Raw genomic sequence first — 249863 nt, 5'->3', positions numbered from 1 at the left:
TGGATACCCAAAGGTTTCCATTAGTAAAAAGAGAAGAAAAAAGGATACAACAGAAACAAAGGAAAGAAAATAGATTACAACAGAAACAAAGGAAAGAAAATAGATTACAACAGAAACAAAGGAAATAAAATAGAATACAGCACAAACAAAGAAAAAAATCAAAATAAATCTTACCTTAATAAATCCTCAAAGCAGCAAAGTTAAGCTTAGAACGCTTTTAAAAAAGCGTAAGCCCTACGCAGCCTTGAAGCAAAACTAATTAAGAGTTTGGAGAAAAGTAGGCCTAACAAAAAAGCCTGAATTCGTCAAATAAATTCAAAAATGAGCCAAACACAAGCACGAGTCAACGTGCACTGCACTGTTAGTCTGTTCACTTCACTGTTGTTAGATTTCCAGCTAGTATTGATTCAGTTCAGTTTAGTTTGAAATGCTATCGAAGAAATTTGTAAACCTACGGAAAACGCAAAATATTGTAAGACCAACCTCTTCATTCATGCTAAGACCAGGGAGGTAAGACCTACAAACAACGCCCCACTCAGAGATGCGGAGAATAACCCTCAATTGTTGTTTACTTCCTCGATTTTAGCCCAGCCTTGGTTGATCTTTCTTGTTTCTAATTTCAAGGCTGAATTTTAAATTAAAGTGTATATTGTAAGAGCTTTTTTATTATAATTATGATTTAGTTTTCGAATCCCGCGAACGTAAGTTATGCAAGATTAATGTTGCCGTTTCGCAATAGATAACTTTGGTAACATCCTTGATCGTTAATTGTAGTGTAAACTTCAACATCGACAACGAAATGCACTGATTTAAAATTAGGTAACTTATGCGAAAAGCTCAGAAGAGCTTCATATCATTAATTTGGGCTTGCAGTAATAATAAAGGCCAATTTAATGTAACTGTTGCTTTGATTGTAAAGGGGCGCACATTAAATCCATCAAACGACTTGCACATAGCTACCCATACCAACGATCCATGTTTGTCCAAAGGCGTGGATTACAGTAAAAAGTGGTTAGCAAAAATGCCAATACACCATTGGATTTGGGTAGAAAGATGGAGTTTGAAGGTATTGTTAAAATGGTTAAGACCCAAATTGACTAGGATAGAAATTTGAGTTTGATTGAAACAATAAACGTACGTTTAAATAGTTTGGAAGAAAACACGCGTGGAATGTGCAATCTGAAGAAGTTGGAAAATTGTAAGTGGAATTGAGCTTTACATTTAGTGACATATTTCTCGTTTCAATACTTCCTTCGTTGCAGAGAGGCATGACTGTATGCAAAAGGGAGTTTAGTGAAGAAAATACTCAAACCAACAAACCCTTATATTATATATACGTAGCAAATGTAATTCAAACTATATTAAATCAAAGAGGGTAATAAGAACAGGAGTTGAACAAGCAGCTTTGGCAAAACATTTTAGGAGCACACAGGAAGTTCAGAGGGAATATTTCAAAGCCAGAACACTTCAGTCAAGCCTTCTACTCCTCCTTTTTTAGCTTCTTTGATTAAGTCAGAAAGTGAAAATTACTGTCACTTGAAACAGCACGAACTCGCTATATCCTGCAACTTTTAAAATTTTTGTGGTTGTGATTATTTTATGTAATCAGGTTGTTATTTGAGAAAAAAATATTTGTTCTTTTATTTTTCCGTTAAAAGCACGGAAGTCTATTAATGAAGAAATAATGAGTAGCTGACATCTTGATTTTGGTTCAACATTATCAGTGTAGAATCTACTTTGTGAATGCTAGGCGCTGAATTAAACAAGTTGTTTGACGTTTGTTTGTAATCAATGATCTCGGAATTTTTACGTTTATAGCAGCAATACCCCAAAACTGTCTTTCGATTGAAAAAAAAAACATTTTTTAAGTTTAGTGTCTGGGTACCTTTTATAGCCATTGTAATAGCAGTTTGCGTAGCTTTACATTTAGCGCCAAATTTTCTTGTTGCAGAACTGTACCTACAAGCGCAGCGTTACCTCCAGTTGGTTTTGATTGGATTGCCGTTTCATTATCATCAAAAGCTTGAACATGTACTAAATTTATATCTTCATGTACTGTTAGTAAAAGTTTAGAATTTGAGCTTTCTAGAAGGTCTTTATCTTAACTTGTTCCATGAATTGGTATTGAATGTGGTTTCAGTAACATCCTTTTTTCCCTTTAGTAACGATAACATCATCTTGACTTAAATGTTTTGAACAAATAACGTACACTTTGTTCGGTCTCCACTCTTTACCACGATTTGTAGCCAAAATCCACATTTTAATTAGATCATCATTACTTTTACATTGGAAAAAAACTTAGCCAAATACCCCAGTCGCCCACAAGGGCACTTTTTGTTAAGGTTTACAGTACCTTTCGGGAATAAATGTAAACTGTAGGAACCGTCTTGGGCTAGATTGTCACTACAACTTGAACATCCAAGAACCACGCATCGTTTATTATATGGCATTGTGAATAGATTCTGAAGAGATGCTTATTACTCGCTAGTCGCAACAGGTAGTTTAGTTTTGATAACACTCAAACCAACTAAACTTTAAATTAAGCTCAAGATTAACGTTACAATTAGAGTTTTAGAAATCATTTTTAAAATAACAATCATGCCGAAATTATACTCTTTATTCCTTCTAAGAGATCAGATAAACATATTTTTTAACACCTTTTCCTCGAGATGTCGCTTTATACAGAACAAACTTCCTATACCGCCACTTTTAAAATTATGTAGTTGTGATTGTTTCCTGCCATATCAGAAGTAAATGAACCGAAGTTACCGGAGTCCTATTGTTTATTCATTAAGCACAAGTTCCTTACAAACCCCCATATTTCAACCCCGACGATAGTCTCGCTCCTCTACTCTTTCGAGTCGCATCAATTTTGAAAACGCCACCAAGCGGCCAATGTTCGAATAACCAGATTTTCCGGGAATTAGTTAGAGTTTTTAAAAATGGCGACTTCTTCGGAAGAGGATATATTTCCCTCGGAGAGATTCTTTTGGGGAGAATTGGTTGTTTGAGTCGAAAGATGTTAGCACTCAGTGTAATTTTTATTTATCAGAGAAGCCACATGTTAAACATAAAGCAGTAACTTGTAATCTAATAAAATGTGTAGGAGAAGGTCGCGAAAAAAGTAAAGTACACGCTAAGCCTTTGAAAACGGTAAATGCAGTAACTCAATGTTTCTTGGAGCCATATAAAGCCAGCTCTGAAAACAGTGCCGAAAAGTCGTTAGGAAAAAACATTCATACCCAAACCTCAGCCCAAACTTTGACGAAATATACACCCCCAACTTTAAGTCTGTTCGATGAAATCACCCAAATCCTGGAGAAGTTCGATGAACTTGTGTACGAGGTTGGTCTACATTTATTTATTTATTTAGTTAACAACAGTTTTGTAGTTTAACAGTCCGATTATTAATTTATTGTAAACATTGTTTAGGTTTTAGAAGATTATAGTGGGGCACCAGTGATGAGGATTTCACGAAGGAAGACAAGCGGATGTTTGAGTGAACACCGTGGATTTTGTGAAGTGCCAGTTACATTTTTTGTTCAAGTGAATGGGAACTGTAACTTAAGCATACTGTTCAAATCACCAAAAACAATTTCCATCTTAAAAGAGAACGGTGATTTGGATGTAAATTCATTGACAACAACGTTAAATGTCATATCTTGTCGAATGGGTCACATTTTCTGCCCAGGCATCAATCCTGCTTCAGTTGCTGATGACAGTTTCACGAAACCGAAACATCTGAAATACATTGAATTTCCTTTTCCACGGTACCAGTCAGCCGATTGTCTAGTATTTTACCAACAATTACCGCAAGAAGTAACAGAAATTTCAAGGGTTAGGAAAAGGCAGTGTCCATCTTGCGTTAACATAGCCCAAGGCATTGCCAAAGCTAAAAAACGTAAGTCATTGGAGTCGCCCGATAGAAAGTTCAAAAGACAACGAGTTTCAAGCAACTTTCCAATCAAAAATCTGACACCTAAAAGTAAGAAGATTCGGATTTCCAGAATACAACAAGCAAGATCAGTTTTAACCCAGAAAGTTGTGAAACTAGAGAAACAGTTAAAATTGAGAGAAATAAGCCTGAATGAAAATCAGTCAGAAGAACTGTCGAATATTGTTCAAATTATTAGCAGTAATTATAGCTCGGAGCTAGAGACGTCTATTAATACAACGTCTGGTAACACAAGAGAAATGTTGAAAATGGCGTGGGACAGAGACTCTAAACAGAAGCATTTATCTGACCAAAAAGATTTCTTTAGTGAACAAGAACAATTGACAAGAAACTCCCGCGTGAGGAAATGGAACGCCACAACGTTACGGATGTGTTTAGCTGTTTGCTCGAGAAGCAAAGCGGCTTACGAGGCTTTGAGAGGCTTTAAACTTTTGAATCTGCCTAGTGTTTAAACACTTAGGGAAAAAACCAGGAAACTAAACCATTCACCCGGAATTAACGAAGAATATTTATACGAACAGCAGTGCAAATACAAGAAATTTCAGGCTGAAAAAGAAAGAAAAGGAGATTTGATTCCAATGGGGATAGGCGTTACAATATTCGATGAGGTAAAGGTTATAGATAAAGTCATCTGGAATAGTAAAAGCCACGAGTTTATGGGATTGGCGATGAGTGAGGACGACTATCCAGAGTTGACAGACATTTACAAAGACAAAACCGTTAAAGCTCCAGCACCAACGCAATATGTGCTGCAATACATTTGGAGAGATCTAACATCTGGGTTTGATTTGATTGGTCCCCATTTTACTTCACCGTATCCATTCCAACAGAAGTCTCTGGTAACCACACTTTATCAAACACTGGAAGCTCTGGAGATGTTCAACTTCAAATCTTTGGGTCTCGTCTGTGATGGAACAAGTGAAAATCTGTCTTTAATTAAGCTTACGATGGGTGAAACTGGGGCCTTAGGGTTCAAGATTAAAGATGGAATTTACGACTTCTCTGTCCAACCACGTTTTGAAAACCCATTTTCTGAAACACCCAAGTTTTTGCACTGGATCATTTGCCCATCTCATGAAATGAAGAACATGGTTGGTCAACTCCATGCCTCTAGGGAAGATGGACCTAAAGCATTTCAACGGAAAGGGGTACCATTTGGCTGGAAAGAAGTGGTGGACGTCTACGCAAGAGACGAAGAAAGAGTCAAGAATAACCAACTAAGAGTTGCACGCTTTTTAATAGAAAGTTATATAATCAGAGATTCTTGGACCCGACTTAACGTTGCACCTTCCAAAGTTCTGCAACAGGAAGACGTTCTTAGTGAACTTTTTGGATTTGCTCACGGTGAAGAAGGTACCGCTGAACAACGCGAAAGTGCGTTGGAGGCTTACAGATATTTACGAGCCTGCAATAAAATATTTGAAAACGGTTTTCTACGAGCCAAGGCTGTGAAGGATATCTCTTCTGATGTTCTTCAGTCTGTCCAAGAAGGTTACCTATTCTTTGAAGACTGGCTGAGAGAACTTTTAGAAGCAAATCCTGATATAAACATTAACAGTCCACGCCAAAAACATATCTTGTCGTGGCAAACCTGGGACTTACTGAGAGTAATGGTTTTTGGAATAAAAGGATTGGCTGAAGATTTCTTTAAATATTTCCCAGGCTATTTCTTATCCTTAATTAGGATAAATGGGAGTGCCGTGGAAAGCTTTTTCGCACAAATAAAGTATGCTACCGGGAGCAAACTATCTGGCACAAACTTTGTTAGCGCGAAGAAAGCAATAATGATACGAGCCAACGTCCATGGTAATCATCGAGGGAACAAGGACTATCGCGACCAAATGCTTTGTTTCCGCGAATCTGACCTTTAAAACTTAACCTTGATTTAAGCACTTAAGTCAATAAATTTCAAGTTTAAACAAAAGTTTAATTTTAACTTTGTTATCACAGCTGTCATTATTTTTTAACAATATTATCACAAGCAAGGTTTTGATTTTGGTTTACAACACATTGGGGATTTTATCATTTCAATTAATTATTCTAGGAACTATTTTAGGATTGTTACAAGTATTTGCTTTGGAAATTCACAAGAACGATAGTAACTTCATCGTTTGGTTAAAAACTTAAAAACAATAGAGAACAAAGTTAACAAACTAATTAATCATAACAAAAATTTGGGTCGAGGTTTTTCTTTTTGTTTCTGCGTGGGAGAGATCGTACTTTGCTATCACAGTTGTCATTCTCATTAAATAACTTTCGTTTTTTAACAATATTATTATCACAAATTTTTGATTTAGTTTTACTGCACTTTGGAGATTCTAGGTAATTGTGGTTCTAGGAACTATATCCAACATTTCATCAGTTTTAGAAAATCTAGGTATGTCAATTGGTTTTCTAGGGGCCAATATCTTCCTTGATTTAGGTTTAGAGACCAATATTAGTGGTGAAATATCATTTTGAGAAATAGGCAGATTGACGTCGGTCTTCTTCAGTAAACCTTTAGATACTGTTACCTTTTCCTTTTTCGCGCTTTTACGTTTGTTGCTTTTTTCAGATTTTTCTTTGAATCCATAGAGTTTATCTCTAAGGGTTTGACCTCCTTTCCCCTTCTTGCTCGTACTTGAAAGAAATTCTTGTATTCTACCATGGATCATCTTCCGGGTCCATTCCTTGTAAAAGTTGTCAATATCAAGCTCATTCCAATCAAAACCTTCTCGTAAAGCTGCGCGAAACATCAGTTTCTGCTCTTCACATTCCATGAAACCGAAACATTCTTCCGCGCATTTCTAGGATTGAGAGAAAGTTTGTTAGAAAACACGTATATCATACGCCTATATATGAGTTGACTTACTTTAATTTTTTGTGTACCATGTTTGGCTAACGAAGCCTTGTTGGCATGATCCGTAACCTTTTGATTTAATGTGCGAATGAATTTGAGGAAGCTAGTTTTAGGAAATGTTAGTTTCCCATTATCTCTGACCTTCAAATCTAATGGCAAATGTTCTTTTTCTAAGTCATTCATACGAATAATTAGTCCAACTCTTTTCAGATTGTTATCTGCCACTCTCTTTTTTAAAGAATGCTTTAAATTAACACTTGATGCTGTCGTTCTCTTAATAATTTCTTGAATACACCCACCACCCAGTTTATAAAGCGCGGAGTCGGTTTCTTCCTTACAAAGACATTCAACTGAAGCTATTTCTTCACCATGACTATCTTCACTTTTACGTTCCTCTTGGAGTTTTTCAGGATATTTGTTGTGTAACTTAAAAAACGTCAAAGTTGAAGAGGCGATCACATTTAGAAGCATCAATTCTTCGTGGCTTTCATTACCTGTTGTAAAGGTTGAGCGTATTTTTTTTGCCTCCGCAAAGTATCCCACAGTAAGTTGAGCCATTGCTTTGTTTGTGCGGGCTTTAAGACCCGTTTTTGGCTTAATAGGTTTGTCTTGACTAAGACTTTCCTCATTCTCCAACCACCCTTCATCTTCATCTAATTCATCAATTAATTGTTTAGGTTTATGAACGAAAACCAGAGGTTTCTTTTGACTAGGTCTACCCCGACTTTTAGGGATTTGAGGTTTACACTCTTTGAACAACTTTTCGAGTAAGATCAGAAGACTTTTAACATACTTTTGTCCAATGTCTGACTTTATAATTTCAATAAATCTTTCCTGTCTTGAAGTCACAAATGGTCGATTAATATTTGAAAGGTATTTCAAAAGATCATCCCTAATGTTTTCATCCATTATCGAACGTAAGCCTAGGGCCTAGGCTCCTAAGATAGAAGCAGACGCCTATTTCTGAAACAACGACTATTTATTCATACTAACGATATTGCGCGGATTTGTAACCAAGTTGTAACTATGGTCTTTGGTGCCAGCGTTAAATTTCGAGACGATTCAGGTAGAGGTACAGCTACCCTGATTTTTACTACCCCCACGTTATGGAAAACGCATTATACAAATTTTGCCCTCTCCGGTAACTTCGGTTCATTTACTTCTGGCCATATAAATAAAGAAATACTGTAAACCTGTCTGTAACTGTTGTTCTTTCAATTATCTTAAATTTTTGTTTTAAAACCACTGGAAAAGCTACGTTAATGAAGAAAGTAAATTTACCGTATTCCCCGATTTTATTCGCTGCGTTTAGCTACGTCCACCATAAAAGCGCTTTAGGTTACTGGTTACGTAGAAACATTGCAATCTGGTACTAAACCGAGAACTTGGTAGTAGGACATGCAATAAAAATTGAAGCTTAGCCGATCAGACCTATAACCGCAGCGATCTAATTGCGGTCATGACTCTTGGTTCTATCATAGAGATAATGTTGTAATATGTAGTAATAAATATACGAGTTAGTTTGCTTTAGCTTAGATTATTAGACAACAAGTTGGAAAAACCAAAATATTACCTCTCCGAGTCAAGAGGAGGACTACTACTACAAACGTATTAACCTAGATATAGAATTATTTCTCTTTTCTTGAAGTAAAAATTTACGAATTATTAAAGCAGTATTCCAAGCATAGCGAATATACAGTAAAGTAGACGACATTTTACATCCAATAAAGATATGTCTTGGACACATGGAAATCAGTCAATGGGGTAAAAAAAAACAGGAAATGAAGTGTATAACTTTAGGAGAGATATAACCTTTTGTGTTTGAAAAGGCCCAATTGTCTACGCCTCAACTGTTAACCCTATATTCTCATAGCTACATTCACATCTGGTTTCCAGTATAAACACTTGTCTCGTTTCACCTCAACGATATTCTTGTGGTTAGATGCAATGAAAGTCAATGCGCACCATACCAAGAATGAAAACCACGAAGCTACAACCAAATTATGATTAGCCCTTTCACTCATCTAATTGCCACCATGGTGATTTTTCTATTATAAAATCGAAACCTTATTATTCAAACGTGTATTAACTTATTGCTCATTCTGAACCGTTAATGTCTCTTCAATGCAGACACGAAAATCAACACCCATAGTTTACTTCATAGTTCAAACGGTTCCTATTCATTGAGAGTCGAATGTTTTTTCCTGTTCTTGAGATCAGTAGCGGTATGAACTATACTTGCCCAGAGTCGCAGTGGCAGTTCTTACTCTTCTAATATTGTGAGAGTAGCATCCATGAGTGTTCGGATCAAACGTTCCGCCACACCATTCATCGGAGGTGAATATGCGTTAGTGTATTGATGTTGAATTCTAGCATTATCACACTATTCTTGGAATTCCTGTTACTCGCCGCCATAATTCGTCTGGACGAAGATATTTAATGTTCTTGCCCACTTACCATTCAACGTAGGTATACGTCTTGAAACATGACAATGCGGTGTGTTTCGTAACTACTGTAAAGATACATTTAATCATCGATAAAGGTGACATAATATATCAAGCCCCGCTGGGGATGTAATTGGCGAGTGCACAAGTTCCAATGGTCTTCGACTTCGAATATTCCCGATGCTATATATACACAGTTTTTGTGTAGTTTTGACCAGTCTGCATCATGTACACAGTTAAAAATAATGGTGTTCAAAGGGTTTATATAGGGTTTATGATTTTCTCAGCAACCACTATGGGTTTTATAGCACCAACTAAATGGTTTAAAAGGGTCGCCTTCAAAAAAAGCAAACCATTACTGGTTTAAAACAACTTTGATAAACCGTTTCTGGTTTATAATAAGAAATGCCAGGGATCTGTGAAAAAATTGGTTTCAATGTAGTCCCTTTTGTTATAGCTCAAGGGATGTCCCGCTTCATGGGAGAGTTAATTATAAAATAAACGTAGTCGACTTTGTCTATTCCATAAGTAAAACATTCTTTATTGACGAACGCGCGAATACCGTTTACAAGTTATACATTCAGTTCGGACGAGGATGTCCTCTCTCTTTCAGTTCGCGTGGGGCTCTCCCCAAAACCTCTTCTTTCTCGAGCGGGTAGCCGCTTTCCCCTTTCAGTCCCCTAACTTCTTTCAAAACCAGTTCTATTTTTCTTTCTTTTTCTTTTTTCTTATTTTCAAATCCTTCGCGCGAAAGTCAGTTTCCACAGCTTCCCACTATGAACATGTTGTCATGTTCATCCCTTAATTTTTAAATTTTTAACAATAAAACATATTCCATTCAATTATTACCCGACACCATTCTATGCATGCATGCAATATTAATATTTTAAACAACATTATCAAATTAAATTTTTTACATTACAAATGAAAACATTTTTACTATAAAATAAAATCAAAGTTAGTTATTATATGAAAGTTTAAACATCTTAAAACGTTATCCCTTCTCTTTTTTTTTTACTTAATTTCCAATAAACACACTTGATTTATTGGCCGTCGCACAGTTCCACCTGTGGCCAATTTTAGTTCTACTGAACGGATTATTCCGTCTCTTCCTACTTTAACGTCTTCAATTCGGGCCAGTTTCCATTTTTGTCTAGGCGCATTTTCATCGTCAAGTAAGACAACATCACCTTTCGTCGGGAAATACCGCGTTTCAAGTGTTTTTAATTTGTGAGCCGTTTGTAATTCGCGTATGTATTCTTTCTTCCATCTGTTCAAGTACCGATCTTTAATATTTTGTTGGTAGGCCAATCTTCTTTTCAACTCGTTCGCTTTCGTTACGCCCTTTTCTCCACGAGATTGAAATGGAGGAAGGCACGTAAGTCTCTCTCCTATCAGGAAATGTCCTGGGGTCAAGGGTACTGGGTCGTCAGGGTCCGAATAGGTGTACGTCAGTGGTCATGAATTTAAAACGGCTTCTATCTCTCCTAATACTGTCGTTATTTCTTCAAACCTTAATAAGGCTTTTCCCAAAATTTTTCGAAGAGGTAATTTTACGGAGGCTACGAGGCGTTCGTAAAATCCTCCCCACCATGGGCCTCGTTCCACGATATATTTCCATTCTATTCTGTAATTGGCGAAAAACGCCTTAACCGTTTCGCTCTTGGTATTTGTCCAAAGAGTCGCTATTTCCTTTTCTGCTCTTTTAAAAGTCTTCGCGTTGTCCGAGTATACAACGCTCGGTATTCCTCTTCGTGAGATAAATCTTTTGAACGCCATTAAAAATATTCTGAAGTTAAATTAGAAACTAGTTCTAAATCAACGGCGCGTGTGTTCGCGCATGTGACGAGAAGTATATAACTTTTCATTGTTTCTTTGTTGTCTCTGTAAAAGATCGGTCCAGCGAAGTCCAATCCAACGGTTTCAAAGGGTCTTGATATCAGAAGTCTATCCTTCGGAAGAGGCGCTGTTTTCGGTATACAATGATTTAGTTTCCATCGTCGGCAAATCCAACATCTACTAACACAGTTTTTGGCGAGTAATCTTCCTTTTCTTACCTAAAACCTTTCTCGAACTTGAATGAGGGTGTCCGGAACACCACTGTGAAGAACCGTCTGATGTGCAATCTTCATCTGTAGCTCGGAGTATTTATGGGCATAAGGTAGAATAATTGGATGTTTTTCGGCGTAACTAAATGACGATTTGTGAAGTCTTCCGCCTAATCTCATCAATCCTTTATCATCAAGGAACGGATCTAATTCAGCTATGCTTGGGTTTCTAATTCTTTCTTTGTTTTGGATTTGCTTCATTTCAACAGCGAAATGTTCAGTTTGCACTGTTTTTGTCCAATATTCTTCAGCCTGATTAAGTTCTTGTGTCTCTAATGGTCCTTTAACCTTCGTCATTGGGTGTCTCGCGTTATGTACGAATCTTCTTATCCAAGCCGTGACCCTTAACACTTTTCTCAAATCACTATAATTCTCTAAATTCAGGATTGGATGTCCAATTTTCAGAGCTGTGTTAAGGTTGGTCGCAGTTTCCTTTTTCTTACTTTCGCTTTCTATTATTTCGTTTTCATCCTTGGTTTTGGGTACGCTGGGTGGCCAGTCTTCTTCGCGAGACTGAAGCCATGGCGGTCCTTGCCACCATGCTTTCTTTTCTTTTAAATCAGTAATTGTTAATCCTCTGGTTAAACAATCGGCCGGATTTTCAATTCCTTTGCATATTTTCCATGATTGGGGCTCCGTTAGTCTCTGTATCTCTCCTACGCGATTAGCCACAAATGGCTTCTATTTTCGGGTGTGTCCCTTTATCCAATAGTAGGTTGTCGTTGAATCTGTCCAAAGGTGTACATACCTTGGCCTTGTCTATTTCTAGAATAGGTCTAATCCTATTACTCAAACGGGCTCCAATCATAGCGGCAATCAATTCCAATCTAGGAATTGCTATGTTCTTTACGGGTGTTACTCTGGCTTTCGACGTTACAAAGTTGGTAACAATTTTTCCGTTTTCGTTGGTATAGCGTAAATACGCCACTGCCCCATACGCGTTTTCGCTCGCGTCGCAGAATATGTGCAACTGCTTGTCAGTTACAGTTTGATCTAGGGACTCTTCGAAATAGTATCTTGGCACCTGTATGTCAGGCAATTTGTCCAATTGGCTGTTCCATATTTTCCACTTTTCTGCGAGTTGAGGGGGCAATTCTTGGTCCCAATCCACTCCTTCTCTCCAAAGTGCCTGCATCAGAATTTTAATGATGATTGTAAAGGGCGTTATTAATCCTATTGGATCAAATACGCGTCCTGCGGCTTGTAACACGCTTCTTTTCGTATTCGAAACTGTCCTTACAAACTGGATAAGTCCAGTGGCTTCAAACGAAAACCGATCCTTTTCTGGACACCAGGAGAGGCCTAAAACCTTAGTATTGGTGTCATGATTTTGGAAAACGAGCTTTTCTTCTCTTCTCTGAGTTCCATCTAATTCTTGTCTTAAGGTTTTCGAATTCGTTTGGAATTTGTGTAGTGTCAGGTTAGCTCCTTTCATAATAGTGACAACTTCCTGGATTGTCTTTTTAGCTTCAAAGTCATCCTGTTCTCCAGAGATAAAATCATCCACGTACGTCTCCTTTTCGATTTTCAAACATGTTTTCGGATAGTCCGGTGCTTGAAGCTTAGCATGATGCCGTATGGTGGCGGCAAGCAGAAAGGGGCTACAGCTGAGACCAAACAATACTCTTGCAAATCGCCAGACTTTGATGTTTTCATGGTTGTCCATTTGATCCAAATCTTTTATCCAAAGGAATCGAACGAAATCCCGTTCTTCCGGTGCTATTGAAATTTGCAAGAACGCCTTTTGCATATCTGCGGTTATAGCAACTCGATATGTCCTAAATTTTAGGAGTATGTGATAGAGATCCGGGTTTAGGTTTGGTCCGGATTCGAGATAGTCGTTTAACGAAGCGGAATCGTTTTCTCTGGCTGATCCGTCAAATACTGGTCTGATTTTGGTTGTTATCCTATCTTTAACCACGGGATAATGTGGCAAATAAAATAGTTCGTTTTCCGGTTTATTGATCTCGGAGTCTGGTACTTCTTCTATTACACCTTGATCAGCGTATTCGCGAAGGATTCCGTCGTATTCTTCTAGCAGTTCTCTGTTGGAATGCAAACGGCGTAGCAAACCTTTGAGACGTTTTCTTGCCATGTGGTAAGTATCTGGTAAAACGCGCTCAGTTTTCTTCCAAGGGAATTTTACCTCGTACCGACCGTTTACCATTCGTAGACTGTCTTGGAACTCGTTCATCATTTCTTTATGGCCTTCATGTTCTGTTTCTTCGTTCTTTATTCCTATTATGTCTAGTTCCCAGAGGGCCTTGAGCTCTTTTCCGACCACTTCTATCTCTGCAGTCGTCACGAAATTGACTGCTACTTCACTGCCTTTGACTGTTCGGTCTTGTTCGGGTTCAAGCAGTACCCATCCAAATTTACTTTCGTGCGCCACAAGCGAGTCTGATAATCTTAAATACCGTCCAGTCAGAGCGCGCCAATAGAAATCCGCTCCAATCAGCAGATCAATTTTCTGTTCTTCTTTTAAATCAGATCTGGGATAATCGCCTAAGTTCAAACCTCTATTCTCCATCGTTTTTCTTATAGTTTTTCCTGGAACTTGAAGCCGTGCTCTACTAATCTCTGGAACTTCGACCGCGCTCATATGCAATGTTTGTTCATCAAACAAGCTTTTCAGAATTAATTTGACTCTTTTACTGATCACCTGGGTTGGGGATCCTCCCAAGAAGACGTTAACATTTAACTGCTCTTCTCCTTCCTGTTCTAGTTCTAGTTTCTCAGATAGATCTTTTGAAATATAAGATCTATGTGCGGCGCTATCGAATAAACATCGAATTGTTTTTGATCCAGCAATTCCACAAACAGTTATATTTGCTGTTTGGAGTAAAAGCGATTCCGATTCTTCTTCCTTTTCAGCCACTACAGTGGTTGTCGTTTCAATCCTTTGTTTCGGTTCGGTTTCTTCTCTAGTATAGGCTTCTTTTGGTTCCTCTCTTCTCTGATCACGAGGTGTTCTCTTTTCTGAATCTTGGCAAAGAGAAGAGTGATGTCTTCGGTCGCAGAACTTGCAAGGTATATCTTCTTTGCAATACTTCGCGAGATGTCCCGGCTTCATACAGATATAGCAGCGTCCTTGTTTTCGTAGGATGTCCCTTTTCTTCTCCACATTAAGAGTTTTACATTCTTCAAAGGTATGATTTGTTCTTCGACAGAAAAGACATCTTGTTTGAGATACACTCGTCAAGGCTGTCGTGGAAAATGGTTTTGGTCTATATTCGACTTGACTGCGACGTTGAGGAGCTCTGGCTTCTGAATAGTGAGGTTTTGTTGCGGTTCCTCCGTCATGAGCGTTTGTAGTGTAAGCGCTTACTCGTTCTCTAGCCTCTACTTCTTCCCTTATGACTGTCAAGAGCTCTTTAATGTCCCATTCCTGTCACAGTCTCTTCTTCTGCTATACTCCAAGGTAACTTCCAGCGGAAGTAATTTCAAAATCAGAGGACACAATACTGGTCCATAGTATTGAAAATGGGTTCCCAAGGATTCCAATGACGTCACTTCTACTTCGCAGCGGTCATATAAATTTCTAAGACCGACGATATCGTTGGCCTTCTTTACTGGATCCAAGGAAAATAAATTCTGAATATGACCGTTTATTAACGCGTCCTTCCTTCCAAAACGTCGTTTAAGTAATCGAATTGCCTCGTTATAATTTTCTTCTGTTGCATCTAATTTTGAAATTGAGCTAGCAGCTGATCCTGCTAAAAACGATCGAAGGTACCCGAGTTTATGGGTAGCTGGCATAGGGGTATTGTGGATGGCCACTTCGTATCTAGACCAAAAATCCATCCATTTCGATAAATCTCCAGAGTACTTTTCTATTCTTAGCTCTGGCAGCTTCATCCCAAACCAGTTTTGAGGTGAAGGCGGTGGGAGATAACCACTAGTCATCGCTGTTACTTGTTGGGGTGGGTGAAGAGAGCTAGCATGCGCGGCGCTCGTACCAGCCTGTGTCGTTGTCAAACCGGTCGTGGGGTTTGGTCCCCCTCCTGTTGTTACCCCTTGCAACGTCGCTGTAGATTGAAAAGTATGCGGTCCTGGCATACCAAGATTCCCCACTATAGGTTGTAAGAGCGGTTGGCTAGTTGGGGGTGGTCCCATAGGGGTAAAATTCGGAGATTGTATAGTGGGTCCGGTCGGCGTCAAAAATGGCGACGGATGTCTCGTCTCAACTGATAAAGGGGATAGCCCTCTCGCTTGGCCTTTTCTCATCTCTTCTAGGTTCTTATTAATTTTATCCCTTATCTTCCATAATAATATCTTGGAATAATGTTCCGATGTCGCTAATTCTAACCCCAATTCCTCTAAATCTTCGGCCTCATCTTGCAAGGCGTTATCTATTTCTTCTAATTTAGTTTCTTTAACTTTTAACTCACTAAGGTTGTCCAGGAGGCTGTCCTCATCGTACGTTAAATCCGTGAGGCTGTCCTCTATTCTTGAAAGCAATTTCGTAGTCGCTTGTCGACTGATCGTTCTTCTTTGCTTTATAGCATCCCATCTTGTAGGTTTTCCTCGTTTCTGTTGCGATTCTAAACTTGTCTGTTCCGCGTCCGCCATTTTCTCGTTCTAGTACTTTTTTGGGCGTTGTCCCGTTTCTGTGGTTCGGCCACTTCATTATCTAATTCCTAATCTAGTTCTCTTCTAACTTCTAATTCTTTTCTAATTTCCCGGGTTTCGGCACCAGTGTTATAGCTCAAGGGATGTCCCGCTTTATGGGAGAGTTAATTATAAAATAAACGTAGTCGACTTTGTCTATTCCATAAGTAAAACATTCTTTATTGACGAACGCGCGAATACCGTTTACAAGTTATACATTCAGTTCGGACGAGGATGTCCTCTCTCTTTCAGTTCGCGTGGGGCTCTCCCCAAAACCTCTTCTTTCTCGAGCGGGTAGCCGCTTTCCCCTTTCAGTCCCCTAACTTCTTTCAAAACCAGTTCTATTTTTCTTTCTTTTTCTTTTTTCTTATTTTCAAATCCTTCGCGCGAAAGTCAGTTTCCACACCTTTCAAGATAACTCCTTGGTGGTTTAAAAATGGTAATGCTAAAAACAGCAAACCATTAAGGGTTTAAAAGTGGTGCATAGAAAACAGCAAAGCATTACTGGTTTAAAAGTGGTACCTATAAAAAACTGCAAACCATTGAGGGTTCACAGTTATAAAACAAGATTTACATAGGGTGAACAAACAGCGTAAACCTCTTTGAGTTAAAAAAGAAGCAAGAGGGTCTTCTTTCGATTTTAAAAAAACATATAATACGTATGTGCTGAATACAAACTCTTTTACTTCTGAAAAAAAAAACCTTGAAAGATAATAATGCTAGAATTTCAAAAACCTTTGAGTTCCCGAAACTTTTAAAAATTTAGCTATCCAATTAAAAATACTAATAATAAATTCATAAGAAAATAATATCCACACCCTAAAATTATGAAACGTAGAATATTTTCATACTACAACATTTGCTTTCAGATTTAGCGCGCTTACACTTTTCAAGAAGCTTTATTCCTAAAATCATCTAAAACATTGCTATTGTTGACGTTTGAATACAAGTGTATGCCTCTTTAACAATTTTTGGAAATTTGGGGTATATAAAGCGCTTGATTCACAATAAATCATATATTATAAGAAAAGTCGTTACTGCGTGCATCTTTGGTGAAGCGATGGGAGTAGAAACCAAAAATTGCTTCCTGTAAACGTGTTTGCTCCAATTTTTCATGTGCGAACGCGCTGACAGGCAACTCCGATGTAATACCTCTCCGTACCGTCATCTTCACTCGGAGAGGTAAAAAATCCAGAAACCAATTAAAAATTTAATATTAAAATTCATGGTATTAGTATTCAAAATTAGGTTTTATGCGAAAGATGCCCATATTCAGCTTCTGGTTTATGCCAGCTCAATTTTATCCAAAAGATGACGCAATTTTTTTAAATACAAGTTTTATTGTGTGATTGACCTAAAATAACGAAAAGAGATTGTAACTCAGTGCTTCCTCCAAAGCTTTATGCAATTGCGCTGTCATTTACATCATTGGAATTCGAAACCTTTATATACTACCGATTTCCGTATGGCGAAACAACCGGCGTATGCTTCATTTTAAACGTCAATATTAGTCAAGTCTCTCAAGAATGTTTAATTGTTCTTTCTTAAAACGATGTAATGCGCAATAAGATGAAATATTAACGAAGAAAATATATAATATTAATTACATTTATTTTGATATTTTAAGAAACTCTTATTTCTAAGCTCAATTTTAATACAGAAAGAGTAATAAAGTCGTCTATCTGTGTGTCTGTAAGCGTCCGTTGTTACATTAGTACACCACTTTAGCAGTTTCGCTTGTGTTGGTGTGTGAAGAAATACAACAAAATTGTAATTACCTTTTTTTCACAATATAAAGCGAAAATTTGGGAAATATGTTTCGGAAATGCGATGCCTTTACTAGTTTTGTAGCTATAAAGCTCCGTTTCATTACGTTATTTCAAGAACATCTTTTGATATTAATATTTGAAATGGGTGTTTACATTTTAGTAAAACCATACTACATTTATATATATCCAAAACGCAAATTTTTGCAGTTCAAAGTAAATAAGAAAGTATTATTCAATGGCGTGTCTACCATTTATGATATATCTGTTCGGAGTACGCCGGAATGTTAACACTGAAGGCTGGATATTGTCACGTTAGAAAGAACGAGACTAAACGTTGTACGTGAATGGAAGAATTTATTAGCAAAATAATAACAAAATAAATTTACAAAATGAGTTTGAATTTTGGCGCGCGCGAGACTAACGTCGATACGTTCCTCGGCGGAGAAGTAGTTTCACGGAGCGGGGCCTTTCGGCTTTAAGATCCCCGTGAACACACTGGGTAGTCTAGGGCAAGCTTTTCAGCTTTACGTCCTAGCTCGTACCGAACCTTAGTAGGCTGGACTTTTCAGTCTTAAGTTCCTACCAAGGCTTTCTCCGGAGAGAGACTGGCTGATTCCAACGGGGCTCGCGCCCTTTTATACCTGCGGTAGTTGGCGCGCGCTTTCTTTTCGGGTTTATGTTTGTTGTAACGATGTCTGTCTATTTCTTCTCGGGTTTATGGTTCTTGTAAAGTTGTCTGTCCATTTTAAGTACTAAGGTCTTGCGGGTTGGTTCTCGGGTTTATGGTTCTTGTAAAGTTGTCTGTCCATTTTAAGTACTAAGTTCTTGCGGGTTGGGTTGTGTGACAATATGAGTCCAATTTAGAGCGTGGTTTGATTAAAAGCCCGCGAGGTCTGAAAAAAGAACACGTGGGGGGTTAGAATAAGAACACGTGGGGGGGGGGGTAGAATAAGAACATGTAGGGGGTAGAATAAAAACACGTGGGGGGTAGAATAAGAATATGTGGGGGGAGAATAAGAACACGTGGGGGGTAGAATAAGGACACGTGGGGGGTAGAATAAGAACACGTGGGGGGTAGAATAAGAACACGTGGGGGGTAGAATAAGAACACGTGGGGGGGTTAGAATACGGACAAGCGGAGGTTAGAATAAAAACACGTGGGGGTTTGAATGAAAACCCTAGGGGTTTGAATAAGGAGTCGTGGGGTTTAGCGGAGTTTTCAAACGGGGAAATTTTGAAGTGTCCCCAAAAGGTTTCAAGTGAACCCCTTTATTTCAACAGTGTTCTAGGTTTAAAAAAAATGTTCTTTAAACAACACTTAATGGTAGAATATACCACCATTTCGGTTTTAAACATGGCTGTTCTAAAATCAAAAAATGGCTTAGAATAATGCCGTAAGTGGTTTGAGAAAGGTTGAGACCCTAACCACTAATGGAAAAGAAATGTACCACATTAGGTCGAATATACCACCTGTAAGGGTTTAAAAACGGTAGAAATGAATAACAATTAGAGATGTAAAATGGTTTGAACAATAGTGTTATTTGGATAGGAAAAAATCCCTTTATGGTTTCCAAACAAACCACTTTGGTACTGGTTTTCTGACAAAAGTGCAAAAACCCTCAAGGGTTTAATCTAAGACCATTATTTTAGGTTTGTTTGGAAACCATAAGGGATTTCTTTCCTATCCAAATAACACTATTGTTCAAACCATTTTACATCTCTAATTGTTATTCATTTCTACCGTTTTTAAACCCTTACAGGTGGTATATTCGACCTAATGTGGTACATTTCTTTTCCATTAGTGGTTAGCGTCTCAACCTTTCTCAAACCACTTACGGCATTATTCTAAGCCATTTTTTGATTTTAGAACAGCATGCATGTTTAAAACCGAAAAGGTGGTATATTCTACCATTAAGTGTTGTTAAAAGAACATTTTTTTAAAACCTAGAACACTGTTGAAATAAAGGGGTTCACTTGAAACCTTTTGGGGACACTTCAAAATTTCCCCGTTTGAAAACTCCGCTAAACCCCACGACTCCTTATTAGTAGGGTTCATAAGAGTCTCCCAGGCCAAGCACTGTGGAAGGCAGGGGTGGTGCAAGTGGCGGGTGGTGCAGAGTGGTGCGAGCGGTGCGAGGGGGGAGCAGATGGCGCCAGTGACGCTGGAATTTTTGAGAAGTTTAATTTTATCACAAACACTAAAATAAGATAAGGGATAAGAAAAATAAAAACTGGGAATTCAAATCAGTTCAATTCTAGTGTAGTCTAAAAATGAATTTATCTTGTGGGGGTAAAACCCCGGAAAAGGGCGTCATGGAAAACCCGGGGAAAACCAACGCCATGGGAAAATATTCTATCCCCCGATTGCAACATTTGGCGCCCCAGAAAACCCATTACTCACCCCCCCCCAAAATGTACAGTTAAAGCTACAATAACGTAGAATATAATGGCACTATAAATAACCAGACTAACCAAAGTAGAAAATCATTTCAACCTCAAAGTTCGAAGAAGGAGACCAACAAGTACCAGAAGACCAGCAAGTTCCAGGAGACCGACAAGTACAATGTAAGTAAAATATTTTAAAGACCAAAAGTAATTGTAAATTTAGTTGTAATTGCACCACCCCTGCCTTCCACAGTGCTTGGCCTGGGAGACTCTTATGAACCCTACTGCTTTATACAAATGGATTCATAATAACACCAAGATTGACTGGACCGCTAATGGCGAACTGATATTCAAAGGTCACCCCATCGTCGGATCTAATATCGTGGACATGCTACACGAATCCGTCAGGGCTTTAAGAAATAAACCGAAAGACACTGTCACCGGAATAGACCACTTTTACGAACTGCTTTCGAGTGAAAGTGTACCGAAAACCTTAATTAAAAATGTACAACATTATAACATAGATAGTCTACCGAATATTGACAGCGTAAATAGTTCACCAAGTGTTGTGCATAAACTTGATTTTTTACCTCCATCTCCGGAGTCTATGTTCGGTAATGGAAATTGGATTACTTTGTAATAAAGAATGATATAAACGAATATACCATGTGCACATTCTTTCACAATTCATTCACACATCATCATGGAAGGGTGTAATGATTCAGCGCCCACCGGGGTTTTAACGTCCCTATATTTAAATTCACCCAAAGTTATTACGGCGTTGTTAATATTAGTAATTATTATAATTATTGAACTATTTGATTTCGCGTATTGGTACGCCCAAAACAACACGAACAGTACGAGACATGGATAAACTTGAAGAGATTTACTACAACGAAAGAGACCCGGGGAGTTACGGGGGCGTGCATGGACTATATCGCGCCGCTATCTCAAAGGGAATTAACGTCAACTTGAACGATGTTCGGGAATTTTTAATGCGTCAAGATACGTATACGCTACACAAACCGGCGAGATACAAATTCAAAAGAAACAAGACTATAGTGTATGGAATAGACGAACAGTGGCAAATTGACTTGGCAGACATGCAAAACATCAAACGTCACAACGACGGTTATCGATATTTATTATGCTGTATCGATATATTCAGCAAATTCGCGTTCGCAGTTGCGACCAAAGACAAAAAGGGTTCTACGATGGTAGCCGCATTTAGATCTATTTTAGAATCGGGCAGAAAACCCAAGATTGTGCAATCCGACCACGGCAAGGAATTTCTTTGCAAAGAACTACAAGAAGAATTTAAACGTAAGCGCATTAGGTTTTTCGCCACTCACTCGGAAGTTAAATCTAGCGTCGTCGAACGATTTAATCGAACTTTGAAAGCGCGCATGTACCGATATTTCACGCAAAACGATACGTATAGATACATCGACGTATTACCGGATTTATTGGAATCGTATAACAACAACTATCATAGATCTATTAAATGCAAACCGGTTGAAGTCACGAGTGAAAATTCCAAAAAGGTTTGGGATAACCTATACGGGCGTGTTGATTTTTCTCCCCCAGCTTCCTACCCCTTTGATGTGGGCGACCTAGTTAGAATAAGCAAAAATAAAAGGACATTTGAAAAGGGGTATTTAGCCAATTACACGGAGGAATTGTTCAAAGTAACGGAACTAATAGCGAGGGATCCTCCAGTATATAAGCTCGCGGATCTAAACTCCGAACTCATTTCCGGTGTTTTCTACAAAGAGGAAATACAGAAAATTGGCAAGGATCTCGAAAACTGTAAATTTAAAATCGAAAGGGTTTTACGAAAAAGAACTAAACCCGACGGTACCAAAGAACTGCTAGTTCGTTGGCGTGGATACAGTTCAGAATTTGATTCTTGGGTGCAAGAAATCGAAACAAGATGAGTTTCTACATCACACTACCCTCCGACTCATCGACGCAATATTTCAAGAACAACACCATAAGTAGGTTCCGGACATATCTACCGGAACCCATTAAACTCGACGGATCCTTGTACGAAGTTGGACTGGCCGAAATCAGCTACCCGAGAACTTGGAATAACGTGAAACAAGAATGCGCGTTCATAATTCAGGATACAACTTACGATGGCGATGTCGGAACAAACCTCAGGAACCAAGAAGGGGAGTATAAGAGTGTCGCAGTAGAAGCTTATCGAGAGACGCGTGACATAACCATATTTATCCCTCCTGGGTATTACGGTTCGGCGGAAGAATTATTGGAAATAATGTCAACCGACGATGATGGTAAAAAAATAAACTCTAGGGTTGAGTTTCATTACAACAAACCAAACCGACGAGTTGTAGTCGAATTAAAGGGAGCAAACCGAGTTCGTATCCCCCACGAAGTCGCCATTATATTAGGTTTCACTAGAAACCCCGGCGAAGACGTCACCGTGGATAAGTCTTTGACCGCGCCATTCAGCTGCGACATGGATGCCGGGTTACACTCTATATTCGTATACTCCGATATAATTCAATGTCGATCGGTCGGAGACTCTGATGTTCCTCTTTTACGAATTATAAGTATAAATGGAAAGGATGGAGACACGGTCGAGAAGGAGTTTTCCAGACCGCATTATATGCCTATAGCGAACAACCAATTTCAAACCATCGAAATAAATATTATGAGCGAGATGGGCGTACCGGTACATTTCGAACGAGGGAAAGTTCACGTCACTCTTCACTTTAGACCCAGGAGACCCTGGACTCTGTTATAAAAGCGTCATGAACATTATTAAACCCCTCACTTTCCACACGTTTGTCGGGGTTGCAACATGTCGCCGTATAACTCGGGACACCTCTCCGTAGGAGATTATCAAAACTATTATCTGAATCAAATTGGACATGGGTCACTTCCCGTATACCGCGGTGTGGCCGTTCAAAGAGGTTACGGTCTCGGAAATATATTAGCCTCGGCATTTCGATCCGCCATGCCCATTCTAAAAAGGGGTGCGAAATTTCTCGGACGAAAAGCTTTAAATACGGGTGCAAAAATTGCGACAGACCTCACGGAGGGTGTATCGTTTAAAGAGGCATTAAAAACAAGAGGAAGCGAAGCGGGCAAGGAAACGTTGAGAAAGGCGGCCGAAACAGTAACGGGATTAACCGGAAACGGTCGTAAAAGGAAGAGTACGACTTCGCGTATCGTCAGTTCAGTTCGAACGTCGTACCCGTTGCAGCCCGATATATTTTCATAATGTCTCTGGCGCATCCAAGCTCTCAAAGCAGCATCAGCTCGGAATTGGATTTATTCCACGTACCGTACACCCAAACCGGAATATTAGGGAGTCAGTGGGTAGAGTATAACCCAACGTCCAACGTTAATGAAAATCAGGCAATCATATTCTCCATTACTGGAAACTCGGAAACATACATCGATTTGAAGAACACTCTCATTCAAGTACAAGTCAAAGTGGTAAAACCCGACGGAACACTACCCAAGGCCGAAGTTCGCGATGCGTCAAATACCGTAGTAACGGCCGCTGATAAAATTGGACCAGAAAATCTATTTCTAAGTAGCCTTTTTAGCGAAGTCCACGCGTCGTTGGGCGATAGATCGGTTACATCGTGCCCTCAACAATACCCATTCAAGAGTATGATTCAAACGCAGTTGACTTTCGGAGGACCCGCCAAAGAGAGTTTTTTGACGGGGGCGCTCTTCTACAAGGATTCATCGGGAAAATTCGACGATTATTTTGAAAATGAAGGGTTTGAGAAGCGTGCAAAATTCGCCCAAGAAGGTGTTATCGATTTAATCGGCATAGTACACGTGGATATTTGTCAACAAAACCGCTTTATACCAAACTTGATCGACCTTAATTTCAAGTTTATCAAAAGTCCCAACGAATTCTGTTTACACACGGATGGAACAAAGTGTAAGGTTGTATTCTCGCACGCGTCAATGTTCGTCAGAAGAGTCAGATTAACACCCGAGATTATGATATCCCACGCCAAAACCCTGGAAATGGCCACGATGAAATACCCAATTACTCGTACCGAGTGTAATTCATTTTCAATATCTCAAGGAAATAAAATAGCCGTGAAAGACAATTTATTTAGCGGACAATTACCGAATAAAGTAGTGATTGGCTTTGTCGATCAAAACGCGTTTTTGGGTGATTACAAAATGTCGCCTTTCAATTTTAAAAACTATGCGGTATCTCAAATCGCTTTGTACGTTGACGGTGTTAGCGTGCCGCATAAACCGCTGAACCCAAACTTCAAGGATAACCTATACATGCGATCGTATACTAATCTATTCCTCCAAACTGGACAATGGAATATCGACGAGGGAAACTTTATCGGGCGAGATGAATTCGCCAATGGAAACGCTCTATTCGTCTTCGACCTAACTCCCGATCTCAACGGTAGTTCCGGTGAAAGTTTCAACCTTATAAAGAATGGGAGTGTGCGATTGGAATTAATTTTCGGGGAATCACTGCCGTCTACGGTTAGCGTGATTTACTATTCAGAGTTTCAATCCCTGATTGAAATTGATAAAAACAGAGCCGTTTTATTCGACCAAAGTTCGTAAGAACGGCGCCAGGGGGCCAGCCCGCGCTCGCGAGTCGAGTACATATTTGAAATCGCGCGCGCGAGTCACGTACATTTGAATACGCGCGCGTCGCGAAACGCGTTCAAAATGGACACTCAACAACTTGAACGAATATTAAGACGTGATCGCTACACCAAGAATCTGTTTAGAGGGATATTCCCAGCGGATAAACTCCCAAAGACCGTTACAACGTTTCCCTCATTATTCATCGTGAATACCGATACGTCGAGAGGTCGTGGAGAACATTGGACAACGATCTACATTTCGAGGAAAAAGAACACTGAATTTTTTGAAAGTTACGGCAACCCACCTGATGTGTTTAAATTTAACGATTTCATGGAACGAAACAGTCTAACTGTGACGTACAATTCGCGTCAATTACAAGGAGAATCTAGTATAACATGCGGTGGATATTGCGTCTATTTTTCCCTCTATCGATGTCGAGGAATTAAAATGTATAAAATAATAGAGAGATTCTCTACAAACAAAAATGTAAACGATCGTATGATTGTAGAATATATGTATAAGAATTACTCAATAAATTTGTCTTAAAATTTTTTATTTTGTATCTTTATGACCATGGGCGAGTGTAGAAACACCGTCATCTAAAATGAACCTCTTGTCGTCGCAAGGGTTAAGACATAGTTTATTCTGTCTCACCGTTGTTAAAACATGTTTTTTTGCTCACGATTCGAGTCATTTCAGCTACAGTCAACTCGCAATTAAACAAGCAGTCGCGGTATTGTTCGTGTCGAACATTCTTCTTGACCACACGCTTGCATACACCTTTACAAGTCTTCTTCTCGCCCTTTGCAGATAATATACTATACATTTTGGGTCTTAGACCACAAAACTGTTCGATCGGTGTACCATCTAGCTCATCTTTGAATTTTCCGAGTTTTTTCTTGTTCGCTTCACTAAAAAGCGGGTGATCACGAGGGTAGCCAGAAAAATCGTACATGTCCGCTTGGGCGGCGAAGTCGGCGTATAGGTCGGGGGTTTCGATGCAGTACGTGAGACTGTCTGTAATTATAAGATGGATTAGTTTAAAATCGGGTAAACACCTTAAAAACCTCGTACCAGTATCTGTGAAAAGTAATTTCGCCCTCTCGCCATATCGTCTCTGGATTACATCGTAATGAAATTGGTACATCAGAAGTTTTGATAAGTCCAGAATAACGAACCCCGTGTAGATGGGGCGGTTTAGGATCAACTTCTTTTTTGTCATGTGAATACCGACCAATTGATTGTGAAAGATGGTAAACTTCTCAAAGGCGGGAGAACTGGCCTTTTTAACCGCCTTCTCTGGTGTTGTAACTAGTTTGAAATCCTGACGATTTCTCAAGTTTTCCATAGTTTTACCTGAAAAATTATTTTCATTTTTATTTTTTTAATTTTGTAAATTAAGTTAATTACGTACCAAAGACGGCATTGTTCATTAATTTATATAGATCTTTCTCGAAATCGTCTGTTGCTAGTTTTCTTTTCTCCGTATTGAAGTTAATATATTCCTTCAACCAGGCACCCTGTTCGAACTTCAAAATCCGATGAATCTTGGTGATCTTTAACCCCTTTGATACGTAATACTTCAAGTTACGGTAGTGAACTACGTATCGTTCCTTATTGAAAAGGTTGGGGACTAATTTCGGTAGTGATTCCTTGATTTTTATGTTGAGCGAGGTCATCTGGTCCTTTGAATATTCGGAGAGCATCTCGGGTTTGATTGTCATTGATTCTGGTGCCAATGGGTAAGAGTTATGATCGTTGTGCAAGTCCTCCGGGTATTCGAGGTCCGCCTCAACTATGAAACCTTCTGGTGAGGTGTCGGAACAACGTAGAATTTCGGTTTCAGAGTCCGGAGTTGGTTCAATCCATCGGAAGTTCTTCACCGGTAGGGCGTCGCACATGACAGTACCGTACAAGTTGTTACAATCTATGAATGCTAGTTATTAGTTTGTTTCACTGATTTTAATCTAAAATTTCTTACCAAGGTAGCAGATGTAACTACTAGGCTTCGATTCGTCGTGTGATTCTAGATATTTGTTGTTGGCTGCTGCAAACCGATGACTTATCATCGAGACACCTCCCCTAATACCCTTTTCGATGAATAGGTGCATATCCTCATCCAAAAGAAGGTCTAAGCGTACCTTCGTTTTACAAAGGGCGGCGCTCCATGCAAAACCTGGTAGGGTATAAGCATGGGCCGGATCGAGTCGATAGGATGTCATACACATTTTGCGGAAATTGTGGAACACATCGGCTAGAAGGAGTGTGTCGGACAACACGTACAGATCGTGATACCCTCCCAGATTTTGTATGTTAAAAGATTGCCACACGTTTTGAGCGTGGGCGTAATCTTCCTGGGCCAAGGGTTCGTCAGTGAGGTCGTTATGGAAGCACTCAATTGGTGGTAGTTGCCTCTCGTCAAAGCGCTTCTCCGAATCCATGTAGGTGTACAGGTAAACACCCTTCCTAAGAAGTAACTTGACCTCGTCTGGGTTGAATACAGAGTTCAACAATGGGAATTTCGCCGGTCCACCTTTCGACACATTCGAAACAAGTGTCTCGAGGGACGCCGGTAAGAACCGAATACTATCCACAAAACGTAAATTCCCTAGTGTGAATGAAATGTACGTTTCACTGTTGGACGCGATACAGTCAATCTTCTTGTTTCTTATCAGGGCGATTTGCTGCATGATAAGGTGGGCGTCGTATCTGTTGGCGTTACGTAATTAGCATAAAGTTATAATTATAGATTATGGTTAATTACCTGCTCAAGTTATGCATCACGACTGGGATGAATTTAGGTGCTTTTAACTTCAGATTACAACTCTGACATGCGCACCCCCTATATGCTCCGGTGTAGTGGTCGTGGTCACGTGTTTTGACCATCTTTCCAATGAATGGTTCCTCGCAAACGTAGCAGCGCGTTGAAGTTTGGAATGCGATTTCTTCATCCACAGAAAGTTGCATGGGAATATTTTCCTTCAACATTTCGGCGATATCATCGGCTTCACCCAAAAGCATTTTCAGAAATTTCAAAGCCCCATCTCCCCCTCTGTACGTCTCATGCTTGACGAGATTTCCTGCGAATAATCAAATATGTTAGATAATAGGACACGTGATTCACGGTTTTGAACTCACCAGTTGGACCGACAATAGCGTATGAAAACCCACACGCTACGTGTAGCGCTAATGTCGTAGTTGACGACAGTGACGAGTCCGGCAGACACGTTGAGACTTTTGGTAGAAGAGATTCGAAATCAGCAACGATGATATATGGAACCTGTTTATGTAACAAATATTAAGATATATCCCACGTTAAAATAAAACATATCTCGTATATTACCATTTGATTCCATCCAAAGTTTTCGAATTTTAAAACTGGTTTATCGTGAGGCATGATAACGCGTTGTGGATCGTGCACATTACACTCTCGCACATGGTTATTGTGTACTTGTTCCGTGCTGCTTCTCTTCAAGCAATACCGACAATAATAGGCTGTTCCTTTGTGTTTCGTGAAGTCGCTTAGAAGGCGACTAAGGTGTCGGATCAATACATAATGTTTTGATTCACCGTTTGAAACCAAAAGCAAATCAATTTGCCGCGCTTCGGGAACTTTCTTCTCACTCACATACCGGGGAAAGTAACCCTTTTCATACGCGAAAATATTGATGGAGAGGTTATTCTTTTCCTCGAAGGTCTTAAGTTTATATGAGTCCAACTCGAAGGGGAATGTAATGCCGGACACGTTCAGCTCATTCTCATATGGTCTATAATGAGTGATTCGACTAGGTGTATTCATCGCCGGGTGTATTTTTGCCAAAATTGACCACAAGAAACACTTGTTGTCGAGTGGGTCCTCCGGGTTAACGTTCACTGTCGCTTTTTTATTTTCAATTACGGGTGGTAATTGAAAATAGGTTCCACCAACAAGGGGTAGATATTGGATGATGTTGATTTGGACGTATAGAATACGGTCCAAAACCCAGCCACTCCCCATCGATTCGAAATTGTTCATACTTTCAGCTATTTTCTCCCGACTTAAGTCTTGCTGTCGGGGAATAACTTCCGGTGTTAGCGTTGCGTGTGTGAACCCGCGGAAGTATGGACTAGTTTCGACGTCTGTACCCGTATTCCCGAGTTCCCGCGTGTATCGCGCACGCACCACCATGTACCATTTTATTCCTCTTTTTTCCGAGAGTTTGTTTCTGAGGTACGTTTCCAGTTTATCACGGTGTTCATTTAAGAACAATACGGGATCTGTAACCCCTTCCGGCGCGGTAAGTCGAGCTGAAAAAATCGCGTCCTCGAGCGCGTTAATTTCCTCGATTTCTGGTTCAGGTGGGTTAACCGCGTTTTGTTGAACCTCCCAATTGTCCATGAATTCATTTATTCCCACGTCATCTTGAGACGAGAGTTCATCCTTTTGTTCATCCTCCCATTTCTCCATAAAAGTGTTAAGTCCCTCGTCATCTTGTGAGAGAAGGTTATCCGGATCTAAACATACATTTAATGTAAAATTTTCAACTGGAGAGGGTAGGGTTTCCGAATCAAGTCGTATTTTTCATCTAAATTAAATATAAACTTACCATTTTCCACTCGACGCTTTTTCGGTATTCCCACCAACGTGGGCGAAGCGGCCCTCTTTACGGGAGAATTTGGCGGGGTAATACGGTGCGACGGTCCGGGTTGTGGTGACGCTTCCCGCGTGGGGTTTAAGTTTACCCCGGGCTCATCGTGGTTAAAATGCCGTTGGTGTCGAGTCAGCGCATCGCGACGCGTAAATACTTTACCGCAGAAGTTACAATTAAATTTCACATTACCGTGTTTACTACGAGTGTGTCGGTCTAGGCTCCGTTTACAGTTGAAGGAAGCTGTACATTTCTCGCAGGGGAACATCTTGAAGAGTGATCTATTCACTCGTGTAACCCCGTTTTATTCTAGTTGGCTTATCTTTGTATGATTTCCCCGGGTTTCGTTGACTTGGCGCCGAGTTTGTGGTATTTTCCCACCAGCTCCGCGCGTAGATTGTATTTCCCACTACACGTCAAACCCCACGTGACTTTTTAAACTTTATAAGTATGTGTACACTCCAACCCCGAATGTGTCTAATCAAAATACCAATATTATATCAAATCTTAGAATTCTTTTTATTTCAAATATCAATAAGTGAATTTTTATTTATTTTCAATCTATTTGTGAATATACATCATCTTGGTGTTTATACACCCATTCAGAGTAAAGTATACATTTAGATAGGGCACATACATATTTCCCATTTTTACCTCTCCGAGTGACGTATGTCACGTGAGAGGTATTACACCGGCCGTGTCTGTCTGTGTGTCTGTCTGTCTGTCTGTCAGACCCCACGTGACCGCGTTCGCAGTTTACAAATCGGAGCAAACAAATACCCGATTTCCGGAACGCGTTCGCGGTTCACGGAAATTTGGTCATTCATCTACCAACACCAGTCTTTACTAACTGGCTTCTAAGGACCACAATCTGCTAGTCTTTGTCCATCCCACATGGACACTAGTCTGTACGTGCTTGCTTCCAAGCACCACCAACTTCTGTTCTTCGTCAATTTCACCTTGACTCCAGCTTCTATGCAACACCATCTTCTGTTCTTCGTCAATTCCACATTGACACCAGCTTCTATACACTACCATCTTCTGTTCTTCGTCAATTCCACATTGACATCAGCTTCTAAGCACCACCATCTTCTGTTCTTCGTCAATTCCACATTGACACCAGCTTCTATGCACCACCATCTTCTGTTCTTCGTCAATTCCACATTGACACCAGCTTCAATGCACCACCATCTTCAGGTCTTTTGTCCATTCCACATGGACGCCAGTCAGTACATTCTGGCTTCTTTTCCTCCGTCATCGTTTGGTTTCAAGATATACGCGGCGATCGGCTAGGGTTACGAGAAACGTCTAGCCTCCCAATGGCAGGGCTTCCACCATCGGTTCACGCAAATGCGTTTTTATCTATTATTTGGTTTTAAGATATACGCGGCGATCGGCTAGGGTTACGAGAAACGTCTAGCCTCCCAATGGCAGGGCTTCCACCAAAGGTTCACGCGAATGCGTTTTTATCTATTATTATAATGGAAACGAAACGTATATATACCCCAAAATTTGAAAAAAGCGGGCAAGAGGGGTACCCTTCACTTTAAACGTCAATATTAGCAAAGTTTCGAAAGATAATAGGAACAACTTTATTTTAAACGATTTAACTATTTTTAAAGTTATTTACTGGCGATTAAATTAATTAAAAATAATTATATTTATTTAAATATTAAAGATAAACCCAAGTACCGAAGTCGTTAAATCATTGCCTCCTATATCTATCAAGGCCCGTGCATTGCGTTATATTTCGCACATTGTCTCTTATATCTTTTTAGGCCCGTGCATTGCGTTATATTTCCTACATTGCCTCCTGTATCTATCTAGGCCCGTGCATTGCGATATATTTTTGAGAACAACAACCAAAATGGGAAGCTCCTCTCAGAACCATAATAATTTGTTTTCTCTGTTATATGAAATGAAAATATGGATAATATTTTCGGCAATTCGATTTGAATGGCTCTTTCTGATGTATCATTCTCTCAGCACTGTTCATAATGGACAGGAACGTAGAGATTCGAGACACTTGGAATTACGATAGTGTTTCAAATCCTCTGTAATGAGGGCTTAACGACTTGGAGTGACTGGAAAGATAGATACACATCCTATTTTTTAGTTGTACCATGCGTACCAGAATGTTGCCAGGCGTTTATTGAAGAATGCTTGGGTACTTGGTACAGACTGTTACGTCTACCAAGTTTCCTAGCATCCAAGAATAAATAGGATTCATAGAAGCCAGTGTTATGGGCATGTCATGGGTCCAGTCGTTAAATATATCGACGCAGTTAAATAGCTGATGGCATTATTTTATCCACTTTCTCATTGCGTTTCGAGTGGAAGTTCAACTTTGGCACGGACGACAGATGGCGCTCTTAACCTTCTACCCCCAAAAATCGCTGTTGTCTGCTCGTTTTCCCCTTCCGCGTTTTTTCGTTATAAACTTATGATTTAACGAACTGTTAAGATAAAATTTCATATTTCCTAAGACAGATAAGCTTCTACTCCTTTCATCTTACTCGCAGTTAGATTTAACCTTGTTAAAACATAATCAGATGAATTTGAGTTATAATGTCTAGGAGTGATAGAGACATTTTTACCCATGTCTAGAGATGTTAAGCTTAAGCGAAATTGTTTTACGTTTGAATAAAAATACCGCTTCCAGTAGTGGGTTTATAGTACTCCTTGTTTGTGTAAGATTAGTGTAGCTGTAGAGCGTTGTTGCTGTTTAGTTTATACGCCCCCTAGGCCTATTTGTGAAAGACCTTTTTTACGCACTTTTATCATTCTTTATTTGAAAAAAGTGTTGGCAATGTATATTTTTTAAATATGACGGAATTGCTGTTGGTATGATATCGCCCTATTCGCGAAAAAAACCTTTTTTTAAACAGTTGATTCATTCTTTGATAGAATTTCGAAGGAAGAAGTTAAGTGTTAAATTTGCTCGATTAATTTTGTTCGGCAAATAATATAATTAAGCCTTACGTATTACTGAAGGAGATTGATGTTGCCAACCTGTGTGAGTATTTAAGGCGATTGATTTTGCCAACCTTTGTGAGTATTTAACTGATTAATAAGTAAATGGAGGAAGATAATAATTTAAGTAAAGACGAAATCAGAAAACGAAAGGCAAGGGAAAGAATGAGGGCAAAAAGGTCAGATCCTGAATTTAGGAAACGAGAAAATGAAAGGAGAAGAGCGTTAGCCGCGGAAAAAAAAGCTGTTTCTGGAACAGGTTCTAGCACGCAAAATGTTGGTCCTACCACGAGGCCAGTTGGCCATGATCGTACGAAAGATAATGCATTAAATAAATGTTCTATTGAAAGTACTGTAGGCGTAGGCATATCTATTAATAAGGAACCCAATAATGTACAAAATGTTAATGCTAATATTAGTGAAATCATCGAAAGCGATGAACAAGTACGAGCCTAGCTTATGTGTGATTGGGTTGTGGCTTCCATGTTTTGGGGACATTTGCTTTTTGTGTGGCGATGTATGATTCAGCTTTGATATGGACAAATGTTTCAAATCATACTGGTAGACTAAGAAAACGGTTGAGGTATAGCAAGAGAGTAGAGTTTCCCCAGCAATTGAGAGATATTTAAAAGGCTTGAACAATTGACTATTTTAAAATTGAATTCCTGCACTTGCAAAGAATTAAAAAAAGCGATAGATGCATATATTTAGGTTGTTTAAGGGGTAGTGATAGTCATTTCCACTCGGAGAGGTAATATTTTGGCTTTCCCAACTTGTACTATGTTTAATTACAATTAAAAATATGTTAAAGCTTAGATTAGGGCCATTAGGCTAAAATATGGCCATACCATTATTATACATGGAAGCTAAGCCTTTGCCAAAATAGCGCAAAAATGTGGTGTTTTGGACATTACCTGTAACAATTTTGAAAAATCTCTATAATCCTTACTCTACAACGTAACCGAGAGTTAAGAGAACAAAGGATAATAAACATGAAAAATCAGAATTATGTTTACAAAGGTCTTCTCAAATATGCGCCGCTTCCCCAGTGATAGTGAAAGTGAAAAGCTACTATACAGTGGTGGTCTAGAGCTCCCTTCATTCTCCTATTTCCAAACAACCAATGAATCAAGAGACATTTGCAACGTCACAGTGTGAAAAACAAGTTGGGCGGTATTTCGCGGCTAATTTGAATTTCAAAATAAATAACGTACTTTTCTTAACTTTAAACGTTTTAATTCGATTTTTTTTGGCACACATAATTTTAGGCACATTTTTTTACCTAAAACTGCCCTCATCTTGTACTAGTCGGAAAACATTGAACCTATCCCTTTAATCTATGTGCTTTTCTTTTTTTCTTTATTTATGTGTATAATCCCGGTAACTCTCTGTAGTTATTTTTAAGCACAATAAACCCGCATTTCATTTCATTAATAAACATATTCATGGATAAAAATTAAAATTTATTAATAAACATATTCATGGATAATAATTAAAATTTATTAATAAACATATTCAGGGATAAAAACTAAATGTCATTAGTAAATAAATTCGTGGATGAAAATTAAAATTCATTAGTAAAAATATTCGTGGATGAAAATTTAAATCCATTGATTAATGTTAAAATTTAGAATAAACATATGGATAAAAATTTATATTCATTACTACAGTTTTAGGCAAAAGATTCATGATTATTTTAATTTTTTGCCGGTGTATTTTTAATAATTTTATTGGAAAAATGCAGTTAAATAGAAAAGAATTTCATGAATTAATCAAAACATTATTTTAAACAAGTAACGCAAAGTGTCAGTGAGGAATTCCTCAAAAATTGATAGTGGGCGCTTTTTCAAGAGCTAGCCGATGAATTTTCAACATCAGTGGAATTTATGCCTATGTTTACTAATTCCATAAACATTGTCTTTAGCCCTTTTCTATCTATATCTACTTGATTATCTCTGTAATCTTTCACGTATCTCTTTCTAAACATTCTAGAAGCGTTTTCCCGGCTTCTCGCGCTTACCCCTAAAGTTTTAGCTATTTCTCTAAAATGAGCAAGTTTTTCCATCTCATCAAGAGGAATATTTAAATTTATTTAGCGTTCATACATCGTCTTTGCTAAAACCTCATTGGTTATATTTACATGTTGGGCTTCGAAAACCATGGTGACAATATTTTCCTAATACCTTCAGAGAATATTATATCTTAGTCATTGAGAAAATGACTTATAATGATAATTTTGCAAGTTGAATATTATATTTTAATCATTGAGAAAATGACTCATAATGTTAATTTTGCAAGTTGAATATTATATCTTAATCATTGAGAAAATGACTTATAATGTTAATTTTGCAAGTTGAGAGGGTATGCAATATTGCACGTTTCACTCATGAATGGTCCAAGAAGCCTACGAAAATCTATGCAACTTTGGTTTTGTTCTATCAGTGGTGGTCCCGACTCGGACACATTTTCAACTATTTCGGTTTTTAATGTACATTGATCTTTTGCAAAATATTTCAATGTTATAAAAAATTAAGAGGGTATGCAATATTGCACGTCGCAGAAATTGCATTGCAATTCATATAATAACTTTTAGGATGCAAACTTGTAACCGTTTGCTCTCGTTGATACTTACCCAGCATTTGACAACAACATTCTCGGATATGTCTAATTTCTTGATAGCAACTTGTTGTACAAATCCACAAACAAATTTTTTATACGCGTCGAGACTTTTAAAATTTTTTAATTGAATAAAAGTGAATGGCGAAACACCAGAAATTAAATAATTATATATATCTGGATATGAGATTGGTGGAAGATGTTCAAAATTGGTAGTTGGCCCTTGGCTATTCTCGACAATTTTCTTTAATCTTGCCCATTAATATGGGCAATTTTATCTAAATAACGGTTTTTTTATATCGGGAGTCAACAAATCAAAATAATTTGTACTAAAAACCTTTCCTGACGGTTTTATTTTATCCTTATCCATGACTCTCCTCTGCTAAAATTACTTTGAAAAACTACCATAATGGCGGGATAGTAAACAAACCAAAGTCGTACCTAGGTGGTGGTCTTATTTCGATTACGTTCCACCATTCTAACCCCCTTTTTACCCCTTAGTGCCAAGACCCATTTACTCGATTCGACGTAGTTTGCCCGAACTGAATTTTTTCTTTTTCATGAAATTACCTGGAAAGTGACTTTGACGGAGTTTAGAGAGGCCGAAGACTCATGGTTGTTTCATGGTGCGCGTATTAGACTGCCGCGTATCATTGAATCCCTGGAATATGCATTGAGTTTTGTTATTGAACTCCAAAAAATACCTCGAAATTTTAAAAATTTTAGCGAGGCAATTTGATTTCAGTGGGAAACAACAGTTCTTCGGTTTACGAAAAATGCAAAATTGGGCGATAAATTTGTGTTTAAAAGACAATGGTTCAATTGAAGAATTGACTTGATTATACCTCAATAATATCCTGAAAAAATATCCCTTTTGACATTCCCAGACTTCTTGTAGATGTGACATTAAAAGTTTGGGTGTTTCCTTTAAGTCATGATGTAAAATAGATACACGTTTCAAGTAAAGGGAGAACGAAAAGGTCTGACACATTTTGATAATAAGAGAAAGATTTTATATTTATAAACAATTTAATATTTGAAAAAAAAGCTTTTTATAATATTAGCAAAAAAAATTTATCATTGAAAAAAATTGCATAAAAATTAAATAAATATTTAAAATAAAAACAATTAAAATATTCAAATCTAAATGGCACTCCTGTAAGGAAATGATTTAAAATTAGAATCATGACGTGCGGGAAATTCTGTAACTTTTTAGCTAGTTATTACAGATGTTAACACACGATGTTATAGCAGCGAGAGATATACAGGGTGTTTTTGTAAAGTCTGACCAAATTTAGTTAGCGTGTTCTTGGAGTCACTCCGAGTGAAAAATTCCAAAGAACCATGTACCTAAATTACGCCATTTCAGAGTTATGAGCTTTCAAAGTAGCCCCAAAATCAACAAAATTGTGAAACTCGTATTATGGCTTGCTCATCTTGTTTTCGATAAAACGATCAATTGCATAAGCAATAAACAAATTTTTATACCACAGACTCGTCTTTCGTTCTCTTGTAGCAAGCCCGAGTGGCCGTACCGACATCCTCTACCACGGCTGATACCACGACCTCGGGGTGGCACGATACCACGGCTTTGGGGCCTTCCAGGTGGAGGGATCGGCCCAAGGCCTTCCAGGTCGTCGACCGATCGCCACCCAACAGCCGGTTTCGATACAGCTGTTCAACAAAAAAAAACCGTAGACCTTAAGCAAGTGAATTCTTTGACGATGCTAATGATGTTTATTTCCCAATCCTTTCAAGAGCCGGGAGTGGATTTTTTCAAAGGCTCCAACAAACTGGTTTTTAATATATCCGAAGTTAGGATAAACAATGCATTTTCTTTTATTAACTTTAAACCAGTTGCAAATGTACTTATGCACGATTAACTCGAACACTTTGGAGAAAACTGATGTTAGGGATATCGTCTATAGTTTTTGACATGTGTTTTATATCCTTTTGGAGAATGGGTATTAGAATGGAGGTTTTCCACTGTTCTGGAAATATCCCGCTGCAAAGTGATAGGTTGTAAATATGTTGCAGGATAGTCGCGAAGACTTCCGAGCAGCCCTTAATTATGTATCCAGGGATTGTATCGAACCCAGCAGACTTCTTCGTGGGGAGTTTCTTTATCGCCTCCAGGACATACCTATCTGTCAGGCCTATAGGTTTGTAAAAGGTAGGCTATTCCCCTTGCACTTCCAGTCATCCGTTGCCAATTCTATGCCGTATTAACTCTAATTTGCACGCCTCGTTCACCTAGTGATACTAGTAAGTCCCGAAACTCTCTTCCATTTTCTTTGTTGTCAGTGATAGTTCTTTGTTTTCTGAAGTGATTATAAGTTTACTATTATCAGCTGGTTTTTTTCGCTCATTGACGTAATTCTAAAGCTTTTCTGGTTTGTTCCTTAGGACCTTCACGATTTCAGCTCCAAATGTCTGCCTATCCACTTTTAGTAGCTGCTGAGTTATGGTTCTTAATTCTCTATACTTTTTCTAGGTCCGCAGGTGATGTGGAACGCTTATATTTCTTATAAAAATAGTGTTTTCTCTTTAATACGTCTTTTAGGTCTTTTGAGAACCAGTTCGGATATTTGCAAGAGCGTTTTCCGTATTTGGGTATCGTTGCATCTAAGGCATTTATCACTCCCCTCTGAAGCATCTCAACGCCCGTGTTCGGATTTGTTGTATTCAACAGATTAGACCAGTCACTTTCACGAAGTAATTTGTTGAGTTCTTTATAGTTACCATGTTTAAAAAACTATTTCTTTCCTTCCTGTGCTTCCTCTTGTATTGTGCATTGTTATAGGAGTAAAGGTAAAGATATAACAAGAGGGCGGTGAAAAACGTCAGCTGGAACCAGAGAAGTTGAATTCAAGTTAATCTTCAGGTCACTACGGCTCGTGATGACTAAATCGAGGATATTCCCGCAACTGTTCACCTGTTCGTATTCTTGAGTTAATCTGAGTGCGCAGACAAATTCGAGATGTTCCTTTCGGTCTTACCGCGATGTTACAGTTTTCAAAGGTTGATAGTTGCTACTTTCCTTTGGTAAGTTTAAATTCCCCATCAAAATTATGTCGTTATGGTTGTTTTCTGGCTTTTCTCTAAGTTTGTTGAAATAAATCTCTTATTCGATGGCAGTGATTTGCGGTGCCAAATAGTGGTTCCCAATTAGAAATTTTTAGGCACAGTCGCCGCAATTAAAAACTTTCTCTCCCGCAAATTATAAATCTGATACAATTGATAAACAAAACTATCTTATATTGTTGTTTCAGTAAGTTTTTACTAGGTGTCATTTTTACATTCGCCACTTCTCATTTCTAACTCCTAAGTAGGGGGTTTTGAATCATTGGGAGGATTTTAAAGAGAAGGTGAAAAAATGAACATAGCTCGTCCAAATAAATGAAAGGGGCAGTGATGTTAACTGCGATTTTCTGAATACACGTTCGCCACGGAATCAATGCATTGATCCATATTCCTATACCCTACAATACCCTTTAATATTGCACACAAATGTATAAGTCAACAAGTGTGGAATGAAACTTCAAATCTTCCTTTGGTGAAGATATGGTCACGGGTGCGGAATTCTGTTCCACTATGGTTCACAAATGCAAGGGTGAAGAGAGACTTCAATCTAGATTAGTGAGCGATTCTTGACGTCAGTTTTAACTTAAGTCTGCACGAACGTTTGGTGGAAAACGGTGCATTTCGGAAAACACCAATTCTCTCAATATGTTGTCCCTTAAAAACCACTTGGTGGAAATAAAGGTTTACTGAAAAGGAGAATATACACATTCAAAGCAGCATGGGTCACATAATAGTGCCTACAATTGAGAAAATGAATGTGTTCATTGTATTAATTTATTTGGGGTTCGCCATAAACAGGATGACGAACCTTCCTCACTGAACACTTATATTTACAATGCGAAATTAGTATTATACAAAATTTCCACTAGTCCTAGTAGTATATCGATTACCGTAACGTTTTGGTGTTTTAAATTCCTGAAAACATTAAAAATACCCACAGTTTTCTTCATTTGAATATCTTAAATTTATTAGAGTTTTAGATGGATAGCGGAAAGTCTTCATTTTCTGCAAAGTACAATCTATGAAATATTGTACAGAGATTAGCTTGTGATTTTGCTAGTGGTTGGCCACCAAATATTTCGAGGATCTTTTTTAAGAAAACCGTAATTTACCCAGAACAATTAACTATGATCGCTGGCTTCGGGCTTCGGCTATTTAAATGGCATCCCGGCCCAAATTTTTATTGGTGCGCTATCACATAATAAAGTAGACATCATTTACGAAAGCCTATTTAAATCAGTAACACTATACAATTTGTGGGATACATGTACGGACATAAATATCGATTGCCAGTTATTCCGTACCGAAAAGGGCTTACTGCTATTTGGACGGAACTGGTAATTGGTATTATATATTCAAGTAACATGCTAATTTAAAATGGTTTTCAAAATAATTAGAATTCAAGAAGAAGTGTTGGGTCGAAAAGGAAATTTATTGCGAATTTTCGTCGAAGGGAATTTGTATTTACCACCAAAATATCTTATTTTTACATTACCTTCGTATAACATTAGTTCATAAGACATGTTCAATGGTTACTGAGAGCTTGTCGTGAAGTGACGGAGGTGAAACGTCATAGATTCTTGTAACGCAACGCCTGGTGAGTCTCTTTCAAGGCTTAGTGCAGACTAAATAGGAAGATGGACTTCAAAACCGCGTTCAGTCAATTTTTGCGTCGTTCTCAAACTAGCTCTCAGTAAGTCTCTAGCATTACGAAGTATAGTTAGCGTCATACTTATGGAAAATATCTTATAATCTTATCATATAATTTCATGTACAGTAATGCTTGCGATAATAGTTTTAACCAAATTGTAATTATCGTGGTTGCCCGTTTCTACCACAAGAACCCGTAGCACACCCTAAAAACGGTAAAACGAACGGTTGAGTTTTTTAAATGTGTTGAACGTCAAGAATACAAGAAATTAAATTCCTTCATCAATTTGAAAACTCAACTAGCTGATTACAACAAAGAGATTATAAAGAAGGGGAGTAGTGTAGTTTGAAAGTGTACCTCTAAGCTTCCGGTGTGCAAGCGAATCCTTCTCTGCCCTCTTATTGGTTGAAATGCCGTAAACCGGATATTAGAAAAATATATGAAGTGAATAAAACAGAAAAGCGAGAACTCCAATATGCCTTGCTTAACTTCCCCTTTTTATACCCTCTTTGGTTACACGTAAAAGTAACTTCCTTCTATAGAGCACTGGTCCAATGCACTGTAAAAGTTACCTACGTTGTCTAGTAAGAGCCTGGCTTAATCTACAGAGTGAGCACGAATAAGACATACTTTTCTGACTATTTCTCCCTCCCTATGCGCCGATTTGGCATGTGGTACCGATTTTGAAAGAGGACTGACGGATAATTTTATCACTCCGACTCTCCTTCCTATTCGTACCCCCGATCTGCACACTTAGGAGGAGTTAATAAATTTCTTCAATGTTTATAGATTGCATGATAATGATATTTTTAAACAAAAAGGTCTATTAGGAGGGTTTGGTCACCTCCAGTGGTGAACTTGGAGTTGTCGCACATTGACAGTGCTGACGAAAAATAGTTTTCGTAGTTCTTTGAAAAGTCATAATCTGAATATTGAGGTCTTGGCCATTAAGTGGATTTCTGATTTTATGGGTAATATTTTGCTTTTTTACACAATATCACTCAAAATGCACCAGAATTACTGTTTTTCTTAAATATACGGTACATTTTTTACGAGTGGAATAGCTTTATTGGAGATCGCATAGAATTCTCAAACCATTTCGTCTGTTTGAAGTGTTATGAAATAGAATGAATGTTTCTCCATATTTTTATTTAGTCATTCAGATACAATTAAAGTTCTCATTGATCCTAAAATAACTTGGCATGAACATGAGGATTTAATGAACTTGGTTGAGCAGTCCGCTAATGTCGAAGTCGTAGAAAAAGGGAAAGCAAATGCTGTTGAAATAATTAGAAATAATTTTGTCGAATTAGAAGTAAACGAGGAAGATGTTTTCAAAGTCGTGAATAAAAAAACTAATTTTAAAATGTTGTAGATATGCTTATTTTCAACTCGAAAAAGCGGTGAGGCGTTTTATTAATGCTATTAGAGAACCAAACACCAGAGGGAACGGACCGCCAATCGGAGCTTTTTTACTCACGCCCGTGTATATTTATTTAATGTAATACTCTATAAAACAGTTAACCCTGATATGAATTCGCGTATTTAATATCTAGGAGCAATGACTACCAATTTTTCATAAGTCATAATCAGAATTGGACAACGAAAGCTCGATTTTATTGATATTTGGCGCGAATAATGGATTTATCGTTTTTCTTAATATTTCAGAGCAGTATGCCTCAGAGGTAAAACGCAGGAAAATTAAGCAAACAGTAAATTGCTTGAGGTGGACAATCGAATGAAAATTCCTTGCAACTTTTGACCTTATAAATCCTATGAAAAACATAAACATGAACAAAAATGGGCCAAGCCTCGCTCGTGCCCTCTCCGCCGTAAAACGTTCTGAGATCCCATGTAGAGCCAAGTCTGCCTTTTGCTCTCATTCAATCGCCAAATGAACAATTATGTTATAAATTAAGTCCTTTTCCTAATTAATAACCAATATTCTTTGACTCTATCATTATTATACACCTTTTTTCGTATCAAAAATATCGTGACTTGGCAATCGCAAAGGAAGTCGAGGGGATTTTCACTAAATCGTTTATGGTCGAGGGGATATGTACAAGTTTATAAGGCGAGTTATGCATAACCTTATGTACACGTTTATAAGGTAATTACCTGCGTTTGCCAAATCACGATATTTTTGATATGAACAAAGATGTATAATAATGATAAAGTCGAAGAATATTGGTTATTGATTAGAAAAAGGATATAATTTATAACATAATTGTTCAATTGACGATTGAATGAGAACAAAAGGCAGACTTGGCTCTACATGGGATCTCAGAACGTTTTACGGCGGAGAGGGCTTGGCCCATTTTTGTACATGTTTATGTTTTTCATAGGATCTCACTTCTTTTTGTAGACCCTCTCGTTATACTTTGGTAGTTATATTAAAACAAGACCCTCTCGTGGTACTTCGTTTGCCAATATAATCGCTAACGTTTATCCATATTTACGCTGAATTACCCCGTTCGACCCGCAGAGAATATGCAATAACGATTATACGCGATATCCTAATATAAGAATGTAGCATCAGTTACGACACATCTAGTTTTAAAATAAAGAACTGAAGAACAATTTTATAAAAATTTCCGGATATTTTAATTTTTCTGTCCTTTATAAAATAAATGAAAACTATGTCATGAATTTTAAGTTTCTATCTCCCCTAGACGTACCTTAGAATTTTGATGATTGGTGAGTAGGTGAGTGAGTGACAAAATAAGGTAATTTTTCACCTGCGATACTTCGAAAAGTATATAGGGTAGGAACTTGAAATTTGGAAACTATAGCTAGGATTGACAGTCCTCAAGGCAACCAAAATTTCAGACTTTTACCTGTACCCATCACGAAGTTACAGTGGGCTTAAAAGTGCCACGAGTTGCTTCGAGAAAAGGATGTCAGTGCTCGACTTGGATGGGAGCACGGCAGTGCTCCCAGATATCGATGCGTCATAATATTTCTTTCAGCAAATAAACTGCAGATCACCTATTTAGCTTGCGATAGTTTTCTGGGATAGTGTTTTACCTCTTCGAATGAAGATGACGTCACGGAAAGGTCTTGCAAGGTGTGTCACCGCGCTAGCAGTTGTTAAAATAATACCAATTTTCAATTAGATTTATTTAATTATTTAAGAAAAACAGAGGTTTTTTCTGTTTTTACAACTTGTTACTATTGTATGGTGATGATTAGACATAACCGAAATGTTTTGGTTTCGCGCGTCAAAACCTAATAGATTTACACAAGTTTTAAAGCCTTTTCAGTTCTAAGTCTATATCTTATTTTAGACCAAATCAACCCAAAAGACGAAAAAACTCTTTTGAGTGATGCAGAACTTGACAGCAGAAATTAAAACTCCAAATAACCTAATAGGCTATCTCCTTTTTTCTTCAATATCTTCCACCACTTGGCAGTTTAAATGGTTTGGATCACATTGTCGTTCATTAGTGACTTTGGAATAACGTCCTTAATTTGAAACGCCAAAACAGCAGGAAGATATTCTTTTTGTTTCAATCCATTCTTCAGCTTAATTTTTTATCCTTGGTTAAATGACTTCATCTGTACTTTGAACACATTATGTTAGTCAAAAGGTGATAAGGTGTCATAGCTTAGATCTTTTTTCAAAATGTTTCTTATAAGGGCTCGAGTCCTAATTAGTAAGGCATTGAAGCCAGATTTCAACAGAATCGGAAATGGTGGTTCCATTAGCCAGGAGTTTATCCAGTGCAACTGCTACTTAAAAATAATTTTTTTCTGTAAAATGACTACTTCTTTATACATCATTGCATTGACCAAAATTTGGCGATTTGATTATCAAAAGACTCTTCACTTTCCATTCTAAAAGAAACGTAGTTGGAAACGAAGGTACTTAAACAATCTGGATAAGAGTTCCACCGCGTGTCCTTAGGATTTTTAGGCATAGCCTCCTTCTTTTCTCGTAGCCAGCCATGAGCTAAGCGAAAGTTTCTAAATAACTTTTGTACTTCCACTTAACGTTTTGGCACAGTTATTGGTGTTGTGTCGTTTTCTACCAGGTTCATAAGATGAGCTGAACATGGACGAAATAATACTGAAGGACGGATGGCAGAGGAAGAAAGTTGAAAAATACTTGCTAATTCGCATTCTAGCGGCTGATAGAAGCAAATCGGACATTGGGGGAATCAACGTTCTGAAGAGGTACTGGGAAACCGGGGGAACGACATTAGCCACGTGATGAAAAAGTCGGTAGTGATTGGTTCATGGTTCAACGGATTCATGCCTTCTCTAAATTTTGAAAAACTGAAATAGGAATTTAAATAGGGTTGGCGTGTTGTCGTAATAAAACGAAAATGGCGTGCCTCTCAGTTTCAGGTAAGTTTTCATTGCCCAAGGGTTAGTTAATTTTATTATTTTAAACATGAATTTGTTTTTAAAGAAAAGTTTTCTTTGTTGTCCAAGTCTTATCGCTTTAAAAAATTATTGATCTTGACCGTAGGTTTGTATTCAATATCCCCATTCGACAACCATGAAGATATTTCGGTATTTTATATTACATATATGAAATTACTAGCTGTTACCCGCGGCGTCGCTCGCGTGTAATAAGAACTACAATCAAAATGATACAAAGAATGGGTAGATTTAACTGATGACTAATATTTTTGTAGCACCCTAGAAGCGAAGGCACTCAGCGTTGCCCGTTAGCCCGTCGAGACATTTTTTATTACTTTTCATGCGGACATTATTCCATAAAGATGGGTTTTTAAGTTTTTGGCCGCCATTTAAAAAGATGGCAACAAATCGAACACGAAAAATCATTCAGCCCGTCTATAGGTTGCCATAGTACTAAATATCAGTGAAATCGGTTGAAACGCGCGGACTTTGTTGCATAGAGAAGAGTTTTTACATTTATGGGCGCCATTTTTTAAGATGGCGGTGGATTGGAAATATCTTTCTTAGTACGCGCGTACTACTTATGAGTAACGTTACGGCAAAGTTTCAGCCTTCTAGGGCAAGCGGTTTGGGCTGGGCGTTGATTATCAGTCAGTCTGTCAGTCAGTCAGGACTTTGATTTATATAGATAAAGATAACATTTGGGAAAGGCCAAAGTGTGGTTTCCAGTGTAGTACATCATGATCATTAACAAACTTAGCCGAGATGTGTTTGTGATGCATAAAAAGTGGTCTCGCCAGATCGGCACGTCCGTCTACAATGAACCATTATTATGGCTATTGAACAGTTGACGCAAACGAGTTCTTTGAATGTTCTCTAAATCATTATCTTCAACCAAGAATGGTTCTACTGCACTGTGATCCACGTCTCATTATCTAATTAGTGACGCGCGATACGGAAATAATGAGACTACAAAGTTCTCAACTAATGACCCCGAATATGATTAGTTGCGAGATCAAAACGTTTAGTGTAGCTTTCAACTGAGCACACTATTCAACCTTCCACGAAGAATGGGTCTGTGTGACCGACACAAAATATTTCGGTTTAAAGCGTCGTGAAATGTCAAGGTCAAATTGTTAAGGGTTATTGAACTTATTGTAGACGCATTTCGTTGCGTAGTACAAGCTTTATCTACCGACACAGCTAACTGACTATTACTGTTAACAGCAGCACGTTATGATGAAAAGGCGAAACGGGGTGAGACCATGAAGGAGAACTCCTTTAACAAGTGTATGGGGAGAGAACTTGCAAAATCTACGCAGGAGTAGACCGGTTCCACAGTTCATGATCAAAATTTCCCTCTTGGTGTTAACTGCAACGCCACCCCACTTTCATGATGCTAAATGCTGTGCTTCCACCCAACGTCAGCGTTTACAGCGCTATCAATGTTTGCCGAATCGTTCGTCCAGCTTGAAGCAGCTCGTTGTGGTCATGGGCTTGTTCTGCTTCAAGTTCGTCATCGGTGTCATTGGTATTTGGTTGCGGATTTAATGCAACTGGTGCAGCTAAAAACAAAAACCTTATATTAAAACTGGTTCTAATCAAATGGAGTCAAGAAAGCTGTTGTAACTAATTTAAATTAGTACACACCCTTTACTGACCATGGGGTTAACAGTTAGATTACAGGATGATGCGTAATCTGAGAGAAAAACGGCACGCTTAATGTATCAAAGCTCAGGTCGGATAGGACGCCAAAAAGGGGGAGGAATCGACGGACTCAACACAGATGTAGCAATTACCATTGAATCCTACTCTTTCTTCCCCATTTTTGGCGACCCATCCAACCTGAGCTGTGGCACATTAAGCGTGCCGGTTTCTCTCAGATTACGCATACTTCCCCCATCATCCTAATTATAATGATGTACATATATACATGCACATGAATAAATTTAACATTCAACATATATAACTATAATTTACCTTGCTCCCTTGGCATTGGCTCATCCAAACAGAAGTTGTGTAAGATGCAGCAAGCATAAATTATGTCAGTGGCCTTTCTAGAGTTATAGCAAAGGGCACCTCCTGACATTTCAAGGCATCGGAAACGCATCTTCAAAATGCCATTGACGCGTTCAATAACATTCCGACCTAAATGTTAATAACAATTAATTGACTAAGTTAATACAGCAACACTAGCTTTGATTATGTCAGGTATGAACGTGACCAATAGTTTAAAATATTTTTGAAAATATCACAAGTGACAACTATCACTTAAATAGTTAATGTCAGTCAATAGCTATCACTTGCGTTATTGGTCAGAATGGTCTATGTTATTTATCTATCAAAAATTCAAAATGCAATTACCTGACATATGACGCTGATTATAGCGTTGTTCATTTGGTGTTTCAGGGTGGAGAATGGGTGTCATTAGGAATGGCTGTAACGGGTAACCACTATCGCCCAAAAGATACCCTTGTGGCATTGTTCCAGCCTTAAAACGCCCAAAAGATACCCTTGTGGCATTGTTCCAGCCTTAAAACGCCCAAATATGTCGCTGAAACGCCATATAAATGAGTCATGCGAGTAGTGAGAAAAGGGGGGTCCTAACCCAAGAACCACCATGTTAAACCTATGGAGTTTTTCACAGTACCACCATGTTATTTCCCATAGGGAACCCGTACTAAGTATTTTCTATGGCTAATAAAAAGCGTCCCCGTTTTTTTATGACGTAAAGATCGGGGGGGGGTGTTAGTGGTAAAATGGACACGTTTGATTTCCTGACCTATAAAGACTAAAATGGGTTATTGTTTAAAGTATTAGAGGAGGAGGGGATGTGATTTAAAAAGGAAAAACCCCTCCGGGAATACAATATGGTTATGAGAATCTATTGTAAGGTTTTTTACGACGTAAAGATCAGAGGGTGGTGTGTTAGTGGTAAAAAAAAATTAGTCGAATATGTCGTGTCTGGACAGTTCGGTTTCCTGACCTATAAAAACTAAAATGTGGATTATTTTTCAAAGTATTAGAGGAAGAGGGGATGCGATTTAAAAAGAAAAAAACCCCTCTGGGAATACAAGACATAAGAAAATTTATCTCACGATTATGTATAAATACCATCCTTCTCCAGAAAAGACCCGCACTTCAAGTTTCAGTCATCATCATGAATTTCATCTTTCCGGATTGTAATCGGGAGTTTAGTTATAAGAAAACGTTAAACAGACATACACGCGAAGCTCATCAAAGAAACAAATTAACTTGTAAAGTTTGCGGCGCGACATTTTCCCGCTGTTACAGATTAGAAAAACATTTAACCATTCATAAACGATTAAAATAACTGAGAAATAATTACCCCGATCGAGGGAAGGATGATGTGGACCCATCTAGCAAAACTAATCAACCAAGTACTTCACGTGATAATTTGAATCAACCTAGTACTTCACTTACTAACACATCGAGTGAAAGGAATTTAAATCAATCAGGAGTTAATGACTTAGAGTCGAATGAAGTTCCGATTTTACGTAACGCTCTAGTAACGACACGGATAGAGGCGAATGAAAATGAAGTTGATATTTTAACGTTTACTACACAGTAAAAAAAGAGCATTCCAAATTGAATGTTTCAACGTTCAATACCTTGCCACTGTGGTGGTACGCATTAGCAATCAAATATGAACGCATGAAGTGGTATTCAATTGTACACGTTTACGAAACGTTCATATTTGAATACTAACATTGATATTCAAAATTTCACGCTAATGACGCATTCAGATGAGGTCATTTTGCCTTACAAATATGATTGCATTTGCATTGAAACGAGAGCGTTTTGGCGTTCAAACGAGAACGATTTTGACGTTCATGCGGGAACGATTTTGACGTTCATGCGGGAACGATTATGACGTTCATGCGGGAACGATTTTGACGTTCATGCGGGAACGATTTTGACGTTCATGCGGGAACGATTTTGACGTTCATGCGGGAACGATTTTGACGTTCATGCGGGAACGATTTTGACGTTCATGCGGGAACGATTTTGACGTTCATGCGAGAACGATTTTGACGTTCATGCGAGAACGATTTTGACGTTCATGCGGGAACGATTTTGACGTTCATGCGGGAACGATTTTGACGTTCATGCGGGAACGATTTTGACGTTCATGCGAGAACGATTTTGACGTTCATGCGAGAACGATTTTGACGTTCATGCGAGAACGATTTTGACGTTCATGCGAGAACGATTTTGACGTTCATGCGGGAACGATTTTGACGTTCATGCGGGAACGATTTTGACGTTCATGCGGGAACGATTTTGACGTTCATGCGAGAACGATTTTGACGTTCATGCGAGAACGATTTAGACGTTCATGCGAGAACGATTTTGACGTTCATGCGAGAACGATTTTGACGTTCATGCGGGAACGATTTTGACGTTCATGCGGGAACGATTTTGACGTTCATGCGAGAACGATTTTGACGTTCATGCGAGAACGATTTTGACGTTCATGCGAGAACGATTTTGACGTTCATGCGAGAACGATTTTGACGTTCATGCGAGAACGATTTTGACGTTCATGCGAGAACGATTTTGACGTTCATGCGAGAACGATTTTGACGTTCATGCGAGAACGATTTTGACGTTCATGCGAGAACGATTTTGACGTTCATGCGAGAACGATTTTGACGTTCAAGCGAGAACGATTTTGACGTTCAAGCGAGAACGATTTTGACGTTCATACCTTACCATTTTTGCGTTATAATAGGATTGGATTAACAGTCAAACGAGAGCATTTTTAGCGTTCAAACGTGGGCGATTTTGGCGTTCAAACGAGAACGATTTCAATATTCAAACCTAACCGTTTATGCGCTCTAATGGGATTGGATTAACATTCAAACGAGAGCTTTTTTAGCTTTCAAACGTAAGCGATTTTGGCGTTTAAACGAGATCGACTTCAATATTCATATTTTATTGCTTTTGCGTTATAACGGGATTGAATTAACATTAAAATGAGAGCGTTGTTTGCGTTCAAACGAGAACGATTTCGGCGTTAAAACTAAACCGTTTTTGCGTTATAATAAGATTGGATTAACATTCAAACTAGGCCTAACGAAAACCATTTTGGCGTTCATACGTGACTGGTTCTGTGTTAAAGTAGGCTTGGATTAACATGCAAACGAGAGTTCTTATTGGTTTAAATATGATCGGATTAGCATTCAAATGATAGTGTTTCGGGATTTAAATAGTATTGGATATTGGCATTCAAACGAGTTTTATTCTAATAGCAAATAATAGGATAGTATAGGCATAAGAGTACATTTTCTTAACCAATTTCATTTATTACGATCAAAATTACCCTTTCAACTTATTGTACACGTTCAAAACTGGAGCAGTCACTTCCTTGTTTTCAATGCGAAATACAATTATTCCATTGTTTTTTTTTTTTAAAGATTTAGCGAATAGCAATTGCATTGCGTAATAGGCGCTAAATAATGACGTGACTGCCATTTTTAAACTTCCCACTTCAAATGTGATTCCATTAACTTTCACTTCATATGTTGAAATAAAAATGGCCTCTGCTTGCTCTTCAGAAAATACGCTGGTCGGAGTATTTACAACTGCTTCCTGAAAAAATGAAATTTAATTTCTTTTTATTATATATTAGGTGCATGAATTATTCAAAATAAATCAATGGTTCAAATTTCATAATTTGTGTAACATCTGCACTGAAAAATTATTAACATTGACTAACTTTAAATGCAATCCATGATACTAAACTTTCGTTAAATATGCAGGGAAGAAGCAGCAAAGCTGCATCAAGCTCTCGCTCTGAAACAAATATTATTAGTATTGCAGTTCTATTATTCATATGTTCCGTTCAACCATTTTAAAGAAACCCTTATCATTGGTATCTCTCAAACTAAATAGGAGTACTATGGTATAGACACTTAAAAAGAGTGTATTCAGTATTATGCGGTGTAAAGCCAAAACTAATTTTGAAGAAAGAATATGTAGAGCACCCTCCAAGTTAAATCGTGTATAAATTACGAAAAGGTTACCTTCAAATACATCAGCCGCCAAAACATCTCTACTCTCTTCTAGTACCTTGAGTAATATTTTTACATTTTTTTCCTTGCTCCTTTGAGATGGGCCAAGGGTTTGAAGTGGTGAACCATCAGCTTTTCCGCTAATGGTCTAATATTGTGAAGCCTGTTCATTTCCTTCACAAGCTAGAAAAATAGGCTTGTTACGTATAATTTTAAGAGCAAATTAAGGTTCATATAGAAGTGAATCAAGTCTTTTGAAGCTATTTCAGGGCACATTTTTGTTCTGACCAGGAGGGGCTAACAAAGACCATGCACTAAAAATGCCATAGACCAACGAAGGCGATGGGAGAACATATATTTGTTTAAAAGTTTCATTCGCTATTGGTTCTCGAAATACCTCATTTTTCTGGCATAAAAGAGGAAACTCTTTAATTAATTCTTCAGACTCGTGCTTGAAAGCAAATTCTTGCCGATAAAAAGCTGTTCTGAACATCTTCTCTTCCAAAATATTTTGGTCCGGTTTCGATTTTTCCAACTCTTTATTTAATGCCTCAATGTGGCTTTTAATGGAATATATGTCCTCTGCGATTCCAGCAACAGCCTAGAAAAACGATATAAAAAGTTAAAACAAATGAAAGGTAACAATTCCCAATACCTCACCATTGGTGTGGCGAGCTGTGATTTTGGTTTGACTGATAATTTTCTTTTCATGACACTAGTTTCGTCCGTTTCTTCAACAGCTCTAGGTCTTTTAGACTTAAATCTTCCAGCCATAGCTGCAATGTCTGGCACATGTTTGTTTTTTAGGCGTTCATGGCGGAACTTATTCTCTAACGCAGTTTTCCATGTTCCCTGTGTAGATAAAATATTCACACTAAATTGACAAACATCAATTGTCGGGCTATTTTCACCTGTACTAACATTACCAAAATTGAATTAAATATTCCTTAACAATTATTTATTACTGAGTTTGGGAAAGAATACTTTAAAACATATAGGGTAGTAATTAGGTAATCAGCTTAGTAGTCCTACTAAATCCTAATAGCTAAACACATTCTTGGAGAAATAATGAGCAATATAAAAAATGTGTAAAATCATACATAGCCAAGAGAACCAACAAGCCTATCCTTTAGAAATGGATGTTTTGTAATTAACTGCCGACAAATTTCGTTGTACTCTCGACTACTTGGGTACCTTGGAACAATAAAACCAGTATTAATTTGGAAGTTTAACAATATATATATTTTTATATTTTAATTTTGCCAAACAAATCTGTTTGCATCTTGAAATAAAACATTGATAATAAGAGAAGAGTTTGATGTTTGGAATACCCTTGAATCTTTCTTTGAAATGAGATCCAATATAGTAGGAGGTAGAGTTGGGATTCGGTAGAAGGTTGGCAATTTTCTAATGAATAAATTTGGCAAATCTTCAGACACTTCACCGGATGTCCCTGGAACCACAACTTCGATTGCCTCATTGTTTTTTTCAGATTGATTGCTATTTTGTGAACTCAAATTATTTTCAAGTTTACAAAAAAAACCCAAATTTTCAATTTTCTTACACTTCATTTCCTTCTTCAATTATCAAATTAATTTTTGATTTATTTTCCGGGAGGCTTTCTCCAACATCCAAATCGACCCAATCTTCGAAATCGCTATCAAACACTTGCAAAGTTTTGATTTTGCAAGAAAATAGCTTTTCTAAACTTTCGATCAAGTCTTGCATGGTAATTGCTTCACAACTAAATTTTCTTTTCTTCTCCTTGCAAGTGACGTGATAGAGAAGAGCCATCGATCTGAGCGTAGAAAGTTGAACGTTTAATTTTTATTACAGAGTTTGTGATTTAAGATGATCAAGTCATCTCCGTTGAGAGAATAACACTGCAGTGGGTTGCTGTCAAGTTCTTCGCCAGGGTGAATAGTGTGCCAAGTTTCGCGTATTTCGTTAACGACAAAAGCATTATGGTGCCTTAAATACTTTGAACAGTAAAGAACTCTACCACAAATGTGCCATTTCTCATTAATTTCAACAATGAAGTAAATTTTCAAGAATGTGGGAAATAGTTCGCCAGATTGTGATACAACGTAAATGTAGCCCTCCTTGTAAGTTACAGAAAATTTACGTAATATTGATACAATTTGGCCAATTTCGGCTTCGCAATTAAAATGATTTCTTAACGTTTTCCTTAACCCTTCTGGAAGTTGACTGAAGGGCAATTTTGTTTGTTTCACATAATCCCCTGTTTCCAATCCCAAATTTCCACTTTGCTCCCAGCACTGAAGATACTGGTGCCTTTTCGTAACCGTTGAACATATATTTCTGCAGCTTCGAGAAATGCTCGCGATACCTTTAAAATACTGGTGCTTCCCTTCAAAACGCATACACCACAAGCGTATTAAAGGTCCGTACTGCCCGAGTAATCTTGGGTAATGTATTAAGTAATGCATTTTTGGTATAAAGCGAGCAGTAGGTATTTCTTTGAGCATAGTGTAAAATTGTATTACCAATTCATAGAGATAAGGAAGCCAATTTTTATCTATAACTAGTGCAGTTATAATGTCTCCTATTTCTATTAACACTAGAAGTATATCCCAATAAGCATCATTAGCTGGTATATAAGATCCAAAAAGTAAAGGGAAGAAATATAAGAGGCATTTCTTTTGCGCAGCTGTGCCTACAAGATTTCCCCTACAATTCAAGACCTTTTTGTAATTGGGACACATTTGTTTTTACTGTGTAGATCACCATATTTAAAGTGTTCTATTTTGTAATTTATTTCTTCAAGAGAGATTAATTCACTATCTACCATATAATTTAAAAGTAGGTTAAGAATATTTGGAACTACACCCTCGTAGAAATCATGCATAATGTCGGGTGGTAGCGATTCTGTCACTTTAAAATGTGGTAAAACTGAAAATGCACAAGGGCCCTTAACTCCATAAATTGAAGAGTTGTCTGGATTTTCCAAAATCGCATTAAGATGATACGAGTGAATCTCCTCGGTTCTTAAAATCATGTTATTTTCCTCAAAGCATTCCGATATGTTTTCTTTCTTCATCATACAAAAACGACAGATTCTGCCCTTTGCAAATGATTGTGAAAATCCCCCAAGAAAGTGGCTAGAAAGGTTGTCGCCAGAAATTGAAGCCACTGCTCCTTTTATTACTCTACCATTTATCTCAAACCCAGTCGACTGTAGCAATTCTAAATCATCTAAAAGTGGTTTTAAAATTTTTGAAAGTCCATACTCTTTTACGAGCGGATATCTAACAGCTAAAGACAGCTTAATACAACTAAGTTTGCTCCGGAAAAAGGTACCTAAATTTCCTATTATAAAGTAAATAAGGATTACTTTGTATTTCCCTTTTTTTGCACCTAATGGATTCTTGAATTCTACCTCGTCCATATAAAAGTGAAGTCTAAGCATTGATAAATCGTTTTTAAATAGATCATGATTCTTACAAATTTCTCCATCATCAAAATCGACTAGATACTGAAAGTCATTGTTTATTTTTTCCTTAAAAATCTCCGACCACACGTCCGCGTGAGAAAGAAAATGCTTTAAAACTGGAATCAAGGGAACATAACTTAATGTTTTTTTAAATACTTTGTTATTAACTCTTTTCGAGCCCAGTATATAGTCTATTTGTTCTATTAGGTTTAGATTATCCTTGCAATATTTTTCCAATAAGTAAGTACTTTTGATAACTCCTAATATAGACTGTGCAGTTTGTCTAGCTTTTTCTATTTCTTGATTCGGAAGGTTAAAGTTTAGGCAAAACGTAAAGCAGTCCTCTAATAATTCCGAGAAACTTTTTGCTACGCTTGAAGTGACCACTAAAGGTAGTTTATGCTTCTCCCGGAATTCCAGCATCATAAGAGCTGCTTTTCTCTCTAAAACCTCTAAATTTTCTTCAGGGTCTTTCTCATTTAAGACTATGGCATCATTGTTTTGATTTAAAAATGAACTTTCATCATTTTTGAAATCATTCCCATCATCATTGTTTAAATTTACTTGGGTAATCAAATTTTTCCCCATATGCATTCTGTATGCATGACTTTTAAGAGACACGTAACTATTGAACATTTTTAAGCAAGCAGTAAAACAGCATTTGAATTGTCGATTTGGCTCGTGAGAGTGAAGCAGTCTTGTGTGTTTTAGCCAATCCAAAGGTGTGAAACGCTTCAGTCCACATATAGTACACACAAAGAATGTCATGGCCTACATAAAATGATTGGTTTCATTGGTGTACTAGAGAAAAATTTCAAGTTCCCTCCATATTAATCATAGTTTAAGGGATGAATGATATGGTCATTTCCTCTTTTACCAAACCTAACACTACTCTTCTTGTTTTGTTTTTGTATTTTGGTTTATGTAACCAAAATCTAACATCCCAAAACATTTCACAAAACCCTTTTTCCGAGGCCTTTTTCCTAAAATGACACTATACATATTTTATAAAAAGAATTAAGATAAATTCATATTTACTTGAATGTAAGTACTTAAATTTTAATTACATAAGAGATTTCTCTCAATATGATTTGAATACCTGCTAATAATAATTGTATAAAATATACCCCAAAATTTACATTTTTGTTGTATAATAATATATAAATATATAAGGCTTTTCCTATCCCGAGATTAAATAGAAAGTGAAGTGATGAGACAACTAATTTTTACTTGAGAGCATTCAGACATTAATTAAACCTACAACGTCCTAGTTGATTTTTGTGTTCGACAGCATTAGGCGTAAAATAGCCTTCTACAAATTCAACTTTCTTAAAGTGGTGAAACAAGTTATTTCGACTTTTGGGGCTTCCATAGCACAATTTGGACAAAACTATTTGGTATTTAACCAGCGCTGCCGCTGTAGAAGGGCGTTAACTGCCGTTAAGTCTATTCCCTATTACATAATTAAGATTTTATGAGCTAGATGCCGTTGCTTTTCCTCTCCGCTAATTTGGTATGTAATTGAATAATTTGATTTCAACCGGTATAAGGTCCAAAATTTTAAACCTACTACTATTTGTTAATTTTCTAAATTCGCACCGATATATGTCCTTAAAAACCGAAAAAAATGATATTCGACGAATAGTGAAAAAGATAATGTTTGCACGGCCCTAGAATGGGGTTTCATCTAACTGTTCAAAGTCTTTGCAAACAGATATGAACTAGACAAAAATTATTTACTAAGCGTATAATCTTAACATGGTCACCATAATATATACAAGCTATACGTGGAAACTGCTCGAGCTCCTAAAAGAATCTCTTATTTTTCATCCCTCCAAAATTGACAAAAAACAATCGTTTTATGTATTAGAAATTCGGGCAATTTTCTTTTCATAATTAAATAATACTATTATTACCAATTTAATGAAATTTTGATCAAAAAACGTTCTTACCAATTCTGGATACAGGCGAGAGATACAGGCAAGAATGGCGACTTTGGCGACAATTCTCTCAAAAAAAATACTGCAAGAATGGCAAGATTTGCGACCTTTCCCACAAAAAAAGCCCGCAAGACTGGTGAAATTTTAATTCTTTCCAACAAAGAAATGCTGCGCCAATGGCTAGGCTAGCGATCTTTTACACAAAAAATGCTCCACAGGAAGTTGAAGCCCTATTCTGAAGCGTTCGTTCAAGTTAACGATGAAAAATTAAATTTTGGTGAAAAAAATTAGATTTTTTAAAATAATTGATGTTTCATAAAAATGCCTAAAAAACTGAATTTTTTAATACGCGTTACTTTTAAATAAATACCTCCGACCAATTGCGTAACGCCCTGCCTTTTTACTAACAAAATTCTCGTGGTAAGGTACGTTCCGTGTCGAATCAAATTTATCACGAGATTTGATAAAATTTGGGCGCGACGTGACAATCGTGGCCCGAGGCATGGAGCGTGCCACGATAATTTTGCTGATAAAAAGGTAGGGCGTTACACGATTGGTCGGAGGTCTTTATTTATAATTATCCATAAAATTTCAAACTAATTGTAGTTTTAAAATCCTTCGGTGCTATTTCCTGGATGTTTCACTATGCAGACTGATCTTATAATTAGTAGAAGAATCGATAAAAATCACTTGATTTTCTTCTTCACCCTCCCTTTAATTAATATTATGTAACTTCAGTCTTAATTTTAATTGCGTTGAGAAAGTGACGTGCACTCTAAGAGAGGGAAGTGTTCAAAAACGTGTTAAAAGGGTGTAATATAAGAAAACACCCAAAAGATAGTTTTTACCTCTCCGAGTGACGTATGTCACGGAGAGGTATTACACCAGCCGTGTCTGTGTGTCTGTGTGTCTGTGTGTCTGTCAGACCCCACGTGACCGCGTTCGCAGTTTGCGTATTGGAGCAAACAAATACCCGATTTCCGGAACGCGTTCGCGGTTCACGGAAATTTGGCCATTCATCCACCAACACAAGTCTTTACTAACTGGCTTCTAAGGACCACAATCTGCTAGTCTTTGTCCATCCCACATGGACACTAGTCTGTACTTGCTAGCTTCTAAGCACCACCATCTTCTGTTCTTCGTCAATTTCACCTTGACACCAGCTTCTATGCACCACCATCTTCTGTTCTTCGTCAATTCCACATGGATAAAAAGCTTCAATGCACCACCATCTTCAGGTCTTTTGTCCATTCCACATGGACGCCAGTCAGTACATTCTGGCTTCTTTTCCTCCGTCATCGTTTGGTTCCAAGATATACGCGGCGATCGGCTAGGGTTACGAGAAACGTCTAGCCTCCCAATGGCAGGGCTTCCACCATCGGTTCACGCAAATGCGTTTTTATCTATTATTTGGTTTTAAGATATACGCGGCGATCGGCTAGGGTTACGAGAATCGTCTAGCCTCCCAATGGCAGGGCTTCCACCAAAGGTTCACGCGAATGCGTTTTTATCTATTATTATAATGGAAACGAAACGTATATATATCCCAAAATTTGAAAAAAGCGGGCAAGAGGGGTACCCTTCACTTTAAACGTCAATATTAGCAAAGTTTCGAAAGATAATAGGAACAACTTTATTTTAAACGATTTAACTATTTTTAAAGTTATTTACTGGCGATTAAAATAATTAAAAATAATTATATTTATTTAAATATTAAAGATAAACCCAAGTAGCGAAGTCGTTAAATCATTGCCTCCTATATCTATCAAGGCCCGTGCATTGCGTTATATTTCGTACATTGTCTCTTATATCTTTTTAGGCCCGTGCATTGCGTTATATTTCCTACATTGCCTCCTGTATCTATCTAGGCCCGTGCATTGCGATATATTTTTGAGAACAACAACCAAAATGGGAAGCTCCTCTCAGAACCATAATAATTTTTACTCTGTTATATGAAATGAAAATATGGATAATATTTTCGGCAATTCGATTTGAATGGCTCTTTCTGATGTATCATTCTCTCAGCACTGTTCATAATGGACAGGAACGTAGAGATTCGAGACACTTGGAATTACGATAGTGTTTCAAATCCTCTGTAATGAGGGCTTAACGACTTGGAGTGACTGGAAAGATAGATACACATCCTATTTTTTAGTTGTACCATGCGTACCACAATGTTGCCAGGCGTTTATTGAAGGATGCTTGGGTACTTGGTACAGACTGTTACGTCTACCAAGTTTCCTAGCATCCAAGAATAAATAGGATTCATAGAAGCCAGTGTTATGGGCATGTCATGGGTCAAGTCGTTAAATATATCGACGCAGTTAAATAGCTGATGGCATTATTTTATCCACTTTCTCATTGCGTTTCGAGTGGAAGTTCAACTTTGGCACGGACGACAGATGGCGCTCTTAACCTTCTACCCCCAAAAATCGCAGTTGTCTGCTCGTTTTCCCCTTCCGCGTTTTTTCGTTATAAACTTATGATTTAACGAACTGTTAAGATAAAATTTCATATTTCCTTAGACAGATAAGCTTCTACTCCTTTCATCTTACTCCCAGTTAGATTTAACCTTGTTAAAACATAATCAGATGAATTTGAGTTATAATGTCTAGGAGTGATAGAGACATTTTTACCCATGTCTAGAGATGTTAAGCTTAAGCGAAATTGTTTTACGTTTGAATAAAAATACCGCTTCCAGTAGTGGGTTTATAGTACTCCTTGTTTGTGTAATATTAGTGTAGCTGTAGAGCGTTGTTGCTGTTTAGTTTATACGCCCCCTAGGCCTATTTGTGAAAGACCTTTTTTACGCACTTTTATCATTCTTTATTTGAAAAAAGTGTTGGCAATGTATATTTTTTAAATATGACGGAATTGCTGTTGGTATGATAGCGCCCTATTCGCGAAAAAAACCTTTTTTTAAACAGTTGATTCATTCTTTGATAGAATTTCGAAGGAAGAAGTTAAGTGTTAAATTTGCTCGATTAATTTTGTTCGGCAAATAATATAATTAAGCCTTACGTATTACTGAAGGAGATTGATTTTGCCAACCTGTGTGAGTATTTAAGGCGATTGATTTTGCCAACCTTTGTGAGTATTTAACTGATTAATAAGTAAATGGAGGAAGATAATAATTTAAGTAAAGACGAAATCAGAAAACGAAAGGCAAGGGAAAGAATGAGGGCAAAAAGGTCAGATCCTGAATTTAGGAAACGAGAAAATGAAAGGAGAAGAGCGTTAGCCGCGGAAAAAAAAGCTGTTTCTGGAACAGGTTCTAGCACGCAAAATGTTGGTCCTACCACGAGGCCAGTTGGCCATGATCGTACGAAAGATAATGCATTAAATAAATGTTCTATTGAAAGTACTGTAGGCGTAGGCATATCTATTAATAAGGAACCCAATAATGTACAAAATGTTAATGCTAATATTAGTGAAATCATCGAAAGCGATGAACAAGTACGAGCCTAGCTTATGTGTGATTGGGTTGTGGCTTCCATGTTTTGGGGACATTTGCTTTTTGTGTGGCGATGTATGATTCAGCTTTGATATGGACAAATGTTACAAATCATACTGGTAGACTAAGAATACGGTTGAGGTATAGCAAGAGAGTAGAGTTTCCCCAGCAATTGAGAGATATTGAAAAGGCTTGAACAATTGACTATTTTAAAATTGAATTCCTGCACTTGCAAAGAATTAAAAAAGCGATAGATGCATATATTTAGGTTGTTTAAGGGGTAGTGATAGTCATCTCCACTCGGAGAGGTAATATTTTGGTTTTCCCAACTTGTATTACCTTGAGGTTTTGTGGCCAATTTGAAGTGTAAATTCGGTGTAAAATAAAACTTTTAAAACACCGTTTAGAAATAAAAAATGGAAAATTATAGTACTGCGGGTTTCTTAAATAAGGTCCTTCATTTTCATTAATGTTTTAATATTAAAGTCAACCCAAACAGTGAGAAACCTTTGAAAAACATAATTGTTAAACATTTTTTAAAGATGAAATTCATGAAAGAATATATTTTTATCCTTTAAATAAAATTAACAAAGAAATTCGTAATCAGGGTGTATTGTACCTTTATAAAAAGCTGCTAATCGTGTTAGATGACACTCTTAAAAGCGTTATGCGACGCTCTTGAAATGGCGTCGCTAGGCCTTTTTGGGGGGCTATAGCGCCCCCAAATTTCAAAGTAGGCCAAAATAATCCATAAACTCTACCAAAAATTGATCGTAGCCCTCTAAAATTCTGTAGCAATTTAGTAGCAATAATAATTATTACGATAAGTTCGTTAAGTTTCATCTTTGTAGAGATGAATTTCAATATCAAACTGTAGTGGGGTTAAAAGCAAACTAAACTTAAAAAAGACGAGTGAAATTCTTTCACCCACAATTGTCTCATAATCAATAACTAAGTTCCGTACTCTTTATCAATAAAAGTTTGTATATCTTTAATACTCGAATAATAAGATTAAGCCCCCAAAATTTCAAACCCTAGCAACGCTACTGAACTCTTGAAAATGTTTTGCGGTACTCTTAAAAAGTATTGTGCGACACTAAAAAACGAGACAAGGTAAGGTACTGGCCTCACAGTAGGGCGATTTTAGACGCCAGGTTTTGTGACATGTCATATCTTTATTTAGAGAAACATTAGAGTAGAAAATGTTTTTTTTTAATATTGTACAGTAGATTAGGTCAAACGTCTTTCTAGTGCTCGAAAAACTCTTAGTGAAAAGAGATTATTAAATTTAAGGAGTACGTCTGTATCTACTACTTGGATATTATGGCCTCCAAAATCAATTTAATACCCAATGAATTTATACTAATTTAAAACTTTGTGCCTTTTTCAGAAGTTATTAAGTCGTTAAAAATGACGAACTTTTCGTGCAGTTTCACGCTGGATTTTAAGTCGACCAAGTTTCACACTGCATACGAGAACTGCCATTGCTTAAAGTGGTATAGTTCTGCATGTAAGAACTTAAGAGAGTATAGCACTAATTGCAAATAAACCACCCATTCTTAAAGGTGTTACTCGAAACTCTTAAAGGTGTTACTCGGCACTCTTAAAGGTGTTGCGCGACACTCTGAAAGGTGTTGCGCGACACTCTGAAAGGTGTTGCGCGACACTCTGAAAGGTGTTGCGCGACACTCTGAAAGGTGTTACGTGGCACTCTGAAAGGTGTTACGCGAAAATCGGAAAGGTGCTAAGCTGCGCCCTTTAAGGAATTGCACAACACTCAAATGAGAGTAAAAATTACTTTTAGTTCGATATAAGAGTTAACAAGTTGGGAAAACCAAAATATTACCTCTCCGTGTCAAGAAGATTACATAAACTTAAGTATCCAATGAAAACGTTATTATGTTTCTGAGTTGGGGTTTCCCATTTTTGTTGTTGTTTTGAAAAATATATCGCAATGCACGGGCCTTGATAGATATAGGAGGCAATGAATGAAATATATCACAATGCACGGGCCTTGATAGATATAGGAGGCAATGATAATCTCTCTCTTTGCACGAGAGGTTTATCTTTAATATTTAAATAAATATAATTATTTTTAATTATTTTAATCTTCAATAATTAACATTAATAATAGTTAAATCGTTTAAAATAAAGTTATACCTATTATCTTCTCAGACATTGCTAATATTGACGTTTAAAGTGAAGGGTACCCCTCTTGCCCGCTTTTTTCAAATTTGGGGTATATATACGATTCGTTTCCATTATAATAGTAAGGAAAAAGCGCAATTGCGAAAACCTTTGGTGGCGATCCCACCTTAGGGAGGCTAGACGTTTCTCGTAACCCTAGCTGATCGCCGCGTATATCCTAAAACCAAACGATGATAATGGAGTAGAAGCCAATGATACAGATTGGTGTCTATGTGGAATAGACGGAAGACCAGTGGATGGTGGTGTTAGAAGCCAGTGTAAGTGCAGACTGGTGTCAATGTGGGATTGACAAAGAACAGAAGATGGTGGTGATTAGAAGCCAGTAAGAACAGATTGGTGTCCGTGTGGGATGGACAAAGACCAGAAGATGGTGGTGTGAGAACTCAAAGTAGATGAGCCATTTCCGTGACTGTGAAAGCAGTTCGGAAATGGCGAACACGTTGCTCCGATACGCAAACTGCGAACGCGGTCACGTGGGTGTAACAACGGACAGACAGACACACAGACACACACACAGACACACAGACAGACACACACACAGACACGGCCGTTACAGAACCTCTCCTGGACTACGTCACACGGAGAGGTAAAAAGGTGTTAAACTGCACCTCTGTTGCACCATTTTATTCTTATCTTTGACACCAATTGCTCAAATAAGTGTTTTTAAACCCTTTCAGGGGTGTAAATGAACATATACATATATATACATATACATACATATATATACGTTTTTTGTATGTCTTTTTGTGCTTGTGTTCCTGGAAAAATCCAAAGTCCGAGCCTATTTTCTTAAAGAGAATATCGACTGAAGAATTAACAGTAACAGATAACTTGTAAATTATAATGTTCTTGTACATCTAAATCAAATAAAACAACTTGTTTAATTATTATATAAAATGTTTGATTTAACCAGTACATTAACGTCATCATTAAATTGTAGGTAAACCTGAAACAATATACAAATTCGTTTATTACATTAGAAGAAGCCAACAAACAGGGGCGAGGTCGACTTTGGGGTATTCTAACTCTTGCCAAAAAGCAGCGCAAGACGGAGCAACAGTTCACTAAACGTGGAATACTAACCAACTCGCACTGCCTCTGGCGTTGCTTCCTGGCGAGAGGGAAGATACCCCCAATGGTGGCCTCGCTCCTTTGTGTTGGTTTCCCCTTTTGTAATAAACGAATTTATATATACACCGAAAAAACTCCCATATAAATGCCAAGAAACTCTCGCGTGAATGCCCAAAAAGGTTACATTTGAACAGGAAAAAAAAATTCCCGCGTGAACGCCCATAACGCTCTCGTAGGCTCGTTTCTAACCCTAAAACTCTCTCATTTGATCACCAAAAACATTCCCGTTTGAACGCACATAATGCTCTTGTTTTAAAGCCAAAAATACTCTCGTTTGAACGCCCTTAACGCTCTAGTTAGAACGCCTATAACGCACCCGTTATAACGCCAAAACCAATCTCGTTTGCCCGCCAAAAACAATTTCGTTTGAACGCCAAAAACAATCTCGTTTCAACGCCAAAAACAATCTCGTTTCAACGCCAAAAACAATCTCGTTTCAACGCCAAAAACAATCTCGTTTCAACGCCAAAAACAATCTCGTTTCAACGCCAAAAACAATCTCGTTTCAACGCGAAACACAATCTCGTTTGAACGCCAAACACAATCTCGTTTGAACGCCAAAAACAATCTCGTTTGAACGCCAAAAACAATCTCGTTTGAACGCGAAACACAATCTCGTTTGAACGCCAAACACAATCTCGTTTGAACGCCAAACACAATCTCGTTTGAACGCCAAAAACTATCTCGTTTGAACGCCAAAAACTATCTCGTTTGAACGCCAAAAACTATCTCGTTTGAACGCCAAAAACTATCTCGTTTGAACGCCAAAAACAATCTCGTTTGAACGCCAAAAACAATCTCGTTTGAACGCCAAAAACAATCCCAATCTCGTTTGAACGGCAAAAAGTTCTCATTTGAACGCCGAAAAGGCTCTACTTTGAATTCTAATACAATCCCATTAGAATGACAAAACAACCATGTCTGAACGCTTCATTAGCGTTAAAGTGTTTATTCAAAATTGAACGGGATAAAGAATCATTATTGAATGGTTAAATATAAGCTGTTCAAAAATGAATGCTAGCGTTACGTTTTGATGGATATGATGGTAGTTTGCTCAAAAATGAATGCTTAGGGTTAGTTTTGAACGCGTAAAACACTCCTTGTTCAAAATTGAATAACCCTAGTCAAATCTGAATACCTCAATAGAGGCTTGCTCAAAATTGAACGGCCACCATCATTTTTGAATGCCAATAGCACGCTTATTTTTATCAGTGTGGAGAAACATGGAAACAGAATAGAAAGATTTAGCTTTTTAAAAGTTTTTCTTTCATTTTCACTGGTTTAAAGGGGCCGACCCCTCTTCTTTTTTACGCACACGCTACGCTAAGCTCCATGTCGAAGCATGGAAGAACTAGGCGAGTCTTCTTTGGTCGAAGATCGTCGTTGTCCCACTGTCCGACCAGCCCCTTTAAACAACGAAAACCAAAAAACACCTTTCCTCCCATAGAAAGGCAAACAAGTTTTAATTAAAAAGTCAATGTCGGAAACTTATTCAACTTTCCACTTTAATATGAAACATTATGCTCTTTTGATATAAAGGTTTTTCTGAAATCGAAATAATTTTTGGCTGAAAAATGTGGTTTCTCACATTGACAAGCATATGTTGAAACTGGCTGCCTTCGATTTTCCTACCGATAGCGCGGGATACACGCTCGTATATATTGTTTGGGCATGATCTAGGCGGCTGTGATCGTACTGATAGGGTTTTTTATTTTTCAACTCCCGCGGTTACAATTCATAATGGCATTAACGCATTGATATTTTTGACACAATTTACGTTGGCACTGACGTCACAACTGAGATATCTCTATTAAAAACTCACAATAATGAGACATATATTCTAAATTATGTGAGAAAAACTAACCAATTTATTCCACTTTTGCCATTGAACGCTCAAAGATACTATATAGTGTCATACAAGTTAATAAATTTATTTAACTCTATAAGTTGCACACTTCCTACAATTTATAATTCTAGAGCCTTACTGATGCTAAAGAAACTATTTGTTTGGGTTGAAAATCCATTAACTCGGGTTCCAGGTTTTAATCGTAAACAAACCACAATTTACTAAGCGTTTTCATTGTCATAGCTCTTGCGATAGTAATCATCAGTTATAATACATACTACAGCTGACACAAACTATTTTTAGGTTTAAAGCCAAATTTTTTGGGTTTCCCCATCTTTGGGGACATGATCGGGATTGAGTTCCTAACTTCGTTAGGATATCCCAAAAGTATGTAAAACGTTTCACCAAAAGTATTAAAAATTTAGGAATACATTTCCAGTTTTCCATGAACATTCCCACAGTGATGATTATGTTATATTTTTTAATAGGTTTCAGCCACCAGGTGACCTTCATTGGCGGATGCAAGTCAGATTCGAAAATAAAATATTTGTTAAGATATTTAGAGAAAGAAAATCCTGAAAAAAAGGCATTTATTTTATTGGAAACACGGAAAACGTTCAAGAGCGTGTCAGGATGGCCAAGTGGTCTAAGGCGTCAGATTTAAGCTCTGATCCTCGTATGAGGGCGTGGGTTCGAACCCCACTTCTGACAACGAATTGTTTCATTTTAATAACATACATATCATACTCAGGAAAGGGTTCTCTAGTTTGGCGACTAGGGAGTGGCTTTATGGAGCATAGAACTCTGAGAGGTATTTCGGGGTTGTACTACAGCTTCATTTTTAAGGAAAACGACTCAAAGCGTGTCAGCATGGACGAGTGGTCTAAGGCGGCAGATTTAAGCTCTGATCCTCGTATGAGAGCGTGGGATCGAAAACTGCTTCTGACAACGAATTGTTTCATTTTAATATCATACTCAGGAAAGGGTTCTCTAGTTTGGCAACTAGGGAGTGGCTTCAAGGAGCATAGAACTCTTGGAGGTATTTCAGGGTTGTACTATAGCTTCATTTTCAAGGGAAACGTTTCAGAGCGTGTCAGGATGGCCGAGTGGTCTACGGCGTCAGATTTAAGCTCTGATCCTCGTATGAGGGCGTGGGTTCGAACCCCACTTCTGACAACGAATTGTTTCATTTTAATAACATACATATCATACTCAGGAAAGGGTTTTCTAGTTTGGCAACTGAGGAGTGGCTTCATGGAGCATAGAACTCTGAGAGGTATTTCGGGATTGCACTATAGCTTCATTTCAAGGAAAACGTCTCAGTGCGTGTCAGGATGGCCGAGTGGTCTAAGGCGTCAGATTTAAGCTCTGATCCTCGTATGAGGGTTTGGGTTCGAACCACACTTCTGATAACGAGTTATTTCATTTTAAAAAAATATATCTCATACTCAGGAAAGGGTTCTCTAGTATGGCAACTAGGGAGTGGCTTCATGGAGCATAGAACTCTTGGAGGTATTTCGGGGTTGTACTATAGCTTCATTTAAAGGAAAACAACTCAAAGCGTGTAAGGATGGCCGAGTGGTCTAAGGCGTCAGATTTAAGCTCTGATCCCCGTATGAGGGCGTGGGTTCGAACCACACTTCTGACAACGAATTATTTCATTTTAATAAAATATATCTCATACTCAGGAAAGGGTTCTCTAGTATGGCAACTAGGGAGTGGCTTCATGGAGCAAGAACTCTTGGAGGTATTTCGGGGTTGCACTATAGCTTCATTTTCAAGGAAAACGTCTCAGTGCGTGTCAGGATGGCCGAGTGGTCTAAGGCGGCAGATTTAAGCTCTGATCCTCGGATTTGGGCGTGGGTTCGAACCCTACTTCTGACAACGAATTGTTTCATTTTAATATCATACTCAGGAAAGGGTTCTCTAGTTTGGCAACTAGGGAGGGACTATATTCAGCATAGAACTTTGAGAGGTATTTCGGGGTTGTATTATAACTTCATTTCAAGGAAAACAACTCAAAGCGTGTCAGGATGGCCGAGTGGTCTAAGGCGTCCGATTTAAGCTCTGATCCTCGTATGAGGGTTTGGGTTCGAACCACACTTCTGATAACGAGTTATTTCATTTTAATAAAATATATCTCATACTCAGGAAAGGGTTCTCTAGTATGGCAACTAGGGAGTGGCTTCATGGAGCATAGAACTCTGAGAGGTATTTCGGGGTTGCACTATAGCTTCATTTTCAAGGAAAACGCCTCAGTGCGTGTCAGGATGGCCGAGTGGTCTAAGGCGTCAGATTTAAGCTCTGATCCTCGTATGAGGGTTTGGGTTCGAACCACACTTCTGATAACGAGTTATTTCATTTTAATAAAATATATCTCATACTCAGGAAAGGGTTCTCTACTATGGCAACTAGGGAGTGGCTTCATGGAGCATAGAACTCTTGGAGGTATTTCGGGGTTGTACTATAGCTTCATTTTCAAGGAAAACCTTTCAAAGCGTGTCAGGATGGACGAGTGGTCTAAGGCGTCAGATTTAAGCTCTGATCCTCGTATGAGGGCGTGGGTTCGAACCCCAATTCTGACAACGAATTGTTTCATTTTATTATCATACTCAGGAAAGGGTTCTCTAGTTTGGCAACTAGGGAGGGACTTTATTCAGCATAGAACTTTGAGAGGTATTTCGGGGTTGTACTATAGCTTCATTTCAAGGAAAACAACTCAAAGCGTGTAAGGATGGCCGAGTGGTCTAAGGCGTCAGATTTAAGCTCTGATCCCCGTATGAGGGCGTGGGTTCGAACCGCACTTCTGAAAACGAATTATTTCATTTTAATAAAATATATCTCATACTCAGGAAAGGGTTCTCTATTATGGCAACTAGGGAGTGGCTTCATGGAGCATAGAACTCTTGGAGGTATTTCGGGGTTGTACTATAGCTTCATTTCAAGGAAAACAACTCAAAGCGTGTAAGGATGGCCGAGTGGTCTAAGGCGTCAGATTTAAGCTCTGATCCCCGTATGAGGGCGTGGGTTCGAGCCGAACTTCTGACAACGAATTATTTCATTTTAATAAAATATATCTCATACTCAGGAAAGGGTTCTCTATTATGGCAACTAGGGAGTGGCTTCATGGAGCATAGAACTCTGAGAGGTATTTCGGGATTGCACTATAGCTTTATTTTCAAGGAAAATCTTTCAAAGCGTGTCAGGATGGCCGAGTGGTCTAAGGCGTCAGATTTAAGCTCTGATCCTCGTATGAGGGCGTGGGTTCGAACCACACTTCTGACAACGAGTTATTTCATTTTAATAAAAAATATCTCATACTCAGGAAAGGGTTCTCTAGTATGGCATTTAGGGAGTGGCTTCATGGAGCATAGAACTCTTGGAGGTATTTCGGGGTTGTACTATAGCTTCATTTCAAGGAAAACAACTCAAAGCGTGTAAGGATGGCCTAGTGGTCTAAGGCGTCAGATTTAAGCTCTGATACCCGTATGAGGGCGTGGGTTCGAACCACACTTCTGACAACGAATTATTTCATTTTAATAAAATATATCTCATACTCAGGAAAGGGTTCTCTAGTATGGCAACTAGGGAGTGGCTTCATGGAGCATAGAACTCTGAGAGGTATTTCGGGGTTGCACTATAGCTTCATTTTCAAGGAAAACGTCTCAGTGCGTGTCAGGATGGCCGAGTGGTCTAAGGCGTCAGATTTAAGCTCTGATCCTCGTATGAGGGCGTGGGTTCGAACCACACTTCTGACAACGAGTTATTTCATTTTAATAAAAAATATCTCATACTCAGGAAAGGGTTCTCTAGTATGGCATTTAGGGAGTGGCTTCATGGAGCATAGAACTCTTGGAGGTATTTCGGGGTTGTACTATAGCTTCATTTCAAGGAAAACAACTCAGAGCGTGTAAGGATGGCCTAGTGGTCTAAGGCGTCAGATTTAAACTCTGATACCCGTATGAGGGCGTGGGTTCGAACCACACTTCTGACAACGAATTATTTCATTTTAATAAAATATATCTCATACTCAGGAAAGGGTTCTCTAGTATGGCAACTAGGGAGTGGCTTCATGGAGCATAGAACTCAGAGAGGTATTTCGGGGTTGCACTATAGCTTCATTTTCAAGGAAAACGTCTCAGTGCGTGTCAGGATGGCCGAGTGGTCTAAGGCGTCAGATTTAAGCTCTGATCCTCGTATGAGGGTTTGGGTTCGAACCACACTTCTGATAACGAGTTATTTCATTTTAATAAAATATATCTCATACTCAGGAAAGGGTTCTCTACTATGGCAACTAGGGAGTGGCTTCATGGAGCATAGAACTCTTGGAGGTATTTCGGGGTTGTACTATAGCTTCATTTCAAGGAAAACAACTCAAAGCGTGTAAGGATGGCCGAGTGGTCTAAGGCGTCAGATTTAAGCTCTGATCCCCGTATGAGGGCGTGGGTTCGAGCCGAACTTCTGACAACGAATTATTTCATTTTAATAAAATATATCTCATACTCAGGAAAGGGTTCTCTATTATGGCAACTAGGGAGTGGCTTCATGGAGCATAGAACTCTGAGAGGTATTTCGGGATTGCACTATAGCTTTATTTTCAAGGAAAATCTTTCAAAGCGTGTCAGGATGGCCGAGTGGTCTAAGGCGTCAGATTTAAGCTCTGATCCTCGTATGAGGGCGTGGGTTCGAACCACACTTCTGACAACGAGTTATTTCATTTTAATAAAAAATATCTCATACTCAGGAAAGGGTTCTCTAGTATGGCATTTAGGGAGTGGCTTCATGGAGCATAGAACTCTTGGAGGTATTTCGGGGTTGTACTATAGCTTCATTTCAAGGAAAACAACTCAAAGCGTGTAAGGATGGCCTAGTGGTCTAAGGCGTCAGATTTAAGCTCTGATACCCGTATGAGGGCGTGGGTTCGAACCACACTTCTGACAACGAATTATTTCATTTTAATAAAATATATCTCATACTCAGGAAAGGGTTCTCTAGTATGGCAACTAGGGAGTGGCTTCATGGAGCATAGAACTCTGAGAGGTATTTCGGGGTTGCACTATAGCTTCATTTTCAAGGAAAACGTCTCAGTGCGTGTCAGGATGGCCGAGTGGTCTAAGGCGTCAGATTTAAGCTCTGATCCTCGTATGAGGGCGTGGGTTCGAACCACACTTCTGACAAAGAGTTATTTCATTTTAATAAAAAATATCTCATACTCAGGAAAGGGTTCTCTAGTATGGCATTTAGGGAGTGGCTTCATGGAGCATAGAACTCTTGGAGGTATTTCGGGGTTGTACTATAGCTTCATTTCAAGGAAAACAACTCAGAGCGTGTAAGGATGGCCTAGTGGTCTAAGGCGTCAGATTTAAACTCTGATACCCGTATGAGGGCGTGGGTTCGAACCACACTTCTGACAACGAATTATTTCATTTTAATAAAATATATCTCATACTCAGGAAAGGGTTCTCTAGTATGGCAACTAGGGAGTGGCTTCATGGAGCATAGAACTCAGAGAGGTATTTCGGGGTTGCACTATAGCTTCATTTTCAAGGAAAACGTCTCAGTGCGTGTCAGGATGGCCGAGTGGTCTAAGGCGTCAGATTTAAGCTCTGATCCTCGTATGAGGGTTTGGGTTCGAACCACACTTCTGATAACGAGTTATTTCATTTTAATAAAATATATCTCATACTCAGGAAAGGGTTCTCTACTATGGCAACTAGGGAGTGGCTTCATGGAGCATAGAACTCTTGGAGGTATTTCGGGGTTGTACTATAGCTTCATTTTCAAGGAAAACCTTTCAGAGCGTGTCAGGATGGACGAGTGGTCTAAGGCGTCAGATTTAAGCTCTGATCCTCGTATGAAGGCGTGGGTTCGAACCCCAATTCTGACAACGAATTGTTTCATTTTATTATCATACTCAGGAAAGGGTTCTCTAGTTTGGCAACTAGGGAGGGACTTTATTCAGCATAGAACTTTGAGAGGTATTTCGGGGTTGTACTATAGCTTCATTTCAAGGAAAACAACTCAAAGCGTGTAAGGATGGCCTAGTGGTCTAAGGCGTCAGATTTAAGCTCTGATACCCGTATGAGGGCGTGGGTTCGAACCACACTTCTGACAACGAATTATTTCATTTTAATAAAATATATCTCATACTCAGGAAAGGGTTCTCTAGTATGGCAACTAGGGAGTGGCTTCATGGAGCATAGAACTCTGAGAGGTATTTCGGGGTTGCACTATAGCTTCATTTTCAAGGAAAACGTCTCAGTGCGTGTCAGGATGGCCGAGTGGTCTAAGGCGTCAGATTTAAGCTCTGATCCTCGTATGAGGGTTTGGGTTCGAACCACACTTCTGATAACGAGTTCTTTAATTTTAATAAAATATATCTCATACTCAGGAAAGGGTTCTCTAGTATGGCATCTAGGGAGTGGCTTTATGGAGCATAGAACTCTGAGAGGTATTTCGGGGTTGTACTATAGCTTCATTTTCGAGGAAAACGAGACAGAGCGTGTCAGGATGGCGAGTGGTCTTTGGCGTCAGATTTAAGCTCTGACCCCCGTATGAGGGCGTGGGTTCGAACCCCACTTATGACAACGAATTGTTTCATTTTAATATCATACTCAGGAAAGGGTTCTCTAGTTTGGCAACTAGGGAGGGACTTTAATCAGCATAGAACTTTGAGAGGTATTTCGGGGTTGTACTATAGCTTCATTTCAAGGAGAACAACTCAAAGCTTGTAAGGATGGCCGAGTGGTCTAAGGCGTCAGATTTAAGCTCTGATCCTCGTATGAGGGCGTGGGTTCGAACCACACTTCTGACAACGAGTTATTTCATTTTAATAAAATATATCTCATACTCAGGAAACGGTTCTCTAGTATGGCAACTAGGGAGTGGCTTCATGGAGCATAGAACTCTTGGAGGTATTTCGGGGTTGTACTATAGCTTCATTTTCAAGGAAAACCTTTCAAAGCGTGTCAGGATGGCCGAGTGGTCTAAGGCGTCAGATTTAAGCTCTGATCCTCGCATGAGGGCGTGGGTTCGAACCACACTTCTGACAACGAGTTATTTCATTTTAATAAAATATATCTCATACTCAGGAAAGGGTTCTCTAGTATGGCAACTAGGGAGTGGCTTCATGGAGCATAGAACTCTGAGAGGTATTTCGGGATTGCACTATAGCTTCATTTTCAAGGAAAACCTGTCAGTGGGTGTCAGGATGACCGAGTGGTCTAAGGCGTCAGATTTAAGCTCTGATCCTCGTATGAGGGCGTGGGTTCGAACCCCACTTCTGACAACGAATTGTTTCATTTTAATATCATACTCAGGAAAGGGTTCTCTAGTTTGGCAACTAGGGAGGGACTTTATTCAGCATAGAACTTTGAGAGGTATTTCGGGGTTGTACTATAGCTTCATTTCAAGGAGAACAACTCAAAGCGTGTAAGGATAGCCGAGTGGCCTAAGGCGTCAGATTTAAGCTCTGATCCCCATATGAGGGCGTGGGTACGAACCACACTTCTGACAACGAATTATTTCATTTTAATAAAATATATCTCATACTCAGGAAAGGGTTCTCTAGTATGGCAACTAGGGAGTGGCTTCATGGAGCATAGAACTCTTGGAGGTATTTCGGGGTTGTACTATAGCTTCATTTCAAGGAAAACCACTCAAAGCGTGTAAGGATGGCCGAGTGGTCTAAGGCGTCAGATTTAAGCTCTGATACCCGTATGAGGGCGTGGGTTCGAACCACACTTCTGACAACGAATTATTTCATTTTAATAAAATATATCTCATACTCAGAAAAGGGTTCTCTAGTATGGCAACTAGGGAGTGGCTTCATGGAGCATAGAACACTGAGAGGTATTTCGGGGTTGTACTATAGCTTCATTTTCGAGGAAAACGAGACAGAGCGTGTCAGGATGGCGAGTGGTCTAAGGCGTCAGATTTAAGCTCTGATCCCCGTATGAGGGCGTGGGTTCGAATCACACTTCTGACAACGAGTTATTTCATTTTAATAAAATATATCTCATACTCAGGAAAGGGTTCTCTAGTATGGCAACTAGGGAGTGGCTTCATGGAGCATAGAACTCAGAGAGGTATTTCGGGGTTGCACTATAGCTTCATTTTCAAGGAAAACGTCTCAGTGCATGTCAGGATGGCCGAGTGGTCTAAGGCGGCAGATTTAAGCTCTGATCCTCGTATGAGGGCGTGGGTTCGAACCCCACTTCTGACAACGAATTGTTTCATTTTAATATCATACTCAGGAAAGGGTTCTCTAGTTTGGCAACTAGGGAGGGACTTTATTCAGCATAGAACTTTGAGAGGTATTTCGGGGTTGTACTATAGCTTCATTTCAAGGAGAACAACTCAAAGCGTGTAAGGATGGCCGAGTGGCCTAAGGCGTCAGATTTAAGCTCTGATCCCCATATGAGGGCGTGGGTACGAACCACAATTCTGACAACGAATTATTTCATTTTAATAAAATATATCTCATACTCAGGAAAGGGTTCTCTAGTATGGCAACTAGGGAGTGGTTTCATGGAGCATAGAACTCTGAGAGGTATTTCGGGGTTGCACTATAGCTTCATTTTCAAGGAAAACGTCTCAGTGCGTGTCAGGATGGCCGAGTGGTCTAAGGCGTCAGATTTAAGCTCTGATCCTCGTATGAGGGCGTGGGTTCGAACCATACTTCTGACAACGAGTTATTTCATTTTAATAAAATATATCTCATGCTCAGGAAAGGGTTCTCTAGTATGGCAACTAGGGAGTGGCTTCATGGAGCATAGAACTCTTGGAGGTATTTCGGGGTTGTACTATAGCTTCATTTCAAGGAAAACAACTCAAAGCGTGTAAGGATGGCCGAGTGGTCTAAGGCGTCAGATTTAAGCTCTGATACCCGTATGAGGGCGTGGGTTCGAACCACACTTCTGACAACGAATTATTTCATTTTAATAAAATATATCTCATACTCAGGAAACGGTTCTCTAGTATGGCAACTAGGGAGTGGCTTCATGGAGTATAGAACTCTTGGAGGTATTTCGGGGTTGTACTATAGCTTCATTTTCAAGGAAAACCTTTCAAAGCGTGTCAGGATGGCCGAGTGGTCTAAGGCGTCAGATTTAAGCTCTGATCCCCGTATGAGGGCGTGGTTTCGAACCACACTTCTGACAACGAGTTAGTTCATTTTAATAAAATATATCTCATACTCAGGAAAGGGTTCTCTAGTATGGCAACTAGGGAGTGGCTTCATGGAGCATAGAACTCTTGGAGGTATTTCGGGGTTGTACTATAGCTTCATTTCAAGGAAAACAACTCAAAGCGTGTAAGGATGGCCGAGTGGTCTAAGGCGTCAGATTTAAGCTCTGATACCCGTATGAGGGCGTGGGTTCGAACCACACTTCTGACAACGAATTATTTCATTTTAATAAAATATATCTCATACTCAGAAAAGGGTTCTCTAGTATGGCAACTAGGGAGTGGCTTCATGGAGCATAGAACTCTGAGAGGTATTTCGGGGTTGTACTATAGCTTCATTTTCGAGGAAAACGAGACAGAGCGTGTCAGGATGGCGAGTGGTCTAAGGCGTCAGATTTAAGCTCTGATCCCCGTATGAGGGCGTGGGTTCGAATCACACTTCTGACAACGAGTTATTTCATTTTAATAAAATATATCTCATACTCAGGAAAGGGTTCTCTAGTATGGCAACTAGGGAGTGGCTTCATTGAGCATAGAACTCAGAGAGGTATTTCGGGGTTGCACTATAGCTTCATTTTCAAGGAAAACGTCTCAGTGCATGTCAGGATGGCCGAGTGGTCTAAGGCGGCAGATTTAAGCTCTGATCCTCGTATGAGGGCGTGGGTTCGAACCCCACTTCTGACAACGAATTGTTTCATTTTAATATCATACTCAGGAAAGGGTTCTCTAGTTTGGCAACTAGGGAGGGACTTTATTCAGCATAGAACTTTGAGAGGTATTTCGGGGTTGTACTATAGCTTCATTTCAAGGAGAACAACTCAAAGCGTGTAAGGATGGCCGAGTGCCCTAAGGCGTCAGATTTAAGCTCTGATCCCCATATGAGGGCGTGGGTACGAACCACACTTCTGAGAACGAATTATTTCATTTTAATAAAATATATCTCATACTCAGGAAAGGGTTCTCTAGTATGGCAACTAGGGAGTGGTTTCATGGAGCATAGAACTCTGAGAGGTATTTCGGGGTTGCACTATAGCTTCATTTTCAAGGAAAACGTCTCAGTGCGTGTCAGGATGGCCGAGTGGTCTAAGGCGTCAGATTTAAGCTCTGATCCTCGTATGAGGGCGTGGGTTCGAACCATACTTCTGACAACGAGTTATTTCATTTTAATAAAATATATCTCATGCTCAGGAAAGGGTTCTCTAGTATGGCAACTAGGGAGTGGCTTCATGGAGCATAGAACTCTTGGAGGTATTTCAGGGTTGTACTATAGGTTCATTTTCAAGGGAAACGTTTCATAGCGTGTCAGGATGGCCGAGTGGTCTAAGGCGTCAGATTTAAGCTCTGATCCTCGTATGAGGGCGTGGGGTCGAACCACACTTCTGACAACGAATTGTTTCATTTTAATAACACACATATCATACTCAGGAAAGGGTACTCTAATATGGCAACTAAGGAGTGACTTCATGGAGCACAGAAGTCTGAGAGGTATTTCGGGGTTGCACTATAGCTTCATTTTCAAGGAAAACGTCTCAGTGCGTGGCAGGATGGCCGAGTGGTCTAAGGCGTCAGATTTAAGCTCTGATCCCCGTATGAGGGCGTGGGTTCGAACCCCACTTCTGACAACGAATTGTTTCATTTTAATATCATACTCAGGAAAGGGTTCTCTAGTTTGGCAACTAGGGAGGGACTTTATTCAGCATAGAACTTTGAGAGGTATTTCGGGGTTGTACTATAGCTTCATTTCAAGGAAAACAACTCTAAGCGTGTAAGGATGGCCGAGTGGTCTAAGGCGTCAGATTTAAGCTCTGATGCCCGTATGAGGGCGTGGGTTCGAACCGCACTGCTGACAACGAATTATTTCATGTTAATAAAATATATCTCATACTCAGGAAAGGGTTCTCTATTATGGCAACTAGGGACTGGCTTCATGGAGCATAGAACTCTGGGAGGTATTTCGGGGTTGCACTATAGCTTCATTTTCAAGGAAAACGTCTCAGTGCGTGTCAGGATGGCCGAGTGGTCTAAGGCGTCAGATTTAATATCTGATCCTCGTATGAGGGCGTGGATTCGAACCCCACTTCTGACAACGAATTGTTTCATTTTAATATCATACTCAGGAAAGGGTTTTCTAGTTTGGCAACTAGAGAGGGACTTTATTCAGCATAGAACTTTGAGAGGTATTTCGGGGTTGTACTATAGCTTCACTTCAAGGAAAACAACTCAAAGCGTGTAAGGATGGCCGAGTGGTCTAAGGCGTCAGATTTAAGCTCTGATACCCGTATGAGGGCGTGGGTTCGAACCACACTTCTGACAACGAATTATTTCATTTTAATAAAATATATCTCATACTCAGAAAAGGGTTCTCTAGTATGGCAACTAGGGAGTGGCTTCATGGAGCATAGAACTCCGAGAGGTATTTCGGGGTTGCACTATAGCTTCGTTTCCAAGGAAAACGTATCAGTGCGTGTCAGGGTGGCCGAGTGGTCTAAGGCGTCAGATTTAAGCTCTGATCCTCGTGTGAGGGCGTGGGTTCGAACCACACTTCTGACAACGAATTATTTCATTTTAATAAAATATATCTCATACTCAGGAAAGGGTTCTCTAGTATGGCAACTAGGGAGTGGCTTCATGGAGCATAGAACTATTGGAGGTATTTCAGGGTTGTACTATAGGTTCATTTTCAAGGGAAACGTTTCCTAGCGTGTCAGGATGGCCGAGTGGTCTAAGGCGTCAGATTTAAGCTCTGATCTTCGTATGAGGGCGTGGGTTCGAACCCCACTTCTGACAACGAATTGTTTCATTTTAATAAAATATATCTTATACTCAGAAAAGGGTTCTCTAGTATGGCAACTAGGGAGTGGCTTCATGGAGCATAGAACTCTGAGAGGTATTTCGGGGTTGCACTATAGCTTCATTTTCAAGGAAAACGTCTCAGTGCGTGTCAGGATGGCCGAGTGGTCTAAGGCGTCAGATTTAAGCTCTGATCCTCGTATGAGGGTTTGGGTTCGAACGACACTTCTGATAACGAGTTATTTCATTTTAATAAAATATATCTCATACTCAGGAAAGGGTTCTCTAGTATGGCAACTAGGGAGTGGCTTCATGGAGCATAGAACTATTGGAGGTATTTCAGGGTTGTACTATAGGTTCATTTTCAAGGGAAACGTTTCATAGCGTGTCAGGATGGCCGAGTGGTCTAAGGCGTCAGATTTAAGCTCTGATCCTCGTATGAGGGCGTGGGGTCGAACCACACTTCTGACAACGAATTGTTTCATTTTAATAACACACATATCATACTCAGGAAAGGGTACTCTAATATGGCAACTAAGGAGTGACTTCATGGAGCACAGAAGTCTGAGAGGTATTTCGGGGTTGCACTATAGCTTCATTTTCAAGGAAAACGTCTCAGTGCGTGGCAGGATGGCCGAGTGGTCTAAGGCGTCAGATTTAAGCTCTGATCCCCGTATGAGGGCGTGGGTTCGAACCCCACTTCTGACAACGAATTGTTTCATTTTAATATCATACTCAGGAAAGGGTTCTCTAGTTTGGCAACTAGGGAGGGACTTTATTCAGCATAGAACTTTGAGAGGTATTTCGGGGTTGTACTATAGCTTCATTTCAAGGAAAACAACTCTAAGCGTGTAAGGATGGCCGAGTGGTCTAAGGCGTCAGATTTAAGCTCTGATGCCCGTATGAGGGCGTGGGTTCGAACCGCACTGCTGACAACGAATTATTTCATGTTAATAAAATATATCTCATACTCAGGAAAGGGTTCTCTATTATGGCAACTAGGGACTGGCTTCATGGAGCATAGAACTCTGGGAGGTATTTCGGGGTTGCACTATAGCTTCATTTTCAAGGAAAACGTCTCAGTGCGTGTCAGGATGGCCGAGTGGTCTAAGGCGTCAGATTTAATATCTGATCCTCGTATGAGGGCGTGGATTCGAACCCCACTTCTGACAACGAATTGTTTCATTTTAATATCATACTCAGGAAAGGGTTTTCTAGTTTGGCAACTAGAGAGGGACTTTATTCAGCATAGAACTTTGAGAGGTATTTCGGGGTTGTACTATAGCTTCACTTCAAGGAAAACAACTCAAAGCGTGTAAGGATGGCCGAGTGGTCTAAGGCGTCAGATTTAAGCTCTGATACCCGTATGAGGGCGTGGGTTCGAACCACACTTCTGACAACGAATTATTTCATTTTAATAAAATATATCTCATACTCAGAAAAGGGTTCTCTAGTATGGCAACTAGGGAGTGGCTTCATGGAGCATAGAACTCCGAGAGGTATTTCGGGGTTGCACTATAGCTTCGTTTCCAAGGAAAACGTATCAGTGCGTGTCAGGGTGGCCGAGTGGTCTAAGGCGTCAGATTTAAGCTCTGATCCTCGTGTGAGGGCGTGGGTTCGAACCACACTTCTGACAACGAATTATTTCATTTTAATAAAATATATCTCATACTCAGGAAAGGGTTCTCTAGTATGGCAACTAGGGAGTGGCTTCATGGAGCATAGAACTATTGGAGGTATTTCAGGGTTGTACTATAGGTTCATTTTCAAGGGAAACGTTTCCTAGCGTGTCAGGATGGCCGAGTGGTCTAAGGCGTCAGATTTAAGCTCTGATCTTCGTATGAGGGCGTGGGTTCGAACCCCACTTCTGACAACGAATTGTTTCATTTTAATAACATACATATCATACTCAGGAAAGGGTTCTCTAGTTTGGCAACTAGGGAGTGGCTTTATGGAGCAAAGAACTCTGAGAGGTATTTCGGGGTTGCACTATAGCTTCGTTTTCAAGGAAAACGTCTCAGTGCGTGTCAGGGTGGCCGAGTGGTCTAAGGCGTCAGATTTAAGCTCTGATCCTCGTGTGAGGGCGTGGGTTCGAACCACACTTCTGACAACGAATTGTTTCATTTTAATAACACACATATCATACTCAGGAAAGGGTTCTCTAATATGGCAAATAAGGAGTGACTTCATGGAGCACAGAAGTCTGAGAGGTATTTCGGGGTTGCACTATAGCTTCATTTTCAAGGAAAACGTCTCAGTGCGTGTCAGGATGGCCGAGTTGTCTAAGGCGTCAGATTTAAGCTCTGATCCCCGTATGAGGGCGTGGGTTCTAACCCCACTTCTGACAACGAATTGTTTCATTTTAATATCATACTCAGGAAAGGGTTCTCTAGTTTGGCAACTAGGGAGGGACTTTATTCAGCATAGAACTTTGAGAGGTATTTCGGGGTTGTACTATAGCTTCATTTCAAGGAAAACAACTCTAAGCGTGTAAGGATGGCCGAGTGGTCTAAGGCGTCAGATTTAAGCTCTGATGCCCGTATGAGGGCGTGGGTTCGAACCGCACTGCTGACAACGAATTATTTCATGTTAATAAAATATATCTCATACTCAGGAAAGGGTTCTCTATTATGGCAACTAGGGACTGGCTTCATGGAGCATAGAACTCTAGGAGGTATTTCGGGGTTGCACTATAGCTTCATTTTCAAGGAAAACGTCTCAGTGCGTGTCAGGATGGCCGAGTGGTCTAAGGCGTCAGATTTAATATCTGATCCTCGTATGAGGGCGTGGATTCGAACCCCACTTCTGACAACGAATTGTTTCATTTTAATATCATACTCAGGAAAGGGTTTTCTAGTTTGGCAACTAGAGAGGGACTTTATTCAGCATAGAATTTTGAGAGGTATTTCGGGGTTGTACTATAGCTTCATTTCAAGGAGAACAACTCAAAGTGTGTAAGGATGGCCGAGTGGTCTAAGGCGTCAGATTTTAGCTCTGATCCCCGTATGAGGGCGTGGTTTCGAACCACACTTCTGACAACGAATTATTTCATTTTAATAAAATATATCTCATACTCAGGAAAGGGTTCTCTAGTATGGCAACTAGGGAGTGGCTTCATGGAGCATAGAACTCTTGGAGGTATTTCGGGGTTGCACTATAGCTTCATTTCAAGGAAAACAACTCAAAGCGTGTAAGGATGGCCGAGTGGTCTAAGGCGTCAGATTTAAGCTCTGATCCCCGTATGAGGGCGTGGTTTCGAACCACACTTCTGACAACGAATTATTTCATTTTAATAAAATATATCTCATACTCAGGAAAGGGTTCTCTAGTATGGCAACTAGGGAGTGGCTTCATGGAGCATAGAACTCTTGGAGGTATTTCGGGGTTGTACTATAGCTTCATTTCTAGGAAAACAACTTAAAGCGTGTCAGGATGGCCGAGTGGTCTAAGGCGTCAGATTTAAGCTCTGATCCTCGTATGAGGGTTTGTGTTCGAACCACACTTCTGATAACGAGTTATTTCATTTTAATAAAATATCTCATACTCAGGAAAGGGTTCTCTAGCATGGCAACTAGGGAGTGGCTTCATGGAGCATAGAACTCTTGGAGGTATTTCAGGGTTGTACTATAGCTTCATTTTCAAGGAAAACGGTTCAGAGCGTGTCAGGATGGCCGAGTGGTCTAAGGCGTCATATTTAAGCTTTGATCCTCGTATGAGGGCGTGGGTTCGAACCCCACTTCTGACAACGAATTGTTTCATTTTAATAACACACATATCATACTCAGGAAAGGGTTCTCTAATATGGCAACTAAGGAGTGACTTCATGGAGCACAGAAGTCTGAGAGGTATTTCGGGGTTGCACTAAAGCTTCATTTTCAAGGAAAACGTCTCAGTGCGTGTCAGGATGGCCGAGTGGTCTAAGGCGTCAGATTTAAGCTATGATCCCCGTATGAGGGCGTGGGTTCGAACCCCACTTCTGACAACGAATTGTTTCATTTTAATATCATACTCAGGAAAGGGTTCTCTAGTTTGGCAACTAGGGAGGGACTTTATTCAGCATAGAACTTTGAGAGGTATTTCGGGGTTGTACTATAGCTTCATTTCAAGGAAAACAACTCTAAGCGTGTAAGGATGGCCGAGTGGTCTAAGGCGTCAGATTTAAGCTCTGATGCTCGTATGAGGGCGTGGGTTCGAACCGCACTGCTGACAACGAATTATTTCATGTTAATAAAATATATCTCATACTCAGGAAAGGGTTCTCTATTATGGCAACTAGGGACTGGCTTCATGGAGCATAGAACTCTGGGAGGTATTTCGGGGTTGCACTATAGCTTCATTTTCAAGGAAAACGTCTCAGTGCGTGTCAGGATGGCCGAGTGGTCTAAGGCGTCAGATTTAATATCTGATCCTCGTGTGAGGGCGTGGATTCGAACCCCACTTCTGACAACGAATTGTTTCATTTTAATATCATACTCAGGAAAGGGTTTTCTAGTTTCGCAACTAGAGAGGGACTTTATTCAGCATAGAACTTTGAGAGGTATTTCGGGGTTGTACTATAGCTTCATTTCAAGGAGAACAACTCAAAGTGTGTAAGGATGGCCGAGTGGTCTAAGGCGTCAGATTTTAGCTCTGATCCCCGTATGAGGGCGTAGTTTCGAACCACACTTCTGACAACGAATTATTTCATTTTAATAAAATATATCTCATACTCAGGAAAGGGTTCTCTAGTATGGCAACTAGGGAGTGGCTTCATGGAGCATAGAACTCTTGGAGGTATTTCGGGGTTGCACTATAGCTTCATTTCAAGGAAAACAACTCAAAGCGTGTAAGGATGGCCGAGTGGTCTAAGGCGTCAGATTTAAGCTCTGATCCCCGTATGAGGGCGTGGTTTCGAACCACACTTCTGACAACGAATTATTTCATTTTAATAAAATATATCTCATACTCAGGAAAGGGTTCTCTAGTATGGCAACTAGGGAGTGGCTTCATGGAGCATAGAACTCTTGGAGGTATTTCGGGGTTGTACTATAGCTTCATTTCTAGGAAAACAACTTAAAGCGTGTCAGGATGGCCGAGTGGTCTAAGGCGTCAGATTTAAGCTCTGATCCTCGTATGAGGGTTTGTGTTCGAACCACACTTCTGATAACGAGTTATTTCATTTTAATAAAATATCTCATACTCAGGAAAGGGTTCTCTAGCATGGCAACTAGGGAGTGGCTTCATGGAGCATAGAACTCTTGGAGGTATTTCAGGGTTGTACTATAGCTTCATTTTCAAGGGAAACGTTTCAGAGCGTGTCAGGATGGCCGAGTGGTCTAAGGCGTCATATTTAAGCTTTGATCCTCGTATGAGGGCGTGGGTTCGAACCCCACTTCTGACAACGAATTGTTTCATTTTAATAACACACATATCATACTCAGGAAAGGGTTCTCTAATATGGCAACTAAGGAGTGACTTCATGGAGCACAGAAGTCTGAGAGGTATTTCGGGGTTGCACTAAAGCTTCATTTTCAAGGAAAACGTCTCAGTGCGTGTCAGGATGGCCGAGTGGTCTAAGGCGTCAGATTTAAGCTATGATCCCCGTATGAGGGCGTGGGTTCGAACCCCACTTCTGACAACGAATTGTTTCATTTTAATATCATACTCAGGAAAGGGTTCTCTAGTTTGGCAACTAGGGAGGGACTTTATTCAGCATAGAACTTTGAGAGGTATTTCGGGGTTGTACTATAGCTTCATTTCAAGGAAAACAACTCTAAGCGTGTAAGGATGGCCGAGTGGTCTAAGGCGTCAGATTTAAGCTCTGATGCTCGTATGAGGGCGTGGGTTCGAACCGCACTGCTGACAACGAATTATTTCATGTTAATAAAATATATCTCATACTCAGGAAAGGGTTCTCTATTATGGCAACTAGGGACTGGCTTCATGGAGCATAGAACTCTGGGAGGTATTTCGGGGTTGCACTATAGCTTCATTTTCAAGGAAAACGTCTCAGTGCGTGTCAGGATGGCCGAGTGGTCTAAGGCGTCAGATTTAATATCTGATCCTCGTGTGAGGGCGTGGATTCGAACCCCACTTCTGACAACGAATTGTTTCATTTTAATATCATACTCAGGAAAGGGTTTTCTAGTTTCGCAACTAGAGAGGGACTTTATTCAGCATAGAACTTTGAGAGGTATTTCGGGGTTGTACTATAGCTTCATTTCAAGGAGAACAACTCAAAGTGTGTAAGGATGGCCGAGTGGTCTAAGGCGTCAGATTTTAGCTCTGATCCCCGTATGAGGGCGTAGTTTCGAACCACACTTCTGACAACGAATTATTTCATTTTAATAAAATATATCTCATACTCAGGAAAGGGTTCTCTAGTATGGCAACTAGGGAGTGGCTTCATGGAGCATAGAACTCTTGGAGGTATTTCGGGGTTGCACTATAGCTTCATTTCAAGGAAAACAACTCAAAGCGTGTAAGGATGGCCGAGTGGTCTAAGGCGTCAGATTTAAGCTCTGATCCCCGTATGAGGGCGTGGTTTCGAACCACACTTCTGACAACGAATTATTTCATTTTAATAAAATATATCTCATACTCAGGAAAGGGTTCTCTAGTATGGCAACTAGGGAGTGGCTTCATGGAGCATAGAACTCTTGGAGGTATTTCGGGGTTGTACTATAGCTTCATTTCTAGGAAAACAACTTAAAGCGTGTCAGGATGGCCGAGTGGTCTAAGGCGTCAGATTTAAGCTCTGATCCTCGTATGAGGGTTTGTGTTCGAACCACACTTCTGATAACGAGTTATTTCATTTTAATAAAATATCTCATACTCAGGAAAGGGTTCTCTAGCATGGCAACTAGGGAGTGGCTTCATGGAGCATAGAACTCTTGGAGGTATTTCAGGGTTGTACTATAGCTTCATTTTCAAGGGAAACGTTTCAGAGCGTGTCAGGATGGCCGAGTGGTCTAAGGCGTCATATTTAAGCTTTGATCCTCGTATGAGGGCGTGGGTTCGAACCCCACTTCTGACAACGAATTGTTTCATTTTAATAACACACATATCATACTCAGGAAAGGGTTCTCTAATATGGCAACTAAGGAGTGACTTCATGGAGCACAGAAGTCTGAGAGGTATTTCGGGGTTGCACTATAGCTTCATTTTCAAGGAAAACGTCTCAGTGCGTGTCAGGATGGCCGAGTGGTCTAAGGCGTCAGATTTAAGCTCTGATCCCCGTATGAGGGCGTGGGTTCGAACCCCACTTCTGACAACGAATTGTTTCATTTTAATATCATACTCAGGAAAGGGTTCTCTAGTTTGGCAACTAGGGAGGGACTTTATTCAGCATAGAACTTTGAGAGGTATTTCGGGGTTGTACTATAGCTTCATTTCAAGGAAAACAACTCAAAGCGTGTAAGGATGGCCGAGTGGTCTAAGGCGTCAGATTTAAGCTCTGATCCCCGTATGAGGGCGTGGTTTCGAACCACACTTCTGACAACGAATTATTTCATTTTAATAAAATATATCTCATACTCAGGAAAGGGTTCTCTAGTATGGCAACTAGGGAGTGGCTTCATGGAGCATAGAACTCTTGGAGGTATTTCGGGGTTGTACTATAGCTTCATTTCTAGGAAAACAACTTAAAGCGTGTCAGGATGGCCGAGTGGTCTAAGGCGTCAGATTTAAGCTCTGATCCTCGTATGAGGGTTTGTGTTCGAACCACACTTCTGATAACGAGTTATTTCATTTTAATAAAATATCTCATACTCAGGAAAGGGTTCTCTAGCATGGCAACTAGGGAGTGGCTTCATGGAGCATAGAACTCTTGGAGGTATTTCAGGGTTGTACTATAGCTTCATTTTCAAGGGAAACGTTTCAGAGCGTGTCAGGATGGCCGAGTGGTCTAAGGCGTCATATTTAAGCTTTGATCCTCGTATGAGGGCGTGGGTTCGAACCCCACTTCTGACAACGAATTGTTTCATTTTAATAACACACATATCATACTCAGGAAAGGGTTCTCTAATATGGCAACTAAGGAGTGACTTCATGGAGCACAGAAGTCTGAGAGGTATTTCGGGGTTGCACTATAGCTTCATTTTCAAGGAAAACGTCTCAGTGCGTGTCAGGATGGCCGAGTGGTCTAAGGCGTCAGATTTAAGCTCTGATCCCCGTATGAGGGCGTGGGTTCGAACCCCACTTCTGACAACGAATTGTTTCATTTTAATATCATACTCAGGAAAGGGTTCTCTAGTTTGGCAACTAGGGAGGGACTTTATTCAGCATAGAACTTTGAGAGGTATTTCGGGGTTGTACTATAGCTCCATTTCAAGGAAAACAACTCTAAGCGTGTAAGGATGGCCGAGTGGTCTAAGGCGTCAGATTTAAGCTCTGATGCCCGTATGAGGGCGTGGGTTCGAACCGCACTGCTGACAACGAATTATTTCATGTTAATAAAATATATCTCATACTCAGGAAAGGGTTCTCTATTATGGCAACTAGGGACTGGCTTCATGGAGCATAGAACTCTGGGAGGTATTTCGGGGTTGCACTATAGCTTCATTTTCAAGGAAAACGTCTCAGTGCGTGTCAGGATGGCCGAGTGGTCTAAGGCGTCAGATTTAATATCTGATCCTCGTATGAGGGCGTGGATTCGAACCCCACTTCTGACAACGAATTGTTTCATTTTAATATCATACTCAGGAAAGGGTTTTCTAGTTTGGCAACTAGAGAGGGACTTTATTCAGCATAGAACTTTGAGAGGCATTTCGGGGTTGTACTATAGCTTCATTTCAAGGAGAACAACTCAAAGTGTGTAAGGATGGCCGAGTGGTCTAAGGCGTCAGATTTTAGCTCTGATTCCCGTATGAGGGCGTGGGTTCGAACCACACTTCTGACAACGAATTATTTCATTTTAATAAAATATATCTCATACTCAGGAAAGGGTTCTCTAGTATGGCAACTAGGGAGTGGCTTCATGGAGCATAGAACTCTTGGAGGTATTTCGGGGTTGTACTATAGCTTCATTTCAAGGAAAACAACTCAAAGCGTGTAAGGATGGCCGAGTGGTCTAAGGCGTCAGATTTAAGCTCTGATACCCGTATGAGGGCGTGGGTTCGAACCCCACTTCTGACAACGAATTGTTTCATTTTAATAAAATATATCTCATACTCAGGAAAGGGTTCTCTAGTATGGCAACTAGGGAGTGGCTTCATGGAGCATAGAACTCTTGGAGGTATTTCGGGGTTGCACTATAGCTTCATTTCAAGGAAAACAACTCAAAGCGTGTAAGGATGGCCGAGTGGTCTAAGGCGTCAGATTTAAGCTCTGATCCCCGTATGAGGGCGTGGTTTCGAACCACACTTCTGACAACGAATTATTTCATTTTAATAAAATATATCTCATACTCAGGAAAGGGTTCTCTAGTATGGCAACTAGGGAGTGGCTTCATGGAGCATAGAACTCTTGGAGGTATTTCGGGGTTGCACTATAGCTTCATTTCAAGGAAAAACAACTCAAAGCGTGTAAGGATGGCCGAGTGGTCTAAGGCGTCAGATTTAAGCTCTGATCCCCGTATGAGGGCGTGGTTTCGAACCACACTTCTGACAACGAATTATTTCATTTTAATAAAATATATCTCATACTCAGGAAAGGGTTCTCTAGTATGGCAACTAGGGAGTGGCTTCATGGAGCATAGAACTCTTGGAGGTATTTCGGGGTTGTACTATAGCTTCATTTCTAGGAAAACAACTTAAAGCGTGTCAGGATGGCCGAGTGGTCTAAGGCGTCAGATTTAAGCTCTGATCCTCGTATGAGGGTTTGTGTTCGAACCACACTTCTGATAACGAGTTATTTCATTTTAATAAAATATCTCATACTCAGGAAAGGGTTCTCTAGCATGGCAACTAGGGAGTGGCTTCATGGAGCATAGAACTCTTGGAGGTATTTCGGGGTTGCACTATAGCTTCATTTCATGGAAAACAACTCAAAGCGTGTAAGGATGGCCGAGTGGTCTAAGGCGTCAGATTTAAGCTCTGATCCCCGTATGAGGGCGTGGTTTCGAACCACACTTCTGACAACGAATTATTTCATTTTAATAAAATATATCTCATACTCAGGAAAGGGTTCTCTAGTATGGCAACTAGGGAGTGGCTTCATGGAGCATAGAACTCTTGGAGGTATTTCGGGGTTGTACTATAGCTTCATTTCAAGGAAAACAACTCAAAGCGTGTAAGGATGGCCGAGTGGTCTAAGGCGTCAGATTTAAGCTCTGATCCCCTTATGAGGGCGTGGTTTCGAACCACACTTCTGACAACGAATTATTTCATTTTAATAAAATATATCTCATACTCAGGAAAGGGTTCTCTAGTATGGCAACTAGGGAGTGGCTTCATGGAGCATAGAACTCTGAGAGGTATTTCGGGGCTGCACTATAGCTTCATTTTCAAGGAAAACGTCTCAGTGCGTGTCAGGATGGCCGAGTGGTCTAAGGCGTCAGATTTAAGCTCTGATCCCCGTATGAGGGCGTGGGTTCGAACCACACTTCTGACAACGAGTTATTTCATTTTAATAAAATATATCTCATACTCAGGAAAGGGTTCTCTAGTATGGCAACTAGGGAGTGGCTTCATGGAGCATAGAACTCTTGGAGGTATTTCGGGGTTGTACTATAGCTTCATTTCAAGGAAAACAACTCAAAGCGTGTAAGGATGGCCGAGTGGTCTAAGGCGTCAGATTTAAGCTCTGATAACCGTATGAGGGCGTGGGTTCGAACCACACTTCTGACAACGAATTATTTCATTTTAATAAAATATATCTCATACTCAGGAAAGGGTTCTCTATTATGGCAACTAGGGAGTGGCTTCATGGAGCATAGAACTCTGAGAGGTATTTCGGGGTTGCACTATAGCTTCATTTTCAAGGAAAACGTCTCAGTGCGTGTCAGGATGGCCGCGTGGTCTAGGGCGTCAGATTTAAGCTCTGATCCTCGTATGAGGGCGTGGGTTCGAACCCCACTCCTGACAACGAATTGTTTCATTTTAATATCGTACTCAGGAAAGGGTTCTCTAGTTTGGCAACTAGGGAGGGACTTTATTCAGCATAGAACTTCGAGAGGTATTTCGGGGTTGTACTATAGCTTCATTTCAAGGAAAACAACTCAAAGCGTGTAAGGATGGCCGAGTGGTCTAAGGCGTCAGATTTAAGCTCTGATCCCCGTATGAGGGCGTGGTTTCGAACCACACTTCTGACAACGAGTTATTTCATTTTAATAAAATATATCTCATACTCAGGAAAGGGTTCTCTAGTATGGCAACTAGGGAGTGGCTTCATGGAGCATAGAACTCTTGGAGGTATTTCGGGGTTGTACTATAGCTTCATTTTCAAGGAAAACGTCTCAGTGCGTGTCAGGATGGCCGAGTGGTCTAAGGCGTCAGATTTAAGCTCTGATCCCCGTATGAGGGCGTGGGTTCGAACCACACTTCTGACAACGAGTTATTTCATTTTAATAAAATATATCTCATACTCAGGAAAGGGTTCTCTAGTATGGCAACTAGGGAGTGGCTTCATGGAGCATAGAACTCTTGGAGGTATTTCGGGGTTGTACTATAGCTTCATTTCAAGGAAAACAACTCCAAGCGTGTAAGGATGGCCGAGTGGTCTAAGGCGTCAGATTTAAGCTCTGATAACCGTATGAGGGCGTGGGTTCGAACCACACTTCTGACAACGAATTATTTCATTTTAATAAAATATATCTCATACTCAGGAAAGGGTTCTCTATTATGGCAACTAGGGAGTGGCTTCATGGAGCATAGAACTCTGAGAGGTATTTCGGGGTTGCACTATAGCTTCATTTTCAAGGAAAACGTCTCACTGCGTGTCAGGATGGCCGCGTGGTCTAGGGCGTCAGATTTAAGCTCTGATCCTCGTATGAGGGCGTGGGTTCGAACCCCACTCCTGACAACGAATTGTTTCATTTTAATATCGTACTCAGGAAAGTGTTCTCTAGTTTGGCAACTAGGGAGGGACTTTATTCAGCATAGAACTTCGAGAGGTATTTCGGGGTTGTACTATAGCTTCATTTCAAGGAAAACAACTCAAAGCGTGTAAGGATGGCCGAGTGGTCTAAGGCGTCAGATTTAAGCTCTGATCCCCGTATGAGGGCGTGGTTTCGAACCACACTTCTGACAACGAATTGTTTCATTTTAATAACATACATATCATACTCAGGAAAGGGTTCTCTAGTTGGGCAACTAGGGAGTGGCTTCATGGAGCATAGAACTCTTGGAGGTATTTCGGGGTTGTACTATAGCTTCATTTCAAGGAAAACAACTCAAAGCGTGTAAGGATGGCCGAGTGGTCTAAGGCGTCAGATTTAAGCTCTGATACCCGTATGAGGGCGTGGGTTCGAACCCCACTTCTGACAACGAATTGTTTCATTTTAATAAAATATATCTCATACTCAGGAAAGGGTTCTCTAGTATGGCAACTAGGGAGTGGCTTCATGGAGCATAGAACTCTTGGAGGTATTTCGGGGTTGCACTATAGCTTCATTTCAAGGAAAACAACTCAAAGCGTGTAAGGATGGCCGAGTGGTCTAAGGCGTCAGATTTAAGCTCTGATCCCCGTATGAGGGCGTGGTTTCGAACCACACTTCTGACAACGAATTATTTCATTTTAATAAAATATATCTCATACTCAGGAAAGGGTTCTCTAGTATGGCAACTAGGGAGTGGCTTCATGGAGCATAGAACTCTTGGAGGTATTTCGGGGTTGCACTATAGCTTCATTTCAAGGAAAAACAACTCAAAGCGTGTAAGGATGGCCGAGTGGTCTAAGGCGTCAGATTTAAGCTCTGATCCCCGTATGAGGGCGTGGTTTCGAACCACACTTCTGACAACGAATTATTTCATTTTAATAAAATATATCTCATACTCAGGAAAGGGTTCTCTAGTATGGCAACTAGGGAGTGGCTTCATGGAGCATAGAACTCTTGGAGGTATTTCGGGGTTGTACTATAGCTTCATTTCTAGGAAAACAACTTAAAGCGTGTCAGGATGGCCGAGTGGTCTAAGGCGTCAGATTTAAGCTCTGATCCTCGTATGAGGGTTTGTGTTCGAACCACACTTCTGATAACGAGTTATTTCATTTTAATAAAATATCTCATACTCAGGAAAGGGTTCTCTAGCATGGCAACTAGGGAGTGGCTTCATGGAGCATAGAACTCTTGGAGGTATTTCGGGGTTGCACTATAGCTTCATTTCAAGGAAAACAACTCAAAGCGTGTAAGGATGGCCGAGTGGTCTAAGGCGTCAGATTTAAGCTCTGATCCCCGTATGAGGGCGTGGTTTCGAACCACACTTCTGACAACGAATTATTTCATTTTAATAAAATATATCTCATACTCAGGAAAGGGTTCTCTAGTATGGCAACTAGGGAGTGGCTTCATGGAGCATAGAACTCTTGGAGGTATTTCGGGGTTGTACTATAGCTTCATTTCAAGGAAAACAACTCAAAGCGTGTAAGGATGGCCGAGTGGTCTAAGGCGTCAGATTTAAGCTCTGATCCCCTTATGAGGGCGTGGTTTCGAACCACACTTCTGACAACGAATTATTTCATTTTAATAAAATATATCTCATACTCAGGAAAGGGTTCTCTAGTATGGCAACTAGGGAGTGGCTTCATGGAGCATAGAACTCTGAGAGGTATTTCGGGGCTGCACTATAGCTTCATTTTCAAGGAAAACGTCTCAGTGCGTGTCAGGATGGCCGAGTGGTCTAAGGCGTCAGATTTAAGCTCTGATCCCCGTATGAGGGCGTGGTTTCGAACCACACTTCTGACAACGAATTATTTCATTTTAATAAAATATATCTCATACTCAGGAAAGGGTTCTCTAGTATGGCAACTAGGGAGTGGCTTCATGGAGCATAGAACTCTTGGAGGTATTTCGGGGTTGTACTATAGCTTCATTTCAAGGAAAACAACTCAAAGGGTGTAAGGATGGCCGAGTGGTCTAAGGCGTCAGATTTAAGCTCTGATAACCGTATGAGGGCGTGGGTTCGAACCACACTTCTGACAACGAATTATTTCATTTTAATAAAATATATCTCATACTCAGGAAAGGGTTCTCTATTATGGCAACTAGGGAGTGGCTTCATGGAGCATAGAACTCTGAGAGGTATTTCGGGGTTGCACTATAGCTTCATTTTCAAGGAAAACGTCTCAGTGCGTGTCAGGATGGCCGCGTGGTCTAGGGCGTCAGATTTAAGCTCTGATCCTCGTATGAGGGCGTGGGTTCGAACCCCACTCCTGACAACGAATTGTTTCATTTTAATATCGTACTCAGGAAAGGGTTCTCTAGTTTGGCAACTAGGGAGGGACTTTATTCAGCATAGAACTTCGAGAGGTATTTCGGGGTTGTACTATAGCTTCATTTCAAGGAAAACAACTCAAAGCGTGTAAGGATGGCCGAGTGGTCTAAGGCGTCAGATTTAAGCTCTGATCCCCGTATGAGGGCGTGGTTTCGAACCACACTTCTGACAACGAGTTATTTCATTTTAATAAAATATATCTCATACTCAGGAAAGGGTTCTCTAGTATGGCAACTAGGGAGTGGCTTCATGGAGCATAGAACTCTTGGAGGTATTTCGGGGTTGTACTATAGCTTCATTTTCAAGGAAAACGTCTCAGTGCGTGTCAGGATGGCCGAGTGGTCTAAGGCGTCAGATTTAAGCTCTGATCCCCGTATGAGGGCGTGGGTTCGAACCACACTTCTGACAACGAGTTATTTCATTTTAATAAAATATATCTCATACTCAGGAAAGGGTTCTCTAGTATGGCAACTAGGGAGTGGCTTCATGGAGCATAGAACTCTTGGAGGTATTTCGGGGTTGTACTATAGCTTCATTTCAAGGAAAACAACTCAAAGCGTGTAAGGATGGCCGAGTGGTCTAAGGCGTCAGATTTAAGCTCTGATAACCGTATGAGGGCGTGGGTTCGAACCACACTTCTGACAACGAATTATTTCATTTTAATAAAATATATCTCATACTCAGGAAAGGGTTCTCTATTATGGCAACTAGGGAGTGGCTTCATGGAGCATAGAACTCTGAGAGGTATTTCGGGGTTGCACTATAGCTTCATTTTCAAGGAAAACGTCTCACTGCGTGTCAGGATGGCCGCGTGGTCTAGGGCGTCAGATTTAAGCTCTGATCCTCGTATGAGGGCGTGGGTTCGAACCCCACTCCTGACAACGAATTGTTTCATTTTAATATCGTACTCAGGAAAGTGTTCTCTAGTTTGGCAACTAGGGAGGGACTTTATTCAGCATAGAACTTCGAGAGGTATTTCGGGGTTGTACTATAGCTTCATTTCAAGGAAAACAACTCAAAGCGTGTAAGGATGGCCTAGTGGTCTAAGGCGTCAGATTTAAGCTCTGATCCCCGTATGAGGGCGTGTTTTCGAACCACACTTCTGACAACGAATTGTTTCATTTTAATAACATACATATCATACTCAGGAAAGGGTTCTCTAGTTGGGCAACTAGGGAGTGGCTTCATGGAGCATAGAACTCTGAGAGGTATTTCGGGGTTGTACTATAGCTTCATTTTCAAGGAAAACGTTTCAGAGCGTGTCAGGATGGCCGAGTGGTCTAAGGCGTCAGATTTAAGCTCTAATCCTCGTATGAGGGCGTGGGTTCGAACCCCACTTCTGACAACTAATTGTTTCATTTTAATATCATACTCTGGAAAGGGTTCTCTAGTTTGGCAACTAGGGAGGGACTTAATTCAGCATAGAACTTTGAGAGGTATTTCGGGGTTGTACTATAGCTTCATTTCAAGGAAAGCAACTCGAAGCGTGTCAGGATGGCCGAGTGGTCTAAGGCGTCAGATTTAAGCTCTGATCCCCGTATGAGGGCGTGGGTTCGAACCACCTTTCTGACAACGAATTATTTCATTTTAATAAAATATATCTCATACTCAGGAAAGGGTTCTCTAGTATGGACACTAGGGAGTGGCTTCATGGAGCATAGAACTCTGAGAGGTATTTCAGGGTTGTACTATAGCTTCATTTTCAAGGGAAACCTTTCAGAGCGTGTCAGGATGGCCGAGTGGTCTAAGGCGTCAGATTTAAGCTCTGATCCTCGTATGAGGGGGTGGGTTCAAACCCCACTTCTGACAACGAATTGTTTCATTTTAATAACATACATATCATACTCAGGAAAGGGTTCTCTAGTTTGGCAACTAGGGAGTGGCTTCATGGAGCATAGAACTCTGAGAGGTATTTCGGGGTTGTACTATAGCTTCATTTTCAAGGAAAGCGTTTCAGAGCGTGTCAGGATGGCCGAGTGGTCTAAGGCGTCAGATTTAAGCTCTGATCCTCGTATGAGGGCGTGGGTTCGAACCCCACTCCTGACAACGAATTGTTTCATTTTAATAACATACATATCATACTCAGGAAAGGGTTCTCTAGTTTGGCAACTAGGGAGTGGCTTTATGGAGCATAGAACTCAGAGAGGTATTTCGGGGTTGTACTATAGCTTCATTTTCAAGGAAAACGTCTCAGTGCGTGTCAGGATGGCCGAGTGGTCTAAGGCGTCATATTTAAGCTCTGATCCTCGTATGAGGGCGTGGGTTCGAACCCCACTTCTGACAACGAATTGTTTCATTTTAATAACATACATATCATACTCAGGAAAGGGTTCTCTAGTTGGGCAACTAGGGAGTGGCTTCATGGAGCATAGAACTCTGAGAGGTATTTCGGGGTTGTACTATAGCTTCATTTCAAGGAAAACTACTCAAAGCGTGTAAGGATGGCCGAGTGGTCTAAGGCGTCAGATTTAAGCTCTGATCCCCTTATGAGGGCGTGGTTTCGAACCACACTTCTGACAACGAATTATTTCATTTTAATAAAATATATCTCATACTCAGGAAAGGGTTCTCTAGTATGGCAACTAGGGAGTGGCTTCATGGAGCATAGAACTCTGAGAGGTATTTCGGGGCTGCACTATAGCTTCATTTTCAAGGAAAACGTCTCAGTGCGTGTCAGGATGGCCGAGTGGTCTAAGGCGTCAGATTTAAGCTCTGATCCCCGTATGAGGGCGTGGGTTCGAACCACACTTCTGACAACGAGTTATTTCATTTTAATAAAATATATCTCATACTCAGGAAAGGGTTCTCTAGTATGGCAACTAGGGAGTGGCTTCATGGAGCATAGAACTCTTGGAGGTATTTCGGGGTTGTACTATAGCTTCATTTCAAGGAAAACAACTCGAAGCGTGTAAGGATGGCCGAGTGGTCTAAGGCGTCAGATTTAAGCTCTGATAACCGTATGAGGGCGTGGGTTCGAACCACACTTCTGACAACGAATTATTTCATTTTAATAAAATATATCTCATACTCAGGAAAGGGTTCTCTATTATGGCAACTAGGGAGTGGCTTCATGGAGCATAGAACTCTGAGAGGTATTTCGGGGTTGCACTATAGCTTCATTTTCAAGGAAAACGTCTCACTGCGTGTCAGGATGGCCGCGTGGTCTAGGGCGTCAGATTTAAGCTCTGATCCTCGTATGAGGGCGTGGGTTCGAACCCCACTCCTGACAACGAATTGTTTCATTTTAATATCGTACTCAGGAAAGGGTTCTCTAGTTTGGCAACTAGGGAGGGACTTTATTCAGCATAGAACTTCGAGAGGTATTTCGGGGTTGTACTATAGCTTCATTTCAAGGAAAACAACTCAAAGCGTGTAAGGATGGCCGAGTGGTCTAAGGCGTCAGATTTAAGCTCTGATCCCCGTATGAGGGCGTGGTTTCGAACCACACTTCTGACAACGAATTGTTTCATTTTAATAACATACATATCATACTCAGGAAAGGGTTCTCTAGTTGGGCAACTAGGGAGTGGCTTCATGGAGCATAGAACTCTGAGAGGTATTTCGGGGTTGTACTATAGCTTCATTTTCAAGGAAAACGTTTCAGAGCGTGTCAGGATGGCCGAGTGGTCTAAGGCGTCAGATTTAAGCTCTAATCCTCGTATGAGGGCGTGGGTTCGAACCCCACTTCTGACAACTAATTGTTTCATTTTAATATCATACTCTGGAAAGGGTTCTCTAGTTTGGCAACTAGGGAGGGACTTAATTCAGCATAGAACTTTGAGAGGTATTTCGGGGTTGTACTATAGCTTCATTTCAAGGAAAACAACTCGAAGCGTGTCAGGATGGCCGAGTGGTCTAAGGCGTCAGATTTAAGCTCTGATCCCCGTATGAGGGCGTGGGTTCGAACCACCTTTCTGACAACGAATTATTTCATTTTAATAAAATATATCTCATACTCAGGAAAGGGTTCTCTAGTATGGACACTAGGGAGTGGCTTCATGGAGCATAGAACTCTGAGAGGTATTTCAGGGTTGTACTATAGCTTCATTTTCAAGGGAAACCTTTCAGAGCGTGTCAGGATGGCCGAGTGGTCTAAGGCGTCAGATTTAAGCTCTGATCCTCGTATGAGGGCGTGGGTTCGAACCCCACTCCTGACAACGAATTGTTTCATTTTAATAACATACATATCATACTCAGGAAAGGGTTCTCTAGTTTGGCAACTAGGGAGTGGCTTTATGGAGCATAGAACTCAGAGAGGTATTTCGGGGTTGTACTATAGCTTCATTTTCAAGGAAAACGTCTCAGTGCGTGTCAGGATGGCCGAGTGGTCTAAGGCGTCATATTTAAGCTCTGATCCTCGTATGAGGGCGTGGGTTCGAACCCCACTTCTGACAACGAATTGTTTCATTTTAATAACATACATATCATACTCAGGAAAAGGTTCTCTAGTTGGGCAACTAGGGAGTGGCTTCATGGAGCATAGAACTCTGAGAGGTATTTCGGGGTTGTACTATAGCTTCATTTCAAGGAAAACTACTCAAAGCGTGTAAGGATGGCCGAGTGGTCTAAGGCGTCAGATTTAAGCTCTGATCCCCTTATGAGGGCGTGGTTTCGAACCACACTTCTGACAACGAATTATTTCATTTTAATAAAATATATCTCATACTCAGGAAAGGGTTCTCTAGTATGGCAACTAGGGAGTGGCTTCATGGAGCATAGAACTCTGAGAGGTATTTCGGGGCTGCACTATAGCTTCATTTTCAAGGAAAACGTCTCAGTGCGTGTCAGGATGGCCGAGTGGTCTAAGGCGTCAGATTTAAGCTCTGATCCCCGTATGAGTGCGTGGGTTCGAACCACACTTCTGACAACGAGTTATTTCATTTTAATAAAATATATCTCATACTCAGGAAAGGGTTCTCTAGTATGGCAACTAGGGAGTGGCTTCATGGAGCATAGAACTCTTGGAGGTATTTCGGGGTTGTACTATAGCTTAATTTCAAGGAAAACAACTCGAAGCGTGTAAGGATGGCCGAGTGGTCTAAGGCGTCAGATTTAAGCTCTGATAACCGTATGAGTGCGTGGGTTCGAACCACACTTCTGACAACGAGTTATTTCATTTTAATAAAATATATCTCATACTCAGGAAAGGGTTCTCTAGTATGGCAACTAGGGAGTGGCTTCATGGAGCATAGAACTCTGAGAGGTATTTCGGGGTTGCACTATAGCTTCATTTTCAAGGAAAACGTCTCAGTGCGTGTCAGGATGGCCGCGTGGTCTAGGGCGTCAGATTTAAGCTCTGATCCTCGTATGAGGGCGTGGGTTCGAACCCCACTCCTGACAACGAATTGTTTCATTTTAATATCGTACTCAGGAAAGGGTTCTCTAGTTTGGCAACTAGGGAGGGACTTTATTCAGCATAGAACTTCGAGAGGTATTTCGGGGTTGTACTATAGCTTCATTTCAAGGAAAACAACTCAAAGCGTGTAAGGATGGCCGAGTGGTCTAAGGCGTCAGATTTAAGCTCTGATCCCCGTATGAGGGCGTGGGTTCGAACCACCTTTCTGACAACAAATTATTTCATTTTAATAAAATATATCTCATACTCAGGAAAGGGTTCTCTAGTATGGACACTAGGGAGTGCCTTCATGGAGCATAGAACTCTGAGAGGTATTTCAGGGTTGTACTATAGCTTCATTTTCAAGGGAAACCTTTCAGAGCGTGTCAGGATGGCCGAGTGGTCTAAGGCGTCAGATTTAAGCTCTGATCCTCGTATGAGGGGGTGGGTTCGAACCCCACTTCTGACAACGAATTGTTTCATTTTAATAACATACATATCATACTCAGGAAAGGGTTCTCTAGTTTGGCAACTAGGGAGTGGCTTCATGGAGCATAGAACTCTGAGAGGTATTTCGGGGTTGTACTATAGCTTCATTTTCAAGGAAAGCGTTTCAAAGCGTGTCAGGATGGCCGAGTGGTCTAAGGCGTCAGATTTAAGCTCTGATCCTCGTATGAGGGCGTGGGTTCGAACCCCACTCCTGACAACGAATTGTTTCATTTTAATAACATACATATCATACTCAGGAAAGGGTTCTCTAGTTTGGCAACTAGGGAGTGGCTTTATGGAGCATAGAACTCTGAGAGGTATTTCGGGGTTGTACTATAGCTTCATTTTCAAGGAAAACGTCTCAGTGCGTGTCAGGATGGCCGAGTGGTCTAAGGCGTCAGATTTAAGCTCTGATCCTCGTATGAGGGCGTGGATTCGAAACCCACTTCTGACAACGAATTGTTTCATTTTAATATCATACTCAGGAAAGGGTTCTCTAGTTTGGCAACTAGGGAGGGACTTTATTCAGCATAGAACTTTGAGAGGTATTTCAGGGTTGTACTATAGCTTCATTTTCAAGGGAAACGTTTCAGAGCGTGTCAGGATGGCCGAGTGGTCTAAGGCGTCAGATTTAAGCTCTGATCCTCGTATGAGGGCGTGGGTTCGAACCGCACTTCTGATAACGAGTTATTTCATTTTAATAAAATATATCTCATACTCCGGAAAGGGTTCTCTAGTATGGCAACTAGGGAGTGGCTTCATGGAGCATAGAACTCTTGGAGGTATTTCAGGGTTGTACTATAGCTTCATTTTCAAGGGAAACGTTTCAGAGCGTGTCAGGATGGCCGAGTGGTCTAAGGCGTCAGATTTAAGCTCTAATCCTCGTATGAGGGCGTGGGTTCGAACCCCACTTCTGACAACGAATTGTTTCATTTTAATATCATACTCAGGAAAGGGTTCTCTAGTTTGGCAACTAGGGAGGGACTTTATTCAGCATAGAACTTTGAGAGGTATTTCGGGGTTGTACTATAGCTTCATTTCAAGGAAAACAACTCAAAACGTGTCAGGATGGCCGAGTGGTCTAAGGCGTCAGATTTAAGCTCTGATCCTCGTATGAGGGCGTGGGTTTGAACCCCACTTCTGACAACAAATTGTTTCATTTTAATAACATACATATCATACTCAGGAAAGGGTTCTCTAGTTTGGCAACTAGGGAGTGGCTTCATGGAGCATAGAACTCTGAGAGGTATTTCGCGGTTGTACTATAGCTTCATTTTCAAGGAAAACATTTCAGAGCGTGTCAGGATGGCCGAGTGCTCTAAGGCGTCAGATTTAAGCTCTGATCCTCGTATGAGGGCGTGTGTTCGAACCCCACTTCTGACAACGAATTGTTTCATTTTAATAACATACATATCATACTCAGGAAAGGGTTCTCTAGTTTGGCAACTAGGGAGTGGCTTCATGGAGCATAGAACTCTGAGAGGTATTTCGGGGTTGTACTATAGGTTCATTTCAAGGAAAACAACTCAAAGCGTGTCAGGATGGCCGAGTGGTCTAAGGCGTCAGATTTAAGCTCTGATCCTCGTATGAGGGCGTGGGTTCGAACCCCACTTCTGACAACGAATTGTTTCATTTTAATAACATACATATCATACTCAGGAAATGGTTCTCTAGTTTGGCAACTAGGGAGTGGTTTTATGGAGCATAGAACTCTGAGAGGTATTTCGGGGTTGTACTATGGCTTCATTTTCAAGGAAAACGTTTCAGAGCGTGTCAGGATGGCCGAGTGGTCTAAGGCGTCAGATTTAAGCTCTGATCCTCGTATGAGGGCGTGGGTTCGAACCGCACTTCTGATATCGAGTTATTTCATTTTTATAATATATATCTCATACTCCGGAAAGGGTTCTCTAGTATGGCAACTAGGGAGTGGCTTCATGGAGCATAGAAGTCCGAGAGGTATTTCGGGGTTGCACTATAGCTTCATTTTCAAGGAAAACGTCTCTGTGCGTGTCAGGATGGCCGAGTGGTCTAAGGCGTCAGATTTAAGCTCTGATCCTCGTATGAGGGCGTGGGTTCGAACCCCACTTCTGACAACGAATTGTTTCATTTTAATAACATACATATCATACTCGGGAAAGGGTTCTCTAGTTTGGCAACTAGGGAGGGACTTTATTCAGCATAGAACTTTGAGAGGTATTTCGGGATTGTACTATAGCTTCATTTAAAGGAAAACAACTCAAAGCGTGTAAGGATGGCCGAGTGGTCTAAGGCGTCAGATTTAAGCTCAGATCCCCGTAAGAGGGCGTGGGTTCGAACCACACTTCTGACAACGAATTATTTCATTTTAATAAAATATATCTCATACTCAGGAAAGGGTTCTCTAGTATGGCAACTAGGGAGTGGCTTCATCGAGCATAGAACTCTGAGAGGTATTTCGGGGTTGCACTATAGCTTCATTTTCTTGGAAAACGTCTCAGTGCGTGTCAGGATGGCCGAGTGGTCTAAGGCGTCAGATTTAAGCTCTGATACCCGTATGAGGGCGTGGGTTCGAACCACACTTCTGACAACGAATTACTTCATTTTAATAAAATATATCTCATACTCAGGAAAGGGTTCTCTAATATGGCAACTAAGGAGTGGCTTCATGGAGCATAGAAGTCTGAGAGGTATTTCGGGGTTGCACAATAGCTTCATTTTCAAGGAAAACGTCTCAGTGCGTGTCAGAATGGCCGAGTGGTCTAAGGCGTCAGATTTAAGCTCTGATCCTCGTATGAGGGCGTGGGTTCGAACCCCACTTCTGACAACGAATTGTTTCATTTTAATAACATACATATCATACTCAGGAAAGGGTTCTCTAGTTTGGAAACTAGGGAGTGGCTTCATGGAGCATAGAACTCTGAGAGGTATTTCGCGGTTGTACTATAGCTTCATTTTCAAGGAAAACGTTTCAGAGCGTGTCAGGATGGCCGAGTGGTCTAAGGCGTCAGATTTAAGCTCTAATCCTCGTATGAGGGCGTGGGTTCGAACCCCACTTCTGACAACGAATTGTTTCATTTTAATATCATACTCAGGAAAGGGTTCTCTAGTTTGGCAACTAGGGAGGGACTTTATTCAGCATAGAACTTTGAGAGGTATTTCGGGGTTGTACTATAGCTTCATTTCAAGGGAAACGTTTCAGAGCGTGTCAGGATGGCCGAGTGGTCTAAGGCGTCAGATTTAAGCTCTAATCCTCGTATGAGGGCGTGGGTTCGAACCCCACTTCTGACAACGAATTGTTTCATTTTAATATCATACTCAGGAAAGGGTTCTCTAGTTTGGCAACTAGGGAGGGACTTTATTCAGCATAGAACTTTGAGAGGTATTTCGGGGTTGTACTATAGCTTCATTTCAAGGAAAACAACTCAAAGCGTGTCAGGATGGCCGAGTGGTCTAAGGCGTCAGATTTAAGCTCTGATCCTCGTATGAGGGCGTGGGTTCGAACCCCACTTCTGACAACAAATTGTTTCATTTTAATAACATACATATCATACTCAGGAAAGGGTTCTCTAGTTTGGCAACTAGGGAGTGGCTTCATGGAGCATAGAACTCTGAGAGGTATTTCGCGGTTGTACTATAGCTTCATTTTCAAGGAAAACATTTCAGAGCGTGTCAGGATGGCCGAGTGGTCTAAGGCGTCAGATTTAAGCTCTGATCCTCGTATGAGGGCGTGTGTTCGAACCCCACTTCTGACAACGAATTGTTTCATTTTAATAACATACATATCATACTCAGGAAAGGGTTCTCTAGTTTGGCAACTAGGGAGTGGCTTCATGGAGCATAGAACTCTGAGAGGTATTTCGGGGTTGTACTATAGGTTCATTTCAAGGAAAACAACTCAAAGCGTGTCAGGATGGCCGAGTGGTCTAAGGCGTCAGATTTAAGCTCTGATCCTCGTATGAGGGCGTGGGTTCGAACCCCACTTCTGACAACGAATTGTTTCATTTTAATAACATACATATCATACTCAGGAAATGGTTCTCTAGTTTGGCAACTAGGGAGTGGCTTTATGGAGCATAGAACTCTGAGAGGTATTTCGGGGTTGTACTATGGCTTCATTTTCAAGGAAAACGTTTCAGAGCGTGTCAGGATGGCCGAGTGGTCCAAGGCGTCAGATTTAAGCTCTGATCCTCGTATGAGGGCGTGGGTTCGAACCGCACTTCTGATATCGAGTTATTTCATTTTTATAATATATATCTCATACTCCGGAAAGGGTTCTCTAGTATGGCAACTAGGGAGTGGCTTCATGGAGCATAGAAGTCCGAGAGGTATTTCGGGGTTGCACTATAGCTTCATTTTCAAGGAAAACGTCTCTGTGCGTGTCAGGATGGCCGAGTGGTCTAAGGCGTCAGATTTAAGCTCTGATCCTCGTATGAGGGCGTGGGTTCGAACCCCACTTCTGACAACGAATTGTTTCATTTTAATAACATACATATCATACTCAGGAAAGGGTTCTCTAGTTTGGCAACTAGGGAGGGACTTTATTCAGCATAGAACTTTGAGAGGTATTTCGGGATTGTACTATAGCTTCATTTCAAGGAAAACAACTCAAAGCGTGTAAGGATGGCCGAGTGGTCTAAGGCGTCAGATTTAAGCTCAGATCCCCGTAAGAGGGCGTGGGTTCGAACCACACTTCTGACAACGAATTATTTCATTTTAATAAAATATATATCATACTCAGGAAAGGGTTCTCTAGTATGGCAACTAGGGAGTGGCTTCATGGAGCATAGAACTCTGAGAGGTATTTCGGGGTTGCACTATAGCTTCATTTTCATGGAAAACGTCTCAGTGCGTGTCAGTATGGCCGAGTGGTCTAAGGCGTCAGATTTAAGCTCTGATACCCGTATGAGGGCGTGGGTTCGAACCACACTTCTGACAACGAATTACTTCATTTTAATAAAATATATCTCATACTCAGGAAAGGGTTCTCTAATATGGCAACTTAGGAGTGGCTTCATGGAGCATAGAAGTCTGAGAGGTATTTCGGGGTTGCACAATAGCTTCATTTTCAAGGAAAACGTCTCAGTGCGTGTCAGGATGGCCGAGTGGTCTAAGGCGTCAGATTTAAGCTCTGATCCTCGTATGAGGGCGTGGGTTCGAACCCCACGTCTGACAACGAATTGTTTCATTTTAATAACATACATATCATACTCAGGAAAGGGTTCTCTAGTTTGGCAACTAGGGAGTGGCTTCATGGAGCATAGAACTCTGAGAGGTATTTCGGGGTTGTACTATAGCTTCATTTTCAAGGAAAACGTTTCAGAGCGTGTCAGGATGGCCGAGTGGTCTAAGGCGTCAGATTTAAGCTCTGATCCTCGTATGAGGGCGTGGGTTCGAACCGCACTTCTGATAACGAGTTATTTCATTTTAATAAAATATATCTTATACTCCGGAAAGGGTTCTCTAGTATGGCAACTAGGGAGTGGCTTCATGGAGCATAGAACTCTGAGAGGTATTTCGGGGTTGCACTATAGCTTCATTTTCAAGGGAAACATTTCAGAGCGTGTCAGGATGGCCGAGTGGTCTAAGGCGTCAGATTTAAGCTCTGATCCTCGTATGAGGGCGTGGGTTCGAACCCCACTTCTGACAACGAATTGCTTCATTTTAATAACATACATATCATACTCAGGAAAGGGTTCTCTAGTTTGGAAACTAGGGAGTGGCTTCATGGAGCATAGAACTCTGAGAGGTATTTCGCGGTTGTACTATAGCTTCATTTTCAAGGAAAACGTTTCAGAGCGTGTCAGGATGGCCGAGTGGTCTAAGGCGTCAGATTTAAGCTCTAATCCTCGTATGAGGGCGTGGGTTCGAACCCCACTTCTGACAACGAATTGTTTCATTTTAATATCATACTCAGGAAAGGGTTCTCTAGTTTGGCAACTAGGGAGGGACTTTATTCATCAATAGAACTTTGAGAGGTATTTCGGGGTTGTACTATAGCTTCATTTCAAGGAAAACAACTCAAAGCGTGTCAGGATGGCCGAGTGGTCTAAGGCGTCAGATTTAAGCTCTGATCCTCGTATGAGGGCGTGGGTTCGAACCCCACTTCTGACAACAAATTGTTTCATTTTAATCACATACATATCATACTCAGGAAAGGGTTCTCTAGTTTGGCAACTAGGGAGTGGCTTCATGGAGCATAGAACTCTGAGAGGTATTTCGCGGTTGTACTATAGCTTCATTTTCAAGGAAAACATTTCAGAGCGTGTCAGGATGGCCGAGTGGTCTAAGGCGTCAGATTTGAGCTCTGATCCTCGTATGAGGGCGTGGGTTCGAACCCTACTTCTGACAACGAATTGTTTCATTTTAATAACATACATATCATACTCAGGAAAGGGTTCTCTAGTTTGGCAACTAGGGAGTGGCTTCATGGAGCATAGAACTCTGAGAGGTATTTCGGGGTTGTACTATAGCTTCATTTCAAGGAAAACAACTCAAAGCGTGTCAGGATGGCCGAGTGGTCTAAGGCGTCAGATTTAAGCTCTGATCCTCGTATGAGGGCGTGGGTTCGAACCCCACTTCTGACAACGAATTGTTTCATTTTAATAACATACATATCATACTCAGGAAAGGGTTCTCTAGTTTGGCAACTAGGGAGTGGCTTTATGGAGCATAGAACTCTGAGAGGTATTTCGGGGTTGTACTATGGCTTCATTTTCAAGGAAAACGTTTCAGAGCGTGTCAGGATGGCCGAGTGGTCTAAGGCGTCAGATTTAAGCTCTGATCCTCGTATGAGGGCGTGGGTTCGAACCGCACTTCTGATATCGAGTTATTTCATTTTTATAAAATATATCTCATACTCCGGAAAGGGTTCTCTAGTATGGCAACTAGGGAGAGGCTTCATGGAGCATAGAAGTCCGAGAGGTATTTCGGGGTTGCACTATAGCTTCATTTTCAAGGAAAACGTCTCTGTGCGTGTCAGGATGGCCGAGTGGTCTAAGGCGTCAGATTTAAGCTCTGATCCTCGTATGAGGGCGTGGGTTCAAACCCCATTCCTGACAACGAATTGTTTCATTTTAATAACATACATATCATACTCAGGAAAGGGTTCTCTAGTTTGGCAACTAGGGAGTGGCTTTATGGAGCATAGAACTCTGAGAGGTATTTCGGGGTTGTACTATAGCTTCATTTTCAAGGAAAACGTCTCAGTGCGTGTCAGGATGGCCGAGTGGTCTAAGGCGTCAGATTTAAGCTCTGATCCTCGTATGAGGGCGTGGATTCGAAACCCACTTCTGACAACGAATTGTTTCATTTTAATATCATACTCAGGAAAGGGTTCTCTAGATTGGCAACTAGGGAGGGACTTTATTCAGCATAGAACTTTGAGAGGTATTTCAGGGTTGTACTATAGCTTCATTTTCAAGGGAAACGTTTCAGAGCGTGTCAGGATGGCCGAGTGGTCTAAGGCGTCAGATTTAAGCTCTGATCCTCGTATGAGGGCGTGGGTTCGAACCGCACTTCTGATAACGAGTTATTTCATTTTAATAAAATATATCTCATACTCCGGAAAGGGTTCTCTAGTATGGCAACTAGGGAGTGGCTTCATGGAGCATAGAACTCTTGGAGGTATTTCAGGGTTGTACTATAGCTTCATTTTCAAGGGAAACGTTTCAGAGCGTGTCAGAATGGCCGAGTGGTCTAAGGCGTCAGATTTAAGCTCTAATCCTCGTATGAGGGCGTGGGTTCGAACCCCACTTCTGACAACGAATTGTTTCATTTTAATATCATACTCAGGAAAGGGTTCTCTAGATTGGCAACTAGGGAGGGACTTTATTCAGCATAGAACTTTGAGAGGTATTTCAGGGTTGTACTATAGCTTCATTTTCAAGGGAAACGTTTCAGAGCGTGTCAGGATGGCCGAGTGGTCTAAGGCGTCAGATTTAAGCTCTGATCCTCGTATGAGGGCGTGGGTTCGAACCGCACTTCTGATAACGAGTTATTTCATTTTAATAAAATATATCTCATACTCCGGAAAGGGTTCTCTAGTATGGCAACTAGGGAGTGGCTTCATGGAGCATAGAATTCTTGGAGGTATTTCAGGGTTGTACTATAGCTTCATTTTCAAGGGAAACGTTTCAGAGCGTGTCAGGATGGCCGAGTGGTCTAAGGCGTCAGATTTAAGCTCTAATCCTCGTATGAGGGCGTGGGTTCGAACCCCACTTCTGACAACGAATTGTTTCATTTTAATATCATACTCAGGAGAGGGTTCTCTAGTTTGGCAACTAGGGAGGGACTTTATTCAGCATAGAACTTTGAGAGGTATTTCGGGGTTGTACTATAGCTTCATTTCAAGGAAAACAACTCAAAGCGTGTCAGGATGGCCGAGTGGTCTAAGGCGTCAGATTTAAGCTCTGATCCTCGTATGAGGGCGTGTGTTCGAACCCCACTTCTGACAACGAATTGTTTCATTTTAATAACATACATATCATACTCAGGAAAGGGTTCTCTAGTTTGGCAACTAGGGAGTGGCTTCATGGAGCATAGAACTCTGAGAGGTATTTCGGGGTTGTACTATAGCTTCATTTCAAGGAAAACAACTCAAAGCGTGTCAGGATGGCCGAGTGGTCTAAGGCGTCAGATTTAAGCTCTGATCCTCGTATGAGGGCGTGGGTTCGAACCCCACTTCTGACAACGAATTGTTTCATTTTAATAACATACATATCATACTCAGGAAAGGGTTCTCTAGTTTGGCAACTAGGGAGTGGCTTTATGGAGCATAGAACTCTGAGAGGTATTTCGGGGTTGTACTATGGCTTCATTTTCAAGGAAAACGTTTCAGAGCGTGTCAGGATGGCCGAGTGGTCTAAGGCGTCAGATTTAAGCTCTGATCCTCGTATGAGGGCGTGGGTTCGAACCGCACTTCTGATATCGAGTTATTTCATTTTTATAATATATATCTCATACTCCGGAAAGGGTTCTCTAGTATGCTAACTAGGGAGTGGCTTCATGGAGCATAGAAGTCCGAGAGGTATTTCGGGGTTGCACTATAGCTTCATTTTCAAGGAAAACGTCTCTGTGCGTGTCAGGATGGCCGAGTGGTCTAAGGCGTCAGATTTAAGCTCTGATCCTCGTATGAGGGCGTGGGTTCGAACCCCACTTCTGACAACGAATTGTTTCATTTTAATAACATACATATCATACTCAGGAAAGGGTTCTCTAGTTTGGCAACTAGGGAGGGACTTTATTCAGCATAGAACTTTGAGAGGTATTTCGGGATTGTACTATAGCTTCATTTAAAGGAAAACAACTCAAAGCGTGTAAGGATGGCCGAGTGGTCTAAGGCGTCAGATTTAAGCTCAGATCCCCGTAAGAGGGCGTGGGTTCGAACCACACTTCTGACAATGAATTATTTCATTTTAATAAAATATATCTCATACTCAGGAAAGGGTTCTCTAGTATGGCAACTAGGGAGGGGCTTCATGGAGCATAGAACTCTGAGAGGTATTTCGGGGTTGCACTATAGCTTCATTTTCTTGGAAAACGTCTCAGTGCGTGTCAGGATGGCCGAGTGGTCTAAGGCGTCAGATTTAAGCTCTGATCCTCGTATGAGGGCGTGGGTTCGAACCCCACTTCTGACAACGAATTGTTTCATTTTAATAACATACATATCATACTCAGGAAAGGGTTCTCTAGTTTGGAAACTAGGGAGTGGCTTCATGGAGCATAGAACTCTGAGAGGTATTTCGCGGTTGTACTATAGCTTCATTTTCAAGGAAAACGTTACAGAGCGTGTCAGGATGGCCGAGTGGTCTAAGGCGTCAGATTTAAGCTCTAATCCTCGTATGAGGGCGTGGGTTCGAACCCCACTTCTGACAACGAATTGTTTCATTTTAATATCATACTCAGGAAAGGGTTCTCTAGTTTGGCAACTAGGGAGGGACTTTATTCATCATAGAACTTTGAGAGGTATTTCGGGGTTGTACTATAGCTTCATTTCAAGGAAAACAACTCAAAGCGTGTCAGGATGGCCGAGTGGTCTAAGGCGTCAGATTTAAGCTCTGATCCTCGTATGAGGGCGTGGGTTCGAACCCCACTTCTGACAACGAATTGTTTCGTTTTAATAACATACATATCATACTCAGGAAAGGGTTCTCTAGTTTGGCAACTAGGGAGTGGCTTCATGGAGCATAGAACTCTGAGAGGTATTTCGGGGTTGTACTATAGCTTCATTTCAAGGAAAACAACTCAAAGCGTGTCAGGATGGCCGAGTGGTCTAAGGCGTCAGATTTAAGCTCTGATCCTCGTATGAGGGCGTGGGTTCGAACCCCACTTCTGACAACGAATTGTTTCATTTTAATAACATACATATCATACTCAGGAAAGGGTTCTCTAGTTTGGCAACTAGGGAGTGGCTTCATGGAGCATAGAACTCTGAGAGGTATTTCGGGGTTGTACTATAGCTTCATTTCAAGGAAAACAACTCAAAGCGTGTCAGGATGGCCGAGTGGTCTAAGGCGTCAGATTTAAGCTCTGATCCTCGTATGAGGGCGTGGGTTCGAACCCCACTTCTGACAACGAATTGTTTCATTTTAATAACATACATATCATACTCAGGAAAGGGTTCTCTAGTTTGGCAACTAGGGAGTGGCTTTATGGAGCATAGAACTCTGAGAGGTATTTCGGGGTTGTACTATGGCTTCATTTTCAAGGAAAACGTTTCAGAGCGTGTCAGGATGGCCGAGTGGTCTAAGGCGTCAGATTTAAGCTCTGATCCTCGTATGAGGGCGTGGGTTCGAACCGCACTTCTGATATCGAGTTATTTCATTTTTATAATATATATCTCATACTCCGGAAAGGGTTCTCTAGTATGCTAACTAGGGAGTGGCTTCATGGAGCATAGAAGTCCGAGAGGTATTTCGGGGTTGCACTATAGCTTCATTTTCAAGGAAAACGTCTCTGTGCGTGTCAGGATGGCCGAGTGGTCTAAGGCGTCAGATTTAAGCTCTGATCCTCGTATGAGGGCGTGGGTTCGAACCCCACTTCTGACAACGAATTGTTTCATTTTAATAACATACATATCATACTCAGGAAAGGGTTCTCTAGTTTGGCAACTAGGGAGGGACTTTATTCAGCATAGAACTTTGAGAGGTATTTCGGGATTGTACTATAGCTTCATTTAAAGGAAAACAACTCAAAGCGTGTAAGGATGGCCGAGTGGTCTAAGGCGTCAGATTTAAGCTCAGATCCCCGTAAGAGGGCGTGGGTTCGAACCACACTTCTGACAATGAATTATTTCATTTTAATAAAATATATCTCATACTCAGGAAAGGGTTCTCTAGTATGGCAACTAGGGAGGGGCTTCATGGAGCATAGAACTCTGAGAGGTATTTCGGGGTTGCACTATAGCTTCATTTTCTTGGAAAACGTCTCAGTGCGTGTCAGGATGGCCGAGTGGTCTAAGGCGTCAGATTTAAGCTCTGATCCTCGTATGAGGGCGTGGGTTCGAACCCCACTTCTGACAACGAATTGTTTCATTTTAATAACATACATATCATACTCAGGAAAGGGTTCTCTAGTTTGGAAACTAGGGAGTGGCTTCATGGAGCATAGAACTCTGAGAGGTATTTCGCGGTTGTACTATAGCTTCATTTTCAAGGAAAACGTTACAGAGCGTGTCAGGATGGCCGAGTGGTCTAAGGCGTCAGATTTAAGCTCTAATCCTCGTATGAGGGCGTGGGTTCGAACCCCACTTCTGACAACGAATTGTTTCATTTTAATATCATACTCAGGAAAGGGTTCTCTAGTTTGGCAACTAGGGAGGGACTTTATTCATCATAGAACTTTGAGAGGTATTTCGGGGTTGTACTATAGCTTCATTTCAAGGAAAACAACTCAAAGCGTGTCAGGATGGCCGAGTGGTCTAAGGCGTCAGATTTAAGCTCTGATCCTCGTATGAGGGCGTGGGTTCGAACCCCACTTCTGACAACGAATTGTTTCGTTTTAATAACATACATATCATACTCAGGAAAGGGTTCTCTAGTTTGGCAACTAGGGAGTGGCTTCATGGAGCATAGAACTCTGAGAGGTATTTCGGGGTTGTACTATAGCTTCATTTCAAGGAAAACAACTCAAAGCGTGTCAGGATGGCCGAGTGGTCTAAGGCGTCAGATTTAAGCTCTGATCCTCGTATGAGGGCGTGGGTTCGAACCCCACTTCTGACAACGAATTGTTTCGTTTAAATAACATACATATCATACTCAGGAAAGGGTTCTCTAGTTTGGCAACTAGGGAGTGGCTTCATGGAGCATAGAACTCTGAGAGGTATTTCGGGGTTGTACTATAGCTTCATTTCAAGGAAAACAACTCAAAGCGTGTCAGGATGGCCGAGTGATCTAAGGCGTCAGATTTAAGCTCTGATCCTCGTATGAGGGCGTGGGTTCGAACCCCACTTCTGACAACGAATTGTTTCATTTTAATAACATACATATCATACTCAGGAAAGGGTTCTCTAGTTTGGCAACTAGGGAGTGGCTTTATGGAGCATAGAACTCTGAGAGGTATTTCGGGGTTGTACTATAGCTTCATTTCAAGGAAAACAACTCAAAGCGTGTCAGGATGGCCGAGTGGTCTAAGGCGTCAGATTTAAGCTCTGATCCTCGTATGAGGGCGTGGGTTCGAACCCCACTTCTGACAACGAATTGTTTCGTTTTAATAACATACATATCATACTCAGGAAAGGGTTCTCTAGTTTGGCAACTAGGGAGTGGCTTCATGGAGCATAGAACTCTGAGAGGTATTTCGGGGTTGTACTATAGCTTCATTTCAAGGAAAACAACTCAAAGCGTGTCAGGATGGCCGAGTGGTCTAAGGCGTCAGATTTAAGCTCTGATCCTCGTATGAGGGCGTGGGTTCGAACCCCACTTCTGACAACGAATTGTTTCGTTTTAATAACATACATATCATACTCAGGAAAGGGTTCTCTAGTTTGGCAACTAGGGAGTGGCTTCATGGAGCATAGAACTCTGAGAGGTATTTCGGGGTTGTACTATAGCTTCAATTCAAGGAAAACAACTCAAAGCGTGTCAGGATGGCCGAGTGGTCTAAGGCGTCAGATTTAAGCTCTGATCCTCGTATGAGGGCGTGGGTTCGAACCCCACTTCTGACAACGAATTGTTTCATTTTAATAACATACATATCATACTCAGGAAAGGGTTCTCTAGTTTGGCAACTAGGGAGTGGCTTTATGGAGCATAGAACTCTGAGAGGTATTTCGGGGTTGTACTATGGCTTCATTTTCAAGGAAAACGTTTCAGAGCGTGTCAGGATGGCCGAGTGGTCTAAGGCGTCAGATTTAAGCTCTGATCCTCGTATGAGGGCGTGGGTTCGAACCGCACTTCTGATATCGAGTTATTTCATTTTTATAAAATATATCTCATACTCCGGAAAGGGTTCTCTAGTATGGCAACTAGGGAGAGGCTTCATGGAGCATAGAAGTCCCAGAGGTATTTCGGGGTTGCACTATAGCTTCATTTTCAAGGAAAACGTCTCTGTGCGTGTCAGGATGGCCGAGTGGTCTAGGGCGTCAGATTTAAGCTCTGATCCTCGTATGAGGGCGTGGGTTCGAACCCCACTTCTGACAACGAATTGTTTCATTTTAATATCATACTCAGGAAAGGGTTCTCTAGTTTGGCAACTAGGGAGGGACTTCATTCAGCATAGAACTTTGAGAGGTATTTCGGGGTTGTACTATAGCTTCATTTCAAGGAAAACAACTCAAAGCGTGTAAGGATGGCCGAGTGGTCTAAGGCGTCAGATTTAAGCTCAGATCCCCGTAAGAGGGCGTGGGTTCGAACCACACTTCTGACAACGAATTATTTCATTTTAATAAAATATATCTCATACTCAGGAAAGGGTTCTCTAGTATGGCAACTAGGGAGTGGCTTCATGGAGCATAGAACTCTGAGAGGTATTTCGGGGTTGCACTAGAGCTTCATTTTCATGGAAAACGTCTCAGTGCGTGTCAGGATGGCCGAGTGGTCTAAGGCGTCAGATTTAAGCTCTGATACCCGTATGAGGGCGTGGGTTCGAACCACACTTCTGACAACGAATTACTTCATTTTAATAAAATATATCTCATACTCAGGAAAGGGTTCTCTAATATGGCAACTAAGGAGTGGCTTCATGGAGCATAGAAGTCTGAGAGGTATTTCGGGGTTGCACAATAGCTTCATTTTCAAGGAAAACGTCTCAGTGCGTGTCAGGATGGCCGAGTGGTCTAAGGCGTCAGATTTAAGCTCTGATCCTCGTATGAGGGCGTGGGTTCGAACCCCACTTCTGACAACGAATTGTTTCATTTTAATATCATACTCAGGAAAGGGTTCTCTAGTTTGCCAAGTAGGGAGGGACTTTATTCAGCATAGAACTTTGAGAGGTATTTCGGGGTTGTACTATAGCTTCATTTCAAGGAAAACAACTCAAAGCGTGTAAGGATGGCCGAGTGGTCTAAGGCGTCAGTTTTAAGCTCTGATCCCCGTATGAGGGCGTGGGTTCGAACCACACTTCTGACAACGAATTATTTCATTTTAGTAAAATATATCTCATACTCAGGAAAGGGTTCTCTAGTATGGACACTAGGGAGTGGCTTCATGGAGCATAGAACTCTGAGAGGTATTTCAGGGTTGTACTATAGCTTCATTTTCAAGGGAAACGTTTCAGAGCGTGTCAGGATGGCCGAGTGGTCTAAGGCGTCAGATTTAAGCTCTGATCCTCGTATGAGGGCGTGGGTTCGAACCCCACTTCTGACAACGAATTGTTTCATTTTAATAACATACATATCATACTCAGGAAAGGGTTCTCTAGTTTGGCAACTAGGGAGTGGCTTCATGGAGCATAGAACTCTGAGAGGTATTTCGGGGTTGTACTATAGCTTCATTTTCAAGTAAAACGTTTCAGAGCGTGTCAGGATGGCCGAGTGGTCTAAGGCGTCAGATTTAAGCTCTGATCCTCGTATGAGGGCGTGGGTTCGAACCGCACTTCTGATAACGAGTTATTTCATTTTAATAAAATATATCTTATACTCCGGAAAGGGTTCTCTAGTATGGCAACTAGGGAGTGGCTTCATGGAGCATAGAACTCTTGGAGGTATTTCAGGGTTGTACTATAGCTTCATTTTCAAGGGAAACGTTTCAGAGCGTGTCAGGATGGCCGAGTGGTCTAAGGCGTCAGATTTAAGCTCTGATCCTCGTATGAGGGCGTGGGTTCGAACCCCACTTCTGACAACGAATTGTTTCATTTTAATAACATACATATCATACTCAGGAAAGGGTTCTCTAGTTTGGCAACTAGGGAGTGGCTTCATGGAGCATAGAACTCTGAGAGGTATTTCGGGGTTGTACTATAGCTTCATTTTCAAGGAAAACGTTTCAGAGCGTGTCAGGATGGCCGAGTGGTCTAGGGCGTCAGATTTAAGCTCTGATCCTCGTATGAGGGCGTGGGTTCGAACCCCACTTCTGACAACGAATTGTTTCATTTTAATATCATACTCAGGAAAGGGTTCTCTAGTTTGGCAACTAGGGAGGGACTTCATTCAGCATAGAACTTTGAGAGGTATTTCGGGGTTGTACTATAGCTTCATTTCAAGGAAAACAACTCAAAGCGTGTCAGGATGGCCGAGTGGTCTAAGGCGTCAGATTTAAGCTCTGATCCTCGTAGGAGGGCGTGGGTTCGAACCGCACTTCTGATAACGAGTTATTTCATTTTAATAAAATATATCTCATACTCCGGAAAGGGTTCTCTAGTTTGGCAACTAAGGAGTGGCTTCATGGAGCATAGAACTCTGAGAGGTATTTCGGGGTTGTACTATAGCTTCATTTTCAAGGAAAACGTTTCAGAGCGTGTCAGGATGGCCGAGTGGTCTAAGGCGTCAGATTTAAGCTCTGATCCTCGTATGAGGGCGTGGGTTCGAACCGCACTTCTGATAACGAGTTATTTCATTTTAATAAAATATATCTTATACTCCGGAAAGGGTTCTCTAGTATGGCAACTAGGGAGTGGCTTCATGGAGCATAGAACTCTTGGAGGTATTTCAGGGTTGTACTATAGCTTCATTTTCAAGGGAAACGTTTCAGAGCGTGTCAGGATGGCCGAGTGGTCTAAGGCGTCAGATTTAAGCTCTGATCCTCGTATGAGGGCGTGGGTTCGAACCCCACTTCTGACAACGAATTGTTTCATTTTAATAACATACATATCATACTCAGGAAAGGGTTCTCTAGTTTGGCAACTAGGGAGTGGCTTCATGGAGCATAGAACTCTGAGAGGTATTTCGGGGTTGTACTATAGCTTCATTTTCAAGGAAAACGTTTCAGAGCGTGTCAGGATGGCCGAGTGGTCTAGGGCGTCAGATTTAAGCTCTGATCCTCGTATGAGGGCGTGGGTTCGAACCCCACTTCTGACAACGAATTGTTTCATTTTAATATCATACTCAGGAAAGGGTTCTCTAGTTTGGCAACTAGGGAGGGACTTCATTCAGCATAGAACTTTGAGAGGTATTTCGGGGTTGTACTATAGCTTCATTTCAAGGAAAACAACTCAAAGCGTGTCAGGATGGCCGAGTGGTCTAAGGCGTCAGATTTAAGCTCTGATCCTCGTATGAGGGCGTGGGTTCGAACCCCACTTCTGACAACGAATTGTTTCATTTTAATAACATACATATCATACTCAGGAAAGGGTTCTCTAGTTTGGCAACTAGGGAGTGGCTTTATGGAGCATAGAACTCTGAGAGGTATTTCGGGGTTGTACTATGGCTTCATTTTCAAGGAAAACGTTTCAGAGCGTGTCAGGATGGCCGAGTGGTCTAAGGCGTCAGATTTAAGCTCTGATCCTCGTATGAGGGCGTGGGTTCGAACCGCACTTCTGATATCGAGTTATTTCATTTTTATAAAATATATCTCATACTCCGGAAAGGGTTCTCTAGTATGGCAACTAGGGAGAGGCTTCATGGAGCATAGAAGTCCGAGAGGTATTTCGGGGTTGCACTATAGCTTCATTTTCAAGGAAAACGTCTCTGTGCGTGTCAGGATGGCCGAGTGGTCTAAGGCGTCAGATTTAAGCTCTGATCCTCGTATGAGGGCGTGGGTTCGAACCCCACTTCTGACAACGAATTGTTTCATTTTAATAACATACATATCATACTCAGGAAAGGGTTCTCTAGTTTGGCAACTAGGGAGGGACTTTATTCAGCATAGAACTTTGAGAGGTATTTCGGGATTGAACTATAGCTTCATTTCAAGGAAAACAACTCAAAGCGTGTAAGGATGGCCGAGTGGTCTAAGGCGTCAGATTTAAGCTCAGATCCCCGTAAGAGGGCGTGGGTTCGAACCACACTTCTGACAACGAATTATTTCATTTTAATAAAATATATCTCATACTCAGGAAAGGGTTCTCTAGTATGGCAACTAGGGAGTGGCTTCATGGAGCATAGAACTCTGAGAGGTATTTCGGGGTTGCAATATAGCTTCATTTTCATGGAAAACGTCTCAGTGCGTGTCAGGATGGCCGAGTGGTCTAAGGCGTCAGATTTAAGCTCTGATACCCGTATGAGGGCGTGGGTTCGAACCACACTTCTGACAACGAATTACTTCATTTTAATAAAATATATCTCATACTCAGGAAAGGGTTCTCTAATATGGCAACTAAGGAGTGGCTTCATGGAGCATAGAACTCTGAGAGGTATTTCGGGGTTGTACTATAGCTTCATTTTCAAGGAAAACGTTTCAGAGCGTGTCAGGATGGCCGAGTGGTCTAAGGCGTCAGATTTAAGCTCTGATCCTCGTATGAGGGCGTGGGTTCGAACCCCACTTCTGACAACGAATTGTTTCATTTTAATAACATACATATCATACTCAGGAAAGGGTTCTCTAGTTTGGCAACTAGGGAGGGACTTTATTCAGCATAGAACTTTGAGAGGTATTTCGGGATTGTACTATAGCTTCATTTCAAGGAAAACAACTCAAAGCGTGTAAGGATGGCCGAGTGGTCTAAGGCGTCAGATTTAAGCTCTGATCCTCGTAGGAGGGCGTGGGTTCGAACCGCACTTCTGATAACGAGTTATTTCATTTTAATAAAATATATCTCATACTCCGGAAAGGGTTCTCTAGTTTGGCAACTAAGGAGTGGCTTCATGGAGCATAGAACTCTGAGAGGTATTTCGGGGTTGTACTATAGCTTCATTTTCAAGGAAAACGTTTCAGAGCGTGTCAGGATGGCCGAGTGGTCTAAGGCGTCAGATTTAAGCTCTGATCCTCGTATGAGGGCGTGGGTTCGAACCGCACTTCTGATAACGAGTTATTTCATTTTAATAAAATATATCTTATACTCCGGAAAGGGTTCTCTAGTATGGCAACTAGGGAGTGGCTTCATGGAGCATAGAACTCTTGGAGGTATTTCAGGGTTGTACTATAGCTTCATTTTCAAGGGAAACGTTTCAGAGCGTGTCAGGATGGCCGAGTGGTCTAAGGCGTCAGATTTAAGCTCTGATCCTCGTATGAGGGCGTGGGTTCGAACCCCACTTCTGACAACGAATTGTTTCATTTTAATAACATACATATCATACTCAGGAAAGGGTTCTCTAGTTTGGCAACTAGGGAGGGACTTTATTCAGCATAGAACTTTGAGAGGTATTTCGGGATTGTACTATAGCTTCATTTCAAGGAAAACAACTCAAAGCGTGTAAGGATGGCCGAGTGGTCTAAGGCGTCAGATTTAAGCTCTGATCCTCGTAGGAGGGCGTGGGTTCGAACCGCACTTCTGATAACGAGTTATTTCATTTTAATAAAATATATCTCATACTCCGGAAAGGGTTCTCTAGTTTGGCAACTAAGGAGTGGCTTCATGGAGCATAGAACTCTGAGAGGTATTTCGGGGTTGTACTATAGCTTCATTTTCAAGGAAAACGTTTCAGAGCGTGTCAGGATGGCCGAGTGGTCTAAGGCGTCAGATTTAAGCTCTGATCCTCGTATGAGGGCGTGGGTTCGAACCGCACTTCTGATAACGAGTTATTTCATTTTAATAAAATATATCTTATACTCCGGAAAGGGTTCTCTAGTATGGCAACTAGGGAGTGGCTTCATGGAGCATAGAACTCTTGGAGGTATTTCGGGGTTGCACAATAGCTTCATTTTCAAGGAAAACGTCTCAGTGCGTGTCAGGGTGGCCGAGTGGTCTAAGGCGTCAGATTTAAGCTCTGATCCTCGTATGAGGGCGTGGGTTCGAACCCCACTTCTGACAACGAATTGTTTCATTTTAATATCATACTCAGGAAAGGGTTCTCTAGTTTGCCAAGTAGGGAGGGACTTTATTCAGCATAGAACTTTGAGAGGTATTTCGGGGTTGTACTATAGCTTCATTTCAAGGAAAACAACTCAAAGCGTGTAAGGATGGCCGAGTGGTCTAAGGCGTCAGATTTAAGCTCTGATCCTCGTATGAGGGCGTGGGTTCGAACCGCACTTCTGATAACGAGTTATTTCATTTTAATAAAATATATCTTATACTCCGGAAAGGGTTCTCTAGTATGGCAACTAGGGAGTGGCTTCATGGAGCATAGAACTCTTGGAGGTATTTCAGGGTTGTACTATAGCTTCATTTTCAAGGGAAACGTTTCAGAGCGTGTCAGGATGGCCGAGTGGTCTAGGGCGTCAGATTTAAGCTCTGATCCTCGTATGAGGGCGTGGGTTCGAACCCCACTTCTGACAACGAATTGTTTCATTTTAATATCATACTCAGGAAAGGGTTCTCTAGTTTGGCAACTAGGGAGGGACTTCATTCAGCATAGAACTTTGAGAGGTATTTCGGGGTTGTACTATAGCTTCATTTCAAGGAAAACAACTCAAAGCGTGTCAGGATGGCCGAGTGGTCTAAGGCGTCAGATTTAAGCTCTGATCCTCGTATGAGGGCGTGGGTTCGAACCCCACTTCTGACAACGAATTGTTTCATTTTAATAACATACATATCATACTCAGGAAAGGGTTCTCTAGTTTGGCAACTAGGGAGAGGCTTCATGGAGCATAGAAGTCCGAGAGGTATTTCGGGGTTGCACTATAGCTTCATTTTCAAGGAAAACGTCTCTGTGCGTGTCAGGATGGCCGAGTGGTCTAAGGCGTCAGATTTAAGCTCTGATCCTCGTATGAGGGCGTGGGTTCGAACCCCACTTCTGACAACGAATTGTTTCATTTTAATAACATACATATCATACTCAGGAAAGGGTTCTCTAGTTTGGCAACTAGGGAGGGACTTTATTCAGCATAGAACTTTGAGAGGTATTTCGGGATTGTACTATAGCTTCATTTCAAGGAAAACAACTCAAAGCGTGTAAGGATGGCCGAGTGGTCTAAGGCGTCAGATTTAAGCTCAGATCCCCGTAAGAGGGCGTGGGTTCGAACCACACTTCTGACAACGAATTATTTCATTTTAATAAAATATATCTCATACTCAGGAAAGGGTTCTCTAGTATGGCAACTAGGGAGTGGCTTCATGGAGCATAGAACTCTGAGAGGTATTTCGGGGTTGCAATATAGCTTCATTTTCATGGAAAACGTCTCAGTGCGTGTCAGGATGGCCGAGTGGTCTAAGGCGTCAGATTTAAGCTCTGATACCCGTATGAGGGCGTGGGTTCGAACCACACTTCTGACAACGAATTACTTCATTTTAATAAAATATATCTCATACTCAGGAAAGGGTTCTCTAATATGGCAACTAAGGAGTGGCTTCATGGAGCATAGAAGTCTGAGAGGTATTTCGGGGTTGCACAATAGCTTCATTTTCAAGGAAAACGTCTCAGTGCGTGTCAGGATGGCCGAGTGGTCTAAGGCGTCAGATTTAAGCTCTGATCCTCGTATGAGGGCGTGGGTTCGAACCGCACTTCTGATAACGAGTTATTTCATTTTAATAAAATATATCTTATACTCCGGAAAGGGTTCTCTAGTATGGCAACTAGGGAGTGGCTTCATGGAGCATAGAACTCTTGGAGGTATTTCAGGGTTGTACTATAGCTTCATTTTCAAGGGAAACGTTTCAGAGCGTGTCAGGATGGCCGAGTGGTCTAAGGCGTCAGATTTAAGCTCTGATCCTCGTATGAGGGCGTGGGCTCGAACCCCACTTCTGACAACGAATTGTTTCATTTTAATAACATACATATCATACTCAGGAAAGGGTTCTCTAGTTTGGCAACTAGGGAGTGGCTTCATGGAGCATAGAACTCTGAGAGGTATTTCGGGGTTGTACTATAGCTTCATTGTCAAGGAAAACGTTTCAGAGCGTGTCAGGATGGCCGAGTGGTCCAGGGCGTCATATTTAAGCTCTGATCCTCGTATGAGGGCGTGGGTTCGAACCCCACTTCTGACAACGAATTGTTTCATTTTAATATCATACTCAGGAAAGGGTTCTCTAGTTTGGCAACTAGGGAGGGACTTCATTCAGCATAGAACTTTGAGAGGTATTTCGGGGTTGTACTATAGCTTCATTTCAAGGAAAACAACTCAAAGCGTGTCAGGATGGCCGAGTGGTCTAAGGCGTCAGATTTAAGCTCTGATCCTCGTATGAGGGCGTGGGTTCGAACCGCACTTCTGATAACGAGTTATTTCATTCTAATAAAATATATCTCATACTCCGGAAAGGGTTCTCTAGTTTGGCAACTAGGGAGTGGCTTCATGGAGCATAGAACTCTGAGAGGTATTTCGGGGTTGTACTATAGCTTCATTTTCAAGGAAAACGTTTCAGAGCGTGTCAGGATGGCCGAGTGGTCTAAGGCGTCAGATTTAAGCTCTGATGCTCGTATGAGGGCGTGGGTTCGAACCGCACTTCTGATAACGAGTTATTTCATTTTAATAAAATATATCTTATACTCCGGAAAGGGTTCTCTAGTATGGCAACTAGGGAGTGGCTTCATGGAGCATAGAAATCTTGGAGGTATTTCAGGGTTGTACTATAGCTTCATTTTCAAGGGAAACGTTTCAGAGCGTGTCAGGATGGCCGAGTGGTCTAAGGCGTCAGATTTAAGCTCTGATCCTCGTATGAGGGAATGGGTTCGAACCCCACTTCTGAAAACGAATTGTTTCATTTTAATAACATACATATCATACTCAGGAAAGGGTTCTCTAGTTTGTCAACTAGGGAGTGGCTTCATGGAGCATAGAACTCTGAGAGGTATTTCGGGGTTGTACTATAGCTTCATTTTCAAGGAAAACATTTCAGAGCGTGTCAGGATGGCCGAGTGGTCTAGGGCGTCAGATTTAAGCTCTGATCCTCGTATGAGGGCGTGGGTTCGAACCCCACTTCTGACAACAAATTGTTTCATTTTAATATCATACTCAGGAAAGGGTTCTCTAGTTTGGCAACTAGGGAGGGACTTCATTCAGCATAGAACTTTGAGAGGTATTTCGGGGTTGTACTATAGCTTCATTTCAAGGAAAACAACTCAAAGCGTGTCAGGATGGCCGAGTGGTCTAAGGCGTCAGATTTAAGCTCTGATCCTCGTATGAGGGCGTGGGTTCGAACCCCACTTCTGACAACGAATTGTTTCATTTTAATATCATACTCAGGAAAGGGTTCTCTAGTTTGCCAACTAGGGAGGGACTTTATTCAGCATAGAACTTTGAGAGGTATTTCGGGGTTGTACTATAGCTTCATTTCAAGGAAAACAACTCAAAGCGTGTAAGGATGGCCGAGTGGTCTAAGGCGTCAGTTTTAAGCTCTGATCCCCGTATGAGGGCGTGGGTTCGAACCACACTTCTGACAACGAATTATTTCATTTTAGTAAAATATATCTCATACTCAGGAAAGGGTTCTCTAGTATGGACACTAGGGAGTGGCTTCATGGAGCATAGAACTCTGAGAGGTATTTCAGGGTTGTACTATAGCTTCATTTTCAAGGGAAACGTTTCAGAGCGTGTCAGGATGGCCGAGTGGTCTAAGGCGTCAGATTTAAGCTCTGATCCTCGTATGAGGGCGTGGGTTCGAACCCCAATTCTGACAACGAATTGTTTCATTTTAATAACATACATATCATACTCAGGAAAGGGTTCTCTAGTTTGGCAACTAGGGAGTGGCTTCATGGAGCATAGAACTCTGAGAGGTATTTCGGGGTTGTACTATAGCTTCATTTTCAAGGAAAACGTTTCAGAGCGTGTCAGGATGGCCGAGTGGTCCAGGGCGTCATATTTAAGCTCTGATCCTCGTATGAGGGCGTGGGTTCGAACCCCACTTCTGACAACGAATTGTTTCATTTTAATATCATACTCAGGAAAGGGTTCTCTAGTTTGGCAACTAGGGAGGGACTTCATTCAGCATAGAACTTTGAGAGGTATTTCGGGGTTGTACTATAGCTTCATTTCAAGGAAAACAACTCAAAGCGTGTCAGGATGGCCGAGTGGTCTAAGGCGTCAGATTTAAGCTCTGATCCTCGTATGAGGGCGTGGGTTCGAACCGCACTTCTGATAACGAGTTATTTCATTTTAATAAAATATATCTCATACTCCGGAAAGGGTTCTCTAGTTTGGCAACTAGGGAGTGGCTTCATGGAGCATAGAACTCTGAGAGGTATTTCGGGGTTGTACTATAGCTTCATTTTCAAGGAAAACGTTTCAGAGCGTGTCAGGATGGCCGAGTGGTCTAAGGCGTCAGATTTAAGCTCTGATCCTCGTATGAGGGCGTGGGTTCGAACCCCACTTCTGACAACGAATTGTTTCATTTTAATATCATACTCAGGAAAGGGTTCTCTAGTTTGGCAACTAGGGAGGGACTTCATTCAGCATAGAACTTTGAGAGGTATTTCGGGGTTGTACTATAGCTTCATTTCAAGGAAAACAACTCAAAGCGTGTCAGGATGGCCGAGTGGTCTAAGGCGTCAGATTTAAGCTCTGATCCTCGTATGAGGGCGTGGGTTCGAACCGCACTTCTGATAACGAGTTATTTCATTTTAATAAAATATATCTCATACTCCGGAAAGGGTTCTCTAGTTTGGCAACTAGGGAGTGGCTTCATGGAGCATAGAACTCTGAGAGGTATTTCGGGGTTGAACTATAGCTTCATTTTCAAGGAAAACGTTTCAGAGCGTGTCAGGATGGCCGAGTGGTCTAAGGCGTCAGATTTAAGCTCTGATCCTCGTATGAGGGCGTGGGTTCGAACCGCACTTCTGATAACGAGTTATTTCATTTTAATAAAATATATCTTATACTCCGGAAAGGGTTCTCTAGTATGGCAACTAGGGAGTGGCTTCATGGAGCATAGAACTCTTGGAGGTATTTCAGGGTTGTACTATAGCTTCATTTTCAAGGGAAACGTTTCAGAGCGTGTCAGGATGGCCGAGTGGTCTAAGGCGTCAGATTTAAGCTGTGATCCTCGTATGAGGGCGTGGGTTCGAACCCCACTTCTGACAACGAATTGTTTCATTTTAATAACATACATATCATACTCAGGAAAGGGTTCTCTAGTTTGGCAACTAGGGAGTGGCTTCATGGAGCATAGAACTCTGAGAGGTATTTCGGGGTTGTACTATAGCTTCATTTTCAAGGAAAACATTTCAGAGCGTGTCAGGATGGCCGAGTGGTCTAGGGCGTCAGATTTAAGCTCTGATCCTCGTATGAGGGCGTGGGTTCGAACCCCACTTCTGAAAACGAATTGTTTCATTTTAATATCATACTCAGGAAAGGGTTCTCTAGTTTGGCAACTAGGGAGGGACTTCATTCAGCATAGAACTTTGAGAGGTATTTCGGGGTTGTACTATAGCTTCATTTCAAGGAAAACAACTCAAAGCGTGTCAGGATGGCCGAGTGGTCTAAGGCGTCAGATTTAAGCTCTGATCCTCGTATGAGGGCGTGGGTTCGAACCGCACTTCTGATAACGAGTTATTTCATTTTAATAAAATATATCTCATACTCCGGAAAGGGTTCTCTAGTATGGCAACTAGGGAGTGGCTTCATGGAGCATAGAACTCTTGGAGGTATTTCAGGGTTGTACTATAGCTTCATTTTCAAGGGAAACGTTTCAGAGCGTGTCAGGATGGCCGAGTGGTCTAAGGCGTCAGATTTAAGCTCTGATCCTCGTATGAGGGCGTGGGTTCGAACCCCACTTCTGACAACGAATTGTTTCATTTTAATAACATACATATCATACTAAGGAAAGGGTTCTCTAGTTTGGCAACTAGGGAGTGGCTTTATGGAGCATAGAACTCTGAGAGGTATTTCGGGGTTTTACTATAGCTTCATTTTAAAGGAAAACGACTCAGAGCGTGTCAGGATGGCCGAGTGGTCTAAGGCGTCAGATTTAAGCTCTGATCCTCGTATGAGGGCGTGGGTTCGAACCGCACTTCTGATAACGAGTTATTTCATTTTAATAAAATATATCTCATACTCCGGAAAGGGTTCTCTAGTTTGGCAACTAGGGAGTGGCTTCATGGAGCATAGAACTCTGAGAGGTATTTCGGGGTTGTACTTTAGCTTCATTTTCAAGGAAAACGTTTCAGAGCGTGTCAGGATGGCCGAGTGGTCTAAGGCGTCAGATTTAAGCTCTGATCCTCGTATGAGGGCGTGGGTTCGAACCGCACTTCTGATAACGAGATATTTCATTTTAATAAAATATATCTTATACTCCGGAAAGGGTTCTCTAGTATGGCAACTAGGGAGTGGCTTCATGGAGCATAGAACTCTTGGAGGTATTTCAGGGTTGTACTATAGCTTCATTTTCAAGGGAAACGTTTCAGAGCGTGTCAGGATGGCCGAGTGGTCTAAGGCGTCAGATTTAAGCTCTGATCCTCGTATGAGGGAATGGGTTCGAACCCCACTTCTGACAACGAATTGTTTCATTTTAATAACATACATATCATACTCAGGAAAGGGTTCTCTAGTTTGTCAACTAGGGAGTGGCTTCATGGAGCATAGAACTCTGAGAGGTATTTCGGGGTTGTACTATAGCTTCATTTTCAAGGAAAACATTTCAGAGCGTGTCAGGATGGCCGAGTGGTCTAGGGCGTCAGATTTAAGCTCTGATCCTCGTATGAGGGCGTGGGTTCGAACCCCACTTCTGACAACGAATTGTTTCATTTTAATATCATACTCAGGAAAGGGTTCTCTAGTTTGGCAACTAGGGAGGGACTTCATTCAGCATAGAACTTTGAGAGGTATTTCGGGGTTGTACTATAGCTTCATTTCAAGGAAAACAACTCAAAGCGTGTCAGGATGGCCGAGTGGTCTAAGGCGTCAGATTTAAGCTCTGATCCTCGTATGAGGGCGTGGGTTCGAACCCCACTTCTGACAACGAATTGTTTCATTTTAATATCATACTCAGGAAAGGGTTCTCTAGTTTGCCAACTAGGGAGGGACTTTATTCAGCATAGAACTTTGAGAGGTATTTCGGGGTTGTACTATAGCTTCATTTCAAGGAAAACAACTCAAAGCCTGTAAGGATGGCCGAGTGGTCTAAGGCGTCAGTTTTAAGCTCTGATCCCCGTATGAGGGCGTGGGTTCGAACCACACTTCTGACAACGAATTATTTCATTTTAGTAAAATATATCTCATACTCAGGAAAGGGTTCTCTAGTATGGACACTAGGGAGTGGCTTCATGGAGCATAGAACTCTGAGAGGTATTTCAGGGTTGTACTATAGCTTCATTTTCAAGGGAAACGTTTCAGAGCGTGTCAGGATGGCCGAGTGGTCTAAGGCGTCAGATTTAAGCTCTGATCCTCGTATGAGGGCGTGGGTTCGAACCCCACTTCTGACAACGAATTGTTACATTTTAATAACATACATATCATACTCAGGAAAGGGTTCTCTAGTTTGGCAACTAGGGAGTGGCTTCATGGAGCATAGAACTCTGAGAGGTATTTCGGGGTTGTACTATAGCTTCATTTTCAAGGAAAACGTTTCAGAGCGTGTCAGGATGGCCGAGTGGTCTAAGGCGTCAGATTTAAGCTCTGATCCTCGTATGAGGGCGTGGGTTCGAACCGCACTTCTGATAACGAGTTATTTCATTTTAATAAAATATATCTTATACTCCGGAAAGGGTTCTCTAGTATGGCAACTAGGGAGTGGCTTCATGGAGCATAGAACTCTTGGAGGTATTTCAGGGTTGTACTATAGCTTCATTTTCAAGGGAAACGTTTCAGAGCGTGTCAGGATGGCCGAGTGGTCTAAGGCGTCAGATTTAAGCTCTGATCCTCGTATGAGGGCGTGGGTTCGAACCCCACTTCTGACAACGAATTGTTTCATTTTAATAACATACATATCATACTCAGGAAAGGGTTCTCTAGTTTGGCAACTAGGGAGTGGCTTCATGGAGCATAGAACTCTGAGAGGTATTTCGGGGTTGTACTATAGCTTCATTTTCAAGGAAAACGTTTCAGAGCGTGTCAGGATGGCCGAGTGGTCCAGGGCGTCAGATTTAAGCTCTGATCCTCGTATGAGGGCGTGGGTTCGAACCCCACTTCTGACAACGAATTGTTTCATTTTAATATCATACTCAGGAAAGGGTTCTCTAGTTTGGCAACTAGGGAGGGACTTCATTCAGCATAGAACTTTGAGAGGTATTTCGGGGTTGTACTATAGCTTCATTTCAAGGAAAACAACTCAAAGCGTGTCAGGATGGCCGAGTGGTCTAAGGCGTCAGATTTAAGCTCTGATCCTCGTATGAGGGCGTGGGTTCGAACCGCACTTCTGATAACGAGTTATTTCATTTTAATAAAATTTATCTCATACTCCGGAAAGGGTTCTCTAGTTTGGCAACTAGGGAGTGGCTTCATGGAGCATAGAACTCTGAGAGGTATTTCGGGGTTGTACTATAGCTTCATTTTCAAGGAAAACGTTTCAGAGCGTGTCAGGATGGCTGAGTGGTCTAAGGCGTCAGATTTAAGCTCTGATCATCGTATGAGGGCGTGGGTTCGAACCCCACTTCTGACAACGAATTGTTTCATTTTAATAACATACATATCATACACAGGAAAGGGTTCTCTAGTTTGGCAACTAGGGAGTGGCTTCATGGAGCATAGAACTCTGAGAGGTATTTCGGGGTTGTACTATAGCTTCATTTTGAAGGAAAACGTTTCAGAGCGTGTCAGGATGGCCGAGTGGTCTAAGGCGTCAGATTTAAGCTCTGATCCTCGTATGAGGGCGTGGGTTCGAACCGCACTTCTGATAACGAGTTATTTCATTTTAATAAAATATATCTCATACTCCGGAAAGGGTTCTCTAGTTTGGCAACTAGGGAGTGGCTTCATGGAGCATAGAACTCTGAGAGGTATTTCGGGGTTGTACTATAGCTTCATTTTGAAGGAAAACGTTTCAGAGCGTGTCAGGATGGCCGAGTGGTCTAGGGCGTCAGATTTAAGCTCTGATCCTCGTATGAGGGCGTGGGTTCGAACCCCACTTCTGACAACGAATTGTTTCATTTTAATATCATACTCAGGAAAGGGTTCTCTAGTTTGGCAACTAGGGAGGGACTTTATTCAGCATAGAACTTTGAGAGGTATTTCGGGGTTGTACTATAGCTTCATTTCAAGGAAAACAACTCAAAGCGTGTCAGGATGGCCGAGTGGTCTAAGGCGTCAGATTTAAGCTCTGATCCTCGTATGAGGGCGTGGGTTCGAACCCCACTTCTGACAACGAATTGTTTCATTTTAATAACATACATATCATACTAAGGAAAGGGTTCTCTAGTTTGGCAACTAGGGAGTGGCTTTATGGAGCATAGAACTCTGAGAGGTATTTCGGGGTTGTACTATAGCTTCATTTTAAAGGAAAACGACTCAGAGCGTGTCAGGATGGCCGAGTGGTCTAAGGCGTCAGATTTAAGCTCTGATCCTCGTATGAGGGTGTGGGTTCGAACCCCACTTCTGACAACGAATTGTTTCATTTTAATATCATACTCAGGAAAGGGTTCTCTAGTTTGGCAACTAGGGAGGGACTTTATTCAGCATAGAACTTTGAGAGGTATTTCGGGGTTGTACTATAGCTTCATTTCAAGGAAAACAACTCAAAGCGTGTCAGGATGGCCGAGTGGTCTAAGGCGTCAGATTTAAGCTCTGATCCTCGTATGAGGGCGTGGGTTCGAACCCCACTTCTGACAACGAATTGTTTCATTTTAATAACATACATATCATACTAAGGAAAGGGTTCTCTAGTTTGGCAACTAGGGAGTGGCTTTATGGAGCATAGAACTCTGAGAGGTATTTCGGGGTTTTACTATAGCTTCATTTTAAAGGAAAACGACTCAGAGCGTGTCAGGATGGCCGAGTGGTCTAAGGCGTCAGATTTAAGCTCTGATCCTAGTATGAGGGCGTGGGTTCGAACCGCACTTCTGATAACGAGTTATTTCATTTTAATAAAATATATCTCATACTCCGGAAAGGGTTCTCTAGTATGGCAACTAGGGAGTGGCTTCATGGAGCATAGAACTCTAGGAGGTATTTCAGGGTTGTACTATAGCTTCATTTTCAAGGGAAACGTTTCAGAGCGTGTCAGGATGGCCGAGTGGTCTAAGGCGTCAGATTTAAGCTCTGATCCTCGTATGAGGGCGTGGGTTCGAACCCCACTTCTGACAACGAATTGTTTCATTTTAATAACATACATATCATACTCAGGAAAGGGTTCTCTAGTTTGGCAACTAGGGAGTGGCTTCATGGAGCATAGAACTCTGAGAGGTATTTCGGGGTTGTACTATAGCTTCATTTTGAAGGAAAACGTTTCAGAGCGTGTCAGGATGGCCGAGTGGTCTAGGGCGTCAGATTTAAGCTCTGATTCTCGTATGAGGGCGTGGGTTCGAACCCCACTTCTGACAACGAATTGTTTCATTTTAATATCATACTCAGGAAAGGGTTCTCTAGTTTGGCAACTAGGGAGGGACTTTATTCAGCATAGAACTTTGAGAGGTATTTCGGGGTTGTACTATAGCTTCATTTCAAGGAAAACAACTCAAAGCGTGTCAGGATGGCCGAGTGGTCAAAGGCGTCAGATTTAAGCTCTGATCCTCGTATGAGGGCGTGGGTTCGAACCCCACTTCTGACAACGAATTGTTTCATTTTAATAACATACATATCATACTCAGTAAAGGGTTCTCTAGTTTGGCAACTAGGGAGTGGCTTCATGGAGCATAGAACTCTGAGAGGTATCTCGGGGTTGTACTATAGCTTCATTTTGAAGGAAAACGTTTCAGAGCGTGTCAGGATGGCCGAGTGGTCTAGGGCGTCAGATTTAAGCTCTGATCCTCGTATGAGGGCGTGGGTTCGAACCCCACTTCTGACAACGAATTGTTTCATTTTAATATCATGCTCAGGAAAGGGTTCTCTAGTTTGGCAACTAGGGAGGGACTTTATTCAGCATAGAACTTTGAGAGGTATTTTGGGGTTGTACTATAGCTTCATTTCAAGGAAAACATCTCAAAGCGTGTCAGGATGGCCGAGTGGTCTAAGGCGTCAGATTTAAGCTCTGATCCTCGTATGAGGGCGTGGGTTCGAACCCCACTTCTGATAACGAGTTATTTCATTTTAATAAAATATATCTCATACTCCGGAAAGGGTTGTCTAGTATGGCAACTAGGGAGTGGCTTCATGGAGCATAGAACTCTTGGAGGTATTTCAGGGTTGTACTATAGCTTCATTTTCAAGGGAAACGTTTCAGAGCGAGTCAGGATGGCCTAGTGGTCTAGGGTGTCAGATTTAAGCTCTGATCCTCGTATGAGGGCGTGGATTCGAAACCCACTTCTGACAACGAATTGTTACATTTTAATATCATACTCAGGAAAGGGTTCTCTAGTTTGGCAACTAGGGAGGGACTTTATTCAGCATAGAACTTTGAGAGGTATTTCGGGGTTGTACTATAGCTTCATTTCAAGGAAAACAACTCTAAGCGTGTCAGGATGGCCGAGTGGTCAAAGGCGTCAGATTTAAGCTCTGATACTCGTATGAGGGCGTGGGTTCGAACCCCACTTCTGACAACGAATTGTTTCATTTTAATAACATACATATCATACTAAGGAAAGAGTTCTCTAGTTTGGCAAATAGGGAGTGGCGTTATGGAGCATAGAACTCTGAGAGGTATTTCGGGGTTGTACTATAGCTTCATTTTAAAGGAAAACGACTCAGAGCGTGTCAGGATGGCCGAGTGGTCTAAGGCGTCAGATTTAAGCTCTGATCCTCGTATGAGGGTGTGGGTTCGAACCCCACTTCTGACAACGAATTGTTTCATTTTAATATCATACTCAGGAAAGGGTTCTCTAGTTTGGCAACTAGGGAGGGACTTTATTCAGCATAGAACTTTGAGAGGTATTTCGGGGTTGTACTATAGCTTCATTTCAAGGAAAACAACTCAAAGCGTGTCAGGATGGCCGAGTGGTCTAAGGCGTCAGATTTAAGCTCTGATCCTCGTATGAGGGCGTGGGTTCGAACCCCACTTCTGACAACGAATTGTTTCATTTTAATAACATACATATCATACTAAGGAAAGGGTTCTCTAGTTTGGCAACTAGGGAGTGGCTTTATGGAGCATAGAACTCTGAGAGGTATTTCGGGGTTTTACTATAGCTTCATTTTAAAGGAAAACGACTCAGAGCGTGTCAGGATGGCCGAGTGGTCTAAGGCGTCAGATTTAAGCTCTGATCCTAGTATGAGGGCGTGGGTTCGAACCGCACTTCTGATAACGAGTTATTTCATTTTAATAAAATATATCTCATACTCCGGAAAGGGTTCTCTAGTATGGCAACTAGGGAGTGGCTTCATGGAGCATAGAACTCTAGGAGGTATTTCAGGGTTGTACTATAGCTTCATTTTCAATGGAAACGTTTCAGAGCGTGTCAGGATGGCCGAGTGGTCTAAGGCGTCAGATTTAAGCTCTGATCCTCGTATGAGGGCGTGGGTTCGAACCCCACTTCTGACAACGAATTGTTTCATTTTAATAACATACATATCATACTCAGGAAAGGGTTCTCTAGTTTGGCAACTAGGGAGTGGCTTCATGGAGCATAGAACTCTGAGAGGTATTTCGGGGTTGTACTATAGCTTCATTTTGAAGGAAAACGTTTCAGAGCGTGTCAGGATGGCCGAGTGGTCTAGGGCGTCAGATTTAAGCTCTGATTCTCGTATGAGGGCGTGGGTTCGAACCCCACTTCTGACAACGAATTGTTTCATTTTAATATCATACTCAGGAAAGGGTTCTCTAGTTTGGCAACTAGGGAGGGACTTTATTCAGCATAGAACTTTGAGAGGTATTTCGGGGTTGTACTATAGCTTCATTTCAAGGAAAACAACTCAAAGCGTGTCAGGATGGCCGAGTGGTCAAAGGCGTCAGATTTAAGCTCTGATCCTCGTATGAGGGCGTGGGTTCGAACCCCACTTCTGACAACGAATTGTTTCATTTTAATAACATACATATCATACTCAGTAAAGGGTTCTCTAGTTTGGCAACTAGGGAGTGGCTTCATGGAGCATAGAACTCTGAGAGGTATCTCGGGGTTGTACTATAGCTTCATTTTGAAGGAAAACGTTTCAGAGCGTGTCAGGATGGCCGAGTGGTCTAGGGCGTCAGATTTAAGCTCTGATCCTCGTATGAGGGCGTGGGTTCGAACCCCACTTCTGACAACGAATTGTTTCATTTTAATATCATGCTCAGGAAAGGGTTCTCTAGTTTGGCAACTAGGGAGGGACTTTATTCAGCATAGAACTTTGAGAGGTATTTTGGGGTTGTACTATAGCTTCATTTCAAGGAAAACATCTCAAAGCGTGTCAGGATGGCCGAGTGGTCTAAGGCGTCAGATTTAAGCTCTGATCCTCGTATGAGGGCGTGGGTTCGAACCCCACTTCTGATAACGAGTTATTTCATTTTAATAAAATATATCTCATACTCCGGAAAGGGTTGTCTAGTATGGCAACTAGGGAGTGGCTTCATGGAGCATAGAACTCTTGGAGGTATTTCAGGGTTGTACTATAGCTTCATTTTCAAGGGAAACGTTTCAGAGCGAGTCAGGATGGCCTAGTGGTCTAGGGTGTCAGATTTAAGCTCTGATCCTCGTATGAGGGCGTGGATTCGAAACCCACTTCTGACAACGAATTGTTACATTTTAATATCATACTCAGGAAAGGGTTCTCTAGTTTGGCAACTAGGGAGGGACTTTATTCAGCATAGAACTTTGAGAGGTATTTCGGGGTTGTACTATAGCTTCATTTCAAGGAAAACAACTCTAAGCGTGTCAGGATGGCCGAGTGGTCAAAGGCGTCAGATTTAAGCTCTGATCCTCGTATGAGGGCGTGGGTTCGAACCCCACTTCTGACAACGAATTGTTTCATTTTAATAACATACATATCATACTAAGGAAAGAGTTCTCTAGTTTGGCAAATAGGGAGTGGCGTTATGGAGCATAGAACTCTGAGAGGTATTTCGGGGTTGTACTATAGCTTCATTTTAAAGGAAAACGACTCAGAGCGTGTCAGGATGGCCGAGTGGTCTAAGGCGTCAGATTTAAGCTCTGATCCTCGTATGAGGGCGTGGGTTCGAACCCCACTTCTGACAACGAATTGTTTCATTTTAATATCATACTCAGGAAAGGGTTCTCTAGTTTGGCAACTAGGGAGGGACTTTATTCAGCATAGAACTTTGAGAGGTATTTCGGGGTTGTACTATAGCTTCATTTCAAGGAAAACAACTCAAAGCGTGTCAGGATGGCCGAGTGGTCTAAGGCGTCAGATTTAAGCTCTGATCCTCGTATGAGGGGGTGGGTTCGAACCCCACTTCTGACAATGAATTGTTTCATTTTAATAACATACATATCATACTAAGGAAAGGGTTCTCTAGTTTGGCAACTAGGGAGTGGCTTCATGGAGCATAGAACTCTGAGAGGTATTTCGGGGTTGTACTATAGCTTCATTTTAAAGGAAAACGTTTCAGAGCGTGTCAGGATGGCCGAGTGGTCAAAGGCGTCAGATTTAAGCTCTGATCCTCGTATGAGGGCGTGGGTTCGAACCGCACTTCTGATAACGAGTTATTTCATTTTAATAAAATATATCTCATACTCCGGAAAGGGTTCTCTAGTATGGCAACTAGGGAGTGGCTTCATGGAGCACAGAACTCTTGGAGGTATTTCAGGGTTGTACTATAGCTTCATTTTCAAGGGAAACGTTTCAGAGCGTGTCAGGATGGCCGAGTGGTCTAAGGCGTCAGATTTAAGCTCTGATCCTCGTATGAGGGCGTGGGTTCGAACCCCACTTCTGACAACGAATTGTTTCATTTTAATAACATACATATCATACTCAGGAAAGGGTTCTCTAGTTTGGCAACTAGGGAGTGGCTTCATGGAGCATAGAACTCTGAGAGGTATTTCGGGGTTGTACTATAGCTTCATTTTGAAGGAAAACGTTTCAGAGCGTGTCAGGATGGCCGAGTGGTCAAAGGCGTCAAATTTAAGCTCTGATCCTCGTATGAGGGCGTGGGTTCGAACCCCACTTCTGACAACGAATTGTTTCATTTTAATATCATACTCAGGAAAGGGTTCTCTAGTTTGGCAACTAGGGAGGGACTTTATTCAGCATAGAACTTTGAGAGGTATTTCGGGGTTGTACTATAGCTTCATTTCAAGGAAAACAACTCAAAGCGTGTCAGGATGGCCGAGTGGTCAAAGGCGTCAGATTTAAGCTCTGATCCTCGTATGAGGGCGTGGGTTCGAACCCCACTTCTGACAACGAATTGTTTCATTTTAATAACATACATATCATACTCAGTAAAGGGTTCTCTAGTTTGGCAACTAGGGAGTGGCTTCATGGAGCATAGAACTTTGAGAGGTATTTCGGGGTTGTACTATAGCTTCATTTTGAAGGAAAACGTTTCAGAGCGTGTCAGGATGGCCGAGTGGTCTAAGGCGTCAGATTTAAGCTCTGATCCTCGTATGAGGGCGTGGGTTCGAACCGCACTTCTGATAACGATTTATTTCATTTTAATAAAATATATCTCATACTCCGGAAAGGGTTCTCTAGTATGGCAACTAGGGAGTAACTTCATGGAGCATAGAACTCTTGGAGGTATTTCAGGGTTGTACTATAGCTTCATTTTCAAGGGAAACGTTTCAGAGCGTGTCAGGATGGCCGAGTGGTCTAGGGCGTCAGATTTAAGCTCTGATCCTCGTATGAGGGCGTGGGTTCGAACCCCACTTCTGACAACGAATTGTTTCATTTTAATAACATACATATCATACTCAGGAAAGGGTTCTCTAGTTTGGCAACTAGGGAGTGGCTTCATGGAGCATAGAACTCTGAGAGGTATTTCGGGGTTGTACTATAGCATCATTTTCAAGGAAAACGTTTCATAGCGTGTCAGGATGGCCGAGTGGTCTAGGGCGTCAGATTTAAGCTCTGATCCTCGTATGAGGGCGTGGGTTCGAACCCCACTTCTGACAACGAATTGTTTCATTTTAATATCATACTCAGGAAAGGGTTCTCTAGTTTGGCAACTAGGGAGGGACTTTATTCAGCATAGAACTTTGAGAGGTATTTCGGGGTTGTACTATAGCTTCATTTCAAGGAAAACAACTCAAAGCGTGTCAGGATGGCCGAGTGGTCTAAGGCGTCAGATTTAAGCTCTGATCCTCGTATGAGGGCGTGGGTTCGAACCCCACTTCTGATAACGAGTTATTTCATTTTAATAAAATATATCTCATACTCCGGAAAGGGTTCTCTAGTATGGCAACTAGGGAGTGGCTTCATGGAGCATAGAACTCTTGGAGGTATTTCAGGGTTGTACTATAGCTTCATTTTCAAGGGAAACTTTTCAGAGCGTGTCAGGATGGCCGAGTGGTCTAGGGCGTCAGATTTAAGCTCTGATCCTCGTATGAGGGCGTGGATTCGAAACCCACTTCTGACAACGAATTGTTTCATTTTAATATCATACTCAGGAAAGGGTTCTCTAGTTTGGCAACTAGGGAGGGACTTTATTCAGCATAGAACTTTGAGAGGTATTTCGGGGTTGTACTATAGCTTCATTTCAAGGAAAACAACTCAAAGCGTGTCAGGATGGCCGAGTGGTCAAAGGCGTCAGATTTAAGCTCTGATCCTCGTATGAGGGCGTGGGTTCGAACCCCACTTCTGACAACGAATTGTTTCATTTTAATAACATACATATCATACTAAGGAAAGGGTTCTCTAGTTTGGCAACTAGGGAGTGGCTTTATGGAGCATAGAACTCTGAGAGGTATTTCGGGGTTGTACTATAGCTTCATTTTAAAGGAAAACGACTCAGAGCGTGTCAGGATGGCCGAGTGGTCTAAGGCGTCAGATATAAGCTCTGATCCTCGTATGAGGGCGTGGGTTCGAACCCCACTTCTGACAACGAATTGTTTCATTTTAATATCATACTCAGTAAAGGGTTCTCTAGTTTGGCAACTAGGGAGGGACTTTATTCAGCATAGAACTTTGAGAGGTATTTCGGGGTTGTACTATAGCTTCATTTCAAGGAAAACAACTCACAGCGTGTCAGGATGGCCGAGTGGTCTAAGGCCTCAGATTTAAGCTCTGATCCTCGTATGAGGGCGTGGGTTCGAACCCCACTTCTGACAACGAATTGTTTCATTTTAATAACATACATATCATACTAAGGAAAGGGTTCTCTAGTTTGGCAACTAGGGAGTGGCTTTATGGAGCATAGAACTCTGAGAGGTATTTCGGGGTTGTACTATAGCTTCATTTTAAAGGAAAACGACTCAGAGCGTGTCAGGATGGCCGAGTGGTCTAAGGCGTCAGATTTAAGCTCTGATCCTAGTATGAGGGCGTGGGTTCGAACCGCACTTCTGATAACGAGTTATTTCATTTTAATAAAATATATCTCATACTCCGGAAAGGGTTCTCTAGTATGGCAACTAGGGAGGGACTTTATTCAGCATAGAACTTTGAGAGGTATTTCGGGGTTGTACTATAGCTTCATTTCAAGGAAAACAACTCAAAGCGTGTCAGGATGGCCGAGTGGTCAAAGGCGTCAGATTTAAGCTCTGATCCTCGTATGAGGGCGTGGGTTCGAACCCCACTTCTGACAACGAATTGTTTCATTTTAATAACATACATATCATACTAAGGAAAGGGTTCTCTAGTTTGGCAACTAGGGAGTGGCTTTATGGAGCATAGAACTCTGAGAGGTATTTCGGGGTTGTACTATAGCTTCATTTTAAAGGAAAACGACTCAGAGCGCGTCAGGATGGCCGAGTGGTCTAAGGCGTCAGATTTAAGCTCTGATCCTAGTATGAGGGCGTGGGTTCGAACCCCACTTCTGACAACGAATTGTTTCATTTTAATATCATACTCAGTAAAGGGTTCTCTAGTTTGGCAACTAGGGAGGGACTTTATTCAGCATAGAACTTTGAGAGGTATTTCGGGGTTGTACTATAGCTTCATTTCAAGGAAAACAACTCAAAGCGTGTCAGGATGGCCGAGTGGTCTAAGGCCTCAGATTTAAGCTCTGATCCTCGTATGAGGGCGTGGGTTCGAACCCCACTTCTGACAACGAATTGTTTCATTTTAATAACATACATATCATACTAAGGAAAGGGTTCTCTAGTTTGGCAACTAGGGAGTGGCTTTATGGAGCATAGAACTCTGAGAGGTATTTCGGGGTTGTACTATAGCTTCATTTTAAAGGAAAACGACTCAGAGCGTGTCAGGATGGCCGAGTGGTCTAAGGCGTCAGATTTAAGCTCTGATCCTAGTATGAGGGCGTGGGTTCGAACCGCACTTCTGATAACGAGTTATTTCATTTTAATAAAATATATCTCATACTCCGGAAAGGGTTCTCTAGTATGGCAACTAGGGAGGGACTTTATTCAGCATAGAACTTTGAGAGGTATTTCGGGGTTGTACTATAGCTTCATTTCAAGGAAAACAACTCAAAGCGTGTCAGGATGGCCGAGTGGTCAAAGGCGTCAGATTTAAGCTCTGATCCTCGTATGAGGGCGTGGGTTCGAACCCCACTTCTGACAACGAATTGTTTCATTTTAATAACATACATATCATACTAAGGAAAGGGTTCTCTAGTTTGGCAACTAGGGAGTGGCTTTATGGAGCATAGAACTCTGAGAGGTATTTCGGGGTTGTACTATAGCTTCATTTTAAAGGAAAACGACTCAGAGCGCGTCAGGATGGCCGAGTGGTCTAAGGCGTCAGATTTAAGCTCTGATCCTAGTATGAGGGCGTGGGTTCGAACCGCACTTCTGATAACGAGTTATTTCATTTTAATAAAATATATCTCATACTCCGGAAAGGGTTCTCTAGTATGGCAACTAAGGAGTGGCTTCATGGAGCATAGAACTCTTGGAGGTATTTCAGGGTTGTACTATAGCTTCATTTTCAAGGGAAACGTTTCAGAGCGTGTCAGGATGGCCGAGTGGTCTAAGGCGTCAGATTTAAGCTCTGATCCTCGTATGAGGGCGTGGGTTCGAACTTCACTTCTGACAACGAATTGTTTCATTTTAATAACATACATATCATACTCAGGAAAGGGTTCTCTAGTTTGGCAACTAGGGAGTGGCTTCATGGAGCATAGAACTCTGAGAGGTATTTCGGGGTTGTACTATAGCTTCATTTTCAAGGAAAACGTTTCAGAGCGTGTCAGGATGGCCGAGTGGTCTAGGGCGTCAGATTTAAGCTCTGATCCTCGTATGAGGGCGTGGGTTCGAACCCCACTTCTGACAACGAATTGTTTCATTTTAATATCATACTCAGGAAAGGGTTCTCTAGTTTGGCAACTAGGGAGGGACTTTATTCAGCATAGAACTTTGAGAGGTATTTCGGGGTTGTACTATAGCTTCATTTCAAGGAAAACAACTCAAAGCGTGTCAGGATGGCCGAGTGGTCAAAGGCGTCAGATTTAAGCTCTGATCCTCGTATGAGGGCGTGGGTTCGAACCCCACTTCTGACAACGAATTGTTTCATTTTAATAACATACATATCATACTAAGGAAAGGGTTCTCTAGTTTGGCAACTAGGGAGTAGCTTTATGGAGCATAGAACTCTGAGAGGTATTTCGGGGTTGTACTATAGCTTCATTTTAAAGGAAAACGACTCAGAGCGTGTCAGGATGGCCGAGTGGTCTAAGGCGTCAGATTTAAGCTCTGATCCTCGTATGAGGGCGTGGGTTCGAACCCCACTTCTGACAACGAATTGTTTCATTTTAATATCATACTCAGGAAAGGGTTCTCTAGTTTGGCAACTAGGGAGGGACTTTATTCAGCATAGAACTTTGAGAGGTATTTCGGGGTTGTACTATAGCTTCATTTCAAGGAAAACAACTCAAAGCGTGTCAGGATGGCCGAGTGGTCTAAGGCCTCAGATTTAAGCTCTGATCCTCGTATGAGGGCGTGGGTTCGAACCCCACTTCTGACAACGAATTGTTTCATTTTAATAACATACATATCATACTAAGGAAAGGGTTCTCTAGTTTGGCAACTAGGGAGTGGCTTTATGGAGCATAGAACTCTGAGAGGTATTTCGGGGTTGTACTATAGCTTCATTTTAAAGGAAAACGACTCAGAGCGTGTCAGGATGGCCGAGTGGTCTAAGGCGTCAGATTTAAGCTCTGATCCTAGTATGAGGGCGTGGGTTCGAACCGCACTTCTGATAACGAGTTATTTCATTTTAATAAAATATATCTCATACTCCGGAAAGGGTTCTCTAGTATGGCAACTAGGGAGGGACTTTATTCAGCATAGAACTTTGAGAGGTATTTCGGGGTTGTACTATAGCTTCATTTCAAGGAAAACAACTCAAAGCGTGTCAGGATGGCCGAGTGGTCAAAGGCGTCAGATTTAAGCTCTGATCCTCGTATGAGGGCGTGGGTTCGAACCCCACTTCTGACAACGAATTGTTTCATTTTAATAACATACATATCATACTAAGGAAAGGGTTCTCTAGTTTGGCAACTAGGGAGTGGCTTTATGGAGCATAGAACTCTGAGAGGTATTTCGGGGTTGTACTATAGCTTCATTTTAAAGGAAAACGACTCAGAGCGCGTCAGGATGGCCGAGTGGTCTAAGGCGTCAGATTTAAGCTCTGATCCTAGTATGAGGGCGTGGGTTCGAACCGCACTTCTGATAACGAGTTATTTCATTTTAATAAAATATATCTCATACTCCGGAAAGGGTTCTCTAGTATGGCAACTAAGGAGTGGCTTCATGGAGCATAGAACTCTTGGAGGTATTTCAGGGTTGTACTATAGCTTCGTTTCAAGGGAAACGTTTCAGAGCGTGTCAGGATGGCCGAGTGGTCTAAGGCGTCAGATTTAAGCTCTGATCCTCGTATGAGGGCGTGGGTTCGAACTTCACTTCTGACAACGAATTGTTTCATTTTAATAACATACATATCATACTCAGGAAAGGGTTCTCTAGTTTGGCAACTAGGGAGTGGCTTCATGGAGCATAGAACTCTGAGAGGTATTTCGGGGTTGTACTATAGCTTCATTTTCAAGGAAAACGTTTCAGAGCGTGTCAGGATGGCCGAGTGGTCTAGGGCGTCAGATTTAAGCTCTGATCCTCGTATGAGGGCGTGGGTTCGAACCCCACTTCTGACAACGAATTGTTTCATTTTAATATCATACTCAGGAAAGGGTTCTCTAGTTTGGCAACTAGGGAGGGACTTTATTCAGCATAGAACTTTGAGAGGTATTTCGGGGTTGTACTATAGCTTCATTTCAAGGAAAACAACTCAAATCGTGTCAGGATGGCCGAGTGGTCAAAGGCGTCAGATTTAAGCTCTGATCCTCGTATGAGGGCGTGGGTTCGAACCCCACTTCTGACAACGAATTGTTTCATTTTAATAACATACATATCATACTAAGGAAAGGGTTCTCTAGTTTGGCAACTAGGGAGTAGCTTTATGGAGCATAGAACTCTGAGAGGTATTTCGGGGTTGTACTATAGCTTCATTTTAAAGGAAAACGACTCAGAGCGCGTCAGGATGGCCGAGTGGTCTAAGGCGTCAGATTTAAGCTCTGATCCTAGTATGAGGGCGTGGGTTCGAACCCCACTTCTGACAACGAATTGTTTCATTTTAATATCATACTCAGGAAAGGGTTCTCTAGTTTGGCAACTAGGGAGGGACTTTATTCAGCATAGAACTTTGAGAGGTATTTCGGGGTTGTACTATAGCTTCATTTCAAGGAAAACAACTCAAAGCGTGTCAGGATGGCCGAGTGGTCTAAGGCGTCAGATTTAAGCTCTGATCCTCGTATGAGGGCGTGGGTTCGAACCCCACTTCTGACAACGAATTGTTTCATTTTAATAACATACTCAGGAAAGGGTTCTCTAGTTTGGCAACTAGGGAGTGGCTTTATGGAGCATAGAACTCTGAGAGGTATTTCGGGGTTGTACTATAGCTTCATTTTAAAGGAAAACGACTCAGAGCGCGTCAGGATGGCCGAGTGGTCTAAGGCGTCAGATTTAAGCTCTGATCCTAGTATGAGGGCGTGGGTTCGAACCGCACTTCTGATAACGAGTTATTTCATTTTAATAAAATATATCTCATACTCCGGAAAGGGTTCTCTAGTATGGCAACTAAGGAGTGGCTTCATGGAGCATAGAACTCTTGGAGGTATTTCAGGGTTGTACTATAGCTTCATTTTCAAGGGAAACGTTTCAGAGCGTGTCAGGATGGCCGAGTGGTCTAAGGCGTCAGATTTAAGCTCTGATCCTCGTATGAGGGCGTGGGTTCGAACTTCACTTCTGACAACGAATTGTTTCATTTTAATAACATACATATCATACTCAGGAAAGGGTTCTCTAGTTTGGCAACTAGGGAGTGGCTTCATGGAGCATAGAACTCTGAGAGGTATTTCGGGGTTGTACTATAGCTTCATTTTCAAGGAAAACGTTTCAGAGCGTGTCAGGATGGCCGAGTGGTCTAGGGCGTCAGATTTAAGCTCTGATCCTCGTATGAGGGCGTGGGTTCGAACCCCACTTCTGACAACGAATTGTTTCATTTTAATATCATACTCAGGAAAGGGTTCTCTAGTTTGGCAACTAGGGAGGGACTTTATTCAGCATAGAACTTTGAGAGGTATTTCGGGGTTGTACTATAGCTTCATTTCAAGGAAAACAACTCAAAGCGTGTCAGGATGGCCGAGTGGTCAAAGGCGTCAGATTTAAGCTCTGATCCTCGTATGAGGGCGTGGGTTCGAACCCCACTTCTGACAACGAATTGTTTCATTTTAATAACATACATATCATACTAAGGAAAGGGTTCTCTAGTTTGGCAACTAGGGAGTAGCTTTATGGAGCATAGAACTCTGAGAGGTATTTCGGGGTTGTACTATAGCTTCATTTTAAAGGAAAACGACTCAGAGCGTGTCAGGATGGCCGAGTGGTCTAAGGCGTCAGATTTAAGCTCTGATCCTCGTATGAGGGCGTGGGTTCGAACCCCACTTCTGACAACGAATTGTTTCATTTTAATATCATACTCAGGAAAGGGTTCTCTAGTTTGGCAACTAGGGAGGGACTTTATTCAGCATAGAACTTTGAGAGGTATTTCGGGGTTGTACTATAGCTTCATTTCAAGGAAAACAACTCAAAGCGTGTCAGGATGGCCGAGTGGTCTAAGGCGTCAGATTTAAGCTCTGATCCTCGTATGAGGGCGTGGGTTCGAACCCCACTTCTGACAACGAGTTATTTCATTTTAATAAAATATATCTCATACTCCGGAAAGGGTTCTCTAGTATGGCAACTAGGGAGTGGCTTCATGGAGCATAGAACTCTTGGAGGTATTTCAGGGTTGTACTATAGCTTCATTTTCAAGGGAAACGTTTCAGAGCGTGTCAGGATGGCCGAGTGGTCTAAGGCGTCAGATTTAATTTCTGATCCTCGTATGAGGGCGTGGGTTCGAACCCCACTTCTGACAACGAATTGTTTCATTTTAATAACATACATATCATACTCAGGAAAGGGTTCTCTAGTTTGGCAACTAGGGAGTGGCTTCATGGAGCATAGAACTCTGAGAGGTATTTCGGGGTTGTACTATAGCTTCATTTTCAAGGAAAACGTTTCAGAGCGTGTCAGGATGGCCGAGTGGTCTAGGGCGTCAGATTTAAGCTCTGATCCTCGTATGAGGGCGTGGGTTCGAACCCCACTTCTGACAACGAATTGTTTCATTTTAATATCATACTCAGGAAAGGGTTCTCTAGTTTGGCAACTAGGGAGGGACTTTATTCAGCATAGAACTTTGAGAGGTATTTCGGGGTTGTACTATAGCTTCATTTCAAGGAAAACAACTCAAAGCGTGTCAGGATGGCCGAGTGGTCAAAGGCGTCAGATTTAAGCTCTGATCCTCGTATGAGGGCGTGGGTTCGAACCCCACTTCTGACAACGAATTGTTTCATTTTAATAACATACATATCATACTAAGGAAAGGGTTCTCTAGTTTGGCAACTAGGGAGTAGCTTTATGGAGCATAGAACTCTGAGAGGTATTTCGGGGTTGTACTATAGCTTCATTTTAAAGGAAAACGACTCAGAGCGTGTCAGGATGGCCGAGTGGTCTAAGGCCTCAGATTTAAGCTCTGATCCTCGTATGAGGGCGTGGGTTCGAACCCCACTTCTGACAACGAATTGTTTCATTTTAATATCATACTCAGGAAAGGGTTCTCTAGTTTGGCAACTAGGGAGGGACTTTATTCAGCATAGAACTTTGAGAGGTATTTCGGGGTTGTACTATAGCTTCATTTCAAGGAAAACAACTCAAAGCGTGTCAGGATGGCCGAGTGGTCTAAGGCGTCAGATTTAAGCTCTGATCCTCGTATGAGGGCGTGGGTTCGAACCCCACTTCTGACAACGAGTTATTTCATTTTAATAAAATATATCTCATACTCCGGAAAGGGTTCTCTAGTATGGCAACTAGGGAGTGGCTTCATGGAGCATAGAACTCTTGGAGGTATTTCAGGGTTGTACTATAGCTTCATTTTCAAGGGAAACGTTTCAGAGCGTGTCAGGATGGCCGAGTGGTCTAAGGCGTCAGATTTAATTTCTGATCCTCGTATGAGGGCGTGGGTTCGAACCCCACTTCTGACAACGAATTGTTTCATTTTAATAACATACATATCATACTCAGGAAAGGGTTCTCTAGTTTGGCAACTAGGGAGTGGCTTCATGGAGCATAGAACTCTGAGAGGTATTTCGGGGTTGTACTATAGCTTCATTTTCAAGGAAAACGTTTCAGAGCGTGTCAGGATGGCCGAGTGGTCTAAGGCGTCAGATTTAAGCTCTGATCCTCGTATGAGGGCGTGGGTTCGAACCGCACTTCTGATAACGAGTTATTTCATTTTAATAAAATATATCTCATACTCCGGAAAGGGTTCTCTAGTATGGCAACTAGGGAGTAACTTCATGGAGCATAGAACTCTTGGAGGTATTCCAGGGTTGTACTATAGCTTCATTTTCAAGGGAAACGTTTCAGAGCGTGTCAGGATGGCCGAGTGGTCTAAGGCGTCAGATTTAAGCTCTGATCCTCGTATGAGGGCGTGGGTTCGAACCCCACTTCTGACAACGAATTGTTTCATTTTAATAACATACATATCATACTCAGGAAAGGGTTCTCTAGTTTGGCAACTAGGGAGTGGCTTCATGGAGCATAGAAATCTGAGAGGTATTTCGGGGTTGTACTATAGCTTCATTTTCAAGGAAAACGTTTCATAGCGTGTCAGGATGGCCGAGTGGTCTAGGGCGTCAGATATAAGCTCTGATCCTCGTATGAGGGCGTGGGTTCGAACCCCACTTCTGACAACGAATTGTTTCATTTTAATATCATACTCAGGAAAGGGTTCTCTAGTTTGGCAACTAGGGAGGGACTTTATTCAGCATAGAACTTTGAGAGGTATTTCGGGGTTGTACTATAGCTTCATTTCAAGGAAAACAACTCATAGCGTGTCAGGATGGCCGAGTGGTCTAAGCCGTCAGATTTAAGCTCTGATCCTCGTATGAGGGCGTGGGTTCGAACCCCACTTCTGATAACGAGTTATTTCATTTTAATAAAATATATCTCATACTCCGGAAAGGGTTCTCTAGTATGGCAACTAGGGAGTGGCTTCATGGAGCATAGAACTCTTGGAGGTATTTCAGGGTTGTACTATAGCTTCATTTTCAAGGGAAACGTTTCAGAGCGTGTCAGGATGGCCGAGTGGTCTAGGGCGTCAGATTTAAGCTCTGATCCTCGTATGAGGGCGTGGATTCGAAACCCACTTCTGACAACGAATTGTTTCATTTTAATATCATACTCAGGAAAGGGTTCTCTAGTTTGGCAACTAGGGAGGGACTTTATTCAGCATAGAACTTTGAGAGGTATTTCGGGGTTGTACTATAGCTTCATTTCAAGGAAAACAACTCAAAGCGTGTCAGGATGGCCGAGTGGTCTAAGGCGTCAGATTTAAGCTCTGATCCTCGTATGAGGGCGTGGGTTCGAACCCCACTTCTGACAACGAATTGTTTCATTTTAATATCATACTCAGGAAAGGGTTCTCTAGTTTGGCAACTAGGGAGGGACTTTATTCAGCATAGAACTTTGAGAGGTATTTCGGGGTTGTACTATAGCTTCATTTCAAGGAAAACAACTCAAAGCGTGTCAGGATGGCCGAGTGGTCTAAGGCGTCAGATTTAAGCTCTGATCCTCGTATGAGGGCGTGGGTTCGAACCCCACTTCTGACAACGAATTGTTTCATTTTAATAACATACTCAGGAAAGGGTTCTCTAGTTTGGCAACTAGGGAGTGGCTTTATGGAGCATAGAACTCTGAGAGGTATTTCGGGGTTGTACTATAGCTTCATTTCAAGGAAAACAACTCAAAGCGTGTCAGGATGGCCGAGTGGTCTAAGGCGTCAGATTTAAGCTCTGATCCTCGTATGAGGGCGTGGGTTCGAACCCCACTTCTGACAACGAATTGTTTCATTTTAATAACATACATATCATACTAAGGAAAGGGTTCTCTAGTTTGGCAACTAGGGAGTGGCTTTATGGAGCATAGAACTCTGAGAGGTATTTCGGGGTTGTACTATAGCTTCATTTTAAAGGAAAACGACTCAGAGCGCGTCAGGATGGCCGAGTGGTCTAAGGCGTCAGATTTAAGCGCTGATCCTAGTATGAGGGCGTGGGTTCGAACCGCACTTCTGATAACGAGTTATTTCATTTTAATAAAATATATCTCATACTCCGGAAAGGGTTCTCTAGTATGGCAACTAAGGAGTGGCTTCATGGAGCATAGAACTCTTGGAGGTATTTCAGGGTTGTACTATAGCTTCATTTTCAAGGGAAACGTTTCAGAGCGTGTCAGGATGGCCGAGTGGTCTAAGGCGTCAGATTTAAGCTCTGATCCTCGTATGAGGGCGTGGGTTCGAACTTCACTTCTGACAACGAATTGTTTCATTTTAATAACATACATATCATACTCAGGAAAGGGTTCTCTAGTTTGGCAACTAGGGAGTGGCTTCATGGAGCATAGAACTCTGAGAGGTATTTCGGGGTTGTACTATAGCTTCATTTTCAAGGAAAACGTTTCAGAGCGTGGCAGGATGGCCGAGTGGTCTAGGGCGTCAGATTTAAGCTCTGATCCTCGTATGAGGGCGTGGGTTCGAACCCCACTTCTGACAACGAAATGTTTCATTTTAATATCATACTCAGGAAAGGGTTCTCTAGTTTGGCAACTAGGGAGGGACTTTATTCAGCATAGAACTTTGAGAGGTATTTCGGGGTTGTACTATAGCTTCATTTCAAGGAAAACAACTCAAAGCGTGTCAGGATGGCCGAGTGGTCAAAGGCGTCAGATTTAAGCTCTGATCCTCGTATGAGGGCGTGGGTTCGAACCCCACTTCTGACAACGAATTGTTTCATTTTAATAACATACATATCATACTAAGGAAAGGGTTCTCTAGTTTGGCAACTAGGGAGTAGCTTTATTCAGCATAGAACTTTGAGAGGTATTTCGGGGTTGTACTATAGCTTCATTTTAAAGGAAAACGACTCAGAGCGTGTCAGGATGGCCGAGTGGTCAAAGGCATCAGATTTAAGCTCTGATCCTCGTATGAGGGCGTGGGTTCGAACCCCACTTCTGACAACGAATTGTTTCATTTTAATAACATACATATCATACTAAGGAAAGGGTTCTCTAGTTTGGCAACTAGGGAGGGACTTTATTCAGCATAGAACTTTGAGAGGTATTTCGGGGTTGTACTATAGCTTCATTTCAAGGAAAACAACTCAAAGCGTGTCAGGATGGCCGAGTGGTCTAAGGCGTCAGATTTAAGCTCTGATCCTCGTATGAGGGCGTGGGTTCGAACCCCACTTCTGACAACGAGTTATTTCATTTTAATAAAATATATCTCATACTCCGGAAAGGGTTCTCTAGTATGGCAACTAGGGAGTGGCTTCATGGAGCATAGAACTCTTGGAGGTATTTCAGGGTTGTACTATAGCTTCATTTTCAAGGGAAACGTTTCAGAGCGTGTCAGGATGGCCGAGTGGTCTAAGGCGTCAGATTTAATTTCTGATCCTCGTATGAGGGCGTGGGTTCGAACCCCACTTCTGACAACGAATTGTTTCATTTTAATAACATACATATCATACTCAGGAAAGGGTTCTCTAGTATGGCAACTAGGGAGTGGCTTCATGGAGCATAGAACTCTTGGAGGTATTTCAGGGTTGTACTATAGCTTCATTTTCAAGGGAAACGTTTCAGAGCGTGTCAGGATGGCCGAGTGGTCTAAGGCGTCAGATTTAAGCTCTGATCCTCGTATGAGGGCGTGGGTTCGAACTTCACTTCTGACAACGAATTGTTTCATTTTAATAACATACATATCATACTCAGGAAAGGGTTCTCTAGTTTGGCAACTAGGGAGTGGCTTCATGGAGCATAGAACTCTGAGAGGTATTTCGGGGTTGTACTATAGCTTCATTTTCAAGGAAAACGTTTCAGAGCGTGGCAGGATGGCCGAGTGGTCTAGGGCGTCAGATTTAAGCTCTGATCCTCGTATGAGGGCGTGGGTTCGAACCCCACTTCTGACAACGAATTGTTTCATTTTAATATCATACTCAGGAAAGGGTTCTCTAGTTTGGCAACTAGGGAGGGACTTTATTCAGCATAGAACTTTGAGAGGTATTTCGGGGTTGTACTATAGCTTCATTTCAAGGAAAACAACTCAAAGCGTGTCAGGATGGCCGAGTGGTCAAAGGCGTCAGATTTAAGCTCTGATCCTCGTATGAGGGCGTGGGTTCGAACCCCACTTCTGACAACGAATTGTTTCATTTTAATAACATACATATCATACTAAGGAAAGGGTTCTCTAGTTTGGCAACTAGGGAGTAGCTTTATTCAGCATAGAACTTTGAGAGGTATTTCGGGGTTGTACTATAGCTTCATTTTAAAGGAAAACGACTCAGAGCGTGTCAGGATGGCCGAGTGGTCAAAGGCGTCAGATTTAAGCTCTGATCCTCGTATGAGGGCGTGGGTTCGAACCCCACTTCTGACAACGAATTGTTTCATTTTAATAACATACATATCATACTAAGGAAAGGGTTCTCTAGTTTGGCAACTAGGGAGGGACTTTATTCAGCATAGAACTTTGAGAGGTATTTCGGGGTTGTACTATAGCTTCATTTCAAGGAAAACAACTCAAAGCGTGTCAGGATGGCCGAGTGGTCTAAGGCGTCAGATTTAAGCTCTGATCCTCGTATGAGGGCGTGGGTTCGAACCCCACTTCTGACAACGAGTTATTTCATTTTAATAAAATATATCTCATACTCCGGAAAGGGTTCTCTAGTATGGCAACTAGGGAGTGGCTTCATGGAGCATAGAACTCTTGGAGGTATTTCAGGGTTGTACTATAGCTTCATTTTCAAGGGAAACGTTTCAGAGCGTGTCAGGATGGCCGAGTGGTCTAAGGCGTCAGATTTAATTTCTGATCCTCGTATGAGGGCGTGGGTTCGAACCCCACTTCTGACAACGAATTGTTTCATTTTAATAACATACATATCATACTCAGGAAAGGGTTCTCTAGTTTGGCAACTAGGGAGTGGCTTCATGGAGCATAGAACTCTGAGAGGTATTTCGGGGTTGTACTATAGCTTCATTTTCAAGGAAAACGTTTCAGAGCGTGTCAGGATGGCCGAGTGGTCTAAGGCGTCAGATTTAAGCTCTGATCCTCGTATGAGGGCGTGGGTTCGAACCGCACTTCTGATAACGAGTTATTTCATTTTAATAAAATATATCTCATACTCCGGAAAGGGTTCTCTAGTATGGCAACTAGGGAGTAACTTCATGGAGCATAGAACTCTTGGAGGTATTCCATGGTTGTACTATAGCTTCATTTTCAAGGGAAACGTTTCAGAGCGTGTCAGGATGGCCGAGTGGTCTAAGGCGTCAGATTTAAGCTCTGATCCTCGTATGAGGGCGTGGGTTCGAACCCCACTTCTGACAACGAATTGTTTCATTTTAATAACATACATATCATACTCAGGAAAGGGTTCTCTAGTTTGGCAACTAGGGAGTGGCTTCATGGAGCATAGAAATCTGAGAGGTATTTCGGGGTTGTACTATAGCTTCATTTTGAAGGAAAACGTTTCAGAGCGTGTCAGGATGGCCGAGTGGTCTAAGGCGTCAGATTTAAGCTCTGATCCTCGTATGAGGGCGTGGGTTCGAACCCCACTTCTGACAACGAATTGTTTCATTTTAATATCATACTCAGGAAAGGGTTCTCTAGTTTGGCAACTAGGGAGGGACTTTATTCAGCATAGAACTTTGAGAGGTATTTCGGGGTTGTACTATAGCTTCATTTCAAGGAAAACAACACAAAGCGTGTCAGGATGGCCGAGTGGTCTAAGCCGTCAGATTTAAGCTCTGATCCTCGTATGAGGGCGTGGGTTCGAACCCCACTTCTGATAACGAGTTATTTCATTTTAATAAAATATATCTCATACTCCGGAAAGGGTTCTCTAGTATGGCAACTAGGGAGTGGCTTCATGGAGCATAGAACTCTTGGAGGTATTTCAGGGTTGTACTATAGCTTCATTTTCAAGGGAAACGTTTCAGAGCGTGTCAGGATGGCCGAGTGGTCTAGGGCGTCAGATTTAAGCTCTGATCCTCGTATGAGGGCGTGGATTCGAAACCCACTTCTGACAACGAATTGTTTCATTTTAATATCATACTCAGGAAAGGGTTCTCTAGTTTGGCAACTAGGGAGGGACTTTATTCAGCATAGAACTTTGAGAGGTATTTCGGGGTTGTACTATAGATTCATTTCAAGGAAAACAACTCAAAGCGTGTCAGGATGGCCGAGTGGTCTAAGGCGTCAGAATTAAGCTCTGATCCTCGTATGAGGGCGTGGGTTCGAACCGCACTTATGATAACGAGTTATTTCATTTTAATAAAATATATCTCATACTCCGGAAAGGGTTCTCTAGTATGGCAACTAGGGAGTGGCTTCATGGAGCATAGAACTCTTGGAGGTATTTCAGGGTTGTACTATAGCTTCATTTTCAAGGGAAACGTTTCAGAGCGTGTCAGGATGGCCGAGTGGTCTAAGGCGTCAGATTTAATTTCTGATCCTCGTATGAGGGCGTGGGTTCGAACCGCACTTCTGATAACGAGTTATTTCATTTTAATAAAATATATCTCATACTCCGGAAAGGGTTCTCTAGTATGGCAACTAGGGAGTGGCTTCATGGAGCATAGAACTCTTGGAGGTATTTCAGGGTTGTACTATAGCTTCATTTTCAAGGGAAACGTTTCAGAGCGTGTCAGGATGGCCGAGTGGTCTAAGGCGTCAGATTTAATTTCTGATCCTCGTATGAGGGCGTGGGTTCGAACCCCACTTCTGACAACGAATTGTTTCATTTTAATAACATACATATCATACTCAGGAAAGGGTTCTCTAGTTTGGCAACTAGGGAGTGGCTTCATGGAGCATAGAAATCTGAGAGGTATTTCGGGGTTGTACTATAGCTTCATTTTCAAGGAAAACGTTTCATAGCGTGTCAGGATGGCCGAGTGGTCTAGGGCGTCAGATTTAAGCTCTGATCCTCGTATGAGGGCGTGGGTTCGAACCCCACTTCTGACAACGAATTGTTTCATTTTAATATCATACTCAGGAAAGGGTTCTCTAGTTTGGCAACTAGGGAGGGACTTTATTCAGCATAGAACTTTGAGAGGTATTTCGGGGTTGTACTATAGCTTCATTTCAAGGAAAACAACTCAAAGCGTGTCAGGATGGCCGAGTGGTCTAAGCCGTCAGATTTAAGCTCTGATCCTCGTATGAGGGCGTGGGTTCGAACCCCACTTCTGATAACGAGTTATTTCATTTTAATAAAATATATCTCATGCTCCGGAAAGGGTTCTCTAGTATGGCAACTAGGGAGTGGCTTCATGGAGCATAGAACTCTTGTAGGTATTTCAGGGTTGTACTATAGCTTCATTTTCAAGGGAAACGTTTCAGAGCGTGTCAGGATGGCCGAGTAGTCTAGGGCGTCAGATTTAAGCTCTGATCCTCGTATGAGGGCGTGGATTCGAAACCCACTTCTGACAACGAATTGTTTCATTTTAATATCATACTCAGGAAAGGGTTCTCTAGTTTGGCAACTAGGGAGGGACTTTATTCAGCATAGAACTTTGAGAGGTATTTCGGGGTTGTACTATAGCTTCATTTCAAGGAAAACAACTCAAAGCGTGTCAGGATGGCCGAGTGGTCTAAGGCGTCAGAATTAAGCTCTGATCCTCGTATGAGGGCGTGGGTTCGAACCGCACTTATGATAACGAGTTATTTCATTTTAATAAAATATATCTCATACTCCGGAAAGGGTTCTCTAGTATGGCAACTAGGGAGTGGCTTCATGGAGCATAGAACTCTTGGAGGTATTTCAGGGTTGTACTATAGCTTCATTTTCAAGGGAAACGTTTCAGAGCGTGTCAGGATGGCCGAGTGGTCTAAGGCGTCAGATTTAATTTCTGATCCTCGTATGAGGGCGTGGGTTCGAACCCCACTTCTGACAACGAATTTTTTCATTTTAATAACATACATATCATACTCAGGAAAGGGTTCTCTAGTTTGGCAACTAGGGAGTGGCTTCATGGAGCATAGAACTCTGAGAGGTATTTCGGGGTTGTACTATAGCTTCATTTTCAAGGAAAACGTTTCAGAGCGTGTCAGGATGGCCGAGTGGTCTAAGGCGTCAGATTTAAGCTCTGATCCTCGTATGAGGGCGTGGGTTCGAACCGCACTTCTGATAACGAGTTATTTCATTTTAATAAAATATATCTCATACTCCGGAAAGGGTTCTCTAGTATGGCAAGTAGGGAGTAACTTCATGGAGCATAGAACTCTTGGAGGTATTCCAGGGTTGTACTATAGCTTCATTTTCAAGGGAAACGTTTCAGAGCGTGTCAGGATGGCCGAGTGGTCTAAGGCGTCAGATTTAAGCTCTGATCCTCGTATGAGGGCGTGGGTTCGAACCCCACTTCTGACAACGAATTGTTTCATTTTAATAACATACATATCATACTCAGGAAAGGGTTCTCTAGTTTGGCAACTAGGGAGTGGCTTCATGGAGCATAGAACTCTGAGAGGTATTTCGGGGTTGTACTATAGCTTCATTTTCAAGGAAAACGTTTCATAGCGTGTCAGGATGGCCGAGTGGTCTAGGGCGTCAGATTTAAGCTCTGATCCTCGTATGAGGGCGTGGGTTCGAACCCCACTTCTGACAACGAATTGTTTCATTCTAATATCATACTCAGGAAAGGGTTCTCTAGTTTGGCAACTAGGGAGGGACTTTATTCAGCATAGAACTTTGAGAGGTATTTCGGGGTTGTACTATAGCTTCATTTCAAGGAAAACAACTCAAAGCGTGTCAGGATGGCCGAGTGGTCTAAGGCGTCAGATTTAAGCTCTGATCCTCGTATGAGGGCGTGGGTTCGAACCCCACTTCTGACAAAGAGTTATTTCATTTTAATAAAATATATCTCATACTCCGGAAAGGGTTCTCTAGTATGGCAACTAGGGAGTGGCTTCATGGAGCATAGAACTCTTGGAGGTATTTCAGGGTTGTACTATAGCTTCATTTTCAAGGGAAACGTTTCAGAGCGTGTCAGGATGGCCGAGTGGTCTAGGGCGTCAGATTTAAGCTCTGATCCTCGTATGAGGGCGTGGATTCGAAACCCACTTCTGACAACGAATTGTTTCATTTTAATATCATACTCAGGAAAGGGTTCTCTAGTTTGGCAACTAGGGAGGGACTTTATTCAGCATAGAACTTTGAGAGGTATTTCGGGGTTGTACTATAGCTTCATTTCAAGGAAAACAACTCAAAGCGTGTCAGGATGGCCGAGTGGTCTAAGGCGTCAGAATTAAGCTCTTATCCTCGTATGAGGGCGTGGGTTCGAACCGCACTTCTGATAACGAGTTATTTCATTTTAATAAAATATATCTCATACTCCGGAAAGGGTTCTCTAGTATGGCAACTAGGGAGTGGCTTCATGGAGCATAGAACTCTTGGAGGTATTTCAGGGTTGTACTATAGCTTCATTTTCAAGGGAAACGTTTCAGAGCGTGTCAGGATGGCCGAGTGGTCTAAGGCGTCAGATTTAATTTCTGATCCTCGTGTGAGGGCGTGGGTTCGAACCCCACTTCTGACAACGAATTGTTTCATTTTAATAACATACATATCATACTCAGGAAAGGGTTCTCTAGTTTGGCAACTAGGGAGTGGCTTCATGGAGCATAGAACTCTGAGAGGTATTTCGGGGTTGTACTATAGCTTCATTTTCAAGGAAAACGTTTCAGAGCGTGTCAGGATGGCCGAGTGGTCTAAGGCGTCAGATTTAAGCTCTGATCCTCGTATGAGGGCGTGGGTTCGAACCGCACTTCTGATAACGAGTTATTTCATTTTAATAAAATATATCTCATACTCCGGAAAGGGTTCTCTAGTATGGCAACTAGGGAGTAACTTCATGGAGCATAGAACTCTTGGAGGTATTCCAGGGTTGTACTATAGCTTCATTTTCAAGGGAAACGTTTCAGAGCGTGTCAGGATGGCCGAGTGGTCTAAGGCGTCAGATTTAAGCTCTGATCCTCGTATGAGGGCGTGGGTTCGAACCCCACTTCTGACAACGAATTGTTTCATTTTAATAACATACATATCATACTCAGGAAAGGGTTCTCTAGTTTGGCAACTAGGGAGTGGCTTCATGGAGCATAGAACTCTAAGAGGTATTTCGGGGTTGTACTATAGCTTCATTTTCAAGGAAAACGTTTCATAGCGTGTCAGGATGGCCGAGTGGTCTAGGGCGTCAGATTTAAGCTCTGATCCTCGTATGAGGGCGTGGGTTCGAACCCCACTTCTGACAACGAATTGTTTCATTTTAATATCATACTCAGGAAAGGGTTCTCTAGTTTGGCAACTAGGGAGGGACTTTATTCAGCATAGAACTTTGAGAGGTATTTCGGGGTTGTACTATAGCTTCATTTCAAGGAAAACAACTCAAAGCGTGTCAGGATGGCCGAGTGGTCTAAGGCGTCAGAATTAAGCTCTGATCCTCGTATGAGGGCGTGGGTTCGAACCGCACTTCTGATAACGAGTTATTTCATTTTAATAAAATATATCTCATACTCCGGAAAGGGTTCTCTAGTATGGCAAGTAGGGAGTAACTTCATGGAGCATAGAACTCTTGGAGGTATTCCAGGGTTGTACTATAGCTTCATTTTCAAGGGAAACGTTTCAGAGCGTGTCAGGATGGCCGAGTGGTCTAAGGCGTCAGATTTAAGCTCTGATCCTCGTATGAGGGCGTGGGTTCGAACCCCACTTCTGACAACGAATTGTTTCATTTTAATAACATACATATCATACTCAGGAAAGGGTTCTCTAGTTTGGCAACTAGGGAGTGGCTTCATGGAGCATAGAACTCTGAGAGGTATTTCGGGGTTGTACTATAGCTTCATTTTCAAGGAAAACGTTTCATAGCGTGTCAGGATGGCCGAGTGGTCTAGGGCGTCAGATTTAAGCTCTGATCCTCGTATGAGGGCGTGGGTTCGAACCCCACTTCTGACAACGAATTGTTTCATTTTAATATCATACTCAGGAAAGGGTTCTCTAGTTTGGCAACTAGGGAGGGACTTTATTCAGCATAGAACTTTGAGAGGTATTTCGGGGTTGTACTATAGCTTCATTTCAAGGAAAACAACTCAAAGCGTGTCAGGATGGCCGAGTGGTCTAAGGCGTCAGATTTAAGCTCTGATCCTCGTATGAGGGCGTGGGTTCGAACCCCACTTCTGACAAAGAGTTATCTCATTTTAATAAAATATATCTCATACTCCGGAAAGGGTTCTCTAGTATGGCAACTAGGGAGTGGCTTCATGGAGCATAGAACTCTTGGAGGTATTTCAGGGTTGTACTATAGCTTCATTTTCAAGGGAAACGATTCAGAGCGTGTCAGGATGGCCGAGTGGTCTAGGGCGTCAGATTTAAGCTCTGATCCTCGTATGAGGGCGTGGATTCGAAACCCACTTCTGACAACGAATTGTTTCATTTTAATATCATACTCAGGAAAGGGTTCTCTAGTTTGGCAACTAGGGAGGGACTTTATTCAGCATAGAACTTTGAGAGGTATTTCGGGGTTGTACTATAGCTTCATTTTCAAGGAAAACGTTTCAGAGCGTGTCAGGATGGCCGAGTGGTCTAAGGCGTCAGATTTAAGCTCTGATCCTCGTATGAGGGCGTGGGTTCGAACCGCACTTCTGATAACGAGTTATTTCATTTTAATAAAATATATCTCATACTCCGGAAAGGGTTCTCTAGTATGGCAACTAGGGAGTAACTTCATGGAGCATAGAACTCTTGGAGGTATTTTAGGGTTGTACTATAGCTTCATTTTCAAGGGAAACGTTTCAGAGCGTGTCAGGATGGCCGAGTGGTCTAAGGCGTCAGATTTAAGCTCTGATCCTCGTATGAGGGCGTGGGTTCGAACCCCACTTCTGACAACGAATTGTTTCATTTTAATAACATACATATCATACTCAGGAAAGGGTTCTCTAGTTTGGCAACTAGGGAGTGGCTTCATGGAGCATAGAACTCTGAGAGGTATTTCGGGGTTGTACTATAGCTTCATTTTCAAGGAAAACGTTTCATAGCGTGTCAGGATGGCCGAGTGGTCTAGGGCGTCAGATTTAAGCTCTGATCCTCGTATGAGGGCGTGGGTTCGAACCCCACTTCTGACAACGAATTGTTTCATTTTAATATCATACTCAGGAAAGGGTTCTCTAGTTTGGCAACTAGGGAGGGACTTTATTCAGCATAGAACTTTGAGAGGTATTTCGGGGTTGTACTATAGCTTCATTTCAAGGAAAACAACTCAAAGCGTGTCAGGATGGCCGAGTGGTCTAAGGCGTCAGATTTAAGCTCTGATCCTCGTATGAGGGCGTGGGTTCGAACCCCACTTCTGATAACGAGTTATTTCATTTTAATAAAATATATCTCATACTCCGGAAAGGGTTCTCTAGTATGGCAACTAGGGAGTGGCTTCATGGAGCATAGAACTCTTGGAGGTATTTCAGGGTTGTACTATAGCTTCATTTTCAAGGGAAACGTTTCAGAGCGTGTCAGGATGGCCGAGTGGTCTAAGGCGTCAGATTTAATTTCTGATCCTCGTATGAGGGCGTGGGTTCGCACCCCACTTCTGACAACGAATTGTTTCATTTTAATAACATACATATCATACTCAGGAAAGGGTTCTCTAGTTTGGCAACTAGGGAGTGGCTTCATGGAGCATAGAACTCTGAGAGGTATTTCGGGGTTGTACTATAGCTTCATTTTCAAGGAAAACGTTTCAGAGCGTGTCAGGATGGCCGAGTGGTCTAAGGCGTCAGATTTAAGCTCTGATCCTCGTATGAGGGCGTGGGTTCGAACCGCACTACTGATAACGAGTTATTTCATTTTAATAAAATATATCTCATACTCCGGAAAGGGTTCTCTAGTATGGCAACTAGGGAGTAACTTCATGGAGCATAGAACTCTTGGAGGTATTTTAGGGTTGTACTATAGCTTCATTTTCAAGGGAAACGTTTCAGAGCGTGTCAGGATGGCCGAGTGGTCTAAGGCGTCAGATTTAAGCTCTGATCCTCGTATGAGGGCGTGGGTTCGAACCCCACTTCTGACAACGAATTGTTTCATTTTAATAACATACATATCATACTCAGGAAAGGGTTCTCTAGTTTGGCAACTAGGGAGTGGCTTCATGGAGCATAGAACTCTGAGAGGTATTTCGGGGTTGTACTATAGCTTCATTTTCAAGGAAAACGTTTCATAGCGTGTCAGGATGGCCGAGTGGTCTAGGGCGTCAGATTTAAGCTCTGATCCTCGTATGAGGGCGTGGGTTCGAACCCCACTTCTGACAACGAATTGTTTCATTTTAATATCATACTCAGGAAAGGGTTCTCTAGTTTGGCAACTAGGGAGGGACTTTATTCAGCATAGAACTTTGAGAGGTATTTCGGGGTTGTACTATAGCTTCATTTCAAGGAAAACAACTCAAAGCGTGTCAGGATGGCCGAGTGGTCTAAGGCGTCAGATTTAAGCTCTGATCCTCGTATGAGGGCGTGGGTTCGAACCCCACTTCTGATAACGAGTTGTTTCATTTTAATAAAATATATCTCATACTCCGGAAAGGGTTCTCTAGTATGGCAACTAGGGAGTGGCTTCATGGAGCATAGAACTCTTGGAGGTATTTCAGGGTTGTACTATAGCTTCATTTTCAAGGGAAACGTTTCAGAGCGTGTCAGGATGGCCGAGTGGTCTAGGGCGTCAGATGTAAGCTCTGATCCTCGTATGAGGGCGTGGATTCGAAACCCACTTCTGACAACGAATTGTTTCATTTTAATATCATACTCAGGAAAGGGTTCTCTAGTTTGGCAACTAGGGAGGGACTTTATTCAGCATAGAACTTTGAGAGGTATTTCGGGGTTGTACTATAGCTTCATTTCAAGGAAAACAACTCAAAGCGTGTCAGGATGGCCGAGTGGTCTAAGGCGTCAGAATTAAGCTCTGATCCTCGTATGAGGGCGTGGGTTCGAACCGCACTTCTGATAACGAGTTATTTCATTTTAATAAAATATATCTCATACTCCGGAAAGGGTTCTCTAGTATGGCAACTAGGGAGTGGCTTCATGGAGCATAGAACTCTTGGAGGTATTTCAGGGTTGTACTATAGCTTCATTTTCAAGGGAAACGTTTCAGAGCGTGTCAGGATGGCCGAGTGGTCTAAGGCGTCAGATTTAATTTCTGATCCTCGTATGAGGGCGTGGGTTCGAACCCCACTTCTGACAACGAATTGTTTCATTTTAATAACATACATATCATACTCAGGAAAGGGTTCTCTAGTTTGGCAACTAGGGAGTGGCTTCATGGAGCATAGAACTCTGAGAGGTATTTCGGGGTTGTACTATAGCTTCATTTTCAAGGAAAACGTTTCATAGCGTGTCAGGATGGCCGAGTGGTCTAGGGCGTCAGATTTAAGCTCTGATCCTCGTATGAGGGCGTGGGTTCGAACCCCACTTCTGATAACGAGTTATTTCATTTTAATAAAATATATCTCATACTCCGGAAAGGGTTCTCTAGTATGGCAACTAGGGAGTGGCTTCATGGAGCATAGAACTCTTGGAGGTATTTCAGGGTTGTACTATAGCTTCATTTTCAAGGGAAACGTTTCAGAGCGTGTCAGGATGGCCGAGTGGTCTAGGGCGTCAGATTTAAGCTCTGATCCTCGTATGAGGGCGTGGATTCGAAACCCACTTCTGACAACGAATTGTTTCATTTTAATATCATACTCAGGAAAGGGTTCTCTAGTTTGGCAACTAGGGAGGGACTTTATTCAGCATAGAACTTTGAGAGGTATTTCGGGGTTGTACTATAGCTTCATTTCAAGGAAAACAACTCAAAGCGTGTCAGGATGGCCGAGTGGTCTAAGGCGTCAGAATTAAGCTCTGATCCTCGTATGAGGGCGTGGGTTCGAACCGCACTTCTGATAACGAGTTATTTCATTTTAATAAAATATATCTCATACTCCGGAAAGGGTTCTCTAGTATGGCAACTAGGGAGTGGCTTCATGGAGCATAGAACTCTTGGAGGTATTTCAGGGTTGTACTATAGCTTCATTTTCAAGGGAAACGTTTCAGAGCGTGTCAGGATGGCCGAGTGGTCTAAGGCGTCAGATTTAATTTCTGATCCTCGTATGAGGGCGTGGGTTCGAACCCCACTTCTGACAACGAATTGTTTCATTTTAATAACATACATATCATACTCAGGAAAGGGTTCTCTATTTTGGCAACTAGGGAGTGGCTTCATGGAGCATAGAACTCTGAGAGGTATTTCGGGGTTGTACTATAGCTTCATTTTCAAGGAAAACGTTTCAGAGCGTGTCAGGATGGCCGAGTGGTCTAAGGCGTTAGATTTAAGTTCTGATCCTCGTATGAGGGCGTGGGTTCGAACCGCACTTCTGATAACGAGTTATTTCATTTTAATAAAATATATCTCATACTCCGGAAAGGGTTCTCTAGTATGGCAACTAGGGAGTAACTTCATGGAGCATAGAACTCTTGGAGGTATTCCAGGGTTGTACTATAGCTTCATTTTCAAGGGAAACGTTTCAGAGCGTGTCAGGATGGCCGAGTGGTCTAAGGCGTCAGATTTAAGCTCTGATCCTCGTATGAGGGCGTGGGTTCGAACCCCACTTCTGACAACGAATTGTTTCATTTTAATAACATACATATCATACTCAGGAAAGGGTTCTCTAGTTTGGCAACTAGGGAGTGGCTTCATGGAGCATAGAACTCTGAGAGGTATTTCGGGGTTGTACTATAGCTTCATTTTCAAGGAAAACGTTTCATAGCGTGTCAGGATGGCCGAGTGGTCTAGGGCGTCAGATTTAAGCTCTGATCCTCGTATGAGGGCGTGGGTTCGAACCCCACTTCTGATAACGAGTTATTTCATTTTAATAAAATATATCTCATACTCCGGAAAGGGTTCTCTAGTATGGCAACTAGGGAGTGGCTTCATGGAGCATAGAACTCTTGGAGGTATTTCAGGGTTGTACTATAGCTTCATTTTCAAGGGAAACGTTTCAGAGCGTGTCAGGATGGCCGAGTGGTCTAGGGCGTCAGATTTAAGCTCTGATCCTCGTATGAGGGCGTGGATTCGAAACCCACTTCTGACAACGAATTGTTTCATTTTAATATCATACTCAGGAAAGGGTTCTCTAGTTTGGCAACTAGGGAGGGACTTTATTCAGCATAGAACTTTGAGAGGTATTTCGGGGTTGTACTATAGCTTCATTTCAAGGAAAACAACTCAAAGCGTGTCAGGATGGCCGAGTGGTCTAAGGCGTCAGAATTAAGCTCTGATCCTCGTATGAGGGCGTGGGTTCGAACCGCACTTCTGATAACGAGTTATTTCATTTTAATAAAATATATCTCATACTCCGGAAAGGGTTCTCTAGTATGGCAACTAGGGAGTGGCTTCATGGAGCATAGAACTCTTGGAGGTATTTCAGGGTTGTACTATAGCTTCATTTTCAAGGGAAACGTTTCAGAGCGTGTCAGGATGGCCGAGTGGTCTAAGGCGTCAGATTTAATTTCTGATCCTCGTATGAGGGCGTGGGTTCGAACCCCACTTCTGACAACGAATTGTTTCATTTTAATAACATACATATCATACTCAGGAAAGGGTTCTCTATTTTGGCAACTAGGGAGTGGCTTCATGGAGCATAGAACTCTGAGAGGTATTTCGGGGTTGTACTATAGCTTCATTTTCAAGGAAAACGTTTCAGAGCGTGTCAGGATGGCCGAGTGGTCTAAGGCGTTAGATTTAAGTTCTGATCCTCGTATGAGGGCGTGGGTTCGAACCGCACTTCTGATAACGAGTTATTTCATTTTAATAAAATATATCTCATACTCCGGAAAGGGTTCTCTAGTATGGCAACTAGGGAGTAACTTCATGGAGCATAGAACTCTTGGAGGTATTCCAGGGTTGTACTATAGCTTCATTTTCAAGGGAAACGTTTCAGAGCGTGTCAGGATGGCCGAGTGGTCTAAGGCGTCAGATTTAAGCTCTGATCCTCGTATGAGGGCGTGGGTTCGAACCCCACTTCTGACAACGAATTGTTTCATTTTAATAACATACATATCATACTCAGGAAAGGGTTCTCTAGTTTGGCAACTAGGGAGTGGCTTCATGGAGCATAGAACTCTGAGAGGTATTTCGGGGTTGTACTATAGCTACATTTTCAAGGAAAACGTTTCATAGCGTGTCAGGATGGCCGAGTGGTCTAGGGCGTCAGATTTAAGCTTTGATCCTCGTATGAGGGCGTGGGTTCGAACCCCACTTCTGGTAACGAGTTATTTCATTTTAATAAAATATATCTCATACTCCGGAAAGGGTTCTCTAGTATGGCAACTAGGGAGTGGCTTCATGGAGCATAGAACTCTTGGAGGTATTTCAGGGTTGTACTATAGCTTCATTTTCAAGGGAAACGTTTCAGAGCGTGTCAGGATGGCCGAGTGGTCTAGGGCGTCAGATTTAAGCTCTGATCCTCGTATGAGGGCGTGGATTCGAAACCCACTTCTGACAACGAATTGTTTCATTTTAATATCATACTCAGGAAAGGGTTCTCTAGTTTGGCAACTAGGGAGGGACTTTATTCAGCATAGAACTTTGAGAGGTATTTCGGGGTTGTACTATAGCTTCATTTCAAGGAAAACAACTCAAAGCGTGTCAGGATGGCCGAGTGGTCTAAGGCGTCAGAATTAAGCTCTGATCCTCGTATGAGGGCGTGGGTTCGAACCGCACTTCTGATAACGAGTTATTTCATTTTAATAAAATATATCTCATACTCCGGAAAGGGTTCTCTAGTATGGCAACTAGGGAGTAACTTCATGGAGCATAGAACTCTTGGAGGTATTCCAGGGTTGTACTATAGCTTCATTTTCAAGGGAAACGTTTCAGAGCGTGTCAGGATGGCCGAGTGGTCTAAGGCGTCAGAATTAAGCTCTGATCCTCGTATGAGGGCGTGGGTTCGAACCCCACTTCTGACAACGAATTGTTTCATTTTAATAACATACATATCATACTCAGGAAAGGGTTCTCTAGTTTGGCAACTAGGGAGTGGCTTCATGGAGCATAGAACTCTGAGAGGTATTTCGGGGTTGTACTATAGCTTCATTTTCAAGGAAAACGTTTCATAGCGTGTCAGGATGGCCGAGTGGTCTAGGGCGTCAGATTTAAGCTCTGATCCTCGTATGAGGGCGTGGGTTCGAACCCCACTTCTGACAACGAATTGTTTCATTTTAATAACATACATATCATACTCAGGAAAGGGTTCTCTATTTTGGCAACTAGGGAGTGGCTTCATGGAGCATAGAACTCTGAGAGGTATTTCGGGGTTGTACTATAGCTTCATTTTCAAGGAAAACGTTTCAGAGCGTGTCAGGATGGCCGAGTGGTCTAAGGCGTTAGATTTAAGTTCTGATCCTCGTATGAGGGCGTGGGTTCGAACCGCACTTCTGATAACGAGTTATTTCATTTTAATAAAATATATCTCATACTCCGGAAAGGGTTCTCTAGTATGGCAACTAGGGAGTAACTTCATGGAGCATAGAACTCTTGGAGGTATTCCAGGGTTGTACTATAGCTTCATTTTCAAGGGAAACGTTTCAGAGCGTGTCAGGATGGCCGAGTGGTCAAAGGCGTCAGATTTAAGCTCTGATCCTCGTATGAGGGCGTGGGTTCGAACCCCACTTCTGACAACGAATTGTTTCATTTTAATAACATACATATCATACTCAGGAAAGGGTTCTCTATTTTGGCAACTAGGGAGTGGCTTCATGGAGCATAGAACTCTGAGAGGTATTTCGGGGTTGTACTATAGCTTCATTTTCAAGGAAAACGTTTCAGAGCGTGTCAGGATGGCCGAGTGGTCTAAGGCGTTAGATTTAAGTTCTGATCCTCGTATGAGGGCGTGGATTCGAAACCCACTTCTGACAACGAATTGTTTCATTTTAATATCATACTCAGGAAAGGGTTCTCTAGTTTGGCAACTAGGGAGGGACTTTATTCAGCATAGAACTTTGAGAGGTATTTCGGGGTTGTACTATAGCTTCATTTCAAGGAAAACAACTCAAAGCGTGTCAGGATGGCCGAGTGGTCTAAGGCGTCAGAATTAAGCTCTGATCCTCGTATGAGGGCGTGGGTTCGAACCGCACTTCTGATAACGAGTTATTTCATTTTAATAAAATATATCTCATACTCCGGAAAGGGTTCTCTAGTATGGCAACTAGGGAGTGGCTTCATGGAGCATAGAACTCTTGGAGGTATTTCAGGGTTGTACTATAGCTTCATTTTCAAGGGAAACGTTTCAGAGCGTGTCAGGATGGCCGAGTGGTCTAAGGCGTCAGATTTAATTTCTGATCCTCGTATGAGGGCGTGGGTTCGAACCCCACTTCTGACAACGAATTGTTTCATTTTAATAACATACATATCATACTCAGGAAAGGGTTCTCTATTTTGGCAACTAGGGAGTGGCTTCATGGAGCATAGAACTCTGAGAGGTATTTCGGGGTTGTACTATAGCTTCATTTTCAAGGAAAACGTTTCAGAGCGTGTCAGGATGGCCGAGTGGTCTAAGGCGTTAGATTTAAGTTCTGATCCTCGTATGAGGGCGTGGGTTCGAACCGCACTTCTGATAACGAGTTATTTCATTTTAATAAAATATATCTCATACTCCGGAAAGGGTTCTCTAGTATGGCAACTAGGGAGTAACTTCATGGAGCATAGAACTCTTGGAGGTATTCCAGGGTTGTACTATAGCTTCATTTTCAAGGGAAACGTTTCAGAGCGTGTCAGGATGGCCGAGTGGTCTAAGGCGTCAGATTTAAGCTCTGATCCTCGTATGAGGGCGTGGGTTCGAACCCCACTTCTGACAACGAATTGTTTCATTTTAATAACATACATATCATACTCAGGAAAGGGTTCTCTAGTTTGGCAACTAGGGAGTGGCTTCATGGAGCATAGAACTCTGAGAGGTATTTCGGGGTTGTACTATAGCTACATTTTCAAGGAAAACGTTTCATAGCGTGTCAGGATGGCCGAGTGGTCTAGGGCGTCAGATTTAAGCTCTGATCCTCGTATGAGGGCGTGGGTTCGAACCCCACTTCTGGTAACGAGTTATTTCATTTTAATAAAATATATCTCATACTCCGGAAAGGGTTCTCTAGTATGGCAACTAGGGAGTGGCTTCATGGAGCATAGAACTCTTGGAGGTATTTCAGGGTTGTACTATAGCTTCATTTTCAAGGGAAACGTTTCAGAGCGTGTCAGGATGGCCGAGTGGTCTAGGGCGTCAGATTTAAGCTCTGATCCTCGTATGAGGGCGTGGATTCGAAACCCACTTCTGACAACGAATTGTTTCATTTTAATATCATACTCAGGAAAGGGTTCTCTAGTTTGGCAACTAGGGAGGGACTTTATTCAGCATAGAACTTTGAGAGGTATTTCGGGGTTGTACTATAGCTTCATTTCAAGGAAAACAACTCAAAGCGTGTCAGGATGGCCGAGTGGTCTAAGGCGTCAGAATTAAGCTCTGATCCTCGTATGAGGGCGTGGGTTCGAACCGCACTTCTGATAACGAGTTATTTCATTTTAATAAAATATATCTCATACTCCGGAAAGGGTTCTCTAGTATGGCAACTAGGGAGTAACTTCATGGAGCATAGAACTCTTGGAGGTATTCCAGGGTTGTACTATAGCTTCATTTTCAAGGGAAACGTTTCAGAGCGTGTCAGGATGGCCGAGTGGTCTAAGGCGTCAGAATTAAGCTCTGATCCTCGTATGAGGGCGTGGGTTCGAACCCCACTTCTGACAACGAATTGTTTCATTTTAATAACATACATATCATACTCAGGAAAGGGTTCTCTAGTTTGGCAACTAGGGAGTGGCTTCATGGAGCATAGAACTCTGAGAGGTATTTCGGGGTTGTACTATAGCTTCATTTTCAAGGAAAACGTTTCATAGCGTGTCAGGATGGCCGAGTGGTCTAGGGCGTCAGATTTAAGCTCTGATCCTCGTATGAGGGCGTGGGTTCGAACCCCACTTCTGACAACGAATTGTTTCATTTTAATAACATACATATCATACTCAGGAAAGGGTTCTCTATTTTGGCAACTAGGGAGTGGCTTCATGGAGCATAGAACTCTGAGAGGTATTTCGGGGTTGTACTATAGCTTCATTTTCAAGGAAAACGTTTCAGAGCGTGTCAGGATGGCCGAGTGGTCTAAGGCGTTAGATTTAAGTTCTGATCCTCGTATGAGGGCGTGGGTTCGAACCGCACTTCTGATAACGAGTTATTTCATTTTAATAAAATATATCTCATACTCCGGAAAGGGTTCTCTAGTATGGCAACTAGGGAGTAACTTCATGGAGCATAGAACTCTTGGAGGTATTCCAGGGTTGTACTATAGCTTCATTTTCAAGGGAAACGTTTCAGAGCGTGTCAGGATGGCCGAGTGGTCTAAGGCGTCAGATTTAAGCTCTGATCCTCGTATGAGGGCGTGGGTTCGAACCCCACTTCTGACAACGAATTGTTTCATTTTAATAACATACATATCATACTCAGGAAAGGGTTCTCTATTTTGGCAACTAGGGAGTGGCTTCATGGAGCATAGAACTCTGAGAGGTATTTCGGGGTTGTACTATAGCTTCATTTTCAAGGAAAACGTTTCAGAGCGTGTCAGGATGGCCGAGTGGTCTAAGGCGTTAGATTTAAGTTTTGATCCTCGTATGAGGGCGTGGGTTCGAACCGCACTTCTGATAACGAGTTATTTCATTTTAATAAAATATATCTCATACTCCGGAAAGGGTTCTCTAGTATGGCAACTAGGGAGTAACTTCATGGAGCATAGAACTCTTGGAGGTATTCCAGGGTTGTACTATAGCTTCATTTTCAAGGGAAACGTTTCAGAGCGTGTCAGGATGGCCGAGTGGTCTAAGGCGTCAGATTTAAGCTCTGATCCTCGTATGAGGGCGTGGGTTCGAACCCCACTTCTGACAACGAATTGTTTCATTTTAATAACATACATATCATACTCAGGAAAGGGTTCTCTAGTTTGGCAACTAGGGAGTGGCTTCATGGAGCATAGAACTCTGAGAGGTATTTCGGGGTTGTACTATAGCTACATTTTCAAGGAAAACGTTTCATAGCGTGTCAGGATGGCCGAGTGGTCTAGGGCGTCAGATTTAAGCTCTGATCCTCGTATGAGGGCGTGGGTTCGAACCCCACTTCTGGTAACGAGTTATTTCATTTTAATAAAATATATCTCATACTCCGGAAAGGGTTCTCTAGTATGGCAACTAGGGAGTGGCTTCATGGAGCATAGAACTCTTGGAGGTATTTCAGGGTTGTACTATAGCTTCATTTTCAAGGGAAACGTTTCAGAGCGTGTCAGGATGGCCGAGTGGTCTAGGGCGTCAGATTTAAGCTCTGATCCTCGTATGAGGGCGTGGATTCGAAACCCACTTCTGACAACGAATTGTTTCATTTTAATATCATACTCAGGAAAGGGTTCTCTAGTTTGGCAACTAGGGAGGGACTTTATTCAGCATAGAACTTTGAGAGGTATTTCGGGGTTGTACTATAGCTTCATTTCAAGAAAACAACTCAAAGCGTGTCAGGATGGCCGAGTGGTCTAAGGCGTCAGAATTAAGCTCTGATCCTCGTATGAGGGCGTGGGTTCGAACCGCACTTCTGATAACGAGTTATTTCATTTTAATAAAATATATCTCATACTCCGGAAAGGGTTCTCTAGTATGGCAACTAGGGAGTGGCTTCATGGAGCATAGAACTCTTGGAGGTATTTCAGGGTTGTACTATAGCTTCATTTTCAAGGGAAACGTTTCAGAGCGTGTCAGGATGGCCGAGTGGTCTAAGGCGTCAGATTTAATTTCTGATCCTCGTATGAGGGCGTGGGTTCGAACCCCACTTCTGACAACGAATTGTTTCATTTTAATAACATACATATCATACTCAGGAAAGGGTTCTCTAGTTTGGCAACTAGGCAGTGGCTTCATGGAGCATAGAACTCTGAGAGGTATTTCGGGGTTGTACTATAGCTTCATTTTCAAGGAAAACGTTTCAGAGCGTGTCAGGATGGCCGAGTGGTCTAAGGCGTCAGATTTAAGCTCTGATCCTCGTATGAGGGCGTGGGTTCGAACCGCACTTCTGATAACGAGTTATTTCATTTTAATAAAATATATCTCATACTCCGGAAAGGGTTCTCTAGTATGGCAACTAGGGAGTAACTTCATGGAGCATAGAACTCTTGGAGGTATTCCAGGGTTGTACTATAGCTTCATTTTCAAGGGAAACGTTTCAGAGCGTGTCAGGATGGCCGAGTGGTCTAAGGCGTCAGAATTAAGCTCTGATCCTCGTATGAGGGCGTGGGTTCGAACCCCACTTCTGACAACGAATTGTTTCATTTTAATAACATACATATCATACTCAGGAAAGGGTTCTCTAGTTTGGCAACTAGGGAGTGGCTTCATGGAGCATAGAACTCTGAGAGGTATTTCGGGGTTGTACTATAGCTTCATTTTCAAGGAAAACGTTTCATAGCGTGTCAGGATGGCCGAGTGGTCTAGGGCGTCAGATTTAAGCTCTGATCCTCGTATGAGGGCGTGGGTTCGAACCCCACTTCTGACAACGAATTGTTTCATTTTAATATCATACTCAGGAAAGGGTTCTCTAGTTTGGCAACTAGGGAGGGACTTTATTCAGCATAGAACTTTGAGAGGTATTTCGGGGTTGTACTATAGCTTCATTTCAAGGAAAACAACTCAGAGCGTGTCAGGATGGCCGAGTGGTCTAAGGCGTCAGATTTAAGCTCTGATCCTCGTATGAGGGCGTGGGTTCGAACCCCACTTCTGATAATGAGTTATTTCATTTTAATAAAATATATCTCATACTCCGGAAAGGGTTCTCTAGTATGGCAACTAGGGAGTGGCTTCATGGAGCATAGAACTCTTGGAGGTATTTCAGGGTTGTACTATAGCTTCATTTTCAAGGGAAACGTTTCAGAGCGTGTCAGGATGGCCGAGTGGTCTAAGGCGTCAGATTTAATTTCTGATCCTCGTATGAGGGCGTGGGTTCGAACCCCACTTCTGACAACGAATTGTTTCATTTTAATAACATACATATCATACTCAGGAAAGGGTTCTCTAGTTTGGCAACTAGGCAGTGGCTTCATGGAGCATAGAACTCTGAGAGGTATTTCGGGGTTGTACTATAGCTTCATTTTCAAGGAAAACGTTTCAGAGCGTGTCAGGATGGCCGAGTGGTCTAAGGCGTCAGATTTAAGCTCTGATCCTCGTATGAGGGCGTGGGTTCGAACCGCACTTCTGATAACGAGTTATTTCATTTTAATAAAATATATCTCATACTCCGGAAAGGGTTCTCTAGTATGGCAACTAGGGAGTAACTTCATGGAGCATAGAACTCTTGGAGGTATTCCAGGGTTGTACTATAGCTTCATTTTCAAGGGAAACGTTTCAGAGCGTGTCAGGATGGCCGAGTGGTCTAAGGCGTCAGATTTAAGCTCTGATCCTCATATGAGGGCGTGGGTTCGAACCCCACTTCTGACAACGAATTGTTTCATTTTAATAACATACATATCATACTCAGGAAAGGGTTCTTTAGTTTGGCAACTAGGGAGTGGCTTCATGGAGCATAGAACTCTGAGAGGTATTTCGGGGTTGTACTATAGCTTCATTTTCAAGGAAAACGTTTCATAGCGTGTCAGGATGGCCGAGTGGTCTAGGGCGTCAGATTTAAGCTCTGATCCTCGTATGAGGGCGTGGGTTCGAACCCCACTTCTGACAACGAATTGTTTCATTTTAATATCATACTCAGGAAAGGGTTCTCTAGTTTGGCAACTAGGGAGGGACTTTATTCAGCATAGAACTTTGAGAGGTATTTCGGGGTTGTACTATAGCTTCATTTCAAGGAAAACAACTCAAAGCGTGTCAGGATGGCCGAGTGGTCTAAGGCGTCAGATTTAAGCTCTGATCCTCGTATGAGGGCGTGGGTTCGAACCCCACTTCTGACAACGAATTGTTTCATTTTAATAACATACATATCATACTCAGGAAAGGGTTCTCTAGTTTGGCAACTAGGGAGTGGCTTCATGGAGCATAGAACTCTGAGAGGTATTTCGGGGTTGTACTATAGCTTCATTTTCAAGGAAAACGTTTCATAGCGTGTCAGGATGGCCGAGTGGTCTAGGGCGTCAGATTTAAGCTCTGATCCTCGTATGAGGGCGTGGGTTCGAACCCCACTTCTGACAACGAATTGTTTCATTTTAATATCATACTCAGGAAAGGGTTCTCTAGTTTGGCAACTAGGGAAGGACTTTATTCAGCATAGAACTTTGAGAGGTATTTCGGGGTTGTACTATAGCTTCATTTTCAAGGGAAACGTTTCAGAGCGTGTCAGGATGGCCGAGTGGTCTAGGGCGTCAGATTTAAGCTCTGATCCTCGTATGAGGGCGTGGATTCGAAACCCACTTCTGACAACGTATTGTTTCATTTTAATATCATACTCAGGAAAGGGTTCTCTAGTTTGGCAACTAGGGAGTGGCTTCATGGAGCATAGAACTCTTGGAGGTATTTCAGGGTTGTACTATAGCTTCATTTTCAAGGGAAACGTTTCAGAGCGTGTCAGGATGGCCGAGTGGTCTAAGGCGTCAGATTTAAGCTCTGATCCTCGTATGAGGGCGTGGGTTCGAACCCCACTTCTGACAACGAATTGTTTCATTTTAATAACATACATATCATACTCAGGAAAGGGTTCTCTAGTTTGGCAACTAGGGAGTGGCTTCATGGAGCATAGAACTCTGAGAGGTATTTCGGGGTTGTACTATAGCTTCATTTTCAAGGGAAACGTTTCAGAGCGTGTCAGGATGGCCGAGTGGTCTAAGGCGTCAGATTTAAGCTCTGATCCTCGTATGAGGGCGTGGGTTCGAACCCCACTTCTGACAACGAATTGTTTCATTTTAATATCATACTCAGGAAAGGGTTCTCTAGTTTGGCAACTAGGGAGGGACTTTATTCAGCATAGAACTTTGAGAGGTATTTCGGGGTTGTACTATAGCTTCATTTCAAGGAAAACAACTCAAAGCGTGTCAGGATGGCCGAGTGGTCTAAGGCGTCCGATTTAAGCTCTGATCCTCGTATGAGGGCGTGGGTTCGAACCCAACTTCTGACAACGAATTGTTTCATTTTAATAACATACATATCATACTAAGGAAAGGGTTCTCTAGTTTGGCAACTAGGGAGTGGCTTTATGGAGCATAGAACTCTGAGAGGTATTTCGGGGTTGTACTATAGCTTCATTTTAAAGGAAAACGACTCAGAGCGTGTCAGGATGGCCGAGTGGTATAAGGCGTCAGATTTAAGCTCTGATCCTCGTATGAGGGCGTGGGTTCGAACCGCACTTCTGATAACGAGTTATTTCATTTTAATAAAATATATCTCATACTCCGGAAAGGGTTCTCTAGTATGGCAACTAGGGAGTGGCTTCATGGAGCATAGAACTCTTGGAGGTATTTCAGGGTTGTACTATAGCTTCATTTTCAAGGGAAACGTTTCAGAGCGTGTCAGGATGGCCGAGTGGTCTAAGGCGTCAGATTTAAGCTCTGATCCTCGTATGAGGGCGTGGGTTCGAACCCCACTTCTGACAACGAATTGTTTCATTTTAATAACATACATATCATACTCAGGAAAGGGTTCTCTAGTTTGGCAACTAGGGAGTGGCTTCATGGAGCATAGAACTCTGAGAGGTATTTCGGGGTTGTACTATAGCTTCATTTTCAAGGGAAACGTTTCAGAGCGTGTCAGGATGGCCGAGTGGTCTAAGGCGTCAGATTTAGCTCTGATCCTCGTATGAGGGCGTGGGTTCGAACCCCACTTCTGACAACGAATTGTTTCATTTTAATATCATACTCAGGAAAGGGTTCTCTAGTTTGGCAACTAGGGAGGGACTTTATTCAGCATAGAACTTTGAGAGGTATTTCGGGGTTGTACTATAGCTTCATTTCAAGGAAAACAACTCAAAGCGTGTCAGGATGGCCGAGTGGTCTAAGGCGTCCGATTTAAGCTCTGATCCTCGTATGAGGGCGTGGGTTCGAACCCAACTTCTGACAACGAATTGTTTCATTTTAATAACATACATATCATACTAAGGAAAGGGTTCTCTAGTTTGGCAACTAGGGAGTGGCTTTATGGAGCATAGAACTCTGAGAGGTATTTCGGGGTTGTACTATAGCTTCATTTTAAAGGAAAACGACTCAGAGCGTGTCAGGATGGCCGAGTGGTATAAGGCGTCAGATTTAAGCTCTGATCCTCGTATGAGGGCGTGGGTTCGAACCGCACTTCTGATAACGAGTTATTTCATTTTAATAAAATATATCTCATACTCCGGAAAGGGTTCTCTAGTATGGCAACTAGGGAGTGGCTTCATGGAGCATAGAACTCTTGGAGGTATTTCAGGGTTGTACTATAGCTTCATTTTCAAGGGAAACGTTTCAGAGCGTGTCAGGATGGCCGAGTGGTCTAGGGCGTCAGATTTAAGCTCTGATCCTCGTATGAGGGCGTGGAATCGAAACCCACTTCTGACAACGTATTGTTTCATTTTAATATCATACTCAGGAAAGGACTCTCTAGTTTGGCAACTAGGGAGGGACTTTATTCAGCATAGAACTTTGAGAGGTATTTCGGGGTTGTACTATAGCTTCATTTCAAGGAAAACAACTCAAAGCGTGTCAGGATGGCCGAGTGGTCTAAGGCGTCCGATTTAAGCTCTGATCCTCGTATGAGGGCGTGGGTTCGAACCCAACTTCTGACAACGAATTGTTTCATTTTAATAACATACATATCATACTAAGGAAAGGGTTCTCTAGTTTGGCAACTAGGGAGTGGCTTTATGGAGCATAGAACTCTGAGAGGTATTTCGGGGTTGTACTATAGCTTCATTTTAAAGGAAAACGACTCAGAGCGTGTCAGGATGGCCGAGTGGTATAAGGCGTCAGATTTAAGCTCTGATCCTCGTATGAGGGCGTGGGTTCGAACCGCACTTCTGATAACGAGTTATTTCATTTTGATAAAATATATCTCATACTCCGGAAAGGGTTCTCTAGTATGGCAACTAGGGAGTGGCTTCATGGAGCATAGAACTCTTGGAGGTATTTCAGGGTTGTACTATAGCTTCATTTTCAAGGGAAACGTTTCAGAGCGTGTCAGGATGGCCGAGTGGTCTAAGGCGTCAGATTTAATTTCTGATCCTCGTATGAGGGCGTGGGTTCGAACCCCACTTCTGACAACGAATTGTTTCATTTTAATAACATACATATCATACTCAGGAAAGGGTTCTCTAGTTTGGCAACTAGGGAGTGGCTTCATGGAGCATAGAACTCTGAGAGGTATTTCGGGGTTGTACTATAGCTTCATTTTCAAGGGAAACGTTTCAGAGCGTGTCAGGATGGCCGAGTGGTCTAAGGCGTCAGATTTAAGCTCTGATCCTCGTATGAGGGCGAGGGTTCGAACCCCACTTCTGACAACGAATTGTTTCATTTTAATATCATACTCAGGAAAGGGTTCTCTAGTTTGGCAACTAGGGAGGGACTTTATTCAGCATAGAACTTTGAGAGGTATTTCGGGGTTGTACTATAGCTTCATTTCAAGGAAAACAACTCAAAGCGTGTCAGGATGGCCGAGTGGTCTAAGGCGTCAGAATTAAGCTCTGATCCTCGTATGAGGGCGTGGGTTCGAACCGCACTTCTGATAACGAGTTATTTCATTTTAATAAAATATATCTCATACTCCGGAAAGGGTTCTCTAGTTTGGCAACTAGGGAGTGGCTTCATGGAGCATAGAACTCTGAGAGGTATTTCGGGGTTGTATTATAGCTTCATTTTCAAGGAAAACGTTTCAGAGCGTGTCAGGATGGCCGAGTGGTCTAAGGCGTTAGATTTAAGTTCTGATCCTCGTATGAGGGCGTGGGTTCGAACCGCACTTCTGATAACGAGTTATTTCATTTTAATAAAATATATCTCATACTCCGGAAAGGGTTCTCTAGTATGGCAACTAGGGAGTAACTTCATGGAGCATAGAACTCTTGGAGGTATTCCAGGGTTGTACTATAGCTTCATTTTCAAGGGAAACGTTTCAGAGCGTGTCAGGATGGCCGAGTGGTCTAAGGCGTCAGATTTAAGCTCTGATCCTCGTATGAGGGCGTGGGTTCGAACCCCACTTCTGACAACGAATTGTTTCATTTTAATAACATACATATCATACTCAGGAAAGGGTTCTCTAGTTTGGCAACTAGGGAGTGGCTTCATGGAGCATAGAACTCTGAGAGGTATTTCGGGGTTGTACTATAGCTTCATTTTCAAGGAAAACGTTTCATAGCGTGTCAGGATGGCCGAGTGGTCTAGGGCGTCAGATTTAAGCTCTGATCCTCGTATGAGGGCGTGGGTTCGAACCCCACTTCTGACAACGAATTGTTTCATTTTAATATCATACTCAGGAAAGGGTTCTCTAGTTTGGCAACTAGGGAGGGACTTTATTCAGCATAGAACTTTGAGAGGTATTTCGGGGTTGTACTATAGCTTCATTTCAAGGAAAACAACTCAAAGCGTGTCAGGATGGCCGAGTGGTTTAAGGCGTCAGATTTAAGCTCTGATCCTCGTATGAGGGCGTGGGTTCGAACCCCACTTCTGATAACGAGTTATTTCATTTTAATAAAATATATCTCATACTCCGGAAAGGGTTCTCTAGTATGGCAACTAGGGAGTGGCTTCATGGAGCATAGAACTCTTGGAGGTATTTCAGGGTTGTACTATAGCTTCATTTTCAAGGGAAACGTTTCAGAGCGTGTAAGGATGGCCGAGTGGTCTAGGGCGTCAGATTTAAGCTCTGATCCTCGTATGAGGGCGTGGATTCGAAACCCACTTCTGACAACGAATTGTTTCATTTTAATATCATACTCAGGAAAGGGTTCTCTAGTTTGGCAACTAGGGAGGGACTTTATTCAGCATAGAACTTTGAGAGGTATTTCGGGGTTGTACTATAGCTTCATTTCAAGGAAAACAACTCAAAGCGTGTCAGGATGGCCGAGTGGTCTAAGGCGTCAGAATTAAGCTCTGATCCTCGTATGAGGGCGTGGGTTCGAACCGCACTTCTGATAACGAGTTATTTCATTTTAATAAAATATATCTCATACTCCGGAAAGGGTTCTCTAGTATGGCAACTAGGGAGTGGCTTCATGGAGCATAGAACTCTTGGAGGTATTTCAGGGTTGTACTATAGCTTCATTTTCAAGGGAAACGTTTCAGAGCGTGTCAGGATGGCCGAGTGGTCTAAGGCGTCAGATTTAATTTCTGATCCTCGTATGAGGGCGTGGGTTCGAACCCCACTTCTGACAACGAATTGTTTCATTTTAATAACATACATATCATACTCAGGAAAGGGTTCTCTAGTTTGGCAACTAGGCAGTGGCTTCATGGAGCATAGAACTCTGAGAGGTATTTCGGGGTTGTACTATAGCTTCATTTTCAAGGAAAACGTTTCAGAGCGTGTCAGGATGGCCGAGTGGTCTAAGGCGTCAGATTTAAGCTCTGATCCTCGTATGAGGGCGTGGGTTCGAACCGCACTTCTGATAACGAGTTATTTCATTTTAATAAAATATATCTCATACTCCGGAAAGGGTTCTCTAGTATGGCAACTAGGGAGTAACTTCATGGAGCATAGAACTCTTGGAGGTATTCCAGGGTTGTACTATAGCTTCATTTTCAAGGGAAACGTTTCAGAGCGTGTCAGGATGGCCGAGTGGTCTAAGGCGTCAGATTTAAGCTCTGATCCTCATATGAGGGCGTGGGTTCGAACCCCACTTCTGACAACGAATTGTTTCATTTTAATAACATACATATCATACTCAGGAAAGGGTTCTCTAGTTTGGCAACTAGGCAGTGGCTTCATGGAGCATAGAACTCTGAGAGGTATTTCGGGGTTGTACTATAGCTTCATTTTCAAGGAAAACGTTTCAGAGCGTGTCAGGATGGCCGAGTGGTCTAAGGCGTCAGATTTAAGCTCTGATCCTCGTATGAGGGCGTGGGTTCGAACCGCACTTCTGATAACGAGTTATTTCATTTTAATAAAATATATCTCATACTCCGGAAAGGGTTCTCTAGTATGGCAACTAGGGAGTAACTTCATGGAGCATAGAACTCTTGGAGGTATTTCGGGGTTGTACTATAGCTTCATTTTCAAGGAAAACGTTTCATAGCGTGTCAGGATGGCCGAGTGGTCTAGGGCGTCAGATTTAAGCTCTGATCCTCGTATGAGGGCGTGGGTTCGAACCCCACTTCTGACAACGAATTGTTTCATTTTAATATCATACTCAGGAAAGGGTTCTCTAGTTTGGCAACTAGGGAGGGACTTTATTCAGCATAGAACTTTGAGAGGTATTTCGGGGTTGTACTATAGCTTCATTTCAAGGAAAACAACTCAAAGCGTGTCAGGATGGCCGAGTGGTCTAGGGCGTCAGATTTAAGCTCTGATCCTCGTATGAGGGCGTGGGTTCGAACCGCACTTCTGATAACGAGTTATTTCATTTTAATAAAATATATCTCATACTCCGGAAAGGGTTCTCTAGTATGGCAACTAGGGAGTAACTTCATGGAGCATAGAACTCTTGGAGGTATTCCAGGGTTGTACTATAGCTTCATTTTCAAGGGAAACGTTTCAGAGCGTGTCAGGATGGCCGAGTGGTCTAAGGCGTCAGATTTAAGCTCTGATCCTCATATGAGGGCGTGGGTTCGAACCCCACTTCTGACAACGAATTGTTTCATTTTAATAACATACATATCATACTCAGGAAAGGGTTCTTTAGTTTGGCAACTAGGGAGTGGCTTCATGGAGCATAGAACTCTGAGAGGTATTTCGGGGTTGTACTATAGCTTCATTTTCAAGGAAAACGTTTCATAGCGTGTCAGAATGGCCGAGTGGTCTAGGGCGTCAGATTTAAGCTCTGATCCTCGTATGAGGGCGTGGGTTCGAACCCCACTTCTGACAACGAATTGTTTCATTTTAATATCATACTCAGGAAAGGGTTCTCTAGTTTGGCAACTAGGGAGGGACTTTATTCAGCATAGAACTTTGAGAGGTATTTCGGGGTTGTACTATAGCTTCATTTCAAGGAAAACAACTCAAAGCGTGTCAGGATGGCCGAGTGGTCTAAGGCGTCAGATTTAAGCTCTGATCCTCGTATGAGGGCGTGGGTTCGAACCCCACTTCTGATAACGAGTTATCTGGGAGCACGGCAGTGCTCCCAGCCAAGTCGAGCACTGACACCCTTTTCTCGAAGCAACTCACGACACTTTTAAGCCCACTGTAACTTCGTGATGGGTATAGGTAAAAGTCTGAAATTTTGCTTGCCCCGAGGACTGTCAATCCTAGCTATAGTTTCCAAATTTCAAGTTCCTACCCTATATACTTTTCGAAATATCGAAGGTGAAATTTACCTTATTTTGTCACTCACTCACTCACTCACCGATCATCAAAATTCTAAGGTACTTCTAGGGTAGATAGAAACTTAAAATTCAGGATTTAGTTTTCATTTATTTTATAAAGCACAGAAAAATTAAAACATCCCGAAATTTTTATAAAATTGTTCTTTAGTTCTTTATTTTAAAACTAGATGGCGCTGCCGTCTTTTCAACAGAAATAGTGTGTGTTCTTGACGAAAGGACGTAATGGTCCAAAGTTAACCGAAAGTTAAATATATATTAAAGCTAATAAGAGTAGTAGTTTAAAAGAAATGTGTCGTAACTGATGCTACATTCTTATATTAGGATATCGCGTACAATCTTTATTACATATTCTCTGCGGGTCGAAAGGGGTAATTCAGCGTAAATAAGGACAAACGTTATATTGGCAAACGAAGTACCACGAGAGGGTCTTGTTTTAATATAACTACTATACCGAAGTATAACGAGAGGGTCTACAAAAAGAAGTGAGATCCTATGAAAAACATTAACATGTACAAAAATGGGCCAAGCCTCGCCTCGTGCCCTTTCCGCCGTAAAACGTTCTGAGATCCCATGTAGAGCCAAGTCTGCCTTTTGTTCTCATTCAATCGCCAATTGTACAATTATGTTATAAATTAAGTCCTTTTCCTAATTAATAACCAATATTCTTTGACTCTATCATAATTATACATCTTTGTTCGTATCAAAAATATCGTGACTTGGCAAGCGCAGGTCATCCCCTTCGATTATTTTAAAATCGGCAAGGATTTAGTGAATATCCCTTCGACTTCCTTTTAATATTACTTACCTGCGATTGCCAAGTCACGATATTTTTGATACGAACAAAGATGTATAATTATGATAGAGTCAAAGAATATTGGTTATTAATTAGGAAAAGGACTTAATTTATAACATAATTGTACAATTGGCGATTGAATGAGAACAAAAGGCAGACTTGGCTCTACATGGGATCTCAGAACGTTTTACGGCGGAAAGGGCACGAGGCGAGGCTTGGCCCATTTTTGTACATGTTAATGTTTTTCATAGGATTTCATTTTAATTAAATATATCTCATACTCCGGAAAGGGTTCTCTAGTATGGCAACTAGGGAGTGGCTTCATGGAGCATAGAACTCTTGGAGGTATTTCAGGGTTGTACTATAGCTTCATTTTCAAGGGAAACGTTTCAGAGCGTGTCAGGATGGCCGAGTGGTCTAGGGCGTCAGATTTAAGCTCTGATCCTCGTATGAGGGCGTGGGTTCGAACCCCACTTCTGACAACGAATTGTTTCATTTTAATATCATACTCAGGAAAGGGTTCTCTAGTTTGGCAACTAGGGAGGGACTTTATTCAGCATAGAACTTTGAGAGGTATTTCGGGGTTGTACTATAGCTTCATTTCAAGGAAAACAACTCAAAGCGTGTCAGGATGGCCGAGTGGTCTAAGGCGTCAGAATTAAGCTCTGATCCTCGTATGAGGGCGTGGGTTCGAACCGCACTTCTGATAACGAGTTATTTCATTTTAATAAAATATATCTCATACTCCGGAAAGGGTTCTCTAGTATGGCAACTAGGGAGTGGCTTCATGGAGCATAGAACTCTTGGAGGTATTTCAGGGTTGTACTATAGCTTCATTTTCAAGGGAAACGTTTCAGAGCGTGTCAGGATGGCCGAGTGGTCTAAGGCGTCAGATTTAATTTCTGATCCTCGTATGAGGGCGTGGGTTCGAACCCCACTTCTGACAACGAATTGTTTCATTTTAATAACATACATATCATACTCAGGAAAGGGTTCTCTAGTTTGGCAACTAGGCAGTGGCTTCATGGAGCATAGAACTCTGAGAGGTATTTCGGGGTTGTACTATAGCTTCATTTTCAAGGAAAACGTTTCAGAGCGTGTCAGGATGGCCGAGTGGTCTAAGGCGTCAGATTTAAGCTCTGATCCTCGTATGAGGGCGTGGGTTCGAACCGCACTTCTGATAACGAGTTATTTCATTTTAATAAAATATATCTCATACTCCGGAAAGGGTTCTCTAGTATGGCAACTAGGGAGTAACTTCATGGAGCATAGAACTCTTGGAGGTATTCCAGGGTTGTACTATAGCTTCATTTTCAAGGGAAACGTTTCAGAGCGTGTCAGGATGGCCGAGTGGTCTAAGGCGTCAGATTTAAGCTCTGATCCTCATATGAGGGCGTGGGTTCGAACCCCACTTCTGACAACGAATTGTTTCATTTTAATAACATACATATCATACTCAGGAAAGGGTTCTCTAGTTTGGCAACTAGGCAGTGGCTTCATGGAGCATAGAACTCTGAGAGGTATTTCGGGGTTGTACTATAGCTTCATTTTCAAGGAAAACGTTTCAGAGCGTGTCAGGATGGCCGAGTGGTCTAAGGCGTCAGATTTAAGCTCTGATCCTCGTATGAGGGCGTGGGTTCGAACCGCACTTCTGATAACGAGTTATTTCATTTTAATAAAATATATCTCATACTCCGGAAAGGGTTCTCTAGTATGGCAACTAGGGAGTAACTTCATGGAGCATAGAACTCTTGGAGGTATTTCGGGGTTGTACTATAGCTTCATTTTCAAGGAAAACGTTTCATAGCGTGTCAGGATGGCCGAGTGGTCTAGGGCGTCAGATTTGAGCTCTGATCCTCGTATGAGGGCGTGGGTTCGAACCCCACTTCTGACAACGAATTGTTTCATTTTAATATCATACTCAGGAAAGGGTTCTCTAGTTTGGCAACTAGGGAGGGACTTTATTCAGCATAGAACTTTGAGAGGTATTTCGGGGTTGTACTATAGCTTCATTTCAAGGAAAACAACTCAAAGCGTGTCAGGATGGCCGAGTGGTCTAGGGCGTCAGATTTAAGCTCTGATCCTCGTATGAGGGCGTGGGTTCGAACCGCACTTCTGATAACGAGTTATTTCATTTTAATAAAATATATCTCATACTCCGGAAAGGGTTCTCTAGTATGGCAACTAGGGAGTAACTTCATGGAGCATAGAACTCTTGGAGGTATTCCAGGGTTGTACTATAGCTTCATTTTCAAGGGAAACGTTTCAGAGCGTGTCAGGATGGCCGAGTGGTCTAAGGCGTCAGATTTAAGCTCTGATCCTCATATGAGGGCGTGGGTTCGAACCCCACTTCTGACAACGAATTGTTTCATTTTAATAACATACATATCATACTCAGGAAAGGGTTCTTTAGTTTGGCAACTAGGGAGTGGCTTCATGGAGCATAGAACTCTGAGAGGTATTTCGGGGTTGTACTATAGCTTCATTTTCAAGGAAAACGTTTCATAGCGTGTCAGAATGGCCGAGTGGTCTAGGGCGTCAGATTTAAGCTCTGATCCTCGTATGAGGGCGTGGGTTCGAACCCCACTTCTGACAACGAATTGTTTCATTTTAATATCATACTCAGGAAAGGGTTCTCTAGTTTGGCAACTAGGGAGGGACTTTATTCAGCATAGAACTTTGAGAGGTATTTCGGGGTTGTACTATAGCTTCATTTCAAGGAAAACAACTCAAAGCGTGTCAGGATGGCCGAGTGGTCTAAGGCGTCAGATTTAAGCTCTGATCCTCGTATGAGGGCGTGGGTTCGAACCCCACTTCTGATAACGAGTTATCTGGGAGCACGGCAGTGCTCCCAGCCAAGTCGAGCACTGACACCCTTTTCTCGAAGCAACTCACGACACTTTTAAGCCCACTGTAACTTCGTGATGGGTATAGGTAAAAGTCTGAAATTTTGCTTGCCCCGAGGACTGTCAATCCTAGCTATAGTTTCCAAATTTCAAGTTCCTACCCTATATACTTTTCGAAATATCGAAGGTGAAATTTACCTTATTTTGTCACTCACTCACTCACTCACCGATCATCAAAATTCTAAGGTACTTCTAGGGTAGATAGAAACTTAAAATTCAGGATTTAGTTTTCATTTATTTTATAAAGCACAGAAAAATTAAAACATCCCGAAATTTTTATAAAATTGTTCTTTAGTTCTTTATTTTAAAACTAGATGGCGCTGCCGTCTTTTCAACAGAAATAGTGTGTGTTCTTGACGAAAGGACGTAATGGTCCAAAGTTAACCGAAAGTTAAATATATATTAAAGCTAATAAGAGTAGTAGTTTAAAAGAAATGTGTCGTAACTGATGCTACATTCTTATATTAGGATATCGCGTACAATCTTTATTACATATTCTCTGCGGGTCGAAAGGGGTAATTCAGCGTAAATAAGGACAAACGTTATATTGGCAAACGAAGTACCACGAGAGGGTCTTGTTTTAATATAACTACTATACCGAAGTATAACGAGAGGGTCTACAAAAAGAAGTGAGATCCTATGAAAAACATTAACATGTACAAAAATGGGCCAAGCCTCGCCTCGTGCCCTTTCCGCCGTAAAACGTTCTGAGATCCCATGTAGAGCCAAGTCTGCCTTTTGTTCTCATTCAATCGCCAATTGTACAATTATGTTATAAATTAAGTCCTTTTCCTAATTAATAACCAATATTCTTTGACTCTATCATAATTATACATCTTTGTTCGTATCAAAAATATCGTGACTTGGCAAGCGCAGGTCATCCCCTTCGATTATTTTAAAATCGGCAAGGATTTAGTGAATATCCCTTCGACTTCCTTTTAATATTACTTACCTGCGATTGCCAAGTCACGATATTTTTGATACGAACAAAGATGTATAATTATGATAGAGTCAAAGAATATTGGTTATTAATTAGGAAAAGGACTTAATTTATAACATAATTGTACAATTGGCGATTGAATGAGAACAAAAGGCAGACTTGGCTCTACATGGGATCTCAGAACGTTTTACGGCGGAAAGGGCACGAGGCGAGGCTTGGCCCATTTTTGTACATGTTAATGTTTTTCATAGGATTTCATTTTAATTAAATATATCTCATACTCCGGAAAGGGTTCTCTAGTATGGCAACTAGGGAGTGGCTTCATGGAGCATAGAACTCTTGGAGGTATTTCAGGGTTGTACTATAGCTTCATTTTCAAGGGAAACGTTTCAGAGCGTGTCAGGATGGCCGAGTGGTCTAGGGCGTCAGATTTAAGCTCTGATCCTCGTATGAGGGCGTGGGTTCGAACCCCACTTCTGACAACGAATTGTTTCATTTTAATATCATACTCAGGAAAGGGTTCTCTAGTTTGGCAACTAGGGAGGGACTTTATTCAGCATAGAACTTTGAGAGGTATTTCGGGGTTGTACTATAGCTTCATTTCAAGGAAAACAACTCAAAGCGTGTCAGGATGGCCGAGTGGTCTAAGGCGTCAGAATTAAGCTCTGATCCTCGTATGAGGGCGTGGGTTCGAACCGCACTTCTGATAACGAGTTATTTCATTTTAATAAAATATATCTCATACTCCGGAAAGGGTTCTCTAGTATGGCAACTAGGGAGTGGCTTCATGGAGCATAGAACTCTTGGAGGTATTTCAGGGTTGTACTATAGCTTCATTTTCAAGGGAAACGTTTCAGAGCGTGTCAGGATGGCCGAGTGGTCTAAGGCGTCAGATTTAATTTCTGATCCTCGTATGAGGGCGTGGGTTCGAACCCCACTTCTGACAACGAATTGTTTCATTTTAATAACATACATATCATACTCAGGAAAGGGTTCTCTAGTTTGGCAACTAGGCAGTGGCTTCATGGAGCATAGAACTCTGAGAGGTATTTCGGGGTTGTACTATAGCTTCATTTTCAAGGAAAACGTTTCAGAGCGTGTCAGGATGGCCGAGTGGTCTAAGGCGTCAGATTTAAGCTCTGATCCTCGTATGAGGGCGTGGGTTCGAACCGCACTTCTGATAACGAGTTATTTCATTTTAATAAAATATATCTCATACTCCGGAAAGGGTTCTCTAGTATGGCAACTAGGGAGTAACTTCATGGAGCATAGAACTCTTGGAGGTATTCCAGGGTTGTACTATAGCTTCATTTTCAAGGGAAACGTTTCAGAGCGTGTCAGGATGGCCGAGTGGTCTAAGGCGTCAGATTTAAGCTCTGATCCTCATATGAGGGCGTGGGTTCGAACCCCACTTCTGACAACGAATTGTTTCATTTTAATAACATACATATCATACTCAGGAAAGGGTTCTTTAGTTTGGCAACTAGGGAGTGGCTTCATGGAGCATAGAACTCTGAGAGGTATTTCGGGGTTGTACTATAGCTTCATTTTCAAGGAAAACGTTTCATAGCGTGTCAGGATGGCCGAGTGGTCTAAGGCGTCAGAATTAAGCTCTGATCCTCGTATGAGGGCGTGGGTTCGAACCGCACTTCTGATAACGAGTTATTTCATTTTAATAAAATATATCTCATACTCCGGAAAGGGTTCTCTAGTATGGCAACTAGGGAGTGGCTTCATGGAGCATAGAACTCTTGGAGGTATTTCAGGGTTGTACTATAGCTTCATTTTCAAGGGAAACGTTTCAGAGCGTGTCAGGATGGCCGAGTGGTCTAAGGCGTCAGATTTAATTTCTGATCCTCGTATGAGGGCGTGGGTTCGAACCCCACTTCTGACAACGAATTGTTTCATTTTAATAACATACATATCATACTCAGGAAAGGGTTCTCTAGTTTGGCAACTAGGCAGTGGCTTCATGGAGCATAGAACTCTGAGAGGTATTTCGGGGTTGTACTATAGCTTCATTTTCAAGGAAAACGTTTCAGAGCGTGTCAGGATGGCCGAGTGGTCTAAGGCGTCAGATTTAAGCTCTGATCCTCGTATGAGGGCGTGGGTTCGAACCGCACTTCTGATAACGAGTTATTTCATTTTAATAAAATATATCTCATACTCCGGAAAGGGTTCTCTAGTATGGCAACTAGGGAGTAACTTCATGGAGCATAGAACTCTTGGAGGTATTCCAGGGTTGTACTATAGCTTCATTTTCAAGGGAAACGTTTCAGAGCGTGTCAGGATGGCCGAGTGGTCTAAGGCGTCAGATTTAAGCTCTGATCCTCATATGAGGGCGTGGGTTCGAACCCCACTTCTGACAACGAATTGTTTCATTTTAATAACATACATATCATACTCAGGAAAGGGTTCTTTAGTTTGGCAACTAGGGAGTGGCTTCATGGAGCATAGAACTCTGAGAGGTATTTCGGGGTTGTACTATAGCTTCATTTTCAAGGAAAACGTTTCATAGCGTGTCAGGATGGCCGAGTGGTCTAGGGCGTCAGATTTAAGCTCTGATCCTCGTATGAGGGCGTGGGTTCGAACCCCACTTCTGACAACGAATTGTTTCATTTTAATATCATACTCAGGAAAGGGTTCTCTAGTTTGGCAACTAGGGAGGGACTTTATTCAGCATAGAACTTTGAGAGGTATTTCGGGGTTGTACTATAGCTTCATTTCAAGGAAAACAACTCAAAGCGTGTCAGGATGGCCGAGTGGTCTAAGGCGTCAGAATTAAGCTCTGATCCTCGTATGAGGGCGTGGGTTCGAACCGCACTTCTGATAGCGAGTTGTTTCATTTTAATAAAATATATCTCATACTCCGGAAAGGGTTCTCTAGTATGGCAACTAGGGAGTGGCTTCATGGAGCATAGAACTCTTGGAGGTATTTCAGGGTTGTACTATAGCTTCATTTTCAAGGGAAACGTTTCAGAGCGTGTCAGGATGGCCGAGTGGTCTAAGGCGTCAGATTTAAGCTCTGATCCTCGTATGAGGGCGTGGGTTCGAACCCCACTTCTGACAACGAATTGTTTCATTTTAATAACATACATATCATACTCAGGAAAGGGTTCTCTAGTTTGGCAACTAGGGAGTGGCTTCATGGAGCATAGAACTCTGAGAGGTATTTCGGGGTTGTACTATAGCTTCATTTTCAAGGGAAACGTTTCAGAGCGTGTCAGGATGGCCGAGTGGTCTAAGGCGTCAGATTTAAGCTCTGATCCTCGTATGAGGGCGTGGGTTCGAACCCCACTTCTGACAACGAATTGTTTCATTTTAATAACATACATATCATACTCAGGAAAGGGTTCTCTAGTTTGGCAACTAGGGAGTGGCTTCATGGAGCATAGAACTCTGAGAGGTATTTCGGGGTTGTACTATAGCTTCATTTTCAAGGGAAACGTTTCAGAGCGTGTCAGGATGGCCGAGTGGTCTAAGGCGTCAGATTTAAGCTCTGATCCTCGTATGAGGGCGTGGGTTCGAACCCCACTTCTGATAACGAGTTATTTCATTTTAATAAAATATATCTCATACTCCGGAAAGGGTTCTCTAGTATGGCAACTAGGGAGTGGCTTCATGGAGCATAGAACTCTTGGAGGTATTTCAGGGTTGTACTATAGCTTCATTTTCAAGGGAAACGTTTCAGAGCGTGTCAGGATGGCCGAGTGGTCTAGGGCGTCAGATTTAAGCTCTGATCCTCGTATGAGGGCGTGGATTCGAAACCCACTTCTGACAACGTATTGTTTCATTTTAATATCATACTCAGGAAAGGGTTCTCTAGTTTGGCAACTAGGGAGGGACTTTATTCAGCATAGAACTTTGAGAGTTATTTCGGGGTTGTACTATAGCTTCATTTCAAGGAAAACAACTCAAAGCGTGTCAGGATGGCCGAGTGGTCTAAGGCGTCAGAATTAAGCTCTGATCCTCGTATGAGGGCGTGGGTTCGAACCGCACTTCTGATAGCGAGTTGTTTCATTTTAATAAAATATATCTCATACTCCGGAAAGGGTTCTCTAGTATGGCAACTAGGGAGTGGCTTCATGGAGCATAGAACTCTTGGAGGTATTTCAGGGTTGTACTATAGCTTCATTTTCAAGGGAAACGTTTCAGAGCGTGTCAGGATGGCCGAGTGGTCTAAGGCGTCAGATTTAAGCTCTGATCCTCGTATGAGGGCGTGGGTTCGAACCCCACTTCTGACAACGAATTGTTTCATTTTAATAACATACATATCATACTCAGGAAAGGGTTCTCTAGTTTGGCAACTAGGGAGTGGCTTCATGGAGCATAGAACTCTGAGAGGTATTTCGGGGTTGTACTATAGCTTCATTTTCAAGGGAAACGTTTCAGAGCGTGTCAGGATGGCCGAGTGGTCTAAGGCGTCAGATTTAAGCTCTGATCCTCGTATGAGGGCGTGGGTTCGAACCCCACTTCTGACAACGAATTGTTTCATTTTAATAACATACATATCATACTCAGGAAAGGGTTCTCTAGTTTGGCAACTAGGGAGGGACTTTATTCAGCATAGAACTTTGAGAGGTATTTCGGGGTTGTACTATAGCTTCATTTCAAGGAAAACAACTCAAAGCGTGTCAGGATGGCCGAGTGGTCTAAGGCGTCCGATTTAAGCTCTGATCCTCGTATGAGGGCGTGGGTTCGAACCCAACTTCTGACAACGAATTGTTTCATTTTAATAACATACATATCATACTAAGGAAAGGGTTCTCTAGTTTGGCAACTAGGGAGTGGCTTTATGGAGCATAGAACTCTGAGAGGTATTTCGGGGTTGTACTATAGCTTCATTTTTAAGGAAAACGACTCAGAGCGTGTCAGGATGGCCGAGTGGTCTAAGGCGTCAGATTTAAGCTCTGATCCTCGTATGAGGGCGTGGGTTCGAACCGCACTTCTGATAACGAGTTATTTCATTTTAATAAAATATATCTCATACTCCGGAAAGGGTTCTCTAGTATGGCAACTAGGGAGTGGCTTCATGGAGCATAGAACTCTGAGAGGTATTTCGGGGTTGTACTATAGCTTCATTTTCAAGGAAAACGTTTCAGAGCGTGTCAGGATGGCCGAGTGGTCTAGGGCGTCAGATTTAAGCTCTGATCCTCGTATGAGGGCGTGGGTTCGAACCCCACTTCTGACAACGAATTGTTTCATTTTAATATCATACTCAGGAAAGGGTTCTCTAGTTTGGCAACTAGGGAGGGACTTTATTCAGCATAGAACTTTGAGAGGTATTTCGGGGTTGTACTATAGCTTCATTTCAAGGAAAACAACTCAAAGCGTGTCAGGATGGCCGAGTGGTCTAAGGCGTCAGAATTAAGCTCTGATCCTCGTATGAGGGCGTGGGTTCGAACCGCACTTCTGATAACGAGTTATTTCATTTTAATAAAATATATCTCATACTCCGGAAAGGGTTCTCTAGTATGGCAACTAGGGAGTGGCTTCATGGAGCATAGAACTCTGAGAGGTATTTCGGGGTTGTACTATAGCTTCATTTTCAAGGAAAACGTTTCAGAGCGTGTCAGGATGGCCGAGTGGTCTAGGGCGTCAGATTTAAGCTCTGATCCTCGTATGAGGGCGTGGGTTCGAACCCCACTTCTGACAACGAATTGTTTCATTTTAATATCATACTCAGGAAAGGGTTCTCTAGTTTGGCAACTAGGGAGGGACTTTATTCAGCATAGAACTTTGAGAGGTATTTCGGGGTTGTACTATAGCTTCATTTCAAGGAAAACAACTCAAAGCGTGTCAGGATGGCCGAGTGGTCTAAGGCGTCAGAATTAAGCTCTGATCCTCGTATGAGGGCGTGGGTTCGAACCGCACTTCTGATAACGAGTTATTTCATTTTAATAAAATATATCTCATACTCCGGAAAGGGTTCTCTAGTATGGCAACTAGGGAGTGGCTTCATGGAGTATAGAACTCTTGGAGGTATTTCAGGGTTGTACTATAGCTTCATTTTCAAGGGAAACGTTTCAGAGCGTGTCAGGATGGCCGAGTGGTCTGAGGCGTCAGATTTAATTTCTGATCCTCGTATGAGGGCGTGGGTTCGAACCCCACTTCTGACAACGAATTGTTTCATTTTAATAACATACATATCATACTCAGGAAAGGGTTCTCTAGTTTGGCAACTAGGGAGTGGCTTCATGGAGCATAGAACTCTGAGAGGTATTTCGGGGTTGTACTATAGCTTCATTTTCAAGGAAAACGAGCGTGTCAGGATGGCCGAGTGGTCTAAGGCGTCAGATTTAAGCTCTGATCCTCGTATGAGGGCGTGGGTTCGAACCGCACTTCTGATAACGAGTTATTTCATTTTAATAAAATATATCTCATACTCCGGAAAGGGTTCTCTAGTATGGCAACTAGGGAGTAACTTCATGGAGCATAGAACTCTTGGAGGTATTCCAGGGTTGTACTATAGCTTCATTTTCAAGGGAAACGTTTCAGAGCGTGTCAGGATGGCCGAGTGGTCTAAGGCGTCAGATTTAAGCTCTGATCCTCGTATGAGGGCGTGGGTTCGAACCCCACTTCTGACAACGAATTGTTTCATTTTAATAACATACATATCATACTCAGGAAAGGGTTCTCTAGTTTGGCAACTAGGGAGGGACTTTATTCAGCATAGAACTTTGAGAGGTATTTCGGGGTTGTACTATAGCTTCATTTCAAGGAAAACAACTCAAAGCGTGTCAGGATGGCCGAGTGGTCTAAGGCGTCCGATTTAAGCTCTGATCCTCGTATGAGGGCGTGGGTTCGAACCCAACTTCTGACAACGAATTGTTTCATTTTAATAACATACATATCATACTAAGGAAAGGGTTCTCTAGTTTGGCAACTAGGGAGTGGCTTTATGGAGCATAGAACTCTGAGAGGTATTTCGGGGTTGTACTATAGCTTCATTTTAAAGGGAAACGACTCAGAGCGTGTCAGGATGGCCGAGTGGTCTAAGGCGTCAGATTTAAGCTCTGATCCTCGTATGAGGGCGTGGGTTCGAACCGCACTTCTGATAACGAGTTATTTCATTTTAATAAAATATATCTCATACTCCGGAAAGGGTTCTCTAGTATGGCAACTAGGGAGTGGCTTCATGGAGCATAGAACTCTTGGAGGTATTTCAGGGTTGTACTATAGCTTCATTTTCAAGGGAAACGTTTCAGAGCGTGTCAGGATGGCCGAGTGGTCTAAGGCGTCAGATTTAAGCTCTGATCCTCGTATGAGGGCGTGGGTTCGAACCCCACTTCTGACAACGAATTGTTTCATTTTAATAACATACATATCATACTCAGGAAAGGGTTCTCTAGTTTGGCAACTAGGGAGTGGCTTCATGGAGCATAGAACTCTGAGAGGTATTTCGGGGTTGTACTATAGCTTCATTTTCAAGGAAAACGTTTCAGAGCGTGTCAGGATGGCCGAGTGGTCTAGGGCGTCAGATTTAAGCTCTGATCCTCGTATGAGGGCGTGGGTTCGAACCCCACTTCTGACAACGAATTGTTTCATTTTAATATCATACTCAGGAAAGGGCTCTCTAGTTTGGCAACTAGGGAGGGACTTTATTCAGCATAGAACTTTGAGAGGTATTTCGGGGTTGTACTATAGCTTCATTTCAAGGAAAACAACTCAAAGCGTGTCAGGATGGCCGAGTGGTCTAAGGCGTCAGAATTAAGCTCTGATCCTCGTATGAGGGCGTGGGTTTGAACCGCACTTCTGATAACGAGTTATTTCATTTTAATAAAATATATCTCATACTCCGGAAAGGGTTCTCTAGTATGGCAACTAGGGAGTGGCTTCATGGAGCATAGAACTCTTGGAGGTATTTCAGGGTTGTACTATAGCTTCATTTTCAAGGGAAACGTTTCAGAGCGTGTCAGGATGGCCGAGTGGTCTAAGGCGTCAGATTTAAGCTCTGATCCTCGTATGAGGGCGTGGGTTCGAACCGCACTTCTGATAACGAGTTATTTCATTTTAATAAAATATATCTCATACTCCGGAAAGGGTTCTCTAGTATGGCAACTAGGGAGTGGCTTCATGGAGCATAGAACTCTTGGAGGTATTTCAGGGTTGTACTATAGCTTCATTTTCAAGGGAAACGTTTCAGAGCGTGTCAGGATGGCCGAGTGGTCTAAGGCGTCAGATTTAAGCTCTGATCCTCGTATGAGGGCGTGGGTTCGAACCCCACTTCTGACAACGAATTGTTTCATTTTAATAACATACATATCATACTCAGGAAAGGGTTCTCTAGTTTGGCAACTAGGGAGTGGCTTCATGGAGCATAGAACTCTGAGAGGTATTTCGGGGTTGTACTATAGCTTCATTTTCAAGGAAAACGTTTCAGAGCGTGTCAGGATGGCCGAGTGGTCTAGGGCGTCAGATTTAAGCTCTGATCCTCGTATGAGGGCGTGGGTTCGAACCCCACTTCTGACAACGAATTGTTTCATTTTAATATCATACTCAGGAAAGGGTTCTCTAGTTTGGCAACTAGGGGGGGACTTTATTCAGCATAGAACTTTGAGAGGTATTTCGGGGTTGTACTATAGCTTCATTTCAAGGAAAACAACTCAAAGCGTGTCAGGATGGCCGAGTGGTCTAAGGCGTCAGAATTAAGCTCTGATCCTCGTATGAGGGCGTGGGTTCGAACCGCACTTCTGATAACGAGTTATTTCATTTTAATAAAATATATCTCATACTCCGGAAAGGGTTCTCTAGTTTGGCAACTAGGGAGTGGCTTCATGGAGCATAGAACTCTTGGAGGTATTTCAGGGTTGTACTATAGCTTCATTTTCAAGGGAAACGTTTCAGAGCGTGTCAGGATGGCCGAGTGGTCTAAGGCGTCAGATTTAATTTCTGATCCTCGTATGAGGGCGTGGGTTCGAACCCCACTTCTGACAACGAATTGTTTCATTTTAATAACATACATATCATACTCAGGAAAGGGTTCTCTAGTTTGGCAACTAGGGAGGGACTTTATTCAGCATAGAACTTTGAGAGGTATTTCGGGGTTGTACTATAGCTTCATTTCAAGGAAAACAACTCAAAGCGTGTCAGGATGGCCGAGTGGTCTAAGGCGTCCGATTTAAGCTCTGATCCTCGTATGAGGGCGTGGGTTCGAACCCAACTTCTGACAACGAATTGTTTCATTTTAATAACATACATATCATACTCAGGAAAGGGTTCTCTAGTTTGGCAACTAGGGAGTGGCTTCATGGAGCATAGAACTCTGAGAGGTATTTCGGGGTTGTACTATAGCTTCATTTTCAAGGAAAACGTTTCAGAGCGTGTCAGGATGGCCGAGTGGTCTAAGGCGTCAGATTTAAGCTCTGATCCTCGTATGAGGGCGTGGTTTCGAACCGCACTTCTGATAACGAGTTATTTCATTTTAATAACATACATATCATACTCAGGAAAGGGTTCTCTAGTTTGGCAACTAGGGAGTGGCTTCATGGAGCATAGAACTCTAAGAGGTATTTCGGGGTTGTACTATAGCTTCATTTTCAAGGAAAACGTTTCAGAGCGTGTCAGGATGGCCGAGTGGTCTAGGGCGTCAGATTTAAGCTCTGATCCTCGTATGAGGGCGTGGGTTCGAACCCCACTTCTGACAACGAATTGTTTCATTCTAATATCATACTCAGGAAATTGTTCTCTAGTTTGGCAACTAGGGAGGGACTTTATTCAGCATAGAACTTTGAGAGGTATTTCGGGGTTGTACTATAGCTTCATTTCAAGGAAAACAACTCAAAGCGTGTCAGGATGGCCGAGTGGTCTAAGGCGTCAGAATTAAGCTCTGATCCTCGTATGAGGGCGTGGGTTCGAACCGCACTTCTGATAACGAGTTATTTCATTTTAATAAAATATATCTCATACTCCGGAAAGGGTTCTCTAGTATGGCAACTAGGGAGTGGCTTCATGGAGCATAGAACTCTTGGAGGTATTTCAGGGTTGTACTATAGCTTCATTTTCAAGGGAAACGTTTCAGAGCGTGTCAGGATGGCCGAGTGGTCTAAGGCGTCAGATTTAATTTCTGATCCTCGTATGAGGGCGTGGGTTCGAACCCCACTTCTGACAACGAATTGTTTCATTTTAATAACATACATATCATACTCAGGAAAGGGTTCTCTAGTTTGGCAACTAGGGAGTGGCTTCATGGAGCATAGAACTCTGAGAGGTATTTCGGGGTTGTACTATAGCTTCATTTTCAAGGAAAACGTTTCAGAGCGTGTCAGGATGGCCGAGTGGTCTAAGGCGTCAGATTTAAGCTCTGATCCTCGTATGAGGGCGTGGGTTCGAACCGCACTTCTGATAACGATTTATTTCATTTTAATAAAATATATCTCATACTCCGGAAAGGGTTCTCTAGTATGGCAACTAGGGAGTAACTTCATGGAGCATAGAACTCTTGGAGGTATTCCAGGGTTGTACTATAGCTTCATTTTCAAGGGAAACGTTTCAGAGCGTGTCAGGATGGCCGAGTGGTCTAAGGCGTCAGATTTAAGCTCTGATCCTCGGATGAGGGCGTGGGTTCGAACCCCACTTCTGACAACGAATTGTTTCATTTTAATAACATACATATCATACTCAGGAAAGGGTTCTCTAGTTTGGCAACTAGGGAGTGGCTTCATGGAGCATAGAACTCTGAGAGGTATTTCGGGGTTGTACTATAGCTTCATTTTCAAGGAAAACGTTTCATAGCGTGTCAGGATGGCCGAGTGGTCTAGGGCGTCAGATTTAAGCTCTGATCCTCGTATGAGGGCGTGGGTTCGAACCCCACTTCTGACAACGAATTGTTTCATTTTAATATCATACTCAGGAAAGGGTTCTCTAGTTTGGCAACTAGGGAGGGACTTTATTCAGCATAGAACTTTGAGAGGTATTTCGGGGTTGTACTATAGCTTCATTTCAAGGAAAACAACTCAAAGCGTGTCAGGATGGCCGAGTGGTCTAAGGCGTCAGATTTAAGCTCTGATCCTCGTATGAGGGCGTGGGTTCGAGCCCCACTTCTGATAACGAGTTATTTCATTTTAATAAAATATATCTCATACTCCGGAAATGGTTCTCTAGTATGGCAACTAGGGAGTGGCTTCATGGAGCATAGAACTCTTGGAGGTATTTCAGGGTTGTACTATAGCTTCATTTTCAAGGGAAACGTTTCAGAGCGTGTCAGGATGGCCGAGTGGTCTAGGGCGTCAGATTTAAGCTCTGATCCTCGTATGAGGGCGTGGATTCGAAACCCACTTCTGACAACGTATTGTTTCATTTTAATATCATACTCAGGAAAGGGTTCTCTAGTTTGGCAACTAGGGAGGGACTTTATTCAGCATAGAACTTTGAGAGGTATTTCGGGGTTGTACTATAGCTTCATTTCAAGGAAAACAACTCAAAGCGTGTCAGGATGGCCGAGTGGTCAAAGGCGTCAGATTTAAGCTCTGATCCTCGTATGAGGGCGTGGGTTCGAACCCCACTTCTGACAACGAATTGTTTCATTTTAATAACATACATATCATACTAAGGAAAGGGTTCTCTAGTTTGGCAACTAGGGAGTGGCTTTATGGAGCATAGAACTCTGAGAGGTATTTCGGGGTTGTACTATAGCTTCATTTTAAAGGAAAACGACTCAGAGCGTGTCAGGATGGCCGAGTGGTCTAAGGCGTCAGATTTAAGCTCTGATACCCGTATGAGGGCGAGGGTTCGAACCACACTTCTGACAACGAATTATTTCATTTTAATAAAATATATCTCATACTCAGTAAAGTGTTCTCTAGTATGTCAACTAGGGAGTGGCTTCATGGAGCATAGAACTCTGAGAGGTGTTTCGGGGTTGCACTATTGCTTCATTTTCAAGGAAAACGTCTCAGTGCGTGTCAGGATGGCCGAGTGGTCTAAGGCGTCAGATTTAAGCTCTGATCCTCGTATGAGGGCGTGGGTTCGAACCCCACTTCTGACAACGAATTGTTTCATTTTAATATCATACTCAGGAAAGGGTTCTCTAGTTTGGCAACTAGGGAGGGACTTTATTCAGCATAGAACTTTGAGAGGTATTTCGGGGTTGTACTATAGATTCATTTCAAGAAAAACAACTCAAGCGTGTAAGGATGGCCGAGTGGTCTAAGGCGTCAGATTTAAGCTCTGATCCCCGTATGAGGGCGTGGGTTCGAACCACACTTCTGACAACGAATTATATCATTTTAATAAAATATATCTCATACTCAGGAAAGGGTTCTCTAGTATGGACACTAGGGAGTGGCTTCATGGAGCATAGAACTCTGAGAGGTATTTCAGGGTTGTACTATAGCTTCATTTTCAAGGGAAACGTTTCAGAGCGTGTCAGGATGGCCGAGTGGTCTAAGGCGTCAGATTTAAGCTCTGATCCTCGCATGAGGGCGTGGGTTCGAACCCCACTTCTGACAACGAATTGTTTCATTTTAATATCATACATATCATACTCAGGAAAGGGTTCTCTAGTTTGGCAACTAGGGAGTGGCTTCATGGAGCATAGAACTCTGAGAGGTATTTCGGGGTTGTACTATAGCTTCATTTTCAAGGAAAACGTTTCAGAGCGTGTCAGGATGGCCGAGTGGTCTAAGGCGTCAGATTTAAGTTCTGATCCTCGTATGAGGGCGTGGGTTCGAACCCCACTTCTGACAACGAATTGTTTCATTTTAATAACATACATATCATACTCAGGAAAGGGTTCTCTAGTTTGGCAACTAGGGAGCGGCTTTATGGAGCATAGAACTCTGAGAGGTATTTCGGGGTTGTACTATAGCTTCATTTTCAAGGAAAACGTTTCAGAGCGTGTCAGGATGGCCGAGTGGTCTAAGGCGTCAGATTTAAGCTCTGATCCTCGTATGAGGGCGTGGGTTCGAACCCCACTTCTGACAACGAATTGTTTCATTTTAATAACATACATATCATACTCAGGAAAGGGTTCTCTAGTTTGGCAACTAGGGAGTGGCTTCATGGAGCATAGAACTCTGAGAGGTATTTCGGGGTTGTACTATAGCTTCATTTTCAAGGAAAACGTTTCAGAGCGTGTCAGGATGGCCGAGTGGTCTAGGGCGTCAGATTTAAGCTCTGATCCTCGTATGAGGGCGTGGGTTCGAACCCCACTTCTGACAACGAATTGTTTCGTTTTAATATCATACTCAGGAAAGGGTTCTCTAGTTTGGCAACTAGGGAGGGACTTCATTCAGCATAGAACTTTGAGAGGTATTTCGGGGTTGTACTATAGCTTCATTTCAAGGAAAACAACTCAAAGCGTGTCAGGATGGCCGAGTGGTCTAACGCGTCAGATTTAAGCTCTGATCCTCGTATGAGGGCGTGGGTTCGAACCGCACTTCTGATAACGAGTTATTTCATTTTAATAAAATATATCTCATACTCCGGAAAGGGTTCTCTAGTATGGCAACTAGGGAGTGGCTTCATGGAGCATAGAACTCTTGGAGGTATTTCAGGGTTGTACTATAGCTTCATTTTCAAGGGAAACGTTTCAGAGCGTGTCAGGATGGCCGAGTGGTCTAAGGCGTCAGATTTAAGCTCTGATCCTCGTATGAGGGCGTGGGTTCGAACCCCACTTCTGACAACGAATTGTTTCATTTTAATAACATACATATCATACTCAGGAAAGGGTTCTCTAGTTTGGCAACTAGGGAGTGGCTTCATGGAGCATAGAACTCTGAGAGGTATTTCGGGGTTGTACTATAGCTTCATTTTCAAGGAAAACGTTTCAGAGCGTGTCAGGATGGCCGAGTGGTCTAGGGCGTCAGATTTAAGCTCTGATCCTCGTATGAGGGCGTGGGTTCGAACCCCACTTCTGACAACGAATTGTTTCATTTTAATAGCATACTCAGGAAAGGGTTCTCTAGTTTGGCAATTAGGGAGGGACTTTATTCAGCATAGAACTTTGAGAGGTATTTCGGGGTTGTACTATAGCTTCATTTCAAGGAAAACAACTCAAAGCGTGTCAGGATGGCCGAGTGGTCAAAGGCGTCAGATTTAAGCTCTGATCCTCGTATGAGGGCGTGGGTTCGAACCCCACTTCTGACAATGAATTGTTTCATTTTAATAAGATACATATCATACTAAGGAAAGGGTTCTCTAGTTTGGCAACTAGGGAGTGGCTTTATGGAGCATAGAACTCTGAGAGGTATTTCGGGGTTGTACTATAGCTTCATTTTAAAGGAAAACGACTCAGAGCGTGTCAGGATGGCCGAGTGGTCTAAGGCGTCAGATTTAAGCTCTGATACCCGTATGAGGGCGAGGGTTCGAACCACACTTCTGACAACGAATTATTTCATTTTAATAAAATATATCTCATACTCAGTAAAGTGTTCTCTAGTATGTCAACTAGGGAGTGGCTTCATGGAGCATAGAACTCTGAGAGGTGTTTCGGGGTTGCACTATTGCTTCATTTTCAAGGAAAACGTCTCAGTGCGTGTCAGGATGGCCGAGTGGTCTAAGGCGTCAGATTTAAGCTCTGATCCTCGTATGAGGGCGTGGGTTCGAACCCCACTTCTGACAACGAATTGTTTCATTTTAATATCATACTCAGGAAAGGGTTCTCTAGTTTGGCAACTAGGGAGGGACTTTATTCAGCATAGAACTTTGAGAGGTATTTCGGGGTTGTACTATAGATTCATTTCAAGAAAAACAACTCAAGCGTGTAAGGATGGCCGAGTGGTCTAAGGCGTCAGATTTAAGCTCTGATCCCCGTATGAGGGCGTGGGTTCGAACCACACTTCTGACAACGAATTATATCATTTTAATAAAATATATCTCATACTCAGGAAAGGGTTCTCTAGTATGGACACTAGGGAGTGGCTTCATGGAGCATAGAACTCTGAGAGGTATTTCAGGGTTGTACTATAGCTTCATTTTCAAGGGAAACGTTTCAGAGCGTGTCAGGATGGCCGAGTGGTCTAAGGCGTCAGATTTAAGCTCTGATCCTCGCATGAGGGCGTGGGTTCGAACCCCACTTCTGACAACGAATTGTTTCATTTTAATATCATACATATCATACTCAGGAAAGGGTTCTCTAGTTTGGCAACTAGGGAGTGGCTTCATGGAGCATAGAACTCTGAGAGGTATTTCGGGGTTGTACTATAGCTTCATTTTCAAGGAAAACGTTTCAGAGCGTGTCAGGATGGCCGAGTGGTCTAAGGCGTCAGATTTAAGTTCTGATCCTCGTATGAGGGCGTGGGTTCGAACCCCACTTCTGACAACGAATTGTTTCATTTTAATAACATACATATCATACTCAGGAAAGGGTTCTCTAGTTTGGCAACTAGGGAGTGGCTTTATGGAGCATAGAACTCTGAGAGGTATTTCGGGGTTGTACTATAGCTTCATTTTCAAGGAAAACGTTTCAGAGCGTGTCAGGATGGCCGAGTGGTCTAAGGCGTCAGATTTAAGCTCTGATCCTCATATGAGGGCGTGGGTTCGAACCCCACTTCTGACAACGAATTGTTTCATTTTAATAACATACATATCATACTCAGGAAAGGGTTCTCTAGTTTGGCAACTAGGGAGTGGCTTCATGGAGCATAGAACTCTGAGAGGTATTTCGGGGTTGTACTATAGCTTCATTTTCAAGGAAAACGTTTCAGAGCGTGTGAGGATGGCCGAGTGGTCTAGGGCGTCAGATTTAAGCTCTGATCCTCGTATGAGGGCGTGGGTTCGAACCCCACTTCTGACAACGAATTGTTTCATTTTAATATCATACTAAGGAAAGGGTTCTCTAGTTTGGCAACTAGGGAGTGGCTTTATGGAGCATAGAACTCTGAGAGGTATTTCGGGGTTGTACTATAGCTTCATTTTAAAGGAAAACGACTCAGAGCGTGTCAGGATGGCCGAGTGGTCTAAGGCGTCAGATTTAAGCTCTGATACCCGTATGAGGGCGAGGGTTCGAACCACACTTCTGACAACGAATTATTTCATTTTAATAAAATTTATCTCATACTCCGGAAAGGGTTCTCTAGTATGGCAACTAGGGAGTGGCTTCATGGAGCATAGAACTCTTGGAGGTATTTCAGGGTTGTACTATAGCTTCATTTTCAAGCCCTCTCTTCCGTTTTAATTTTTTCTGCGAAAGGTGCCTTGTGGGGTATAACAACTTAGATTTTAACCACGCTTGCAATAAGTATTGTTATTCCTGTCAAAGGGCCAAAGATTGCGAGGGGGGAGAAATTAGATGCGGGACCTGCCATCGCGATTTTAGGGGGCAAGAATGCTTTGACGCCCATAAGGCTAGTGGAAGCAAAACCCTAGCAGTCTGTCAAAGGGTTTTTAATTGCCCCCGTTGCGCAAAAACAATAGATATGGGGAAATGCAAGTCACCTCACAACTTCGGTGAAGTCTATTGCGTCATCTGCAATAAATTCAACCCACACCCCCACGAGTTTGAACCAAGGACCTCTCGATATGCAGTCGAATGCTCTACCGCTGAGCTATTCCCCCTTTCTCATAACCGTAATGTCTAATTGACTAAAATAAAGGCAATGATCCGTGCTGTTACAGGGGGAACACGGGTTTGAACCAAACCTCTCGATCTGCAGTCGAACGCTCTACCACTGAGCTATTCCCCCTTGTTCCAAACCGTAATGTCGAATTCACTAAAATAAAGGCAATGATCCGTGCTGTTACAGGGGGAACTTGGGTTTGGACCAAGGACCTCTCGATCTGCAGTCGAATGCTCTACCACTGAGCTATTCCCCCTTGTTCATAACCATAATGTCTAATTAACTAAAATAAAGGCAATGATCCGTGCTGTTACACGGGGAACACGAGTTTGAACCAGAGACCTCTCGATCTGCAGTCGAATGCTCTACCATTGAGCTATTCCCCAATGTTCATAACCGTAATGTCTAATTAACTAAAATAGAGGCAATGATCCGTGCTCTTACAGGGGGAACACGAGTTTGAACCAAGGACCTCTCGATCTGCGGTCGAATGCTCTACCGCTGAGCTATTCCCAATTCTCATAACCGTAATGTCTATTTAACTAAAATAAAGGCAATGATACGTGCTGTTACAGGAGGAACTCGGGTTTGAACCAAGGCCCTCTCGATCTGAGTCAAATGCTCTACCACTGAGCTATTCCCTCTTGTTCATAACCGTAATGACTAATTAACTAAAATAAAGGCAATGATCCGTGCTGTTACAGGGGGAACTCGGGTTTGAACCACGGACCTCTCGATCTGCAGTCGAATGCTCTACCACTGAGCTATTCCCCCTTGTTCATAACTGTAATGTCTAATTAAGTAAAATAAAGGCAATGATCCGTGCAGTTACAGGGGGAACACGAGTTTGAACCAGGGACCTCTCGATCTGCAGTCGAATGCTCTACCTTTGAGCTATTCCCCAATGTTCATAACCGTAAAGTCGAATTCACTAAAATAAAGGCAATGTTCCGTGCTGTTACAGGGGGAACACTGATTTGAACCAAGGACCTCTCGATCTGCAGTCGAATGCTCTACCACTGAGCTATTCCCTCTTGTTCACAACCGTAATGTCTAATTAATTAAAATAAAGGCAATGATCCGTGCTGTAACAGTGGGAACACGAGTTTGAACCAGGGACCTCTCGATCTGCAGTCGAATGCAATACCATTGAGCTATTCCCCAATGTTCTTAACCGTAATGTCGATTTCACTAAAATAAAGGTAATGATCCGTGCTGTTACAGGGGTAACACGGATTTGAACCAAGGCCCTCTCGATCTGCAGTCGAATGCTCTACCACTGAGATATTCCCCCTTGTTCATAACCGTAATGTCTAATTAACTAAAATAAAGGTAATATCCGTGCTGTTACAGGGGGAACACGAGTTTGAACCAGGGACCTCTCGATCTGCAGTCGAATGCTCTACCATTGAGCTATTCCCTATTGTTCATAACCGTAATGTCTTATTAGCTAAAATAAAGGCAATGATCCGTGCTGTTACAGGGGAAACACGAGTTTGAACCAAAGACCTCTCGATCTGCAGTCGAATGCTCTACCATTGAGCTATTCCCTATTGTTCATAACCGTAATGTCTTATTAACTAAAATAAAGGCAATGATCCGTGCTGTTACAGGGGAAACACGAGTTTGAACCAAAGACCTCTCGATCTGCAGTCGAATGCTCTACCATTGAGCTATTCCCCCTTGTTCATAACGGTAATGTCTAATTAACTAAAATAAAGGTAATGATCCGTGCTGTTACAGGGGGAACACGAGCTTGAACCAAGGACCTTTCGATCTGCAGTCGAATGCTCTACCATTGAGCTATTCCCTATTGTTCCTAACTGTAATGTCTTATTAACTAAAATAAAGGCAATGATCCGTGCTGTTACAGGGGAAACACGAGTTTGAACCAAAGACCTCTCGATCTGCAGTTGCAACGATTTTCCTTGCTTACCTCTTACCTTGATTCTAACATAGGCATCCAGCTCACTTCGTTGACAAAATCTAAACTTATTGATAACTTTAACTAACGTTAGGGTGGTACTAGTTAGGGAAACGAGGAAGGATTTCGGTTTTAACACTTAACAGGTTTAATTAACAAAGTATTTCGGAACATGTCTTATTGATACTATTTAACTAAAATAAAGGCAATGATGCGTGCTGTTACAGGAGGAACTCGGGTTTGAACCAAGGACCTCTCGATCTGAGTCAAATGCTCTACCACTGAGCTATTCCCTCTTGTTCATAACCGTAATGACTAATTATTAAAATAAAGGCAATGATCCGTGCTGTTACAGGGGGAACTCGGGTTTGTAACAAGGACCTCTCGATCTGCAGTCGAATGCTCTACCACTGAGCTACTCCCCCTTGTTCATAACCGTAATGTCTAATTAAGTAAAATAAAGGCAATGATCCGTGCTGTTACAGGGGGAACACGAGTTTGAACCAGGGACCTCTCGATCTGATGTCGAATGCTCTACCATTGAGCTATTCCCCAATGTTCATAACCGTAAAGTCGAATTCACTAAAATAAAGGCAATGATCCGTGCTGTTACAGGGGGAACACGGATTTGAACCAAGGCCCTCTCGATCTGCAGTCGAATGCTCTTTCACTGAGATATTCCCCCTTGTTCATAACCGTAATGTCTAATTAACTAAAATAAAGGTAATGATCCGTGCTGTTACAGGGGAACACGAGTTTGAACCAGGGACCTCTCGATCTGCAGTCGAATGCTCTACCGCTGAGCTATTCCCCCTTGTTCATAACCGTAATGTCTAATTAAGTAAAATAAAGGCAATGATCCGTGCTGTTACAGGGGGAACACGGGTTTGAACCAAGGACCTCTCGATCTGCGGTCGAATGCTCTACCGCCGAGCTATTCCCAATTCTCATAACCGTAATGTCTATTTAACTAAAATAAAGGCAATGATACGTGCTGTTACAGGAGGAACTCGGGTTTGAACCAAGGACCTCTCGATCTGAGTCAAATGCTCTACCACTGAGCTATTCCCTCTTGTTCATAACCGTAATGACTAATTAACTAAAATAAAGGCAATGATCCGTGCTGTTACAGGGGGAACTCGGGTTTGAACCAAGGACCTCTCGATCTGCAGTCGAATGCTCTACCACTGAGATATTCCCCCTTGTTCATAACCGTAATGTCGAATTCACTAAAATAAAGGCAATGATCCGTGCTGTTACAGGGGGAACACGAGTTTGAACCAAGGACCTCTCGATCTGCAGTCGAATGCTCTACACTGAGCTATTCCCTCTTCTTCATAACCGTAATGACTAATTAACTAAAATAAAGGCTATGACCCGTGCTGTTACAGGGGGAACTCGGGTTTGAACCACGGACCTCTCGATCTGTAGTCGAATGCTCTACCACTGAGCTATTCCCCCTTGTTCACAACTGTAATGTCTAATTTAGTAAAATAAAGGCAATGATCCGTGCAGTTACAGGGGGAACACGAGTTTGAACCAGGGACCTCTCGATCTGCAGTCGAATGCTCTACCATTGAGCTATTCCCCAATGTTCATAACCGTAAAGTCGAATTCACTAAAATAAAGGCAATGATCCGTGCAGTTACAGGGGGAACACGAGTTTGAACCAGGGACCTCTCGATCTGCAGTCGAATGCTCTACCGCTGAGCTATTCCCCCTTGTTCATAACCGTAATGTCTAATTAAGTAAAATAAAGGCAATGATCCGTGCTGTTACAGGGGGAACACGGGTTTGAACCAAGGACCTCTCGATCTGCGGTCGAATGCTCAACCGCCGAGCTATTCCCAATTCTCATAACCGTAATGTCTATTTAACTAAAATAAAGGCAATGATACGTGCTGTTACAGGAGGAACTCGGGTTTGAACCAAGGACCTCTCGATCTGAGTCAAATGCTCTACCACTGAGCTATTCCCTCTTGTTCATAACCGTAATGACTAATTAACTAAAATAAAGGCAATGATCCGTGCTGTTACAGGGGGAACTCGGGTTTGAACCAAGGACCTCTCGATCTGCAGTCGAATGCTCTACCATTGAGCTATTCCCCAATGTTCATAACCGTAAAGTCGAATTCACTAAAATAAAGGCAATGATCCGTGCAGTTACAGGGGGAACACGAGTTTGAACCAGGGACCTCTCGATCTGCAGTCGAATGCTCTACCATTGAGCTATTCCCCAATGTTCATAACCGTAATGTCGAATTCACTAAAATAAAGGCAATGATCCGTGCTGTTACAGGGGGAACACGAGTTTGAACCAAGGACCTCTCGATCTGCAGTCGAATGCTCTACACTGAGCTATTCCCTCTTCTTCATAACCGTAATGACTAATTAACTAAAATAAAGGCAATGACCCGTGCTGTTACAGGGGGAACTCGGGTTTGAACCACGGACCTCTCGATCTGTAGTCGAATGCTCTACCACTGAGCTATTCCCCCTTGTTCACAACTGTAATGTCTAATTTAGTAAAATAAAGGCAATGATCCGTGCAGTTACAGGGGGAACACGAGTTTGAACCAGGGACCTCTCGATCTGCAGTCGAATGCTCTACCATTGAGCTATTCCCCAATGTTCATAACCGTAAAGTCGAATTCACTAAAATAAAGGCAATGATCCGTGCAGTTACAGGGGGAACACGAGTTTGAACCAGGGACCTCTCGATCTGCAGTCGAATGTTCTACCATTGAGCTATTCCCCAATGTTCATAACCGTAATGTCTAATTAACTAAAATAAAGGCAATGATCCGTGCTGTTACAGGGGGAACACGGGTTTGAACCAAGGACCTCTCGATCTGCAGTCGAATGCTCTACCACTGAGATATTCCCCCTTGCTCATAACCGTAATGTCTAATTAACTAAAATAAAGGCAATGATCCGTGCTGTTAATGGGGGAACACGAGTTTGAACCAAGGACCTCTCGATCTGCAGTCGAATGCTCTACCACTGAGCTATTCCCTCTTCTTCATAACCGTAATGACTAATTAACTAAAATAAAGGCAATGACCCGTGCTGTTACAGGGGGAACTCGGGTTTGAACCACGGACCTCTCGATCTGTAGTCGAATGCTCTACCACTGAGCTATTCCCCCTTGTTCACAACTGTAATGTCTAATTTAGTAAAATAAAGGCAATGATCCGTGCAGTTACAGGGGGAACACGAGTTTGAACCAGGGACCTCTCGATCTGCAGTCGAATGCTCTACCACTGAGCTATTCCCTCTTCTTCATAACCGTAATGACTAATTAACTAAAATAAAGGCAATGACCCGTGCTGTTACAGGGGGAACTCGGGTTTGAACCACGGACCTCTCGATCTGTAGTCGAATGCTCTACCACTGAGCTATTCCCCCTTGTTCACAACTGTAATGTCTAATTTAGTAAAATAAAGGCAATGATCCGTGCAGTTACAGGGGGAACACGAGTTTGAACCAGGGACCTCTCGATCTGCAGTCGAATGCTCTACCATTGAGCTATTCCCCAATGTTCATAACCGTAAAGTCGAATTCACTAAAATAAAGGCAATGACCCGTGCTGTTACAGGGGGAACACGAGTTTGAACCAGGGACCTCTCGATCTGCAGTCGAATGCTCTACCATTGAGCTATTCCCCAATGTTCATAACCGTAATGTCTAATTAACTAAAATAAAGGCAATGATCCGTGCTGTTACAGGGGGAACACGGGTTTGAACCAAGGACCTCTCGATCTGCAGTCGAATGCTCTACCACTGAGATATTCCCCCTTGCTCATAACCGTAATGTCTAATTAACTAAAATAAAGGCAATGATCCGTGCTGTTAATGGGGGAACACGAGTTTGAACCAAGGACCTCTCGATCTGCAGTCGAATGCTCTACCACTGAGCTATTTCCTCTTGTTCATAACCGTAATGACTAATTAACTAAAATAAAGGCAATGATCCGTGCTGTTACAAGGGGAACTCTGGTTTGAACCAAGGACCCCTCGATATGCAGTCGAATGCTCTACCACTGAGATATTCCCCATTGTTCCTAATCGTAATGTCGAATTCACTAAAATAAAGGCAATGATCCGTGCTGTTACAGGGGGAACACGGATTTGAACCACGGACCTCTCGATCTGCAGTCGAATGCTCTACCACTGAGCTATTCCCCCTTGTTCACAACTGTAATGTCTAATTTAGTAAAATAAAGGCAATGATCCGTGCAGTTACAGGGGGAACACGAGTTTGAACCAGGGACCTCTCGATCTGCAGTCGAATGCTCTACCACTGAGCTATTCCCTCTTCTTCATAACCGTAATGACTAATTAACTAAAATAAAGGCAATGACCCGTGCTGTTACAGGGGGAACTCGGGTTTGAACCACGGACCTCTCGATCTGTAGTCGAATGCTCTACCACTGAGCTATTCCCCCTTGTTCACAACTGTAATGTCTAATTTAGTAAAATAAAGGCAATGATCCGTGCAGTTACAGGGGGAACACGAGTTTGAACCAGGGACCTCTCGATCTGCAGTCGAATGCTCTACCATTGAGCTATTCCCCAATGTTCATAACCGTAAAGTCGAATTCACTAAAATAAAGGCAATGATCCGTGCAGTTACAGGGGGAACACGAGTTTGAACCAGGGACCTCTCGATCTGCAGTCGAATGCTCTACCATTGAGCTATTCCCCAATGTTCATAACCGTAATGTCTAATTAACTAAAATAAAGGCAATGATCCGTGCTGTTACAGGGGGAACACGGGTTTGAACCAAGGACCTCTCGATCTGCAGTCGAATGCTCTACCACTGAGATATTCCCCCTTGCTCATAACCGTAATGTCTAATTAACTAAAATAAAGGCAATGATCCGTGCTGTTAATGGGGGAACACGAGTTTGAACCAAGGACCTCTCGATCTGCAGTCGAATGCTCTACCACTGAGCTATTCCCTCTTCTTCATAACCGTAATGACTAATTAACTAAAATAAAGGCAATGACCCGTGCTGTTACAGGGGGAACTCGGGTTTGAACCACGGACCTCTCGATCTGTAGTCGAATGCTCTACCACTGAGCTATTCCCCCTTGTTCACAACTGTAATGTCTAATTTAGTAAAATAAAGGCAATGATCCGTGCAGTTACAGGGGGAACACGAGTTTGAACCAGGGACCTCTCGATCTGCAGTCGAATGCTCTACCACTGAGCTATTCCCTCTTCTTCATAACCGTAATGACTAATTAACTAAAATAAAGGCAATGACCCGTGCTGTTACAGGGGGAACTCGGGTTTGAACCACGGACCTCTCGATCTGTAGTCGAATGCTCTACCACTGAGCTATTCCCCCTTGTTCACAACTGTAATGTCTAATTTAGTAAAATAAAGGCAATGATCCGTGCAGTTACAGGGGGAACACGAGTTTGAACCAGGGACCTCTCGATCTGCAGTCGAATGCTCTACCATTGAGCTATTCCCCAATGTTCATAACCGTAAAGTCGAATTCACTAAAATAAAGGCAATGACCCGTGCTGTTACAGGGGGAACACGAGTTTGAACCAGGGACCTCTCGATCTGCAGTCGAATGCTCTACCATTGAGCTATTCCCCAATGTTCATAACCGTAATGTCTAATTAACTAAAATAAAGGCAATGATCCGTGCTGTTACAGGGGGAACACGGGTTTGAACCAAGGACCTCTCGATCTGCAGTCGAATGCTCTACCACTGAGATATTCCCCCTTGCTCATAACCGTAATGTCTAATTAACTAAAATAAAGGCAATGATCCGTGCTGTTAATGGGGGAACACGAGTTTGAACCAAGGACCTCTCGATCTGCAGTCGAATGCTCTACCACTGAGCTATTTCCTCTTGTTCATAACCGTAATGACTAATTAACTAAAATAAAGGCAATGATCCGTGCTGTTACAAGGGGAACTCTGGTTTGAACCAAGGACCCCTCGATATGCAGTCGAATGCTCTACCACTGAGATATTCCCCATTGTTCCTAATCGTAATGTCGAATTCACTAAAATAAAGGCAATGATCCGTGCTGTTACAGGGGGAACACGGATTTGAACCACGGACCTCTCGATCTGCAGTCGAATGCTCTACCACTGAGCTATTCCCCTTCTTCATAGCCGTAATGTCTAATTAAATAAAATAAAGGCAATGATCCGTGGTGTTACAGGGGGAACTCTGGTTTGAACCAAGGACCTCTCGATATGCAGTCGAATGCTTTTTTTTTATTAAAAGCATCGAAAACATTACAATGGAATATGTAAGTGGTTATAACAGTTAAATTGAATTAAAAGAAGGATCAAGTTACAGCACTAATTCCTGGAGTTATTTATACAATACTAAAACAACATCTGCAACCTTGTGACGGTAGTAGCTAAGTTAGAAAACTTGTTACGATTCAATATTAATGCAATATATTTGTGTGCAAAGGAACGTACCCTGGCAAGCAAAACTGGAACACTAAAAGGCAGGACGATTCCCAGGCCGGCTTTTACAACCAATTGACAACGATATTTCCATAATACATACTTAAAAATACTAATTAACACCAAGGCAGCCTGCCAAAATAAGAGAGGTTTATCGTTCGTAGACGCGTAGCAATGAAAAATTACTAAGTTATATCTGGTACAATCAAATTTAAACTCAGGATCAAAAGTATACAAATAAAATACATTGAAAATTGACTCCCAAAGGGATCGGGACTTTGGACAGGTAAGGAACAAATGGTCAACAGTCTCATTCGCGCCGTGGCAAAAGACGCACGTAGCTTCTGGAACAAGCCCCGCGTGAACCATCCGCGATTTCACCGGTAAGCCTTGGTGGAGGATCTTCAAGTTACAAGTCGATAGGATTTAAGCTCTAATCCTCGTATTAGGGCGTGGGTTCGAACCCCACTTCTGATAACGAGTTATTTCATTTTAATAAAATATATCTCATACTCCGGAAAGGGTTCTCTAGTATGGCAACTAGGGAGTGGCTTCATGGAGCATAGAACTCTTGGAGGTATTTCAGGGTTGTACTATAGCTTCATTTTCAAGGGAAACGTTTCAGAGCGTGTCAGGATGGCCGAGTGGTCTAGGGCGTCAGATTTAAGCTCTGATCCTCGTATGAGGGCGTGGATTCGAAACCCACTTCTGACAACGAATTGTTTCATTTTAATATCATACTCAGGAAAGGGTTCTCTAGTTTGGCAACTAGGGAGGGACTTTATTCAGCATAGAACTTTGAGAGGTATTTCGGGGTTGTACTATAGCTTCATTTCAAGGAAAACAACTCAAGCGTGTAAGGATGGCCGAGTGGTCTAAGGCGTCAGATTTAAGCTCTGATCCCCGTATGAGGGCGTGGGTTCGAACCACACTTCTGACAACGAATTATATCATTTTAATAAAATATATCTCATACTCAGGAAAGGGTTCTCTAGTATGGACACTAGGGAGTGGCTTCATGGAGCATAGAACTCTGAGAGGTATTTCAGGGTTGTACTATAGCTTCATTTTCAAGGGAAACGTTTCAGAGCGTGTCAGGATGGCCGAGTGGTCTAAGGCGTCAGATTTAAGCTCTGATACCCGTATGAGGGCGAGGGTTCGAACCACACTTCTGACAACGAATTATTTCATTTTAATAAAATATATCTCATACTCAGTAAAGTGTTCTCTAGTATGTCAACTAGGGAGTGGCTTCATGGAGCATAGAACTCTGAGAGGTGTTTCGGGGTTGCACTATTGCTTCATTTTCAAGGAAAACGTCTCAGTGCGTGTCAGGATGGCCGAGTGGTCTAAGGCGTCAGATTTAAGCTCTGATCCTCGTATGAGGGCGTGGGTTCGAACCCCACTTCTGACAACGAATTGTTTCATTTTAATATCATACTCAGGAAAGGGTTCTCTAGTTTGGCAACTAGGGAGGGACTTTATTCAGCATAGAACTTTGAGAGGTATTTCGGGGTTGTACTATAGATTCATTTCAAGAAAAACAACTCAAGCGTGTAAGGATGGCCGAGTGGTCTAAGGCGTCAGATTTAAGCTCTGATCCCCGTATGAGGGCGTGGGTTCGAACCACACTTCTGACAACGAATTATATCATTTTAATAAAATATATCTCATACTCAGGAAAGGGTTCTCTAGTATGGACACTAGGGAGTGGCTTCATGGAGCATAGAACTCTGAGAGGTATTTCAGGGTTGTACTATAGCTTCATTTTCAAGGGAAACGTTTCAGAGCGTGTCAGGATGGCCGAGTGGTCTAAGGCGTCAGATTTAAGCTCTGATCCTCGCATGAGGGCGTGGGTTCGAACCCCACTTCTGACAACGAATTGTTTCATTTTAATATCATACATATCATACTCAGGAAAGGGTTCTCTAGTTTGGCAACTAGGGAGTGGCTTCATGGAGCATAGAACTCTGAGAGGTATTTCGGGGTTGTACTATAGCTTCATTTTCAAGGAAAACGTTTCAGAGCGTGTCAGGATGGCCGAGTGGTCTAAGGCGTCAGATTTAAGTTCTGATCCTCGTATGAGGGCGTGGGTTCGAACCCCACTTCTGACAACGAATTGTTTCATTTTAATAACATACATATCATACTCAGGAAAGGGTTCTCTAGTTTGGCAACTAGGGAGCGGCTTTATGGAGCATAGAACTCTGAGAGGTATTTCGGGGTTGTACTATAGCTTCATTTTCAAGGAAAACGTTTCAGAGCGTGTCAGGATGGCCGAGTGGTCTAAGGCGTCAGATTTAAGCTCTGATCCTCGTATGAGGGCGTGGGTTCGAACCCCACTTCTGACAACGAATTGTTTCATTTTAATAACATACATATCATACTCAGGAAAGGGTTCTCTAGTTTGGCAACTAGGGAGTGGCTTCATGGAGCATAGAACTCTGAGAGGTATTTCGGGGTTGTACTATAGCTTCATTTTCAAGGAAAACGTTTCAGAGCGTGTCAGGATGGCCGAGTGGTCTAGGGCGTCAGATTTAAGCTCTGATCCTCGTATGAGGGCGTGGGTTCGAACCCCACTTCTGACAACGAATTGTTTCATTTTAATATCATACTCAGGAAAGGGTTCTCTAGTTTGGCAACTAGGGAGGGACTTCATTCAGCATAGAACTTTGAGAGGTATTTCGGGGTTGTACTATAGCTTCATTTCAAGGAAAACAACTCAAAGCGTGTCAGGATGGCCGAGTGGTCTAACGCGTCAGATTTAAGCTCTGATCCTCGTATGAGGGCGTGGGTTCGAACCGCACTTCTGATAACGAGTTATTTCATTTTAATAAAATATATCTCATACTCCGGAAAGGGTTCTCTAGTATGGCAACTAGGGAGTGGCTTCATGGAGCATAGAACTCTTGGAGGTATTTCAGGGTTGTACTATAGCTTCATTTTCAAGGGAAACGTTTCAGAGCGTGTCAGGATGGCCGAGTGGTCTAAGGCGTCAGATTTAAGCTCTGATCCTCGTATGAGGGCGTGGGTTCGAACCCCACTTCTGACAACGAATTGTTTCATTTTAATAACATACATATCATACTCAGGAAAGGGTTCTCTAGTTTGGCAACTAGGGAGTGGCTTCATGGAGCATAGAACTCTGAGAGGTATTTCGGGGTTGTACTATAGCTTCATTTTCAAGGAAAACGTTTCAGAGCGTGTCAGGATGGCCGAGTGGTCTAGGGCGTCATATTTAAGCTCTGATCCTCGTATGAGGGCGTGGGTTCGAACCCCACTTCTGACAACGAATTGTTTCATTTTAATAGCATACTCAGGAAAGGGTTCTCTAGTTTGGCAATTAGGGAGGGACTTTATTCAGCATAGAACTTTGAGAGGTATTTCGGGGTTGTACTATAGCTTCATTTCAAGGAAAACAACTCAAAGCGTGTCAGGATGGCCGAGTGGTCAAAGGCGTCAGATTTAAGCTCTGATCCTCGTATGAGGGCGTGGGTTCGAACCCCACTTCTGACAATGAATTGTTTCATTTTAATAAGATACATATCATACTAAGGAAAGGGTTCTCTAGTTTGGCAACTAGGGAGTGGCTTTATGGAGCATAGAACTCTGAGAGGTATTTCGGGGTTGTACTATAGCTTCATTTTAAAGGAAAACGACTCAGAGCGTGTCAGGATGGCCGAGTGGTCTAAGGCGTCAGATTTAAGCTCTGATACCCGTATGAGGGCGAGGGTTCGAACCACACTTCTGACAACGAATTATTTCATTTTAATAAAATATATCTCATACTCAGTAAAGTGTTCTCTAGTATGTCAACTAGGGAGTGGCTTCATGGAGCATAGAACTCTGAGAGGTGTTTCGGGGTTGCACTATTGCTTCATTTTCAAGGAAAACGTCTCAGTGCGTGTCAGGATGGCCGAGTGGTCTAAGGCGTCAGATTTAAGCTCTGATCCTCGTATGAGGGCGTGGGTTCGAACCCCACTTCTGACAACGAATTGTTTCATTTTAATATCATACTCAGGAAAGGGTTCTCTAGTTTGGCAACTAGGGAGGGACTTTATTCAGCATAGAACTTTGAGAGGTATTTCGGGGTTGTACTATAGATTCATTTCAAGAAAAACAACTCAAGCGTGTAAGGATGGCCGAGTGGTCTAAGGCGTCAGATTTAAGCTCTGATCCCCGTATGAGGGCGTGGGTTCGAACCACACTTCTGACAACGAATTATATCATTTTAATAAAATATATCTCATACTCAGGAAAGGGTTCTCTAGTATGGACACTAGGGAGTGGCTTCATGGAGCATAGAACTCTGAGAGGTATTTCAGGGTTGTACTATAGCTTCATTTTCAAGGGAAACGTTTCAGAGCGTGTCAGGATGGCCGAGTGGTCTAAGGCGTCAGATTTAAGCTCTGATCCTCGCATGAGGGCGTGGGTTCGAACCCCACTTCTGACAACGAATTGTTTCATTTTAATATCATACATATCATACTCAGGAAAGGGTTCTCTAGTTTGGCAACTAGGGAGTGGCTTCATGGAGCATAGAACTCTGAGAGGTATTTCGGGGTTGTACTATAGCTTCATTTTCAAGGAAAACGTTTCAGAGCGTGTCAGGATGGCCGAGTGGTCTAAGGCGTCAGATTTAAGTTCTGATCCTCGTATGAGGGCGTGGGTTCGAACCCCACTTCTGACAACGAATTGTTTCATTTTAATAACATACATATCATACTCAGGAAAGGGTTCTCTAGTTTGGCAACTAGGGAGTGGCTTTATGGAGCATAGAACTCTGAGAGGTATTTCGGGGTTGTACTATAGCTTCATTTTCAAGGAAAACGTTTCAGAGCGTGTCAGGATGGCCGAGTGGTCTAAGGCGTCAGATTTAAGCTCTGATCCTCATATGAGGGCGTGGGTTCGAACCCCACTTCTGACAACGAATTGTTTCATTTTAATAACATACATATCATACTCAGGAAAGGGTTCTCTAGTTTGGCAACTAGGGAGTGGCTTCATGGAGCATAGAACTCTGAGAGGTATTTCGGGGTTGTACTATAGCTTCATTTTCAAGGAAAACGTTTCAGAGCGTGTGAGGATGGCCGAGTGGTCTAGGGCGTCAGATTTAAGCTCTGATCCTCGTATGAGGGCGTGGGTTCGAACCCCACTTCTGACAACGAATTGTTTCATTTTAATATCATACTAAGGAAAGGGTTCTCTAGTTTGGCAACTAGGGAGTGGCTTTATGGAGCATAGAACTCTGAGAGGTATTTCGGGGTTGTACTATAGCTTCATTTTAAAGGAAAACGACTCAGAGCGTGTCAGGATGGCCGAGTGGTCTAAGGCGTCAGATTTAAGCTCTGATACCCGTATGAGGGCGAGGGTTCGAACCACACTTCTGACAACGAATTATTTCATTTTAATAAAATTTATCTCATACTCCGGAAAGGGTTCTCTAGTATGGCAACTAGGGAGTGGCTTCATGGAGCATAGAACTCTTGGAGGTATTTCAGGGTTGTACTATAGCTTCATTTTCAAGCCCTCTCTTCCGTTTTAATTTTTTCTGCGAAAGGTGCCTTGTGGGGTATAACAACTTAGATTTTAACCACGCTTGCAATAAGTATTGTTATTCCTGTCAAAGGGCCAAAGATTGCGAGGGGGGAGAAATTAGATGCGGGACCTGCCATCGCGATTTTAGGGGGCAAGAATGCTTTGACGCCCATAAGGCTAGTGGAAGCAAAACCCTAGCAGTCTGTCAAAGGGTTTTTAATTGCCCCCGTTGCGCAAAAACAATAGATATGGGGAAATGCAAGTCACCTCACAACTTCGGTGAAGTCTATTGCGTCATCTGCAATAAATTCAACCCACACCCCCACGAGTTTGAACCAAGGACCTCTCGATATGCAGTCGAATGCTCTACCGCTGAGCTATTCCCCCTTTCTCATAACCGTAATGTCTAATTGACTAAAATAAAGGCAATGATCCGTGCTGTTACAGGGGGAACACGGGTTTGAACCAAACCTCTCGATCTGCAGTCGAACGCTCTACCACTGAGCTATTCCCCCTTGTTCCAAACCGTAATGTCGAATTCACTAAAATAAAGGCAATGATCCGTGCTGTTACAGGGGGAACTTGGGTTTGGACCAAGGACCTCTCGATCTGCAGTCGAATGCTCTACCACTGAGCTATTCCCCCTTGTTCATAACCATAATGTCTAATTAACTAAAATAAAGGCAATGATCCGTGCTGTTACACGGGGAACACGAGTTTGAACCAGAGACCTCTCGATCTGCAGTCGAATGCTCTACCATTGAGCTATTCCCCAATGTTCATAACCGTAATGTCTAATTAACTAAAATAGAGGCAATGATCCGTGCTCTTACAGGGGGAACACGAGTTTGAACCAAGGACCTCTCGATCTGCGGTCGAATGCTCTACCGCTGAGCTATTCCCAATTCTCATAACCGTAATGTCTATTTAACTAAAATAAAGGCAATGATACGTGCTGTTACAGGAGGAACTCGGGTTTGAACCAAGGCCCTCTCGATCTGAGTCAAATGCTCTACCACTGAGCTATTCCCTCTTGTTCATAACCGTAATGACTAATTAACTAAAATAAAGGCAATGATCCGTGCTGTTACAGGGGGAACTCGGGTTTGAACCACGGACCTCTCGATCTGCAGTCGAATGCTCTACCACTGAGCTATTCCCCCTTGTTCATAACTGTAATGTCTAATTAAGTAAAATAAAGGCAATGATCCGTGCAGTTACAGGGGGAACACGAGTTTGAACCAGGGACCTCTCGATCTGCAGTCGAATGCTCTACCTTTGAGCTATTCCCCAATGTTCATAACCGTAAAGTCGAATTCACTAAAATAAAGGCAATGTTCCGTGCTGTTACAGGGGGAACACTGATTTGAACCAAGGACCTCTCGATCTGCAGTCGAATGCTCTACCACTGAGCTATTCCCTCTTGTTCACAACCGTAATGTCTAATTAATTAAAATAAAGGCAATGATCCGTGCTGTAACAGTGGGAACACGAGTTTGAACCAGGGACCTCTCGATCTGCAGTCGAATGCAATACCATTGAGCTATTCCCCAATGTTCTTAACCGTAATGTCGATTTCACTAAAATAAAGGTAATGATCCGTGCTGTTACAGGGGTAACACGGATTTGAACCAAGGCCCTCTCGATCTGCAGTCGAATGCTCTACCACTGAGATATTCCCCCTTGTTCATAACCGTAATGTCTAATTAACTAAAATAAAGGTAATATCCGTGCTGTTACAGGGGGAACACGAGTTTGAACCAGGGACCTCTCGATCTGCAGTCGAATGCTCTACCATTGAGCTATTCCCTATTGTTCATAACCGTAATGTCTTATTAGCTAAAATAAAGGCAATGATCCGTGCTGTTACAGGGGAAACACGAGTTTGAACCAAAGACCTCTCGATCTGCAGTCGAATGCTCTACCATTGAGCTATTCCCTATTGTTCATAACCGTAATGTCTTATTAACTAAAATAAAGGCAATGATCCGTGCTGTTACAGGGGAAACACGAGTTTGAACCAAAGACCTCTCGATCTGCAGTCGAATGCTCTACCATTGAGCTATTCCCCCTTGTTCATAACGGTAATGTCTAATTAACTAAAATAAAGGTAATGATCCGTGCTGTTACAGGGGGAACACGAGCTTGAACCAAGGACCTTTCGATCTGCAGTCGAATGCTCTACCATTGAGCTATTCCCTATTGTTCCTAACTGTAATGTCTTATTAACTAAAATAAAGGCAATGATCCGTGCTGTTACAGGGGAAACACGAGTTTGAACCAAAGACCTCTCGATCTGCAGTTGCAACGATTTTCCTTGCTTACCTCTTACCTTGATTCTAACATAGGCATCCAGCTCACTTCGTTGACAAAATCTAAACTTATTGATAACTTTAACTAACGTTAGGGTGGTACTAGTTAGGGAAACGAGGAAGGATTTCGGTTTTAACACTTAACAGGTTTAATTAACAAAGTATTTCGGAACATGTCTTATTGATACTATTTAACTAAAATAAAGGCAATGATGCGTGCTGTTACAGGAGGAACTCGGGTTTGAACCAAGGACCTCTCGATCTGAGTCAAATGCTCTACCACTGAGCTATTCCCTCTTGTTCATAACCGTAATGACTAATTATTAAAATAAAGGCAATGATCCGTGCTGTTACAGGGGGAACTCGGGTTTGTAACAAGGACCTCTCGATCTGCAGTCGAATGCTCTACCACTGAGCTACTCCCCCTTGTTCATAACCGTAATGTCTAATTAAGTAAAATAAAGGCAATGATCCGTGCTGTTACAGGGGGAACACGAGTTTGAACCAGGGACCTCTCGATCTGATGTCGAATGCTCTACCATTGAGCTATTCCCCAATGTTCATAACCGTAAAGTCGAATTCACTAAAATAAAGGCAATGATCCGTGCTGTTACAGGGGGAACTCGGGTTTGTAACAAGGACCTCTCGATCTGCAGTCGAATGCTCTTTCACTGAGATATTCCCCCTTGTTCATAACCGTAATGTCTAATTAACTAAAATAAAGGTAATGATCCGTGCTGTTACAGGGGAACACGAGTTTGAACCAGGGACCTCTCGATCTGCAGTCGAATGCTCTACCGCTGAGCTATTCCCCCTTGTTCATAACCGTAATGTCTAATTAAGTAAAATAAAGGCAATGATCCGTGCTGTTACAGGGGGAACACGGGTTTGAACCAAGGACCTCTCGATCTGCGGTCGAATGCTCTACCGCCGAGCTATTCCCAATTCTCATAACCGTAATGTCTATTTAACTAAAATAAAGGCAATGATACGTGCTGTTACAGGAGGAACTCGGGTTTGAACCAAGGACCTCTCGATCTGAGTCAAATGCTCTACCACTGAGCTATTCCCTCTTGTTCATAACCGTAATGACTAATTAACTAAAATAAAGGCAATGATCCGTGCTGTTACAGGGGGAACTCGGGTTTGAACCAAGGACCTCTCGATCTGCAGTCGAATGCTCTACCACTGAGATATTCCCCCTTGTTCATAACCGTAATGTCGAATTCACTAAAATAAAGGCAATGATCCGTGCTGTTACAGGGGGAACACGAGTTTGAACCAAGGACCTCTCGATCTGCAGTCGAATGCTCTACACTGAGCTATTCCCTCTTCTTCATAACCGTAATGACTAATTAACTAAAATAAAGGCTATGACCCGTGCTGTTACAGGGGGAACTCGGGTTTGAACCACGGACCTCTCGATCTGTAGTCGAATGCTCTACCACTGAGCTATTCCCCCTTGTTCACAACTGTAATGTCTAATTTAGTAAAATAAAGGCAATGATCCGTGCAGTTACAGGGGGAACACGAGTTTGAACCAGGGACCTCTCGATCTGCAGTCGAATGCTCTACCATTGAGCTATTCCCCAATGTTCATAACCGTAAAGTCGAATTCACTAAAATAAAGGCAATGATCCGTGCAGTTACAGGGGGAACACGAGTTTGAACCAGGGACCTCTCGATCTGCAGTCGAATGCTCTACCGCTGAGCTATTCCCCCTTGTTCATAACCGTAATGTCTAATTAAGTAAAATAAAGGCAATGATCCGTGCTGTTACAGGGGGAACACGGGTTTGAACCAAGGACCTCTCGATCTGCGGTCGAATGCTCTACCGCCGAGCTATTCCCAATTCTCATAACCGTAATGTCTATTTAACTAAAATAAAGGCAATGATACGTGCTGTTACAGGAGGAACTCGGGTTTGAACCAAGGACCTCTCGATCTGAGTCAAATGCTCTACCACTGAGCTATTCCCTCTTGTTCATAACCGTAATGACTAATTAACTAAAATAAAGGCAATGATCCGTGCTGTTACAGGGGGAACTCGGGTTTGAACCAAGGACCTCTCGATCTGCAGTCGAATGCTCTACCATTGAGCTATTCCCCAATGTTCATAACCGTAAAGTCGAATTCACTAAAATAAAGGCAATGATCCGTGCAGTTACAGGGGGAACACGAGTTTGAACCAGGGACCTCTCGATCTGCAGTCGAATGCTCTACCATTGAGCTATTCCCCAATGTTCATAACCGTAATGTCGAATTCACTAAAATAAAGGCAATGATCCGTGCTGTTACAGGGGGAACACGAGTTTGAACCAAGGACCTCTCGATCTGCAGTCGAATGCTCTACACTGAGCTATTCCCTCTTCTTCATAACCGTAATGACTAATTAACTAAAATAAAGGCAATGACCCGTGCTGTTACAGGGGGAACTCGGGTTTGAACCACGGACCTCTCGATCTGTAGTCGAATGCTCTACCACTGAGCTATTCCCCCTTGTTCACAACTGTAATGTCTAATTTAGTAAAATAAAGGCAATGATCCGTGCAGTTACAGGGGGAACACGAGTTTGAACCAGGGACCTCTCGATCTGCAGTCGAATGCTCTACCATTGAGCTATTCCCCAATGTTCATAACCGTAAAGTCGAATTCACTAAAATAAAGGCAATGATCCGTGCAGTTACAGGGGGAACACGAGTTTGAACCAGGGACCTCTCGATCTGCAGTCGAATGCTCTACCATTGAGCTATTCCCCAATGTTCATAACCGTAATGTCTAATTAACTAAAATAAAGGCAATGATCCGTGCTGTTACAGGGGGAACACGGGTTTGAACCAAGGACCTCTCGATCTGCAGTCGAATGCTCTACCACTGAGATATTCCCCCTTGCTCATAACCGTAATGTCTAATTAACTAAAATAAAGGCAATGATCCGTGCTGTTAATGGGGGAACACGAGTTTGAACCAAGGACCTCTCGATCTGCAGTCGAATGCTCTACCACTGAGCTATTCCCTCTTCTTCATAACCGTAATGACTAATTAACTAAAATAAAGGCAATGACCCGTGCTGTTACAGGGGGAACTCGGGTTTGAACCACGGACCTCTCGATCTGTAGTCGAATGCTCTACCACTGAGCTATTCCCCCTTGTTCACAACTGTAATGTCTAATTTAGTAAAATAAAGGCAATGATCCGTGCAGTTACAGGGGGAACACGAGTTTGAACCAGGGACCTCTCGATCTGCAGTCGAATGCTCTACCACTGAGCTATTCCCTCTTCTTCATAACCGTAATGACTAATTAACTAAAATAAAGGCAATGACCCGTGCTGTTACAGGGGGAACTCGGGTTTGAACCACGGACCTCTCGATCTGTAGTCGAATGCTCTACCACTGAGCTATTCCCCCTTGTTCACAACTGTAATGTCTAATTTAGTAAAATAAAGGCAATGATCCGTGCAGTTACAGGGGGAACACGAGTTTGAACCAGGGACCTCTCGATCTGCAGTCGAATGCTCTACCATTGAGCTATTCCCCAATGTTCATAACCGTAAAGTCGAATTCACTAAAATAAAGGCAATGACCCGTGCTGTTACAGGGGGAACACGAGTTTGAACCAGGGACCTCTCGATCTGCAGTCGAATGCTCTACCATTGAGCTATTCCCCAATGTTCATAACCGTAATGTCTAATTAACTAAAATAAAGGCAATGATCCGTGCTGTTACAGGGGGAACACGGGTTTGAACCAAGGACCTCTCGATCTGCAGTCGAATGCTCTACCACTGAGATATTCCCCCTTGCTCATAACCGTAATGTCTAATTAACTAAAATAAAGGCAATGATCCGTGCTGTTAATGGGGGAACACGAGTTTGAACCAAGGACCTCTCGATCTGCAGTCGAATGCTCTACCACTGAGCTATTTCCTCTTGTTCATAACCGTAATGACTAATTAACTAAAATAAAGGCAATGATCCGTGCTGTTACAAGGGGAACTCTGGTTTGAACCAAGGACCCCTCGATATGCAGTCGAATGCTCTACCACTGAGATATTCCCCATTGTTCCTAATCGTAATGTCGAATTCACTAAAATAAAGGCAATGATCCGTGCTGTTACAGGGGGAACACGGATTTGAACCACGGACCTCTCGATCTGCAGTCGAATGCTCTACCACTGACCTATTCCCCCTTGTTCACAACTGTAATGTCTAATTTAGTAAAATAAAGGCAATGATCCGTGCAGTTACAGGGGGAACACGAGTTTGAACCAGGGACCTCTCGATCTGCAGTCGAATGCTCTACCACTGAGCTATTCCCTCTTCTTCATAACCGTAATGACTAATTAACTAAAATAAAGGCAATGACCCGTGCTGTTACAGGGGGAACTCGGGTTTGAACCACGGACCTCTCGATCTGTAGTCGAATGCTCTACCACTGAGCTATTCCCCCTTGTTCACAACTGTAATGTCTAATTTAGTAAAATAAAGGCAATGATCCGTGCAGTTACAGGGGGAACACGAGTTTGAACCAGGGACCTCTCGATCTGCAGTCGAATGCTCTACCATTGAGCTATTCCCCAATGTTCATAACCGTAAAGTCGAATTCACTAAAATAAAGGCAATGATCCGTGCAGTTACAGGGGGAACACGAGTTTGAACCAGGGACCTCTCGATCTGCAGTCGAATGCTCTACCATTGAGCTATTCCCCAATGTTCATAACCGTAATGTCTAATTAACTAAAATAAAGGCAATGATCCGTGCTGTTACAGGGGGAACACGGGTTTGAACCAAGGACCTCTCGATCTGCAGTCGAATGCTCTACCACTGAGATATTCCCCCTTGCTCATAACCGTAATGTCTAATTAACTAAAATAAAGGCAATGATCCGTGCTGTTAATGGGGGAACACGAGTTTGAACCAAGGACCTCTCGATCTGCAGTCGAATGCTCTACCACTGAGCTATTCCCTCTTCTTCATAACCGTAATGACTAATTAACTAAAATAAAGGCAATGACCCGTGCTGTTACAGGGGGAACTCGGGTTTGAACCACGGACCTCTCGATCTGTAGTCGAATGCTCTACCACTGAGCTATTCCCCCTTGTTCACAACTGTAATGTCTAATTTAGTAAAATAAAGGCAATGATCCGTGCAGTTACAGGGGGAACACGAGTTTGAACCAGGGACCTCTCGATCTGCAGTCGAATGCTCTACCACTGAGCTATTCCCTCTTCTTCATAACCGTAATGACTAATTAACTAAAATAAGGCAATGACCCGTGCTGTTACAGGGGGAACTCGGGTTTGAACCACGGACCTCTCGATCTGTAGTCGAATGCTCTACCACTGAGCTATTCCCCCTTGTTCACAACTGTAATGTCTAATTTAGTAAAATAAAGGCAATGATCCGTGCAGTTACAGGGGGAACACGAGTTTGAACCAGGGACCTCTCGATCTGCAGTCGAATGCTCTACCATTGAGCTATTCCCCAATGTTCATAACCGTAAAGTCGAATTCACTAAAATAAAGGCAATGACCCGTGCTGTTACAGGGGGAACACGAGTTTGAACCAGGGACCTCTCGATCTGCAGTCGAATGCTCTACCATTGAGCTATTCCCCAATGTTCATAACCGTAATGTCTAATTAACTAAAATAAAGGCAATGATCCGTGCTGTTACAGGGGGAACACGGGTTTGAACCAAGGACCTCTCGATCTGCAGTCGAATGCTCTACCACTGAGATATTCCCCCTTGCTCATAACCGTAATGTCTAATTAACTAAAATAAAGGCAATGATCCGTGCTGTTAATGGGGGAACACGAGTTTGAACCAAGGACCTCTCGATCTGCAGTCGAATGCTCTACCACTGAGCTATTTCCTCTTGTTCATAACCGTAATGACTAATTAACTAAAATAAAGGCAATGATCCGTGCTGTTACAAGGGGAACTCTGGTTTGAACCAAGGACCCCTCGATATGCAGTCGAATGCTCTACCACTGAGATATTCCCCATTGTTCCTAATCGTAATGTCGAATTCACTAAAATAAAGGCAATGATCCGTGCTGTTACAGGGGGAACACGGATTTGAACCACGGACCTCTCGATCTGCAGTCGAATGCTCTACCACTGAGCTATTCCCCTTCTTCATAGCCGTAATGTCTAATTAAATAAAATAAAGGCAATGATCCGTGGTGTTACAGGGGGAACTCTGGTTTGAACCAAGGACCTCTCGATATGCAGTCGAATGCTTTTTTTTTATTAAAAGCATCGAAAACATTACAATGGAATATGTAAGTGGTTATAACAGTTAAATTGAATTAAAAGAAGGATCAAGTTACAGCACTAATTCCTGGAGTTATTTATACAATACTAAAACAACATCTGCAACCTTGTGACGGTAGTAGCTAAGTTAGAAAACTTGTTACGATTCAATATTAATGCAATATATTTGTGTGCAAAGGAACGTACCCTGGCAAGCAAAACTGGAACACTAAAAGGCAGGACGATTCCCAGGCCGGCTTTTACAACCAATTGACAACGATATTTCCATAATACATACTTAAAAATACTAATTAACACCAAGGCAGCCTGCCAAAATAAGAGAGGTTTATCGTTCGTAGACGCGTAGCAATGAAAAATTACTAAGTTATATCTGGTACAATCAAATTTAAACTCAGGATCAAAAGTATACAAATAAAATACATTGAAAATTGACTCCCAAAGGGATCGGGACTTTGGACAGGTAAGGAACAAATGGTCAACAGTCTCATTCGCGCCGTGGCAAAAGACGCACGTAGCTTCTGGAACAAGCCCCGCGTGAACCATCCGCGATTTCACCGGTAAGCCTTGGTGGAGGATCTTCAAGTTACAAGTCGATAGGATTTAAGCTCTAATCCTCGTATTAGGGCGTGGGTTCGAACCCCACTTCTGATAACGAGTTATTTCATTTTAATAAAATATATCTCATACTCCGGAAAGGGTTCTCTAGTATGGCAACTAGGGAGTGGCTTCATGGAGCATAGAACTCTTGGAGGTATTTCAGGGTTGTACTATAGCTTCATTTTCAAGGGAAACGTTTCAGAGCGTGTCAGGATGGCCGAGTGGTCTAGGGCGTCAGATTTAAGCTCTGATCCTCGTATGAGGGCGTGGATTCGAAACCCACTTCTGACAACGAATTGTTTCATTTTAATATCATACTCAGGAAAGGGTTCTCTAGTTTGGCAACTAGGGAGGGACTTTATTCAGCATAGAACTTTGAGAGGTATTTCGGGGTTGTACTATAGCTTCATTTCAAGGAAAACAACTCAAAGCGTGTCAGGATGGCCGAGTGGTCTAAGGCGTCAGAATTAAGCTCTGGTCCTCGTATGAGGGCGTGGGTTCGAACCGCACTTCTGATAACGAGTTATTTCATTTTAATAAAATATATCTCATACTCCGGAAAGGGTTCTCTAGTATGGCAACTAGGGAGTGGCTTCATGGAGCATAGAACTCCTGGAGGTATTTCAGGGTTGTACTATAGCTTCATTTTCAAGGGAAACGTTTCAGAGCGTGTCAGGATGGCCGAGTGGTCTAAGGCGTCAGATTTAATTTCTGATCCTCGTATGAGGGCGTGGGTTCGAACCCCACTTCTGACAACGAATTGTTTCATTTTAATAACATACATATCATACTCAGGAAAGGGTTCTCTAGTTTGGCAACTAGGGAGTGGCTTCATGGAACATAGAACTGTGAGAGGTATTTCGGGGTTGTACTATAGCTTCATTTTCAAGGAAAACGTTTCAGAGCGTGTCAGGATGGCCGAGTGGTCTAAGGCGTCAGATTTAAGCTCTGATCCTCGTATGAGGGCGTGGGTTCGAACCGCACTTCTGATAACGAGTTATTTCATTTTAATAAAATATATCTCATACTCCGGAAAGGGTTCTCTAGTATGGCAACTAGGGAGTAACTTCATGGAGCATAGAACTCTTGGAGGTATTCCAGGGTTGTACTATAGCTTCATTTTCAAGGGAAACGTTTCAGAGCGTGTCAGGATGGCCGAGTGGTCTAAGGCGTCAGATTTAAGCTCTGATCCTCATATGAGGGCGTGGGTTCGAACCCCACTTCTGACAACGAATTGTTTCATTTTAATAACATACATATCATACTCAGGAAAGGGTTCTCTAGTTTGGCAACTAGGGAGTGGCTTCATGGAGCATAGAACTCTGAGAGGTATTTCGGGGTTGTACTATAGCTTCATTTTCAAGGAAAACGTTTCATAGCGTGTCAGGATGGCCGAGTGGTCTAGGGCGTCAGATTTAAGCTCTGATCCTCGTATGAGGGCGTGGGTTCGAACCCCACTTCTGACAACGAATTGTTTCATTTTAATATCATACTCAGGAAAGGGTTCTCTAGTTTGGCAACTAGGGAGGGACTTTATTCAGCATAGAACTTTGAGAGGTATTTCGGGGTTGTACTATAGCTTCATTTCAAGGAAAACAACTCAGAGCGTGTCAGGATGGCCGAGTGGTCTAAGGCGTCAGATTTAATTTCTGATTCTCGTATGAGGGCGTGGGTTCGAGCCCCACTTCTGACAACGAATTGTTTCATTTTAATAACATACATATCATACTCAGGAAAGGGTTCTCTAGTTTGGCAACTAGGGAGTGGCTTCATGGAGCATAGAACTCTGAGAGGTATTTCGGGGTTGTACTATAGCTTCATTTCAAGGAAAACAACTCAAAGCGTGTCAGGATGGCCGAGTGGTCTAAGGCGTCAGATTTAAACTCTGATCCTCGTATGAGGGCGTGGGTTCGAACCGCACTTCTGATAACGAGTTACTTCATTTTAATAAAATATATCTCATACTCCGGAAAGGGTTCTCTAGTATGGCAACTAGGGAGTGGCTTCATGGAGCATTGAACTCTTGGAGGTATTTCAGGGTTGTACTATAGCTTCATTTTCAAGGGAAACGTTTCAGAGCGTGTCAGGATGGCCGAGTGGTCTAAGGCGTCAGATTTAATTTCTGATTCTCGTATGAGGGCGTGGGTTCGAACCCCACTTCTGACAACGAATTGTTTCATTTTAATAACATACATATCATACTCAGGAAAGGGTTCTCTAGTTTGGCAACTAGGGAGTGGCTTCATGGAGCATAGAACTCTGAGAGGTATTTCGGGGTTGTACTATAGCTTCATTTTCAAGGAAAACGTTTCAGAGCGTGTCAGGATGGCCGAGTGGTCTAAGGCGTCAGATTTAAGCTCTGATCCTCGTATGAGGGCGTGGGTTCGAACCGCACTTCTGATAACGAGTTATTTCATTTTAATAAAATATATCTCATACTCCGGAAAGGGTTCTCTAGTATGGCAACTAGGGAGTAACTTCATGGAGCATAGAACTCTTGGAGGTATTCCAGGGTTGTACTATAGCTTCATTTTCAAGGGAAACGTTTCAGAGCGTGTCAGGATGGCCGAGTGGTCTAAGGCGTCAGATTTAAGCTCTGATCCTCGTATGAGGGCGTGGGTTCGAACCCCACTTCTGACAACGAATTGTTTCATTTTAATAACATACATATCATACTCAGGAAAGGGTTCTCTAGTTTGGCAACTAGGGAGTGGCTTCATGGAGCATAGAACTCTGAGAGGTATTTCGGGGTTGTACTATAGCTTCGTTTTCAAGGAAAACGTTTCATAGCGTGTCAGGATGGCCGAGTGGTCTAGGGCGTCAGATTTAAGCTCTGATCCTCGTATGAGGGCGTGGGTTCGAACCCCACTTCTGACAACGAATTGTTTCATTTTAATATCATACTCAGGAAAGGGTTCTCTAGTTTGGCAACTAGGGAGGGACTTTATTCAGCATAGAACTTTGAGAGGTATTTCGGGGTTGTACTATAGCTTCATTTCAAGGAAAACAACGCAAAGCGTGTCAGGATGGCCGAGTGGTCTAAGGCGTCAGAATTAAGCTCTGATCCTCGTATGAGGGCGTGGGTTCGAACCGCACTTCTGATAACGAGTTATTTCATTTTAATAAAATATATCTCATACTCCGGAAAGGGTTCTCTAGTATGGCAACTAGGGAGTGGCTTCATGGAGCATAGAACTCTTGGAGGTATTTCAGGGTTGTACTATAGCTTCATTTTCAAGGGAAACGTTTCAGAGCGTGTCAGGATGGCCGAGTGGTCTAAGGCGTCAGATTTAATTTCTGATCCTCGTATGAGGGCGTGGGTTCGAACCCCACTTCTGACAACGAATTGTTTCATTTTAATAACATACATATCATACTCAGGAAAGGGTTCCCTAGTTTGGCAACTAGGCAGTGGCTTCATGGAGCATAGAACTCTGAGAGGTATTTCGGGGTTGTACTATAGCTTCATTTTCAAGGAAAACGTTTCAGAGCGTGTCAGGATGGCCGAGTGGTCTAAGGCGTCAGATTTAAGCTCTGATCCTCGTATGAGGGCGTGGGTTCGAACCGCACTTCTGATAACGAGTTATTTCATTTTAATAAAATATATCTCATACTCCGGAAAGGGTTCTCTAGTATGGCAACTAGGGAGTAACTTCATGGAGCATAGAACTCTTGGAGGTATTCCAGGGTTGTACTATAGCTTCATTTTCAAGGGAAACGTTTCAGAGCGTGTCAGGATGGCCGAGTGGTCTAAGGCGTCAGATTTAAGCTCTGATCCTCGTATGAGGGCGTGGGTTCGAACCCCACTTCTGACAACGAATTGTTTCATTTTAATAACATACATATCATACTCAGGAAAGGGTTCTCTAGTTTGGCAACTAGGGAGTGGCTTCATGGAGCATAGAACTCTGAGAGGTATTTCGGGGTTGTACTATAGCTTCATTTTCAAGGAAAACGTTTCATAGCGTGTCAGGATGGCCGAGTGGTCTAGGGCGTCAGATTTAAGCTCTGATCCTCGTATGAGGGCGTGGGTTCGAACCCCACTTCTGACAACGAATTGTTTCATTTTAATATCATACTCAGGAAAGGGTTCTCTAGTTTGGCAACTAGGGAGGGACTTTATTCAGCATAGAACTTTGAGAGGTATTTCGGGGTTGTACTATAGCTTCATTTCAAGGAAAACAACTCAAAGCGTGTCAGGATGGCCGAGTGGTCTAAGGCGTCAGATTTAAGCTCTGATCCTCGTATGAGGGCGTGGGTTCGAACCCCACTTCTGACAACGAATTGTTTCATTTTAATAACATACATATCATACTCAGGAAAGGGTTCCCTAGTTTGGCAACTAGGGAGTGGCTTCATGGAGCATAGAACTCTGAGAGGTATTTCGGGGTTGTACTATAGCTTCATTTTCAAGGAAAACGTTTCAGAGCGTGTCAGGATGGCCGAGTGGTCTAAGGCGTCAGATTTAAGCTCTGATCCTCGTATGAGGGCGTGGGTTCGAACCGCACTTCTGATAACGAGTTATTTCATTTTAATAAAATATATCTCATACTCCGGAAAGGGTTCTCTAGTATGGCAACTAGGGAGTAACTTCATGGAGCATAGAACTCTTGGAGGTATTCCAGGGTTGTACTATAGCTTCATTTTCAAGGGAAACGTTTCAGAGCGTGTCAGGATGGCCGAGTGGTCTAAGGCGTCAGATTTAAGCTCTGATCCTCGTATGAGGGCGTGGGTTCGAACCCCACTTCTGACAACGAATTGTTTCATTTTAATAACATACATATCATACTCAGGAAAGGGTTCTCTAGTTTGGCAACTAGGGAGTGGCTTCATGGAGCATAGAACTCTGAGAGGTATTTCGGGGTTGTACTATAGCTTCATTTTCAAGGAAAACGTTTCATAGCGTGTCAGGATGGCCGAGTGGTCTAGGGCGTCAGATTTAAGCTCTGATCCTCGTATGAGGGCGTGGGTTCGAACCCCACTTCTGACAACGAATTGTTTCATTTTAATATCATACTCAGGAAAGGGTTCTCTAGTTTGGCAACTAGGGAGGGACTTTATTCAGCATAGAACTTTGAGAGGTATTTCGGGGTTGTACTATAGCTTCATTTCAAGGAAAACAACTCAAAGCGTGTCAGGATGGCCGAGTGGTCAAAGGCGTCAGATTTAAGCTCTGATCCTCGTATGAGGGCGTGGGTTCGAACCGCACTTCTGATAACGAGTTATTTCATTTTAATAAAATATATCTCATACTCCGGAAAGGGTTCTCTAGTATGGCAACTAGGGAGTGGCTTCATGGAGCATAGAACTCTTGGAGGTATTTCAGGGTTGTACTATAGCTTCATTTTCAAGGGAAACGTTTCAGAGCGTGTCAGGATGGCCGAGTGGTCTAAGGCGTCAGATTTAAGCTCTGATCCTCGTATGAGGGCGTGGGTTCGAACCCCACTTCTGACAACGAATTGTTTCATTTTAATAACATACATATCATACTCAGGAAAGGGTTCTCTAGTTTGGCAACTAGGGAGTGGCTTCATGGAGCATAGAACTCTGAGAGGTATTTCGGGGTTGTACTATAGCTTCATTTTCAAGGGAAACGTTTCAGAGCGTGTCAGGATGGCCGAGTGGTCTAAGGCGTCAGATTTAAGCTCTGATCCTCGTATGAGGGCGTGGGTTCGAACCCCACTTCTGACAACGAATTGTTTCATTTTAATAACATACATATCATACTCAGGAAAGGGTTCTCTAGTTTGGCAACTAGGGAGGGACTTTATTCAGCATAGAACTTTGAGAGGTATTTCGGGGTTGTACTATAGCTTCATTTCAAGGAAAACAACTCAAAGCGTGTCAGGATGGCCGAGTGGTCTAAGGCGTCAGATTTAAGCTCTGATCCTCGTATGAGGGCGTGGGTTCGAACCCAACTTCTGACAACGAATTGTTTCATTTTAATAACATACATATCATACTAAGGAAAGGGTTCTCTAGTTTGGCAACTAGGGAGTGGCTTTATGGAGCATAGAACTCTGAGAGGTATTTCGGGGTTGTACTATAGCTTCATTTTCAAGGAAAACGTTTCAGAGCGTGTCAGGATGGCCGAGTGGTCTAGGGCGTCAGATTTAAGCTCTGATCCTCGTATGAGGGCGTGGGTTCGAACCCCACTTCTGACAACGAATTGTTTCATTTTAATATCATACTCAGGAAAGGGTTCTCTAGTTTGGCAACTAGGGAGGGACTTTATTCAGCATAGAACTTTGAGAGGTATTTCGGGGTTGTACTATAGCTTCATTTCAAGGAAAACAACTCAAAGCGTGTCAGGATGGCCGAGTGGTCAAAGGCGTCAGATTTAAGCTCTGATCCTCGTATGAGGGCGTGGGTTCGAACCCCACTTCTGACAACGAATTGTTTCATTTTAATAACATACATATCATACTAAGGAAAGGGTTCTCTAGTTTGGCAACTAGGGAGTGGCTTTATGGAGCATAGAACTCTGAGAGGTATTTCGGGGTTGTACTATAGCTTCATTTTAAAGGAAAACGACTCAGAGCGTGTCAGGATGGCCGAGTGGTCTAAGGCGTCAGATTTAAGCTCTGATACCCGTATGAGGGCGAGGGTTCGAACCACACTTCTGACAACGAATTATTTCATTTTAATAAAATATATCTCATACTCAGTAAAGTGTTCTCTAGTATGTCAACTAGGGAGTGGCTTCATGGAGCATAGAACTCTGAGAGGTGTTTCGGGGTTGCACTATTGCTTCATTTTCAAGGAAAACGTCTCAGTGCGTGTCAGGATGGCCGAGTGGTCTAAGGCGTCAGATTTAAGCTCTGATCCTCGTATGAGGGCGTGGGTTCGAACCCCACTTCTGACAACGAATTGTTTCATTTTAATATCATACTCAGGAAAGGGTTCTCTAGTTTGGCAACTAGGGAGGGACTTTATTCAGCATAGAACTTTGAGAGGTATTTCGGGGTTGTACTATAGATTCATTTCAAGAAAAACAGCTCAAGCGTGTAAGGATGGCCGAGTGGTCTAAGGCGTCAGATTTAAGCTCTGATCCCCGTATGAGGGCGTGGGTTCGAACCACACTTCTGACAACGAATTATATCATTTTAATAAAATATATCTCATACTCAGGAAAGGGTTCTCTAGTATGGACACTAGGGAGTGGCTTCATGGAGCATAGAACTCTGAGAGGTATTTCAGGGTTGTACTATAGCTTCATTTTCAAGGGAAACGTTTCAGAGCGTGTCAGGATGGCCGAGTGGTCTAAGGCGTCAGATTTAAGCTCTGATCCTCGCATGAGGACGTGGGTTCGAACCCCACTTCTGACAACGAATTGTTTCATTTTAATATCATACATATCATACTAAGGAAAGGGTTCTCTAGTTTGGCAACTAGGGAGTGGCTTTATGGAGCATAGAACTCTGAGAGGTATTTCGGGGTTGTACTATAGCTTCATTTTAAAGGAAAACGACTCAGAGCGTGTCAGGATGGCCGAGTGGTCTAAGGCGTCAGATTTAAGCTCTGATCCTCGTATGAGGGCGTGGGTTCGAACCGCACTTCTGATAACGAGTTATTTCATTTTAATAAAATATATCTCATACTCCGGAAAGGGTTCTCTAGTATGGCAACTAGGGAGTGGCTTCATGGAGCATAGAACTCTGAGAGGTATTTCGGGGTTGTACTATAGCTTCATTTTCAAGGAAAACGTTTCAGAGCGTGTCAGGATGGCCGAGTGGTCTAGGGCGTCAGATTTAAGCTCTGATCCTCGTATGAGGGCGTGGGTTCGAACCCCACTTCTGACAACGAATTGTTTCATTTTAATATCATACTCAGGAAAGGGTTCTCTAGTTTGGCAACTAGGGAGGGACTTTATTCAGCATAGAACTTTGAGAGGTATTTCGGGGTTGTACTATAGCTTCATTTCAAGGAAAACAACTCAAAGCGTGTCAGGATGGCCGAGTGGTCAAAGGCGTCAGATTTAAGCTCTGATCCTCGTATGAGGGCGTGGGTTCGAACCCCACTTCTGACAACGAATTGTTTCATTTTAATAACATACATATCATACTAAGGAAAGGGTTCTCTAGTTTGGCAACTAGGGAGTGGCTTTATGGAGCATAGAACTCTGAGAGGTATTTCGGGGTTGTACTATAGCTTCATTTTAAAGGAAAACGACTCAGAGCGTGTCAGGATGGCCGAGTGGTCTAAGGCGTCAGATTTAAGCTCTGATACCCGTATGAGGGCGAGGGTTCGAACCACACTTCTGACAACGAATTATTTCATTTTAATAAAATATATCTCATACTCAGTAAAGTGTTCTCTAGTATGTCAACTAGGGAGTGGCTTCATGGAGCATAGAACTCTGAGAGGTATTTCAGGGTTGTACTATAGCTTCATTTTCAAGGGAAACGTTTCAGAGCGTGTCAGGATGGCCGAGTGGTCTAAGGCGTCAGATTTAAGCTCTGATCCTCGCATGAGGACGTGGGTTCGAACCCCACTTCTGACAACGAATTGTTTCATTTTAATATCATACATATCATACTAAGGAAAGGGTTCTCTAGTTTGGCAACTAGGGAGTGGCTTTATGGAGCATAGAACTCTGAGAGGTATTTCGGGGTTGTACTATAGCTTCATTTTAAAGGAAAACGACTCAGAGCGTGTCAGGATGGCCGAGTGGTCTAAGGCGTCAGATTTAAGCTCTGATCCTCGTATGAGGGCGTGGGTTCGAACCGCACTTCTGATAACGAGTTATTTCATTTTAATAAAATATATCTCATACTCCGGAAAGGGTTCTCTAGTATGGCAACTAGGGAGTGGCTTCATGGAGCATAGAACTCTGAGAGGTATTTCGGGGTTGTACTATAGCTTCATTTTCAAGGAAAACGTTTCAGAACGTGTCAGGATGGCCGAGTGGTCTAGAGCGTCAGATTTAAGCTCTGATCCTCGTATGAGGGCGTGGGTTCGAACCCCACTTCTGACAACGAATTGTTTCATTTTAATATCATACTCAGGAAAGGGTTCTCTAGTTTGGCAACTAGGGAGGGACTTTATTCAGCATAGAACTTTGAGAGGTATTTCGGGGTTGTACTATAGCTTCATTTCAAGGAAAACAACTCAAAGCGTGTCAGGATGGCCGAGTGGTCAAAGGCGTCAGATTTAAGCTCTGATCCTCGTATGAGGGCGTGGGTTCGAACCCCACTTCTGACAACGAATTGTTTCATTTTAATAACATACATATCATACTACGGAAAGGGTTCTCTAGTTTGGCAACTAGGGAATGGCTTTATGGAGCATAGAACTCTGAGAGGTATTTCGGGGTTGTACTATAGCTTCAATTTAAAGGAAAACGACTCAGAGCGTGTCAGGATGGCCGAGTGGTCTAAGGCGTCAGATTTAAGCTCTGATACCCGTATGAGGGCGAGGGTTCGAACCACACTTCTGACAACGAATTATTTCATTTTAATAAAATATATCTCATACTCAGTAAAGTGTTCTCTAGTATGTCAACTAGGGAGTGGCTTCATGGAGCATAGAACTCTGAGAGGTGTTTCGGGGTTGCACTATTGCTTCATTTTCAAGGAAAACGTCTCAGTGCGTGTCAGGATGGCCGAGTGGTCTAAGGCGTCAGATTTAAGCTCTGATCCTCGTATGAGGGCGTGGGTTCGAACCCCACTTGTGACAACGAATTGTTTCATTTTAATATCATACTCAGGAAAGGGTTCTCTAGTTTGGCAACTAGGGAGGGACTTTATTCAGCATAGAACTTTGAGAGGTATTTCGGGGTTGTACTATAGATTCATTTCAAGAAAAACATCTCAAGCGTGTAAGGATGGCCGAGTGGTCTAAGGCGTCAGATTTAAGCTCTGATCCCCGTATGAGGGCGTGGGTTCGAACCACACTTCTGACAACGAATTATATCATTTTAATAAAATATATCTCATACTCAGGAAAGGGTTCTCTAGTATGGACACTAGGGAGTGGCTTCATGGAGCATAGAACTCTGAGAGGTATTTCAGGGTTGTACTATAGCTTCATTTTCAAGGGAAACGTTTCAGAGCGTGTCAGGATGGCCGAGTGGTCTAAGGCGTCAGATTTAAGCTCTGATCCTCGCATGAGGACGTGGGTTCGAACCCCACTTCTGACAACGAATTGTTTCATTTTAATATCATACATATCATACTAAGGAAAGGGTTCTCTAGTTTGGCAACTAGGGAGTGGCTTTATGGAGCATAGAACTCTGAGAGGTATTTCGGGGTTGTACTATAGCTTCATTTTAAAGGAAAACGACTCAGAGCGTGTCAGGATGGCCGAGTGGTCTAAGGCGTCAGATTTAAGCTCTGATCCTCGTATGAGGGCGTGGGTTCGAACCGCACTTCTGATAACGAGTTATTTCATTTTAATAAAATATATCTCATACTCCGGAAAGGGTTCTCTAGTATGGCAACTAGGGAGTGGCTTCATGGAGCATAGAACTCTGAGAGGTATTTCGGGGTTGTACTATAGCTTCATTTTCAAGGAAAACGTTTCAGAACGTGTCAGGATGGCCGAGTGGTCTAGAGCGTCAGATTTAAGCTCTGATCCTCGTATGAGGGCGTGGGTTCGAACCCCACTTCTGACAACGAATTGTTTCATTTTAATATCATACTCAGGAAAGGGTTCTCTAGTTTGGCAACTAGGGAGGGACTTTATTCAGCATAGAACTTTGAGAGGTATTTCGGGGTTGTACTATAGCTTCATTTCAAGGAAAACAACTCAAAGCGTGTCAGGATGGCCGAGTGGTCAAAGGCGTCAGATTTAAGCTCTGATCCTCGTATGAGGGCGTGGGTTCGAACCCCACTTCTGACAACGAATTGTTTCATTTTAATATCATACTCAGGAAAGGGTTCTCTAGTTTGGCAACTAGGGAGGGACTTTATTCAGCATAGAACTTTGAGAGGTATTTCGGGGTTGTACTATAGCTTCATTTCAAGGAAAACAACTCAAAGCGTGTCAGGATGGCCGAGTGGTCAAAGGCGTCAGATTTAAGCTCTGATCCTCGTATGAGGGCGTGGGTTCGAACCCCACTTCTGACAACGAATTGTTTCATTTTAATAACATACATATCATACTAAGGAAAGGGTTCTCTAGTTTGGCAACTAGGGAGTGGCTTTATGGAGCATAGAACTCTGAGAGGTATTTCGGGGTTGTACTATAGCTTCATTTTAAAGGAAAACGACTCAGAGCGTGTCAGGATGGCCGAGTGGTCTAAGGCGTCAGATTTAAGCTCTGATCCCCGTATGAGGGCGTGGGTTCGAACCACACTTCTGACAACGAATTATATCATTTTAATAAAATATATATCATACTCAGGAAAGGGTTCTCTAGTATGGACACTAGGGAGTGGCTTCATGGAGCATAGAACTCTGAGAGGTATTTCAGGGTTGTACTATAGCTTCATTTTCAAGGGAAACGTTTCAGAGCGTGTCAGGATGGCCGAGTGGTCTAAGGCGTCAGATTTAAGCTCTGATCCTCGCATGAGGACGTGGGTTCGAACCCCACTTCTGACAACGAATTGTTTCATTTTAATATCATACATATCATACTAAGGAAAGGGTTCTCTAGTTTGGCAACTAGGGAGTGGCTTTATGGAGCATAGAACTCTGAGAGGTATTTCGGGGTTGTACTATAGCTTCATTTTAAAGGAAAACGACTCAGAGCGTGTCAGGATGGCCGAGTGGTCTAAGGCGTCAGATTTAAGCTCTGATCCTCGTATGAGGGCGTGGGTTCGAACCGCACTTCTGATAACGAGTTATTTCATTTTAATAAAATATATCTCATACTCCGGAAAGGGTTCTCTAGTATGGCAACTAGGGAGTGGCTTCATGGAGCATAGAACTCTGAGAGGTATTTCGGGGTTGTACTATAGCTTCATTTTCAAGGAAAACGTTTCAGAACGTGTCAGGATGGCCGAGTGGTCTAGAGCGTCAGATTTAAGCTCTGATCCTCGTATGAGGGCGTGGGTTCGAACCCCACTTCTGACAACGAATTGTTTCATTTTAATATCATACTCAGGAAAGGGTTCTCTAGTTTGGCAACTAGGGAGGGACTTTATTCAGCATAGAACTTTGAGAGGTATTTCGGGGTTGTACTATAGCTTCATTTCAAGGAAAACAACTCAAAGCGTGTCAGGATGGCCGAGTGGTCAAAGGCGTCAGATTTAAGCTCTGATCCTCGTATGAGGGCGTGGGTTCGAACCCCACTTCTGACAACGAATTGTTTCATTTTAATAACATACATATCATACTACGGAAAGGGTTCTCTAGTTTGGCAACTAGGGAATGGCTTTATGGAGCATAGAACTCTGAGAGGTATTTCGGGGTTGTACTATAGCTTCAATTTAAAGGAAAACGACTCAGAGCGTGTCAGGATGGCCGAGTGGTCTAAGGCGTCAGATTTAAGCTCTGATACCCGTATGAGGGCGAGGGTTCGAACCACACTTCTGACAACGAATTATTTCATTTTAATAAAATATATCTCATACTCAGTAAAGTGTTCTCTAGTATGTCAACTAGGGAGTGGCTTCATGGAGCATAGAACTCTGAGAGGTGTTTCGGGGTTGCACTATTGCTTCATTTTCAAGGAAAACGTCTCAGTGCGTGTCAGGATGGCCGAGTGGTCTAAGGCGTCAGATTTAAGCTCTGATCCTCGTATGAGGGCGTGGGTTCGAACCCCACTTCTGACAACGAATTGTTTCATTTTAATATCATACTCAGGAAAGGGTTCTCTAGTTTGGCAACTAGGGAGGGACTTTATTCAGCATAGAACTTTGAGAGGTATTTCGGGGTTGTACTATAGATTCATTTCAAGAAAAACAACTCAAGCGTGTAAGGATGGCCGAGTGGTCTAAGGCGTCAGATTTAAGCTCTGATCCCCGTATGAGGGCGTGGGTTCGAACCACACTTCTGACAACGAATTATATCATTTTAATAAAATATATCTCATACTCAGGAAAGGGTTCTCTAGTATGGACACTAGGGAGTGGCTTCATGGAGCATAGAACTCTGAGAGGTATTTCAGGGTTGTACTATAGCTTCATTTTCAAGGGAAACGTTTCAGAGCGTGTCAGGATGGCCGAGTGGTCTAAGGCGTCAGATTAAAGCTCTGATCCTCGCATGAGGACGTGGGTTCGAACCCCACTTCTGACAACGAATTGTTTCATTTTAATATCATACATATCATACTCAGGAAAGGGTTCTCTAGTTTGGCAACTAGGGAGTGGCTTCATGGAGCATAGAACTCTGAGAGGTATTTCGGGGTTGTACTATAGCTTCATTTTCAAGGAAAACGTTTCAGAGCGTGTCAGGATGGCCGAGTGGTCTAAGGCGTCAGATTTAAGCTCTGATCCTCGTATGAGGGCGTGGGTTCGAACCCCACTTCTGACAACGAATTGTTTCATTTTAATAACATACATATCATACTCAGGAAAGGGTTCTCTAGTATGGACACTAGGGAGTGGCTTCATGGAGCATAGAACTCTGAGAGGTATTTCAGGGTTGTACTATAGCTTCATTTTCAAGGAAAACGTTTCAGAGCGTGTCAGGATGGCCGAGTGGTCTAAGGCGTCAGATTTAAGCTCTGATCCTCGTATGAGGGCGTGGGTTCGAACCCCACTTCTGACAACGAATTGTTTCATTTTAATAACATACATATCATACTCAGGAAAGGGTTCTCTAGTTTGGCAACTAGGGAGTGGCTTCATGGAGCATAGAACTCTGAGAGGTATTTCGGGGTTGTACTATAGCTTCATTTTCAAGGAAAACGTTTCAGAGCGTGTCAGGATGGCCGAGTGGTCTAGGGCGTCAGATTTAAGCTCTGATACCCGTATGAGGGCGAGGGTTCGAACCACACTTCTGACAACGAATTATTTCATTTTAATAAAATATATCTCATACTCAGTAAAGTGTTCTCTAGTATGTCAACTAGGGAGTGGCTTCATGGAGCATAGAACTCTGAGAGGTGTTTCGGGGTTGCACTATTGCTTCATTTTCAAGGAAAACGTCTCAGTGCGTGTCAGGATGGCCGAGTGGTCTAAGGCGTCAGATTTAAGCTCTGATCCTCGTATGAGGGCGTGGGTTCGAACCCCACTTCTGACAACGAATTGTTTCATTTTAATATCATACTCAGGAAAGGGTTCTCTAGTTTGGCAACTAGGGAGGGACTTTATTCAGCATAGAACTTTGAGAGGTATTTCGGGGTTGTACTATAGATTCATTTCAAGAAAAACAACTCAAGCGTGTAAGGATGGCCGAGTGGTCTAAGGCGTCAGATTTAAGCTCTGATCCCCGTATGAGGGCGTGGGTTCGAACCACACTTCTGACAACGAATTATATCATTTTAATAAAATATATCTCATACTCAGGAAAGGGTTCTCTAGTATGGACACTAGGGAGTGGCTTCATGGAGCATAGAACTCTGAGAGGTATTTCAGGGTTGTACTATAGCTTCATTTTCAAGGGAAACGTTTCAGAGCGTGTCAGGATGGCCGAGTGGTCTAAGGCGTCAGATTAAAGCTCTGATCCTCGCATGAGGACGTGGGTTCGAACCCCACTTCTGACAACGAATTGTTTCATTTTAATATCATACATATCATACTCAGGAAAGGGTTCTCTAGTTTGGCAACTAGGGAGTGGCTTCATGGAGCATAGAACTCTGAGAGGTATTTCGGGGTTGTACTATAGCTTCATTTTCAAGGAAAACGTTTCAGAGCGTGTCAGGATGGCCGAGTGGTCTAAGGCGTCAGATTTAAGCTCTGATCCTCGTATGAGGGCGTGGGTTCGAACCCCACTTCTGACAACGAATTGTTTCATTTTAATAACATACATATCATACTCAGGAAAGGGTTCTCTAGTATGGACACTAGGGAGTGGCTTCATGGAGCATAGAACTCTGAGAGGTATTTCAGGGTTGTACTATAGCTTCATTTTCAAGGAAAACGTTTCAGAGCGTGTCAGGATGGCCGAGTGGTCTAAGGCGTCAGATTTAAGCTCTGATCCTCGTATGAGGGCGTGGGTTCGAACCCCACTTCTGACAACGAATTGTTTCATTTTAATAACATACATATCATACTCAGGAAAGGGTTCTCTAGTTTGGCAACTAGGGAGTGGCTTCATGGAGCATAGAACTCTGAGAGGTATTTCGGGGTTGTACTATAGCTTCATTTTCAAGGAAAACGTTTCAGAGCGTGTCAGGATGGCCGAGTGGTCTAGGGCGTCAGATTTAAGCTCTGATCCTCGTATGAGGGCGTGGGTTCGAACCCCACTTCTGACAACGAATTGTTTCATTTTAATATCATACTCAGGAAAGGGTTCTCTAGTTTGGCAACTAGGGAGGGACTTCATTCAGCATAGAACTTTGAGAGGTATTTCGGGGTTGTACTATAGCTTCATTTCAAGGAAAACAACTGAAAGCGTGTCAGGATGGCCGAGTGGTCTAAGGCGTCAGATTTAAGCTCTGATCCTCGTATGAGAGCGTGGGTTCGAACCGCACTTCTGATAACGAGTTATTTCATTTTAATAAAATATATCTCATACTCCGGAAAGGGTTCTCTAGTATGGCAACTAGGGAGTGGCTTCATGGAGCATAGAACTCTTGGAGGTATTTCAGGGTTGTACTATAGCTTCATTTTCAAGCCCTCTCTTCCGTTTTAATTTTTTCTGCGAAAGGTGCCTTGTGGGGTATAACAACTTAGATTTTAACCACGCTTGCAATAAGTATTGTTATTCCTGTCAAAGGGCCAAAGATTGCGAGGGGGGAGAAATTAGATGCGGGACCTGCCATCGCGATTTTAGGGGGCAAGAATGCTTTGACGCCCATAAGGCTAGTGGAAGCAAAACCCAAGCAGTCTGTCAAAGGGTTTTTAATTGCCCCCGTTGCGCAAAAACAATAGATATGGGGAAATGCAAGTCACCTCACAACTTCGGTGAAGTCTATTGCGTCATCTGCAATAAATTCAACCCACACCCCCACGAGTTTGAACCAAGGACCTCTCGATATAAAGGCAATGATCCATGCTGTTACAGGGGGAACTCGGGTTTGAACCAAGGACCTCTCGATCTGCAGTCGAATGCTCTACCACTGAGCTATTCCCTCTTGTTCACAACCGTAATGTCTAATTAACTAAAATAAAGGCAATGATCCGTGCTGTAACAGGGGGAACACGAGTTTGAACCAGGGACCTCTCGATCTGCAGTCGAATGCAATACCATTGAGCTATTCCCCAATGTTCTTAACCGTAATGTCGATTTCACTAAAATAAAGGTAATGATCCGTGCTGTTACAGGGGTAACACGGATTTGAACCAAGGCCCTCTCGATCTGCAGTCGAATGCTCTACCACTGAGATATTCCCCCTTGTTCATAACCGTAATGTCTAATTAACTAAAATAAAGGTAATATCCGTGCTGTTACAGGGGGAACACGAGTTTGAACCAGGGACCTCTCGATCTGCAGTCGAATGCTCTACCATTGAGCTATTCCCTATTGTTCATAACCGTAATGTCTTATTAACTAAAATAAAGGCAATGATCCGTGCTGTTACAGGGGGAACACGAGCTTGAACCAAGGACCTTTCGATCTGCAGTCGAATGCTCAACCATTGAGCTATTCCCTATTGTTCCTAACCGTAATGTCTTATTAACTAAAATAAAGGCAATGATCCGTGCTGTTACAGGGGAAACACGAGTTTGAACCAAAGACCTCTCGATCTGCAGTTGCAACGATTTTCCTTGCTTACCTCTTACCTTGATTCTGACATAGGCATCCAGCTCACTTCGTTGACAAAATCTAAACTTATTGATAACTTTAACTAACGTTAGGGTGGTACTAGTTAGGGAAACGAGGAAGGATTTCGGTTTTAACACTTAACAGGTTTAATTAACAAAGTATTTCGGAACATGTCTTATTGATACTATTTAACTAAAATAAAGGCAATGATGCGTGCTGTTACAGGAGGAACTCGGGTTTGAACCAAGGACCTCTCGATCTGAGTCAAATGCTCTACCACTGAGCTATTCCCTCTTGTTCATAACCGTAATGACTAATTATTAAAATAAAGGCAATGATCCGTGCTGTTACAGGGGGAACTCGGGTTTGGAACAAGGACCTCTCGATCTGATGTCGAATGCTCTACCATTGAGCTATTCCCCAATGTTCATAACCGTAAAGTCGAATTCACTAAAATAAAGGCAATGATCCGTGCTGTTACAGGGGGAACACGGATTTGAACCAAGGCCCTCTCGATCTGCAGTCGAATGCTCTTTCACTGAGATATTCCCCCTTGTTCATAACCGTAATGTCTAATTAACTAAAATAAAGGTAATGATCCGTGCTGTTACAGGGGAACACGAGTTTGAACCAGGGACCTCTCGATCTGCAGTCGAATGCTCTACCGCTGAGCTATTCCCCCTTGTTCATAACCGTAATGTCTAATTAAGTAAAATAAAGGCAATGATCCGTGCTGTTACAGGGGGAACACGGGTTTGAACCAAGGACCTCTCGATCTGCGGTCGAATGCTCAACCGCCGAGCTATTCCCAATTCTCATAACCGTAATGTCTATTTAACTAAAATAAAGGCAATGATACGTGCTGTTACAGGAGGAACTCGGGTTTGAACCAAGGACCTCTCGATCTGAGTCAAATGCTCTACCACTGAGCTATTCCCTCTTGTTCATAACCGTAATGACTAATTAACTAAAATAAAGGCAATGATCCATGCTGTTACAGGGGGAACTCGGGTTTGAACCAAGGACCTCTCGATCTGCAGTCGAATGCTCTACCACTGAGATATTCCCCCTTGTTCATAACCGTAATGTCGAATTCACTAAAATAAAGGCAATGATCCGTGCTGTTACAGGGGGAACACGAGTTTGAACCAAGGACCTCTCGATCTGCAGTCGAATGCTCTACCACTGAGCTATTCGCTCTTCTTCATAACCGTAATGACTAATTAACTAAAATAAAGGCAATGACCCGTGCTGTTACAGGGGGAACACGGATTTGAACCACGGACCTCTCGATCTGCAGTCGAATGCTCTACCATTGAGCTATTCCCCAATGTTCATAACCGTAATGTCTAATTAACTAAAATAAAGGCAATGATCCGTGCTGTTACAGGGGGAACACGGGTTTGAACCAAGGACCTCTCGATCTGCAGACGAATGCTCTACCACTGAGATATTCCCCCTTGCTCATAACCGTAATGTCTAATTAACTAAAATAAAGGCAATGATCCGTGCAGTTACAGGGGGAACACGAGTTTGAACCAGGGACCTCTCGATCTGCAGTCGAATGCTCTACCATTGAGCTATTCCCCAATGTTCATAACCGTAATGTCTAATTAACTAAAATAAAGGCAATGATCCGTGCTGTTACAGGGGGAACACGGGTTTGAACCAAGGACCTCTCGATCTGCAGTCGAATGCTCTACCACTGAGATATTCCCCCTTGCTCATAACCGTAATGTCTAATTAACTAAAATAAAGGCAATGATCCGTGCTGTTAATGGGGGAACACGAGTTTGAACCAAGGACCTCTCGATCTGCAGTCGAATGCTCTACCACTGAGCTATTTCCTCTTGTTCATAACCGTAATGACTAATTAACTAAAATAAAGGCAATGATCCGTGCTGTTACAAGGGGAACTCTGGTTTGAACCAAGGACCCCTCGATATGCAGTCGAATGCTCTACCACTGAGATATTCCCCATTGTTCCTAATCGTAATGTCGAATTCACTAAAATAAAGGCAATGATCCGTGCTGTTACAGGGGGAACACGGATTTGAACCACGGACCTCTCGATCTGCAGTCGAATGCTCTACCACTGAGCTATTCCCCTTCTTCATAGCCGTAATGTCTAATTAAATAAAATAAAGGCAATGATCCGTGGTGTTACAGGGGGAACTCTGGTTTGAACCAAGGACCTCTCGATATGCAGTCGAATGCTTTTTTTTTATTAAAAGCATCGAAAACATTACAATGGAATATGTAAGTGGTTATAACAGTTAAATTGAATTAAAAGAAGGATCAAGTTACAGCACTAATTCCTGGAGTTATTTATACAATACTAAAACAACATCTGCAACCTTGTGACGGTAGTAGCTAAGTTAGAAAACTTGTTACGATTCAATATTAATGCAATATATTTGTGTGCAAAGGAACGTACCCTGGCAAGCAAAACTGGAACACTAAAAGGCAGGACGATTCCCAGGCCGGCTTTTACAACCAATTGACAACGATATTTCCATAATACATACTTAAAAATACTAATTAACACCAAGGCAGCCTGCCAAAATAAGAGAGGTTTATCGTTCGTAGACGCGTAACAATGAAAAATTACTAAGTTTTATCTGGTACAATCAAATTTAAACTCAGGATCAAAAGTATACACATAAAATGCATTGAAAATTGACTCCCAAAGGGATCGGGACTTTGGACAGGTAAGGAACAAATGGTCAACAGTCTCATTCGCGCCGTGGCAAAAGACGCACGTAGCTTCTGGAACAAGCCCCGCGTGAACCATCCGCGATTTCACCGGTAAGCCTTGGTGGAGGATCTTCAAGTTACAAGTCGATAGCACCGGACCCAGATGGCTGTTCGTGAGGTCCTTGAATTTTACCCGTGGCCGCGGATCACTTTCAATAAATTTCAAGCTTTGTTTTTGTTTGGGAAATCGTTTGAAAAAGATATTTACCATGTCGGGGTCTTGTTAAATACTTAGGGTTACTTGAACAATTAAAAAACAACACTGCTTATAGTTAACCATGGCAGAAATTCAAACACGACCTTCCCCTTCTAGTTCAAAGCCGGTTTTTAAATTTGACGCATGCGCGCGGACACCGCGATGAGTCCCCGAGTCAGCGCTAGAGAGAGACGAGTTTAGCCAGGAAAGCGAACGAACGCGCCTATTCACTTTAACACTCCCTCTCAAGTCTCTCCTCCCTGGTAAAACCAGTACCAAGCTAGTATCCCTTAAACCCTTCTAGGTGACAACTTCTATTGAGGACAAAATACTTGGTAAATATTGCTGAAAAATATTTTGGGAAAATGAAATTTTGGTGAAAAAAAGTAAGATAAGAATTTTTTTAAATAATTTATGTTTTATAATGATGTCATCAAAAGTGAAAATTTTAATATCTGTTACTTCAGGCAGTTCATTTTTAAACCTTATCTTTTACACTTTCCAGTCTTTGTCTACAATGACAGTTTTTATTAATATCTGTCACTTCAGTCTTCATATTAATTAAAATTCTTTAGAAAATATGGGAGAAAAAGTCCTAGGGCGTTGCGCGTCCATCGGTAATATAGCTTAAACACCAGCCGTCGGTAATACGGCTAAATTACTAGTCGTCGGTAATGCGACTAAATTACCAGTCGTCGGTAATGCGGCTAAATTACCAGTCGTCGGTAATCTAGCTTAATTACCAGTCGTCAGTAATCTAGCTTAATTACCAGTCGTCGGTAATCTAGCTTAATTACCAGTCGTCGGTAATCTAGCCTAATTACCAGTCGTCGGTAATCTAGCTTAATTACCAGTCGTCGGTAATCTAGCTTAATTACCGGTCGTCGGTAATCTAGCTTAATTACCAGTCGTCGGTAATCTAGCTTAATTACCAGTGGTCGGTAATCAAGCTTAATTACCGGTCGTCGGTAATCTAGCTTAATTACCGGTCGTCAGTAATCTAGCTTAATTACCGGTCGTCGGTAATCTAGCTTAATTACCGGTCGTCGGTAATCTAGCTTAATTACCGGTCGTCGGTAATGTAGCTTAATTACCGGTCGTCGGTAATGTAGCTTAATTACCGGTCGTCGGTAATGTAGCTTAATTACCAGTCGTCGTTAATCTAGCTTAATTACCGGTCGTCGGTAATGTAGCTTAATTACCAGTCGTCGTTAATCTAGCTTAATTACCGGTCGTCGGTAATGTAGCTTAATTACCGGTCGTCGGTAATGTAGCTTAATTACCAGTCGTCGTTAATCTAGCTTAATTACCGGTCGTCGTTAATCTACCTTAATTACCAATCGTTGTTAATCTAGCTTAATTACCGGTCGTCGGTAATCTAGCTTAATTACCGGTCGTCGGTAATCTAGCTTAATTACCGGTCGTCGGTAATCTAGCTTAATTACCGGTCGTCGGTAATCTAGCTTAATTACCGGTCGTCGGTAATCTAGCTTAATTACCGGTCGTCGGTAATCTAGCTTAATTACCGGTCGTCGGTAATCTAGCTTAATTACCGGTCGTCGGTAATCTAGCTTAATTACCGGTCGTCGGTAATCTAGCTTAATTACCGGTCCTCGGTAATCTAGCTTAATTACCGGTCGTCGGTAATCTAGCTCAATTACCGGTCGTCGGTAATGTAGCTTAATTACCGGTCGTCGGTAATGTAGCTTAATTACCGGTCGTCGGTAATGTAGCTTAATTACCGGTCGTCGGTAATGAAGCTTAATTACCGGTCGTCGGTAATCTAGCTTAATTACCGGTCGTCGGTAATGTAGCTTAATTACCGGTCGTCGGTAATGTAGCTTAATTTCCGGTCGTCGGTAATGTAGCTTAATTACCGGTCGTCGGTAATGTAGCTTAATTACTAGTCGTCGGTAATCTAGCTTAATTACCGGTCGTCGGTAATCTAGCTTACTTACCAGTCGTCGGTAATCTAGCTTAATTACCAGTCGTCGGTAATCTAGCTTAATTACCAGCCGTCGGTAATCTAGCTTAATTACCAGCCGTCGGTAATCTAGCTTAATTACCAGCCGTCGGTAATCTAGCTTAATTACCAGCCATCGGTAATCTAACTTAATTACCAGCCGTCGGTAATCTAGCTTAATTACCAACCGTCGGTAATCTAGCTTAATTACCAGTCGTCGGTAATCTAGCTTAATTACCAGCCGTCGGTAATCTAGCTTAATTACCAGCCGTCGGTAATCTAGCTTAATTACCAGCCGTCGGTAATCTAGCTTAATTACCAGCCGTCGGTAATGTAGCTTAATTACCAGCCGTCGGTAATGTAGCTTAATTACCAGTCGTCGGTAATCTAGCTTAATTACCAGTCGTCGGTAATCTAGCTTAATTACCAGTCGTCGGTAATCTAGCTTAATTACCAGTCGTCGGTAATCTGGTTTAATTACCATTCGTCGGTAATCTAGCTTAATTACCAGTCGTCGGTAATCTGGTTTAATTACCATTCGTCGGTAATCTGGTTTAATTACCAGTCGTCGGTAATCTAGTTTAATTACCCTTAATTGGTAATCTAGATTAATTACCCTTAATTGATAATCTAGATTAATTACCCTTAATTGGTAATCTAGATTAATTACCCTTAATTGGTAATTTAATTAGTAACCCTTAATTCGTAATCTCCTCTAATTGGTAGTCTAGTTTAATTAACTCTTAATTGATAATTTATTTTAAGAACGTTTAATTGGTAAACTACTTTAATTATTTTAATTCGTAATCTAGTTTATTTATCTTTAATTGGGAGTCTAGTTTAATTATCTTTTATTGTTAATCCAGAATAATTAGCAGGGAAAAGTTAAAATGTCCATTAAGCTAGTTTGAATTTGACTATATCCGCGACAATTTAGACCCGTGTGTTTTGATGGGGTCGCTGTAGCGGCCGCGTCAACGTCACTGCAGCAATATTAAAGCCGTCTTATCTCACTATCGATAGGCCATTCCAACCAAAAGGCATTAAGAATAAACAATCGGGTTATTATGAGGCAACTGTACGTTAAAAAAGGCCAACATTGGTCTCGCTGATATTTCCTAATAAAACAGTGTATAAATGCTAAAATATCGCAGATTGGGGTAGTTTTAAAAATTTAAAATTAAACATACTTAAAATTAATTTTTCTCAAAAACCTTAAAAATGGTCCTCGAAAAAGGTTTAAATTTTGATATAAAACCGTTCCCAAACGTAACAAACGAATATTTCATTTCAAAAGGGTGGCGACAAAATGGCCAAATTTGAAAAAAACTCCATGTTATTTCTATGGGAAAATTTAACTTTTTCACCAAAAGGGCTGATTAATTTTATGGAAATGAAAACCACCCTTAGCAACTTTATTTTTTATAAAATAAACTAATGAGTGGATCTTCTTGAAATTTTAACCACATATTGAGGGCCCGAATTGTAGTTCTGTGGAATTTTTTTAAAGCAGTTAATACAATACAAAAAAAGTTATATCCAATCAAAAAACCATCCTTATACATTACATCCTTACTAATTAACTAAAATAAAGGCAATGATCCGTGCTGTTACAGGGGGAACTCGTGTTTGAACCAAGGACCTCTCGATCTGCAGTCGAATGCTCTACCACTGAGATATTCCCCCTTGTTCATAACCGTAATGTCGAATTCACTAAAATAAAGGCAATGATCCGTGCTGTTACAGGGGGAACACGAGTTTGAACCAAGGACCTCTCGATCTGCAGTCGAATGCTCTACCACTGAGCTATTCCCTCTTCTTCATAACCGTAATGACTAATTAACTAAAATAAAGGCAATGACCCGTGCTGTTACAGGGGGAACTCGGGTTTGAACCACGGACCTCTCGATCTGTAGTCGAATGCTCTACCACTGAGCTATTCCCCCTTGTTCACAACTGTAATGTCTAATTTAGTAAAATAAAGGCAATGATCCGTGCAGTTACAGGGGGAACACGAGTTTGAACCAGGGACCTCTCGATCTGCAGTCGAATGCTCTACCATTGAGCTATTCCCCAATGTTCATAACCGTAAAGTCGAATTCACTAAAATAAAGGCAATGATCCGTGCAGTTACAGGGGGAACACGAGTTTGAACCAGGGACCTCTCGATCTGCAGTCGAATGCTCTACCATTGAGCTATTCCCCAATGTTCATAACCGTAATGTCTAATTAACTAAAATAAAGGCAATGATCCGTGCTGTTACAGGGGGAACACGGGTTTGAACCAAGGACCTCTCGATCTGCAGTCGAATGCTCTACCACTGAGATATTCCCCCTTGCTCATAACCGTAATGTCTAATTAACTAAAATAAAGGCAATGATCCGTGCTGTTAATGGGGGAACACGAGTTTGAACCAAGGACCTCTCGATCTGCAGTCGAATGCTCTACCACTGAGCTATTTCCTCTTGTTCATAACCGTAATGACTAATTAACTAAAATAAAGGCAATGATCCGTGCTGTTACAAGGGGAACTCTGGTTTGAACCAAGGACCCCTCGATATGCAGTCGAATGCTCTACCACTGAGATATTCCCCATTGTTCCTAATCGTAATGTCGAATTCACTAAAATAAAGGCAATGATCCGTGCTGTTACAGGGGGAACACGGATTTGAACCACGGACCTCTCGATCTGCAGTCGAATGCTCTACCACTGAGCTATTCCCCTTCTTCATAGCCGTAATGTCTAATTAAATAAAATAAAGGCAATGATCCGTGGTGTTACAGGGGGAACTCTGGTTTGAACCAAGGACCTCTCGATATGCAGTCGAATGCTTTTTTTTTTATTAAAAGCATCGAAAACATTACAATGGAATATGTAAGTGGTTATAACAGTTAAATTGAATTAAAAGAAGGATCAAGTTACAGCACTAATTCCTGGAGTTATTTATACAATACTAAAACAACATCTGCAACCTTGTGACGGTAGTAGCTAAGTTAGAAAACTTGTTACGATTCAATATTAATGCAATATATTTGTGTGCAAAGGAACGTACCCTGGCAAGCAAAACTGGAACACTAAAAGGCAGGACGATTCCCAGGCCGGCTTTTACAACCAATTGACAACGATATTTCCATAATACATACTTAAAAATACTAATTAACACCAAGGCAGCCTGCCAAAATAAGAGAGGTTTATCGTTCGTAGACGCGTAACAATGAAAAATTACTAAGTTATATCTGGTACAATCAAATTTAAACTCAGGATCAAAAGTATACACATAAAATGCATTGAAAATTGACTCCCAAAGGGATCGGGACTTTGGACAGGTAAGGAACAAATGGTCAACAGTCTCATTCGCGCCGTGGCAAAAGACGCACGTAGCTTCTGGAACAAGCCCCGCGTGAACCATCCGCGATTTCACCGGTAAGCCTTGGTGGAGGATCTTCAAGTTACAAGTCGATAGCACCGGACCCAGATGGCTGTTCGTGAGGTCCTTGAATTTTACCCGTGGCCGCGGATCGTGTATAAAATGATTCCACCTTTGCTCGCCCGAAGATTCGAAGGTTGGGGGCAGGAGTGCGCGGTACAATGCACCAACGGATTCAACCGAGAGCGGACGCGTCGTGCCATCACCCGAGATGAACCGTACCTTAACGCATTGCGGGTCCAGAGGTGGCGCCGGACGCAGGAAGAGGCGTACCTACTCGGGAGGCAAACTGGTCTTTATCGCGTCATATAAGCGGTGCAACCGAGGCGTCGGAACCTCCGTGTAGGGATCAGACAGAAAACATTGCTCCGAAATAGCGGCAGGTGGTAAGAGCCCGGTATGACACCATAGTGGATTAATAAAAACTGTCATTGTAGACAAAGACTGGAAAGTGTAAAAGATAAGGTTTAAAAATGAACTGCCTGAAGTAACAGATATTAAAATTTTCACTTTTGAAGACATCGTTATAAAACATCAATTATTTTAAAAAATTCTTATCTTACTTTTTTTCACCAAAATTACTTCGGGAAAGTATTTTAAAAAGGAACATGCGCGTTATTTTAAAAATACTACGGCTTTACATTTTATTTTTTATCAAAAATTTAAAATTAGGTAGAAAATTGACCCTATAACGTGAGAAAATCGTTGAGAGCTTACAAAATATAAACCGTATTAAAACTTTACAAAACGTATTCTTAAATTGTAAAGCTTTCAAAGTATTAAATATTAACGTGCTGTGTTGCTCTCAAAGATCACGATCAATCTACAGATCTTTTCGACACTAATAACTAAATCACAAAGAAAAGGCCTATATTATTTTCCGCTTCGCAATATTTTCAATTTTAAAATATAAAAATTTAAACTCTTCAAGAGAAATCTTTTCAGATATCCAAGCATTTGAATCTCCTAGAATCAAATGTTAGTTGAAAGTAAAACCAGGGAGTAAGGAACGTTAGAGGGAGTTTTGATCTAATGCTAAAAAAACCGTCATACAGTGGCAAATAGGAAAGAAAGTGGGGGGTAGGAATTTTTATCTCCGTTCCTCAATTTTAGCTAACGCGCAGGCGCAAGTGACGTCGTTTACTCAGAATGCATTTGATTAGGCGCTGCTCCTGCGCGCGGGGGCATCTACAGCGCCCCCCTCCTGCCATTCATCCCTGTGCCCAAAATGGTACCTGCGGAACCGCCGTCAAGGCACACGGGATCGGCCAGCGGGCCCGGCAACGCCCCTTAAGCAGGTGACAGAGGCGGGACACCGTCGGCGGCGAGCCCAGCCAAGAGGTGGTCGGTGACAGGGCTCGGACCAAGGCAGCAGAAGGCTCGAGGGGCCGGGGGATCGCCCTCCGAGCACAGCAGTGCCATACAGTCCAAAAAATGTATCCGCGACCCCCAGAGGGTTGCCAAGAGCTGGGGATGAGCCAAAGCAACACCTGGGCGGGGGCGAAGCGGCCGAGCAAAACGTTCACGGAACGGGGCAGGGAAAGGTCCGAACCAAGGGCGAACCCAAGGAACCATCCTAACCGGCACACCGAACTCGGGCCCCCTCCGCCACGACAAGGCCTTTTGCTCTACTGCCAAGGGGGGGGGGGCACCGCCAGCAGAGAGAATTTAAAAATTCTATCTACCGCCACACGGCCAACTTAAATCATCTCCTAAGTTGGCCGTGGCCGCCAGCGCCAGCTTCCGCTTCCATCGACTGCTGCCCCACTCACTCTGTTCAACCAACAATCAACGTCTGTTGGGAGGAAACCGAGGCTTAATAAAAATGCCAAATTGTTTTTGTAACGGTTGTAGGAATGATTCAAGGTATTCGCTTAAAAATATATGAAAGGAATATCCTTCCACGCGTTTCCAAAGCCAAAAACCCAGATAAAAAAATGTAAAAGATGGATATTAGCTTGTGGAAGACCGATTTCCACTAGCTTTTATTCACTTTCAATAAATTTCAAGCTTTGTTTTTGGTTTGGGAAATCGTTTGAAAAAGATATTTACCATGTCGGGGTCTTGTTAAATACTTAGGGTTACTTGAACAATTAAAAAACAACACTGCTTATAGTTAACCATGGCAGAAATTCAAACACGACCTTCCCCTTCTAGTTCAAAGCCGGTTTTTAAATTTGACGCATGCGCGCGGACACCGCGATGAGTCCCCGAGTCAGCGCTAGAGAGAGACGAGTTTAGCCAGGAAAGCGAACGAACGCGCCTATTCACTTTAACACTCCCTCTCAAGTCTCTCCTCCCTGGTAAAACCAGTACCAAGCTAGTATCCCTTAAACCCTTCTAGGTGACAACTTCTATTGAGGACAAAATACTTGGTAAATATTGCTGAAAAATATTTTGGGAAAATGAAATTTTGGTGAAAAAAAGTAAGATAAGAATTTTTTAAAATAATTTATGTTTTATAATGATGTCATCAAAAGTGAAAATTTTAATATCTGTTACTTCAGGCAGTTCATTTTTAAACCTTATCTTTTACACTTTCCAGTCTTTGTCTACAATGACAGTTTTTATTAATATCTGTCACTTCAGTCTTCATATTAATTAAAATTCTTTAGAAAATATGGGAGAAAAAGTCCTAGGGCGTTGCGCGTCCATCGGTAATATAGCTTAAACACCAGCCGTCGGTAATACGGCTAAATTACTAGTCGTCGGTAATGCGACTAAATTACCAGTCGTCGGTAATGCGGCTAAATTACCAGTCGTCGGTAATCTAGCTTAATTACCAGTCGTCGGTAATCTAGCTTAATTACCAGTCGTCGGTAATCTAGCTTAATTACCAGTCGTCGGTAATCTAGCTTAATTACCAGTCGTCGGTAATCTAGCTTAATTACCAGTCGTCGGTAATCTAGCTTAATTACCGGTCGTCGGTAATCTAGCTTAATTACCAGTCGTCGGTAATCTAGCTTAATTACCAGTGGTCGGTAATCAAGCTTAATTACCGGTCGTCGGTAATCTAGCTTAATTACCGGTCGTCAGTAATCTAGCTTAATTACCGGTCGTCGGTAATCTAGCTTAATTACCGGTCATCGGTAATGTAGCTTAATTACCGGTCGTCGGTAATGTAGCTTAATTACCGGTCGTCGGTAATGTAGCTTAATTACCGGTCGTCGGTAATGTAGCTTAATTACCAGTCGTCGTTAATCTAGCTTAATTACCGGTCGTCGGTAATGTAGCTTAATTACCAGTCGTCGTTAATCTAGCTTAATTACCGGTCGTCGGTAATGTAGCTTAATTACCGGTCGTCGGTAATGTAGCTTAATTACCAGTCGTCGTTAATCTAGCTTAATTACCGGTCGTCGTTAATCTACCTTAATTACCAATCGTTGTTAATCTAGCTTAATTACCGGTCGTCGGTAATCTAGCTTAATTACCGGTCGTCGGTAATCTAGCTTAATTACCGGTCGTCGGTAATCTAGCTTAATTACCGGTCGTCGGTAATCTAGCTTAATTACCGGTCGTCGGTAATCTAGCTTAATTACCGGTCGTCGGTAATCTAGCTTAATTACCGGTCGTCGGTAATCTAGCTTAATTACCGGTCGTCGGTAATCTAGCTTAATTACCGGTCGCCGGTAATCTAGCTTAATTACCGGTCGTCGGTAATCTAGCTTAATTACCGGTCGTCGGTAATCTAGCTTAATTACCGGTCGTCGGTAATGTAGCTTAATTACCGGTCGTCGGTAATCTAGCTTAATTACCGGTCATCGGTAATGTAGCTTAATTACCGGTCGTCGGTAATCTAGCTTAATTACCGGTCGTCGGTAATGTAGCTTAATTACCGGTCGTCGGTAATGTAGCTTAATTTCCGGTCGTCGGTAATGTAGCTTAATTACCGGTCGTCGGTAATGTAGCTTAATTACTAGTCGTCGGTAATCTAGCTTAATTACCGGTCGTCGGTAATCTAGCTTACTTACCAGTCGTCGGTAATCTAGCTTAATTACCAGTCGTCGGTAATCTAGCTTAATTACCAGCCGTCGGTAATCTAGCTTAATTACCAGCCGTCGGTAATCTAGCTTAATTTCCAGCCGTCGGTAATCTAGCTTAATTACCAACCGTCGGTAATCTAGCTTAATTACCAGTCGTCGGTAATCTAGCTTAATTACCAGCCGTCGGTAATCTAGCTTAATTACCAGCCGTCGGTAATCTAGCTTAATTACCAGCCGTCGGTAATGTAGCTTAATTACCAGCCGTCGGTAATGTAGCTTAATTACCAGTCGTCGGTAATCTAGCTTAATTACCAGTCGTCGGTAATCTAGCTTAATTACCAGTCGTCGGTAATCTAGCTTAATTACCAGTCGTCGGTAATCTGGTTTAATTACCATTCGTCGGTAATCTAGCTTAATTACCAGTCGTCGGTAATCTGGTTTAATTACCATTCGTCGGTAATCTGGTTTAATTACCAGTCGTCGGTAATCTAGTTTAATTACCCTTAATTGGTAATCTAGATTAATTACCCTTAATTGATAATCTAGATTAATTACCCTTAATTGGTAATCTAGATTAATTACCCTTAATTGGTAATTTAATTAGTAACCCTTAATTCGTAATCTCCTCTAATTGGTAGTCTAGTTTAATTAACTCTTAATTGATAATTTATTTTAAGAACGTTTACTTGGTAAACTACTTTAATTATTTTAATTCGTAATCTAGTTTATTTATCTTTAATTGGGAGTCTAGTTTAATTATCTTTTATTGGTAATCCAGAATAATTAGCAGGGAAAAGTTAAAATGTCCATTAAGCTAGTTTGAATTTGACTATATCCGCGACAATTTAGACCCGTGTGTTTTGATGGGGTCGCTGTAGCGGCCGCGTCAACGTCACTGCAGCAATATTAAAGCCGTCTTATCTCACTATCGATTAATCAAAAATGTCTTGATTAGAATCAAGACTTAAAAAAGTATCGATAAGACTGAGGTTATCACTTGACTTAAGGTTCAGATATTAATTTTTCTTTTTAATTGAAACTTAAAGGCATGCTTAAGAAAAAACAACGTTCCATTACCGTTTTCCGTTGGAATAACTTATTTTACAGGTAATCAATTTCAAAAATTTACTTATCTCGGGTTTTCGGGCACAATTCCATTCCCCCAAAACATTTTATCATTAATTACTTTTGAGAGAGTACGTGTATGACTTTGAGTTTTAAAAGGTTCCCCCACTTGTGCCCGGCATGCTTCGCAGTGGAACAGTTGAAAACAATGGCGGAAAATTAAGTAGGGACAGTTAGATTTTTACTCGTGGTTATGCAAAATGATGTAATGTCTAGTGTACTTCAGTCAACAGTCATACTGTTCATTCTCTTAGCTCAGGACATGATTAATGCTACTCACCTATTTCTCTCTCTAGTTTCTAACAATGGTTAGAGACTATTCAGTGCCGCTGGTCGCACATGATGATATTTCAACTACAGTTTACATCAATTCTCCATGGTCGCACTATTAGCGGGTTAAGCACTAATTTGTTCTGGACATGTCTCGAAAGGGTGCTTGTTGTAACTTTTTAAAGCAGTGTTGCCAATGTGTGGGTAATCTCTCACATCGTGGGAAATTTAGGTTTGGTGTTAGGCTCTGTGGGGAAAAGGTAATATATTTCCCAAATCGATCAAATGTCGGAATTTTCCTGTTAAAGGGTTAATAGTGCAGACTGTGCAGTTAAAATTAGTGTATTTTCCAAAATTTTGTCCGGTTTAATAATTTCAAGCGACATTTTGAAATAAATTCGGTGATTTTAAGTTTGGCACTGAAAAATAAAGAAAGCATATTTTGAGAATTTTTAAGTTTTATAGCATTTTGGAGCATTTGTACATATTGTCAAAGCCATGCGGAGTGATATTCCATATTAAGCTTAGTAGGATAAAATAGTCCAGATAAATATGACTGTAAAAAAGGGGGTGTGGGAAAAGAGTGAAATTTTAAAATGGAAGTGGGAAAATCCTTTTTCTAACATTGGCAACACTGATTTGAAAGTTTTGGTCATGGCTAAACAGACCGCTCATTCAGTTTTCTATTGTTTTAAAGCTTATTTTGACACGTTATCTCTCAAAAGTAATTAATGTAATGATAAAATGTTTTGGGGGAATGGAATTGTGCCCGAAAACCCGAGATAAGTAAATTTTTGAAATTGATTACCTGTAAAATAAGTTATTCCAACGGAAAACGGTAATGGAACGTTGTTTTTTCTTAAGCATGCCTTTAAGTTTCAATTAAAAAGAAAAATTAATATCTGAACCTTAAGTCAAGTGATAACCTCAGTCTTATCGATACTTTTTTAAGTCTTGATTCTAATCAAGACATTTTTGATTAATATCTGCAACTTCAGTCTTAATTGTTTATTAATTTATTTTAATGTTGAAACCGGGGTTGATTTTAGCCATTATTTCATCGCGTATTCCCTCATACCATAGAATCGGCATTATTATTTAATTTCCGATTCCCTCATACCATAGAATCGGCATTATTAATTAATTCCCGATGGGGGTTGACCAGAAATATACCAGATGTTCCAACGCAGATCATTCTTAAAGACTGTTTTAATGCCATTGTTCCAACAACATTTAAATACTTTCATGTTCAACATGAATGACTTTAAAGTATGTCTTATTCTGGCAGTTGGTGAAATAGGCAATTTGTGGTAAATGTGACTATAAATAAACCAACTACCTATAATTTGGGAAAGGTAGCAATATTTTGGTGGAAAAACATCCAATTTAGTAATATCGTTCTAAATGGGGCAATTTGATAATAATTTGAAAGCAATATCAGGCGCAAGTTTAGTACAACATCGCTTCTTTGGTACTGTTAGAGATTTTCTTTTTTGTGTATTTTTGAAAAAGCTGGCATAAGCTACTTTAAGGTCCGCCCTCGTATTGACTTCTAGTTGGTTTCTGACTTTGGTATTGAAAAATTGTAGGGTAGAATATTAGGTACCGTGTTAGGGCAGGCAATGGAACTGTTTAGCTTTAGCATTAAGCATTGGAAATAAATATTTATTTATACTTATGAAATGAATGGTGAAATAACGTGTTGTCAGCTATTTAGGTCTTGAGTACAGTAATTTAATAACTATAAAAATTATGGTCAATAATTTTATTCAAGAAAAGAGTTCTTTAATGAATAATTATAACATTATCTGGAATTTTGAAGTTAACTTTTGTTTAATAATTCCTCGTGAATCATTAAAGAATTAAATAACATTGCGAATATTTAGTTTTTTGAGTATTTTAAAAGCTTTAAACACGTATTATGATGTTCTGTTAATGCACAAAAGATTTATTTTATGTACACTTTTGGTTTGGTATAGCTGCATTTATTTACAGCATTTAATTTGGGCTTAAATTCCCATAATTGATTTGTTATTATAAATTATATTATTAAATTTTTTTTCTAGTAATATTTTTTGTTTTCCATGTTTAAGCTAATAGTTGCGTATTTTATAAGGTTTTATTCCTAACTTCTGAAGGAAAATTTAATTTTATGGTTTTTAAAATAATTAGTGATTTGTTCTCGTAAAATTTTCAATTCAGTGGTAAATGTAAGTTTCACTATGTAATCATTGAAGAGATTAATGAAATTTTCAAAGACAATCATACTTAAAA

At 42.0% G+C, this 249863-nt stretch overlaps 5 protein-coding genes, 1 long non-coding RNA gene and 309 other non-coding genes across 315 annotated transcripts; 295 read left to right on the top strand and 20 right to left on the bottom strand.

Moving 5' to 3' along the window:
* Positions 1-575: 575 nt before the first annotated feature.
* Positions 576-1095, top strand: LOC149677686 (uncharacterized). The gene is made up of 3 exons (XR_016366421.1): positions 576-701; positions 775-819; positions 920-1095. It is a non-coding gene; the product is annotated as an uncharacterized LOC149677686 (long non-coding RNA).
* A 5178-nt stretch (positions 1096-6273) lies between these two features.
* LOC149677685 (uncharacterized) lies at positions 6274-7540 on the bottom strand. Its single transcript, XM_089837369.1, has 4 exons — positions 7289-7540; positions 6936-7220; positions 6807-6863; positions 6274-6741 (listed from the first exon to the last, which is right to left on the bottom strand). Exons 1-4 carry the CDS (start codon positions 7445-7447, stop codon positions 6274-6276), a joined length of 969 nt encoding a protein of 322 aa, XP_089693495.1. The 5' UTR covers positions 7448-7540.
* A 2712-nt stretch (positions 7541-10252) lies between these two features.
* On the bottom strand, positions 10253-15918 carry LOC149677684 (uncharacterized). Its single transcript, XM_089837368.1, has 5 exons — positions 14812-15918; positions 12095-14734; positions 11303-12027; positions 10733-11027; positions 10253-10582 (listed from the first exon to the last, which is right to left on the bottom strand). The coding sequence occupies exons 1-5, from the start codon at positions 15916-15918 to the stop codon at positions 10253-10255; spliced, it is 5097 nt and encodes a 1698-aa protein (XP_089693494.1).
* A 7442-nt stretch (positions 15919-23360) lies between these two features.
* Positions 23361-24698, top strand: LOC149677683 (uncharacterized protein F54H12.2-like). Its single transcript, XM_089837367.1, has one exon. It carries the CDS (start codon positions 23361-23363, stop codon positions 24696-24698), a length of 1338 nt encoding a protein of 445 aa, XP_089693493.1.
* A 563-nt stretch (positions 24699-25261) lies between these two features.
* Positions 25262-29621, bottom strand: LOC149677682 (uncharacterized). The gene is made up of 7 exons (XM_089837366.1): positions 29312-29621; positions 28069-29219; positions 27864-28005; positions 27490-27805; positions 26707-27434; positions 26140-26652; positions 25262-26081 (listed from the first exon to the last, which is right to left on the bottom strand). The coding sequence occupies exons 1-7, from the start codon at positions 29619-29621 to the stop codon at positions 25366-25368; spliced, it is 3876 nt and encodes a 1291-aa protein (XP_089693492.1). The 3' UTR covers positions 25262-25365.
* Positions 29622-49388: 19767 nt separating this feature from the next.
* On the bottom strand, positions 49389-51877 carry LOC149677681 (uncharacterized). Its single transcript, XM_089837365.1, has 8 exons — positions 51648-51877; positions 51347-51583; positions 51184-51277; positions 50744-50935; positions 50358-50684; positions 50096-50231; positions 49789-49865; positions 49389-49661 (listed from the first exon to the last, which is right to left on the bottom strand). The coding sequence occupies exons 1-8, from the start codon at positions 51875-51877 to the stop codon at positions 49389-49391; spliced, it is 1566 nt and encodes a 521-aa protein (XP_089693491.1).
* Positions 51878-64743: 12866 nt separating this feature from the next.
* On the top strand, positions 64744-64827 carry TRNAL-UAA (transfer RNA leucine (anticodon UAA)). The gene has a single exon. It is a non-coding gene; the product is annotated as a tRNA-Leu (tRNA).
* Positions 64828-65208: 381 nt separating this feature from the next.
* On the top strand, positions 65209-65292 carry TRNAL-UAA (transfer RNA leucine (anticodon UAA)). Its single transcript has one exon. It is a non-coding gene; the product is annotated as a tRNA-Leu (tRNA).
* A 2025-nt stretch (positions 65293-67317) lies between these two features.
* On the top strand, positions 67318-67401 carry TRNAL-UAA (transfer RNA leucine (anticodon UAA)). The gene has a single exon. It is a non-coding gene; the product is annotated as a tRNA-Leu (tRNA).
* A 389-nt stretch (positions 67402-67790) lies between these two features.
* On the top strand, positions 67791-67874 carry TRNAL-UAA (transfer RNA leucine (anticodon UAA)). The gene has a single exon. It is a non-coding gene; the product is annotated as a tRNA-Leu (tRNA).
* An 862-nt stretch (positions 67875-68736) lies between these two features.
* On the top strand, positions 68737-68820 carry TRNAL-UAA (transfer RNA leucine (anticodon UAA)). The gene has a single exon. It is a non-coding gene; the product is annotated as a tRNA-Leu (tRNA).
* A 389-nt stretch (positions 68821-69209) lies between these two features.
* TRNAL-UAA (transfer RNA leucine (anticodon UAA)) lies at positions 69210-69293 on the top strand. The gene has a single exon. It is a non-coding gene; the product is annotated as a tRNA-Leu (tRNA).
* A 1790-nt stretch (positions 69294-71083) lies between these two features.
* TRNAL-UAA (transfer RNA leucine (anticodon UAA)) lies at positions 71084-71167 on the top strand. The gene has a single exon. It is a non-coding gene; the product is annotated as a tRNA-Leu (tRNA).
* A 1089-nt stretch (positions 71168-72256) lies between these two features.
* TRNAL-UAA (transfer RNA leucine (anticodon UAA)) lies at positions 72257-72340 on the top strand. Its single transcript has one exon. It is a non-coding gene; the product is annotated as a tRNA-Leu (tRNA).
* Positions 72341-73902: 1562 nt separating this feature from the next.
* On the top strand, positions 73903-73986 carry TRNAL-UAA (transfer RNA leucine (anticodon UAA)). Its single transcript has one exon. It is a non-coding gene; the product is annotated as a tRNA-Leu (tRNA).
* Positions 73987-76005: 2019 nt separating this feature from the next.
* On the top strand, positions 76006-76089 carry TRNAL-UAA (transfer RNA leucine (anticodon UAA)). Its single transcript has one exon. It is a non-coding gene; the product is annotated as a tRNA-Leu (tRNA).
* Positions 76090-77881: 1792 nt separating this feature from the next.
* TRNAL-UAA (transfer RNA leucine (anticodon UAA)) lies at positions 77882-77965 on the top strand. The gene has a single exon. It is a non-coding gene; the product is annotated as a tRNA-Leu (tRNA).
* Positions 77966-83260: 5295 nt separating this feature from the next.
* TRNAL-UAA (transfer RNA leucine (anticodon UAA)) lies at positions 83261-83344 on the top strand. Its single transcript has one exon. It is a non-coding gene; the product is annotated as a tRNA-Leu (tRNA).
* An 851-nt stretch (positions 83345-84195) lies between these two features.
* On the top strand, positions 84196-84279 carry TRNAL-UAA (transfer RNA leucine (anticodon UAA)). The gene has a single exon. It is a non-coding gene; the product is annotated as a tRNA-Leu (tRNA).
* A 7422-nt stretch (positions 84280-91701) lies between these two features.
* On the top strand, positions 91702-91785 carry TRNAL-UAA (transfer RNA leucine (anticodon UAA)). Its single transcript has one exon. It is a non-coding gene; the product is annotated as a tRNA-Leu (tRNA).
* Positions 91786-92165: 380 nt separating this feature from the next.
* TRNAL-UAA (transfer RNA leucine (anticodon UAA)) lies at positions 92166-92249 on the top strand. Its single transcript has one exon. It is a non-coding gene; the product is annotated as a tRNA-Leu (tRNA).
* A 153-nt stretch (positions 92250-92402) lies between these two features.
* Positions 92403-92486, top strand: TRNAL-UAA (transfer RNA leucine (anticodon UAA)). Its single transcript has one exon. It is a non-coding gene; the product is annotated as a tRNA-Leu (tRNA).
* Positions 92487-94049: 1563 nt separating this feature from the next.
* TRNAL-UAA (transfer RNA leucine (anticodon UAA)) lies at positions 94050-94133 on the top strand. The gene has a single exon. It is a non-coding gene; the product is annotated as a tRNA-Leu (tRNA).
* Positions 94134-94513: 380 nt separating this feature from the next.
* Positions 94514-94597, top strand: TRNAL-UAA (transfer RNA leucine (anticodon UAA)). The gene has a single exon. It is a non-coding gene; the product is annotated as a tRNA-Leu (tRNA).
* Positions 94598-96160: 1563 nt separating this feature from the next.
* On the top strand, positions 96161-96244 carry TRNAL-UAA (transfer RNA leucine (anticodon UAA)). Its single transcript has one exon. It is a non-coding gene; the product is annotated as a tRNA-Leu (tRNA).
* A 153-nt stretch (positions 96245-96397) lies between these two features.
* On the top strand, positions 96398-96481 carry TRNAL-UAA (transfer RNA leucine (anticodon UAA)). The gene has a single exon. It is a non-coding gene; the product is annotated as a tRNA-Leu (tRNA).
* A 618-nt stretch (positions 96482-97099) lies between these two features.
* TRNAL-UAA (transfer RNA leucine (anticodon UAA)) lies at positions 97100-97183 on the top strand. Its single transcript has one exon. It is a non-coding gene; the product is annotated as a tRNA-Leu (tRNA).
* A 143-nt stretch (positions 97184-97326) lies between these two features.
* On the top strand, positions 97327-97410 carry TRNAL-UAA (transfer RNA leucine (anticodon UAA)). The gene has a single exon. It is a non-coding gene; the product is annotated as a tRNA-Leu (tRNA).
* Positions 97411-97799: 389 nt separating this feature from the next.
* On the top strand, positions 97800-97883 carry TRNAL-UAA (transfer RNA leucine (anticodon UAA)). Its single transcript has one exon. It is a non-coding gene; the product is annotated as a tRNA-Leu (tRNA).
* Positions 97884-98273: 390 nt separating this feature from the next.
* TRNAL-UAA (transfer RNA leucine (anticodon UAA)) lies at positions 98274-98357 on the top strand. Its single transcript has one exon. It is a non-coding gene; the product is annotated as a tRNA-Leu (tRNA).
* A 626-nt stretch (positions 98358-98983) lies between these two features.
* Positions 98984-99067, top strand: TRNAL-UAA (transfer RNA leucine (anticodon UAA)). Its single transcript has one exon. It is a non-coding gene; the product is annotated as a tRNA-Leu (tRNA).
* Positions 99068-99220: 153 nt separating this feature from the next.
* TRNAL-UAA (transfer RNA leucine (anticodon UAA)) lies at positions 99221-99304 on the top strand. The gene has a single exon. It is a non-coding gene; the product is annotated as a tRNA-Leu (tRNA).
* A 143-nt stretch (positions 99305-99447) lies between these two features.
* TRNAL-UAA (transfer RNA leucine (anticodon UAA)) lies at positions 99448-99531 on the top strand. The gene has a single exon. It is a non-coding gene; the product is annotated as a tRNA-Leu (tRNA).
* Positions 99532-99674: 143 nt separating this feature from the next.
* On the top strand, positions 99675-99758 carry TRNAL-UAA (transfer RNA leucine (anticodon UAA)). The gene has a single exon. It is a non-coding gene; the product is annotated as a tRNA-Leu (tRNA).
* Positions 99759-100147: 389 nt separating this feature from the next.
* Positions 100148-100231, top strand: TRNAL-UAA (transfer RNA leucine (anticodon UAA)). The gene has a single exon. It is a non-coding gene; the product is annotated as a tRNA-Leu (tRNA).
* A 390-nt stretch (positions 100232-100621) lies between these two features.
* Positions 100622-100705, top strand: TRNAL-UAA (transfer RNA leucine (anticodon UAA)). Its single transcript has one exon. It is a non-coding gene; the product is annotated as a tRNA-Leu (tRNA).
* Positions 100706-101331: 626 nt separating this feature from the next.
* TRNAL-UAA (transfer RNA leucine (anticodon UAA)) lies at positions 101332-101415 on the top strand. Its single transcript has one exon. It is a non-coding gene; the product is annotated as a tRNA-Leu (tRNA).
* A 390-nt stretch (positions 101416-101805) lies between these two features.
* TRNAL-UAA (transfer RNA leucine (anticodon UAA)) lies at positions 101806-101889 on the top strand. Its single transcript has one exon. It is a non-coding gene; the product is annotated as a tRNA-Leu (tRNA).
* Positions 101890-102042: 153 nt separating this feature from the next.
* Positions 102043-102126, top strand: TRNAL-UAA (transfer RNA leucine (anticodon UAA)). The gene has a single exon. It is a non-coding gene; the product is annotated as a tRNA-Leu (tRNA).
* A 144-nt stretch (positions 102127-102270) lies between these two features.
* TRNAL-UAA (transfer RNA leucine (anticodon UAA)) lies at positions 102271-102354 on the top strand. Its single transcript has one exon. It is a non-coding gene; the product is annotated as a tRNA-Leu (tRNA).
* Positions 102355-102507: 153 nt separating this feature from the next.
* Positions 102508-102591, top strand: TRNAS-UGA (transfer RNA serine (anticodon UGA)). Its single transcript has one exon. It is a non-coding gene; the product is annotated as a tRNA-Ser (tRNA).
* A 152-nt stretch (positions 102592-102743) lies between these two features.
* Positions 102744-102827, top strand: TRNAL-UAA (transfer RNA leucine (anticodon UAA)). The gene has a single exon. It is a non-coding gene; the product is annotated as a tRNA-Leu (tRNA).
* Positions 102828-103217: 390 nt separating this feature from the next.
* TRNAL-UAA (transfer RNA leucine (anticodon UAA)) lies at positions 103218-103301 on the top strand. Its single transcript has one exon. It is a non-coding gene; the product is annotated as a tRNA-Leu (tRNA).
* A 618-nt stretch (positions 103302-103919) lies between these two features.
* TRNAL-UAA (transfer RNA leucine (anticodon UAA)) lies at positions 103920-104003 on the top strand. Its single transcript has one exon. It is a non-coding gene; the product is annotated as a tRNA-Leu (tRNA).
* Positions 104004-104384: 381 nt separating this feature from the next.
* Positions 104385-104468, top strand: TRNAL-UAA (transfer RNA leucine (anticodon UAA)). Its single transcript has one exon. It is a non-coding gene; the product is annotated as a tRNA-Leu (tRNA).
* A 379-nt stretch (positions 104469-104847) lies between these two features.
* TRNAL-UAA (transfer RNA leucine (anticodon UAA)) lies at positions 104848-104931 on the top strand. Its single transcript has one exon. It is a non-coding gene; the product is annotated as a tRNA-Leu (tRNA).
* Positions 104932-105321: 390 nt separating this feature from the next.
* Positions 105322-105405, top strand: TRNAL-UAA (transfer RNA leucine (anticodon UAA)). The gene has a single exon. It is a non-coding gene; the product is annotated as a tRNA-Leu (tRNA).
* Positions 105406-105794: 389 nt separating this feature from the next.
* TRNAL-UAA (transfer RNA leucine (anticodon UAA)) lies at positions 105795-105878 on the top strand. Its single transcript has one exon. It is a non-coding gene; the product is annotated as a tRNA-Leu (tRNA).
* A 153-nt stretch (positions 105879-106031) lies between these two features.
* Positions 106032-106115, top strand: TRNAL-UAA (transfer RNA leucine (anticodon UAA)). The gene has a single exon. It is a non-coding gene; the product is annotated as a tRNA-Leu (tRNA).
* A 143-nt stretch (positions 106116-106258) lies between these two features.
* On the top strand, positions 106259-106342 carry TRNAL-UAA (transfer RNA leucine (anticodon UAA)). The gene has a single exon. It is a non-coding gene; the product is annotated as a tRNA-Leu (tRNA).
* A 152-nt stretch (positions 106343-106494) lies between these two features.
* TRNAL-UAA (transfer RNA leucine (anticodon UAA)) lies at positions 106495-106578 on the top strand. The gene has a single exon. It is a non-coding gene; the product is annotated as a tRNA-Leu (tRNA).
* A 152-nt stretch (positions 106579-106730) lies between these two features.
* TRNAL-UAA (transfer RNA leucine (anticodon UAA)) lies at positions 106731-106814 on the top strand. The gene has a single exon. It is a non-coding gene; the product is annotated as a tRNA-Leu (tRNA).
* A 390-nt stretch (positions 106815-107204) lies between these two features.
* On the top strand, positions 107205-107288 carry TRNAL-UAA (transfer RNA leucine (anticodon UAA)). Its single transcript has one exon. It is a non-coding gene; the product is annotated as a tRNA-Leu (tRNA).
* Positions 107289-107677: 389 nt separating this feature from the next.
* On the top strand, positions 107678-107761 carry TRNAL-UAA (transfer RNA leucine (anticodon UAA)). The gene has a single exon. It is a non-coding gene; the product is annotated as a tRNA-Leu (tRNA).
* A 153-nt stretch (positions 107762-107914) lies between these two features.
* Positions 107915-107998, top strand: TRNAL-UAA (transfer RNA leucine (anticodon UAA)). The gene has a single exon. It is a non-coding gene; the product is annotated as a tRNA-Leu (tRNA).
* Positions 107999-108141: 143 nt separating this feature from the next.
* TRNAL-UAA (transfer RNA leucine (anticodon UAA)) lies at positions 108142-108225 on the top strand. The gene has a single exon. It is a non-coding gene; the product is annotated as a tRNA-Leu (tRNA).
* A 152-nt stretch (positions 108226-108377) lies between these two features.
* TRNAL-UAA (transfer RNA leucine (anticodon UAA)) lies at positions 108378-108461 on the top strand. Its single transcript has one exon. It is a non-coding gene; the product is annotated as a tRNA-Leu (tRNA).
* Positions 108462-108613: 152 nt separating this feature from the next.
* TRNAL-UAA (transfer RNA leucine (anticodon UAA)) lies at positions 108614-108697 on the top strand. Its single transcript has one exon. It is a non-coding gene; the product is annotated as a tRNA-Leu (tRNA).
* Positions 108698-108849: 152 nt separating this feature from the next.
* TRNAL-UAA (transfer RNA leucine (anticodon UAA)) lies at positions 108850-108933 on the top strand. Its single transcript has one exon. It is a non-coding gene; the product is annotated as a tRNA-Leu (tRNA).
* Positions 108934-109085: 152 nt separating this feature from the next.
* On the top strand, positions 109086-109169 carry TRNAL-UAA (transfer RNA leucine (anticodon UAA)). Its single transcript has one exon. It is a non-coding gene; the product is annotated as a tRNA-Leu (tRNA).
* A 152-nt stretch (positions 109170-109321) lies between these two features.
* Positions 109322-109405, top strand: TRNAL-UAA (transfer RNA leucine (anticodon UAA)). The gene has a single exon. It is a non-coding gene; the product is annotated as a tRNA-Leu (tRNA).
* Positions 109406-109795: 390 nt separating this feature from the next.
* On the top strand, positions 109796-109879 carry TRNAL-UAA (transfer RNA leucine (anticodon UAA)). The gene has a single exon. It is a non-coding gene; the product is annotated as a tRNA-Leu (tRNA).
* A 617-nt stretch (positions 109880-110496) lies between these two features.
* TRNAL-UAA (transfer RNA leucine (anticodon UAA)) lies at positions 110497-110580 on the top strand. Its single transcript has one exon. It is a non-coding gene; the product is annotated as a tRNA-Leu (tRNA).
* Positions 110581-110960: 380 nt separating this feature from the next.
* On the top strand, positions 110961-111044 carry TRNAL-UAA (transfer RNA leucine (anticodon UAA)). The gene has a single exon. It is a non-coding gene; the product is annotated as a tRNA-Leu (tRNA).
* A 390-nt stretch (positions 111045-111434) lies between these two features.
* TRNAL-UAA (transfer RNA leucine (anticodon UAA)) lies at positions 111435-111518 on the top strand. Its single transcript has one exon. It is a non-coding gene; the product is annotated as a tRNA-Leu (tRNA).
* A 153-nt stretch (positions 111519-111671) lies between these two features.
* On the top strand, positions 111672-111755 carry TRNAL-UAA (transfer RNA leucine (anticodon UAA)). Its single transcript has one exon. It is a non-coding gene; the product is annotated as a tRNA-Leu (tRNA).
* A 617-nt stretch (positions 111756-112372) lies between these two features.
* Positions 112373-112456, top strand: TRNAL-UAA (transfer RNA leucine (anticodon UAA)). Its single transcript has one exon. It is a non-coding gene; the product is annotated as a tRNA-Leu (tRNA).
* A 153-nt stretch (positions 112457-112609) lies between these two features.
* TRNAL-UAA (transfer RNA leucine (anticodon UAA)) lies at positions 112610-112693 on the top strand. Its single transcript has one exon. It is a non-coding gene; the product is annotated as a tRNA-Leu (tRNA).
* Positions 112694-112836: 143 nt separating this feature from the next.
* On the top strand, positions 112837-112920 carry TRNAL-UAA (transfer RNA leucine (anticodon UAA)). The gene has a single exon. It is a non-coding gene; the product is annotated as a tRNA-Leu (tRNA).
* A 390-nt stretch (positions 112921-113310) lies between these two features.
* On the top strand, positions 113311-113394 carry TRNAL-UAA (transfer RNA leucine (anticodon UAA)). The gene has a single exon. It is a non-coding gene; the product is annotated as a tRNA-Leu (tRNA).
* Positions 113395-114020: 626 nt separating this feature from the next.
* TRNAL-UAA (transfer RNA leucine (anticodon UAA)) lies at positions 114021-114104 on the top strand. The gene has a single exon. It is a non-coding gene; the product is annotated as a tRNA-Leu (tRNA).
* A 626-nt stretch (positions 114105-114730) lies between these two features.
* Positions 114731-114814, top strand: TRNAL-UAA (transfer RNA leucine (anticodon UAA)). The gene has a single exon. It is a non-coding gene; the product is annotated as a tRNA-Leu (tRNA).
* A 626-nt stretch (positions 114815-115440) lies between these two features.
* On the top strand, positions 115441-115524 carry TRNAL-UAA (transfer RNA leucine (anticodon UAA)). Its single transcript has one exon. It is a non-coding gene; the product is annotated as a tRNA-Leu (tRNA).
* A 380-nt stretch (positions 115525-115904) lies between these two features.
* On the top strand, positions 115905-115988 carry TRNAL-UAA (transfer RNA leucine (anticodon UAA)). The gene has a single exon. It is a non-coding gene; the product is annotated as a tRNA-Leu (tRNA).
* A 143-nt stretch (positions 115989-116131) lies between these two features.
* Positions 116132-116215, top strand: TRNAL-UAA (transfer RNA leucine (anticodon UAA)). Its single transcript has one exon. It is a non-coding gene; the product is annotated as a tRNA-Leu (tRNA).
* Positions 116216-116368: 153 nt separating this feature from the next.
* On the top strand, positions 116369-116452 carry TRNAL-UAA (transfer RNA leucine (anticodon UAA)). The gene has a single exon. It is a non-coding gene; the product is annotated as a tRNA-Leu (tRNA).
* An 863-nt stretch (positions 116453-117315) lies between these two features.
* On the top strand, positions 117316-117399 carry TRNAL-UAA (transfer RNA leucine (anticodon UAA)). The gene has a single exon. It is a non-coding gene; the product is annotated as a tRNA-Leu (tRNA).
* A 1091-nt stretch (positions 117400-118490) lies between these two features.
* Positions 118491-118574, top strand: TRNAL-UAA (transfer RNA leucine (anticodon UAA)). The gene has a single exon. It is a non-coding gene; the product is annotated as a tRNA-Leu (tRNA).
* Positions 118575-118717: 143 nt separating this feature from the next.
* On the top strand, positions 118718-118801 carry TRNAL-UAA (transfer RNA leucine (anticodon UAA)). The gene has a single exon. It is a non-coding gene; the product is annotated as a tRNA-Leu (tRNA).
* A 1081-nt stretch (positions 118802-119882) lies between these two features.
* On the top strand, positions 119883-119966 carry TRNAL-UAA (transfer RNA leucine (anticodon UAA)). Its single transcript has one exon. It is a non-coding gene; the product is annotated as a tRNA-Leu (tRNA).
* A 1318-nt stretch (positions 119967-121284) lies between these two features.
* TRNAL-UAA (transfer RNA leucine (anticodon UAA)) lies at positions 121285-121368 on the top strand. Its single transcript has one exon. It is a non-coding gene; the product is annotated as a tRNA-Leu (tRNA).
* Positions 121369-122232: 864 nt separating this feature from the next.
* On the top strand, positions 122233-122316 carry TRNAL-UAA (transfer RNA leucine (anticodon UAA)). The gene has a single exon. It is a non-coding gene; the product is annotated as a tRNA-Leu (tRNA).
* A 143-nt stretch (positions 122317-122459) lies between these two features.
* Positions 122460-122543, top strand: TRNAL-UAA (transfer RNA leucine (anticodon UAA)). The gene has a single exon. It is a non-coding gene; the product is annotated as a tRNA-Leu (tRNA).
* Positions 122544-122923: 380 nt separating this feature from the next.
* TRNAL-UAA (transfer RNA leucine (anticodon UAA)) lies at positions 122924-123007 on the top strand. The gene has a single exon. It is a non-coding gene; the product is annotated as a tRNA-Leu (tRNA).
* A 390-nt stretch (positions 123008-123397) lies between these two features.
* Positions 123398-123481, top strand: TRNAL-UAA (transfer RNA leucine (anticodon UAA)). The gene has a single exon. It is a non-coding gene; the product is annotated as a tRNA-Leu (tRNA).
* A 153-nt stretch (positions 123482-123634) lies between these two features.
* TRNAL-UAA (transfer RNA leucine (anticodon UAA)) lies at positions 123635-123718 on the top strand. Its single transcript has one exon. It is a non-coding gene; the product is annotated as a tRNA-Leu (tRNA).
* An 854-nt stretch (positions 123719-124572) lies between these two features.
* Positions 124573-124656, top strand: TRNAL-UAA (transfer RNA leucine (anticodon UAA)). The gene has a single exon. It is a non-coding gene; the product is annotated as a tRNA-Leu (tRNA).
* A 143-nt stretch (positions 124657-124799) lies between these two features.
* TRNAL-UAA (transfer RNA leucine (anticodon UAA)) lies at positions 124800-124883 on the top strand. The gene has a single exon. It is a non-coding gene; the product is annotated as a tRNA-Leu (tRNA).
* Positions 124884-125036: 153 nt separating this feature from the next.
* Positions 125037-125120, top strand: TRNAL-UAA (transfer RNA leucine (anticodon UAA)). Its single transcript has one exon. It is a non-coding gene; the product is annotated as a tRNA-Leu (tRNA).
* A 143-nt stretch (positions 125121-125263) lies between these two features.
* TRNAL-UAA (transfer RNA leucine (anticodon UAA)) lies at positions 125264-125347 on the top strand. The gene has a single exon. It is a non-coding gene; the product is annotated as a tRNA-Leu (tRNA).
* Positions 125348-125737: 390 nt separating this feature from the next.
* On the top strand, positions 125738-125821 carry TRNAL-UAA (transfer RNA leucine (anticodon UAA)). Its single transcript has one exon. It is a non-coding gene; the product is annotated as a tRNA-Leu (tRNA).
* A 153-nt stretch (positions 125822-125974) lies between these two features.
* Positions 125975-126058, top strand: TRNAL-UAA (transfer RNA leucine (anticodon UAA)). The gene has a single exon. It is a non-coding gene; the product is annotated as a tRNA-Leu (tRNA).
* A 143-nt stretch (positions 126059-126201) lies between these two features.
* On the top strand, positions 126202-126285 carry TRNAL-UAA (transfer RNA leucine (anticodon UAA)). The gene has a single exon. It is a non-coding gene; the product is annotated as a tRNA-Leu (tRNA).
* A 153-nt stretch (positions 126286-126438) lies between these two features.
* On the top strand, positions 126439-126522 carry TRNAL-UAA (transfer RNA leucine (anticodon UAA)). Its single transcript has one exon. It is a non-coding gene; the product is annotated as a tRNA-Leu (tRNA).
* A 143-nt stretch (positions 126523-126665) lies between these two features.
* TRNAL-UAA (transfer RNA leucine (anticodon UAA)) lies at positions 126666-126749 on the top strand. Its single transcript has one exon. It is a non-coding gene; the product is annotated as a tRNA-Leu (tRNA).
* Positions 126750-127129: 380 nt separating this feature from the next.
* Positions 127130-127213, top strand: TRNAL-UAA (transfer RNA leucine (anticodon UAA)). The gene has a single exon. It is a non-coding gene; the product is annotated as a tRNA-Leu (tRNA).
* A 153-nt stretch (positions 127214-127366) lies between these two features.
* TRNAL-UAA (transfer RNA leucine (anticodon UAA)) lies at positions 127367-127450 on the top strand. Its single transcript has one exon. It is a non-coding gene; the product is annotated as a tRNA-Leu (tRNA).
* Positions 127451-127593: 143 nt separating this feature from the next.
* TRNAL-UAA (transfer RNA leucine (anticodon UAA)) lies at positions 127594-127677 on the top strand. The gene has a single exon. It is a non-coding gene; the product is annotated as a tRNA-Leu (tRNA).
* A 390-nt stretch (positions 127678-128067) lies between these two features.
* Positions 128068-128151, top strand: TRNAL-UAA (transfer RNA leucine (anticodon UAA)). Its single transcript has one exon. It is a non-coding gene; the product is annotated as a tRNA-Leu (tRNA).
* A 153-nt stretch (positions 128152-128304) lies between these two features.
* Positions 128305-128388, top strand: TRNAL-UAA (transfer RNA leucine (anticodon UAA)). The gene has a single exon. It is a non-coding gene; the product is annotated as a tRNA-Leu (tRNA).
* Positions 128389-128531: 143 nt separating this feature from the next.
* Positions 128532-128615, top strand: TRNAL-UAA (transfer RNA leucine (anticodon UAA)). The gene has a single exon. It is a non-coding gene; the product is annotated as a tRNA-Leu (tRNA).
* A 153-nt stretch (positions 128616-128768) lies between these two features.
* On the top strand, positions 128769-128852 carry TRNAL-UAA (transfer RNA leucine (anticodon UAA)). The gene has a single exon. It is a non-coding gene; the product is annotated as a tRNA-Leu (tRNA).
* Positions 128853-128995: 143 nt separating this feature from the next.
* Positions 128996-129079, top strand: TRNAL-UAA (transfer RNA leucine (anticodon UAA)). The gene has a single exon. It is a non-coding gene; the product is annotated as a tRNA-Leu (tRNA).
* Positions 129080-129459: 380 nt separating this feature from the next.
* TRNAL-UAA (transfer RNA leucine (anticodon UAA)) lies at positions 129460-129543 on the top strand. The gene has a single exon. It is a non-coding gene; the product is annotated as a tRNA-Leu (tRNA).
* Positions 129544-129696: 153 nt separating this feature from the next.
* On the top strand, positions 129697-129780 carry TRNAL-UAA (transfer RNA leucine (anticodon UAA)). The gene has a single exon. It is a non-coding gene; the product is annotated as a tRNA-Leu (tRNA).
* A 143-nt stretch (positions 129781-129923) lies between these two features.
* On the top strand, positions 129924-130007 carry TRNAL-UAA (transfer RNA leucine (anticodon UAA)). Its single transcript has one exon. It is a non-coding gene; the product is annotated as a tRNA-Leu (tRNA).
* A 390-nt stretch (positions 130008-130397) lies between these two features.
* TRNAL-UAA (transfer RNA leucine (anticodon UAA)) lies at positions 130398-130481 on the top strand. Its single transcript has one exon. It is a non-coding gene; the product is annotated as a tRNA-Leu (tRNA).
* A 153-nt stretch (positions 130482-130634) lies between these two features.
* TRNAL-UAA (transfer RNA leucine (anticodon UAA)) lies at positions 130635-130718 on the top strand. Its single transcript has one exon. It is a non-coding gene; the product is annotated as a tRNA-Leu (tRNA).
* A 143-nt stretch (positions 130719-130861) lies between these two features.
* Positions 130862-130945, top strand: TRNAL-UAA (transfer RNA leucine (anticodon UAA)). The gene has a single exon. It is a non-coding gene; the product is annotated as a tRNA-Leu (tRNA).
* Positions 130946-131335: 390 nt separating this feature from the next.
* Positions 131336-131419, top strand: TRNAL-UAA (transfer RNA leucine (anticodon UAA)). Its single transcript has one exon. It is a non-coding gene; the product is annotated as a tRNA-Leu (tRNA).
* Positions 131420-131572: 153 nt separating this feature from the next.
* Positions 131573-131656, top strand: TRNAL-UAA (transfer RNA leucine (anticodon UAA)). The gene has a single exon. It is a non-coding gene; the product is annotated as a tRNA-Leu (tRNA).
* Positions 131657-131799: 143 nt separating this feature from the next.
* On the top strand, positions 131800-131883 carry TRNAL-UAA (transfer RNA leucine (anticodon UAA)). The gene has a single exon. It is a non-coding gene; the product is annotated as a tRNA-Leu (tRNA).
* Positions 131884-132263: 380 nt separating this feature from the next.
* TRNAL-UAA (transfer RNA leucine (anticodon UAA)) lies at positions 132264-132347 on the top strand. Its single transcript has one exon. It is a non-coding gene; the product is annotated as a tRNA-Leu (tRNA).
* Positions 132348-132500: 153 nt separating this feature from the next.
* Positions 132501-132584, top strand: TRNAL-UAA (transfer RNA leucine (anticodon UAA)). Its single transcript has one exon. It is a non-coding gene; the product is annotated as a tRNA-Leu (tRNA).
* A 143-nt stretch (positions 132585-132727) lies between these two features.
* Positions 132728-132811, top strand: TRNAL-UAA (transfer RNA leucine (anticodon UAA)). The gene has a single exon. It is a non-coding gene; the product is annotated as a tRNA-Leu (tRNA).
* Positions 132812-133200: 389 nt separating this feature from the next.
* TRNAL-UAA (transfer RNA leucine (anticodon UAA)) lies at positions 133201-133284 on the top strand. The gene has a single exon. It is a non-coding gene; the product is annotated as a tRNA-Leu (tRNA).
* A 153-nt stretch (positions 133285-133437) lies between these two features.
* TRNAL-UAA (transfer RNA leucine (anticodon UAA)) lies at positions 133438-133521 on the top strand. Its single transcript has one exon. It is a non-coding gene; the product is annotated as a tRNA-Leu (tRNA).
* A 143-nt stretch (positions 133522-133664) lies between these two features.
* On the top strand, positions 133665-133748 carry TRNAL-UAA (transfer RNA leucine (anticodon UAA)). Its single transcript has one exon. It is a non-coding gene; the product is annotated as a tRNA-Leu (tRNA).
* A 389-nt stretch (positions 133749-134137) lies between these two features.
* TRNAL-UAA (transfer RNA leucine (anticodon UAA)) lies at positions 134138-134221 on the top strand. The gene has a single exon. It is a non-coding gene; the product is annotated as a tRNA-Leu (tRNA).
* A 627-nt stretch (positions 134222-134848) lies between these two features.
* Positions 134849-134932, top strand: TRNAL-UAA (transfer RNA leucine (anticodon UAA)). The gene has a single exon. It is a non-coding gene; the product is annotated as a tRNA-Leu (tRNA).
* A 143-nt stretch (positions 134933-135075) lies between these two features.
* Positions 135076-135159, top strand: TRNAL-UAA (transfer RNA leucine (anticodon UAA)). The gene has a single exon. It is a non-coding gene; the product is annotated as a tRNA-Leu (tRNA).
* A 153-nt stretch (positions 135160-135312) lies between these two features.
* TRNAL-UAA (transfer RNA leucine (anticodon UAA)) lies at positions 135313-135396 on the top strand. Its single transcript has one exon. It is a non-coding gene; the product is annotated as a tRNA-Leu (tRNA).
* Positions 135397-135539: 143 nt separating this feature from the next.
* On the top strand, positions 135540-135623 carry TRNAL-UAA (transfer RNA leucine (anticodon UAA)). The gene has a single exon. It is a non-coding gene; the product is annotated as a tRNA-Leu (tRNA).
* A 389-nt stretch (positions 135624-136012) lies between these two features.
* On the top strand, positions 136013-136096 carry TRNAL-UAA (transfer RNA leucine (anticodon UAA)). Its single transcript has one exon. It is a non-coding gene; the product is annotated as a tRNA-Leu (tRNA).
* A 626-nt stretch (positions 136097-136722) lies between these two features.
* TRNAL-UAA (transfer RNA leucine (anticodon UAA)) lies at positions 136723-136806 on the top strand. The gene has a single exon. It is a non-coding gene; the product is annotated as a tRNA-Leu (tRNA).
* Positions 136807-136949: 143 nt separating this feature from the next.
* On the top strand, positions 136950-137033 carry TRNAL-UAA (transfer RNA leucine (anticodon UAA)). The gene has a single exon. It is a non-coding gene; the product is annotated as a tRNA-Leu (tRNA).
* Positions 137034-137186: 153 nt separating this feature from the next.
* TRNAL-UAA (transfer RNA leucine (anticodon UAA)) lies at positions 137187-137270 on the top strand. The gene has a single exon. It is a non-coding gene; the product is annotated as a tRNA-Leu (tRNA).
* A 143-nt stretch (positions 137271-137413) lies between these two features.
* On the top strand, positions 137414-137497 carry TRNAL-UAA (transfer RNA leucine (anticodon UAA)). The gene has a single exon. It is a non-coding gene; the product is annotated as a tRNA-Leu (tRNA).
* Positions 137498-138115: 618 nt separating this feature from the next.
* Positions 138116-138199, top strand: TRNAL-UAA (transfer RNA leucine (anticodon UAA)). Its single transcript has one exon. It is a non-coding gene; the product is annotated as a tRNA-Leu (tRNA).
* Positions 138200-138342: 143 nt separating this feature from the next.
* TRNAL-UAA (transfer RNA leucine (anticodon UAA)) lies at positions 138343-138426 on the top strand. The gene has a single exon. It is a non-coding gene; the product is annotated as a tRNA-Leu (tRNA).
* Positions 138427-138579: 153 nt separating this feature from the next.
* Positions 138580-138663, top strand: TRNAL-UAA (transfer RNA leucine (anticodon UAA)). Its single transcript has one exon. It is a non-coding gene; the product is annotated as a tRNA-Leu (tRNA).
* Positions 138664-138806: 143 nt separating this feature from the next.
* On the top strand, positions 138807-138890 carry TRNAL-UAA (transfer RNA leucine (anticodon UAA)). The gene has a single exon. It is a non-coding gene; the product is annotated as a tRNA-Leu (tRNA).
* Positions 138891-139043: 153 nt separating this feature from the next.
* Positions 139044-139127, top strand: TRNAL-UAA (transfer RNA leucine (anticodon UAA)). Its single transcript has one exon. It is a non-coding gene; the product is annotated as a tRNA-Leu (tRNA).
* Positions 139128-139280: 153 nt separating this feature from the next.
* Positions 139281-139364, top strand: TRNAL-UAA (transfer RNA leucine (anticodon UAA)). Its single transcript has one exon. It is a non-coding gene; the product is annotated as a tRNA-Leu (tRNA).
* Positions 139365-139507: 143 nt separating this feature from the next.
* TRNAL-UAA (transfer RNA leucine (anticodon UAA)) lies at positions 139508-139591 on the top strand. The gene has a single exon. It is a non-coding gene; the product is annotated as a tRNA-Leu (tRNA).
* A 153-nt stretch (positions 139592-139744) lies between these two features.
* On the top strand, positions 139745-139828 carry TRNAL-UAA (transfer RNA leucine (anticodon UAA)). Its single transcript has one exon. It is a non-coding gene; the product is annotated as a tRNA-Leu (tRNA).
* A 143-nt stretch (positions 139829-139971) lies between these two features.
* TRNAL-UAA (transfer RNA leucine (anticodon UAA)) lies at positions 139972-140055 on the top strand. The gene has a single exon. It is a non-coding gene; the product is annotated as a tRNA-Leu (tRNA).
* Positions 140056-140208: 153 nt separating this feature from the next.
* TRNAL-UAA (transfer RNA leucine (anticodon UAA)) lies at positions 140209-140292 on the top strand. Its single transcript has one exon. It is a non-coding gene; the product is annotated as a tRNA-Leu (tRNA).
* A 390-nt stretch (positions 140293-140682) lies between these two features.
* On the top strand, positions 140683-140766 carry TRNAL-UAA (transfer RNA leucine (anticodon UAA)). Its single transcript has one exon. It is a non-coding gene; the product is annotated as a tRNA-Leu (tRNA).
* Positions 140767-141610: 844 nt separating this feature from the next.
* TRNAL-UAA (transfer RNA leucine (anticodon UAA)) lies at positions 141611-141694 on the top strand. Its single transcript has one exon. It is a non-coding gene; the product is annotated as a tRNA-Leu (tRNA).
* A 143-nt stretch (positions 141695-141837) lies between these two features.
* On the top strand, positions 141838-141921 carry TRNAL-UAA (transfer RNA leucine (anticodon UAA)). The gene has a single exon. It is a non-coding gene; the product is annotated as a tRNA-Leu (tRNA).
* A 143-nt stretch (positions 141922-142064) lies between these two features.
* Positions 142065-142148, top strand: TRNAL-UAA (transfer RNA leucine (anticodon UAA)). The gene has a single exon. It is a non-coding gene; the product is annotated as a tRNA-Leu (tRNA).
* An 854-nt stretch (positions 142149-143002) lies between these two features.
* Positions 143003-143086, top strand: TRNAL-UAA (transfer RNA leucine (anticodon UAA)). Its single transcript has one exon. It is a non-coding gene; the product is annotated as a tRNA-Leu (tRNA).
* A 153-nt stretch (positions 143087-143239) lies between these two features.
* TRNAL-UAA (transfer RNA leucine (anticodon UAA)) lies at positions 143240-143323 on the top strand. The gene has a single exon. It is a non-coding gene; the product is annotated as a tRNA-Leu (tRNA).
* A 152-nt stretch (positions 143324-143475) lies between these two features.
* On the top strand, positions 143476-143559 carry TRNAL-UAA (transfer RNA leucine (anticodon UAA)). The gene has a single exon. It is a non-coding gene; the product is annotated as a tRNA-Leu (tRNA).
* Positions 143560-143712: 153 nt separating this feature from the next.
* Positions 143713-143796, top strand: TRNAL-UAA (transfer RNA leucine (anticodon UAA)). Its single transcript has one exon. It is a non-coding gene; the product is annotated as a tRNA-Leu (tRNA).
* A 617-nt stretch (positions 143797-144413) lies between these two features.
* TRNAL-UAA (transfer RNA leucine (anticodon UAA)) lies at positions 144414-144497 on the top strand. The gene has a single exon. It is a non-coding gene; the product is annotated as a tRNA-Leu (tRNA).
* A 153-nt stretch (positions 144498-144650) lies between these two features.
* Positions 144651-144734, top strand: TRNAL-UAA (transfer RNA leucine (anticodon UAA)). The gene has a single exon. It is a non-coding gene; the product is annotated as a tRNA-Leu (tRNA).
* Positions 144735-144886: 152 nt separating this feature from the next.
* TRNAL-UAA (transfer RNA leucine (anticodon UAA)) lies at positions 144887-144970 on the top strand. Its single transcript has one exon. It is a non-coding gene; the product is annotated as a tRNA-Leu (tRNA).
* A 153-nt stretch (positions 144971-145123) lies between these two features.
* On the top strand, positions 145124-145207 carry TRNAL-UAA (transfer RNA leucine (anticodon UAA)). The gene has a single exon. It is a non-coding gene; the product is annotated as a tRNA-Leu (tRNA).
* Positions 145208-145597: 390 nt separating this feature from the next.
* Positions 145598-145681, top strand: TRNAL-UAA (transfer RNA leucine (anticodon UAA)). Its single transcript has one exon. It is a non-coding gene; the product is annotated as a tRNA-Leu (tRNA).
* A 153-nt stretch (positions 145682-145834) lies between these two features.
* Positions 145835-145918, top strand: TRNAL-UAA (transfer RNA leucine (anticodon UAA)). The gene has a single exon. It is a non-coding gene; the product is annotated as a tRNA-Leu (tRNA).
* A 1081-nt stretch (positions 145919-146999) lies between these two features.
* On the top strand, positions 147000-147083 carry TRNAL-UAA (transfer RNA leucine (anticodon UAA)). The gene has a single exon. It is a non-coding gene; the product is annotated as a tRNA-Leu (tRNA).
* A 153-nt stretch (positions 147084-147236) lies between these two features.
* TRNAL-UAA (transfer RNA leucine (anticodon UAA)) lies at positions 147237-147320 on the top strand. Its single transcript has one exon. It is a non-coding gene; the product is annotated as a tRNA-Leu (tRNA).
* Positions 147321-148164: 844 nt separating this feature from the next.
* Positions 148165-148248, top strand: TRNAL-UAA (transfer RNA leucine (anticodon UAA)). Its single transcript has one exon. It is a non-coding gene; the product is annotated as a tRNA-Leu (tRNA).
* Positions 148249-148638: 390 nt separating this feature from the next.
* Positions 148639-148722, top strand: TRNAL-UAA (transfer RNA leucine (anticodon UAA)). Its single transcript has one exon. It is a non-coding gene; the product is annotated as a tRNA-Leu (tRNA).
* A 153-nt stretch (positions 148723-148875) lies between these two features.
* On the top strand, positions 148876-148959 carry TRNAL-UAA (transfer RNA leucine (anticodon UAA)). The gene has a single exon. It is a non-coding gene; the product is annotated as a tRNA-Leu (tRNA).
* Positions 148960-149102: 143 nt separating this feature from the next.
* Positions 149103-149186, top strand: TRNAL-UAA (transfer RNA leucine (anticodon UAA)). Its single transcript has one exon. It is a non-coding gene; the product is annotated as a tRNA-Leu (tRNA).
* A 617-nt stretch (positions 149187-149803) lies between these two features.
* Positions 149804-149887, top strand: TRNAL-UAA (transfer RNA leucine (anticodon UAA)). Its single transcript has one exon. It is a non-coding gene; the product is annotated as a tRNA-Leu (tRNA).
* A 390-nt stretch (positions 149888-150277) lies between these two features.
* On the top strand, positions 150278-150361 carry TRNAL-UAA (transfer RNA leucine (anticodon UAA)). The gene has a single exon. It is a non-coding gene; the product is annotated as a tRNA-Leu (tRNA).
* A 153-nt stretch (positions 150362-150514) lies between these two features.
* On the top strand, positions 150515-150598 carry TRNAL-UAA (transfer RNA leucine (anticodon UAA)). The gene has a single exon. It is a non-coding gene; the product is annotated as a tRNA-Leu (tRNA).
* A 380-nt stretch (positions 150599-150978) lies between these two features.
* On the top strand, positions 150979-151062 carry TRNAL-UAA (transfer RNA leucine (anticodon UAA)). The gene has a single exon. It is a non-coding gene; the product is annotated as a tRNA-Leu (tRNA).
* A 153-nt stretch (positions 151063-151215) lies between these two features.
* TRNAL-UAA (transfer RNA leucine (anticodon UAA)) lies at positions 151216-151299 on the top strand. Its single transcript has one exon. It is a non-coding gene; the product is annotated as a tRNA-Leu (tRNA).
* A 143-nt stretch (positions 151300-151442) lies between these two features.
* Positions 151443-151526, top strand: TRNAL-UAA (transfer RNA leucine (anticodon UAA)). The gene has a single exon. It is a non-coding gene; the product is annotated as a tRNA-Leu (tRNA).
* A 618-nt stretch (positions 151527-152144) lies between these two features.
* TRNAL-UAA (transfer RNA leucine (anticodon UAA)) lies at positions 152145-152228 on the top strand. Its single transcript has one exon. It is a non-coding gene; the product is annotated as a tRNA-Leu (tRNA).
* Positions 152229-152381: 153 nt separating this feature from the next.
* Positions 152382-152465, top strand: TRNAL-UAA (transfer RNA leucine (anticodon UAA)). The gene has a single exon. It is a non-coding gene; the product is annotated as a tRNA-Leu (tRNA).
* Positions 152466-152608: 143 nt separating this feature from the next.
* Positions 152609-152692, top strand: TRNAL-UAA (transfer RNA leucine (anticodon UAA)). The gene has a single exon. It is a non-coding gene; the product is annotated as a tRNA-Leu (tRNA).
* A 627-nt stretch (positions 152693-153319) lies between these two features.
* Positions 153320-153403, top strand: TRNAL-UAA (transfer RNA leucine (anticodon UAA)). The gene has a single exon. It is a non-coding gene; the product is annotated as a tRNA-Leu (tRNA).
* Positions 153404-153556: 153 nt separating this feature from the next.
* Positions 153557-153640, top strand: TRNAL-UAA (transfer RNA leucine (anticodon UAA)). The gene has a single exon. It is a non-coding gene; the product is annotated as a tRNA-Leu (tRNA).
* A 143-nt stretch (positions 153641-153783) lies between these two features.
* Positions 153784-153867, top strand: TRNAL-UAA (transfer RNA leucine (anticodon UAA)). The gene has a single exon. It is a non-coding gene; the product is annotated as a tRNA-Leu (tRNA).
* Positions 153868-154484: 617 nt separating this feature from the next.
* TRNAL-UAA (transfer RNA leucine (anticodon UAA)) lies at positions 154485-154568 on the top strand. Its single transcript has one exon. It is a non-coding gene; the product is annotated as a tRNA-Leu (tRNA).
* An 854-nt stretch (positions 154569-155422) lies between these two features.
* Positions 155423-155506, top strand: TRNAL-UAA (transfer RNA leucine (anticodon UAA)). Its single transcript has one exon. It is a non-coding gene; the product is annotated as a tRNA-Leu (tRNA).
* A 390-nt stretch (positions 155507-155896) lies between these two features.
* Positions 155897-155980, top strand: TRNAL-UAA (transfer RNA leucine (anticodon UAA)). Its single transcript has one exon. It is a non-coding gene; the product is annotated as a tRNA-Leu (tRNA).
* Positions 155981-156834: 854 nt separating this feature from the next.
* Positions 156835-156918, top strand: TRNAL-UAA (transfer RNA leucine (anticodon UAA)). The gene has a single exon. It is a non-coding gene; the product is annotated as a tRNA-Leu (tRNA).
* Positions 156919-157308: 390 nt separating this feature from the next.
* On the top strand, positions 157309-157392 carry TRNAL-UAA (transfer RNA leucine (anticodon UAA)). The gene has a single exon. It is a non-coding gene; the product is annotated as a tRNA-Leu (tRNA).
* Positions 157393-158246: 854 nt separating this feature from the next.
* TRNAL-UAA (transfer RNA leucine (anticodon UAA)) lies at positions 158247-158330 on the top strand. The gene has a single exon. It is a non-coding gene; the product is annotated as a tRNA-Leu (tRNA).
* Positions 158331-158483: 153 nt separating this feature from the next.
* TRNAL-UAA (transfer RNA leucine (anticodon UAA)) lies at positions 158484-158567 on the top strand. The gene has a single exon. It is a non-coding gene; the product is annotated as a tRNA-Leu (tRNA).
* A 390-nt stretch (positions 158568-158957) lies between these two features.
* On the top strand, positions 158958-159041 carry TRNAL-UAA (transfer RNA leucine (anticodon UAA)). Its single transcript has one exon. It is a non-coding gene; the product is annotated as a tRNA-Leu (tRNA).
* Positions 159042-159658: 617 nt separating this feature from the next.
* Positions 159659-159742, top strand: TRNAL-UAA (transfer RNA leucine (anticodon UAA)). The gene has a single exon. It is a non-coding gene; the product is annotated as a tRNA-Leu (tRNA).
* Positions 159743-160132: 390 nt separating this feature from the next.
* On the top strand, positions 160133-160216 carry TRNAL-UAA (transfer RNA leucine (anticodon UAA)). The gene has a single exon. It is a non-coding gene; the product is annotated as a tRNA-Leu (tRNA).
* Positions 160217-161070: 854 nt separating this feature from the next.
* On the top strand, positions 161071-161154 carry TRNAL-UAA (transfer RNA leucine (anticodon UAA)). Its single transcript has one exon. It is a non-coding gene; the product is annotated as a tRNA-Leu (tRNA).
* A 153-nt stretch (positions 161155-161307) lies between these two features.
* On the top strand, positions 161308-161391 carry TRNAL-UAA (transfer RNA leucine (anticodon UAA)). Its single transcript has one exon. It is a non-coding gene; the product is annotated as a tRNA-Leu (tRNA).
* Positions 161392-161781: 390 nt separating this feature from the next.
* TRNAL-UAA (transfer RNA leucine (anticodon UAA)) lies at positions 161782-161865 on the top strand. Its single transcript has one exon. It is a non-coding gene; the product is annotated as a tRNA-Leu (tRNA).
* A 390-nt stretch (positions 161866-162255) lies between these two features.
* TRNAL-UAA (transfer RNA leucine (anticodon UAA)) lies at positions 162256-162339 on the top strand. Its single transcript has one exon. It is a non-coding gene; the product is annotated as a tRNA-Leu (tRNA).
* An 853-nt stretch (positions 162340-163192) lies between these two features.
* Positions 163193-163276, top strand: TRNAL-UAA (transfer RNA leucine (anticodon UAA)). Its single transcript has one exon. It is a non-coding gene; the product is annotated as a tRNA-Leu (tRNA).
* Positions 163277-163666: 390 nt separating this feature from the next.
* Positions 163667-163750, top strand: TRNAL-UAA (transfer RNA leucine (anticodon UAA)). The gene has a single exon. It is a non-coding gene; the product is annotated as a tRNA-Leu (tRNA).
* A 153-nt stretch (positions 163751-163903) lies between these two features.
* TRNAL-UAA (transfer RNA leucine (anticodon UAA)) lies at positions 163904-163987 on the top strand. The gene has a single exon. It is a non-coding gene; the product is annotated as a tRNA-Leu (tRNA).
* A 143-nt stretch (positions 163988-164130) lies between these two features.
* On the top strand, positions 164131-164214 carry TRNAL-UAA (transfer RNA leucine (anticodon UAA)). Its single transcript has one exon. It is a non-coding gene; the product is annotated as a tRNA-Leu (tRNA).
* Positions 164215-164367: 153 nt separating this feature from the next.
* Positions 164368-164451, top strand: TRNAL-UAA (transfer RNA leucine (anticodon UAA)). The gene has a single exon. It is a non-coding gene; the product is annotated as a tRNA-Leu (tRNA).
* A 390-nt stretch (positions 164452-164841) lies between these two features.
* On the top strand, positions 164842-164925 carry TRNAL-UAA (transfer RNA leucine (anticodon UAA)). The gene has a single exon. It is a non-coding gene; the product is annotated as a tRNA-Leu (tRNA).
* Positions 164926-165078: 153 nt separating this feature from the next.
* On the top strand, positions 165079-165162 carry TRNAL-UAA (transfer RNA leucine (anticodon UAA)). The gene has a single exon. It is a non-coding gene; the product is annotated as a tRNA-Leu (tRNA).
* Positions 165163-165305: 143 nt separating this feature from the next.
* On the top strand, positions 165306-165389 carry TRNAL-UAA (transfer RNA leucine (anticodon UAA)). The gene has a single exon. It is a non-coding gene; the product is annotated as a tRNA-Leu (tRNA).
* Positions 165390-165542: 153 nt separating this feature from the next.
* On the top strand, positions 165543-165626 carry TRNAL-UAA (transfer RNA leucine (anticodon UAA)). The gene has a single exon. It is a non-coding gene; the product is annotated as a tRNA-Leu (tRNA).
* Positions 165627-165998: 372 nt separating this feature from the next.
* Positions 165999-166082, top strand: TRNAL-UAA (transfer RNA leucine (anticodon UAA)). Its single transcript has one exon. It is a non-coding gene; the product is annotated as a tRNA-Leu (tRNA).
* A 153-nt stretch (positions 166083-166235) lies between these two features.
* TRNAL-UAA (transfer RNA leucine (anticodon UAA)) lies at positions 166236-166319 on the top strand. The gene has a single exon. It is a non-coding gene; the product is annotated as a tRNA-Leu (tRNA).
* Positions 166320-166936: 617 nt separating this feature from the next.
* TRNAL-UAA (transfer RNA leucine (anticodon UAA)) lies at positions 166937-167020 on the top strand. The gene has a single exon. It is a non-coding gene; the product is annotated as a tRNA-Leu (tRNA).
* A 1554-nt stretch (positions 167021-168574) lies between these two features.
* Positions 168575-168658, top strand: TRNAL-UAA (transfer RNA leucine (anticodon UAA)). The gene has a single exon. It is a non-coding gene; the product is annotated as a tRNA-Leu (tRNA).
* Positions 168659-169512: 854 nt separating this feature from the next.
* Positions 169513-169596, top strand: TRNAL-UAA (transfer RNA leucine (anticodon UAA)). The gene has a single exon. It is a non-coding gene; the product is annotated as a tRNA-Leu (tRNA).
* Positions 169597-169749: 153 nt separating this feature from the next.
* On the top strand, positions 169750-169833 carry TRNAL-UAA (transfer RNA leucine (anticodon UAA)). Its single transcript has one exon. It is a non-coding gene; the product is annotated as a tRNA-Leu (tRNA).
* Positions 169834-169976: 143 nt separating this feature from the next.
* On the top strand, positions 169977-170060 carry TRNAL-UAA (transfer RNA leucine (anticodon UAA)). The gene has a single exon. It is a non-coding gene; the product is annotated as a tRNA-Leu (tRNA).
* A 617-nt stretch (positions 170061-170677) lies between these two features.
* TRNAL-UAA (transfer RNA leucine (anticodon UAA)) lies at positions 170678-170761 on the top strand. The gene has a single exon. It is a non-coding gene; the product is annotated as a tRNA-Leu (tRNA).
* A 390-nt stretch (positions 170762-171151) lies between these two features.
* Positions 171152-171235, top strand: TRNAL-UAA (transfer RNA leucine (anticodon UAA)). Its single transcript has one exon. It is a non-coding gene; the product is annotated as a tRNA-Leu (tRNA).
* A 390-nt stretch (positions 171236-171625) lies between these two features.
* TRNAL-UAA (transfer RNA leucine (anticodon UAA)) lies at positions 171626-171709 on the top strand. Its single transcript has one exon. It is a non-coding gene; the product is annotated as a tRNA-Leu (tRNA).
* Positions 171710-172089: 380 nt separating this feature from the next.
* TRNAL-UAA (transfer RNA leucine (anticodon UAA)) lies at positions 172090-172173 on the top strand. Its single transcript has one exon. It is a non-coding gene; the product is annotated as a tRNA-Leu (tRNA).
* Positions 172174-172326: 153 nt separating this feature from the next.
* Positions 172327-172410, top strand: TRNAL-UAA (transfer RNA leucine (anticodon UAA)). Its single transcript has one exon. It is a non-coding gene; the product is annotated as a tRNA-Leu (tRNA).
* A 143-nt stretch (positions 172411-172553) lies between these two features.
* Positions 172554-172637, top strand: TRNAL-UAA (transfer RNA leucine (anticodon UAA)). Its single transcript has one exon. It is a non-coding gene; the product is annotated as a tRNA-Leu (tRNA).
* A 1422-nt stretch (positions 172638-174059) lies between these two features.
* Positions 174060-174143, top strand: TRNAL-UAA (transfer RNA leucine (anticodon UAA)). The gene has a single exon. It is a non-coding gene; the product is annotated as a tRNA-Leu (tRNA).
* A 380-nt stretch (positions 174144-174523) lies between these two features.
* Positions 174524-174607, top strand: TRNAL-UAA (transfer RNA leucine (anticodon UAA)). Its single transcript has one exon. It is a non-coding gene; the product is annotated as a tRNA-Leu (tRNA).
* A 390-nt stretch (positions 174608-174997) lies between these two features.
* On the top strand, positions 174998-175081 carry TRNAL-UAA (transfer RNA leucine (anticodon UAA)). The gene has a single exon. It is a non-coding gene; the product is annotated as a tRNA-Leu (tRNA).
* A 390-nt stretch (positions 175082-175471) lies between these two features.
* Positions 175472-175555, top strand: TRNAS-UGA (transfer RNA serine (anticodon UGA)). Its single transcript has one exon. It is a non-coding gene; the product is annotated as a tRNA-Ser (tRNA).
* A 380-nt stretch (positions 175556-175935) lies between these two features.
* Positions 175936-176019, top strand: TRNAL-UAA (transfer RNA leucine (anticodon UAA)). The gene has a single exon. It is a non-coding gene; the product is annotated as a tRNA-Leu (tRNA).
* Positions 176020-176172: 153 nt separating this feature from the next.
* Positions 176173-176256, top strand: TRNAL-UAA (transfer RNA leucine (anticodon UAA)). The gene has a single exon. It is a non-coding gene; the product is annotated as a tRNA-Leu (tRNA).
* A 143-nt stretch (positions 176257-176399) lies between these two features.
* On the top strand, positions 176400-176483 carry TRNAL-UAA (transfer RNA leucine (anticodon UAA)). The gene has a single exon. It is a non-coding gene; the product is annotated as a tRNA-Leu (tRNA).
* Positions 176484-177905: 1422 nt separating this feature from the next.
* On the top strand, positions 177906-177989 carry TRNAL-UAA (transfer RNA leucine (anticodon UAA)). Its single transcript has one exon. It is a non-coding gene; the product is annotated as a tRNA-Leu (tRNA).
* A 380-nt stretch (positions 177990-178369) lies between these two features.
* TRNAL-UAA (transfer RNA leucine (anticodon UAA)) lies at positions 178370-178453 on the top strand. The gene has a single exon. It is a non-coding gene; the product is annotated as a tRNA-Leu (tRNA).
* A 390-nt stretch (positions 178454-178843) lies between these two features.
* On the top strand, positions 178844-178927 carry TRNAL-UAA (transfer RNA leucine (anticodon UAA)). The gene has a single exon. It is a non-coding gene; the product is annotated as a tRNA-Leu (tRNA).
* Positions 178928-179317: 390 nt separating this feature from the next.
* On the top strand, positions 179318-179401 carry TRNAL-UAA (transfer RNA leucine (anticodon UAA)). Its single transcript has one exon. It is a non-coding gene; the product is annotated as a tRNA-Leu (tRNA).
* Positions 179402-179791: 390 nt separating this feature from the next.
* On the top strand, positions 179792-179875 carry TRNAL-UAA (transfer RNA leucine (anticodon UAA)). The gene has a single exon. It is a non-coding gene; the product is annotated as a tRNA-Leu (tRNA).
* Positions 179876-180028: 153 nt separating this feature from the next.
* TRNAL-UAA (transfer RNA leucine (anticodon UAA)) lies at positions 180029-180112 on the top strand. Its single transcript has one exon. It is a non-coding gene; the product is annotated as a tRNA-Leu (tRNA).
* A 380-nt stretch (positions 180113-180492) lies between these two features.
* On the top strand, positions 180493-180576 carry TRNAL-UAA (transfer RNA leucine (anticodon UAA)). Its single transcript has one exon. It is a non-coding gene; the product is annotated as a tRNA-Leu (tRNA).
* A 153-nt stretch (positions 180577-180729) lies between these two features.
* On the top strand, positions 180730-180813 carry TRNAL-UAA (transfer RNA leucine (anticodon UAA)). The gene has a single exon. It is a non-coding gene; the product is annotated as a tRNA-Leu (tRNA).
* Positions 180814-180966: 153 nt separating this feature from the next.
* On the top strand, positions 180967-181050 carry TRNAL-UAA (transfer RNA leucine (anticodon UAA)). The gene has a single exon. It is a non-coding gene; the product is annotated as a tRNA-Leu (tRNA).
* A 617-nt stretch (positions 181051-181667) lies between these two features.
* On the top strand, positions 181668-181751 carry TRNAL-UAA (transfer RNA leucine (anticodon UAA)). The gene has a single exon. It is a non-coding gene; the product is annotated as a tRNA-Leu (tRNA).
* A 153-nt stretch (positions 181752-181904) lies between these two features.
* Positions 181905-181988, top strand: TRNAL-UAA (transfer RNA leucine (anticodon UAA)). The gene has a single exon. It is a non-coding gene; the product is annotated as a tRNA-Leu (tRNA).
* A 626-nt stretch (positions 181989-182614) lies between these two features.
* TRNAL-UAA (transfer RNA leucine (anticodon UAA)) lies at positions 182615-182698 on the top strand. The gene has a single exon. It is a non-coding gene; the product is annotated as a tRNA-Leu (tRNA).
* A 380-nt stretch (positions 182699-183078) lies between these two features.
* On the top strand, positions 183079-183162 carry TRNAL-UAA (transfer RNA leucine (anticodon UAA)). The gene has a single exon. It is a non-coding gene; the product is annotated as a tRNA-Leu (tRNA).
* An 848-nt stretch (positions 183163-184010) lies between these two features.
* On the top strand, positions 184011-184094 carry TRNAL-UAA (transfer RNA leucine (anticodon UAA)). Its single transcript has one exon. It is a non-coding gene; the product is annotated as a tRNA-Leu (tRNA).
* Positions 184095-184720: 626 nt separating this feature from the next.
* On the top strand, positions 184721-184804 carry TRNAL-UAA (transfer RNA leucine (anticodon UAA)). Its single transcript has one exon. It is a non-coding gene; the product is annotated as a tRNA-Leu (tRNA).
* Positions 184805-184957: 153 nt separating this feature from the next.
* Positions 184958-185041, top strand: TRNAL-UAA (transfer RNA leucine (anticodon UAA)). Its single transcript has one exon. It is a non-coding gene; the product is annotated as a tRNA-Leu (tRNA).
* A 617-nt stretch (positions 185042-185658) lies between these two features.
* TRNAL-UAA (transfer RNA leucine (anticodon UAA)) lies at positions 185659-185742 on the top strand. The gene has a single exon. It is a non-coding gene; the product is annotated as a tRNA-Leu (tRNA).
* Positions 185743-185895: 153 nt separating this feature from the next.
* Positions 185896-185979, top strand: TRNAL-UAA (transfer RNA leucine (anticodon UAA)). Its single transcript has one exon. It is a non-coding gene; the product is annotated as a tRNA-Leu (tRNA).
* A 380-nt stretch (positions 185980-186359) lies between these two features.
* Positions 186360-186443, top strand: TRNAL-UAA (transfer RNA leucine (anticodon UAA)). The gene has a single exon. It is a non-coding gene; the product is annotated as a tRNA-Leu (tRNA).
* A 626-nt stretch (positions 186444-187069) lies between these two features.
* Positions 187070-187153, top strand: TRNAL-UAA (transfer RNA leucine (anticodon UAA)). The gene has a single exon. It is a non-coding gene; the product is annotated as a tRNA-Leu (tRNA).
* A 380-nt stretch (positions 187154-187533) lies between these two features.
* TRNAL-UAA (transfer RNA leucine (anticodon UAA)) lies at positions 187534-187617 on the top strand. Its single transcript has one exon. It is a non-coding gene; the product is annotated as a tRNA-Leu (tRNA).
* Positions 187618-188007: 390 nt separating this feature from the next.
* TRNAL-UAA (transfer RNA leucine (anticodon UAA)) lies at positions 188008-188091 on the top strand. The gene has a single exon. It is a non-coding gene; the product is annotated as a tRNA-Leu (tRNA).
* A 153-nt stretch (positions 188092-188244) lies between these two features.
* Positions 188245-188328, top strand: TRNAL-UAA (transfer RNA leucine (anticodon UAA)). Its single transcript has one exon. It is a non-coding gene; the product is annotated as a tRNA-Leu (tRNA).
* A 143-nt stretch (positions 188329-188471) lies between these two features.
* On the top strand, positions 188472-188555 carry TRNAL-UAA (transfer RNA leucine (anticodon UAA)). The gene has a single exon. It is a non-coding gene; the product is annotated as a tRNA-Leu (tRNA).
* A 380-nt stretch (positions 188556-188935) lies between these two features.
* On the top strand, positions 188936-189019 carry TRNAL-UAA (transfer RNA leucine (anticodon UAA)). Its single transcript has one exon. It is a non-coding gene; the product is annotated as a tRNA-Leu (tRNA).
* Positions 189020-189409: 390 nt separating this feature from the next.
* On the top strand, positions 189410-189493 carry TRNAL-UAA (transfer RNA leucine (anticodon UAA)). The gene has a single exon. It is a non-coding gene; the product is annotated as a tRNA-Leu (tRNA).
* Positions 189494-189872: 379 nt separating this feature from the next.
* Positions 189873-189956, top strand: TRNAL-UAA (transfer RNA leucine (anticodon UAA)). The gene has a single exon. It is a non-coding gene; the product is annotated as a tRNA-Leu (tRNA).
* Positions 189957-190109: 153 nt separating this feature from the next.
* On the top strand, positions 190110-190193 carry TRNAL-UAA (transfer RNA leucine (anticodon UAA)). Its single transcript has one exon. It is a non-coding gene; the product is annotated as a tRNA-Leu (tRNA).
* A 153-nt stretch (positions 190194-190346) lies between these two features.
* Positions 190347-190430, top strand: TRNAL-UAA (transfer RNA leucine (anticodon UAA)). Its single transcript has one exon. It is a non-coding gene; the product is annotated as a tRNA-Leu (tRNA).
* A 153-nt stretch (positions 190431-190583) lies between these two features.
* Positions 190584-190667, top strand: TRNAL-UAA (transfer RNA leucine (anticodon UAA)). Its single transcript has one exon. It is a non-coding gene; the product is annotated as a tRNA-Leu (tRNA).
* A 380-nt stretch (positions 190668-191047) lies between these two features.
* Positions 191048-191131, top strand: TRNAL-UAA (transfer RNA leucine (anticodon UAA)). Its single transcript has one exon. It is a non-coding gene; the product is annotated as a tRNA-Leu (tRNA).
* A 153-nt stretch (positions 191132-191284) lies between these two features.
* Positions 191285-191368, top strand: TRNAL-UAA (transfer RNA leucine (anticodon UAA)). Its single transcript has one exon. It is a non-coding gene; the product is annotated as a tRNA-Leu (tRNA).
* A 143-nt stretch (positions 191369-191511) lies between these two features.
* On the top strand, positions 191512-191595 carry TRNAL-UAA (transfer RNA leucine (anticodon UAA)). The gene has a single exon. It is a non-coding gene; the product is annotated as a tRNA-Leu (tRNA).
* Positions 191596-191985: 390 nt separating this feature from the next.
* TRNAL-UAA (transfer RNA leucine (anticodon UAA)) lies at positions 191986-192069 on the top strand. The gene has a single exon. It is a non-coding gene; the product is annotated as a tRNA-Leu (tRNA).
* A 379-nt stretch (positions 192070-192448) lies between these two features.
* Positions 192449-192532, top strand: TRNAL-UAA (transfer RNA leucine (anticodon UAA)). The gene has a single exon. It is a non-coding gene; the product is annotated as a tRNA-Leu (tRNA).
* A 153-nt stretch (positions 192533-192685) lies between these two features.
* TRNAL-UAA (transfer RNA leucine (anticodon UAA)) lies at positions 192686-192769 on the top strand. Its single transcript has one exon. It is a non-coding gene; the product is annotated as a tRNA-Leu (tRNA).
* Positions 192770-192922: 153 nt separating this feature from the next.
* On the top strand, positions 192923-193006 carry TRNAL-UAA (transfer RNA leucine (anticodon UAA)). The gene has a single exon. It is a non-coding gene; the product is annotated as a tRNA-Leu (tRNA).
* A 4313-nt stretch (positions 193007-197319) lies between these two features.
* Positions 197320-197391, bottom strand: TRNAC-ACA (transfer RNA cysteine (anticodon ACA)). The gene has a single exon. It is a non-coding gene; the product is annotated as a tRNA-Cys (tRNA).
* Positions 197392-198356: 965 nt separating this feature from the next.
* TRNAC-ACA (transfer RNA cysteine (anticodon ACA)) lies at positions 198357-198428 on the bottom strand. Its single transcript has one exon. It is a non-coding gene; the product is annotated as a tRNA-Cys (tRNA).
* A 578-nt stretch (positions 198429-199006) lies between these two features.
* On the bottom strand, positions 199007-199078 carry TRNAC-ACA (transfer RNA cysteine (anticodon ACA)). Its single transcript has one exon. It is a non-coding gene; the product is annotated as a tRNA-Cys (tRNA).
* A 188-nt stretch (positions 199079-199266) lies between these two features.
* Positions 199267-199338, bottom strand: TRNAC-ACA (transfer RNA cysteine (anticodon ACA)). Its single transcript has one exon. It is a non-coding gene; the product is annotated as a tRNA-Cys (tRNA).
* Positions 199339-200046: 708 nt separating this feature from the next.
* On the bottom strand, positions 200047-200118 carry TRNAC-GCA (transfer RNA cysteine (anticodon GCA)). The gene has a single exon. It is a non-coding gene; the product is annotated as a tRNA-Cys (tRNA).
* A 188-nt stretch (positions 200119-200306) lies between these two features.
* TRNAC-ACA (transfer RNA cysteine (anticodon ACA)) lies at positions 200307-200378 on the bottom strand. Its single transcript has one exon. It is a non-coding gene; the product is annotated as a tRNA-Cys (tRNA).
* A 578-nt stretch (positions 200379-200956) lies between these two features.
* On the bottom strand, positions 200957-201028 carry TRNAC-ACA (transfer RNA cysteine (anticodon ACA)). The gene has a single exon. It is a non-coding gene; the product is annotated as a tRNA-Cys (tRNA).
* A 188-nt stretch (positions 201029-201216) lies between these two features.
* Positions 201217-201288, bottom strand: TRNAC-ACA (transfer RNA cysteine (anticodon ACA)). The gene has a single exon. It is a non-coding gene; the product is annotated as a tRNA-Cys (tRNA).
* Positions 201289-203713: 2425 nt separating this feature from the next.
* Positions 203714-203797, top strand: TRNAL-UAA (transfer RNA leucine (anticodon UAA)). Its single transcript has one exon. It is a non-coding gene; the product is annotated as a tRNA-Leu (tRNA).
* A 379-nt stretch (positions 203798-204176) lies between these two features.
* TRNAL-UAA (transfer RNA leucine (anticodon UAA)) lies at positions 204177-204260 on the top strand. The gene has a single exon. It is a non-coding gene; the product is annotated as a tRNA-Leu (tRNA).
* Positions 204261-204413: 153 nt separating this feature from the next.
* Positions 204414-204497, top strand: TRNAL-UAA (transfer RNA leucine (anticodon UAA)). Its single transcript has one exon. It is a non-coding gene; the product is annotated as a tRNA-Leu (tRNA).
* A 153-nt stretch (positions 204498-204650) lies between these two features.
* Positions 204651-204734, top strand: TRNAL-UAA (transfer RNA leucine (anticodon UAA)). Its single transcript has one exon. It is a non-coding gene; the product is annotated as a tRNA-Leu (tRNA).
* A 153-nt stretch (positions 204735-204887) lies between these two features.
* On the top strand, positions 204888-204971 carry TRNAL-UAA (transfer RNA leucine (anticodon UAA)). Its single transcript has one exon. It is a non-coding gene; the product is annotated as a tRNA-Leu (tRNA).
* A 380-nt stretch (positions 204972-205351) lies between these two features.
* On the top strand, positions 205352-205435 carry TRNAL-UAA (transfer RNA leucine (anticodon UAA)). Its single transcript has one exon. It is a non-coding gene; the product is annotated as a tRNA-Leu (tRNA).
* Positions 205436-205815: 380 nt separating this feature from the next.
* TRNAL-UAA (transfer RNA leucine (anticodon UAA)) lies at positions 205816-205899 on the top strand. Its single transcript has one exon. It is a non-coding gene; the product is annotated as a tRNA-Leu (tRNA).
* A 390-nt stretch (positions 205900-206289) lies between these two features.
* TRNAL-UAA (transfer RNA leucine (anticodon UAA)) lies at positions 206290-206373 on the top strand. Its single transcript has one exon. It is a non-coding gene; the product is annotated as a tRNA-Leu (tRNA).
* A 379-nt stretch (positions 206374-206752) lies between these two features.
* Positions 206753-206836, top strand: TRNAL-UAA (transfer RNA leucine (anticodon UAA)). Its single transcript has one exon. It is a non-coding gene; the product is annotated as a tRNA-Leu (tRNA).
* A 153-nt stretch (positions 206837-206989) lies between these two features.
* TRNAL-UAA (transfer RNA leucine (anticodon UAA)) lies at positions 206990-207073 on the top strand. Its single transcript has one exon. It is a non-coding gene; the product is annotated as a tRNA-Leu (tRNA).
* Positions 207074-207226: 153 nt separating this feature from the next.
* On the top strand, positions 207227-207310 carry TRNAL-UAA (transfer RNA leucine (anticodon UAA)). Its single transcript has one exon. It is a non-coding gene; the product is annotated as a tRNA-Leu (tRNA).
* Positions 207311-211623: 4313 nt separating this feature from the next.
* On the bottom strand, positions 211624-211695 carry TRNAC-ACA (transfer RNA cysteine (anticodon ACA)). The gene has a single exon. It is a non-coding gene; the product is annotated as a tRNA-Cys (tRNA).
* A 965-nt stretch (positions 211696-212660) lies between these two features.
* On the bottom strand, positions 212661-212732 carry TRNAC-ACA (transfer RNA cysteine (anticodon ACA)). Its single transcript has one exon. It is a non-coding gene; the product is annotated as a tRNA-Cys (tRNA).
* A 578-nt stretch (positions 212733-213310) lies between these two features.
* TRNAC-ACA (transfer RNA cysteine (anticodon ACA)) lies at positions 213311-213382 on the bottom strand. Its single transcript has one exon. It is a non-coding gene; the product is annotated as a tRNA-Cys (tRNA).
* Positions 213383-213570: 188 nt separating this feature from the next.
* Positions 213571-213642, bottom strand: TRNAC-ACA (transfer RNA cysteine (anticodon ACA)). The gene has a single exon. It is a non-coding gene; the product is annotated as a tRNA-Cys (tRNA).
* A 968-nt stretch (positions 213643-214610) lies between these two features.
* TRNAC-ACA (transfer RNA cysteine (anticodon ACA)) lies at positions 214611-214682 on the bottom strand. Its single transcript has one exon. It is a non-coding gene; the product is annotated as a tRNA-Cys (tRNA).
* A 578-nt stretch (positions 214683-215260) lies between these two features.
* On the bottom strand, positions 215261-215332 carry TRNAC-ACA (transfer RNA cysteine (anticodon ACA)). The gene has a single exon. It is a non-coding gene; the product is annotated as a tRNA-Cys (tRNA).
* Positions 215333-215519: 187 nt separating this feature from the next.
* TRNAC-ACA (transfer RNA cysteine (anticodon ACA)) lies at positions 215520-215591 on the bottom strand. Its single transcript has one exon. It is a non-coding gene; the product is annotated as a tRNA-Cys (tRNA).
* Positions 215592-217780: 2189 nt separating this feature from the next.
* TRNAL-UAA (transfer RNA leucine (anticodon UAA)) lies at positions 217781-217864 on the top strand. The gene has a single exon. It is a non-coding gene; the product is annotated as a tRNA-Leu (tRNA).
* A 390-nt stretch (positions 217865-218254) lies between these two features.
* TRNAL-UAA (transfer RNA leucine (anticodon UAA)) lies at positions 218255-218338 on the top strand. The gene has a single exon. It is a non-coding gene; the product is annotated as a tRNA-Leu (tRNA).
* Positions 218339-218491: 153 nt separating this feature from the next.
* TRNAL-UAA (transfer RNA leucine (anticodon UAA)) lies at positions 218492-218575 on the top strand. The gene has a single exon. It is a non-coding gene; the product is annotated as a tRNA-Leu (tRNA).
* A 143-nt stretch (positions 218576-218718) lies between these two features.
* TRNAL-UAA (transfer RNA leucine (anticodon UAA)) lies at positions 218719-218802 on the top strand. Its single transcript has one exon. It is a non-coding gene; the product is annotated as a tRNA-Leu (tRNA).
* Positions 218803-219191: 389 nt separating this feature from the next.
* Positions 219192-219275, top strand: TRNAL-UAA (transfer RNA leucine (anticodon UAA)). The gene has a single exon. It is a non-coding gene; the product is annotated as a tRNA-Leu (tRNA).
* A 390-nt stretch (positions 219276-219665) lies between these two features.
* On the top strand, positions 219666-219749 carry TRNAL-UAA (transfer RNA leucine (anticodon UAA)). The gene has a single exon. It is a non-coding gene; the product is annotated as a tRNA-Leu (tRNA).
* Positions 219750-219902: 153 nt separating this feature from the next.
* TRNAL-UAA (transfer RNA leucine (anticodon UAA)) lies at positions 219903-219986 on the top strand. The gene has a single exon. It is a non-coding gene; the product is annotated as a tRNA-Leu (tRNA).
* A 380-nt stretch (positions 219987-220366) lies between these two features.
* Positions 220367-220450, top strand: TRNAL-UAA (transfer RNA leucine (anticodon UAA)). Its single transcript has one exon. It is a non-coding gene; the product is annotated as a tRNA-Leu (tRNA).
* A 390-nt stretch (positions 220451-220840) lies between these two features.
* Positions 220841-220924, top strand: TRNAL-UAA (transfer RNA leucine (anticodon UAA)). The gene has a single exon. It is a non-coding gene; the product is annotated as a tRNA-Leu (tRNA).
* Positions 220925-221077: 153 nt separating this feature from the next.
* TRNAL-UAA (transfer RNA leucine (anticodon UAA)) lies at positions 221078-221161 on the top strand. The gene has a single exon. It is a non-coding gene; the product is annotated as a tRNA-Leu (tRNA).
* A 143-nt stretch (positions 221162-221304) lies between these two features.
* TRNAL-UAA (transfer RNA leucine (anticodon UAA)) lies at positions 221305-221388 on the top strand. The gene has a single exon. It is a non-coding gene; the product is annotated as a tRNA-Leu (tRNA).
* A 390-nt stretch (positions 221389-221778) lies between these two features.
* TRNAL-UAA (transfer RNA leucine (anticodon UAA)) lies at positions 221779-221862 on the top strand. The gene has a single exon. It is a non-coding gene; the product is annotated as a tRNA-Leu (tRNA).
* A 153-nt stretch (positions 221863-222015) lies between these two features.
* On the top strand, positions 222016-222099 carry TRNAL-UAA (transfer RNA leucine (anticodon UAA)). Its single transcript has one exon. It is a non-coding gene; the product is annotated as a tRNA-Leu (tRNA).
* A 380-nt stretch (positions 222100-222479) lies between these two features.
* Positions 222480-222563, top strand: TRNAL-UAA (transfer RNA leucine (anticodon UAA)). The gene has a single exon. It is a non-coding gene; the product is annotated as a tRNA-Leu (tRNA).
* A 153-nt stretch (positions 222564-222716) lies between these two features.
* Positions 222717-222800, top strand: TRNAL-UAA (transfer RNA leucine (anticodon UAA)). Its single transcript has one exon. It is a non-coding gene; the product is annotated as a tRNA-Leu (tRNA).
* Positions 222801-223189: 389 nt separating this feature from the next.
* Positions 223190-223273, top strand: TRNAL-UAA (transfer RNA leucine (anticodon UAA)). The gene has a single exon. It is a non-coding gene; the product is annotated as a tRNA-Leu (tRNA).
* A 143-nt stretch (positions 223274-223416) lies between these two features.
* On the top strand, positions 223417-223500 carry TRNAL-UAA (transfer RNA leucine (anticodon UAA)). The gene has a single exon. It is a non-coding gene; the product is annotated as a tRNA-Leu (tRNA).
* A 390-nt stretch (positions 223501-223890) lies between these two features.
* TRNAL-UAA (transfer RNA leucine (anticodon UAA)) lies at positions 223891-223974 on the top strand. Its single transcript has one exon. It is a non-coding gene; the product is annotated as a tRNA-Leu (tRNA).
* Positions 223975-224353: 379 nt separating this feature from the next.
* Positions 224354-224437, top strand: TRNAL-UAA (transfer RNA leucine (anticodon UAA)). Its single transcript has one exon. It is a non-coding gene; the product is annotated as a tRNA-Leu (tRNA).
* Positions 224438-224827: 390 nt separating this feature from the next.
* On the top strand, positions 224828-224911 carry TRNAL-UAA (transfer RNA leucine (anticodon UAA)). The gene has a single exon. It is a non-coding gene; the product is annotated as a tRNA-Leu (tRNA).
* A 143-nt stretch (positions 224912-225054) lies between these two features.
* On the top strand, positions 225055-225138 carry TRNAL-UAA (transfer RNA leucine (anticodon UAA)). Its single transcript has one exon. It is a non-coding gene; the product is annotated as a tRNA-Leu (tRNA).
* Positions 225139-225528: 390 nt separating this feature from the next.
* TRNAL-UAA (transfer RNA leucine (anticodon UAA)) lies at positions 225529-225612 on the top strand. The gene has a single exon. It is a non-coding gene; the product is annotated as a tRNA-Leu (tRNA).
* Positions 225613-226229: 617 nt separating this feature from the next.
* On the top strand, positions 226230-226313 carry TRNAL-UAA (transfer RNA leucine (anticodon UAA)). Its single transcript has one exon. It is a non-coding gene; the product is annotated as a tRNA-Leu (tRNA).
* A 390-nt stretch (positions 226314-226703) lies between these two features.
* Positions 226704-226787, top strand: TRNAL-UAA (transfer RNA leucine (anticodon UAA)). Its single transcript has one exon. It is a non-coding gene; the product is annotated as a tRNA-Leu (tRNA).
* A 379-nt stretch (positions 226788-227166) lies between these two features.
* On the top strand, positions 227167-227250 carry TRNAL-UAA (transfer RNA leucine (anticodon UAA)). The gene has a single exon. It is a non-coding gene; the product is annotated as a tRNA-Leu (tRNA).
* Positions 227251-227867: 617 nt separating this feature from the next.
* TRNAL-UAA (transfer RNA leucine (anticodon UAA)) lies at positions 227868-227951 on the top strand. The gene has a single exon. It is a non-coding gene; the product is annotated as a tRNA-Leu (tRNA).
* A 143-nt stretch (positions 227952-228094) lies between these two features.
* Positions 228095-228178, top strand: TRNAL-UAA (transfer RNA leucine (anticodon UAA)). Its single transcript has one exon. It is a non-coding gene; the product is annotated as a tRNA-Leu (tRNA).
* Positions 228179-228568: 390 nt separating this feature from the next.
* On the top strand, positions 228569-228652 carry TRNAL-UAA (transfer RNA leucine (anticodon UAA)). Its single transcript has one exon. It is a non-coding gene; the product is annotated as a tRNA-Leu (tRNA).
* A 617-nt stretch (positions 228653-229269) lies between these two features.
* TRNAL-UAA (transfer RNA leucine (anticodon UAA)) lies at positions 229270-229353 on the top strand. Its single transcript has one exon. It is a non-coding gene; the product is annotated as a tRNA-Leu (tRNA).
* A 390-nt stretch (positions 229354-229743) lies between these two features.
* Positions 229744-229827, top strand: TRNAL-UAA (transfer RNA leucine (anticodon UAA)). The gene has a single exon. It is a non-coding gene; the product is annotated as a tRNA-Leu (tRNA).
* A 379-nt stretch (positions 229828-230206) lies between these two features.
* Positions 230207-230290, top strand: TRNAF-AAA (transfer RNA phenylalanine (anticodon AAA)). Its single transcript has one exon. It is a non-coding gene; the product is annotated as a tRNA-Phe (tRNA).
* A 153-nt stretch (positions 230291-230443) lies between these two features.
* On the top strand, positions 230444-230527 carry TRNAL-UAA (transfer RNA leucine (anticodon UAA)). The gene has a single exon. It is a non-coding gene; the product is annotated as a tRNA-Leu (tRNA).
* Positions 230528-230680: 153 nt separating this feature from the next.
* On the top strand, positions 230681-230764 carry TRNAL-UAA (transfer RNA leucine (anticodon UAA)). Its single transcript has one exon. It is a non-coding gene; the product is annotated as a tRNA-Leu (tRNA).
* Positions 230765-231154: 390 nt separating this feature from the next.
* TRNAL-UAA (transfer RNA leucine (anticodon UAA)) lies at positions 231155-231238 on the top strand. Its single transcript has one exon. It is a non-coding gene; the product is annotated as a tRNA-Leu (tRNA).
* A 379-nt stretch (positions 231239-231617) lies between these two features.
* TRNAF-AAA (transfer RNA phenylalanine (anticodon AAA)) lies at positions 231618-231701 on the top strand. The gene has a single exon. It is a non-coding gene; the product is annotated as a tRNA-Phe (tRNA).
* Positions 231702-231854: 153 nt separating this feature from the next.
* Positions 231855-231938, top strand: TRNAL-UAA (transfer RNA leucine (anticodon UAA)). Its single transcript has one exon. It is a non-coding gene; the product is annotated as a tRNA-Leu (tRNA).
* A 153-nt stretch (positions 231939-232091) lies between these two features.
* TRNAL-UAA (transfer RNA leucine (anticodon UAA)) lies at positions 232092-232175 on the top strand. The gene has a single exon. It is a non-coding gene; the product is annotated as a tRNA-Leu (tRNA).
* A 153-nt stretch (positions 232176-232328) lies between these two features.
* On the top strand, positions 232329-232412 carry TRNAL-UAA (transfer RNA leucine (anticodon UAA)). Its single transcript has one exon. It is a non-coding gene; the product is annotated as a tRNA-Leu (tRNA).
* An 8244-nt stretch (positions 232413-240656) lies between these two features.
* Positions 240657-240728, bottom strand: TRNAC-ACA (transfer RNA cysteine (anticodon ACA)). Its single transcript has one exon. It is a non-coding gene; the product is annotated as a tRNA-Cys (tRNA).
* Between the last annotated feature and the right edge of the window lie 9135 nt (positions 240729-249863).

The sequence above is a fragment of the Phalangium opilio genome, unplaced genomic scaffold (assembly GCF_054372755.1).
Source record: "Phalangium opilio isolate 3A_F unplaced genomic scaffold, DU_Popi_V2 ptg000043l_1, whole genome shotgun sequence".
Classification (NCBI taxonomy): Eukaryota; Metazoa; Arthropoda; class Arachnida; order Opiliones; family Phalangiidae; genus Phalangium; species Phalangium opilio.
The sequence above is the reverse complement of the archived record's forward strand: the minus strand, read 5'-3'. Positions and strand labels throughout refer to the sequence as shown.

What these genes read in the sequence shown, in the direction of transcription:
- LOC149677681 (XM_089837365.1), bottom strand. Translation starts at nt 51,877, where the DNA reads ATGGCTCTTCTCTATCACGTCACTTGCAAGGAGAAGAAAAGAAAATTT. An exon ending in ATTGAAGAAGGAAATGAAGT is followed by an intron (nt 51,584 to 51,647) that starts GTAAGAAAATTG and finishes TTCACAAAATAG; the next exon opens with CAATCAATCTGAAAAAAACA. An exon ending in GATGCAAACAGATTTGTTTG is followed by an intron (nt 51,278 to 51,346) that starts GCAAAATTAAAA and finishes TATTGTTCCAAG; the next exon opens with GTACCCAAGTAGTCGAGAGT.
- LOC149677684 (XM_089837368.1), bottom strand. Translation starts at nt 15,918, where the DNA reads ATGGCGGACGCGGAACAGACAAGTTTAGAATCGCAACAGAAACGAGGA. An exon ending in CTCATTCAAGTTCGAGAAAG is followed by an intron (nt 11,028 to 11,302) that starts GTTTTAGGTAAG and finishes ATTTAACTTCAG; the next exon opens with AATATTTTTAATGGCGTTCA. An exon ending in GGTTTGAAGAAATAACGACA is followed by an intron (nt 10,583 to 10,732) that starts GTATTAGGAGAG and finishes CGTGGAGAAAAG; the next exon opens with GGCGTAACGAAAGCGAACGA.
- LOC149677682 (XM_089837366.1), bottom strand. Translation starts at nt 29,621, where the DNA reads ATGTTCCCCTGCGAGAAATGTACAGCTTCCTTCAACTGTAAACGGAGC. An exon ending in CGCTATTGTCGGTCCAACTG is followed by an intron (nt 27,806 to 27,863) that starts GTGAGTTCAAAA and finishes GATTATTCGCAG; the next exon opens with GAAATCTCGTCAAGCATGAG. An exon ending in AATGAACAATGCCGTCTTTG is followed by an intron (nt 26,082 to 26,139) that starts GTACGTAATTAA and finishes ATAATTTTTCAG; the next exon opens with GTAAAACTATGGAAAACTTG.
- LOC149677685 (XM_089837369.1), bottom strand. Translation starts at nt 7,447, where the DNA reads ATGAAGATGAAGGGTGGTTGGAGAATGAGGAAAGTCTTAGTCAAGACA. An exon ending in ATTTGCCATTAGATTTGAAG is followed by an intron (nt 6,864 to 6,935) that starts GTCAGAGATAAT and finishes TTAAATCAAAAG; the next exon opens with GTTACGGATCATGCCAACAA. An exon ending in ATGGTACACAAAAAATTAAA is followed by an intron (nt 6,742 to 6,806) that starts GTAAGTCAACTC and finishes TCTCAATCCTAG; the next exon opens with AAATGCGCGGAAGAATGTTT.
- LOC149677683 (XM_089837367.1), top strand. Translation starts at nt 23,361, where the DNA reads ATGTCTCTGGCGCATCCAAGCTCTCAAAGCAGCATCAGCTCGGAATTG.